General features: G+C 42.9%; 2 protein-coding genes, 1 long non-coding RNA gene and 1 pseudogene across 11 annotated transcripts; 1 reads left to right on the forward strand and 3 right to left on the reverse strand.

Moving 5' to 3' along the window:
• Positions 1–6,679: 6,679 nt before the first annotated feature.
• On the forward strand, positions 6,680–19,372 carry LOC142829078 (uncharacterized). Its single transcript, XR_012903303.2, has 2 exons — positions 6,680–6,822; positions 19,035–19,372. It is a non-coding gene; the product is annotated as an uncharacterized LOC142829078 (long non-coding RNA).
• On the reverse strand, positions 8,448–172,575 carry EML1 (EMAP like 1). Of its 9 annotated transcripts, XM_075926588.2 has the most exons (26): positions 119,575–119,994; positions 118,322–118,373; positions 81,365–81,547; positions 75,004–75,069; positions 71,034–71,166; positions 63,069–63,131; positions 58,068–58,202; positions 56,299–56,327; positions 53,921–53,947; positions 50,918–51,047; positions 41,917–42,066; positions 37,513–37,582; positions 35,293–35,403; positions 34,012–34,107; positions 32,974–33,108; positions 29,880–29,979; positions 27,174–27,328; positions 24,129–24,254; positions 23,689–23,820; positions 19,028–19,095; positions 17,332–17,420; positions 16,753–16,850; positions 16,543–16,630; positions 16,257–16,352; positions 10,397–10,527; positions 8,448–10,082 (listed from the first exon to the last, which is right to left on the reverse strand). In XM_075926588.2, exons 3-26 carry the CDS (start codon positions 81,519–81,521, stop codon positions 9,957–9,959), a joined length of 2,511 nt encoding a protein of 836 aa, XP_075782703.1. In that variant the 5' UTR covers positions 81,522–81,547; positions 118,322–118,373; positions 119,575–119,994; the 3' UTR covers positions 8,448–9,956. The 9 variants fall into 9 exon arrangements, with proteins under 9 accessions (XP_075782703.1, XP_075782700.1, XP_075782699.1 ...); XM_075926585.2 differs by lacking the exons at positions 118,322–118,373; positions 119,575–119,994 and adding an exon at positions 172,348–172,575; XM_075926584.2 differs by lacking the exon at positions 118,322–118,373 and having other exon boundaries at positions 119,575–120,000.
• LOC149524298 (zinc finger MYM-type protein 1-like) lies at positions 96,582–97,534 on the reverse strand (annotated as a pseudogene).
• A 48,936-nt stretch (positions 172,576–221,511) lies between the features above and the next one.
• Positions 221,512–236,544, reverse strand: LOC149524299 (extracellular tyrosine-protein kinase PKDCC-like). Its single transcript, XM_089778256.1, is given in 8 exon segments — positions 221,512–221,615; positions 225,304–225,480; positions 227,277–227,381; positions 227,482–227,564; positions 228,940–229,208; positions 235,124–235,246; positions 236,288–236,355; positions 236,358–236,544. Coding segments are annotated over 8 exon segments (1,116 nt in total).
• Between the last annotated feature and the right edge of the window lie 11,449 nt (positions 236,545–247,993).

Here is a 247,993-nt window from a genome sequence, read left to right on the forward strand (position 1 = left end):
AGCCAGTCCAAGCTTACTGGATACAGAGGAGGTGCTGTGCTTGTTTTTTCACACATAGTTTGGAGTGTACTTCATGTGGCTCCTCTGCTTTTCTAAACAGGAACTGGAAATGCCAGAGGAAACTTGTACTTAAACTGAGCCTCCAGTCACTTTCTTTCCAGCTACTCAGAGAGTGGTCCATCCAGAGTCTCGTAGAGCATACCTTCTGCTCATTTAGGTACTATTGTGAGACCACAATGCTTGAATTTGTGACAGAACAATAATTTCTATGGAAACACATTGTCATCAGCCAGAAGATTTCACTGAAAGCTGTATCTAGAGGAGAGCCTGGGCAAGGAAGGAAAGAGCCCATATTAAAAACAATGACATCTGTTTTGACAAAAAACGGGAACAGTGAACAAACAGCCAAGTAAATTATGCTTGTATCAGTGTATGCTCTTCAGGTTATTGCCAGAATGGAAGTCCATATTGAAAATGTCTGAGTGAGACAGCAATGCAAAGGACAGATAGATTACAGTAATCTAACACAGCTGGGAAACAAAGCCAATATTTTAACTCTGCCTTCTGACAATAACGTCCAACAGCCTGGTGAGGAAGCCTTCAGCCAGCGTGGAACAATGCAGCTTGTGTAGTCCTTGACAGTCAAACCCCACGGAACAGTAGGTTTGTTCTCTCTTGGAATGACTATTTTATTCTAGTTAAACCTGTCAGAGAGAGTTTCACAAGAAGTTCAGCTCTCAGTGAGGTACCTACATTGGTGGCTAGATTTTCAGAATTGTTCACTACCAGGCAGTTCCTAGTAGAAATCTGGATACTTGTAAAGATGCCTAAATGTGAGGGAGCTCTTCTGAAAATCAGGACTTAAGTGCTTCAGGCTAAAAAAACTGGCTACTGAAAACTGGTATCTATAGCTGAGATTTTCAAAGGACTCTAAGGATATGACTACACTGCAATTAGACACCTGTGTCTGGCCTTTGCCGGCTGATTCTTGCAGAGCTTGGGCTAAGGGGCTGTTTAATTGCAGCATGGACATTCTAGCTCAGACTACAGCCCATGCTCTGGGACCCTCCCACCTTGCAATTCAATAGCCCTGCAAGTCCAAATCAGCTAGCCTGGGCCAGTTCTAAGTGTCTAATTGCAGTGTAGATGTGTCCTAAGAGCTAGACACCCAAGTCCCATTGAAATGCAACAGGAATTGGGACTATTGAAAATCTCCCTCTACAACAGTGCAAATAGGATCCCAATATGAGCAGGATGGCCCAATTTACAGTTCTTCAAAACTCTGCTCTGATTAGTAGCCTAACTTGAGGGGCACACGTTATTAATAATACATACAAGTCACTGTACAGAATACACAGTGAAAAGAGAGACCCTGCTAAAAGAAAGGGCCTGCTTATTGGATTTTTCTTTTTTAATATTTTCTTTTTTGTCTTTAGTGCTTGTGAAATGCGCTAAGTTGAAAAATCTATTTGTTCAGAGTAGAGCTGACAGCACACAATGTTCTACCATTTCTCACTCTACTCTTCCTGCTGGCATATGCTTCAATCCTACCTGGAGGAACCATCCCACGAGGGAGTCTTCATGACCTACTCCCTCACTGGCTATTATGTCAAGATTGCCAGCAAGACTTACAATTAGATGGCAGTTTTTGAGTACACATATCTAGCGAGAATTCACTAAATTCATTTCATACAGGGTACCACAGCATGGGACCAGCTCATGCAGCGGTGTGACATGTGTGCCGTCATGTCGCATATGTTAGCACACCAGCCTGATGCCGCTGCTCCTGGCTTCCATCCTCCTGCCCCCTCTGCTATGCCCATTCCCCCTCTGTCTGCCCCCCATGTCATGCCTGTGCTTCCTCCCCAGGTGATGCCCATGCCCTCCTTTCCCCCGCGCCAGCCCCTCCTCACTCCTGCCAACTCCCCTGTGGTCCCTGGACCCACGCAGCCCCAACTCTGACAATGTCCCCACACCCAAGGTGGGGCATCTAGTTGCCCCCTTCCCACTCCAGGTTATGAGACCCCTCCCTGTGCACACCTTTGTTTAGTGTTATATCAATACAGACTTCCTTGTGTTAAAAATCAAACAGGTATTTTTAACGTGAGGTCAGGGAAGGGGCTAAGGGAGGGGTTGTGGTGGGGAATGGATAAGGCAGCAAGCCAAAAGCCCCTACTGGGGAGGGCCTGGGGAGAGTTACTGGGGTCCTTGAGAGACCCTTTCCCTCAGGGCCTCCTGGATGCGCGCCCCGGCCTACTGGGCCTGACAGAAGGCAGCTGTCCGTGGCTGCTGGAAGACTCATCCCTCCCGGCTAGTGTCTGCTTCCCACACCAGGGGGTTACGTCTACACTGGCCCCTTTTCCGGAAGGGGCATGTTAATTTCAGCTATCGTAATAGGGAAATCCGCGGGGGATTTAAATATCCCCCGCGGCATTTAAATAAAAATGTCCGCCGCTTTTTTCCGGCTTTTAGAAAAGCCGGAAAAGAGCGTCTACACTGGCCCCGATCCTCCGGAAAAAGCGCCCTTTTCCGGAGGATCTTATTCCAAAGTAGGAATAAGATCCTCCGGAAAAGGGTGCTTTTTCCGGAGGATCGGGGCCAGTGTAGACGCTCTTTTCCGGCTTTTCTAAAAGCCGGAAAAAAGCGGCGGACATTTTTATTTAAATGCCGCGGGGGATATTTAAATCCCCCGCGGATTTCCCTATTACGATAGCTGAAATTAACATGCCCCTTCCGGAAAAGGGGCCAGTGTGGACGTAGCCCAGGAGAAAAGCCTCCCCCTTCCTCTCCACAACATTGTGGAGGCCATAACATGGTGCGACTACCTCGGGGATGCTGTACTCCCCCACGTCGAAGTGGGTCAGCAGGCACCTGAAATGTGTCTTCATGCGGCCAAAGATGCACTCCACCTGAATCTGGGCCCAGTTCAGGCGGCCATTAAATTGGTCCCTGCTGGAGTCCAGGTGGCCAGTATAGGGTTTCATTAGCCATGGCATAAGGGGTAGGCTGTGTCCCCCACGATGCACAGTGGTATCTGCACGTCCTCAACTGAAAATTCACAGTGATAATTTTGAGATCCCCTGAGGGGTCATGACCATCAGTTTAAGAACCCCTATGATATGTTTACACTTAGACAACCTTCCTACGTGGGAATAAACATGAAGAACTAGAACTACTAATGAATAAACACAACTATGAGACAGTTGGCATCACAGAGACATGATGGGATAATACGTATGACTAAAATATTGGTACAGAAGGGTACAGTTTGCTCAGGAAGAACAGGCAGAGGAAAAGGGAGGAGGTGTAGCATTGTACATCAGAGAAATATATATGTGTAGAGAGATGCAAATCAGAGACAGACTTGTTGAAAGTCTTTGGGTAAGGAGAAAAGGGACAAAAGAAACCCAAAGCTGATGTCATGGTAGGGGGTCTACTGTAGACTATCTAACCAGGAAGAAAAGGTGGCTGAGGCTACTTTTTAAACAACTAACCAAAAAATCATCCAAATCACAACACTTTTAGTGGTGACACGAGACATCAACTACTCAGTCACCTGTTGGAAAAATAATACAGTAGGGCACAGTTTAGCCAACAAATTCCTGAAATGCACCAGAGACCTTTTCCCCCACCCAGAAGTTGGAGAAATCTATAAGAGGAGAGGCTGTTCTAGATTTAATTTTGACAAATAGGGAAGAACTATTTGAGAATTTGAAAGTGGAAGGTAGCTTGGGTGAAAATGATCATAAAATGACAGAGTTCATGATTCTAGGGAATGGTAGGAAGGAAAAACAGCTGTCTAAAGATAAATGGATTTCAAGAAGACAGACTTTAGCAAACTCAGGGAGTTGGTAGGTAAGATCCCATGGGAAGTAAGTCTAAGGAGAAAGAGAGTTTGAGAGAGGTGGCGGTTTTTCAAACAGACTTTATTATGGACACCAGTACACATTATCTTGCTGCTTGTGAAAGATAGGCATTATGACAAGAAACCATCCTGGTTAATCAGGAGATCTTCAATTATATGAAATTCAAAAGAGAGTCCTACAAAAAGTGGAAGCTAGGTCAAATTACAAAGGATTAATATAAAAAATAACACAAGCATGTAAGGACAAAAGTTGGAAAGGCAAAGCCACAAAATGAGATGAAACTAGCTAGAGATATAAAGGATAACAAGAAACTTGCTTCTCATGTTTTTGTAGAAAGAGGAAGACCAAGGACAGACAGGGTAGACCCATTACCCAATGTGGGGGGAAAGACAAAAACAGAAAAGGTGGAAATGGTAGATGTGTTAAATGGCTTTTTATGCCGGTTTTCACCAAAAAAATTAGTAGCAATCCGACGTCTGACATAGTGAATGACAGTAAAAATTAAGTAGGATCTGAGGCTAAAATACATCCTAGAATATTCAAATTGCTGACCGAGGAGATATCTGAGCCATTAGAGATGATCTTTGAAAAATCATAGAAGACAGATAAATTCCAGAGGACTGGAAGACAGCAAATATAGTGCTACTATGTAACCAGAGAAACGAGGACAACACAGGGAATTACAGACCAGTCTTCTTAACTTCAGTACCGCCAAGCATTATGGAGCAAATAATCAAGCAATTGATTTGTAAACATGTAGAAGATAAAAAGGTGATAAGTAACAATCAGCATGGATTTGTCAAGAACAAATCACGTCAAACCAATCTAATAGCTTTAACAAGGTAACAAGCCTGTGGATGTGGTATAGCTTGACTGCAGTAAGACTCCTGATATTGTCTTTCATGAACATCTCAGAAACAAATTAGGGAAATACATCTTAGATGGAGTTGGTATATGATAAGCTCATAACTGGGTGGAAAACTGTTCCCAGAGAATAACCAATTAGTAATTATTTAGATAACAGCATAGAATAAAGTTTGTGGACAATACTAAGATGGGAGAGATTGCAACTGCTTTGGAGGATAGGATTATAATTCTAAATGATCTGGAGCAACGGTCTGAAGTAAATAGCATGAACTTAAATAAGGACAGATTCTTCAGTTAACAAGGAACACTCAATTGCACACATACAAAATGGGAAATGACTGCCTAGGAAGGAGTACTGCAGCAAGGAATCTGGGGGTCTTTATGAATCACAAAATAAATGAGTCAATAAGTTAATATTGTTGCAAAAAAACCACCCCAACCATCATTCTGAGATGTATCAGTGGGAGTGTTGTGAGCAAGACACAAAAAGTAATTCTTCCACTCTACTCAATAACAATAAGGGCTCCCGGCTCTGCACCCTGCTTCCAGGGTTCTTTGAGCCAAGAGCTCTCTCAGAGAGTCCTGGACCAGAGAGGTTCAACCCCTACTACTGAGAGCTTTGTGTAAGCTCAAAAGTTTGTCTTTCCTACCAACAGAAGTTAGTCCAAAAAGATATCACTCACCTAGTCTCTCTAGTATCTTTGGACCTACATGGTTATAACAACACTGAAAACAACATGTTGCCTTTAATCAATCTTGCTGGTGTGAATTAAAACAATATTGTCCTTTTATTATTTCCCTTTCAAACATCTACCTACTTGTCTCTCTGTCCTTAAACGATAAGTTTCCTGGGGGAAGGACAGTTCTTGAATATCTGCAAAGCATCTAGCACAAGACAGGTGCTACCATAAACAAATACATAAATAGAGTTGAGGCAATGGTTTAAGTAAAAGTAGCTTATTAAACTGAACTATTATTTTCATAAATAATCAGGCCAGAAGGGATGACTGTGATCGTCTCATCTGACCTCCTACATAACACAGGCCATATATTCACATACAAATCTGTTGATCTTCTAAGGGCTGAAAACTTAGTTACGTTAAAGTTGAAAGAAAAATTCCCATCAACTTCAATGAAGCAAGATTTCAACCCAGAGAATTCAGGTAACTGCAATGCACAGTGCCATCCCAAAGAGGGTGCGGGGCCTGGGGCAACGCTCCTCCTAGTGCCCCAGGCACGGGGCAACCCCCTTGCTGCAGGCCCCACTTTTGCCCCCACTCCGGCTCCACCCCTTCCCCAAGTCCCGCCCCACTCCTCCCTCTTTTCCCCTTCCAGGAGCAAAGCAGCCCAGAGAATTATGGGGGCCTGGCTCTGTGGCAGCAATGGCCACCTCCCCAACCACCGCATAGGTGGCGGAAGCCAGAGCAGTCCAGCAGCCTGCCCTCTCCACCCTGCTATCCTCTCCCAGCCCGCTGCACCCTGCTTTTCTGCAGCTTCGGGGAAGAGTGCCCTGGGGCTGGGGTGCTCTGCTTCCCCCAACCGTGGAGAAGCCAAGTGGAGAGGGCTTGAAGGGTGATATGGCAAGGTCGAGTAGAGCAGGGTGCCAGGCTGCTCAGCTCCCAATGCCCATGTGGTGAGTGCGGGATACAACTCCTGCTGTTGCCTTGCACTAGGCCTTTATAATCTCCTGGGTCCCTATTGTCCATAGGACATTTGGATGGTTACCAGGTGTGACGGAGCGGCAGGGACCGCGGAAGCTAGCCCTGCGCCCCACACTCGAACACCAGACCGCGTAGCCACCGGGAAGCCCGGGCGGCTCTGCCGAGCCTGTTCGGCGGCGGCCGCCTGCGCAGGCCCTGCTGTTTCCCTGGCAGGCTGCCCCGGGGAAGGAGGGGCCGATGGCCCAGCACGCAGGCGCCAGCGTCCCCAGCAAGGGGAGCCGGCTTCAAAAGATGGCTCCCGACTGGGAGCGGAGGAGGAGGAGGAAGACGTGGGGGAGCTGGGGCGAGCCAGCAGAGGCCCGCCGGGACCATGCCAGACCTGACAGGGTACCGGAGTTAGCAACGGAGGACCGCCACCGTAGGAGGAGGTGAGCCCCTCCGCCAGACGGGGTAGGATAGACAAGGACCAGCCGAGACGGAGGAAGCAGCCCAGGATGGGGTCAGGGAAACCCCGGGGACCGGTGAGTTGCGGCCATAGCTCCCCCAGTTGGGCAGCGTGTCCATGACGCCTACCCTTAGGGTTCTGGGCTGGGACCTGGAGAGGGGGAGGGCTCAGGTCCCCCTCCATCTCGGAAGGCCCCCTTAAGGGCCGGTTTGGCTAGTGCGACCGAAGGCTAAGGGCCCCACCACCACCCCACTGGAGAAGCCCCTGCGCGTGACTAGACGTGACGGTACGTGACACTGGGTAGTCCCCAAAAGCTCAGGCCTGGGGCAGCTACCTCAATTCATCCTACAGATGGGACATCTCTGGCAATGCAGTTATCCCAAGCCTGATCTTTCATGTCTTGTACTCCTTGCCATCAACCATCTCAAAGGAAACTACTTTTGAGTCAGTTCTTTTCTCCCATTGCAGCAGCATGTGACTTCCTAGCAGCAGTATAAACGACAGATGTGAAAGGATAACCAGTTAACCAGTAAGCATCATCCTTAATTGGCGATGCTCACAATTCTGGTTAACTAGTGGGGGCTGGAGCAGCTCCCCCCCCGCTGCAGATAAGAAGCTACTTCAGCCTCACAGGGCTCACCGCGGACAGGGGATGCTGTCGTTCGGAGCAGCCTTTGTCTGTGGTAGGCCCAGGTGTCCCGCAGGCCTCTCACCCATACATTTAAATGGTTAACCAATTAAATGGGATTTTATATCCTTAGTATAAACTAGTCAAATCCTCCAAGTAAGACGAGATGTTTCTCATCATGACAGACACTTTCTAGGAACAGATAGAAAGGGGAGGGAGAAAGTATGAAAAATACAAAAACAAACAGAAGAGGAAAACACAGCCAAGTAGAATATTCATTTAAAAATGAGCTATGCTTTAAAGTTTTGGCTTTTTTTCTTTTGTTTTTATAATCAGAAGCAAATAGGGAGAAAAGGACATATTCATGAAAGCAGTGGACAACTTATCTTTGTCATTTCTTTATTAATAGAGTTTTGGAAAACAATAATGTAAAAACAGGAATAATTTTGAACTTTAATATGTTGTCATCTGACAACTTTCAGACACATGGAGTTTATTTTAACCAAACCTAGCAACTAACCAGTTTGGAAATTTTGTGGGCCCAGAAAATAAGCTGAATATACCTCTTCATCAATTTGGAGGAAAACAGTGATGACACTTAGCGTACAGAATTTAAGCATGTATATGGATCAACTGCAAGATTGCATAGAAAGACCATCTCTCTCTCTCCCCCCCCTCCCGGGATAATTTTCCTCTAAAGATCAATTCTTTAAATTCATTCTTACTCTTCCACAATATAAGGAAAGTACAGAAATAAACAGCAGAACATTGAAATGATTTGCTGTATTAAGGAGTTAGAAGCAATAAATAAACTAGTTGGTTGAAATCCTGGTCCTCGTGACTTTCATCCTATATGAACAAACTATTAACTCAATCTCCAAAAGCATCCTGGTATAGCTATGCAAATAATTGCATAACCTAAAACTCAGATTTCATTTACCTCTGGTTTGGAATTTAAAATTTTATCCCATTAAGTGAAAGCAGATCACAGTATAGTTTTAATGTAAAAATGAATGTGTTAAACTGAACAGGATGGATACATCAAAACAAAGCACTTTAATACATGATTTATTATTGTCCTGCACTTTCAGTATAGCAGGATGGAGATATAATAAAAAAGATTTCAAAATTCATTGATTCCATTTCATTTAACCACTCTAAACAAACAACCAGTGCTTTAGAGTTCAGAGAATTAAAATGTTTACTGTCCATTACAAGCAAAACTTTAATATTAGCTTTTCAGTCTGCTTATAACTCTGCTCTTTTAAATTCTTTAGATACATTCCTCAAGGTAAACAATAAATTTCAATCTGTTTCACAATCAAAATTGGTAAGGCCTTCTTAACCATTTTATGCCACCTCCACTATTACTTCATTGGAAAACACAATCTTATGTCATACTATAAATATCCATCCATGCACAAAACACAGGGGCCAGAAGTTACACATTTATATTTCATGTAGGCTTCCAATACTTCCTTTTCCCTCTGCAGGTTTATGGTACATTTAAAAAGATATCTTTAGACTTGGTCTACTTGGTCTTAAAATACAAATATACAATATCCATAAGCATAAAAAAGTAAAGCCTAAACTGCCTTACAATTTATAATGAACTGCTAAAATCTTATACATGTACAACATAGCATCATGCCGATTAATATACATAGCAGTTAAATATACTAACCAATAGTGGGGATGTGGTCAAGTTTTGCTTTTGTTTGTAATAAGCTGTTCATATACAAATAAAAAAAACATTTTTTAATTTAAGCTTATATGGAATACAACTAGATAAAAATCTGTAAACCCTTTTGAGATATTCAAGTTAAACTGGAGTATAACCTGCTGATTTGTAAGAGAATACAGTTTCTCACTGGTGGAATTTAAAGATTTGTTATTCCCTGGAAAATGCAAATGACTGAATTCTAACATTCACATTTTTCATATCTAACATATTAATTATTGTGTGTCTTCTAGCTTGATTTATTCCTTTAGTAGGAATTCATCACCATCCATCAGAAACAATTCAGTACACCTCAGTGTTGTCATAGATTTTTCTAAAGTGGTAGACATACAAGAGAAAGTGAAGACATAGAGACAATTAAGCATGTATATACAGTATTCCGAAAGGCATTTTTGTGACCAGAAGAGTTTGTAGAAAACAGTTAAGACAGTCACCAGTTCTGCTGATATTACTGTATTGCAAACTTTCAAGACACATTTTTATATTAAACCTGTACTGCTGCATATATTGTACAACGAAAGAAAAAAATATAGCTCATTCTTTAGGAGTGATACTTAATGAATCACTAATCTGAGTAAGATAACCAGCATAGGGCTTAATTTTCCTGAGGTCTGTAAGAAATTTTTAAACAGAATCACAGTGACCAGGCTAATCTGCAAATGTACTGTTTAAGTTTTAAATATACAGTTTGTACAGAACTTCTGTGTATGGTCATCCATGACTGCAGGTGTTCACACCAATAATTCCTCTAAATAACTCGCCACTGCATAATACTAGTATCTTTTCCACCTGTGGAGATGAGATGGGTGTCTTCACACAGAAAATCTACATTTGTTACATGACTACTATGTCCACCATACACATGACTTGGAGCCTGGAAAATATCAATACACGACGTTATTACTATAGATAAATAATATATATAACTGTAACAAATATTTAATTATATATAACATTAAAAATACAATGAAAAAAACCTGTCCCTTTATTTCTATCAATGAAGTGAGACTATTTAAAGTGCAGACTTCTATATTAAAGGGCCAATCCACATTTACACATGTAAATCCACACCTATGCATAGAAAAAGTCCCATTGATTTGATTTCGAATTCTTTGATGCTCAACAGAAGAACAAAATTTTCCCATTTTTGTGAAGGCCTGCAAGATTGTACTCTATAAAATATCTTACCCTAAATTGTGAACATGGATAAGAGAAGAGATGTACTTTGCCAAAATCATCTCCTGTCGATAGCAGTTTTCTCTCATGTGATCTACAGACAGCATTGATGTCTGTTCCATCTGAACCTTCTGGCCAGACACCTGAAATATGTAGTGACCAATTTAATATTACTGCTATACATACAGAACTGAAATGTAAGCTAAATTTTCTGTCATAATATTATTGAAAAGGCCATCCCTGTTTAAAAACAACCAACCTTCAAACCCCTCAACATTTATAGTGATTCAGGCCCTGACTCAGAAGACCCAAATACTTAACTTTGAACATGTGCACCCATCCCAAAATTTGAATGGGAATGAAGGACATGCAAAAGTCCCTTGCTAAACAGGGAGAATGCAAACAGGGTTTTGTTGAATTGGGGACTCAGATATGAGCCCTCAGATATTATATAATAATATATGTTGTGATGGGGATCAGCTACAAGAAAGTAGCAGAAAGCAGGTATATTAGCCCCTGGTTAAACAAGTCCCTGTTTCCCTGGTAACTAAACAAGGTCTAGCCAGATTAATAAAGATACCTGGAGTCAACCAAGAATCTGCATTAATCAGTAGAGACAAGTTAATTGAAACACCTGGAGGCAATCAAAAATCTTGCTAGAACAAGCTGAGACAGGATGATTGGGGTACCTAGAGCCAATCAAGGACCAGCTGAAACTGGTTTCAGCAGCAGTGCCAGGAGCTATGGGAGGAGGACTCACTACTGGAGAGAAGGAACAATAGAAACACTGTCAGGTAGGAGGAGGGAACCGTACGGAGGCAAGGGGCAGGGACAGGGACAGACCTTCCAGGGGAACAGATTCTTCAGGCTCTGGAGATCCAAGAGAGGAAAACACTTGCTAGAGGGTCAGAAGTTAGTTAAGGAATCTAGTTTGTTGCCCTGACATCTGAAGAAGCCACCAGAGACTTAAGAGATTTTTCCTCTTTTCCCCCTGCTAGCTGAATGTGAGAGGGGGTGGGAGAGAAGGTACAGGAGGGGCATGGGACTATGAGGTCAGTACAGGAGGGAGGATGTAGGAAGGGACCAGGGGTGCAGGATCTGGGAGGAAGGGAGGGAAGGTGAGGGTGCACTTACTGGTGTAGCACCTGATTGGCAGGGGGAAGAGGTGGTTCTGAGCTGCCCTGCACTTGCAGGCACCTCCCCCAGTCATTCCCATTGGCCATAATTCCCAGCCAATGGATGTGGCAGGGGAAAAGCCTGCAGGTGAGTGCAGGCACATAGCTTTTCTACACTACTAGGAATACGAGTAGCTCCAGCCTGGGATGAGGAGAGTGGGAACAGGAGCATGCAGAGCTGCCTCTCGTCTCCTCTGCCAGGCAGAGCTGTCTTGGAAGGCAGCACACAGAGATTTTAGAGGCTGCATCCCCCCACATTTAGCCTAGGGATACACCCCTTCAAGCCCCTTTCATAATTTGGCCCTGCTTCCCCTCTGCCCCACAGCAGGGAGCTGGCACTAGAGCTTCAACGCCATGGTGGGGGGTTCTTAAATTCATTGTGGGGCTGGAACATAAGTGCTGGCTTGCCCTGCACCAGAGGGAAGTCCCATATTTCACTGCAGGCCAGATCAAGGGAAGCTGGGGGCTGCAGGTTCCCCATCTCCGGTTTAAAGCATTCGTGTTATCAATATAACAACAAAGGAAAGTACTGATCCCCCAAATTCCACAGACTTCAATAAGAATATCCCTTTGTAGGATCAAGATGTAAAAAATATAGATAGATATGTAAAGGTCCCTAGTATGTACAAAAGCTTTTCCCCAAAATCATGTATGTTACACAATTTAGGAGTTCCTTTATGCATATCCATAAGTGTTGTAGGAAAATACATAAGGTCACCAGCAAACCACTGGCAGAGTAGTGTTTCCAAGTATAGTTTTCATATCATGCCGTCTGTTCAAACCAATTTGTTAGTGTAGCATTAATTACCCCAGTGGTTCCCAACCACTGGTTCGCAGACCGGTGCCAGGCTGTGAACTCTGGCTGCCAGGCTGCAGCACACTGCCAAGCCGTGCCCATGCCAGCTACTCCAGGACCAGGGCTGGGGTACACCCTGACCCCCTGAAGAGCCATTGCACAGCAGCCGGCTTCAGTTTTGGCAGCTGCTGCAGCTAAGGCCAGATGTTCATAGTGGCTCTGTGGGCCAGGGTACATATTTTGGCAGACTGGTAACGTTTAATTTATAATGAATATGCAAATAAAATGTTACTGGTCCACCAATGGGTTTGCCAGTCCAAGGTATGAAAAAGTTGGGAACCACTTTTTACACCCTTCAAACCTTTTGAGTACCAAAGTGTGTATTCAGCTACAGCTTTTCCTTTTTCTTCAGTAAAGTGTGCCAGATTAAGTACTCCTTTAAGGCTTTGGGAAGGAATGGGTTTCCAATGGAAATGCACCTCCCTCCATGTTGACATATTCCTCACCTCTTCCCTCAGGTGATTTATAAGCATATTTGCAGCCACTCACAAAGTGAGTGGGATTTTTACCTTCCCGTCTCAAAGTAAGAGTGTTAGCTTTGACAGGAACTGCCAGCCTGATGTGTGGCACCAGTGTGTTTTGGATCCGTGGGGTTTCAATCAAACCCCCAGGTTCTCCTTCCAAGTGGCTGATGGGGAGTGGGGGGAGGGAGGGCCTTGGAATTATAGATACTGATCTTGCACCCATCTTCACATCCCTCCTGCCAGAAATGGAGAGAGACTCTTTCTCGCTCCTCCAGGCCACCTATTCAGCTATAAGCACACAGCTCCCAGTCCTGACAGATCTTTCTCTGGTAAGTCTTGTATTCTCTTCTCTTTTTCCATTAGGTAGACTTTCAGCCATCAGGCCTGTGGGTCTCATAACCCCTGCAATGGAGTCTTGGATTCCAGTCCTGCCTAAAAGCTTTCCTTCAAGACACAATGCCTCTGTGCAACCCAAGACTGGACCTTCCCCCTGCTGCTCCTGTGCCTCTTTCCAGACATTCCACAGCTGAGACAGACTCCCTGATGCTAGGCAATAACTCAGGGTCAGGGCTGGCTTCCTCAGTCTCTCCATCTTGTTGCAAATGACCTAGCCTTGCTAGAGAAAAAATAGACAATTTCTTATTTTCTCTACAACCACTGTAGCCTTTCCCTCTGGGATTTTAGCACAAGATTCCTTCTTGCTGTCAACAGTTCCTGGGATGAACTCAGCCACCCTAGAAAAGGTATTTCCCCAAATAAATGGTAAAAAATTCTGACACAGCAGCAACAGTTAACTCAGCTTATTTTTTGCCCTCTCTGCACCTATACTTTGGCCAACGGTGAAATGATCTTACGGCCACTAACCAAATCTGATGCAGCCAAGTCCCAAGGAGGATAGCTTGTACATTAAGCAAGTCCCTCTAGACTACAAAGTCTCAGAGAAGTAGCCGGGTTAGACTGTAACTGAAGAAACTTAAAAAACAATAAATGGTCCTGCAGCACCTTAGAGACTAACAAAAAATGTAGATGGTATCATGAGCTTTTATGGGCACAACCCACAACGTGCGGCAGGACCTCTAGACTACAGAAATTTCTGCCCCAATATCCTTCCATGCAGGTTGTCTTGGCCATTCATCCTGACAAACTTCATGTGTTCATAGCCTGGCTTTCAATTAGCCAGCTTTACAAACCCTGTGTGATAAGTAGCCACTGTTTGGAAGCAACATTTCCAGTTGTTGCTTGCTCCTGGTCTCATCTGTTAACCTTCATGGTTACACACAGCCCCCCACCCATGCTGCTGCCTCTCTATAAAGGCAACAGCATGGGGTGGGGCAGGCAGAAGCCCGTACAAGTGGGCAGCACTGTGGGCAGGGACGGGAAGGCAGGCAGCTCCCTGCGAGCACTGGCTCCTGCCTCCCCACCCCACCATGTTGCTGATACAGAGGCAGCAGCCTGGAGGGGAATGGGGAGAGGCAGGCAGCTCCGTTGGAGCCAGTACTCATGGGGATCCAGCTTAAAAGCTGGCTCCTGGGGAGCCGTCCTGCTCCATGCATAAATGTGTACCTGCTGAAATTTTCAGCAGTTGCACATTTATATAAATACACACATTTTAACATCCCTAGCCTTTACTGCTGCAATCTCTTCCCTTTTTTGAGTGCATCTCCAACACGTCTCTGTGTTCCATTCAAAATCTGGCTGCTAGGATAATCTTTCTTGTCTCTTGTTCTGACCACATCACTTTTTTGATTCTTTGCACTGTTTCATCATAACACATTCAGTATCTTGTCCTCACCTTTTAAGACCTTTCACAACTCTACCCCTCCTGTTTGTACACACTTATCTCTTATTGTACTATTCTACCACTTCAGATCCTATGATAACAGGCCTCGTTTATTAAATTCTCCCACAACCATCTCGATGAATTCTTCCTTGCTGCTCCTTACACACAAAATGCTCTCCCTGAATTAATCTGAAAGTCAAGTACCCTTTTCTCCTTCAAATCTCTCCTCAAAAGAAACTGTGCTTTGAGGCCTACAAGAAAGCTGTCAACCACCCATGACAGTTGATCACAGGGGATTGTTATTTATGTTTAAAGAATTACAACCCCAAATCAATAAAACAAAAACATCTGGAACATCTTATTTTTACTGAATTTGTCCTCCTTTTCCTTTTCCTTTTCGTTCATTTCACCCATTTCTTAAGAATATCTCAATTTACAGTGAAAGCTCTTTGGACAGGGTTGCCAATAGTCTAATTGCACAAAACTGAACACCCTCTCTACCCCACCTCTGTCCGCTGCTTGCTCTTCCACATCTTCATTCATTTTCACTGGGATGGGACAAGGAGAGGGATACAAGAGGGATTGGGGTGCAGGCTCTGGATGAGGTCAGACATGAGGGGATCAGCATGTGGGAGAGGGCTCCAGGCCAGGTCAGGGGGCTGGACTGTGGAAACTGGAAGCATGGGCTTTGGGATGGGGATGAGGGTTTTGGGATGAGGAAAGGGGTTCAGAGCTAGAGTAAGGAGTGGGGTGTGGGTAGGGGGAGTATGGCATATGGGCTGTGGGAGGGAACATAGGCTGGGGCAGAGGGTTGGGGTGTGGAGTCCTGGTGGCACATACTATGGCTCCAAGAAAAGGGCCACCAGGTTCCTGTGGCAGCCTCTAGGTACATGGGCAGCTAGAGATATGCCATGTGCTGCCCTTGCAACTGCCAGTACCACCTCCTGAAGCTTCCATTGGTTACAGCTCCTGGCCAATGGGTGCTGTGGAACTGGCAATCAGGGTGGGGGCAGTGCACTGAGTCTCTCAGTCCTTGGCTGTCCCAGCGTCTAGAGGGCACAGGGGTCTGTCAGCCACTTCCAGGAGCAACACGGAGTCAAGTTAAATAGGGACCCTGCCTTAGTCCCTGGTCCTTGCTGCACTGCCGACCAGACTTCTAATGGCACAGTCAGTGGTACCAACCAGAGCTGCCAGAGTCCCTTTTTGAATGGGCAAGAACTGTCTTTAGGATGGGGACTGTCACTGTTTCTACAGAACTGCATACAATGGGACTGTACTATACACTGTTTATACAGCACCTAACTCAATGGAACTTGATCTTGACTGGGATCTTTGGTTCTGTAGGGGTATAAATACATACAAAAAAATTCTCTAAATTTTAATACATGTTTTATATAACACTTATTTGTCACATCACTCAGATAGTGGATGAAATCAGAGGACAGATAGTGATGAAAAATGTGCAATAGAAGTTTTATATTTGCACTTTGAAATCTGAATAGCCATGTTTCAAATGAAGATTACAGTATGAATGTGAGCTAACTGGAAAAGCAAATAATGTAAGTTTGCGAGAGGGGAAATTAAAAAAAAAACTTACCAAAAACATGGAATCCTAAAATACAGGTGTAAGTAACCCATTCTATATCTCTAGTAGTCTCAACACTCACTACTTGTTTACAAGCAGAGGGGATCCCTACAGAAAGAGAAACAAATGACATTTTCAGTTCTGAAACTGGATAGGAACTGATTTAAGCTAAAAAGTAGAAGACTAATTAAAATATATGTTCCAGCCTAGTGATTATATGATTTTATATAAATTAAAAATTCATTCGCTATCCTAGAATCAACTCTACACAAAGCACAGAAAACCATTTGCTACTCACAGTATAAAATTTCATAGTCCCCTGAATTGGACACAAGGTACTGTGAATTAACAGACCAATCCAAGTGAGTAATGAAGCTGGAATGACCCTATGAAGAGAAGTGGATTGTATTAATCCCACTAACATAGTATAGCGCAGTATATTAACATACACTATAAAGTATAAATGTTTATTTCTTATTAGTGAATAAGTATTAAAAAGATCACTTACTGAGCATTTGCCAATTCTACTATATTTTCTCCCATTTTCATTAACACCATATATATAGATACAGTTGTCATGGGAACCTATTGCCAAGAAGTTTCCATCTATAAGAAGAGTGAATTATAATTATATTTGCAATAAAGAAATAAATGAATATAGGAAGCACTAATGTGGCATGGACAATAGGCACTATTCTTAAAACTTTTATTAATAAAGTAAAAAAATCTGTTTTCTTCTCCTTGTTTGATGGAGTATGTTTCATTACAAATAAAATATCAGCTTTATATTGGTAACATCTAAGTTAAACCTTAAAGAAATTTAGAAAAAAAGCCAACCTGAACATGACACTACATGCACATCTAAGTAAAAGAGCTGATTTCCGCTAAACATCAAGATCTGAAGGGGCAAACAGAATTAGTTCTTCAAGTTTTGGGGTAAAATCCTGACTCCATTGACTTAATGCAGGCAGGATTTCAACTAATATCTATATCCAATTTAAATGTGATATTTGGGGAATTAAAAAAATAAACCCTATATTGCATACAATTAGGTTTTTTTAAAACCAGTAAGTAGAGTGTGTCAAACCTGGTGAATAACGCATTACAGACAGCTGTTCATTTCCATCTGTGTGTACAGTGACCAGATCTTTTGTTTCTGTGTCAAATACAAACCACCTGTTATAAACACAGAAAAAGGCCAGTAAGTTGCTCAGCAAGGAATGCAAATATACAGTGGTTTTAATCAACTGTTTATTATGTCAAAATAACAGTCTTCCATATGTTTTGAAGAAAAAGGAAAAGAATGGGAAGGAGACATTATCTGTGTTATTTATAGCCAACTGAAAATAGTATTTTCAACAGCAGATGAACAGAGTATCAATTAAATATTGAGTGTGATATCCACATTCAGGTTTTATCATTGTAAAAACTGACACTAGTTATATGCAAGTATGATTGATGTAGACTTTTGGGTATCTTGTGTATATTGGACCACATTCTTTAAGGCCCTTTTACAGAGTTTACTAACATTTAATTTAATTACGTGCAATTTTCACTAAGAAAATCTAAATTTTAATGAGGATTTCAGTTTAAGTATTAAAAATAAATCCTGCACCCAAAACATCTCGCTTTTATTTAGCTATTGAGAAACAGAGAACAAAATAAATGTTGCTTCAATACTTACTAAAACCATGTGTCATCAAAATATTTTAGAATGACGTGTGAATATTTAAAGTATTAAGAAAAAATCCTGCCCTCCTCCTGAAGGAAAGGAGGGTTTTATATCAATTTAGAATTTGGGTTCAAATCAAGGCTCTGTCACTGATTCCTTATGCAATTTCAGGCCACTGTTCCATATGTACAATGGAGGTAGTACTTTGCTCCATCATCAGTCTTATCTATTTAAGTTTTAACCTCTTCAGACAGAAACTGTCTCTTACTACGTACTTGTACCACAGTGCTTAGCACAATGGGCCCTTGACTAAAATTTGGTTGGGAGTGTGTGTGTGTGGCTCTGGACATTATTATGGTACAAATAGTAAAAGAGCAAATTTTCAAGCACACCCCTTTTGTCTTCTCCTGTGCTGTCCCTCTCACTTGAGAAGAGGAGCTTCTGGTATACATCAATAGAGCTACTTCATTATCATCCTTCAAAATCCTCCTTGAAACACTCATTAGCTGTTATGCCTACAAAAACAACCATCCCTTAGAATGGTTAGGCTGCTGATGCACTACCACTACTGCCTTTCCTACTGACAAGGGCACTATTTCAGGAGGTAGAGGGCAGCAGCCATGTGCTCCAGGATGCAGTGTGCTTTTCATCCCGTTCCCCGGACTATCAGGGAGTGAGGGGAAAGTACCTGCATTCTGTGCATGCCTCTCATACCTGGCTGATGAGCTCCCTTCACCAAAAATGGCACCCTTGCTTGCTGACCAGCACGGCCTCATTGTTTCCTATAACGTTCCCATCCATCTACCTGATTGTATACATCTGTATATCATGTCTTATACTTAGATCGTAAGCTTATTGGGGATAGTCCTTCTTGTATTTCTCTATTTGTACATTGTTGAACACAGTAGGGGCCTGATCCATGACTAAAGCTGTTAGGCAGGATAGCATTACAAATAATAATAAACATCACCAACAATACATTCAGCTCTTGTATAGGGGTCAGAGGGCAGAATTTGGCACTGTCATTGAAGAAATAAGAATATTAACTTTGATTTGGTGAGATGGACAGATAACCTCTGTTGACTGACACCCCTGCTTTTCTTCTTCTTACCTTCCAGTTAGCGTTCCTATTGCAACAACTGACCCTGAAGGATGGAAACCAGAAGATTGCGCTGGATCCTAGAACATTTCAAAGGAAATATACATTTATAGCCAGAGACAGTAGTAAAAAAAACATAATTCAAATTACTTTCTCAGTAACAGACTAACCCTCTCATTCTTTTAGCATAAACTCTTTTTCTTCAAACATAAAACTTGTAAGCTTTGAAATCCACTAAAATTACTTAATAATTGGCTTCTTTTATTCAATGCCACACTGTTTTCCTTTGTGTACAGCCTAACCTAAAATTTGTTTGGCAAATTCTTTCAAACATAAAAAAAGAAAAAAAAGAAAAAGCTGTTTATGGACAAATCCCAAAAGGGGAAAGAGGTAAAATTAACTTAATAAATTATTCACAAAGCTCAAATTTAGTTATATAAATGAATAATCAGTATATGTCTGTTATTTGCTACTACAACCTGAAGGTTGAGCAAGCAACTTGTTCTGCTGCTGCATATCACATAGCATGGAGTGCTATCGTGGAAAGATTTGAGTATACCTCTGACAACACAGATCATTCCAATACCCTGCCAGTTACAAATCAGTTTGTTAAATATTCAGCTTGAGTTTCTCACACTGATATCTGATGATATAACATTTTAATGTACATAAATGTTTAAGCAATGTTGTTACTGATGTATTGGGAGAACCATAATGTTTCACTTGCCATTGTAACATCTGAAAAATATGAAAAGTAAGCATTGGCTGACTGGCTTTATGTCACAATCTACAAAGAATGAGCTGCAAATTTCTGTAGATTAGAGAAGAAAACTCAAGCTTACGTAGTTACATTGGCAGGATTTTTCATGATATGTCAAAATTAACATGCATATGAAAGAGCTAAACAGGGAATAGTACCTCAAAAACCGACATATTCATTTTTTAAATATTCTGGTAATTGCTAATAATGTAGTGAGTTGGGCAGACCTGCTAACAAGTTTATCAATTTGTAATTACCTTGCCTATAGTAATTGATTCTAAGGGAGATTCTCTTTACTTTCAAGAGGTAGAGAGAGATTAATGTTTTTGCAATTTATTCACAAATCATAAGGATATGAGTAGCTAACATCTATTCTCCCTATATTTATGTGGTCAAATCACTGTAGTAACCCAAGTGTGCTCAATTTTCCAAAGTTCCTATGACTCAAACAAATAAGCAAATTCTGTGGTTTTACATTCTTCCTTACATAAGAAATTAGTTTAAATAAAGATTTTAATCCAAACAACCTGATGGTGAATCATAACAAGTGTATTAAGACATTGTTATACAGTTTTTTGTAGCACAAATAAGCTATAGTATCAAATGAAAGATTTATCTACATTAGGTAAGAAGCCAGTGACTTATAAAATAAGGTCTCTAAGATGCTTCAAAGTGGATGTGAGAAGATTATTGTCAAGGTGATTGATAGTTGAAATCCTATTTCAATCAAAACATATTTGCATGACTGCCTTATCTTTATAAAAAGCTGGCTCAATGGATTCATTTTTATGAGTTCTTGATTTCAATAGACTGAATTGCTGTTATAGTAAAAATTTACTTCTCTCTCAAGAATCAAAATGACTTGTGTGGATTTTCTTCTTCAGTAATAAGAAAAATATGTATTTACTTAGTGTTTTATATTTTCAAATCCTTAATTGTACTTTTGAGATGAGAGGAAAAAATAAACTAAGCCCTATCAGGGACTGATTCTTACTTGCCTCTTTTAAGGACAAAGTTAGAAGTTTAAGGATCAAGTTTGATAACCAGTGGAATTTACTATACTTCAGAGAGCTCAGAGGAAGAACTTGACCATGCTAACAGCAAAGGCGCCATTTTAGAAGGGTGAGAAGGGGCAGCAGCTGTGCACTCCAGGACGCTGCTTGCTTTTCCTCCCATTCCCTGGACTATAAGGGCTCGTCTACATTGGCCCCTTTTCCGGAAGGGGCATGGTAATTTTTGAAATCGCAATAGGGAAATGCGCGGGGGATTTAAATATCCCCCGCGGCATTTAAATAAAAATGTCCGCCGCTTTTTTCCGGCTTTTAGAAAAGCTGGAAAAGAGCGTCTACACTGGCCCCGATCCTCTGGAACTGGTAATGAACCGCAGCTGCAGCCATTGAGCAATAAGTACTACCCTATTACTGGCAGGGGCGGCCCATGAGCCTAGGCAGACTAGGCGGTTGCCTAGAGTGCCGCTGGCCCGGGCATCTGATGATGACGTCACGGGGCCTCCCATTATTACGTCACGGCCATTGATGGCCGTGAAGGCAGGGGTGCCGATCACAGCCTCCGCCTGGGGCGCCAGTGCTACAGCTGGCCTCGGGCCGCTCCTGATTACTGGTATATAAGCCCTACGAACCACACCGTTTTAAAATCTCTTCAGTTTATAACAAAATATTTGTAAGGATGCCTAAGTGCAAATCATATACAGTAAACTTCCAATAATCCGGCACCTTTAGGACCCAGGGAGTACCGGATTATCAGATATGCCGTACTATCAGAAGGGGGGGCTATGAGGGGCCTGGGGTGGCATCAACCCCACCCCAGATCCCTCATAGCCCCCCCTTCCAATAGTCCGGCTCTGCCCCAGGTGTCTCTGATCAGCGGCTGACTCCAGGAAGCCCGAGGCAGAGCTGGTCAGTTTCAGCAGCAGCGTCTGAATCGGGACATCTGGGGCAGAGCAGCTGGGGCGCTGCCGGGTTGGTCCCCGCAGCGCCGAGGTGCGGTGCGGTGGGGACCAACCCAGCAGCACCCCAGCTGCTCTATCCCAGGTTTACCCAAGTCAGCTGCTGCTGAAACTGATCAGGGGCTGATTCCAGGAAGTCGGGGCAGAGCCGTTCTGCCTCGGGCTTCCTGGAGTCAGCCACTTGTCAATTTCAGCAACCGCTGAATCAGGGACAGCTGGGGTGCTGCCGGGTTGGTCCCACAGCTCCGAGGGGCAGCGCTACAGGACCTACCCGGCAGCACTCCAGCTGCTCTGCCCCGGTTTCCCCGATTCAGCCACTGGTCAGTTTTAGCAGCAGCTGAATCTTGGAAGCTGGGGGCAGAGCAGCTCCAATGGTCCGGCTGCCCGGAGCACTTCCGGGTTCCTGATGGTGCCGGACCATCAGGAGTGCCAGACCATCAGATGCCAGATCATCGGAGTTTTACTGTACATCCAATTTTAAATTATCTGACATATGCAAAAGAAAATGACAACAGAGCAGTGGGGAGAAAATTTTTCATCAACAAAAAGTTTGGTTGGGAATGGAGTAAAAAAGAAGTGGAGATTGAGAAATTAAATCCTCAGAAAAGCGCGCGTCGAGGAAAGAAAGCCAAGTGGCCAAAACTAGAAGAAAACCTGGTGAAGTGGGTTCTTGCACAGAGAGATAGCCAACGTGCAGTGTCAATGGTAGCCATAAAGCTCAAGGCTCGACTTATTGCTGTGGAGATGAAAATTGATGATCTTAAAGGGGGCTCAGGTAAATGGGTTTACAAATTTATGAAAAGAAACAACCTTTCAGTCTGATCACAGTCATCTGTTGGGAAACAGCTTCCTGACAAATGGTACACACAACAACACTGCCGCTCTTATTAAATTAAATTGTTATTAAATAGAAGATGCTGATTTTATCATGTTGGTCTTGTCTTTTAATTTGAGTAAAAATCAGCTTGTATAAGACACTGACATGTATATCCTGTGTGTGTGTGTGTGTGTGTGTGTGTGTAAAAGCATATATAACCTGGGATTTATATTCACTAATTCATGGTACTTAGTGCACTTAACATTACATTAAAGCACACCAGCAGGATATACACAGACTAATTATGTGCAAAGAGAAGGATATTGGCGTTCGAGAGGAGTTGTTATAGAAAGATCCTGAGAATAGGATGGATGCAGAAAGTCACCAACAAGGAATTATATAGGAAGATATAGCCAAAAGAGAACCTACTGCAGACGGTTATACAACAAAAGTTACAGCTATTTGGGCATATCTGCAGAATGAACAATGAGTGAAAAGTTAAGACCCTAGTATTCAGCATAATAGATAGTCCGAATAGGAGAGCCAGTCCCCACAGATAATGGGTAGATGATGTAGTCGATTGGTACAGAGCTAGTCTACAGAAACTAAGCCACTCTACACTGGACAGGGAAAGATGGAAGGAAATAGTGAGGGAGGCATCGGACACCAACGGGCTTTGAGCCCATGGTTGTTTGATGATGATTGATGATGATAAGGAGCTTTGGAAATCACATCCTCATAGCGTGCATTGCTGCTCCATGTAGATAAGCAATTCCTAGGCTGTGTACATCTGCCACTTCTCAAAAATAATAAAATGCCAAGTCTTTCAGTTTCAGTTTTGTGATTTTCTTCTGACTAAAATAAGTGCTAAAGCACAGCATACTTTTTGTATTATACAGCACTCAAATTAGCTTTGAGTTAGTGAAAGGGTCAGTGGTTATAATGTTTGGCTTAACACTGCTACAGGTTTTAGCACTGTATAAACATTTTCAGAAAGTTAAATTATATACCATGTCACTGATTCTCTCCCCCACAACATAATCTAACAAAACATTCTTTTAAAAAAAAATTAACTTATTTGAAAATCTTTATTCCATGAATGAGAAGAGTGTGGGCTAAACAGTATATACCTCTATTATTTTGTTCCAGATAGGACGGTGACTGGTAGCATCCCAGAGAGTAATGTGTTTATCATGTCCACAAGTGAAAAACTGAGGTTTAGAGGGATGGATGGCTAGTCCCCATAGCTCATCAGTGTGACCCTATACAAATATAAACAAAGTTTCTTCAGATGATGGACAGTAACATGCAAGTTAAATACCTTTAATTAAGTTTAATTGTTTCTGAATGAACATGATTAAAAATAGCTTATTGTATAAATTAAGCCATCAGAAATTCTGCTAAGTTTGGATAGGTACTTATTTTATCAGATTTTTTTATTTCTGAAATCACTACTCTGGTAAATTAATTTAATAGGTCTGTATTTTCCTAACATTAGACAAGTGGTATTAGTGCATTTACATATTTTAAAACTGTATGCTTTTTGTTAGTTTGCAAGGAAACAGCTTACCTGGGTAATTGGAAAAAAGTCTCCTGATAGAGTACCTTGTAGAACGAAGTTTCTAGTAGTGCCTATCAATACAACATCACCTTTCCCTTCTGCTACTGTTCTTATTGGACCAAACTGCTCTGGTATCTGTAATCATAACAGATAAATGGACTGGTAAGCCGGATGGCACAAAATTGTTTCTCAAACATTAATTTGTTTTTTTAAAGTATTTATTTCAAGAAATACAAATGGAGTTTTAAGCAGTCACACAACACTGAGCATTGTCAAATAAAGGCTATACAATTTAATATAAAATAATATAGGACACCAGGAAGCAGATCCTAAACTGGTGCAAAATGTTATAGTTCTACTGACTTCCACAGAGCTATGACAATATTTATCATACTACACAAAAAGGTATCTGTGCTAATCTACTATATATCTGAGAGAGAGTTTGTCTGCTTGTCTGTTCAAGAACTCCTCCTAAATGGTAAGAGCTAGGACCATCAAACTCGGTGTACAGCTTCTTCTCATAACTTAAAGCAAGGTAAAGGCTTGGTTGTGCCAGGAAAATGGGATGGAACCCTCTCCCTCTGTGTCTGCTGCAGTGGCCATAGAAAGGTGCTTCTCACCTGGCTTCAAGCTGCTGTGGAGAGAGAAGAATGGGGTAGTCCTCTCTCCCCAGGACAGTCTGCATACTGAACTCCTCATCCCCATCCCCATTCCAGGGCAATGATTTAAATTCAGCATGTACATTTTTATTTTATTTTATCAAACACAAAAATTACTTGAGTTAAGGTCCTGAGCAATGCTGTGTAAATCTTCCAGTACAGTCGTTCTCAAAGTGCAAACTGTCTTGCCCCCCTCCCCGACCTCCTGCCCCACATCTTTGGAGCTTCCCACAAAGGGAGGAGGAAGTGGCTCTCTGCACTGCTGCTCTTCCTTCCCCCAGCTGGGGAAATGGCAGTGCAGGAAACTGTTTGCCTGGAGGCTTTCCCTGCTGCTCCCATTCGTCAGAATTATGGCCAATGGGAGCAGATGTGAGCGATGTCTGGGAGCAGCAGGGTGCATGGAGCCAGGTAAGCTCTCTCATCCCCCTCGTGCCCAGATCCCACACCTCTATCCTGCTCCTGAAGCCCCCTCCCACTGAGGCCCTGTGCCTCCAGGTCCTGCATCCAACCTCGCACCCAAATCTTCCACCCTCAGCCTGCTCTTGCACCCAACCTCCTGGCCAGAGCCCCACCCTGCTCCTGGACCCAACCTCCTGGCCAGAGCCCCATCCTGCTCCTACACTCTATCTCCCACCCAGACCTCACATCCTCACCCCCTCCCTGCACTCTACCTCCTGCCTAGACCCTGCCTTCCCACCTGTACTCCACTTCCTATTCAGACCTTGCACCTCAGCCCCTATCCCGTTCCCTGGCAGCCCCCTCCCACACACTGAACCTCATTTTTTGCCCCACCCCAGAAAGCTTAGAGGGGCCCACAAAATCTACTAGCTTTGGGGCCCCAGAAGAGTTAAGCTGGCCTGTGGGAAATCCTGAACTTAGTTTCTCCCCTTCTCCTCCTCCATGGAGCTGAAGGATAAGGGGAGTGAAGTGTCTCAACTGGGGGCCACATATGTGAGAGTGAGAGTTGGAAGGGGTTGTTGGTATTTTTGCTTCTCACTTTTGTGAGGATTTTTCTGTGAATCAGTGAAAAAAAGGTTCGCTCCTTCCATAAAGACAATGTTGAAACCTTTTTATATATATATATTAATATTTTACTTTATTTAAAATGAAGTTTGATTAACTAACATGATAAAGTTAAAGTGCTTAATCTATTTAATGATTTTGATTAATAGTATTTCCTTTCTTACTGGTTATATATGCCCCAGTATGTTATAGCTACATATTTGCATGTTTATACTAATATGAATAATTAAGTATTTAAGGTATTTAGAGATAAACAAATGCATTTTGGCATCATGGGTGGTTGGTTGATGTTCCACAGAAAGGTATTCATTGAGCGGGGTGGGCTATGGCTAAAAAGTTTGAGAACCACTGTTTTAGTGGAACATAAAATCTGCACAACTAAAACCAAGTAAGTCAGCAAATGAAAATGTTATGTTCCCTTATAGCAGTTAATTCAGTCACATTTTACAAACTGAAACATTAATTTTGGACCAACTATTTTTGTAAAAAATCCAATTCTTTTTAAAATAAATTAAAAATTACTGAGCTTTTCTTGGAGGTACTGACAAATTTTGCATACACCTATACTATGCAGTAAATGTACACTGCTTTAATCTGCTGCTTCCTGGAAGACCACAGTGCAATCCAGAGTGTACAGCTCAACAGTGCGGGAAACCTGAATAGAATAGGTGATTTAATAATAAGCCATTATAAAAATATTATTTGGGAAGTAAGAATAAGTAAGCAGGAAGTCTGACCTTTTTCAGTGGTCAAAGTTATGGAAAGCTTGCCCCTAGTTGCTAATGCATGTGCAATGTCTCTAAAGTACGTAGTACAGTTCATCCACCAGAATATATAGCTTTCCTCTGATCATTCTCTTTACACAGTGTCTAAATTGTCACATATCTTTGCTTTTCAGATGTAAGAAATGTACTTACTGTGAATATTCCCACAAAGTTTGAATGCACAAATTCCTACAAAATGGCTCTAGAAATTTAGTAAAAAATGTTTTAAATTCACCACTGGACTAAGACCAAGCATAGAAAGTGATAAAAACCATTGTCATCACCATTATTGTTTTAGAAAATAAAAGTGTGGAATTAGCTTAGTATTTATTATTGCCAAGCACTGTAAATATTAAATTTAAAAATGCCTATTGCTGTTAGAAATTTGACAAAGAAGGACAGAAATAATATAAGCAACATTTCATTAGAAGCTTTCTTACAACTAATTGAGGTCTTAAATTAAAAAATTTCAAAATAAACCATATATAAATGCCACAGAATGAGGAGTCCTAAACAAGAATACTGATTTAGGGAGCACAGTTCATAAGAAAGTTCTTTCTCTTTTCCATTTAAAGTAGTAAGTAAAATGTAAAGATCACTAGTATCACCTCAGTCTTGTGAAGTTTCTGGTAATTCCCATTCCAAGATATTATTTTTCTGTCTTTTCCACCTCCTGATACCAGTGTACCATCTCGCAGCATACAAAGTGCAAAAATACCACCCTCGTGGGCTCCTTGAAGAGCATAGCTTATTCTATTCGTACCTAGACAGATGGAGAAAAGATGTTATTAGTGAACTATTTATTTCATTTTTACTTTATTTTTCACTTCACCTTCAAGTCTGGAGTTATAGTCAATGGTTACATGTGTCATAGCTCAAAGGGTAAATCTCTAAGTGTCATACATCCAACTGTACTGACTTACAGAAGAGGTGGGAAACCTTTTTTGGGTCGGAGATGCTAACCCACAGAGATATGACTCGGGAGCCATACAACAGTGAGAAAAAAAACCCACCAAAATTGTTGTGGTATGATGTTCTTTTTAATTTTTTTATTTACAATTTTAATGTGATGGCTGAATTTGTACTTTGCAAGGGAGGGGCTGGAGGGGATCTTCCCTGCCCTCCCACTGCTGCAAGCAATTCCCCCTCCCTCAGGTCCCACATGCCTCCTTAACTGTTAAGGAGGCATTGCTGACTGTGTATGGCTCCAGTCTGTCAGACAATGTTCCCTGCTGCAGTGAGCCTATGCAGGGAAGAGGTTCGGGGGCTTCCCTTCCCTCATACTCTGTGAACAAATTCCCCCCCTCCCTCCCTTTCCTCTGTTTCCGCACGCCTCCTTACCAGCAAAAGGAGTTTTGCTGGCAGCCAGAAAGCAGCTGCAGCCTTTTTTTTGCTTCTGCTTCCCAAAATGCCGCAAGGTTCCACCACGTGAAGCTTCTCCCTCCTGCCAGATCTCCTGCGCATGCCTCTCCCATGTGCAGGAGAGGAACCAGAAGTATTGGGCTGTGCTGCAGGGGAGGCTGGGGGAAGTTTTTTAAGCTACACCTGGAATCCCCCTGAGGTGTTTCACAGCCACTGCACGACACCTGTCCCCTCCCCCTGGGGAACCGAATGAAATTGTTTGGCAGGCCGGAGGTTTCCCACCCGTGACGTACAGGTTTTACTTGAAATTGAACATCACAAGGATTGTGCACAACCAGGAGATAATATTAACAATTCAATTAATTAAAATTTGCAATTTCCAATCAAGCACGGGTAACATTTTTAAAAGCAGTCCTTACTTCTTAAAAAAGTGAGGGCCAATGTAAGTTGAGAATGATATTGTTTGTTTGATTTTTAAGCATGTTTATTTTAACTGCCAATAAACTGAGTTTGTTTGGACTCTGTCAAGAGGTGACTTTGTGGTTTTATGGAACTCCACAAGTGGCTACAGAAGCTGGAGAATGTGACTCCTCCTGGATTGTGTAGATGCTGGAGTGCCTCAGAGCAGTCAACAAGGCTCAAGTTTTTGTAGTGGTCATGGTGGAAGGCAGCATTCTGGGGCATCTTTATAAATACAGTGATATTGATCGCTGGGATATGTGTCCCTAGAGTAAGACCTGCATAAATATCTGAAAGACCTTAGAGATAAAGGTCTATGTTGGTCAAAGTCCAAGAAGGAGAAAACATCTCTCCTCAATGAATGGAGGCTCCTATGTCAGTCCTATGTCCTGACACTGAAAAAGAATCCAACAATGCCAGATGAGGTAGGCAAGGTGAACAGACTGTTGAAAGATGAGTTGAAATTGACAGTGCTGATGTGTTCCGTGCTGAAGCTGCAGAAGCTGTAGTGGCAGGTTGTGCAGGAAGAGCTGATAGGATTGAGGGATGAGTAGACCAAGCAGAAGTAGCAGAGGTGAATATAGCACAGTGTGCAGACGCAGGAACTGGTACCAGATCTGAGTGTCAAGGATGAAGATCTCTCTAACAGAGATGGCACTAATTCCAATGGCCCTGCTGGCGTCAACAATGCCATTTCAGATGGCATTGGTGAATCAGGGTGCTTGTGCCCACACCTTGGCACTACAGGACTTGAGTGCCTTGTTAGATTGGGAGTGTGGCCTATCACCCTCAAAAGTTTTGAAAGCTTTGATGAAGCCACAAGATAGGAAGAAGATCTAAGCTTTGGAGCTGTGGCAGCCAGAGGGTTGCTCCTTGTGGAGAACCTCTTTTTCTTGTGGTCAGAGTCAATCTTTCAGGAGTGATACATGACATTGTAGAGGAGATGAACCTTCAGACAGAAATCCTCGTTTCTTCATTCTCATGGAGAACAGGGAACTGATTAGGCGAGACATGTGGAGGACAAATTCCCCAACAAATTAGGTAGCTTTTATGTTTATCAGTGACAGGAATAACAGTCCTGCATGTGGCACACTGTTCAAATCTGGTGGATTTCTGCATGGAAAAAATCCTTAAAATCACTGTCAGCTAATTCCCTACTAAACTGTAACTATACTATACACAAAATGTGAAATTCTCTTTTTATGCTGGCTAACTCAGGTCAAGTGTGATGGAGAGCTCCAACTCTTGGTATATGAAGGAAATGAGAAGGAGGTGGTGGTCACGCCCCGTTTGTGCCCTTTGCTCTAAGCCAAGGGTGGCAGAGTTGCAGTGCTGACTAGTGGTACTGCTGTCAAAATTATCCGACTCATATGCATTAGGCATACATACACCTAGAGTGGAATAAATACATGCAGAATCACTCTAAGGAAAATAAACAGTTGTCTTATTTCAGTGCAGTATAAAATGCACAGCTATAATCTGTCTAGTCTTACCTTTTCCCCAGACTAAGATGTTTCCACTTGAATCTCCTGTTATTGTATCACCATTTTCAGAAAAAGTCACACACAGGACAAACTTTGGCTTCTCTTGTTTCTGTATGGCAGAGAATTAGTACATTTACAGCAATAAACAGTCCATTCCCCTTAGCTACAGTGGGATAGAGAGACACTGCAGTCCCCAAGGTAAAGTGTGTGTGTGTGTGTGTGGGGGGGGCAGCTCTGTACCCCAGAAGGGGCGAGACCTCAGGTACAAGGAATAGGGCTGAGAGCAGCCACCCCCAGTTCCACCTGGATAGCGGTCCCTTTCCCAGCTCTCAGAGCTCCGCAAGCCCCTGGCACTGCACTCTACCAGCAATTCAAAGGGGCCCAGGGCTCTGGCTGCTACCGCTGCCAAAATAGCAGTGGCAACTGGGAGTTCCAGGCCTATTAGAATCGCTGGGCCCTGAGGCAAATGCCTCTTTTGTCCCCCCACCGCTTGGCCCGGCTGCTTAGTTGTATATATTTAATTCAATTTAAACTTATAGTACTAATACTGTAATATTGTCTTTTTTTTCTCCATCTGAAAAAGAAAAAGCAGGAGCTTCAATAGGCTTGCAGAAGTTCTGCAAACACTGTCAGAAAAGCTTGAGATTTCTTTGAAGAAAAATGTGGAAGTTTTGTGAGGTTTAGGCGTTCCAGGCATATTTGCTCTCGAGGTAACAAATGCATCTGTACTATTTCCTCAGCTTAACTCAGGCTATCCTTAAAAATCCATTTAAGAATAAAAACAAAATTCATATTTAATAGTTCTATCTTTAAAATGCTTATAACTTTACAATTACTTGAGTAATTTTCTTCAACTTGGTTTGGTTAAGGAGATAGATTTTAAAAAGTAGAAGCCAACTGGACCACATATAGCCCACATGCTTTATATTGCACATTTTAAATTAGCCAAAAGAAAGAGAGAGAAGCAGGGAGAAGACATGGATTTTTTTTTCTCAATATGCTATGGTCTGTGCACAGAAACTCAGCTAGAAGACAGAGAATAGGGAATGGCAGTTATTAAGCATGACCAATAGCTGTTTGCGTAGCTGTATAATTTTTTTACACTGAGGAAAAGTAGTTTTTCTCCAAGGGCAATTCTGCACCAAAAAATTAAAAATTGTAAAACAGTGCACACTATATTTGAATATTGTGCATATTTTATTTGTCAAAATAACACAATATAATATACACAATATAATAATGCCAGCTTGAATTATTTTGGTAATTTATTTCAAAATATCTGTCAGCGAGTATGTCTGTAACAATACAAACCAAAAGTAAAGATTCTGTTTTTTTCCCAAATAGATTCCTTGCCAAGCATATTAATATAGAACTTTGAGTAAATCATTTAAACTATCACATTGAACTATATTGCCTCCACATGTAAGAAGTAGTGGAAAGGTTTGGGGAAGTCAGAGACAATGGGAGAGCTGAAGGAAAGGGAAGGAGCTTAGGAAAGAATCTGGAGAGTGCTGGGTGTGGATAGGAAAAGGTTTTTTTGGGGTGGGGGAATTGTTAGAGTTGGGATAGCTTCTTCATGCAAACTCTGGCTGACTCCTAGCCTCTCTCATTCAGTCAGGCACATCTGCCCCTGTCCCCACACCCTCATCACCATGGGTCTCTGAAGCCCCCCTCCCAAAGCCTCAGGTTCAGTGCTGTCACCTGAGCCCTGCCCCAGTCTGTTCCTCCCACTGATCATTCTGATCCCTAGTCTGTGATCCCCCAGCAGCCCCGTGTGCCCCACTGTGTCCTAACCTCGCTCCATGGGCAGGGTGCTGTGATGGACTTCCACTCCTTAGAGGGATTCTGTAGCAGTGGGTATACAATTTCCTCTCCACCTGCCCCCCCAAAAATACATTCCATCACTGAAATGCTGCAGTTCCGCATTTTGTTTACCAGAGGACGCTGCAGTGCCAGAACAGCAGGCTGTGTTCATGCATTTGCTATTCTTGACACCACGGCAGCCTCTGGTGTGCAAAAGCAGAAATGCAGCACTTCATGGGAAGAATGTATTTTATGCAGGAAAACACAAAATTTGCAGGACAGAACAATTTTGTAGATGTGCAGAATTCCCCCAGGAGTAAGTTTTGCAGGTCCCATGCATACAGCTTAGTCAAGCAGAGCTGTGGGGGGGTTTAGTGAAGAGGGAAAGTTAAATAGATATAGAAGTTAAAGACAGCCCTATGACTGATTAGCTGTGGACCCAACAGGATGAAAAGAAATGTTTACTGTGAGGACTGGCTAACAATTTTGATCTAGGCTACAGGTTTCTGTTTCACCAGCAGCTGAGTAAACCAATCAGCTATCAGTTCAAGAACTGGAATGCTACAAGCTTTAAGGATCCCTTGATATTTGTTTGCTGACAAGGCTTTGAAGCATTCAGTAAAGAACAGAGGTGCTGCCATTCTTCTCAAGCTCTGGAGAATCCAGGTGACACACACTACATATTATATCTACTATACAGAGGATGAAAAGTTGTCTCTGAAAGAATATCAGAGGAGAAATGTGTACTAGAGTACAGAAGTGTAAATATCATGTTAAAACCTTTCATTGAAATATATTTAACAGCAACAAAGTGAAGAAGTCTGTATAAAGATTTATCACTTAATGTAGGGCTGTCAAATGATTAAAAAAATAATTGTAATTATTCATGAGATTAAAAAATAGCACAATTAATCACCATTTATGGCACTGTGAATAGAATACCAATTTCAATTTATTATAAATACTTTAGATGTTCTTCTGCATTTTCAAATATATTGATTTCAGTTACAACACAGAATACAAAGTGTATAGTGTCCACTTTATTTCTCATTACAAATATTTGCACTGTATAAAAGAGAAACAAGAGAAAGATTTTTTTCAATGTGCCTCATATGAGTACTGTAGTGAAATCTCTATCATGAAATGTAGAATTTTTTTAAGTAATTGCACTAAAAAACAAAACAAAATTTTAGAGCCTACAAGTCCACTTAGTCTTACTTCTTGTTCAGACATAAATAAACTTTATTGCTGTATGCATATTGCATTGTTGTGTTTTAAAAAAAAGCATATACTACTTTACCTCAAATAATCCTTGCTTTTTAATAAGGGAGTTCCCTTCTAATGTCCAAAAGTAAAGGTGTGATTTTCCACAAGTAACTATTATATTTGTATCTGTAGGATGAAAATCTGCTGCAAATACTGCCTCATTAGAACACTTGAAAAGAAAGAAACAATGTATTATAATTTAAAATACACAAAAAACATAACTACACATACATATTTTGCTTTCTAGTTAAACAAACTAATTGACTCATAAGTCAATTGGCTTCCGCGTTGTGCCGCAGCCCAAAGCCTCCCCCCACCCCCGGAATTGGCTATGATATACAATTATGTACTCTAGTTGGATTTAAAATTGTTTGCTGACATTTTTCCATTAAGTGACAGCAGACTGATATATAAGAACTTTGGATGAAATGGCTTGAAGGAAATAGCTAAAGTGAAAACTTTTCTAATTTTGTTAGTATTGCAGGTTAAAACAGGTCTTCAAAACTGTGCCAGATATTCTTAAAAGGCAGCCTTCAAATTAAAATTTGTTTAAAGCATTTTTCTATATGCCCTCTTATATATCCCTACAGTTGCTTTTTAAAAATCTCCTAATAACTCTAACTTGATTATGACAGGAAAAAATTAAAAAACAACAAATAGTCTAGTAGTGCCTTACAGACTAACAAAACATATAGATGGTATCATGAGCTTTCGTGGGCATAACCCACTTCTTCAGATGACCAACTTCCAACACTCCGGTCATCTGAAGAAGTGGGTTGTGCCCATGAAAGCTCATAATACCATCTACATGTTTTGTTAGTCTTCAAGGTGCTACTAGACTATTAGTTATTTTTGGTTTTATGACAGCAAAACAAAAGACAAGACACCTTTCCTCTCCTCCTTCCAAAAAGGTCCCTCTCCCCATTATTTTCAACCTTGAGAAGAAATATTTCAGATAGGTATATTTATATTATCAATCAGAATTAAAAGGTACAGAAAGACATTTAACAAGAAATATTCAGATCTATATACAAGAAAGCATTTTATTGCACAAAATATCTTATTGCAACACCTTGACATCTGCAAGCCTCTCTTCCTTCTGCCAGTCCCATACAGAAAGCACATGGTCATTTGAATCATCCACCGAGCAAAGGTTACTTCCTCCATTCTGAAGCAAAAATTTTAAAAAATCATTTGCAGAAATGAATAAGTACAAGCCTAAAAGCCAGTAATAAGGCTACATTTTAGTCACAGGTATTACTATATACCCGACTAAAAGTTGGGGGGTGAGGGCAGCATGGGAGGGTGACTCTGGGGGCTCTATAAATGCTGAAGGGATACCTTGGGGGGGGGGGGGGAGTGTGCATTAGGTGCAGTGGGTGCATCCTGGGGAGGCACCTTAGGTACTTGGGAAGGGGCACTGCTCGGGGTGGGGCAGCATGGATCATGGGGGGCAGGAGGTTGGCAGGGCTGGGGCAGTTTCCTACTTGGAAGTGGCAACCTCCAAGCTCCAGTTCCACCTGTTGCCTCCACTCCACCCCAAACCCTGGTTCTGCAGCACCCACTGGCTGGAAGTCCCGACTAATGGGTGCTGAGCGTAGGGCCGGCCCACAACATTTTGGCACCTGAGGCGGGGAGCTCAAATGATGCCCCCATGCCTCCTTTTCTCCTGACTGCCTGTTATGTCTCTTGTGCCCTCCTTCCTCCAGCACAGCACTCCACCATCTCTGTGCATCTAGAGCAGAGAGAATACACATGCACCAGCAGCCGCCTCAGTTCGCCTCATGGTAAGGCCAGCCCTGGCTGAGTGGGCAGTGCCTGTGGGAATAGGCAACATGTGCAGCTAGTAACTGAGGGAGGGGAATTCCTGTCATCCTTCCAGGGAGCCCTCTAGGTAAGCACCGTTCTGCATCACAACCCCCAGCCTTGAGCCCACCTTCCCCATAATCTCCTGCTGCTGTGGAGTTGGAGGGGCCTAAGTCTACCCCAGCAGTGGCCAATGTATCTGGTTCGGGGGCTGTCTAAGCTGCTTAGGTGGCCCTCAAGTCAGGTGTACTGGCTGCTGCAGAAGTCATGTATATTAAGGAAATTCACAGAATCCATGAATACCATGACCTTCGTGACAAACTCAGAGCATTAGTCATTAATCACTGCTGCCTAACTGAACGTGAACATTTTATTCTGCTTCCAAATAAAATCTTTATGTCCAAATCCTACAGACTTACCCACACAAAAGTCACTGAAGTAAATTGTGAAGGTTTGCCTCAATTTTTTCAGAATGTGGTGCATATGGACCTTTAAATAATTTAATTACACATTGGGCACAAAACACTTGATGCATGCATTTACTTACAGACTTAGAAAAAGCAATGCAGGTAACAGCACGATCAAAAAAGCCCATCCCAATGATATGCAGAGTGTTCAAAGTAACAGAATCCCAAACACGTACATGGGGTGGTAATTGCTGTAAAAAAGTAAAACAGAAATAACTGAAAAATATGTTGAGAAAGAGTATCAACATTTTTTAAAATCTGAAAACTCACATTAGAAACACTTTATATAATTATTGTGAACACCAGAACAGTTCTCCTGCTGTATGATGACAGATGGGCTAGCAAATGACCCAGTAATACCAAGACATATGCCTAGTCACTCGAATTAATCCGGAAGGGTGAAAACCATCCTTAAATCCCAGGTGCCTTGTACTAAGTGGAAAGTGTTAAGCTCCTTGCAAGATCAGATTTACAATTAGCTCATTTCATGTCCTACTCCAAGTTCACAAGAGTTTTAGATGCAGAAAGCATTATTCTGTTTGCAGCTGCTATCAAATATCTAATGTACAACAAACAAAAATAAGAAAATCAGATATGTATGTACCTAACTGGCTAATTACTCTCAACAACAGCGGATAGTTGGCCATTTAAAAGGTCTTCATTATTAGTTTCACTTTTTATAATATAGGTTAGTACTATCTTTGGTTAGCCTAAAAGCAATTCATTGTATGAAAAATTAAAATTATTTGCATGTCAAGTACACATGTTTAAAGTTCTCTATTAAAAACCACTTACAGTAATATAGAACAAATTCCTAAATATGATGGAGGCTGAAATGCTTTTTTAATCCACTAGAGGGCAGTCCCTGTAAGTATGTGTTGATCACAAATGTTACCTCAAAAGAAGCTAGGAAGAATTGCACAGAATTTATTCTACAAATAAACTGCTGTATCAGGCCTAATTATTACTCTTGATCTTTTATTGATCATAAGTAATAAAGTAATAAAAATATCTCAAAGAAAACTCAGCTTCCTTCTAAAACAGTGTTGCTTATTTTTAAAAATAAGACAAAGAGCTATCAAACTTTTTGGTCTCATGGTACCATCTTTCCTCTGGAGCAACCACCAAACCTCCTCATGGTCTCTGTAGTTGTCCAACCAGTTCTGAAGCTAATTAGCAACACTCAACAGGTCAGATAGTCACATTGTTCAAGCCAACTAGCCACACCCAACCAGACAAATAGCCACATGTGGCAAGTGGCTGGTGTGTTGGATACACTTGCGAATAGATTGGGATCTATCGATAGATCTTGGACCTTCTGGCAGATGATCCTGACTGGTTTGGCCAGGAAGCTATCAAGTGCTGCCCTCCCCCACTGCCATGCTGCTCCTGCCCTCTGCCTTGGAGCTGCCCCCCAGTAGCCTCTTGCTTACTGTGCAGGATGGAGGAGGGAGAGAAGGGGAGCACGGATGTCAGGGTGTCCCCCTTCCACCATTCCTGTACTCCACCTCCACAGAGTGGGGAGGGAGCAAGACAGGGCTTTGGGTGAAGGGAGCGTGCTGTCCGCTTTCAGAAGCGGCAGAGGGTGGGAGTGAGCCTGCCTTAACCCAGCTGTGCCACTACCGGGGAGCTGCCTGAGATAAATGGTGCCCAACTGGAGCCTGCATTTGGAACGTCTGCCCCTCCTGCAGCCCACCTGTCTCCCCCAGCCCATAGCCCACCCTGCACCCAAACTCCTTCCCAGAACCTGTACCCTGGATCCTCCTGCACCCCAATCCTCTGCTCCCTGCTCAGCCCAGAGCCCTTCCACACCCCTTGGATTAAGACCAGAGCCTGGACCCCTTGCACTCCGACCCATTGGCCAGACCCAGACTGGTGAAAGTGAGGGCAGATGGTGAGAGTGCGAGGATGGAGTGAGCTGGGAGGGAGCTTGGAGAATGGGTGTGGAAGGAGACAGGGCAAGGACGTCTGGGTTTGAGGTAGAACCTGGATTGCACTTAAATTCAAAAAGGGATCTTGTGCGTAAAAAGGTTGGAGAGCACTGCTGTAAAGAATGGGGCTGGAGAGTTAGAAACAGACCGCATCAGGAAATAAAACTACCATTGTTACAATGGCACAACTCAATTAATTTCTGTCAAATTAAGAGTATAATGGTTTGCATTTTTAATTTTTAAAATTCAAGGGTGATTTAACGAATGCACAAAAATAGTATACCACTAGTTAAAATACAATACTATGTCTAGAATAAACACACACTTGTGAAAGATGAGTATGTTACTTTAAACAAAAGGCTTGCTCACTTTTCCATCCTTAGAGGTACCTGCAACTTGACCCGTTGCTATCGTGATTCGGTCAGGATGGACAGCCAGGCTGGAAAAGAAAAAGTTGTCAAACTTCATATCTAAGGCATTGATGAGACATTGTAACATTCAAATGCCAAATTCCATTCCAACTAAAACAAGAGTCTATAGAGTTAGTCTTATTACTTCAGTTAAAGCAATGCATAATGGGAATGTAACATCTAAAAAATATATTCACAAAACAGAGACAAAGCCACTTTTGTGACCATTTACTCCCCAAATTCTTCTGTTACCACAACGCAGACACTAGATCCAGTTAGTGATTTGTTTGTGCCCTTCCCGTTATCTTAACATATAGAACAGTAGTACAGTACTAATCGGTTCTTTTTATCTAGTTTAAGCTTTGGTTATCCTTCCTCTTGGTCTGGAAAAAAGACAATTATTATCCACTTCAGAAGTCTACTAGGATACAAATTTTAAATCTGTAAATTTAAGTCTCAGAAACACAATTCCAGAACTAAGAAATCACACCATTTGACCTCTAGAATCAGCTGTCCAGATAAATAAAAGGAACCCAGCAATTACAGTAAAAGCTCTTTTATCTTTTACAGGGGGGTTGCCAGTAAATTAAAAATGCCTGTTAGCTAAGAGGAAGGGGTTTGAAACATGTGGAAGAGGGTGTGAGCCATAGTTATAGCAGGGGTATTGAGTCTAGCAGGGGGTTTGGAGAATGGGGGAAGTGTGAGCCCAGGTTTCGCAGGGGTCTTGGGTCTGGCTTTGGGGGGTGGGAGGAGCTGGGGGTGCCAGATGGAGGCCGCTCAACTCTGATGGCCCCCACAAGTCCCTTCTGCTCCTGGCAGAGGTGTGTCCAGGCAACTGAGCTGCAACAGGCATATTGCCTCCCTCTGCAGGTGCTGCCCCTTGCATATCCCAAGCTACGTCTATACTGGAGCCTTCTTCCACAAAAGCTTATGAAAATGAAGTGTGGAGTAGAATATCGCCGCACTTCATTTACATAATTAATTAGCAACCATTTTTGCGCAAGAGGCTTTTGCGCAAAAAGGAGCTGTGTATTTTTGCGCAAGAGCCGTTCTTCCCGGCACCGATCACACTATAAAATTGACTTTTTGTGCATGTCAGAAATGTCTGTTTATTGATCTTGCTGGTTGATGAAGTGCTGGATAAAGGGGCTTTTACTGTACCACTGTACCCAAGAGAAGAGAAAATAATCAGTGTAATGTTTAAGATGAAAGCAAACTATACTGCAAATATGTTAATGCTTCTTTCACTGCAGCTGCTTCTCACTTAGTCATGAAGGCTGAGTGTCAAATGAACTCTGTAGGGAATTAGGATTTCACTCTACTTTCAATACTGAATATTATCCATTCTCTAAAATCCTGAATGTTTTGAAAATTTCAAAGGAACAGGAGAGCTTGGAGAAGACAGATGAGACAAAACAGTTAAGTTAAAATCTCACTGTAAACAAGTAGGCTCTGTGATTAATTCATTTTATGGAGCATGCTGTTGGCACTATATAGTTAAGGCTGCAACCAGATTCCATTATCAGTACTATTTTTCACCTCTGATACAGGCAAGCAGATGTTTCATAAGGCTTAACCAAGAAAAATGTAGATAAAGGAAGCAAGAAGCACTTTTCCACTGTATAAATGCTAAGAGCTTTACAAATAAACAAAAATCATGAACAAATTATTTAACAACAAAGACATAAAGAAGAATACAGGTAAATAGACTGTAGAACTTGAACATAAGCACCAAACTCAGCACTGTCCCTAAAGTGGTGCGGCACCTGGGACAATACCCCCCTCCACCTGAGGCCCCAGCCCCACTCCACCCCCCACCCTACACCACTCCTTCACCCAAACTCTGCCCCTGCTCTGCCCCACCCTGCCTCTTCCCACCCCTCCTAACCTCATTACACCTCTTCACCCAAGAGACACAACCAGAGGGATTATGAGGGTTCTGATGTCTGCAGCAAGGGGGTCACCTTCCCCTCTACACTCGTGATGGTGAGAAGCAGAGCAACCTGGCCCCAACCCACTGTGCTGCTCCAAGCTGGCTCCCTGGTGGAATAGTCTGAGGCTGTGGCCAGGGCACTCCATTTCCAGCTGCCTTTTCGAGGGAAGTGGAGTGACCCAACTAGGAAATGGTGGAGTGGAGCAGGCTGAATCTAGGTCGCTCCAATTCCCATAGGTGCCTCTGCCGCTGGTGAGTGCAGAGGGAAGGCCCAAACCATCCAATGGATGAGACAAACATCTAGGTATTCCACTTTCTCTTAGACTTTGTTTACACTGGCAATCGAGTGACAAAGCTTTTGTCATTCAGATTGTCCAAGACAGAACATCAGAAATGGCTGCCCGTCGCAGGGAGCCATAGCCTGTAATACCTCTGAGGCTGGTATAGGGGGCTCTGTCTGTGAGGTGGAGTGTTTTCCATATAAGGGCATGTAAAGTAATAATCTTCCCCTGCTCGCTCCACCCATTGCAGTAACAGATCAGCCAGTGGGCTGACTGGTGCTCAGGCCTGCTACTCCACCCACTGCAGCAAAAACCAACCTATGGGGTGATAAGTTCACAGGCAATAAAACAGGCAGGCAGCCCCTCTCTCACTGGGGATTCGCATTGAGTGAACGCCTGGCCTGATCACCCAGACGCCTTGCACCCCCCGCTCTTGAGTCTTACTGAGCGTACTCCGAGTTGGTCAACCCGAGTGGAGACAGTTTATGAGCGTGTGACCGGTACTTGTGTTCCTGCTGTCTCCAGAACTGGTATAACACCCCCCCCCCCCACCATCATCCCTATCCTAATTGATTTTTTAGTTGTCCTTATTGCTTGCCAAGTGACAGTGGCTAAAAAGTTACTAAGTAAGTTTATAAATAGTTGTGGTTTAGATTTTTTACTGTTTCCTTGTATAAAGTTGTGTAAATAATCAGCCCTATGGATAATACCAGTGTTAATTCAACTGTTCCTAACCCCTGGGCAGTTATTGGAAATTATTGTGATTTAGAAAAGCCTCAGGGAATTGTTTTGTGTTGTCTGGCAATCTGTTTAATTTTTGTTCTGATGATTGTCTGGCGCCATCAAAATAAAATCAGTTTGTGCTTTTTGAAACCCCCAGTTGTGGTCTCATCCTTTCCGGCATCCCTTCGAACCTCGTGTATTACGGGGACTGACACAGATATGCTTAACCCTCACCCCAAATGACAAAAAGTTTTGCTGCTGCAAGTGCTGGTGTAAACAGTGCTTTGTCAGCAATTTTTTGTCGCAAAATGTTTACATTGCTTGACTTTTAGTGACAAGGCCATGTCGACCCTGTCAAGGCATACCTTACAGCCTTTTAGCCACATGGTTATGTCTACATTACCAAATTTTGTGTACAAAATTTATGTCTATACCCAAAAGTCAACAAAACAGAAATTGCCAGAGGGAGTTCACACTTGCTTCCTCTGTTAAAAAATCATGTCCACTGGGAGCACCATCATTGTCAGTGTGAATAGTGCAGTGTAGGTATGTATCCTACAGTAGATTTGTGGGAAGACAAAGCTGATCCTGTGCATCCTGGGATTCTCTCAGACTTCTCCAACTGCATTCTCAGCTGTTGATGCTCCTTCCATGAGTAGCTCTGTGAACTCTCCAAGATGAAGAATGTTAAAGCAGCACAATAGTTTGCCCCCCTCCACAAGCAACAGCAGTCTGCTTCCATTGTGTTTCTAGTGTTGGGCAGAATAGGAACACTTTGATGATCTGCTTTTTGCTGCCCAAACGAAGCAGCACACTCAGCTGACAGATACTTCCAGGAGCTTTGAAAGAGGAGGGGTGCATGGCTGTAGGACAGCAGAAAAATCAGGGCAGGCATTATGGATTCTGAGAACAAAACAGTCTACACTGGTTCTTTATTAACAATAAAGAGAGGGGGGAAATTAATTATCTCGTAGGGATGGAAGTTTTATGTTTCCGAAACTGGGCATTTTTTTCCAACAAAAATTGAACTGCAGTATGTACACTCCCACTGTTTTGTTGTAAAAGGTGGATTTTGGTGACAAAACTTGGTAGTGTAAACAAAACCTTACTATGTAAAGAGAGACAAGTTATGGGAACCAAACATAGGGAACTGAAAATGCACTTTATAACCACTCTGTGCAAGCATTTCCAGTTCTAGAATACAAAGTACATAAATATTATCCTGATAGATAGACTAGAAATATATCTTCTGGAAGGAAATGCAGTTATCAGATGAGCCAGGAGGAAAGTCAGTCTCTTATGTAACAAACACACACTACATGAAGATAAAGAGAGGAAAGGATATTAATTAATTTTTAAAAGGTAATGGTAGCATTTTCCAGAACCCTATTCTATAAAAAAAAATAAGAATGTTTTGGAAACTTACCACTTCACATCATCATTATGACCAGTGTAATGTCTCTGAAGTTGTTCTTCAACATTATATAACACAACTACTGATGCAATGAAATACACAGTTTCACCCGTTGGAAGTAGGTATAGGTTACTGCGACAGTCACGTCCCCGATACCCATAGCTAGCAAGCTTGTTAAGATGAAATAACACTACTTATGGATTAAGAGACTGACACATATGGAAAATAACATAGGATACCCCTTCTGTACAGTGACACTATATCAGATCCCTCAAAACGTGCATGGCAGACAACATACTTTCATTGCAATACCTGCTGTTTTTACATTTGTACAAACTACAGGTTTGACATTTGTACAAACCACAGGTTAAAACATTACCAGCTTTGTTTCAAATACGCTTATTATTTAAATTGATTGGTTATACAGATAAAAAAATCATTTGGGCTGGAAGAGAACTCTAGTACGTCACCCAGTACATCTCTATGCATTATAGTAGGACTGATAATCTTATCCTTTGTTCAGAGTGATTGATTCATTATCCTCTCATTTACAGTTTCAGATCCATCTGGATGGTAAAAGGTTGCATCATACATTTCAATTAACTGATATATTTAAAAGATTCTGATGTCATTCACACCACACTAAGTCTAGTGAAATAACTCGAGTTAATACAGGTCTAAATGAGCTCACAATTTGGCCAAATTAAATTGTCTTATTTAAATATGGGAGAGTGTGGTCTCAGCTAGATCCTGGCTAAATGGGAAGACATTCCCACTTGGTCTAGTATGGAAAAAAAGGGTTGTATTATGGAAAAGTCTGACAACCACTGGCATACAATATTAACAAAACAAAATGCTTTATTTTTCTCCTGGTCTTTTAGTCTATACTATTAGATTGCAAGCTTTTTTCACGCAAAGATTATGCTAATAAAGTGCACTATACATCTAGGATATGTCGAGACTACATGCCTCTGCCGACAGAGGCATGTAAAACAGGCTACTCGACATAGTCAATGAAGCCGGGATTTAAATATCTCCAGCTTCATTAAAATAAAAATGGCTGCCGCGTTGTGCCGACTCAGCTGATCGTTGACACAGCACGCGAGTCAAGATGCAGATCGGTCGACAGGGGAAGCCTTTGTCGACCGCTCCTGTAAACCCCATTTCACGAGGCATAAGGGAACGGTTGACAAAGGCTTCATCTGTCGACTGATCCGCATCTTGACTCGCACTCTGTGCCGATGATCAGCTGAGCCGGCACAGCACGGTGGCCATTTTTATTTTAATGAATCCGGGGATATTTAAATCCTGGCTTCATTGACTATGTCAATTTTACATGCCTCTGTCAGCAGAGACACGTAGTCTAGACATACTCCTAATGTGGTGTAGAAGTGATTTTAATAATAAAAATAATACAGAAATGAACACATATTTTGTCCTCCATTCATTATTGTCAAGGATGGTTTGACCCTGCAGTTCAATCATGTGTTCATTTGATGCAGGAAGTAAAGCCAACATTTTCAAACTGGGGTGTCTAAGATTAGGCACTTTAATAAAAGTTTCCTGATTTTTCAAAGGGGCTGAACTCTTGCATCTACCACTGACTTCAACAGGACTAGTGGTTGCTCAGCAATTCTGAAAATACAGCCACTTGCATTTGGGCACCTAAATATATCCAAGAACCTAATTTTAGACTACCAGGTTTGAAAGTTTCAATCAACCTTCTGTTAAGTTTTTTGAGATAATCTTACTGAACATTAATAAAGAATGCATGAATGAAAATAGCAAGTGTCTCTCTTCAGGATAATTTATTGGTAATTAAGAGGTAAATTAAAAGCTTCCTGGTTTTAAGAATACAGTATCCTTGGATTACAGGACACCACTTTATCAGCTTGATCGTCCTATTTGTCTGAATAAAAGTCTGATCCTGTTCCCATTGAAGTCAATCTCAAATAAGTCAAGAATAAGCTGTTCTCAATCATTGTCTGGGGTTCTTTTACTCTCCAGTTCCATCCTAAACCTCTCCAGTCTGGCTTCTGCCCCAGGCTTTCCTATGAATCAGCACAAATGACCTTTTCCTAATCTAAGGCCAGAACCAGTACTCCATCCTCCTCCTATTTGACCTGTCTCTGACACAGTAGACCATAATCTTTATGAAAGCTTCTCTTCCCAATGCCTTTTGTGGCATTCTTTCCTGGTTTTCTTCCTCTTCTTTAATCCCTTCTTCAGCATGTCCTCAGAGCAGCCACCTCATTCTCTCTCCAGGTTTGTATAGAGCTCCACCAGACTCTGTTTCTGGTTTGCTTCTGTTCTCCCTCTCTGGATAACCTGCAATCCACAAACACAAATTCAACTCCCATCTCTTTGATGACAACTAACATATCTATTTTTTTTCCTTCAGTCCAAACAAAAATGTAGGCTTCTCTCTCTTATACCTCTCATAGCTGTCTAGCTGTCAGCTAAAATTCAACCTGGCTAAAACAGAGCTCTTCCCCAAACCTTCCAACCTTCATGACCATTCTGCCTGTCATTCAAATCCATAAACTGGGTGTCATCTTTGACTCTGTTCTCTCTCTATGTATTTGTATCCAGTCTATGTCTAACGCTTGCCAAATCTTTCTGTGTAAGGATATGTTTTTGCTTGTCAATAGATCAGGATTGCTGCAATGAAAGCAGCAGTGCCAATCTACCGGGTCTGGTGAAGACATGCTAAATTGATGGGAGAACAATCTTCCACTGATGTGTACTCCCACTCCCCGAGAAGTGTAAATGAAGGCAACAGGAAATGCTCTCCCATCAACACAGAGCAGTGTAACCCCCACAAAAAGTGGATCTAACAATGTTGAGTTTAGTTACATTATTCACATAATTTAGGTTGAATAAGTTAAATCAATTTACCATGGTAGTACAGATCATCCCTTACATATAGCTCTTTTTTACCATCCCCAAAGCTATTATTCTCATCCAGATTGTCATCATCTCATATCTAGATTACTCCCACATCCTTCTTGCTGGCCTTGATCATATCTAGTCAAAATGCTGATGCGAGGATCTCCTAGCTCATTGCATGACCATATCATCCCTTTCTTCACATCTCTCCATGTCTCCCACTTCTTTATTGTATCAAACTTATGTAAGCAGGGTCTGAATGAGCTCTCGTCAACATCTAGTGATAAACTTGGGGGAGACCTCAAGAGCAGACTGGCACACTTATCCTGCCTAGAGTTTCAGCAGTCAGACCTAAGTTGACAAAGTAATCAATTGTGCTGTTTTGGGTTGAAATTCAATGTATTATTAAATGCAAGAAAATGAAATATTGCTTATTGTATGAGTAAAGGGCAGAAGGGCTTTATTTAACCTTCACTAGTGGGGGTGTCACTCATGTTAACCTCAGTCATGAAGGATGCATCTACACAGCAAGGCTTAACTCGAAATAAGCTATGCAAATTGAGTTACGTCAATTCCATAGCTTATTTTGAAATTGGAAGCATCTATACAGCACTTATTTTGAAATAGAGCATCTTCCTCTGACTTCTCTTACTCTTCAGACAATGAAGGTTACAGGGGTCAGAGTAAGAAGTCTTCCAGATTGACAGTATTCCGAAATAACTGCCTGTTGTATAGACGCGAACTAAGTTATTTCAAAATAATGCTAGTTATTTTGAAATAACGTTGCTGTGTAGATGTACCCTAAGTGTAGGGTTGTGATGCCAAATCCAAGAGTCAAATGGGTTAGGGACGGATGTTCCTACCTGGTAATGTATACCTGTTTAAAGAGACCCAGAAGCCATTTAACCCTCCCTCCTCAAGTGTTTGAAAGTCCCGATTTGAAAGTCCTGCTTCTTTCTCAGTGATTTCTAGAGCTGAGCTCACTGATAAGCTGATCTAAGAGAGTGGAACCTTAGCCCAGCTACAGAGACAGTGTTGAGGTGAAAAGACAATCCAGTAGGGGCAGCAGCAGAGAGATTCCCCACTATTCATTAAAATACCTACAAGGCTGAAATCACTGAGAAAGGGGCTAACTGGTGGAATTTCAGAAGACAGCATCACAGGTACAAGTAGCAGTAATGATGGTGAGCAGCAGCAGTAGTGGCATCAGTGACATGCACAGAGTGACAGAGACAAACAGCAGCAAAGTCTTCAAAGACACTGATGGGCAGAGGTGGAGGCACCACACGACCACCCTCTCTGCTCTAGTTTGGGTGAACCCACCCAAAAACATCCCCTGGACTCTGGGTAGGTTTCTGATCTTCGATCAGCGGTGTGGAGTGCAGCAGAGGAAAAAGAGGACTGGCATGTTAAAAAGACATCGATCCCTTGGACTCTCATGCTGCCAGATGGGAAACTAAGAAAACAGACCCTGCCCAATAGAGCATGGGGCAGGTGTGTTAAGTCATTGTTGCAGTGTTCCCAAATTAACAGTGCTTTTTTCTTTTAATAATTTTGTTTGTTGTACGTAGATTCAGAACATGCAAGTGGGGAAATACTGCCTCTGAGAGACATTCAGAGGTGGTGTTTTAATTTTTCAAGATTACTGGATGGTGGTTCAAACTGACTCCATTTTGTATTGTTAAGAGAATCCCTAGGTATTGAAACCAGGCCTTGTTGATGCCTCCACCACCTGGAAGAAGCATTCTGCATATGCTAGTTGTCATTTTATCTTGGAGATCTATCACCACCCTACCTAGTGAGATGTTGATTCCCACGTCCAATCAGAATGCCTCTCCTGACAGGGACATGGGTGGTGAGATCCAGAGTCAGGTTGGGTTATTTACAAGAAGGTCAGAGTCCGAGGCAGGACAAAGCAAGAGTGAAGCATAAGGAGACAGGCAGAGTCAGAAGTCTGGGCTTTTAAGTGTAGGGTCTGAAGCAAAGACAGGCAGGGAGACTGTGCTGTTGCTCAAACATTTCTCTGTCATAGCTTCCTGTGTTAGGTACTGGTACCACCCAGACAGTGGGCTGTGAGGAGCTACCTCTTAGGTCCTGTTGTGCAGCACCTCCTGCTGAGCCTAGCCTCACAGAATCCTCCTACGGGAGCCCAGTCTAAGCCTACTGTGGTGATGGAGAGAGGCATCAGTAGAGAAGAACCCCTATAGTCCCAGCCTTGAAAGTTCTTACAGCATCAGTCTCCATTATCCACTTGTTAAATTTAAACAAGCATCTTTGTACTTCCTTGTGTGCTACTCCTCTTGCTTGGAAGGAGCAATCCATCAACATCTGCAAAGCTATCTTGCTATCTTCCTTAAAACTTTTCTTTTGCCAAGCTGCATACAAAAATCTTGACAATGGTGAGGCCTCTGACATGCTGAGACCACAGTCTTGATCAATATTATCAGACTGTTTCCTTGCTCTGCCCATCTGCTGTCTGTATCCATCCACTGTTTTCATCTTATACTTAGCTGATCCATTATGCAGCATGGTGGATCTTGATACAAGATAACCCCCGTGTGAACACTAAAAGGCACTTGAGTCAACAGACATACACAAAAAAACACATGACAATGGACAGAATATTTCAGCCCCCTTCTTATTGCCCTTCAGAATTTCTAAGGATGCAATTAGTCTTCTTCTACTACTTCCATTAACAAAATCCTCTTTCACTACATCCATTAAGACAACTCAGACTAGTCTTCACCTTATGAAAACACAGTAACAATGAAGTAGATGTCACAAAGCAAAACATTCAGATTGGATGGCAGTCTAGCAGATATCTGTAAGCAGGGTGGATACAGTCAGGAAGGCACCTCACATGGCTCTTCCACATTATCTGGGAGCAAGAGTAGGTGCCACAGGATTTTAATGATGTCAACATTGTCCATCTCTCTAAACATTAGGGTGATGTGGCAAATAGATAATCACCATGACATTTCCCTGTTCTCTGTTGCAGGAAAATTTTTTTGCATGGATCATACTGAAGACATCTATTTTGTGGAAATAATCTTTTCCAAGTCTTAATACGGGTTCTGGTCTGGAAGGCGCACTGCAGACATGATCTTTACAGCTGTCAGCTTCAGGAAGAGTGCCAAGAGCAAAACTGTAGTCTTTATATGGCATTCACAAATTTAGCTACAGCTCTGGACTCTAAATCATGAGGGATTCTGGACATTTTTATCTCTGGAAGGCCTACAAAAATTATTTTTGCCATTCAATTGTTCTGTGATGTGATGATGGCCAGAATGGTAGAGAACTTTGTTTCTGGATCTCTTCCCAGTCATCAGACATACCAAACAATGTTGCCTGTTGGCTGTCTCTTTTCCATCCTTTTTTGACTACACTAATGGATGCCTTTCATGACATTGACAGAAGAATATTTATTCAGTTTTGCATTCTGGGGACATTGTACTATCTGCAGTGCTTTTTGTGCTCACATAGAAGTGGCCAATTTATTCATTAGGGAGATTTCATTTGCTGGTGACTGTGCCCTGGTTGCTCACTATATTGATCACATTCAATTTATATGAGATCACTATGCTAAGTGCAGTCAATTATGTTGGTTTCAAAATCAGATGAAAGAAATTTGAAGTACCGTGCCAACCTGTACCCAGGGATGAATGCTCTCACACCACCTATGAAACAGCTAAATGTCTACTGGAGAGTTGTGCGCACAATGCTTCTATATGGTTGTGAGATTTGGACAACACATGATTGCCACATTAGGAAACTTGATGAGTTCTGTACGTGCTGTCTTCAATCTGTTTGCAAAATGAAATGGTAGGACAAAATTCTCATTATTGAAAACCTTAGCTATTGCTGAATGTCTGGCATTCAAAGCATGCTTATATATGCTCAGCTGCATTGGTCAGAACATCTCATTTGTATGGCCAAACTGACAATACCAAAGCCCATACTTTATGGTCATTTAAAGCAATGCACTTGTTTTCCTGTAGGCCACTACAAACAATACACAGACACACTGAAGTCAAACTTGAAAGCATATCAAGTTGATCCCAGAAACTGAGCAAGATGGCTGAAGATTTGTTATATTGCCACTAACTGCTTTGAAGCAAGGCTCATTAAGACCGTATGTGAAAAACATGAACACCACAAAGCAAAGATACAACTACCTGCAATGGTCATGGAAAATCTTACCTGCCCCACATGTAACCATGTTTGTATTTTTCTCATTAGTCTGACCTCACCTATAATGTTTGCTTAATCCTTGTACTTCAACACTGAAGTGAGACTCCATTATCATCATGCTTAGGTTGTAATCTCTTTCGGAGATGGACCATTGTCTTGTTCTGTTTGTACTGATCCTGGTCTATGACTAGGGATTCTCAGTGTGATAGTAATAAAATAATAAAAAATAGTAACATCTTAGTTCCTGTATTCTGCAAAAATTTACACGAGTTTAACTCCTAAGCCTGCAAACAGTCACACTGATTACGTCCAAAGAAAGAAATGCCTGAAACAAAAATTGTGCATGGTATTTTTTTAAAATATTTTTTCTCCTCTATTTTCTAATCTTCATCTACCCAGCACTGGTTTAAGTTTGTTAACCTTTGACATAATACCATGGGTAGAAAACTTAAGCTTTCTAATAGGGTATATTATGAATATAACATAAAAACAAGGGCCTAATTCCATTAGCATCTACTTATCTCTGTAACTTTAAACATGGGAATGTTTAAACGGAAGTCATGGCCTATCCCTTATAATTGAGATATCGATTTTTAAACAATACTAGATGACATACCTGGCACTGCCTAGGTCTGGGTCCGGCCCAGGTTGCTGGGGGCCGGGCTTCCCAACTGCCGCCTTCTCCCTGGGATCGATACAACATGGGAGGCCGCACAGCATGGTCAGCAGCTGCTCTCCAAGGGCAGTCTGGTGTGGCAGTGATTGTGCTGCCGGCCAATGGCTGCTCCCTAGGGCTGGGGCGCTTGCTGCCCCCCTGTGGTCATTCGTCAGTATAACTGTCCCCTGTGCTTGCTGCTACTGTGTGGTTATTCATGCATAGAATGGTTTCTGCTATCACACCCCTCTCTTTCTGTTTGATGTGAAAAAAATCACATTCCCCACTCATCCCATTTTCCTGACACAACCAAAGCTTGGCCTTGCTTTATGTTGTGATAAGAAGCAGACACAAACTAAATTTGGTGGCCCTACCTCTTTCCATTTAGGAGGAGTTCTTGAACAAATGGACTCACAGAAGGACGGTCAGACACTCGCACACACATGTGCACACAGAGACACATTTTATAAAATATATAGTAGATTGAAATGCTGTTGGTAGAGTGGAAGCTGTGGTCTAGAGCAATGCAGCCTTTGTTGCCGATTTGTCAAAATTTTCTAGCAAGTACCTTCATGCATTCTCCCATGCTTGCCCTTATGCTAAAAAGGAGCACTCAATAAAAATGTGTAAAGTAATCATATTACCCTCCATGAAATGCCTGCTCAAGTCTCGCCTCTACTGTGACACTTACAACAAAACTTGATAATAGGGGACTGGCATCTAAATGCAGATAGCTGAGTATAATTTAAGGCTCCATTTAAAAAAAAATTGATCTTTATTTCTCATTACAGTGAAGAGAATTTGTCATGTATAAAAATAGTCTATAAGATCCCTTGTGTTCCTTATGTACTGCAATTATATCACTTCTTAAAAACGACATGTTCCTTTTAAAAAATATAGTGTAATAGCAAAGTACTGATATGTATCAGAAAAAGAAGCAAACTTGTTTTATGCACATTTAATTAGTAATCATAGTTCACTAAACTCTTGCAATATGCCTAATTTTAATTTGTGATAGTTAACACATTTTAAACATAACCTTCAGGCAAGATTTACATGAAACCTTCCTCGAGCTGCTTGACTATTTTGCATAAAATCTGGAGCATCAGCTTCAAGAAATTATCACCTATTTAAAAAGTGAATGTGGTGTAATATTTCATTAAAGTAATTAATTCAACATAAAGACCTAAAATGTGCTCAATAATTTAAAAACTAAATTTTAAGGTAATTACTAACAAATTAGTAGTTCCCTGTAATGCTTTAGCATAGAAAGGATACACCCATTCCAATTTAAGCCTCTTTGCTGGTAGTTCCACTTTTGCTTCCAAATTGTAAGATTCCACTTGATCTTTGGGCATGTACATGGTAACAGGACGTCCACGCAGAAACATTTTTACATATCCTTCTTCTACAAAAAGGGTCAGAAATGTTTAACGTTACAAATAAACACATTAGCAAAGATTTCTCCTCCAACAGCTCTCACCTATCATTTTAGTGAATATTTTTGCATAAAATGACATTTCAAACTTATAGAACTCATAGCTTTTTATTTTTGTTTTAAGTCACAAACGAACATTAGATAAGGGTTATCAAACACAAGGCATGAAGTCCCCTTTTGCTCTAAATATTTTGACATTATTAGCAAACTATTTAACCAGACAATGCAATGAAAAACTATAGAGAGGAAAGGATTAAGACCAAACCATTACTTTAAGAAAAAATGAATGCCATATGTACATACTGCTTTTTTATGCCACAAACTGAGGGAAAACACCAAAGTAAAAATTACAATTAACACAGGAATGCCACTTAAAATTCTTTTATTTATTTTGATGGATATTTACATTTCTGGGGATCAGCATCTAAAAATACTTAAACAGCCTCATTCTTTGCATCTCAGTGTAAAGATATACTTTACACTTGATACATAGTAAGAAAAGTACATTATGTATAAAGAACACAAACACTTAGTAAAAGAATCATGCTGATGTACATGCAAAAACAGTTAAGTGCTTGAAGCATAGCTAAACATTGAAACAGGAATGACAAACTGACAACACATTATAGAAAGAAAAATGATATACAGGAAAGAAGCTACAAAACTGAACTTTGCTGATGGAAAGTAAACATTTATAGGAGAAAACACTAGAAATACTATAGTTGGGAGTCTTATAATAAATATTTCTGAGAATAGAAGCATGAATTAATAACAGATCTGAAAGTACTGACTTGGGGATTTCATGGGGCTTTTAAAACTAGGAGATCTAGGAAATGGCATGAAGGTCTGACTAGGACTTTTAGAAATTGGCAGGGCCAAACAGGGTGTCTTGTGAACTTCTGATGAAGTTTTTCCACATTCAAAACTTGCTGGCTCCTTCTGCTCCATCGGCAGATCAAAGAATTCCGCCTTGCTCTCATGTGAATCAAGCAGTTTTGGAGTCAGTGACATCTGTAGAGTTACTGGACAGAATAATGATGTGCAAAAAGGAAATGGAAGGGCAGAAGTAACAAAATTATGTAAATAAAATGTATACAATTTAGGTCTGTTAAAATTTTGCTAAGGATTTTCAAGCATTGTTAACATACATGCCAGAATTATTTTAATTTTAAGAACTAAACGCTGTGTTTTAATGGGAGTATATATATGCATTATTGACCCTAGCCTCATTTATATCAAGAATTCATTCAATAAAAATGTCATGTTTAAACTATATTTTGTTATTGTATGGCAGAAAAGTATATGCTCTAGAAATCTAGTTGTTTCTCTATAGTACTGCTCTCACACAGTATCATGTATAATTATGGTCCTATATAAAAAAAAAAATAGGTTTTTTTAATGAGACTTCTAATGAAAGAATGGAAAAGAATGTTAAAAGTGGACGCAACTAAATGTTAATAGATGTGTGGTGTTCAAGATGACTGATAAACACTGGAGACATATTTAGATATTTACAAATAAATTACATTTCTAGTTCTCTGCCAAGAAACAAAATATATTTTTGTATTGCACAAGACAGATAACTATATCCCTGTTCATATTGGCATGCGATACTCCTGTGATGAGGCTGAAAATATGGTACCAGCATTCAAGATATTGAGGCATTATGAGACAGTACATTTGGAAAATTAACAGATTGTAGTTAAGTCATCTCTAATCATGATTATTAAAAGATATGGAAGGGAGGCATTTATTAGGAGAATTGTTTTTATCACTTGGACCATAGTGAACTTTCAAACTATTAAAGCATGAAAACTACATATGCAATACCACACAATCCTTTCCCCCTACTTGCTATAACAAAGGTCATCAAATATCAGAACACTATAAAAAGACAAAGAGACACGAGAAGACTAGAAACAAGAACCAAAGACCAACTTTTTAAAATGCCTGTATTTCTGCATCCACAACTTTTGTGAGCCCAAGCAAATGCAGGTACATTTTCTTCTTTTAGATAATAATATGTCTTAATGCTAATTGAACCTGCAGCTGAACCCACTATTGGTTACAGATGTAAAACTGCATGAAAAATAGATAGTGGTGGGGTTGAGGCCCCTTCCAAAATAGAGTCTTGGGAATAAAACTGTCATTCCTTCATAAGGGTTTAAACTTAATTAATGTAAAGCTAAAGGATGCAGGTTAGTGAAAAATTAGTTGAGTAATTTCTGAAAACCAAGACAATATCTCTCATTATACCAGAGATACAAGATACAGACCAGTATCAAATATACATATTTATGTTCAATTCAATTATGTTTCAGAAATCAATACTGTTCATGTATTAATTATAATTCTGTATAACTATGCTGTGCAGAAAGCATTTAAGATTAGGTATACACCTAATTATGTTTACTGATAATTCAGGTAAGTCTACAATCTACTAAGGAAGATACAGCAGGGGGAAAAACAATGCTTCTATAAGCATATATTAGATTTGCAGCAAAACAGCAAACAGGGAAGGTTCTATATCATAGGGCATGTCAGTAGAAGTGCAAAACAGCATTTCAAACACAGTGAGACATCCAGGTGCTGCCATATAGCTCTCTCAACACTGAATTTCAAAAAAGTCAATCAAAATCTAAATAACCCACTATTACGATTAAAGTGTATCAAATGGTTATAATTCTTGCAGTATTACATGAATATCTGAACCTTACTCAAAATAAATTGAAAAATTGTAACTTTGCAATAAAAATGTGTATTGGCTGTATAAAAATACAGCTTCTGTCATCCTGGTAACAGTTTTGCTTAGAGAGCTATGAGGTTTTGGAAGTGGCGCCTACCTTTGCAGTGTGTCACACGGCGCTTCCCTTGTGATTACAGAGACAGAGACAGAAGTGCTAGATAAAGATGTGTTTCAGTACAGTTAGGTTCACCTACCCCCCTCCTTTATTGGCTGTCCACCTGTATCCTGTGAGAGGCTAACCTGTTGCTTGACAAAACATTTGACCCACGGTTCATTCAGTGGATTGCGTGTATCTCCATTCAATACTCTGTTTTTCTAGCCAACAGTAATACATTTAGAGCTATTGTATCATTAAAATATTGATGTATGTAACTGCATGCTAAAAATAATTCAGTATTTAGAAATAATATGTATACTTTGTCTAGGGAAATACCCTCTAAGGGTGTGTCTAGACTACATGCCTCCTTCGACGGAGGCATGTAGATTAGCCAGATCGGAAGAGGGAAATTAAGCCGCGATTAAAATAATTGCGGCTTCATTTAAATTTAAATGGCTGCCCCGATCTGCCGATCAGCTGTTTGTCGGCAGATCAGGGCAGTCTGGACGTGATGCGCCGACAAAGAAGCCTTTCTTCATCGGCACAGGTAAACCTGGTTTCACGAGGCTTACCTGTGCCGATGAAGAAAGGCTTCTTTGTCGGCGCGTTGCGTCCAGACTGCCCCGATCTGCCGACAAACAGCTGATCGGCAGATCGGGGTAGCCATTTAAATTTAAATGAAGCCGCGATTATTTTAATCGCGGCTTCATTTCCCTCTTCCGATCTGGCTAATCTACATGCCTCCGTCGAAGGAGGCATGTAGTCTAGACACACCCTAACTGATTTCAGTAGGAATTTTGTCTGAATGAGAAGGCTAATACTTATGTAGGTTGAATTACTCATTTAAGTTATGAATCTTAATAGACATTTTTGAAACAAAGATTATCAAATCCAAACGTGAGAGTAAATAAAATAAAAAAGTTACTATGAGACACAACTGTAAATGTAACATTATAGACATTATTTTCTTTTCTAAAACATAAGGCTACGTCTATAGTGCAACACTATTTTGGGATACCACATCTCTACATATCTTTACAGAAAGCTATCCCACATCTTTACAGAAAGCCCATTATTTCGGGCTTGCTATTCCAACATCCCTGAAAACGTCATTCCATGAGAAGTAAGGGATGTTTAAGAATAGTGGGTTATTTTGAAATTTGTCACTGTGTAGACAGAGCCAAATTACAAAATAAACTATATTGAAATAAGATTGAAATAAGATGCACAATTTGAGTAGCTCAAATTTAGTATCTTATTTCGAGCTATGGTGCAGTGTAGATGCACCCAAAGTGTCCCCATGAGGTACTGGGCTATGATCCAGAGAAGCAATAAGCACATAAGTAGTCCCAGTGAAGTCAACAGGTCTATAGAAGTAAGGCATAAGCTTATGTGCTTTGCTGGGCTGTACCTTGATTATCAGCGCAAAAACCAGAAATCCTCCATCTTTAACTTAAATTATTATTATAGTCTTCTTTGTCAAAAGAATATTGCTGTACTAAAGAAAACAAACCTGCAATAGTACCATGAATCTTGTCACCCTGAGTTCAAAGACTTGTATCCACCTGACAGCAATTTAAGAAAAACTAAGATATGTTCCTTACTGGAAGGTTAGTAGTTAAATTCCTGGACTGTCGTGCTTCTTTTGAAAGAAGGCGTTCTTGAATGTAAATAGGGCTTCTTCAAAAGAGAGCATCCAGACTCACTGGGTGCTTTCTTTCGAAAAGCGGCTTGCTCTTTCGAAAGTTCCGCGTGCAGTCTAGACGCTCTCTTTCGAAAGTATCTTTCGAAAGAGCCTCTTTCGAAAGAGGCTTGCAGTCTAGACATAGCCTAAAAGTGCTATAATATGGGTGGAAATTGGGTAAATATTACATTTTATTAATATCAGCAGAACTGACTTAAATGGGGCCTGGATGTTGTATAGTCTTGCCTTAATCTTTGTATTCATGCCAGTCAGTGTGAAAGAAGCTATTTTAATATATTTATATATATATTTGCATGTATATGCAACCACACTTTAAGTTGCAGCCCTCGACATGTGCTGTGAGTAACATTCTGGCCCCGGAGCTTCCAAAGTTGAATAGTCCTGCCCTGATACATTTGTTAGTCTTTAAAGTGCCACCGGACTCCTTTATGTTTCTATTGGGTAAGAAGGTAGTCTCCATTTTCATGGCTTATTATTCTTGGTCTACTTGCCAAAAAGGATTTCAGTCATAATACAGATGCAATGTCCACTAGGATCTAGATTGAATGACCGATTCATTTAAAGCTACAAGTGGCCTGTAAGTGAAAGGTTCCCTGATAAATCACCATACAATAAAAACTGTATCAGCATGCAAGTTCTCTTTGGGAATGAAGAAAAATAAAACAGAACCTACCTGCACTGAACATTGGTTCCTTGGGTTTGCTGTGAAAAAAATCAAGCAATTTTCTTTTATAGTTTGCCATGAACACAATACTTTTCATATGCCATAGTAACACTTCATATAATTTTATAAAATCAATTCATTAAAAATCACATACAACATGTGGACACGGTAAAAATAACATTTTTCCTTGTGATACCCTGCTCACAGATACCAAAACATTTTGTATATTTCCCATGCAATCATTTTCACTTCCCTAGGGTCCAAGCCTCACTTCCACTAAGTGTCAATTTTTTTTCTTTTGAAAATCTAATCCAACTGTGACAGACATTAAGAATCTTTAACACATACAGCAGCCCATCATAATTTTGTCCATCAGCCATAAATGATGATTATTTCAAAAACAGTGTACAACTACACATACAAATATTATATTTTAAAGAGTTTCTGTAAATCAGTGTGACAGCGGGCCTGGGTCAATGTCCATAAATCATAGTTTATTGACAAAAGAAAAAACATAATTGGGGGAGTATATAAGAAGTCTGTTCATAAGTGTGTACAGTAACTAAAGTAGTCTGTGAAAGGTAGTACAGGTTGAACACCCCTGGTGTGGCACCCTTGGGACTTGACTGGTCTTAAACCAGGGAATTTGCTTAGCCAGGGGAGATCGGTGCTGGCCACCTTGCTGCCTCCTCCATAAATGTATCAAGCTCAATCTTAAAATAGGCTAGGATTTTTGCCCCCTCCTGCTCTTGGAAGACTATTCCAGAATTTAACTTCTCTGATGGTTTTCCATTCCTCTGATCATTCTAGTAGCCCTTCTCTGCACCTGTTACAGGCTGAATTCATCTTTTTAGACAGGGAGACAAGAAATGTACAGTATTCCAGATGAGACCTCACCAGTTCTTTGTATGGGCTAGATTAGTAGATCTTCACTGTGCTGTCTCATAATTTTTGGTAACCAATTTGTATAGAGAAGGCAACAAGAAGTTAAGGAAAGTAGAGAAAGGAAGGAGTGCAAAGTGACAGTATTTACTGAAACTGCTTCCACAGAAAGCTAATTTGTTGAACATGTTCAACAGAGCAACAGAATCATCAGCTCTAAGTTGAATCTCACAATCTAGAAGATAACAATGGATCTGAGTGGTAAATCTGTTCACTATTAGCTAAGGCAACATCAGTGTCACCACCCAGAGGCAAATTAGTTGGATTCTTGTTAGCTTGAGATCTTTCTTCCTTATGTTAATTTTTGGATCTAGTAATTTACGCTGTCTCTTGGCTCGTAACTGAATCTTTTTCCGATCTCCACTTTCTTAGATGTAATCAGATCAGAGGAATCCAGAAACTCTCTCTCTCTCATGAACTGGCTCACAATGCTTCTATAATAAGTATGAACAGTCACTTTAAAAATCTGCTTATGTATCAGAAAGATCAGATATGATGCCTGAGCCAAGTGATTGTATTTTCCAAAGAGGAAATCATGTGAAGTAGCATAAAGAAATCTAAGCTTTTTTTGGCATTACTGTATTCAACTCAAATTTCTCACACAGATCCTGGTTTGGAATACAATAAGGAAAACAAAATGTGTAATCTCATTTTGAAAAAAAATTTAGATAACAGAATACTTTACAATTGTCCTCTGTTCAAAACAGTATAGACATCTCATTTATGATTCCTGTATCATTAGAAAATCCAACCATTCAGTAGCTGCTTTTAAAACTAATAACTTCATATTAGGGCAGTCAGGGCAGGAAGAAGGGAAACATTAAAAACACCCTTACTTTTCACTGTTCTTTTTACCACTAGAAGAACTGCTAGTGGATCCAGTGCGATTGCGACTGCCTTTGGAATCTCCGTAGCTTTCTCTTCTACCTCCTGGGGACACACGTTCAGCTGAGCTGGTTCTTTTGACAGTACTAGCAAAAAAGGGAGTAAGTTATTATAGAAAAGGATTTTGGCAAGCTATACCTCAGAAAGTTTAACCACTTTTATTTCTAAGAGCATTAACATACCTGTTTACCAAATTACTTTCTATTCTAGAAAGTAATTTAGGATGCTCAGAACTGACCTGCAGCAATTAGAATATTTTGCTGGGTATCTACTGCAATAAATCAACATGGCTACCTTTTTGCTTATTTTCCCATCTACAAGATGTGCTATGCCAGCACTGATGCCAGTTGGAATATCTATTGCTCAAGAATATGCAATACACAGACTTCTGAAGCAGAATATTAGTGAGACCGCCACATTTCCAATTTTTGTTTCGCAATCCAAACTATTTACATGTAGAGAATGGACTGGTAGATCTAATAAGAAAGCATAACATGACATTCCCAGCTAGATTACAAATAATTCTCAAACTAGGTCACATTGTGAACATTAATAAGATGACCATGTCTCTTCACATCCACTCAGTATCAAATATTCTACTGTGCTTTCAACACAGTTTTAATATACCTAAAGGAAATGAGTAAGCTGAGGCCTCTCAAATATTTCTAAAATTTTAATCATTATCTTATTGACAGATGATACTCCAACTTCAACATTTATGAAAAAAAAGCACAGATCCTAAAAAGGTGTTGTTCTCCCCTTTTCTCTAAGAGGGGGTTCTCAGAGAGCTAATCTCCTCTTCAAACCTTCCTTTCTGCAAACATCTGTACCAGGAGGGGTTTGCATCACATTTTAGTGTTCCCTCAGCATACTGCTCTCTTTAGCAAGATGGAAGGTTGTTTTAGTAACTAGCTGAATAGATAATCACCAAGATTTTACATTTAAACAGGGAAAAATATAATTGTGGTCACTTCACCAACTTGCCAGATTTCAACCACTATTCATTAGCTTCTAAGATGCCACCTAACCAACCATTACTGATGGTATGTCTACACTTGCACCCTAGTTCAAACTAGGGATGCAAATATAGGCATTCGAAATAGTCAATAAAGCAGGGATTTAAATATAAAAAAATTAGGAGTAACGTTAGTTCAAATCAAGGGGTTTGGTTCGAACTAACGCGTCCCAGCACGCACTTTCACTTTTGAAACTGCTGTTGATCGGAGTAACGCGCCAGCGAAATCATGCTAATGAAGTGTGGAATATTTAAATCCCGCTTCATTGACTATTTCGCATGCCTATACTGTATTTGCATCCCTAGTTCGAACTAGGGTGCAAGTGTAGACATACCCTGAGAAAATGTATGCATTTATGTTAAGTTCTACATGGTCAGATACATCAGACGCTTGCTGGAACGCTTTATGCCACCTAACATATTCTCTGTTTTGGAGCACCTGACAGTGGTGCAAATTGTTTTGGGTACATTTTGGTACAAAAATCAACCATAATGCAAATTATTAAGTTGAAGTAAGAATATTCGTTTGGGTGATGAAATAACAGAAAATGTGTGGGTTGCTAAGCTGCAAAGGTAAATGAGAAAAATAAATTGCCAACAAGCAAGTGATGGTAGTGAGGGATAAATCTTGCCTTCACAACAGAACCTAGTACATCATATGCTGGCCCTAGATGAAAGGGATAATGAAGGAACACTCAAAGAAAGCTCCTCCAACCAATTCTATAAAATATTGGCAGCCAGAAAATAAAGTAAACATTTTAATTCATAATATAGTCTATTTTAATATCTCTCCATTCCTTTACTTGGATGAGTTGCCCCATGAATTCCATTGCATAAAATTAAGCCTATGAATAAGTTTTTGTAGGATCAGGGCCCATATTTATTACGTTCACTAGCTATAGCATAAAAAAGTAATGTTACTTAATGGTACTAAGTTACGCCTTTAAAGGTGCAACTTATTGCATTAATGTTAGATAATTTGTAAGTTACAGAGCACATTTTAAATGTCAAAAACTTAGAAACAAATATTAAATAGCTATAGAGTTGTGGACAAAAGTAAAAATGAAAAGTTTAAAACACAAAATCATGTTTTCTTTCTGGAGAAAAACGTTTCATTTAAATAGTATATTAACACAGCAGGATAAACAATTTTCTTAAATAAAAATATTTTATACAATTAAATTGTCATTAATGTTTGAATATAATTTAAATATATGAATAATTTTAATTTTAATTTCATTTGTACTCAGCCTGAAAACAAAAAATTACCAGGACAATAGAAATGACATTATGAATGCTTTCTTTTAACTAAAGCATTGTCTTCAGTTAAAAAAAAATGCATGGAAACTTGAGAAGTTTGAACCTTATTCTTAGAAAAGTTCCCCGTAAAACTGATGACTAAATATGATATTGCTATTGACAACTGTTATTTCATTAATAATGACATATGTTAGACATTGATATTAATGCATGCATTCTAATACATCTCTTGTGCATTCTTGATTATGATTATGTGCTAAAATCTAACCTCAGTTATATTTATGAATAGAAAATAAGAGAAAACCACAAGAAAAATAAGAGAAAATGCTCTTTTAATGGACATTTCCTTTAGCATATCATGTATTTTTCTTTCAAGACGACATTTCCACTAGGGATGTAAACATTAGGTTAACTTAACATTTAGCTGGTTAGCAGACTATGTAGGATCTCTGACCCTGGGGCAACTGCTGCCATCAGTAGCAGGAGGTTCCTGGCCCTGGAGCCAAAGGGCTTCAGTAGGCTCCTCAGCAAGCCATACGCAGGGGGCTGCTCCTGGGCATTGGTTAACTGGTACCTGGTAAACATCACTCAGTAAAAGTGATGGTTACCAGGTAACTGTTTAACCTGTTGTCTGCTCACATCCCTAATTTCTACTGTCCAATCTCGCTGATTCCTCTCACCACTTGAAATTGCTATTTTAAACCAAGCCCCTACTACCCTACCTCCACCCCCACCCCACAGGACTTTTGATGCCAAGAAACATGGCACAGTAGCCGGCAGACTCCACATTGCAGCCGTGACAGCCCGGGAGGCGGGTGGGGGGAAGGTGGTACAGAGCTTGGGACAGCAGCGTGGAGGCTCCCGGCTGGGTTTATGTGGCAGCTCGGGGACTCCCAGCTTGACTTACGTGCCAGCAGCGGGCTCCTGGGGACCTGGAGTGCAGTGCCCGACTGCCTGGAATCTGGTTACCCTCACAGAGAATCATCCCCCTCCCCAGCAGCTGCACTTACTGCGGCTACCAGAGCACCCCCAAGCTGCACAGGAGAGCCATCACACCTGTCGGCTCCTTCCCTTCACTCCCAGTGGGCGGACGGGTAGCCCTGGGCTCTGCAGGCAGGGCTGAGGCAGTGAGCAGCGCAGATGGGACCACATGGGGGAGAGATCAGGACGGTGGCCCCCCACACTGCTGCTTTCCCCACTTCAGCAAGCTGTAGTGACCCAGAGCACCACATGCACACCTCACTACCTGTACCTCATGTGGGGTGAGCAGGCACCCCTGTGCCTCCCCAGCTGCCAGGATTAGAGCTGGGCCTGGGCTCGCGGGGGAGGGAGTCAAAGGACCCTGGCTCATGGTGGAGGGGGAGAAAGGGACCCCGGCTCGCAGGGGGAGAGGGGCACAGGACCCTGGCTCACGGGGGAGAGGGTCAAAGGGAAAACGAGTCCGGGCTGGTGGAAGGAGAGGGAAAAGGGGTCCAGACTGGCGAGGGTTGGGGAGAAGAGAGAAGGGGCCCATGCTGGCAGTAGGAGAGGGAAGGGAGAAGGAGCCCGGGCTGGCAGGAGGAGGGGGAAAGGGAGAAGGAGCACAGGCTAGGGGAGGCAGGGAGGGAGAAGGTACCTAGACTGGCATGGCCACAGACCAGCCCTCCCTGGTGGCCAAGAGGGGGAGCTGGGGTTGTCACAAGAGGGGGTTTGGTGAGCACTTTGAGCAGGGGACACAGCCCTCCTAGTAAGTTTTAATTTAATATGTAAAATTTTACTTATCAATTGTAGTACATATTCATGCTTCTTAAAATAAGAGATAAGTGGTCAAAGGGAAAAGTCAATGAAATAAAGGATGGTCCTTTAAAAAATAAAGGATGTGTGATCATCCTACCTATGAAACGGCTATTATTTTATAGGACCCAAGAGAATGCTAAGCATTTCATAGAAGAAATCAGTCCCTGCCACAGTGAATTTACAATTTAGATTTTAGACTTGACACAATGAGCAATAGTGACAGGCAATAGAGAAGTGAAGAGGCAAGAAAAGATGAGGGATATAGTAACACCATCACACTGTTAACACAGTTTAGGCATGCACATATTTTGGTAGGTGTAATAGATTATTTTTATATAATTTAAAATTAAGATACTGCAGTGAACACTATTGACCTACTTATTCTGGACACAGCAGACATACGTACACTTCAAATGGAATTTAAAGAAGAAGCATAAGTATCACATAAAGGATACTGACTTACAGGGCTGTGTAAGAATGAAAGTCTAGAATTTGGCCATCAGGATTAGTCTTAAGAAAAGGTAGATTTTAATGGTACAACACCAGGATAAAAAAGTTTTATTATAAGTACAATACTTAGGAATCAAGGTGCAATAAGGCAGTATGTTAGAAGGAATTTGCATAATGAAAAATCTTCACTATAATGGAGATAGTGTTAGCACGAAAAGTAGAGGTATCATTATTGAATTAATTACTGTCTAAAAGTCCTAGTGTACTTAAACATATCAGTTATGAATATACATTGCAAAATTTGTTTCTGAAAATACTAAAGGTTGCAATAATTACTCTAATTACATATGATATAACCATCACTAAAATAATCCCCTCGAGAGGACAGAGCTATGACAGAAGGGAAAAACTACTGAACTATGACACTACAATACTACTAAGAATCCCTCACCTTAGAGTAGTTTTTTTCAGTTTGCATGCATTGAGAAGACTCACAGACCTGTTTAATCCATGACTGAGAGGTGCATAAACAAAGCAGAATAACAGTGAATACAAGTATGCAAGCAAGACACATTTAAAACAAACTTACAATTAAAGACACACATAATTGCACATTCAAGATATGAAATTACATGCAAGGGTGAAATATCATGGATTTTATTGACTCCTCAGTCAGATATGTGGTCAGCTCAAACTATTTCCAAGTTTCAGAGGGGTAGCCGAGTTAGTCTGTAACAGGAAAAACTTAAAAAAACAACAAATAGTCTGGTAGCAATTTAAAGACTAACAAAACATGTAGCTGGACTTCCAACACTCCGGTCATCTGAAGAAGTGGGCTGTGCCCACGAAAGCTCATGATACCGGCTACATGTTTTGTTAGTCCTTAAAGTGCTACCAGTCTATTTGTGGTTTTTTATGTATGTACAGTCCAAAAATATATCTTTACATGACATGAATGTGTAGCAATACTCTATATGCTGACCATCTCTGTAATTTCAACAGCCTACATTCTCTTGAAAACACACACACACACACACACACACACACACACACACACACATACACACACACACACCCTCCCTCAGAGTGGTGCAGTAATGGTAAAAATATTTAAGATAGTTGCATTGGTCAGAGATGAAGTCACAAGGGAGATAAACAACATTATCTTGCATAAAATAATTTTACAGATATTTGAGAGGGTTTAAAACACTGGAATACTTTTAGTATCCTTATACTAGGAAAACAAGATATTGCATATTTACCATAAGTAACTTTACAGTACTGTACTCAGAAGAAGAAAATACCTAAAAGTTCCCTGAAATAGCTTTTCTATTAAAAAGGTCACTACTTTAAAATTTGGAACTTTCCAGGACTAGAACAAGTACAACTCTACCCTGGCTGGAAAGTATTTCCTAAAAAGCATAAAAGTGCCTATTTCTAGACATACATGGTCCCAAAACACTGGTGCTTAAGTCCTGTCCAGAGCTGACAGCAGCCCGATGTGAATCAAAGACCAATCTAAATGGGCAGGATGGGGGCAGAATTAGGAAACTTTTATAACAGGCTATTTAAAGAGTGGCAGATATTTGAAGTTGCTCAGAGGTTGGCAATATTATAGGAAGTCTGGGGGGAAATGCATAAATAAGTGTGGTGGCCAAAAGATATCTGACAAATTAATTCATCATATATATATGAATGGATATGTTAAGCATATTATGACTGCACGTTAGACACTTAGACATTTATAAACAAAAATGAAGTGTTTTGCTAACTAAAAGAGAAATCAGTGCTGCTAAAGTTAGCTTGGCTAATCAGGGTGGCTCTAGGAGAAAATATTGTAGTGACCTTACTGAAATCTCCAAAGTTTATTTTGGTGTAATTCCATTGACAGTGATGAAGTTACCTTGTTGTACAAATGTCAGAGCAGAGAATCAGGCTTGCTGTATCTATATTTAAATTCCCGCGCAGATCCAAAATTTATATCTGCATCCGCAAAAATGAGCCACAGATATCCTCACCGACATCTGCAGATGTGGCTACTCGCAGATATAAAGTGGATATCCATAAATTTGCAGGGCTCTAGATACAAAATTTGTGTCTGCATCTACATGCACATCCAAAAAAATGAGCTGTGGATATCTGCAGAGATAAAGTGCATATCTGTAGATTTGCAAAGCTCTATCTAAATTTACACTAGAATTTCTCTCCCTTTCCCTCCCTCCCCTTTTTCGCCTAAATAAAACAGAAATCTCCTAATATTTAAGTTGAAGCTGAGCTGTTGGACCCACAATTTGAATGTTTAAATCAGAAAATCTGACAAACCCAATTAAGTTACTTTTAAATGGTATACAATTTAGTAAAAATGCTAACTAAAGTTACAGACAGTCCCCGGGTTACGTACAAGATAGGGACTGTAGGTTTGTTCTTAAGTTGAATCTGTATGTAAGTCGGAACTGGCATCCAGATTCAGCCGCTGCTGAAACTGATCAGTTTCAACAGCGGCTGAATCTGGACACCAGTTCTGACTTACATACAGATTCAACTTAAGAACCCCAGGCGTCCCCAGGTCAGCTGCTGCTGAAACTGATCAGCAGCTGATTCCAGGAAGCCCGGGGCAGAGCAACTCTGCCTGGGGCTTCCTGTAGTCAGCCGCTGGTCAGTTTCAGCAGCGGCTAACTTGGGGACGCCTGGGGCAGAGCAGCTCGGGTGCTGCTGGGTTGGTCCAGTAGCGCGGCCGCTCCTCGGCGCTACTGGACCAACCCAGCAGCACCCCAGCTGCTCTGCCCCAGGCGTCCTGATTCAGCCACTGCTGAAACTCAGCAGCAGCGGCTGAATCAGGACTCCTGGGGCAGAGCAGCTGGGGTGCTGCCGGGTTGGTCCAGTAGCGCCAAGGAGCGGTACTGCGGGACCAACCGGCAGCGCCCCACCTGCTCTACCACAGGCCCCGGGCTTTGCTCCACGTCTCCCTGGTCTGCTGGGGGGGGGCACTAGCTGCGTTTCCCCCCCCCCCCCAGCAGACCAGGGAGATGCGGAGCAAAGCGGCGGAGGACCCGGGCCGGACCAGGGAGACGCCGAGCAAAGCGGCGGAGGACCCGGGGCCGCTTCCAGATCAGCTGGAAGCGCCGCGGGTCCGGCCGGGTCCTCCGCGGCTTTGCTCGGCGTCTCCCTGGTCTACAGACCAGGGAGACGGGGAGCAAAGCCGCGGAGGACCCGGCCGGACCCGCGGCGCTTCCAGCTGATCTGGAAGCGGCCGCGGGTCTGGCCCCGGGTCCTCCGCTGCTTTGCTCCTCGTCTCCCTGGTCTGCTGGCTCCCCCAGCAGACCAGGGAGACGGGGAGCAGCTTTTCTCGCCCCGGAGGAGGCGGGCGGCAGGACCAGGCGTCCCGCCGCTCCAGTCCTCCGGGGCGAGAAAATCCACGTTCGAAACTGCAGATCCGACATAAGTCGGATCCTCGTAACTCGGGGACTGCCTGTATTACAATATTTAAGGAGAATATATTTTCACACTTTTGACTAACATGCTCCCTTACCTGCATTTATATTTGAATAAATTACAGGAACCGCTTATATGGTTTTAATTGTATTATACCTGTGAGTGTGATACATTATTATCTTCTAATGATGGAAATGCAATGAAATAGATTGCATAATATTACCACCCAAAGTTTACTCTAGACACAATTTTTGTGTTTATATTCCATTTATTTAAAAACTTTTTTCTTGATAGTTAAGAGTATTAAAACAGAAGAATTGAAACTACATATTGATTTTGTATCTATGCCAGTTTAAAATCATTGTTGCTCCAGTATAGAATGTAGGACATTAATTTCAAGAGACTGACCAATTTCTCAGAGAGCCTGGGTTGCTAGCTTGGAAGCAACAGGAATTTATCATATTAAAGGATTTTATACTCTATACAAAACCATGCTTTTTATAGTGTTCTTTTTTGTATGAGTTTCTTTATTTTGATCACTAGTCATCATAGTTTTACCTTACTGTAATATCTTACAATCTCCTGAAGCAGAGAATGAGTGACTATTTCTTTTTAAAAGGTAAGGTACAGGCTATATACTGCACAAGAATCCCTACTGAGCAAGATATGGCTTGTATACTTTTCTTCTACATTTTCTGTTTTTACTTTTGTCTAATAGAAACCAAACTATTCCAAATCAGCTCTAAAATTTAGATTTTAATTGGGAACACTAAGCATTAACATTCTGTGGTTGACTGCTTCCAAGCACAACATTTATATTAATTATTGATCCTCAAAATACTTTGCATAGGGTGAGAATAAAAATCAATTGTTCATAACATAAAATTCTCCTTGTATTCTAAATTAGAATTTCAAATAATATTCCATGCACATACATGCTGTTCAGAATAATACAGGCAGTATTCCAAACACTGATATTCAAAAACATCCAAACATTTTCCTTTATGGTACTGTAAGTAATTTATACCTATATAGCAATTTCAATGAAATCCTCAGATATAAGGTGCTAGAGCACAAATATTAGAGCTGGATATTGAAAAGTGCTAAGTATTCTCAACTCTGAGATCAGTGTCCTTATTAATGAATTAAATCTTATAACAGCCATGTCTGAATGGCAGGTGTCACACTGAATTTACCAACAGGGAACCAAGGCACCAAGTCATTTATATAAGACATTTAGGGAGTCTTTAGTAGAGCTTGAATAAAAATCTGTGAGTTTCAGTTCAATGACAAAGACACAAGTCTCCTATTCCCCTCCTCCATCATACATTCCTGATAGTATAAGAAGTCACTTCCAATCCAAAAATTAATTACCACATTAGAAACATGGGTAAATTCTAAACCACATCTCTTTACTATGGTAAAGAGAATAAGGAGGGCAAGTTTGGGTCCAAATGAGTTAACCACCAAAATGTAAATACAATTTAAAAGAAACTGATGTCAAAAGACATGTTAACTCAGTTTCAGTTGTCCTAAATTGCGAGCAGGACTATAAATTAGGGATTCTTGAGATCTAATATTTGCTCTAATGCAGTCTTGAGCAAGACAACTCCAATAATGTCATTTCTAGTCAATTTAAAAAAAAATTAAAAGTAGTTTCAGGTATGAACTCCGCCTCCAAATCCTTGCCAATTCTGTGATTTTTACAATAATATACTTTTTGTTGTTTAAAAAATATCTCTCTTCCCGCAGGGTACGTCTAGACTACAGGCTTTTGTCAACAAAGACTTTGTCGACAGATACTGTCGACAAAGCTTCTGTCGACAAAGAGCGTCTAGACTGCATCCAGTTCCATCAACAAAGCAAGCTGCTTTGTCAACATGAGAGTGTAGATGCAAAGGACAGAGTAGATGCAATAACGCCTCCTGTCAACAGAACTCTGTCTACAAAAGGCATTATTCCTTGCAGAATGAGGTTTACCGATGTCGACAAAACTGCCGAGTTCTGTTGACGTTATGTCGACAGAACTCGGCGGTAGTGTAGACGTAGGTATAGTTTTGTTGACAAAATTCCACTTTTGTCAACAAAACCCTGTAGTCTAGACACACCCTAAGAAAGCATGAAAGATCTGTACCAACAAAGGAAAATGACTAACTATCCAGGGTAAACAGCAATAAAGAACATACACAAAGTACAGTCAGACACACAACAAACTGAAGAATACATTTTTCAGCCATAGTAATCCTAAGAATCAGTTATAAATATCAATAATAAGTTTAAAAAAATTCAGACAAAAGTACAATTTGTGTCCCTTCAATGTTTCTGACAATGTCAGCATCTTTAAAATGGGTATTATAATAATTCCCTCTCTCACGTGGTTTCTTTAAAATTACATATACTATATAAAATGAAACAACCATTAAGCTTCTTAATGCAAATAAGTTATGTAAAATATAGTTCCTTTTTGCTGACACATTTTCAATTCTATCACACACATGCTCTTAAAATTTGAATATGGAATGGTTCACTATTAATGCTAGGGACGTGAAGGACTAGTTGACTATCCAATAAGCAAATACTTATCAGATAGTCGACAGGTTAGTTGACTAGCCACTCCCCCCGACCTTGCTGCCTCTATCAGAAAAAGGAAACTAGGGGGCGTGTGCAGACGGGGTGCTTCAAAGAGGCAATGTGCTAAGAGCCTGGAGCCAGACCCCGGGCTCCACATGGCACTGGGGCTTTGAAAAGCCGTGTGCAGCCCGGGGCCAGCTAGGGTGTCCCCAGGCTGCACGTGGAGTTTCGAAGCAGCACCACGTGGAGCCCAGGATCCGTTGGGGACTCCCCTGCAGTGCTGCATGGAGCCCAGGGCCAGTGGGAGAGTCCCCAGCTGACCCTTGGCTCCATGCAGTGCTTTTCCCTTTGAAGTGTAGCAACAGCCCTAAGTGTAGCAACACTTCAAAGGCAGAGGCACCCTATGGACTAATTGAATAGTCGATGCAAAATGCATCGACTATTTGATTAGTCAATTAGTCAATATTTAACATTCTTAATAAATGCACAACATTTTATATATAAATGAACTCATTTTTCTGACTATTAATATGCATAACATGCTTATTTAGAATAAAACTACTCCAGATATTGAATATCTGAAGCATATGTAGCTGCCAACTGGCAAATTTGAACCTGAGACCTCTGGAGCTTAGTATAGGAGCCTCTATCCTTTGAGCTAAAAGTGAGTTGGCTCTCAGCTCATGCTGTAGAGGTCTCTTGGTCAGATCTGTTGCTGTAGTCTAAGTGCCACTGCACAGGATAGTCAACCACACCAGGTGTGAGTTACACATAATTTATCATAAAAACTAAGAATCCTACAAGTTAGTTTAGGAGTAAATATCAGAAGCTTTCAGCAGTGGATAATAATCTAAAAAGTAAATCCAGTCTTCCTATCACAGTAATCCAATGACAAAGTAGCTCATGGCCAAGTGTACTTTTTTAAAACCCCTATTCCTCTTGAAGTTTAGTTGTGATATAAATTTCTGAAAATGGGTTAATTTTAATACTCATAGTAACTGCAAAATAAATGCATCTATGTGACACTCTTTTTTATTAGTGCTACAGAAAGAAATTATGATGAATAAAATTAAAAACCCTAAAATGCAATATATATTAATTGGTGTTATTTTACTTCTGAAACACTAAAATAGTTTTGCTTTTTTAAAATATTTTAAACATTCTGATTACATTTAAAAGGGTAAAATGCATCTTTCCTTCCCATCAGCAGGACTAGTTCAAAAAATCCTGCTGATCTTGCAACTGTAGCAAGCCCCCAGGTCATAGAGGCCCTATCTGAGCAAGGAAAAAAACAACAGTGTGATATTTCTTGATTCTATTTCTGGGTGGTGTAAAGTAGAAGCTGCTTTGTGCTGAGAGTTTTGTAGTTACAATAACTTGAGCATTCTGCATACTCAGCAACACTCCCCTTTTACTTAGTCAACTGCAGATTTCCATTATAGCACCCTATAGGTTTCCACCTCATGCATAATCAAAAACCTGTGCCCTCTGTATCCCTAGCTCCTTCTACAAACACAAGTCATTTCTGGACACATTGCTATTCTCATCTCAACAACCTGCTCTCCAGCAACTGGTATCACCACCAACCAATGCTGACTTGGCATTCAAGATAGGAGAATGCAGAAGGAGAAGTCATTCATACACAAAATCTTATGTTTTGCACAATAGGGAATAACAGACCAGCTCTGCAGTGCATCTCAGGTTTTCTTGAACAGAACCTGTAGCCTCCACCCTCTTAAATTTCCCAGAGCTTGGATATGCAATGGAATACACAAATATGCAGCATACCAGTTTTAAACTAAACCCAAGACATTTAAGTTATTTTTAAAGGGATTTAAATACATGTTAATAGTAATTAGCCAGAGCAGGGCTGTTTTCACTGGAATAAGAATTTTCTAGGCATGATTTAAAATAAGTGAATTTCCTTGTACAACACAGCAAATTAGATTTCTATATAAAATAATTTTACTAAGAAAAAGTGACAAATAGCATTATATGACTTTATTGCAGGACTGAAAGTTTTCCCCAGATTTTGTTTCTTCTACTGTGTATAACAAAGAGCTGTGGCACTACTTTTCAGAATGTGTTCTATAATCCAAAACAGAAATTTCCTACTCTTAATCTACCAGACCCCAGAATCAAGAAAAAACATAAATAATAAGATTAATCATTGTGTATTTCTGTGGTATTTATTGCAACAACAGTATGTTTGATTAACCTCTTATAAATGGAGAGGTGTTATAAGTATCTATAAAATTGTAAAACACTTAATTATCTAGATCATTGCTTTGAAAAGTGTTATCTAAAGAGAAAAAACCTGCACATATATGCTCTTATAAAAAGCATAACAATGGGACTTACTACTTTCTTAATTAGTTTAATAACCTTACACATATTTCAGGTTTCTCCATACCTTTTAGTTGATGGTGGCACAGTTTCCTTCCTAGATCCTGATGGGGAAGGGAGAGAGCCACTTGGTTTCTTTGGTAAGACGGTTCCATTATTAATAGTAGTCCTTAATGGCAATGTTTGCACCAACGGTCTAGCTGTAAGACAAGCAGATGGTAAAATCACAGCTTGCACTGAAAAGGCCAACATTTTATTTCTGCAGATAACAAAAAAGGTTACATATGTTACATATATTTCACAGACACTTTTGAAGTAAAGTAGGGATTAAAAATTAACCAGCAACAAATTAACTAAACTTTAGCTATAGCTGTATTTATTATAAGGAAATCATTTTAGAATCGGCTTCCTATAAGAATGTAAACTGAATATTTAACTAGTAACAAGTTACAGCTTGAATAATTTATTGCATTCAGAAATCTTTCAATATAATACGCCTGTAGTCACATTTCTGAAATTTCATTTGCTATATCTCTGCTGCAAGGGGTAAATAATTGTTATTGTTAAACATATTCATAATGACATGAGTGAAATAACCTTTGTACTGCTTCAGGGTCTAATTCTGCAACTCTTAATATTGGCAGCTACTGCAGTTCAGTGGGACTGCTTAGTGAGCAAGTGCAGTATTAACCACAACCCTAAATCAGCCTACTCTCCAAAAAAATAAATCCACTTCCCTTGTAGATAGAGCATGTTCAATGTAGCACCAGAAAGGAAGGTGAATATCCAGATTCTAAACAACTGTTATAGTTAAAAGATTATTTATTATTCTGTTCTTAAATAATGAAGTTATTCAATGACGGCTATGCAACAAGCTCTCTCAAGGTCTATATACTGTAATAAAAACTTGCTTTTAAGTATGTGGTTTCATGTCTGACAACCCAGCAAATAGGGGAGATATATATGTTATATATTTATAAAGTGAGAAAATGCCACTGGAGTCAATAGAAGCATAGATTTTACTGAGATTCTCTACTCTCAAGTCATCTTGGCCAATAAAATCCACCCCACAATGTAGAAAAACAAATTCTACACACATTATATGTGGAATTAATTTTGGAGCTATATTTTATCAAAAATATTCAACTCAGCCATATGTTAATTAATCAATGGTTAAGGTGTGAACAATAAAAATAGAATAAATAGTAATTACAGTTAGAGAAAGTGTTTTGAAACAGCATATTTTAATGCCACAGCTAAATTTTAAACTGCTTAATTTATGTAAATAATTAGCACATATAAACTTAGTAACTTTCTTTATGTGTTTATATCCACTGCTTTCATCATGGCTAGTTCACTACCTACAGAAAAAAAAAGCAAGGAACTGAAATGTTCATAGAGCTGTCTGAACTTGGATGGAACTTCTCATAACTTTTGCTACAAGTTGTTTCAAGTTTTTCCCTTGCTTGGGGGTCTTCCTAACTGTGAGGGCAGTAGGAGCTACTGGCTGGGCTAGGTAACCTATAACCGTCTTTCTAAAGGTGACAAAATCTTTGAGTTTAGAGGAAGACATTAGCCAAAAGAGGGCATTTCCAGGAGATGTGAGATTCAAGAGGCATTCTTTTCCCTCTAAAATTAGTATCAAACCAATACTTCAGTGTGATTCTAAAACGTGTATTAGTTTTGGAAGCACCATCTTTCAGGGAAGCTATAAAATCCAGGTTTTACCACACATTATAATTAAGAGATTACTATTATTATTACTACGAGACCAGAAATGTAACTTACATCTCCTTGTAAAATTCCAGTTTTGAAAATTATATTCTGTTTATTTAAATTCTCCTGCCATTTTAAATCTTGCTTTAAAATGTTTGTAACTGTTTTAAACAGTTGCTATGCTTGGATCCCATCAAACAGTTTCTGTAAATATTTGATATATCCTGTTTGCAAACTATCTATCCAAGAAGATGCTATATGAAATGTAAACTAACCATCTTTAAGATGATGGAAAAAGCTACTCAGGTAGCAAGTCTCAGCTGCTGGGCACTTACACAATTGGCACCACTCTCCTGCATCCAAAAGTACACATGTGCAGGAAGCCCAGACGACTTCATGAGCGTTGGTCCCATGGGGACAGATGCTCTTGCAGGAAAATAAAATGTGTGTAATCTGGGAGATTTCACTCCTTTCCCTTACCAGAATAGCTAAATTCTGAAACAGAGACATATCAGGACCCAGCAAAGGAATCAATCATTGTTGGAAAAGCCTAGAAGGTTGTGGAAGTAGTCATAGTCCAGCTACCACTGGGCACCTCCTTTCTCTGAAGATACTGAATCAATTTTTTGTAGTTACAACTCCACTAAAGTCAGGAGAGAACTACTATCATTCAAATCAATGGAATTATGCAACACAAAATTGTGTCTACTATCTCAAACTGAGGGGCTAAGCATTCCTGATGATTACTGTATATTTTATATTATTACTATTGGAAAGTAGCAGTAGTAGGAAAAGGAGTGACTACATCCACAAACAGGCACCACAGAGATGGGATACAATTCTGCAAACTTCATTTTCCTCTAACAGTATGTCACATATTCCTTTTATTTTTCAGTCTTTCTGGAATAGTATAGTACTGAGATGCTAGACTCCTGAATTCTGAACTTTGTGGCTGATTGTCGCTTCTGGTAATAATGTTGCCATCTTCCAATTGACTACTTTAATTTGTTTCTTAATGTTTTTCATCCCTAACCAAACAACTCATTAGTTAACTAGTAATAAATCATATGTATGCAGGCTCCTTGAATGCTGATTTAGGCATATTTGTTCCATTTGTGTTTGCCAGACTATGTATGGGTCTGTCATTTTTAGTCCTGCCATTCCTTTAGACTTTTTAGAGCATATTCCTGCACTGTGATGAGAACTCTGGAGCAATACAGCAAAGCACTCACACATGTGATGAGACCAGATAAGCAGGATTCTTCACAAGCTTAATATTAAGCACATGCATACATGCTTTCCTGAATCTGTGTGTAAGTGCTTCACTGCAATGGGATGGGGTACTTAGAGCTTTTCAGGACTGAGCCCAGTAATGATGTTAACAGTTACTATTGATACTCAGCATCCCCTTGTGGCAAAACCAGGCCACAAAGCTAGCATGCCTCAGTGATTAATTGCGCAATTAATTGCATGCACTGCCCCTTTGAGAAACACTGTGGCGGCATTTCAAATGGGCAGTGCTGCAGAAGCCCGGGATCAGCTGGAGTCCTCAACTGACTCCAGGCTCAGTGCAGCTGCCCCTTGGAAAAGCCTCCCTGGTGTTTCCAAAGGGCAGCACCATGGGACCCTGGGATCAGCTGGAGTCCCTAGTTGACCCCGGGCTATGTGTAGCACTGCCTCTTTGAAGCGCAGGTTCGGTGCTTCAAAGGGGTAGTGCTGCACGGAGCCCAGGGTCAGCTGAGCACTCCAGCTGATCCCAGGCTCCTAATGCGCTACCCCTTTGAAGTGCCGGAGCAGTGCTTCAAAGGGGCAGTGCAGCATTAACGCCTGCAATTAGCGTGTTAAAAAATTAACGTGTTAATCCTTCCCTGTGTTAATCGCAGGTATTAATGCACATCAGTTAACAGCCCTAATTGAAGAGTGTTGTAATGAGAAGGTAATTGTGTACCTACCTTCCTACCTGAAAGAATCAGAATTACCTCAACAGTATGTCATAAATGCTGCCCTGTTATTAACTATAGGAGTTTACCCTGCAATCAAGTGACAAGCACAAAGATCCACTACAAAGTGAGAGTGAAAAAGGTGTGCAGTACAGCAGTAACCTGGAATTGTTAATACTTTTTTAAATTCTATAATTAATCAGTTATATATTCGGTGGGTTTTTATTTACTACACTTATTCTAAACAGCTATCACTGTCAAATAACTGTCAAATAACTTCAAACGTGTCAGTACTTTTAGCTTGCTAGTAACTCATTCATATTATAGTTTTTTAAGTTGTTACATATTTATTTTGCAAGTTCTGTTGCTTCAGGGTCTTACCTGTGGTAGCAGCACTGACATGTTTATCAGGCTCAGCAGCAGCTGCTTTTTTAGTCATACTCAGATCTATGGATTAATAGGGCTATTAAAGTTACAAACAAACCAATAATTGAAAAAAGGAAAGAATAACAAATATACATAAAAGAAAGGCAGGGAGTTGTAAATATTCTATATAATTGGCTAATGAATTGTTTAAAAGCCATTAGTAAATGCATTCCTAACTAAAGTAGGTAAGCAACTGAAGTTTCATTATATGTATTTTTAAACTACATGACTGAGACCTCACACAAATGATCATACAACACTTGCACTAGCAATAACTGATTTTATTTTCAGTTTCGTTTCCTAACACTCTCTAAAATTGGAATTCATTAGGCTTTAAACCAAGGAAAGTTAACTATTATGCCATGGAAAAATGTAAGCAGTCTGCAGTGGTTCTCATATCTGCAATCCACTGCAATCCCCAGTGCCAGGTCTTCAAAGTTCAGCTAGGAGTTTACCTTTCTCTCATGTGGTCCCATGAGTGTAAAGAAGCACTCAAAGAAGAACTACTATTTTAAAACCCTTTAATTTAGTTTCACAGTGAGCTGCTAGCTTTCCCTTCTAAAACACACAAAGGCCCTAATTCACCAAAGCATGTGTTCAATTGTTTTGCTGCATCAGGGTTCAAGAAGTAACTGATGGAACAAGGTCACACATAAGATCTGTGTCAGGTCCAGAAGGAAAATCCAGATCTCTGATTCTCAGCTCTGTAACTTAATTACAAGACCCTTAAATACATATTTTTCTTCAAATAGAAATTTTAAAAGTTAATTTTAAGTGAACGTATCTCACACACATCATGAAAATACTTTCATAATTCAGGTATCAAAGAGTTTGTGAACCTAATTCACAGTTCTAGTTTGTGAATCTATGGTTTATACATCTAGTTTGCCATAATTACTTCTATCAAGATTATAAAACAAAGGAGAAAAAAACAAACAAAAAATCATGCACTACTGAATAACTTTCAAATGACAACAAACTCACCACATTTTTATAGTAAGCAAATCTGACTGCACCAGACTGCTACTTACACCATGTAATTCTGGTTACAGCAAGCCTTATAGACTTTAGACTTTAAGGTCAGAAGGGACCATTATGATCATCTAGTCTGACCCCCTGCACAGTGCAGGCCACAACATCTCACCCACCCCTCCTAGAATAATCCTCTCACCTATATCTCAGATATTGAAGCCTTCAAATACTTTGAAGACCCCAAGATGCAGAGAATCCTCTAGCTGTGATCTGTACCCCATGCTACAGAGGAAGGTGAAAAACCTCCAGGGCCTCTGCCAATCTACCCTGGAGGAAAATTCCTTCCCGACCCCAAATATGGCGATCAGCTAAACCCTGAGCATGTGGGCAAGACTCATCAGCCAGACACCCAGAAAGTTCTCTATAGTAACTCCTATCATCCCTCCATTGACCTATTTCCCACTGATAATGAATGGTCAATTAGTTACCAAGATCATGTTATCTCATCCCCATCCCCTTCATAAACCCATCTAGTTTAATCTTGAAACCAGATAGATCTTTTGCCCCCACTACTTCCCTTGGAAGGCCGTTCCAGAACTTCACTCCTCTAATGGTTAGAAACCTTCATCTAATCTCAAGTCTAAACTTCCTACTAGCCAGCAGCTTATATCCATTTGTTCTTGTGTCCACATTGGTATTAAACTTAAATAATTCCTCTCCCTCCCTGGTATTTATCCCTCTAATATATTTAAAAAGTGCAATCATGTCCCCTCTCAGCCTTCTTTTGGTTAAAGTAAACAAGCCAAGCTCCTTAAGTCTCCTTTCATAAGACAGGTTTTCCATTCCTCGGATCATCCTAGTGGCCCTTCTTTGTACCTGTTCCAGTTTGAATTCATCCTTCTTAAACACGGGAGACCAGAACTGCACACAGTATTCCAAATGGGGTCTCACCAATGCCTTGTATAATGGCACTAACACCTCCTTATCCCTACTGGAAATACCTCGCCTAATACATCCCAAGATCGTATTAGCCTTTTTCACGGCCATGTCACAATGGCGGCTCATAGTCATTCTATAATCAACCAGGATTCCCGAGGTCCTTCTCCTCCTCCGTTACTTCCAACTGATGTGTCCCCAGCTTATAACTAAAATTCTTGTTATTAATCCCTAAATGCATAACCTTACACTTCTCACTATTAAATTTCATCCTATTGCTATCACTCCAATTTACAAGATCATCCAGATCTTTCTGTATGATATCCCGATCCTTTTCTGAATTGGCAATAGCTCCCAACTTTGTGTCATCTGCAAATTTTATTAGGATACTTCCACTTTTGGTGCCAAGATCAGCAATAAAAAGATTAAATAAAATTGGCCCCAAAACTGGTCCCTGAGGAACTCCGCTAGTAACCTTCCTCCAACCTGACAGTTCACCTTTCAGTATGACCCGCTGTAGTCTCCCCTTTAACCAGTTGCTTATCCACCTCTCAACTTTCATATTAATCCCTATCTTTTCCAATTTAACCAATAATTCCCTATGTGGTACTGTATCAAATGCCTTACTAAAGTCGAGGTAGATTAGATCCACTGCATTTCCTTTATCTAAAAAATCTGTTATTTTCTCAAAAAAGGAGATCAGGTTGGTTTGGCACGATCTACCTTTTGTAAAACCATGTTGTAATTTGTCCCAATTGCCATTAGCCTCAATGTCTCTAACTACTTTCGCCTTCAAAATTTTTTCCAGGATCTTACATACTACAGATGTCAAACTAACAGGCCTATAGTTACCCGGGTCGCTTTTTTTCCCTTTCTTAAAAATTGGAACTATATTAGCAATTCTCCAGTCAAATGGTACAACCCCTGAGTTTAGAGATTTATTAAAAATTGTTACTAATGGACTTGCAAGTTCATGTGCCAGTTCCTTTAATATTCTTGGATGAAGACCATCTGGGCCCCCCGATTTACTCCCATTAAGCTGTTCAAGTTTGGCTTTCACCTCAGATATGATAATATCTACCTCCTTATCCTCAGTCCCATTTGTTAACTTACCATTATCCCTAAGATCTTCATTAGCCTCATTAAAAACTGAAGCAAAGTATTTGTTCAAATACTGGGCCATTCCTAGATTATCCTTAACCTCCACTCCATCCTTAGTAATTAGTGGTCCTACTTCTTCTTTTTTTGTTTTTTTCCTATTTATATGGCTATAAAATCTTTTACTATTGGTTTTAATTCTCTTTGCAAGGTCCAACTCTACCTGACTTTTAGCCTTTCTCACTTTATCCCTACATGCTCTAACCTCAATAAGGTAGCTTTCTTTACTGATCCCTCCCATTTTCCACTCCTTATATGCTTTCTGCTTTTTCTTAATCACCTCTCTGAGATGCTTGCTCATCCAGCGTGGTCTAACACACCTGCCTATAAATGTTTTCCCTTTTCTAGGAATACAGGCTTCTGACAGCTTCTGCAACTTTAACTTAAAATAATTCCAGGCCTCCTCCACTTTAAGATCCATAATTTCTTTAGTCCAATCAACTTCCCTAACGAATTTCCTTAATTTACTAAAGTTAGCCCTTTTGAAATCAAAAACCCTAGTCTCAGATTTATTTTTGTTTATCCTTCCATTTAATTTAAACTGAATTAGCTCATGATCACTCGAGCCAAGGTTGTCTCCTACAACCATTTCATCTATGAGGTCCTCGCTACTCACCAAAACCAAAACCAAATCTAAAATAGCATCCCCCCTTGTTGGTTCAGCAACTACTTGATGAAGGAATTCATCAGCTATCACATCTAGGAAAATCTGAGCCCTATTACTATTACTAGCACTTGTTCTCCAGTCTATATCTGGAAAGTTGAAATCTCCCATGATTACACAGTTTCAATGAGTATTTACTTCATTAAAAACATTAAAGAGGTCTCTATCCATATCCAAATTGGATCCTGGTGGTCTATAACACACCCCAAGCACTATCCCAGGGGAGGATCTGATAGTTTTCTTCCCCAATGTGATTTTTACCCAAGCGGACTCTGTCTTCTCCATTCCATCACTTTTTATTTCTTTACAATCTACCTCATCTTTGATATACAATGCGACTCCACCACCTTTACCCTTATTTCTGTCTTTCCTAAACAGCACATACCCTTCAATACCTGTACTCCAGTCATACCTAGTATTCCACCATGTTTCTGTTATTCCTTTAATATCTGGTTTCACTTCCTGGACCAATAGCTCTAGTTCCTCCTTTTTGTTACCTAGGCTCCTCGCATTGGTGCACAAACATCTTAATTTTTGCTTTTTGGCCTCATTCACATTCTTTACCCAATTTGGCACAGATGTTATACCTCCAATATGACCTATTAGACTAGTATCCACCCCACCCTTCCTCATGTTCATTCTCCTACCCCCAGCTATATCTTTTCTTACTTCGTTTCCTCCCTCTCAGTGTTAAAATCTGGCGTAGAGATTACCTTGGCATCTCCCAACCATTTCCCCCAAATTCCTAGTTTAAAGCTCTCTTAATAAGTTGAGCCAGCCTCCATCCTAGAAGTCTATTTCCCTCCCTACTTAGGTGAAGTCCATCTCTAGAGAACAGTCCTCTGTCCATAAATGCCTCCCAGTGACCATACATTCCAAAGCCCTCCTTATAGCACCACTGCCTAAGCCATCTATTGATCATCATAATCCTGTCACATCTTTGTTGCCCTTCTCTAGGAACAGGCAGAATTCCACTAAAGATCACCTGAGCCTCAATTTCCTTGAGCATCCTCCCCAGCCTAGCATAGTCTCCCTTAATTCGTTCCAGCGAGAATCTAGCCGTATCATTTGTTCCTACATGAAGGATGATCAATGGATTCCTTCCTGCTCCTTTAATAATTCTCTTCAACCTCAGTTCCACATCTCGTATCTTAGCACCTGGCAGACAGCACACCCTTCTATTCTCTGGATCAGCTCTGGTTACAGGCCTATCTATTCTTCTCAATAAGGAGTCCCGAATCACATAGACCTGCCTTTTCCTAGTGACAGTGAAATTCTCTGGTCTATCTCTAGCTTCCTCTGGCTGCAAGTCCTTACCATTCCTATTTTCCCTTGTAATCCTAATGCTCATTATTGGTGTTGTCTCCATTAAGTCTTCCCCTTTATCTATGGGACTAGCCATTCTTCTCTTCTTCCTTACCCTTCCATCTTCATTATCTACCTGCTGTATCCCTTCTTCCTTTTCCAACTCCACATACCTGTTCTTGAGCTCTATTTTTCCTTCACTGACCCATCTTTTCCTCTGCCTGGTCCTCTGAGTCACATGCTTCCACTGTCCATTTTCTTCGCCCAGCAGTCCCCCCTCTGAGACCCTTGATCCTGCTTCCATCTGCATATCTAAGCTTTCCCCTTTAGCCACGTCATGCCTTTGCCCCATCATCTGCTCAAACCCCCTTCTAAACTCGACCAGAGTTTCCACCTGCATCTCCAGTCCTCGGATCTTTTCTTCCATCAGCTCTATCAGGCGGCACTTCATGCAAACAAAACTCCTTTCAGGTACCCCCTCCAGAATCATGTACATACCACAGCTACCACATCCAATCATCTTCCTTGTGTTCTCTACTACTTGGGCCATGGCCACTAATGCCTCTATGTTTTATCTACTTTCTCACCAAAATCCTATTAGTCCGGTGAACACAAAAACAAACCAAAACACCCCCTCCACAGCAAAAACAAACTCCAAACAAGTCCTACAATCCAAATTCCCTTTACAAACTCCCACTCAAACTCCCCTGTTTACAGCTCTGTTTGCTTGGCTCCTGTGCCGCTGTAGCTATCTGTGCCACTGCCTGACTAGAAGGCTACCTTTATAGGACCCCTAATCAGTGAAGCCTTAGCTATCTATGTAATGCTGGATGCTCAACTTAAGTTTTGTACTGTATTACTTTTGTATAAAGTGACATTCTCCACAACATAAATCAAGCTAGGTTAGTACAAGATACTCAAAGACAGCTTAGCCACCTTTATTGGCTGATTAGTCTCATCTGTATTACCAAAACAAAATAGGGGTTTCAGTCTACAGACGATGACCCACTCCTTGGAGTTTCTGATCTAATTTTGAATAAAAGGCAGCAAATAGGAATTGTGGGAAAATACAAATGAGAATTAAAATGGTAAGAAAATGCAAATGATTTGATAGGTTGTGTGAGCTTCTGACAGATTGCTATATTTTTGATTTTTATGTATTCTATATAGTTAGCTATGAATTTTGGTTCTAAATTTAATTTTTTTGTTCATGAATAATAAACTTTAATATATAAATGACTAATTTTAAATACATTTGTTTCATATATTTGAAATGCAAACCTTTGGTAGGTCCTTTCTTGTTCTGCATGGCCTGCTGTTCCTCTGTAATATTCAAACGTCTAACCACATCAGCCAGAGCAGACTTGAGCAGCTGGATGTCATCTTCCTGCATCTGGACACGCTGCTCCAGAGAAGCAATGCGGTCTGTTACCTCCATACTGCTTGCAGCAGAGGCACTGTCATCTAAACAAAATGGAATGAAAACAATGTAATCTCAATGTGATATCAAGAATTACAGAATATATCTGTGATATCTGGAAACAATTTTATTTCTTCAGAATAAAAAGGAATGTTTTGAGTAGGTGTGAGAAACAAAGGCTTCCGAGAAAAATTCAGCCCCCTAAACATTTTACATTCAAAACTCATTCTTGTGAAAACATCCATTCTTTTAAACAACTACAACTCATGTGCTGTATTCTGTATCCATGTAATCAATTTATCCCCATATCTCATAACCTCCTGCTTTCATAAAGACCATGCTAATATTAGCAGTACCCAAAAAATCAAAAGTCCAAGGAGCTGTTTTGCATATACATGTATCTAATAAAAATACCATCTTTCAATTAATTGAAATGTCTCAAATATTGCTGATGCACATTTTTGGTTTTCTGAGATCATTGTAAAAGGCTGCAATATTGGCACAATACTGCAGGCATTTATGCACATAAGTAACGATATACAGAAGTAGTCTCATTGATTTAAAATTTTAAAAAATACATATAAGTGCTTTAAGGACTGGCCCTTAGTCTCTAAATTTGCAATTGATCTTCACATTTCTTTACAATTATATAGAAAACTGTCCCAGACTTGCCTTTGCCAAGCTCTGGCTGCTTAATCTGTCCCCATCTAAAAAAGCTTGGAAAAAGGTCCTAACCAACAGTTTGCCCTCTGCTAAGAGGGCCTCAAACTCCAGCCTGGCATCCTCTTGCAACATCTCTGAAAACTACATTGTCCCAAAGGTAGAAGTCATACCTAGCCAGCAATGCTTGCTGATTACAGATATGAAATTGTAGGCCAGTTGTGCAGTAAATCTAAGGTCTAGTCTCTTTACATACTTGTCCTTGAGGTAAAAGAAGACCATCCCATACGTGCTCTTTCACTTCTGCTCATACAACCAAGAAACTTGGTGATGAATGGGTATAAATATGCTCATAGCTTTGAAAAGGCGTGTGCTATTTTCTCTTGGTTCTCTTGAAGAGAAGATAACATTTGCAACAAGGATCTTCCAGACTCCAGGAAGTTCTCCTTGATACGGACAGACACTTTAGCTGGCCCTGTTGAAAACAGAGAGGCTGTGTCTAGACTGCATCCCTTTTCCATAAAAGGGATGCAAATTAGACACATCGCAATTGCAAATGAAGCGGGGATTTAAATAAGGAATAAGGGATCTTTCAGAAAAGGCTTTATTTTCCGAAAGATCCCCGTCTAGACTTGCGCTTTTTTCCGGCAAAGCCCCGAGCCGGAAAAAAGCGGCAGCCATGTTTATGCAAATGAAGCGGGGGGGATTTAAATCCCGGCTTCATTTGCAATTGCGATGTGTCTAATTTGCATCCCTTTTACGGAAAAGGGATGCAGTCTAGACACAGCCAGAGTGTTTCTGAGACTAACCAAACTCTCCTGAACCACCTCAAAAAGAGTATTATGATAGTTTCCTGCTTGTATGAAAATGTCTTAGTAAGCCCTGTAGTTATCTTGGACCAGTGAAGGCTCTTGTGGTGCTACAGTCTCATCAGGCAATTACAAGGCCAAATACAAAGGAGGCTGAGACTGATTATCCTGCAGTAGAGTGGGTAGATGTTGCAAAGTTTGAGAGTTTTGCTCAGTGACTGCATCCTCCTGGACCTCCTCACGACACTCGGTAGCGGATTTTAAAAATACAGGAACTGGGGAGGATTTGGAAGCAGAATTAATTAGAGCCATGAGGACATGGCATATGACTCCAGCTACGACTGATTTAATGTTCTCTTTCTCTGGAGCGTCTATGTAGCTCTGGTGGACATCGCCAACAAAATTATTTTAATGAAGGAAAAGGAGAGTGCCATTGTCTGTTTGAGGAGCCAAAGGGATACGAGACTGCCTCAGGCTCTGCGGAGGATACTGAGTCAGCTAACCATGGTGATGTCACACCAGGCAATACCAAGATTAAAGTGTGGTTGGTGCTCTGTACATACCGATTTGAGGGATATCAGGGTAGTTTTACCCCTTCTAGATGGCACTGGTCGAGAAACATCAGACAGTATGTTGCTTTATCCACCCACAGTAACAAAACCACTAGCCTCAGACAAGTTTGTAGCCAAGTCCTCAGGATACAATGGCACAAAGTGAGCTGTCTCCGGTAAGCTTCAGAGTCCACATCTAAAGTGAGAGTACGTCATGTGCTGCCACATATGCCTCCAGTATTGTTGGTACCAAGGTCCTTTCATGTTTCACAGAAAGAGTTGGAATCATGAGGTGCGTCAATCTAAGTGGCCTTGGAACTTGCATTACAGTTAACAACCCCAGATGTGGTTGGTATCAGTGAGCATCTTTTGCCAGCAGACACCTTCCCCTGTTTCCCAGTGTATAGCAACAAGGATCTCAATCATTTAGCACACCCAAGTCCAAGGAATCCTACCTCTTAGCCTTCTTCCTCAGCACTGGGGAAGGAGATCAGTGCCAGTTTTCCAACACCATGTCAGAGGAGCACTCCGCACTGAAGCAGTTGGTGTTCTCCCAAGCAGGAAGGCTCATATGGGTAGCCTCACTACGGATGTGGTTCAGTCTCACCTCTTTCCCCTTTCACAGCTTACAGTCCCTGAAAATTTGGCAGCATCCCTAATATGATGTTTGTTTAGAAATTTTAGGTAGATGGAATGAGGGTCACTCACTGTCATAGACCTTCTGAAGCCAGCACAAGGCTTAAACTCCAGACTAGTGTTCCTCTTTATCCAGAGTCAGCACTCCACTACAAAAGGGAACCAAACATCAATCATAGAATCACTGAATCCTAGAACTGGAAGGGACCTCAAGAGGTCATCAAGTCCAGTCCCTTGCCCGTATGGCAGGACCAAGCACTGTCTAGATCATACCTGACAAGAATCTATCTAACTTGCTTTTAAATATCTTCAGTGATGGTGTGATGTAGTGTTGGTACCTTGCTGGTTGCTATGCTGGGCAGTGGGCTGTGGTTGACCTCCACTGGTGGCTATTTGTAGCACGGCCCAGCAGGACAGGGGATGACTCATTATGCAAGGGGCTCCCAACCTGTCCGACCAGTAGGCTCCCAGGGAGAGAGACAAAGGAAAGAGGGCGAGGCCAGCCCCTGGCTGGGGGGCAGGGCTGGAAGGGACGTTTTAGTTTCTGCCTGGAATCATGGAGGAGGCAGCCTAAGCAAGGGGCCTGGGATTTAAGGGCCCAGTCTCCCCCATCTCAAGGGGGGCTGAGGCATCCTAGGCCTGGCCCTGTAACCGGATTGCATCTATGCTATGCTGTATCCTGGAAAAGCAATAAACTCCCTCTAATCTACCGGCTGGTGGAGTCTGTTCATGCCATTACGGGGGTGCAGGAGGTGGGGGGAACCCCGACGCACCGCCACAGATGGGGATTCCGCAACCCCCTAAGTTTCACCACTCTGACAGTTAGGAAGTTTTTCCCTAATGTCCAACCTAAACCTCCCTTGCTGCAATTTAAACCCATTGCTTCTTGTCCTATCCTCAGAGGCCAAGGAGAACAATATATCTACCTCTTCCTTGTAGCACTCTTTTAAATACTTGAAAACCGCTATCATGTCCCCTCTCAGTCTTCTATTTTCTAAACTAAACAAGCCCAAGTCTTTCAGCCTTCCCTCATAAGTCATGTTTTCTAAAACTTTAATAATTTTTGTTGCCCCTCTCTGGACCTTCTCCAATTTCTCCACATCTTTCTTGAAATGTGAAGCCCAGAACTGGACACAACTCTCCAATTGATGCCTAATCAGTGCAGAGTAGTCTCATGTCTTGTTCACCACACTCCTATTAATGCATCCCAGAATCATGTTTGCTTTTTCTTTTTTCCCAACAGTGACACACTGTTTACTCATGTTTAACTTATGGTCCACTCTTACCACTAATCCCTTTCAACTCCTTCCTAGACAATCACTTCTCATTCTGTATGTGTGAAACTGATAGTTCATCCCTAAGTGGAGTATTTTACATTTGTCCTTATTAAACTTAATTCTGTTTACCTCAGACCATTTCTCTAGTTTGTCCAGATCATTTTGAATTTTGCCCTTATCCTCCAAAGCACTTGGAACCCCTCCCAGCTTCGTATCATCTGCAAAGTTAATAATCATACTCTCTATGCCAACATCTAAATCACTGATGAAGATATTAAACAGAACCAGTCCCAAAACAGACTCCTGCAGAATCCCACTTGTTATGCCCTTCCAGCATGATTGTGGACCATTAATAACTAAGGATATTAAATATCAACTTACTGACTAATCGAATAGTGGATGCATTTTGCATTGACTATTCAATTAGTCGATAGGGCGCCTCTGCCTTTGAAGTGTAGCAACAGACCAAGGGCTGTTGTTACACTTCAAAGACGAAAGCATCACATCACAATCACATCACATCAAGCTCCTCGCAGCATTTCAAAGTGGCAGTGCTGCACGAAACCCAGGGTCAGCAGTGGAGTCCCCAGCTGATCCTGGGCTCCATGTGGTGATGCCACTTTGAAACACCACATGCATCCTGGGACACCCCAGCTGGCCTCGGGCTGCACACAGCGTTTCAAAGTAGCAGCATTACATGGAGCCCGGGGTCTGACCCTGGGCTCCAAGTGGCACTGACACTTTGAAGTACCCCCACCTATTCCCCCCTTTGCTGCCTTTTTCTGATAAAGGCAGTGGGGGGCCAGGGAGTAACTAGTCGACTAGTCCTTCACATCCCTATAAATAATTATTCTCTGGGAATGGTTATCCAGCCAGTTATGCACCCACCTTATAGTTGCCCCATCTAGGTTGCATTTCCCTAATTTATTGATAAAATCATGCAAGACTTTCAAATCCCTTACTAAAGTCTAGGTATACAAAGTCCACCGCATCTCCCTAATCCACAAGACTCGTTATCCTCTCAAAGAAAGCTATCAGATTAGTTTGACATGATTTGTTCTTTACAAACAGTTACCTACACCTCATTATCTTCCAGATGTTTGCAGATGAATTCCTTAATTATTTGCTCCATTACCTTCCCTGGCACAGAAGTCAAACTGACTGGTCTATAGTTTCCTAGGTTGTTCTTATTTCCCTTTTTAGAGATGGGCACTATATTTGCCCTTTTCCAGTCTTCTGGAAGCTCTCTGGACTTACATGACTTTTCAAAGATGATAGCTAAAGGCTCAGATACCTCCTCTATCAGCTCCTTGAATATTCTAGGATGCATTTCATCAGGCTCTGGTGACATGCAGACATCTAACTTTCCGAAGTGATTTTTAACGCGGTCTTTTTAAACTTCTAAACCTACTCCATTTCCACTAGAATTCACTATGTTAGGTATCCTGTCACCATCCATCTTCTTGACAAAAACTGAAATAAGGAAGTCATTAAGCACCTCTACCACTTCCAAGTTTCCTGTTATTGTTCTTCCCTCTTCACTGACCAATGGGCCTACCCTGTCTTTGGTCTTCTTGATCCTAATATACTCGCAGAACATCTTTTTGTTACCCTTTATGCCTCTAGCTAGATTTAGCTTGCTTTGTGCCTTTACTTTTCTAATCTTGTCCTTACACACCTGAGTTTGCTTATATTCATTCTTTGTAATTTGACCTAGTTTCCACTTTTTATATGACTCCTTTTTGATTTTTAGATCATATAAGAGCTCCTGCTTGATCCAAGGTAGTCTTCTGCCATACTTTCTATCTATACCCGAAGATTTCTCCCAATCAAAGATGGTACCCTCAGAAATCTTGGAGTGTTAGGCCCAGTTATGGAAAAGGGGTGGTAAATCTGGAACACTTTGGTGCCAAAAGGGGTATTTAGGCCTAGGAATTTGAGAGATCGGGGCTGCTGGACCAGCATTGCTGATAACACTGGACTGGAGTGTTATCTTGCCAGGTCAGAGAAACTGTATACTTATATTTACTTCTTTTTTTAACTGCTTCTTTATTTTCTTAAGTTTGCTTTTAGGAATCCTACTAACACTTGCTCCCAGATATTCTAGGGGAAGAGAAGCCACCCTTCTCCATCCAACCTTGGGGTCCTTGTGTAAGTATTAGTATTATTACTCTTTGTACACTTAGATAAGTTCTAATTTGATTGTGTTAATGACATCTTGAGAAAGAATTCAAGTGATTTGTGCTCTTGCCGCTGTTTTTGTTGTGATAAGAATTTTGGTGGTTCCTTTAGCAATAAAGCTGTTTTCTATTTCATTCCCTGAGTTAAGGTGTGGTTGTTGTCCATCACCTGTCGACCCTCCAGAGAGGGAACCTTGTGGTTCCGCTAAACTGTGACCTGGGATAAAGGACGACCCTAGATCTTTTTCTGATCAGACTGGCGAGCCTTACCCATCCAAATTTTATTAAACTCCTTCCCAGGCTACAAAATCAAATCAAGAACAGCTTCCTTCGTAGTAGCTTTCTCAACTTTCTAAAATTAAAAATTGTCTCCAATAGAGTCCAAGAATTTATTTGGATAATCTGTTCCCTGCTGTATTAGTTTCCTAACATAAGTCTGGTTAGTTGAAGTCCCCCATCACCACCAAATCCTGTGCTTTGGATGATTTTCTTAGTTGTTTAAAAAAAGCCTCATCCACTTCTGCCTGTGTAGGTGGTCTGTAATAGATACCTACTTATTTTTTACCCCTTTTAACCTAACCCAGAGACTCTCAACAAGTCTGTTTTCTATGTCCATCTCCACCTCAGTCCAAATGTATTATAATTTTGAATATGTAAGACAACATCTCCTCCCTTTTTCCCTGACTATCCTTCCTGAGCAAACTGTACCCTTCTATAACAATATTCTAATCGTGTGTATTATTCCACCAAGTCTCTGTGATACCAACTATAACATAGTTATGTTATTTATTATTAGTTATTAATTAATAATTATTTTAATACCAATAAAACAATAAGACTAAATGTACAAGAATATAAAGAACTAACTAATGAGAATCAGCTATTCACTGAAAGATAAGATAAATTCCCTGTAAGCAAAGAAACTCACAGGAGCAAGCTGACAGGTTCCCACTACCAGTCATAGGTAGTAAGTAGTAACTGGACTAGGGCAACACCATCCAGTGGTTCCTAATCTGTGATCCATGGACCCTGGTGGTCTGTGATGGTACTGAGGTGGTCTGTGGAAAGTTTAAAAGTAAGGATAGGGCCCACCAAGATGGGCTCAATCTTTTCTTTTCTCTTCCGGGGGCTGGAGGAGGGGGTCCTTGAAATTTTAATAGATTGAAAAGGGGTACATATGCTTGAAAAGGCTGGGAACCACTGCTTTATACCATTATGCAGCAATGCAAGGCAGCAGAGGACACATGCACAGCCTCAATGGGCACCACCTAGGGAAAAGTCTCTAACTCTGTTCAATTGAGTACATATACTCCTGAAGTAGAATGCGTAATGAGTGTGTGGGCACACACAAACCGAAGTGAAATGCAATCAAAGTACTTCATATTTCCCATTAAAAAATGTTTATTTTTCTGATTTACATAAGGAAAAAAAGAAAAAAAATACAAAAAGTAGTATTTGGGTATATTCAGATACAGTATAAAAGATAAAGCAAAACAGCTAGCAATTTTAAAACAGAATTACAACAAAAATATTTGTTTTTTACAATTATATGAAAAGATTGCTATTAATACAGTATTAGGGACAGTTGCCTCCCAGAAGTACCCTTGCAGTGCCCTAGTAATAATTTCTCCCTCAGAAATTCTTAAGCAAACTCCAAACAGCCTTTTCATGTCCATTCACTTCCCCTTCTTATTGGCTGTAATGGGGGTTCCCTCTGGCCAAGTCCATGTACCTTCACTCCCTTAGTCCAAAGCCTTCTTTGGCAATTCAACCTTCCAGATAAGTCACACCCTGTGTAAATGAATTAACAAACCCTTTCTGCGGTACACATATAACAGGGGCCCATCTCAGTGCCTTCTACTAATGTCCCTCTTAGTCTCTTCCCCACTGTTCCAGAGTCAGTGGTGCCTCCAGGGTTTCGCCTTCTGGAGACAATGTCCTCGCCCTTACCTCAGAGCTTTATCAGAGGCCACATTTCCACTTGTGGGAAGATCATTACTTTGGCAGTTGATCTTCCGGTGATCGATTTAGCAGGTCTAGTAAAGACCCGCTGAATCAAATGTTGAGGGCACCCTATCAGCGCTAGAACTCCTGGTGCTCCTGATAAGTAAGGGAAGTTGATGGGAGCATTTCTCCAGTTGACCTCCCACTATGAGGATAACGCCAAAGTTCAGCTTATGGTACAACGACTCCAGCTATGTTTTTTACTTAGCTGAAATTGCATTCCTTAAGACAACCTTCCCCCCTTAGTGACGAGGAGTCCTGTGGCACCTTATAGACTAACTGAAGTGTAGGAGCATAAGCTTTCGTGGGCAAAGACCCACTTCGTCAGATGCAAGTGTGTCTTTGCCCATGAAAGCTTATGCTCCTACACTTCAGTTAGTCTATAAGGTGCCACAGGACTCCTCGTCGCTTTTGCAGATTCAGACTAACACGGCTACCCCTCTGATACTTCCCCCCTTAGTGTGGCTCTGGCCTCAGAGTCCCATAATTTCCATTAGTCTCACTAAGCTCACCACATGTAGCTGTCTGCAGTGCTGCCAGCTAGTCACCTGGTCTCCACAGCTTGAGGGCTCAAGAAGAACTGTCGCTGTTCAGGTCTCCAGATCTTTTTATAGTCCTTCCTGATTGGCCGTTTCCTCTGCAGCCACTCTAGCGTGCTTGGAGGACTTTTCTATGACTTCTCTGGGGTGGGGTGTGGCAGGGCCACAAGACTTCAGCAGGGAGCTTCAGGGCCTTGGTCCACCCCATCACAGAAGCCTAAACTTATTCACAAAATAAAACTCTAAAATAAAACTAAAAGTCCCAAAACACAATATGTTTGTTTTTACCCTCTCATTGAATCACCGGTCAGGTTTTTATTGCCTATAGTCTCACTAGGGAAACCTTACATCACTTTCTAGTGCAGCCTATTCACACCCATCAAGCTCCAATTTAGCCTCCGCTCGGGTCTTCCTGTTTGAGTCCTTTCCTACTTTGGCAGGTTATGTTTGGCTGAAGATTCAGGTTTCTGGCTCTTGCTTCAAAACACCCTGCTATAAGGATGTTCCCTACAAAAGGCTCTCTTACTGCCTGTAGTTTCCTGAGCTTCCCCATTTTGCTGCAGCCACATTCTGCCTGTTTCTGGCAATTACCTGATTCAATTCACCTGGGCCTAGCATCTCTTAAAGGAAAAGCCAACCTGTTACAAAATCCTTGGAGTGTCACTTCAAGAAAATCATAATGATGACAGCAGTACAGGCTTATTTATTTATTTGAATATTCCACACAAAGTGTAACTTTTATTTAAAAACCCTAATTAAACTTATTCTGAAAAGTCATTAATTTGGGAAACTTCTGTAAAGCCCTTGGCAAACCAGAATGAGCCAAGAACCGAGTTCTGTTTCAACAGATTTCACAGCTTGTGAATTTGGTGTTGAATTTACACAAACAAAACCAAAATATTGTGCATACACAAGCAAACAAAAATCACAATATTTATATATATGTCAAGTGATATACCCAAAATATCATTGTTTTTGTTAGTGAATTTCATACAGCAAATAAAATTAGTATATTTTATTTGCTCAAATAATTTTTGTTTTCAAACTCTGTTCACAGAGTTCTGCTTTTGGTGACAAATTCCATGTGACAGTATTTTTAAAACAGCTGGTGTATAAACAACTCAAAAATTGAAATAGCAATATTGATTGACCATACACAGTAGTGGGCCTCTGAGCCCTCCTGCAATAGTTTGCAATCAGTTTATGTAAGTTTTGCTTTTTAGAATAAGATACATTGACAATATAACTGTTTAAAACATTTTATGCAATTGTATATTTAAAAGTACTGAACAAAGCTATATCTTAGACCTCTTCGTTTGACTAAAACAGAACTCAAATTTCTGAAACATATGGAAGTTGTTTCTCCATAACATAAACTAAATGGTTTTTTCCCCAAATCTTGGCATAATCACTATTATGTAGAGTAACAGATATTTCTACTGAAGCTATTACAAGCTAATTACTCCACAAAATACGATTGTATTCAGCATACTTGTAGCTGTCTTGATCCCAGGACATCACAGAGACAATGTGGTCCAACACTTTTTTTGGAACAATTTCTGTTGGTGAGAGATACAAGCTAAACAATTTGTTCCACCTTGCATTTTGCTGGGATGCCAGGAGTGCCTCTCCCAGATCTGAAGAAGAGCACTATGTGACTTGAAAACTAGTCTTTCTCATCACAGAAGTTGGTCCAATAAAAAATAAGATAAACAGAGATCTTGGCAACAAGGTGCGCTGTTTTTAGTTACTGGTACCAGCAGTGTGACCTGTATGGCTATGAGCTGCAATGCAACCACTCAGTAGCAAAGTAAGGGCATTATATACCCTTTTATTATTTCCCTGCTTCCCATCTGTTGCAGCCACTCCTCTTTCCATCACCCTCCCTCCCACTTGCTATAACAAAAAGATGTATAATTCTTGTCTCTTGTATGGCGGCTAACCCTCCTGCTTCTTGTGTATTTAGCTTCCTAACTCTCCTTGTTGCAGTGTTTTCTCTGAACGCGGGCCACCTGCAACTGAGTCCTTCTTGCTGACATCCCTCTAATTCTCTATTAAGTATGAATACAAAAAAAAGGGGGAGTCACCAAGTGCTAGTATAAGATTAAGATAAGAGGTGAGATGCATTATAGCCCAGTTAGGATAAATCTGCCTTGTCCATGAAAGTATACACAGTACAAACGTAAATGAGCTGTACCAAATTCCCAGACCATTTTAGTCAAATTTACAGTCATGGGATTTTTTAAATAGCGATTATAATTATTTCAGCTATTTAAATCTGAAATTCCAGTGCTGGAATTGTAGAGGTTCTGACCTAAAAAGGAGTTGTGGTATAGTTGTAAGGTTATTATAGAGTGGAGCTGTGGTACCGTTACCCTTACTTCTACATTGTTGCTGACAGAGATGCAGGCTTCAGTGCTGGACAGCTGGAGAGTGGAAGTGGGTGACTAGCTATTGTTAGCCTTACATTTGCACTGCTGTACACTGGGCCCTTGGTCAGTAGCCACCACTCTTCGGCCAAGGTGGCATGGTATGGTAAGGTCACCATTACTTCTGTACTGTGCTGGCAGGGTACTACTTTCAGAGCTGGGCACTTGGCCAACAGCCGCCACTCTCCAGCTGCTCAACTGAAGGGAGAGAGGAAGTAGCAATGGCACTAATGTAACCTCCTCCCCTAAAATATCTTTGTGATCCCCCTGCAACTCCCTGTTGCATCAGGACCCCCATTTTGAAAAATGCTGGTCTCCCCTGTAAAATCTGTACAGTGTAGGGCAAAAGCACACAAAAGATCAGATTTCACAGTCCATGAGACATGTTTTTTATGGCTGTGAATTTGGTAGGGCTCTAGCAATAAAAGACAGCTTAATTCTTGATGTACATATGTGTTCTGAAGAAGTTAAAAATACTATACAAAGCATAACTTGCTGAATGCCTTAAAAAGAGAGAGTGACAAAAAACCATGAAATTTAGCTATTTTGATCATGATCTGTGCTGTACCACCTACTTGTGAAGGCTAAAGTAATATCTACTCAACAAAGTTTAAGCCCTACCGGTAGTCTAGTTTTTTAAAATCCCCTCTTGTATTATGACCGCTGACATATCAACAGAGCAATTTAAGAAAATCTAAGTCCACAATAAAAACAGCCTCTTAGTCAAAAAAGTTAAAATGGAGTTAAGTTTGACAATATATATCAGTACTGTAAAGCAAAATATGGCAATTTTGTATTTAGCCCCGAAACAAGCATTATAAACTCAGGAAATACTGAGATAAGCTTAAACATAAAAGGAAGCCAAATATTATAATACAAGGAAATGCACAGTTAATACCCCCACACAAGTTTTACTCTGTAGTTCTGCCATGCAATAAACATATCATTATGATTAATTATGATAATTATTACTAATGCATGTTTGTGTCTATGATTCCAGATTTTGAAAACATGCCAGATGTTTTCATTATTTTCCCCCATGTGATGTCACTACAAAGAGATAATGACCTTTTGTAAGAAGGCCATCTTAGCTGAAAGCAGCCTGTGGCCTCATTCCCAAATAAAAACAATAGGAAATGTCAACCATTCTGGAAGAGGGTTCTTCTTGAGATTCTTTTTGAAGGAGATAACTCTTTAACCTCTGCTGAATAAGAAACTTCCAGTTTTGTAAGATGTGTAAAAATAGCCACTTCTTAGAAAATTTCTTTTAAAATACAATGCACTGCTCTGAATCTACTCAACATGCATTTTTTTCTGAGCTGAGATCATGAGCATGCCCACAAAAATTTGACAATCCAGAAATCTGAATCCAAACTAGTTGATTTACTTGAAAATTACTCAAAAATGTAATCTGTACTTAAAAGGGTAAATACAGGCAGTCCCCGGGTTCCGTACAAGATAGGGACTGTAGGTTTGTTCTTAAGTTGAATCTGTATGTAAGTCGGAACTGGCATCCAGATTCAGCCGCTGCTGAAACTGACCAGCGGCTGACTACAGGAAGCCTGAGGCAGAATTGCTCTGCCCCGGGCTTCCTGGAATCAGCCGCTGATCAGTTTCAACAGGCTGAATCTGGATGCCAGTTCTTACATACAGATTCAACTTAAGAACTCCAGGCATCCCCAAGTCAGCTGCTGCTGAAACTGATCAGCGGCTGATTCCAGGAAGCCCGAAGCAGAGCAACTCTGTCTCGGGCTTCCTGTAGTCAGCGCTGGTCAGTTTCAGCAGCAGCTGACTTGGGGACGCCTGGGGCAGAGAAGCTTGGGTGCTGCTGGGTTGCTCCAGTAGTGCCGCTCCTCGGCGCTACTGGACCAACCCAGCAGCACCCAAGCTGCTCTGCCCCAGGTGTCCTGATTCAGCCGCTGCTGAAACTGACCAGCAGCGGCTGAATCAGGATGCCTGGGGCAGAGCAGCTGGAGTGCTGCCGGCTTGGTCCAGTAGCACCCAGAGCAGCGCTACGGGACCAACCAGCAGCGCCCCAGCTGCTGTACCACAGGTGTCCGGAGCAAAGCCGCGGAGCATGGGGGCAGCGGGACAGCCCAGACGCGCCGCGGCTGTCCTGCTGCCCGCGTGCTCCGCGGCTTTGCTCCCCGTCTCCCTGGTCTGCTGGTCTCCAGCAGACCAGGGAGACGGGCAGCAAACCCCATTCGTAACTGTGGATCTGACGTAAGTCGGATCCACGTAACTCGGGGACTGCCTGTATTGTCATTTTGGTGAGGCTATCCTGTATTTTTCAAAAAACAAAGGCGGCTCTATCCCTGATTTAACTGAAAAAAACCCCCGAACAATTCAACTCATCCTAAACTATGCAATCCTGAGCTTTCATAATAACTGGATGGACAAGTTCTGTAGCGTCTATGTCATAGAGTAGCCCTTGATACAGACAAGAATACACAACTGTTTGATTAATTGATAGCTGATCTTCTGAGAAATGTTTTCTAATTCAGGTGTTCATTAATCAAGGAGGAATCTTTTTCAGGGCTCAAGGCAGTGGTCTTCTCATTTAATTTGTGTTATAGATTGGAAGAACAACTCTTAGCATTTACTTCTTGGATGAGTTTCTGTAGGATTAAAAACCTCTGCACACAAGGAAATGTTCCTCATGCTCCTCCCTTTATTTTTCTATTAACTAATTCATGAGCTCATAGATTGGAAGTATTCCTTATAGCAGATTACTCGTCTATATTTAGTCAGATGATAAATCTGTTTCCAAAGTAACAATCAGTTTGAAGCATCTTATTATTGAAGTGTCTGAAACAGAGCCAAGTAAAGGATATTGAATTTACTAGTAAGTCCTGTTTAAGTGGCTCAGCCTACAAATAACAGGATAAATTCTGGGATTCAAGAATTTATCTTTTGTCATAGGAAAGGGTTAGAAGAAACCATGCTTACAACGTTATTCAGCTGGGAATGTTACAATTACTGGGAATTTGCTAAGATCCATTTTCAAATTTTATCAATAACTCATAGGGTGTGTCTAGACTACATGGCTCCATCAACGGAGCCATGTAAAGTAGTTTACTTGACATAGTCAATGAAGCAGGGATTTAAATAACCCCTGCTTCATTAAAATAAAAATGGCTGGCACGCTGTGCTGACAATCAGCTGATCTGGCAGAGCGCGGCCGTCTAGACATGGCGCGGTCAACAAGGGTCGCTCCTCTGTTTACAGGATGGTCGACAAAGGCTTCTCATTGCAGGAGGAGTAACGGTAGTCCAAATTAGGGGCTTTAGTTCGAACTACCTAGCCTGTGTAACATGGCGGAGCCCGGGAACATGCAAATAAAGCCCAGGATATTTTAATCCCGGGCTTCATTTGCAAGTTCGAATGACTACATTAGCCACCCTAGTTCGAACTAGGGTGGCTAGTATAGACATACTCTTTAAGAAGTCATTCAATGTTCTCCCTCTCAACATCTAATGTAGCATTGTGAACTTCAATTACAATATTCGTTTAATGGATCACTTTTAGCAGCTTCACCCACATAGATGTCATTAAAATGCATTCACATTTGGATGTATATTTCTGAATTGACCTAAGCTCTGTGCAAACCTGTGCTGTGAGAGTAAGGGATTCAAGCTCACGTAAGCCTTTCTCACAGAGTCCAAATGCTGTGCAACTGGCTTAAAGCCATCAACTTGTGCTGACCATCTCATTGTTGACATGCTGTGAAGGGAAACAGGGAGATGCTGCTTCAGAATTTCCCACTTTCAAGGACCACTACTGAAGAGATTGTACAATTGCTTGTAGAATAGTAACAGAAATGTAGCCGTGTTAGTCTGGTGTAGCTGAAGCAAAATGCAGGACTATGTAGCACTTTAAAGACTAACAAGATGGTTTATTAGATGATGAGCTTTCGTGGGCCAGATCTGAGGAAGTGGGTCTGGCCCACGAAAGCTCATCATCTAATAAACCATCTTGTTAGTCTTTAAAGTGCTACATAGTCCTGCATTTTGCTTCAGCTACAATTGCTTGATTTTTCAAAACTATATGGTTGCTTCCTGGCATGATTCAGTGCAATCAACGCTGACAAGATTTAGTGTGTGGTTACCACAACTGGAGAAAATACTGTTTGGATTTTGCTCAAGAAGGACTACTTGTACTCAGTTATACTTCCCAGCCATATTTGATCCACTGTCATAGGGTCGGCCAATGCAAAATTGAAAATTTAATTTGAAACTTCCAAAATTTCTAATATATGAGCAATGATTTCTTTTCCAGTTTTTTTCGTGAAATTATGGAACAAAATGAATCGTTCTTCAAACGAAACCTTGAATTTTCTGCAATTTTAACATATCGAACAACCAAGGTCATCTGTTCTTTATGAGAACAATCTGAAGTTGCATTAATAATAATTGAAAAGTACTTTGCGTGTCATATCTCTTCAAGAATTTTTCTACAAATGTCCCACACAGTTCAATAAACTTGTTTTGTATTCTGGTAGACAGATAATGGACTTTTATGCATTTTCTGCTCTCTTGTGATTTACGAACACACTTAACATAGCCTGATAAACATGGGTCATACTTGCTAAGAAGCTCAAGTATACCAAGAAAGTTTCCATTTGTAGGATCACCAATATATTGACTAGAACCAAACAAAGCCAATCCCCGTTCAGAAGGAAAAAGAATGACATTCAACATGTACCCAAGGAGTTTTTTCCAGTTGTTAGTTTCTGTGTGTATTCCACTCAGGAGTAAGTTTTCAATTGAACGGTCAGCCAGTGCTACTCTACTAGCTGATTTCCATGTAACATAGTTCTCTTTATGTGATAATGAAGTTTCACGTGCAGGTATTCGGTCTTTCAACTTCCTCCAGCCTCTACTGATGCTCCAACTGAATGGATCAGACAGTACTGATGCATTTGAAGTATTACTGTTAAAAAGGAAACAGGGTTCACATTACAGAGCCTATCTTTTCATGCTCTATTAGAGCCAGTCTCTTGTGTAGATCTCTCCGTTTGGAAGAGTTTTTGTCAGTAGATGAATGGGAAACGCATGATTATCAGCATCTTTAGGTATATTACTTGGAATCTGAAAAAAACAAACTTTGAGAAACAACTGCATTTGACCAACATTGTTCTTAACAAGAAGTCCAATATCAGGTTCTGATGCCACTGTGGTTACACTGTCTCCTGTGCTAGATGTAAGTTCTTGCTCTTGCTATGCAGCATCTCCAAGGGCCTCATTTTCTGCCTGCAGAGTCTCTAAATCAAGCATTGCTTCTGCATCTGTCATTACTATTGGCATTTCTGTGTCTTGATTAATGACCTCCTCATTTTGAGGCAGTGGCATTGAAATGTCATTTGTGGGTACAAAGTTTTCATCTTCAGAACTGGAAGTGTGACTGTCAGTATGGTCACTGTCTAATGGATGAGGCATCTTTTCTATGAGAAATGATGTTATTGGCTTTAAACTCTTAACTGCTGCTACACTCTGTTGATTTTGCCGTCTCTTACTTGCACCACTTTCAAATCTTCACCTTATTTTTATAAAGGGGTTCTTTGATCACAGTAACACACAATACATTAATTCGCTAAAGGCTATTGGTTAAACAAAATTTTAATTTTATACTTCACAATGACTATTATATTACGGTTTGGGGGTGTTATTTAATATGGCCCTTGTAGTCTTATTTCAAAGTCTTGAAATTTTGTCTGCTAACATGTTCCTGTTATTAAATTCCTCTAATAACTGGTGCATTATTGTGAATATGAACACAGGGCAATTGCCAGATTAGATATAAAGTTTATTAAAAAACTAGAATTAAAAGTTTATCACAAAAAAGCCTATACAGGTGAATCTAAAACTGGATGAAGAGGTAGCTTACAGCTGAGCCTGATATGGTTACTGCATATGGAGACACGTAAGAAAAATACGTATATATGAAAATCTCCTATGCAGAGATAAACATCTAATTTAAAGGTTAAACTCATCCTCAGACCAAGCAAAATCACTTTACCCTAACAGAATTAATTTCAAAATCTCTAAACTATGCAAACTGTAAACAGTGTTTCATAACATAGATTCACTAATCACAGAAGCTACTCCAGTCTTGCAGATGAAAACTTGGATGTGACCAAAAAATTGCAAAGTCCCGAGATCCCACAATGATTTAAATAAATATTTTGAAGGCATATATAGCTACTTTTGTTGTCTCTGTTATAACTGTAATGTGCATAATAAATGGAAATGACTTGGTAGAAAAATAACAAAATTTAAGGCCTGGGCCAAATGGCCCTTCAGGGCGCCCCTCCTCCCAATAGGGTCTGGTGTTAACACACCTTTCTTCAGTGTTACAAGTGTGAAAGTAGAAAGAATTATATTGTAAGAGAAAGATGAATTATACTGTAATAATTGAATAAGTTGAAGGAATACTGTTTGTCTCTGAACAGGAAAGAGAAGATTATGTTTGTAGGTATGCAGATCAGAATGAAGCCAGGTATGCCTGGGATAACAGGAAAAGGAACATTAGGTGTTAGGCAGAAAGTAATTGAAGTAACCAGTGAGATATGGACAGGAGATTGCTGTGTGCCTGATGTGGAAATGAAGATACTTGACTAGCTCATACTGATCATGTGAAGTTTTGCCACCTTTTAATCTTGTTAATTTGGCTCTCTTTTGGCTGTATAAATCAAGGGGGTTTGAACCGTGTATGATACTCACATTTTCTGGGTGTATTAGCAGAGCGGCTTTGCTAATAAACAGAGCGGTCTGACAAATCTGTGAGTCCTGTGTCTGACTTTGACACAAGTGACATGACAAATCTGCCACCATTTTGCTCTGTTATGAGCTGTTGTTCTCAGAAGCTAAAGTCAACATGACATGCTTTCGAGACTTCAGTGTATCTTTATATTATTTGTACTGACCACCATAAAAATGGATGCCTTACTTTAACTGACCATAAAATATGGTACTAGGTATTCTGGAGCCGGACATATGAATTTGATATCTGGACCAACACAGCTCTGAGCATGTTCTGAATGCCACACATCCAACAACGACTAAGACGTTTGATGTAACAGGACTTTACAATTAGAGCCCGGAAAATCTGTGGACATCTGCTTTATATCCATGGATATCCATATTTGTGGCTCATTGTTGTAGATACAGATGCAGATACAAATTTTGTTTCCATGAAGGGCTGTATTGATAATATAAGAAATGTGGCTGTGTCTACACTGGGCCACTTATTCCGGAAAATCAGCCGCTTTTCTGGAATAAGCTGCGAGCTGTCTACACTGGCCCTTGAATTTCCGGAAAAGCAACGATGCTCTCCTGTACAAAATCAGCCACTATTCCGGAAAAACTATTCTGCTCCCGCTCAGGCATAAGTCCTTATTCCGGAATACTGTTCCGGAAAAGGGCCAGTGTAGACAGCCTAGTAGTCTTTTCCGGAAAAAAGCCCCGATCGCGAAAATGGCGATCGGGGCTCTTTTCTGGAAAAGCGCGTCTTCCGGAAAAAGGGCTTTTCCGGAAAAGCAGCCTGCCAATGTAGACGCTCCTTTTCCGGAAAAACTAAAAACGGAATAGTATTCCATTTTAAGCAGTTCTGGAAATTCATGCCAGTGTAGACACAGCCTGTGGTCATAAAAGTGAGTATTTTACCAGAAAAAGCAGATTTGACATCAACATGCAAACATTATCTAATACTTTATAATGCAAATACTTGTAATGAGTGACTGACAATTAATTCTAAATTCTCATAAAGCCAAAATAAATAAAATTGGTAAACTGCTGAGTAAGGTAAAAACCATATTCGAACCTTGACTTTCATATTAGAGGTCACAAAAATATCATCAACCTCTCTTAATGTGTTTCAACTGCACAAGTGCCCTTTTGAACTAGAATCTCAAAACAAAAGTCCTCTTTAGAGCTGGCTGGCTAAGATCACCAGTATTATTTATTGGCTTTTGGCCAAGAATTCAGCAAAAATGAGGAAGTAGGCACTAATGTTTAAAGCCACATCTGTATGAATAGTGGTCGACTCTTTTGGTCTAGCACATTTATATATTACACACAAAAAGTAAGTAAAAATAGTATTAAATCTGCAAAGTCAAGCATTCAAAAGTTTGGAAATGCTAAAATCAAGGTTGCCTGTACAACTTTAATTCAGGTATCTGAATGGGTCAGGCCAGTTAACCAGTTACTTTCTAAGCAGGCTTATAAGCTACCTGCTTACCAGGTAACTTGTTTACCAGTTAACTTCTTACATCCCTAGTTATTACAACTTTTTTACAACTGAACACATCCTCATATTCAATCTGTGATCCACGAGAACTCCAGATCATAAGTACCATAAAATCTCGAGTATAATGCACACCTATGTATAATGTGCACCTGCCTTTTAAACTTCAGAATTCTTGAATAAACTAAACTCCTATCTACAATGTGCACCCCCATTATACTCGAGATTTTAGGGTATGTATAGGAAGGAGGGACTCGCATCTGCCGTGGGGCCCCTGCCCAGCTAAGCTCACGCCTGCTGCGGGATCCCCCAGCCCAGCTGAGCTCGCGCCTGCCACGGGAGCCCCCGGGCGCAGCCTGAAGGAGCATTGGGCAGGCAGCGAGTGAGGGCGCTGCAGCCTAGCGGCACAGATGGCTCCTCGCCTTTTCCTGGAGCCTCGCTGGGGCCCCCAAACCGCATTGCAGTGGGAAAGTTTCTGTGCGGAAGGGGGGGGGGGAGTTTAAAACTTAAAAAAAATCTCTCTCGTGTATAATGCGCACTCCGGCTTTGACGCTAAAAAAACGGGGGGAAAAGTGTGCATTATACTCGAGATTTTACGGTCTATGCTTTACTGCATCATCCAGGTCATTAATGAAAATACTGAATGGTACTGGACCCAAGACTGACTGCTGCAGCACCCTACTAGATACACACTTCCAGTTTGTCAGTGAATGATGGATTACTATTCTTTGAGTACAGATTTTCAACCAGTTGTGCACTCATATTACAGTAATTTCATCTACTCCACATTTCTCCCAGCTTGCTTATGAGAAAGTCATAACGAACTGTGTCAAATGCCTTACTAAAATCTAGATACCATACCACATCTACTGTGTCACACCATCCATGAGGCCATTTAGCCTGTCAAAGAAGGAAATTGGGTTAGTTTGGCATGATTTGTTCTTGACAAATCCATGCTGGCTAATCCTAATAACTTTATTATCCATTGTGTGCTTATAAATTGTTTAAAAATGTATTCCAGTATCTTTCTTCTTAATGAGCAGCTATTCCATATTTTGTTTTCTCCTCACTGTTGAGTGTGTGGCCTCATGCATTATTTACTACTCACTATTCAAATGCTGGTCTAAAGACAGAATAGTTAGTTTCCTTATGGTGCTCATCAATACAGAATATGAGTGTGTCCCAAGTATTAATTTATTTTCACAACATCTTTATGAATTGAGGGCTGATATCGTCCCCATTTTAGAAAGTGGGAACTCAGGAACAGAGATTAAATTTAGAAGTACCCACTACATTTTGGATGTCTAGGCTGACATGCCAAAGACCTGATTTTTCAAAGTACTTGACATTATTTAGCTACAGCATTTACATATTCAAATCACAGCACTCATTGACTTCTGTTGCAGCTATGAATATTCAACAGTTCTGCAAATCAGATCCAGGGTCTCGAGTAAGGAAACCCCTCCCCCCCAAAAATGAGGAACACACAATTAGCGACTACTTCTGAAAAGTCTGGTTTAAATGATCTGCCCAGCATCACATAATAACTGTGTGACACAGAGTGGAATAAAATCCAACTTTCCAGAGCAGACTTCAAGCATCTTAACACTGAAACATCGTTTCTCTTCCTTCAATTCCCTAATTTATTCACTACAAACCATTCAACTTTTGCAACAAATGAGGTGGAGGAAGGGGAGGTCCCTGAGAACATAGGAGACAAGCTCCCACTCTCTGCTCTCAGTTGTAGCATGAAGTCCCAATCTGCACTATAGCAGAAAAATAGCAGGGAAAACCTGCCTTTGCTTGTCTAGCCCCCAGTAGAAGCATGCACATTCAATCACTCTGTGGAGATGGCATACACAGTGTATGGACACATCTAGGACCAGGAAGAGATACTTGAGAATACTCACTAAGGGCAGAATCTTCAGAGATTTTAGCTTCTAAATTTGAAGACATTTCTACTGAACATGTGCAAACTATGATTTTTCAAAGACTTATAACTTGGCCAAATTTGGCTGGATTTTTCATGGGGATTGCAAAGGCACATTCACAAACACAAACTTCACCATTTATCTGTAACACAGTAGTCCTTCGCTCCATGCACTGCATATGAATTTAGTTATAGTAGCATGAGAAATAATGGCAACAGAAACTTTTGTATACTACAAAATGAGAATTTCAGAGATATGCCTTTCCTGTTTGTGGTGGTGGAGTGGTCTAACTACTAACATCTATCAAGAATATATCTTTTACTGTTCATCAAAGAACTAGAAATTTTAATGGTAAAAAGCTATATTAATACAGAGTTACAGTTGTTTGGTGTAAGTAGTCCCCTTTTAGAATGTGGAGTTGAACAAAATGTCTCAGGTAGAAGATTCCATCTAACACAAGTAAAAGGCAAAAAGGAAGGAAAGAAAAAAAAAGGAAAATTTTCTCTGTCAGTTTGTTCTGAAGTAAATCATGGGGGAGGAGTTCCTTAAAGCTGATTTAGTATTTGAAGTAATCCCAGGGGAAACGGATTGATGGGTGCTGTGCAGATGAGACAATTGAAGGTGATCCAATCAGTCCTGAATCTCATTGCTTAATGACATTTTGTAAGAGTTTAAGGAGATACACTAGTTCATCTATTTGCATGATCAGTACTATGTGTTGTGAGTGTGCATATATGCATGTGTTATATTACTGGTAACACTGCCTAGTGTTAAGGCTGACTGACACTATAAGACCTCCCCCCCCAAAAAAAAACCCCAAATAGTCTTGCAGCACCTTAAAGCAGGGCTACTCAACAGCAGGGGGTGGGAGAGGGAGGGTTAGCCAGCTCCCCAGGAACTGGCTCCTGCCCGCTCCCCACTCCCTCTGCGCTGCTGCCTCTGTATCAGAGACAGCAGTGGGGGAGGGAAGCCTTGTGTGAAACCATGGAAGTTAACCATTTAAACATGCCTAGCAGATGCAGATACAAATTTTGTATCAATGCAGGGTTTTAGAGATCGTTTCTGCCCAAATAGTCACAACATCCAATTAGAACATGACCTCTTAAGCCCAGTACTGGTTGGACACTGAAGAGCTGGCAAAACATGATGCCTACGCAGGCTACCTATCTCCACCCAAGTCAGCCTATAGTCAGTAATCCCCATGTCATGGTGTACTCCACACTCACCTGAAAACTCCTGTAACATGGAAACCCAGGAATTGCTCTAAATACACTAGCTGGCAACTTGGCATGCACACATTTCTTTTCCCTCAGCAGTCAAGGTACTTGCACTTTCAGTTTTAAACCTCCATGCTGTATGAAAGTCAGGAAGTAGCCACTTAACCTCCCCCCAACATCTTCCCCAGGAGCTAGTAAAAACATGTTCTCTCAAACAATCCAAACCTTCCCTATAGCTCATCCTCATCTTCCACCCCCTACACAATCACAACACCCCCACACAAAGCGATCACTCTCAAGCTCCTCCCCATGTGATATAACAACACATTTGGTTAGATAGTCTGCTGATTATTCTGCTGGGTCCATAATAAGCTTCCTCATAAAATAAAAGTATTATAATACAACAGCAACAACTTATAGCAAGTAATTTGAATTATTAAATCTTTATTGCATGGATATACAAATGTTCGGACTGAAAACACTGGTAGTGGGGCATTCAGCAAGGTAATGTGTCAGTACAGTCCCTCAAACTATGTAATCATAAAGGGGTTGCACAAAAACAATCTCACAGTTTTTTTCTTTATTGGTGCATGGACAAAGTAATCCTGCCAAACTGCACATCTGTGTAAATGAAAAAGTGCATATGTTCTTAAATACCATTTGCAATCTGGGTTCCTCAAAGACTTACTGGGTGGGTGTCACGCACTACCTTGGGTAAATCTTAACAGAATGAGACCATTTTGACCCTCATCACAACAATAGTTTCATCTCTAGCTCTGTGCAAAAGAAACCTCACCTAGAAACTTTTTGGAAAACAGCTATTTTTTCAGGCCTTATATTAACCTGTATTTCGATTGAGGCCATATTTGAGTCACAAATTCTATACTGCACTCCAGTAAAGCATAGCAAATATCAAGAAAAAATAAGCCTGTTAATTTTATAGCATTTAGTAGCATCATTCCTTAAACAGGAATGCTACATGAAGGATAAAGGGACTGTTAAGGGAAATGTCTCATCTACACAACCATCTGCACCACAGAGCCCCTCCTGTACCACCAGCCCTATTTACCCAGCCCTGCCTCCCGCCCAGTAACTTCACTCCCCTTGCCACAGCCCCAAACCCTATTTCCTGGAATTCCCGCATTCCACCAAATCTTATGCTCTACACCTCCCAAGAAGCAGTCCTCAAAATCCTTTGATTACATTGCCCCAAAATAAATGTAGTTTGTAAATAAACTCGTAAACTATAGCAACCTCCAGCCACTCAGTTCAAAATCCTTTTCTCATAGGTGGGGACTTCTAATTAATTTATCCATAACTGTATTATTTGAAGGATAAGCTTACAGCTATCACTCACACAGCTCATAACCTGGAGGAACAGGGAGGCTCAGAGTGACAAATGGGGTGGCTAGATGTACACCATGGGTGCGGGGACCTCATCGAAGTTGGGGTTGGGTAGGTCTGAGGACCACAGCAGGGTGGGCAGGAGCAGGGTCGGGTAAGAGGGCATAGGCATCATGTGGTGTGGGGGCATGGGCATTGCTTGGGGAAGGATCAGAGGCATTGCAAGGGGGCAGAGGGAGGGGGAATGGGCATAGCAGAAGAGGGCAGGATGGTATTAGGCAGGAGAAGCGACAGCAGGTGGGTGTGCCATCATTTCTCTCATCACAGCACACATGCTATTGTGGAGGCAGGAAAAGGGAATAAGGGAATTTGTGTGCAGCCATCTCGGTCTTGTTAACAAGAGAGCAAGAGTCAGGCTAAGTCTGTGGCCTGACAACGCGAGATCTGTAATTAGACGCTGCCTTTGCCTCTCGCCTCTATATGGAGATAAGGATAGAATGCTGACTCTGGCAAGGACATTGAGATAAGGAGCATATGGGTGGAACTAAATAACTGTTAGCCATTGGTGTTTGTAATGGGAAGGAGACTAATTGTTATTGTTATTATATTTAATAGACAGTATATAAACTGCTTCATAATTGCTTGTATTCGAAGATCTGCCTCGGGGGGGGGGCTCCCCCGCTCTCTCCCACCCCCCCACTCCCCCCGAACCAGTTTTTCCCTTGCTGCAGCTCGTAATAAAACTGCCTCTGGCTACTTGTTGCTTACAAACTCAGAGTGAGGACAATGTTTTCTTCCACACTATCACACTGCTGCATGAACTGGTCCCAGGCATGGTTGCGCCACTCAGCATCCGCGTGTATCTTCTGTGCCAGGGTCTGCTGCATGTCGCACAGGACGCTGACATGCTGGCGCATGAGGCCTTCCTGGACTCTGCAAGCTTTCAGGTCCCTTGGGCTGTGGCAGCTGGCACAGGTGGCATGGCTCGTCCCTCAGTCCCGACTGGTCTGGCTGTAGAGAACACAAAGAGGGAGAGACAGTCAATCACCCATGCAGACACTGTCTCTGAGGCCGTGCCCTTCTCCATGAGCAGCAACCAACAGTCCTCGGGCCAGAGGAGGGGGATGACCCAGGAGTAAGGCCATGTCTCACAGGGGCCCCAAGGTGTCGAGAGGATCATGCTGCCTGCTCCTCCTCCTCCCCCCGCTGGCCCACAGCATAGCAGGCAAGGGAAATGTCCGACCACAATGGGATCCCATGGGCGTCAGAGGAGCCGGCAGCAGCCTGACCCTCCCTGGTGTCCACGCACACACCTGCAGCTCGCAACACTGCCTTTGCGAGCGGGTGATGCCATGCTGTGTGTGGCTCTCCTCGGGGAATCGGGTTGTGCCTGTGCCCTTGTGGCTAGCCTGCTTGCAGCCTTGGCAGGTGCTGGGAGGGCCCCTCCCCCATCGGGGCTGGATATGTGTGTGGCCTCCCCTGAGCCTGGCAGCAGGATCCCATCCATGCTCAGGGGCTGCCTGCTGAGTCCGCATGGTGCACACTAACACTGCACATGGTTCCACATGCACAGACTGCAGCACGATGTCCAGCCCGAGCAGCCCCAGCGACTCTCAAACCCTGCCCCTTCTGTGCCTGGCTCCCCCACCATGTGTATGTGACAAACAGAGCACTCACCTGAAGATCCCTCCCCGGTGTCAGACAAGGCCTGGAAGATATCCTGGCTGACAGGCACCGGCTCCAGGGACAAGGTGATGATGTCGGTCTCCTCCCCTTCCTCCATCCTGACCTCAAGGTGGGCAACGATGGGGGTCTCGAGGCCGGAATCCACCAAGACGGGTGGAGAAATGGATTCCCCCCCCCCCCTCCAGGATCTGGTGGAGCTCCTGGTAATAGGGGCAGAGTGGAGCCGCAACTGAGCTGCCCTGCCCCCATCTGGCTGCCAGCATGGAGCTTGGTTGCTGAGTGCACGCTCTTTACCCCCAGCTGGTGAGATTCAGTTGCTGGCCCTGCGGGCAGCCTGCTGCCAGAATGGCTCTGCTCCCAGCCTGCAACCTCTGTGGCTGAGGCTTTCTGGTCCAGCAACATCTGTGGTCCAGTTGCCAGATGAGAGAGTCCTGGACCTGTGAAGTTCAACCCATATTTTTTTTGACTGCCTGTAGTGCTACCCACAGTGATAAATCAAAATCCGATTCTGAATCAGAATCTGACAAAATATTGTTGTCCATAGTAAGGTATGCTACAATACGTGGTATCTTCTGCACAGTGCTCATGATAAGGGCCAGAAATCTGAGATCCATGTTTTCTCAACTTAATTGGTTGAGTTGGTGTGAAATCTGGAAACCCTGTGTGGGAAGAAAATAGATGGCTGATGGGACATTTTTCTTGTTCCCATCATGCCTAGTGCTACGTTGTGCATTCCCAAAATGAATGTCTAAAGGGTGACGCAAGGCACTGTGATGCATGCCCACAATGCTTTGCTCTTTCTGTTGACGAGGGAGTTGCAGATGTCGCCATGAGCTGTCGACAGTGAGTACCAGAAAATCCAGTTTGATGGGTTTCCAATTTTGTTGCCAAAACTTGTAACTGTAGACACAGACTCAGTGTCTAATTCACTAAACCATATTGCCCCTCTCTGGACTGTGGCATTCCACTACTAAAATTAGAGTTGGCTAATGTTTCAAGACTTCACAAATTCTGCACTGGTTCTATTTCTCTGTTGACTATAATCCACTTAAAATGAAACCACCAGAGGCCCCAGGTTCTTTAGGATTCTAAGACCTTTAGTGTCTGCTGAAACTGGCATGTAGTCAATGTCAAATGTGTTTGTGTGAAGTCTTTGAAATCCCTGCGCAGCTCAAATCGTTTTGTAGAAAAAGTAACAAAAGTGAGCATTTTATTGCCCTTCTCCACCACGCATCTTGAGAGCAGCTTCAGACAGGCTGCAGCTACTTCAAAAACTTCATAGTGAACATGCCTATAGACTCAAGTTAAAGAGGAAGCTGCCAAGTTCAGCAGACAACACCAGAAGCTCCTGAGGGTAAGCATTTATTTTAAAAGTTAAAATTCATCCAAAACTAAAAATATATTAAGGGGGAAAAGTACATTCATTCCACTCTCTATATGCATACCCTCACCACCTTCTGAGCCATAATTGCCTGGATTGGCAGTATAGTAACCGCAGAGATTGTCTCTGGATTTATCTGTCAAATACAACAAAGCCTACAAAGTCTTGTGGGATTCAATGTATCCACTTTAGCTGGCTTTATTCACTTCACTCATTTAGATTCTATGGGGGCTAGACTAGACTGGTGCTTTCTCTTGCTTAGGATACTTATTTGCTGACCCAGATATATCACTCTCCTCACTCACTATGTGACAGACAGATGCCAGATGCATAAATCTCTAATTTATATACATATGTATAAAATTTTAACAAAATTTTAGACATTCCTTCACATATGAAGTGAAGTAAAAGCATATCTAAGGGGACAGGCTTCAGGCGGAAGTGGAAGGACCAAGACACTTCTGTGTTTCCCCACCCACAAAACCTGATTTGCTCCCCTCCGCCCCCCCCCCCCCCCCAGAGAGAACCACCAGCTATTCTGAACAGCTGGTGATTCCCTCTACATACCCATGCCCCTGGCGGTGGGAGGAGACTTCGTGTGATCCCCCCTACTGCCCTCAGGTCAATCAGGGTCTGGGATGGGGGAGCACACGAAGTCTCTCACTCCCTTCCCCTGCCCTGTAAGGAGTGTGCGGTGCTTAAAAGCGTTGCACCCCTTGCAGGTGGGAGGAGAGTTTGTGCGCTTTCCCCACCCTCAGGCCAATCAGGCCTTGGGGAGCACACAACACTACTAAGCACCGTGCACTCCTTGCAGGGTGAGAGCAGATGGGAGAAGACTTTGTGTGCTTCCCTGTGATGGGCCTGCCGGGGCCCACACTGCACCGGGCAGGACCCCTACTGCTCACCCAGCATGGGGGCGGGGCTGTGCCACGCAGGAAAGATGCGGCCGGCGTGCCAGGCCTATCAAGGCCGGCACAGAGCCTGGCAGAGCACCAGCGAGCTGGAAAGGGAGTGGGGCCAAGCTACGCCAGGAAAGGGCACCTGTCGACCGCTGGTGCTGCACCTCCGGAGGCTGACGACGGTGCCTAGGGGCGGAGCTTTGGCCCTTAGGCACAGCGTCCCAGAGCGTGGGGACGCAGAGGCGGCAGGGCAACGCTCCGCGATGACCCTTGGCGGGCCAGCTGAAAAGGCCTGGGGTAGGAAACGATGGGGCGGTTCGCACAGGAGGAGTTGCTGGGCAGTCTGGGGGGAACACCTTACCCCACCCAGGTGGAACAGCCAGCAGAGTCCCCGGAGGGACTGGAGCAGTGAGGCAGGAACCAGAGGAGATGACGGAGTGGTAAGCTCTGCAGGTCCATCTGGAAGAGCTGTCATATAGGAGGGGGATAGGAAGCAGCCCGGAGCAGAGCGCTTTTGGTGCCCGTGGGCTGACACACTTCGGGGAGGAACCTCATCAGCCAGGTAAGGGTTGCACTCCCTGATCCCTTAGGGCCCCGGGCTGGGACCCAGTGAAGAGGGCGGGCCCGGGTCCCCCTAATCCCCCAACCTATGCCCCGTGATAGTCTCACTCAGCGTACTAGTACATACGGAGTGGCAGCCTACTCTGCGGTTGGCCACTGGGTTAGCCTGGACCCTGGGGAAGGGGCCATGCTTTAGGGGCTCAAGGACCCCGTAAGACCCCAAAATACGTAGGATGGTGGGCTCGCTGGGCCCCACCTCCATGGGCATGGGGTGAAAGCTCGCACCCATCAATCAGCCACACTGTGGGGTTTGAAGGCTGTGGACTCGCAGGTCCCCACCCTCCTGACGGAGAGTGAGAGCTCACGCCCGTAAACCCGCCACATTCCCCTGCCCCCAGGCCCTGATTGGCAGGCCGGATCCAGCTCGCAGAAGCCCTTTTGCCCGCCCCTGTCCTAGCCCTACTGAAGTCAATGGCAAAACTACAATTGACTTTAATAGGACCAGAAATTAATCATCTGTATCTAGTCCCCAGATAAACCATATTGAATGTAATTGTTTTTAGTATGTTACCTTTGGATCAGAAGAGAGATTTTTGTTACACAAAACTTTTTTTTAAATTGATTCATCTGTAATTGTATATAAGTATGAACAAAATTTATGAACATGGGTGCCTTCATTTAGGTTTCTAAATCCATATTTAGGCACCTAAGTAAAAGTGACTTGTTTTGTCATTTGAGTTTAGAACCCACTGCTGTTAATTGTGACCTATAATAATGACCTATAATTTTGGTCTATCTTTGGAAAAATATAATGCAGATATATGGCAGTAAGTGATAATTAGGAATGGACAGATTGTTTCTAATAAAGACTAGTCTGAACTTCAATGAGCTAGCTAGCCAACCCATCTTCTAGCAGATCCTAACCCCAGCTACCTCCAACTGGTCATCATGTACTTTCTGCTGTTCAATTAATTCTGGACAACCAACAGGGAAATGCCATGTAACTTACTTTTTACTGTGTCACCAATTCAGGATTGGAAGGAAGAGTCAGCGGACCCACTTTTCACCCTTGCAATACAGAAAAAGTGGGGAAGTGCCATCCAAAAATGCTTGCAGAAAAGATTCAAAGCAGCATCTGAATTTTGGAGTTTAACAGTGAGGATTTCTCATTAGCTAAAAATAGACCTATATAATTTAAACCACTTTTTTGGGAGGGAGTGTATAATACATCTATATTTACTATTACATGTAGCAAAAAATAACTGAGATACTATCAGCATTTCTCAAGTTTTAGAACTGTAGATTTGCTTGCTGTTTTTAGAAACAATATGCTTCCAATAATGCTCTTCACAGAGGCAGACGTATCTCTCATAGTCTCAGATAATTTCCAGTTTTTACTTCTTACTACTCATAGTTCTGTTATCTGTAAAAATTACAGCGAGAGATTTTGATTTTTTCCTGTGTGGTTAGGCAAAATTAGGCTGGTTGAAATTTTTCATATTTCAGTAAAATATAAGAATTTTATAAAGATTTTCTTGATTTTTTTTTGCTTTTTATATTTTAATGATCGTAGAACATCCTTACTCCATTTGCATGTTAAATGTGCCCATTTTCACCCATGAAAGATTTAGTTCCAATTTTAGAAACCTAAACTTCTGAGAACTTGACTCTAGAAAATCTTGCAGAAAATTTTAACATTATTAAATGTAAGATTGTATGGGCAATACGCAACAGTACAGTCTCTCAGGTTGTAAAGATATAATAAAAAATATTTATTTCCCTCTTGCCCATAAAAGATGTACATATTTTTACAAGTGACTGTAGTAGTTACACTGTTAATAAATGCAAATTATACATTAACACAAGATGTTTCGTATTTAAAACTCCATAAGGCAATTACTAGAGATTTCTGATACAAATTTTAGTACAAGCAGATTATATTTATTCAATCATAGGTCATTTCAAGGGAAGACAAGAAAATGATGGACCATGCCAGATTTCACTCATTGAAAGTAATGGAGTGTGGGCAATCTCACTTAATTACTTTCCAAATAACTAATTCGGTAAAATCATGCTAACATATAATTATCTGCACCCCATCTCCCTAAAAATCCCCAGGGAGCTACTTCCACATTTTAATCATGTAATGGATGAGCACTTTAAATTTAGTTTCATGGAGGATGAACAGGCTGAGCCAAAGTTTGCCCCTTCTATGAACTTGCAGTGCTTCTACTGAGATAATTAATGTGTCCACTGCAAATAACTCAAAATAGATTATTACAGACAACTTCCTCATTTATTCCCCCAACTTTCTCATATATCCATAAAGATGAAAAATAAAAACTTTCTATCATGGCCTACCAAAGTTCCCAGTAACAGAAAAACAACTGCAAAATCAACTTGACACATTTCACAGTACACTTCCCGGGGGGGGGGGGGGGGGGGGGGGGGGGGGGGGGGGGGGGGGGGGGGGGGGGGGGGGGGGGGGGGGGGGGGGGGGGGGGGGGGGAAAGGAATCGTGATGAAACTTACTAAGACTTAATAATATAGAATTGTTTGACATATGGTTTAATAATTTACTGCTAAAGACATTTTAAATCCATTTTATATTATCTGCATGTAATTTAGACTGCAATATAAAAATGAATTTTGGTATACTGAATTACAGTTCAATACAGAGAGGCAGGTTTATCAAACCAATCAGTGCCCTTTTATACCTATATACTGCGTTTGAACTTTATTGGGTCTAGGAACATCTGTCATGAAAGTATGCCTTATTGTAAATTATGTTCTATTTCATAGTACACAACTGTATCCCATAAACATTTTTCATGTTAACAAATGTATAAATTTATGGGTGTGTAATTTGGGGGGGGGGAGATTGTATTATTTATAATAGTCCATATATGCTATTTTTACAACTTTCTTCAGTTCTTCTATGAATCAATCACAAAGTAGTCTGTGACCTAAAAAATAAACTGTTAAATGCAGGAAAAAAAAAGGCGGGGAAGGAACATATCTGCTCCTGAAATTAAACCTAGATAATGTTTTATCAGGCCACATTTCAATGTTACTTCAGAAGAAAAAATTGATAATGTTTGTAAATAAAATTAATCCTGTTCAGTGTACATATGAGGCCCTCTGCATTACTTTTACCCTATGAAGTCCTCAGCACAGTAGATATCTTGTGCACAAGCACATTGTGTGGCTATCCACGCTGTACTGAACTTCACTAAGTGAGCATAAATGTTCATTAAAAATTTTCTAATATTTCACACAGTCTCAAAATTTTGTGGCACCAAAAGATAGCATAAATACCAAAAAATACCATTTCTGTTGCTTTCATTCAATGGCCCTATTTGAAAAGAAAATATGATGAAAGGAAAAGACCAAAAAAGTTGGTCTGAAGTTTTATCCATTAATACATTTTAGCATCAGGTATTAAGTATGTAAAATACCATTTTAAAACAATATGTTTAACTCATTCAAGGAGGCGCAAGTGGAGGGAGGGGGTTATTCCCACCAGCCAAAGTCAGGCTGGATCGGTTCCACCGCCACAGGCAGGTGCCCAACCATGCTGCAAGCTAGGACATGGGAGCAGCCTCTGCATGTGGCTAGCCTCATGTGGGATGGGCACTGCTCAAGCCCTCACCAATAACCTTAACCAGTAAGCCTCATCCATTAAGGGTGAAGCTTACCAGTTAACTGGTTAATCAATTAAATGTTCACAACTCTAGTCTGGAGCAGGGCCAATAATAAAGCACAGGGCCACATGTAGGGGAACTGACTGCACACGCCTCACACCAGCCCTGGTGCCAGTTCTGCATTGGTGAATAGTGAAGAGAGTATTGTGATGTATACAGAACTGAATTAAGACCGGATTCATTTCACATCATTTCTGGAAAGTAAGAGAGATACAACTTTCTATCACTAAGAATCACTGCTATATTTAGACCAGAGAACACCCTGGTGAATACACCAGGGGGTTCTCAACCTGTCTCTTTTTCAGGTCCCCCCAGAAATGCTATAGAAACCCCACAGCACACCTGCCACACAACTTGTTTTCCACATATAAAAGCCACAGCTGGTTAAGGCAATAGCAAATAGGTCCTGGGTTCTCGTGCCACAGGAAGCACTGTGAAGCTAAATTGCTCAAGCTTCTGCTTCAACCCCAGATAATGAGACTCGGGGCTCTAGGCTTCAGCCACACTATGGGGCTTGGGCTTTCTGGCCCTGGGGCTCAGCGAGTCCCCCTGAAACCTGCTCACAGTGCTCCAAGGGGGGCTAGATTCCTGGTTGAGAACCACTTCAATAGACTCCATATTCCATTGCTAATTCCTTCACCCATCCAATGCTGTTGTAGTTTAGTTTAAAGGGAGGGAGACATTAGCAGGGTAATGTTCCCTGGATCTGAACATGGCTGTCGCCAAATCAATCTACTAGAAGGCTCATCTTCAGCTACAGGCATTTAATGAGAAGGTGAATTGCAGGAAGTATATTTTATGTATGTTGCTTGGTTGTGGGTACTATTAAAGAGATACTGGAAGTCTATTTTATAATATCGCAATTACTGTATTAACTCTTCTGATACTCAGGTTTTATGAATACATTATTTCCCATTGGTTTAAACAGGGATGGGACAGAAAAAAATGTAATGTATCAGCAGGTATTTTCCACCACATTTTTTGAGGTAAAGTTTATTAATTTTAATATTAATAGATTCCACATTTCAAAGTGTATTTTCATGCAAAAAGGCTGTAATTGAAGAATAAATATATGATAGTTTTACTTTCCCCCTCTAGCTGTCTGTATTTGAGATATACTCTTGATGTTTAAAGTGCTGTATTAAGATTTAAGGATAGAAGCTCATACCTTGTGCAAACCCTAAGTAAATGGGCTTATTGCAAAACATAGGAACACTGGGCAGCTGAATTCCATCACCTGTATCCTGACCACTCATTAAGCAGGTCCATTGTTATTACTGCAGTACCAGGGATCTGCAGTAGATCACAGTGTTTACTACAACACCTGCACATGGAAGAGTCATCAGTGGATCCATGCAGTTTGCAAACCTCTGCCCAAATCCTGATTACTTCCCTAACTTACGTACAGCTACCCCTGCTCACTCTTGCATCTGAAAATTCTGTTAGTGGCAAGAAAGGTGATGTGTAATTCTTGTGTGTAACTGTGGATCCATATTCTGGACTATTCTTCCTATCAAAACAATGTATAAAACTGTAACAGGGCTGAAATGAAAGCTTAAGAACAAATTTACTTAACAATCATTATCCCAATTTTACTACTTCCACTTCCTCTTCTATTTTGAGAAATGGTATTTGGTCTGAACATTTTTCTCACTAACTCAACAACGCTGCTTTTGAACGTAGAGAACAAATTAATAAATCAGTAATTAATTGCATATTATAGGTAAACTGAATGGCTTCCTTCCTAAGAATAATAGCAAAGTTATTCTAATCCATAACCAAGCCTGAGAAACATTATCCAAGATCTCATTTCTAACATTCCAAGTCAACTATGGGTGTCTGTTTGTTATAAAAGCTGCTCTGCTTAACTAGAAGATGCCTTAATGTAATTTATTACCAACATAAGCAAGACAGACATCAATAGGAGGAACAATAGTGTGTTACTTAAAGAAAAGCCATACATACATATGCACAGTTTAACTTTAAAACAATTAAATATTTTACACATCTACAGAGATGTCTTCTGAAGATCTCAAGGTAATTTGCAAACTTATTTATTACACACGACTATAGTAAGAATGCACTATTTACTTCCAGTTCATAAGTAAGGAAATTGAGGCATAAAAGAAATTAAGCAACCTTTCAAAGGCCACAACGTGAGTTAGTGGCAAAGCAGAAGTAGATGTGACTCCTAATATTTCCATTCTTAGTGATTCTCACGCTGTGGTCTATCCCTTGTATTCAATAAAACAAAAAGGCTGGAGTACTTGCTTTAACCGTGTAAAGAATTTACTGTAGGTTTTTGGATACCAAACAAAACAACTCAAAATAAAGATGAAAAAGATCATTTTTTCTCCAGCTTCTTCTCCTCTCCCTCTTTTCTCTAATTGCTCTCATCATTGCCCTATCCTCCCCATCAAATACACTTTAACACTGCCTAGTGCATGAATCTGGTTTTTCTTTTGTTTCTACACACCTCAATTCTAAACTGCTAGCATATCCCATTATTTCTTCTTTTAAAATACTAAAATGAATAATTTCCTCTCAGTACTAAAACCCTTGAAACACACATTGATTATCTTGGCAAGTTCCATCTATCAGCCTTCCTCAAATATTGCTTTTCCCTAGGCCACACTAGAGATGTAAAATCCTGTTTAACTGGTTAACCAATTAAAGGAGGAACAGGTTGGGGGGTTGCTCCAACCCAGCTGGAGTGGCCTCCTCACCCACCGCTGGACTGCAATGTCCAGGCTGGAGCAGCCACTGCGGCAGACCCCTCACAGGGCTGGAACAGCCTCCTGTCCACAGTGAGCAGGAAGCTGCTCCAGCCTCCATCCGTTAAGCTTAACTGAAGAAGTGGGTTGTGCCCATGAAAGCTCATGATACCATCTACATGTTTTTTTAGTCTTTAATGGTCTACTGGTCTATTTGTTGTTTTTAAAGTTTTCCCTAAAACTTGTAGATGGTATCATGAATTCATGGGCACAACTCACTTCTTCAGGTGACTGGACTAACTTGGCTACTCCTCTGAAGCTTATCTACATGTTTTGTTAGTCTTTAAGGAGCTGCAAGACTATTTGTTGTTGTTTAAGTTTTTCCTTAATCGGTTAAACATTCACATCTCTAGGCTACACTATACAAAATGAGGATTTTGAAATTGTGTTCCCCTCTTAACATAAATGCATACATTCTCTCAGGGTATGTCTACACTTGCACCCTAGTTCGAACTAGGGATGCAAATGTTGGCGACCAAAATTACTAATGAAGCGGGGATTTAAATATCCCGCACTTCATTAGCATGATCTCGCCCGCGCACTATTCCGATCGCCAGCTGATTTGAACCATGAATTGCGCTCTGGGCTGTGTTAGTTTGAATAAAACCCCTTGGTTCGAACTAACATTACTACTCATTTGAGACTCCAACCACATTTTTTCCCTCTTCAAATCTCTGCTACTTCCAGTCTAGGTTTCCCCAATCTTCTAACTGTTCCCTGTTATTCTCTTCCCTACTCTCAGTTTCTTACACACCAATACATTATGCATGCAAGAGCTTCCCGCACACCCACAAAGCAATCTTCCTCTCCTCTTTCAAACAGAGCACCTCCATTGGCATCTTCTGCCTTTGTTGTTTTCTCATGAGCCGAATGGGTCATTCTGAATTATCTGATCTCCTCAGGGCAGAGAATGTTGGTCCAATTCTCTAGGTCTTTCATCATGTAAGTTTGTCTCACTGAAGAGGTCTATATAAGCTTGAAAACTTGTCTCTCACTAACAGAAGTTAGTGCAATAATGGCACATAAAACAGAGTTACTTATTATACACTTTGTGATATTAGCTATTGTATAATTTAAAGAATACCTAGAAGTCTTATATTATAGAAAAAAATCATTTATCCATCTTCAAACAATGAACATGGAGGGGATGAAATGAGATTTTAGAATTTGTCTAGCATGTATTGTAACATATTTACAGCACTGACAATGATATATCCAGAATCACAAGTCAATATGGGAAACTTATATTGAATGCATAACATTCTCTTTAACCTATTAAAGGGACAGCTATTTCAGCTCACAAATGTATATCACAAATGATGGAAATGGAAAGTAACCAAAATATTTTGCTCAGCAAAACAACTCGCTATTATAGAGGCTAAGCTATAATTTATTTCCTCCCGGAAAACAGAATTAATTAGTATCTAAAGTTAAGCATAATGTAAAAGTCTAATAGACAAACTAATATTACTAACACAAAAAGGGCTAGTTTAATGTTTTGAAGGAAGCAGAAAATAAAGTGTATATATATATATATATAGATGTATTGCTATGTGCTATATATTACGTGGCTCATGAATCATATTCTTAACATTCTGAAAAGTTTAAAAAACAACAAATAGACTAGCAGCATCTTAAAGACTAACAAAACATGTAGATGGTATCATGAGCTATCGTGAGCACAACCCAGTTTGGGTTGTACCAATGAAAGCTCATGATACCATCTATGTGTTTTGTTAGTCTTTAAGTTGCTGCTAGATTATTTGTTGTTTTTTAAGTTTTTCCAGTTACAGACTAACTCCGCTATCCCTCTGAAGATTCTGAAAAGTGTTATCATAGTCACATGTTCCACAAATATTAGGATTCCCTGCTAGCCTAAGTCTTCTCCCTAGAAAAAGCAGGCAGAATTTGTCATCACCATCATCACTATTTGTTCAACAGAAGTTATAGATCTGGTTTTAGTAGTTGCCCTCCTAAAACAACTTAACTTACCCTTCTCATGAATACCTCAACAGTTAGAATTAGGTAAGTTATCACAAGGAGTCTAGGAAAGAAGGAATAAAATATATGTGCTTACACAGTATTTGGTAAAGCTTTAGAGATAAAATACTGCATTTACACTTAAAATATTATTTCCAAAGAAAAAACAATTCTTAAACTGGGTTGTAAGGTTTGCAATGACAAACATCTTTACATTTTGATGCATGCTATTATTCGTATTTTTAAAAATTATTTATTACCTTAAAGTGACCTTAAATATTTTCCTTGAGCAGCAGAAAACACCAGTTAGACAAAATAAGCATATCTCAAACATCATTCAAGGCCAATTATATCAATGTTTCTTTATGGTATTAGTTATTCCTCTTTTCCTTCTTTTTATGCTCTTTTATTGCAAGCCATCCAAGCACAACTGAGATTTGAATAAATCCCTCCTAAGGAATGTCAGAAACTACAGAACATATTCACTGATTAGTTTAGTTTCAAACTGGCACTTTATCCTAAAAATAGCCTCCCTTGGGATCATATTAGTAAACAAATTTAATAAATCTCCACCAATACACCAAGCATCGAGCCCTCCGAGAGAAAAATCTTTAACTAAAGCACATTGCTTACAACTTTCAACTCTCTCCCCCACTCCTCCTTCACACAAGACATGATGATGTGAAACAAACACGTGTCAGTTGGACACGGTTTTAAGGTGGTGGCTGCTTGTGGATCATGCACATTCCAATGCAGAGCTGGGTCTTCCATACACACAGTGGTGGGGTGGGGAGGTCCCCGTTTAGGCTCTGGCGGGGGGGGGAGGAAGATCGTGGTTACAGACCCACGTCCACGAACGAGTCAGATGCCAAAGAAGTTCTGCGCAGGGGCCGCCTATCCTGCACACACAGCAGCAGCAGCAACCATGGTCTGTCCGCTTTGCGCTGCGGCAAGGAGGGCGACGGGGCAAAGTTTTCCCCTCCCTCTTCTCCCAAGTGCAAAGCGAGAGATCCACAGTTGGAGCAGCGGCGAAGATCGCAAGAGCCGGGCAAGGCCCTCTCCGGAGAGCCCGCCGCCAGGCTGCGCCAGGGGGGTTCCCGAGCCCGGTCCTCGCTCCGCACTCAGCCGCTTGCAGCCAGCCAGGGCGCAGCAGCGCTTCCAAGGCAGCTCCCGCACCCCGAGCTGCCGGCCGTCCCCAGGCCCCCTCAACGCGGGCGCAGCCCGGGCAGCCAGCCCCGGCTCCGCGGGGCCCAGCCCCCCCTTACCGTTGCAGAACTGGAGCAGCGAGGAGGTGTCGTAGAGGCTGCTGTAGCTGGAGAATCCGTCCTCCATCCCGACTCTGCTCCCCCGGCCTCTGCCTGTCCGGCGCTGGCGGCGGCTCCCGGCGCTCACCCACACACAGAGGAGCTGGGGCCTGCCTGCCGCCTGCCTCTGTCAGTTGCCATGGCAACGCAGTCACTCCGCGGTGCTAGGGCTGCTGCCGCTTCCCTCTGCCTGTGGCGGGGGGGGGGGGGGGGAGGGGGACGGCTTCTCCCGCTGACGGGAGGGGGCAGAGTGGGGCTGCTTCTCCCCTCCCCGTGACTGGGGGACTACTTCTCTCCGCCTTGTGACTGGGGAGGCTGTTGCCCTTCTTGTGACTTGGGGCCGCCTCCCCCGCCCCGTGACTGGCGGGGTGCTTCTGCCCCTGTGTGACTGGCGGGGTCTCCCCGTCTGACTGGGGGGGGGGGGCTGCTTCTCTCCCTGTGACTTGGGGGGAGTTCTCCCCTCTCTGGGGCTGGGGGGGGGTGTCTCCCCTCCCTGTGAGTGGGTGGGAGCTGCTGCTCCTTTGCCTTGAACTTGTCGCACTGAAAGCCAGAGGGTTGATGAGCCGCGACTCCTCTTCGGGGTGAGGGAGAGAGGCTGCTTCCCGCACCAACGGGGGCGCCGGGGGAGGCAGTGGGGCTATTCTCCCTGCAGGGCTGGGGGCAGTGGGGCTGCGTCTCCCCCGAGGGAAGGCAGGGAGGGAGCGGGACGTGTCTGTGTCCCACCCCGGCAAGGCGGGGGTAGCCCAGCCTCTCCTAGCCGGGGTCCCTGGAGAAGCCCAAGCCTCGACGAGAAGGGTGATTCCCAGCTCTGTGGTCTCAGCCGCTCCCGCAAGCAGCGGGTACGAAGCCTTTCAAAATACCGGCACAGGAGCCGGGCCCGGAGCAAGAGCTGCCCCGGCTCAGTCAGGCGTGAAAGCGCTGGCGGGCTGCCGCGGGGAGGGAAGGAGCCGGGGGCGGGCAAGAAAAAGAAAGTGAAAGAGGCGGCGGGGTGGGCAAAAAAGGGGCGTAGGAGGGATGACTCTGTGTGATGTTAGGCAGAGCAGCCATTTCTGGCCACTCGCTCTAGCCAGAACCTCCCACGCTCCTGGCGCTCGGGCTGCTCTGCAGGGAGGCTGAGCCAAGCTCTTTTCTGCCACCAGATGGGGAAAGCGGCACCCACCGCGCCCGGCTCTCACAAGGACAGGGGAGAGATTTGCTAGTGTAAATAAATGACTGAAGCACTAGCGCCATCCAAAAGGCAGAGTCCGGACGTTTTACCATTCATTGGTGTTGGGAGGCATCCACACAGTCACACAACGGGGGAGAGGGGTGACGAGGGTGGAATGAGACTGTACAAAGACTCTACGTTAAAAATATCTCTGGCCTAGAGAGTCAGCTCTGCCTCTAGCTCTTTAAAGGCAGGCTGCATCTCCATTGCAAACTTCTGAAGGGTTAAGTTTAGCTCCATTCACTACAAAGAAGAAGAAAAATTGGTTTTCCTCTTTTTCCACTTTTCTGATTTAATTTAGGTTGTACACTGATTGGGGCAGAGGTCTCAGAGCTAGAGAAATTACTCAGAGGAGTAGCCCTATTAATCTGTAATTTTTAAAATCAATTACAGTACTACTCAAACAAGCAAGTTAAAAGTATATTGTTAAAAAAAAACCCTGTTCTTAAGTAAAGGAGCAAGGTACACTAAGAATTAATTTCTTAATCTAGGGGGGGAAAAATGACACAAGAAGATACCAGTAAAGCAGTTGAGCAGATTTAGTGGGACAAAATCTTGTTCCTTTCTTGAGTGACTTTTTTCAATACTAAGGCTCACAGATCAGAACACACTTGAATGCTGTTCAAAAGTTCTGCTATCGCTGTTCAGGTTTTTAAATTTAAAAGCCTTGATTTTCAGATTTAAATAAACTATTTCTAGTCTTTCGGATGAACTATGCACATTATCAGTTTAAATGCAAATGAAATGTATTATATATAGACCATATCAGCATCTATCTTTATATTTATGCTTATCACTATTTTATTTAGACCCCTTCTTAGCCTCAATCCAGCAACTGCTTGCATGATATTTTAAATGTGCAGTAATTATTTCTTGCATGTGCAAAACCAGCACAGCTCTCTTGGGCCTTCTTTTTAAGGCATATATGATCCATCTAACAATTCCAAAAGCACTAGGTTGTTCTTCAGATATCATGGTTTTTTGGTACCTGCTACACTATTTTGCCATAGGTTTAATACAAACTGAGACTTTACTTCCTTTTAAAACACCCTTTTCATATTTCTAGTTTATTCTCTTTTTGAAAAAAAAATATGTTTTAGTATGTTAGTTTCCTATTACCTTCAGACAGATTTAATATAATTACTGTGCTCTCAGCAAGATGTCATTGCAAGTGGAACCTATTCCTCATTAAGATGTCAAACAACTTCAATATACATTTATGAAAACCTCATTATGATGTGTGATTTTGATGCCAAAACAATTTATTCATAGGTCTGTAGAGATCCCAATACAGTGGGAGTTAAATTAAGAATTGCATTCAAAAGCATTACCTTTGTAGTAAATTATCTACAGTCAGCAAGGTAAACCACAATTAAAATCCCAGGGTTACAGAAGTTTTGATAGGGTGAAGTCAATATCTTTCACAACATCTGGACAAAACAGAGCGGCACAGCTCCAGTGCAAGGATGAGCAATTAAAAACTGAGACAAGAGCAGCACTATTAAAGGAAGATTAAATATCTAAAACCTTAAAGCCTGACTAATTCTTAAATATCCTATAAAGGTAATACCTAAATGAAACCTATCAGCTAGCCATACTGTGTAAATCAGCTGAATGGCATTAAATAAAATAGTTTCAGTTAAAATCCTTAGATGCTGTTATTCCATTATATTCTGAGGCCAAAGTTTAGAAATTAAAAATATCATAATTTGATTGTAAAGATTTTCAGATTTGTTACAATCTTATTAAATTACACTATAGAACCATAAAATGAAAAAATAAATTATATCCTCACAATGTGCACAATGGAACAATAGATCTGAAAGATTCACTAATGTGTCTAAGAGCTGTGATGGTACAGCTAGCCAATGAAAACAAATCTTTTTATAATCCATTATTCAGTAAATTGTATATTTAATGGATTTGTACAAACAAAAATCTGAAACTGTCTACATGGGAATGGAGCATTCTGAACAATTAATTGTGGACTGATTTATTTGTGTTTGTGCATATTTATTATTGAAAATTTTAAATTTCTGGGTAACCTCATTTTTGGAAACCCCATTTTGTAACTATTTAATTCTTTAAGTATTTGCATTCCATTACTCAGTACAGGAAATAATTAATTGATTACTAAGAATGTTAAGAGCTTTTGGAAATCCTTAACAGAATTTTTTAGTATTATAACTTCAAAGAATAGGGTGAGTACATCATTTATTTTGATTTTAAGTCAAAATAATTTTTTCTCACTACCCCTTTACAATGCAATAATCAAAGACTTTTGATATTTAGTGTACCATATTGCTGGGTTTTTTACCTTTTTCTTTGTTATTTGTTAACCCTTTTGCAATAGCAGAGAATATCAAAAGTCTTACATGTCACATTAACACCACCTTTTAGAAATTTCATATAAAAAATTCTGTAACTCATAGCTGTGGAATTCCTACAGAACTACTTGGGCTTTATAATGTGAGATTGTGGTTAACATATAATTTCTGATCAACGGTAGGGAGTCCCAATTACACACTGAACATGAAGTAAGGTTACTGAAAGTTATATTATCATTGCACAAAATCTAAATAACTGACAGTGACTATAAAACCATTATCATATTATTTACTTTTAGCAGTAATGTTGAGAGAGAAGTCCATAAACACAAGCACATTCTTCATGATTAATAGAATCAGTAGTAAGTTATGGAGTATTTAACTGAGGCTGATTGATTAATATCTAGTCCAGTTTGGTAGTGACAGAAAGTTTTACCATCTAATGGACATTTGGAGTTGATCTTAGTTCAGTTCTCAGAGCCAACTTCTAATATCCTTTCTCACACTGAGTAGAACTGTAGTCTCTGAGACATCCTGTTGTCTTTATGAGTCTATTTTCAGAATAAATTGCTACTTATTTTAAGTAAAGGTGTCAGAATCTGGCCCCTTGTGAACAAGAGTCTTCATCATAATACACATTAGCACAACTAGAAATAGTTAGACCCCATTTGGGGTAGGTATAGCTGAAACCAACATTCTGTTTGTCACAAACACAAAACTGCTTCCTTAGCCATAGTGGTGTTTCCATCAAGACAGCGTAATGCACTCTTGCAAGGCATCACAGAGAAGTTTGAGTTGGGACTGGTTATGATGCACCTATTCTGTGCACCGCAAGTGGACTGTACCTTCCAAGACAGGTAAGTGAGTATGCTTAGCAAGCACTAAATTCACTAGTTAAAGGACAAAATTGCAAAATATGATCTCCCTTCCCAGAAAAGAATTTCTAAATGTAGACCATTTACCCATATTTGTGAGTAGGGTTCTGCAACTAGACCCTATCAAAGGCTCAAATAAAGATTTTCTTTTCATGTATACTGTAGGAAAGGAAGAAATAGCCAACCACATAGTCACCTTTGTGCAAACACTTCAACTACTAGAATAATGGTTCACTCTAAATAGCAGGATTCTACTGTTTCAGGACCAGCAGGGGTCTTCATAAATGTCACTACAAAGCTTGCTTCATACATGTGGGCACAGAGGGGATTCAAGGGAAGAAACATGATTATACAAGCACTGTCTGGATACATTAAAAATACAATATAACAAATGTGCAATGAAACCCTCAAAGGTTTGTATGTTCTATAATCCAAATATAAGTATGTTGCATTATTTCCATGTACAACATGTTGTTTGAGTGACATACAGTGGTAATGAAGTGTAGTTTCCTGTATAATCAGTAAATACTATAGAAAAATCAAACCATTCAAAAAAATAGCACTTTGTAAATAGGTTGAATTGCAAATGTATATAGCGTGCTTTGAAGATGAAAAGAATATTACTTTGCATTTTGATAACATCTTCCATTAAAAAAATCTTAGCGTTCTCTACAAGGAATTTAGACTTACAACACCATTTTCAACAAAGTATTATCTATTCTTATTTTAACAGATTTGGAAAATGAGATAGAAAAATCCTAAGATTTACCCAATATTATACAAGCTGGCCAGTAGGAGAATCAAAAATAGACTAACTCTCAGTCATGTACTTTAACCTCTGAATGTCCTACCTATGAATGCTACAGACAGTGCCTGCCCAATTTATCATTAAATGTTTTCAAGTGCAATAGCCAGATTCATAATATTCTTAATACCATAAATACCCTGAAACAAATTAGATACAATACACTTCCATACATGTGATAAAGTGAATATATAGCATATACAGCAGTAGATTTACAGATTTGACATCTTGCTACTAGCCTGAGGAGATGCAATATGCACTGCAGCTAAGTAGGAAAACAGCCCATTTTTTTCTAATGAGAACAGCAACAGATGCCTTTGAGACATTATGATACTCATGCAAAAATTCTCGTCTCAGAATCATAACTCTGGGCCAGATCCTATCAACACCATGGCTGAGGAGGCAAACAATTCAACAAGGATTACCTCTAGAAGTTTTCCCTACAGCAGTCCTTCAAAAACACAGTTTTTAATGATACCAGGGCCTGAAATCTCCCAATCGATGATTATTTAGGCTTTACAGCAAGGGAATCCCTGATGCACAGAGGCAGGAACCATATTGCATACCATGGAACTGCCATTTCTTCCCCATGGCAGCAGTCCTCCATTGGCAAGGTTTTCCATGGTGGCATATTAGTGTAGATCAAGGAGACTTAGAAGTAGTTAATACAAATCTAAGCTATAGTAATTCCCTTCCATATGGAGCTCAGCAAGCAATGGTGCTGAAGAGGTAGTCACTCCCTTAACACCCTCCCAAATTTTCCAGAGCCCCTTGCATAAAGAGTCTTTGTGGGGAGTCTTGCACAGATAGCAAAAGAGGGACAGTGCTGAGAAGCTAGCTTTCACAGAAATACCTTCTCCACAGAAAAGGGAAGCTCTACCTAGAGAAGGTTCATTTTATCTCTGAGTTATAGCTATAAATATGTTGATAATATGCAAAATCTATTTATTACAGATACACTGACTCATTAATATTTTATCACACTCAAGATACCAGCTACATGTTTTGTTAGTCTTTAAGGTGCTGCTAGACTATTCGTTGTTTTGTTAAAGTTCTTCCTGTTGCAGACTAACTCGGCTACCCCCTGAAGCTTTTACATAGTTACTTATATTATATTCATTTATAGTTTACTAGAAGACTTACCTGGCATTGCCCGGGGTCCTTCAGGACAGGGGGCTGGCGGTGGGGTGTGTGTGTAGGAGTCAAGGCAGGACCTTGGGGACGTAGGGAGAGGAGGCTCAGGGCAGGAAGCTGAAGTCATGAGGAGTGCAGAAGTCAGGGTGAGGGGTTGAGGAGGGGCTCAGAGCATGGGCCTCGGGATGTTGGGGAGGCAAGAATGATGGTTGGGGGTGAGAAGAGGCTCAGGGTGGAGGGTTGGAGTGCAGGAATCAGGGCAGGAAATTAGAAAGGAAGGAGCCGAGGGAAGGTGGAGGGGCTCAGGGAAGGTTTTAAGGTGGAGGGTGGTCACCGGCTTCTGCGCAGGGTGGCGCACGCTGCCTGCCAGCTTGTCCCAGGGTAAGAAGGAGACTGTGTACTCTGCTCTCTGGCTTCTCCTGGGGTTGGCCAGGCGTGAAGGAGGAGCCATGCACCCCACCAACTGGCTTGTTCCTATGGCGAGGTGGGCTGCATAACCTGCCAACCAGCTTGTCCTTGGGAAGCCCCACTGGCTCTCACCAGTCCTGGTCCAGGGGACAGAGCAGGGGGCCTGCACAGGCTGGGCCCTGATGGTGCTTGAAGTAAAGGGCCATGCAGGCCAGGAAGGGGATGAGCATGCTGGGCAGTCCAGCAATGCTGGGGTTGGGGATGGCTGTGGCTCCTCTGGGGGTGGTGGGGCTCTCTCGCCTCTTGTCTGGTGGGGTCTTCTTCCCACCATTTGGTGGGCCTCTCTCTCTCCCTCCCCCTCCTGGTGGAGCTTATTCTCCTCCTCCCTGTATGATGAAACTTTTCCTTCCACTCCACCTGGCAGGTCCTTTTCTCCCTCCCCCATCCAGCAGGGGCCTTTTCTTCCCTCTCCCCATTCAGTGGGGGTCTTCTTCCCCCACAAGGCCCCAGCTCTGGTGCTATGGCCAAGAGCCAGGGGAAAGTGTTTGGTGCAGCTGCCCCCAATGGTTACTCTGCAGTATAACTCTCCCCCATGCTAACTGCCCACAGTGGCCACTCTGCAGTACAGTGTCCCTCTGAACAGTACCGTCCCTTTCCATGTTATGGAAAACAATCCATTCCAGGCACATCCCATTTTCCTGGCACAATCAAACTCTGACCTTGCTTTAAGTTAGGAGAAGAGGAAGCTGCACACCAAGATTGGTGGTTCTAGCTCTTACTGTTTAGCAGGAGTTCTTGAACAAATGGGTTCACAGATAGACAGACAGACAGATGCACATTTCTAAAATATATAGACAGATGCTTTTTGGATTGTATCACTTTAGAATGAGATAATACAGTGTAATAGTAACAAGATACTAAAGTAGGGACCTGATTCTGTGGGTCGTTCTTCCTCCTGCCTATAGTTCCATAAAATACAATGCAACCTCTGCTGAGATTAAGTACAGCTAAAGGTTGTAGGATCTGGCCCATGACAACAGATTTTTGTAAGGAATTATTGGCAATAGTACATGCCAGTGTTAATATAGCACTCTCTTGATTAGTGAATAAGATTCCGATAATATATTGTACAAAACAAATGCAAGTAGCCTGTTATTATGAGCAGTCCATAACTGTATAATTTATATTTATTTTACAATCAAATAAATGTATAGGGCCAATAAATGCATCTGCTCAGTTACACTAGTGAAAACCCACTTCACTCAATGGTTTTCTTTGGTATAATTTAGAAAAGAATTTGGCAAGTAACCTTTAAAATGCTTAAATCTCTAGGGCAGGTCATATCTGCATATGATTTTTGTATCCATATCTCAGAACATATATACACACTGTAGAGTAAACAAACCTAAAATAACAGTAGACATTTAAATAAAGACACCATAATGTGGCCAATGATGATGTACAAAACGAACTCTCAATTTAATATATACTGCACTACTATTGAACATTTTTCTGTTCAGCTTAGCATGGAGGTTTTGATTGTAATGTATTAATTTTCACAAATGTACAGACAGATGAAGCAGAAGACAACAATGAAGAAAAAGGGTATCTGATCTGCTTTTCAAGATAGTGCACTCTCTCTCCATTCTCTGTCATTAACCGCCCCCCTCAAACAATGTCAGGATTTGTGAACAGAGAAAAGACTTGACCACTGTTTGCTACATTACTCAGTCTGCAGATGGATAATTTTATTTAAGCACTACACCAGCTGATATCTACAATCCTCCATCTTCCTGTATTACTCTTTAATAATTTTCTCATCAAGATACAATGCAATTAAGGTAAATAGGGTCATCTCAAGGGAACTGCTGCACATTTGGTTAAATTAGCAGTCAGACACATAAATAATACACACGCACAAGCACACGCAGTAAGTTAAATACCATGTTAGCTTATTATCAACTGTATATAAGAAATATCCAGTATCTTTTATTTCACTTTCTCTACTTGTGTTAAAAGTTTAAATAATAGATGCTTATTACTGAAAATTAGGAGACTGTGTATGGCATTTTTTAAGTTGCTATGGAACTATAGAAAATGGAATACGTATTGTTGAAAGTCAGTTAAAAATGTAACTGTGTAACCACTGAAAATCTTAGTGGGTACACGTGCTACTGGCTCTGCAGCATAAAGCTTAAATAAGCTTTATACTACAAAGTCTGCAGCAAAGCTGCCTGGGCAGCAGGGCCAAAGAGGAGACTTCCCTGCTGCAGAGAAGACACCTTTCTGGGAGCCAGGCCAGCAGGGGGCTGCCGGCTCCATTCCCGGGGAGGTGGTTTAGCTGCCAAGGAGAGCCACCTCCTTGGACGTGGAGCCAGCAAGAGCTTCGGGCCTGGCTCCAAGGAGGAGGCTTCACAGTCACAGCGAAGTCACCTCCTTCGGAGTGGGGCAAGAGTGCCATTTCCGGAGGGTAGGAGGGGCAGCAGCCATGTGCTCCAAGATGCAGCTTGTTTTTCATCCCATCCCCTGGACTCTAAAGGAGTGAGGGGAAAATGCTTACAATCTGTTCATGCCTTTCACATCTGGCTGGTGAGCTCCCTTCACCAGCCAGGTGTGAGAGGCATGCACAGAATGCAAGTGCTTTCCCCTCACTTCCTGATAGCTTGCTTTTCATGCGTTTCCCCAGACTGCGTCCCAGGGTGCACAGCTGCTGCCCCTCTTACCCTCCCAAAATGGCGTCCTTGGAGTGGGACCAGGAAGGGCCAGCAGCTTCACCATGGACTCTGTAGCCAGCTCCCTGGGAGCAAGGCCAGCAGTCCCTGCCAGCCCTGCTCCCAAGAAGCCTCACATGTAACCTGAGGTAGGGGGAGCCGGGTCAGGCAGCCACGGACAGAGATTGTGCTCAGCCAGAGCAGCCCCTACCTGCGGTGGGCCCTGCAGGGCTAGAGCAGTCCATTGCCCAGGGCGAGCGGGAAGCTGCTCCAGTCCCTACAGTTAACAAGAACCAGTAAGCATTACCTATTTAGGGTGATGCATACTGGTTAACCGATATACCTTTCACATCCCTAATCGTGGCTAATGTCTTATGAGAAGAATAATTAGAAGAATTAGTAGACCATATTTGATACATGTATACATTCTGTGCTTGCCTTTTAATTAAAGATTAATAGAAAAACCTTAATTATGCAACTAAAAAGTATAGGAAAAAAATAATTTACTTGAAGTCTGTATTACAGTCATTGAAAACTTGCCAGTTTTGCCTATGCTAAACTAGCTCAGTATTTTTCCTGCTGGTAACCAACACCACTCAGTATTTTTCTGTCAGATGTTATATAATTATTTATATGTACAAACAGAAAAACATATGGGTCATATTATTATCACATGTATTATTCCTACCCTGAGAACTAGAAATTCTATGAAGTTGCACTTATGGAATCCACTCTAGTTTGTCTCATAGGGTATGTCTACACTACCCTCCTAGTTCAAACTAGGAGGGTAATGTAGGCATACCGCACTTGCAAATGAAGCCCGGGATTTGAATTTCCCGGGCTTCATTTGCATAAGCGGGGAGCCACCATTTTTAAAACCCCGCTGGTTCGAGTGGAACGAGGTGTACCGGTAGTTCGGAATAGGAAGCCTAGTTCGAACTACCTAGTTCGAGCCCCGTGTAGCTGCGCTGCACGGGGTTCGAACCAGCGGGGTTTTTAAAATGGCGGCTCCCCGCTTATGCAAATGAAGCCCGGGAAATTCAAATCCCGGGCTTCATTTGCAAGTGCGGTATGCCTACATTACCCCGCTAGTTCGAACTAGCGGGGTAGTGTAGACATACCCACAGGGAGAAAAGTTGAATCCCCTGGAACAGGCAGAGTGTTCATCCCACTGAACACACAGATTCCCTTGATATCTAGCACAGCCAAAGTCCACCTGCAACTTCTTGCACTGTCTCTGCTACCACCACTCCTATTCTGCCCAAAGCCACTTGGGGATGGGAGAAAGCAGATACATTCCCTGCTCACATCCCACCTGGTGGTTGAAGAAAATGCAAGAGGGAGCAAGGCTTTCTGATTTCAATACTGTCTCAATTTTAACAAGTATTATGGATTTTATTTTTGTGAGTAAATATCATTTTGTTTTAAATTAAGCTGTTTTATTTACTTTGAGCATAAAAGTTATCACAGAGTTCCACTACTTGGCCATGAAGAGCACACATACGAGAGCCTGCATCCTAATTCCCATGAGTTCTGTATAATACATGCGATTTAGTTTGCTTGTTTTTGTAATTTGTGTCAGAAGTGCCTAGGACTTAGAGAGCTGCATCTCTTGTTTTGTTTTCTATGTAAATCTAAATAGAAATAAATAAGCAAACAAATTGATGGATCTATGCAGGGCTCCACTGACTTCAGCAAGGCTCAGTGATTTAGATTGGCATAGGTGCTGATTTCTGCTGTTGACAGGCGATGTTTGACTCCTGCCCCGCTCTACCTCAGGCCCTGCCCCCCACTTCACCCCTGCCCAGCTCTACCTCAGGCCTTCCCCCCGCTTCACCCCTTCCTTCAACCCCCTGCCCTGCCTCTTGCCGCACCTGCTTTACTGTTACCCCATGCCAACTCCATCCCTGCCCCCAAATCTCCGCTCTGCCTTTTCCTGCGCTTGCTTCACCCTCACCCTAAGACTTCCTTTAGGACTCCTCTCCTGCCCTCTCCCCCCAAGCATGCCATATGATCCCACTCACTGCTCCCCCTGCCTTCCACAAAACAGTTGTGTCATGGCAGTGGGAAGTACTGGGAGAGAGAGGGAGGAATAGATCAGCAGGGCTTCTGGCAGGCAAGAGGCGTGGGATGAGGGAGCTTGGCTGCCAGTTGATGCTGAGCACTTACTAATTTTTCCCACAGGTGCTTCAGCCCCAGAGCACCCATGAGGTCAGTGCCCATGTAGAATGGCAAAATATAATGTCTTTGGGAAAGAATGCAATAATCCTGCTCTTAACACTCCTCTGCCAATTCGTACATAGTATGGTATTGCTAATCCATCTCAGAGAAGACCACTCAGCATTAATTTCTTCAGGAGGGCATCAAGAAAGTCATGGACACAGGAAAAACATCAGAGGCAGTAATGACACTCCCTGAATGAAGCACTGAGAAACTGCCCAGGCTCTGATGCCTTCTTGCCACTCACTAAAACAAAACAAGGAGGAACAGAAAACAGTTTTACATTTGTCTCTGCTAACAAGTATTTCATTGTTTAGAATTTTAATTCTTAAACACAAATAAATTCATCACTTGACATTTTGCTACCAAACTACAAGAAAATAAACAGTAAGACAACACCCTGCCTTTGGATAATGGAATAGAGGGAACTTGCAAAGGATATTGCCACTTGTGCAGCCATAATTCAAGAAAAGACGGAATTAAAAAAAAGGTTAATCCTTTTTGATGTGTGAGAACCAACCTCTCCATTTCCCAATAAATAAATCAATAAATACAGCTGACTGAATTTCAAAAGACAAGTATTGTGAAATGTGTGTCATAAATTAAGCAAGCAGATGCAGACATGAACCCAAAGAAATAAGAACATACGCTCCTGCAGTGTCCACTGGTTGATGAAAGGCTGAAGATTGCCAAGGAACACTACATAGGTACTCTACATTCCATGTTAAGTTTTTGCTTTAATATTCAGCTAGATCATTATCATATCAATACTTACAGACTTTTTGAATTAACATTTTTACTCTTATTATTCTTTCTTCTTCTCAAAACAATCAGATAGCTTTCTTTGATAGAACAACAAGTCTTTTGGATAAGGGAGAAGCAGTAGATGTGGTATACCTTGACTTTAGTAAAGCATTTGATATGGTCTTGCATGACTTTCTTATCAATAAACTAGAGAAATATAGCCTGCTGTAGAATGGGGTTTTTATTAGGTGGGTCCATAACTGGCTGGATAACCATTCCCAGAGAGTAGTTATTACCAGTTCACAATCATGCTAGAAGAGCATAACAAGTGGGGTTGCGTAGGGGTCTGTTTGGGGACTGGTTCTGTTCAGTATCTTCATAAATGATTTAGAGGATGGCATACGCTTGCCATTAAGTTTGCAGATGATACCAATTTGGGAAGGGTTGCAAGTACTTTGGAGGATAGGGCCATAATTCAAAATGATCTGGACAAACTAGAGAAATGGACTGAGGTAAATAGGATGAAGTATAATAAAGGACAAATGCAAAGTACTCCACTTAGGAAGGAGCCATCAGTTTCACACATAGGGTACATCTATACTGCACAGCTATTTTAGGATACTAGAACTGAAAGGGACCTCAAGAGATCATCAAGTCCAGTCCCCATATCAAATGCTTTATTAAAATCTAGGTATACCACATCCACTACTTGCTCCTTATCCACAAGGCTTGATATCCTATCAAATAAATCTATCCGATTGGTTTGACATAATTTGTTCTTTACAAATCCATGCTGACTGTGACCTATCACCTTATTTTCTTCCAATGTTTACAGATGAATTCCTTAATTATTTGCTCCTTTATCTTCACTGGCACAGAAGTTAAACTGACTGGTGCATAGTTTCCTAGGTTGTTCTTATTTCCCTTTGTAGAGATGGGCACTATATTTACCCTGTTCCAGTTTTCTGGAATCTCTCCTGACTTACATGACTTTTCAAAGATGATAGCTAAAGGCTCAGATACTTTCTCTATCAGCTCCTTGAGTATTCTAGGATGCATTTTATCAGGCCCTGGTGACTTGCAGACATCTAACTGTTCTACGTAATTTTAAATTGATTTTTTTTATTTTAACTTCTAAATCTACTCCATTTCCACTAGCATTCACTGTTAGGTATCCCATCACCATCAATCTTATTGACAAAAACTGAAACAAAGTCATCATTAAGCACCTCTGCCATTTCCAAGTTTCCTGTTATTGTTTTTCCCTCTTTGCTGAACAATGGGACTACCCTGTCTTCCTCTTGATTCTAATATATTTGCATAATGTCTTCCTTTTACTCTTTTTGTCTGTAGCTAGATTGAGCTTGTTTTGTGCCTTCACCTTTCTAGTTTTTCCCCCTGTATACTTGTGTTGTTTGCTTATATTCCATCCTTTGTAATTTGACCTAGTTTCCACTTTTTATGACTCCTTTTTGATCTTTAGATCATGTAAGATCTCCTGGTTCAGCCAAGGTGGTCTCTTACCATACTTTCTATCTTTCCTACACAGTGGAATAGTTTGCTTTTGGGCCCTTAAAAATGCATCTCTCTTCAGTTTCCAAGTGCTCTTTCGGAAAAAGGCTTCTTCCTCGTAGAAAGAGATTTACCAATGTTGGAAAAAACCCTCTGTTTTTTAGATTTTTTTTGAAATAATATGATTGCAGTGTGGACATAAGTGAAGTTTTTTCAGAAAAATGGCTGTTTTTCTGAAAAAACTCTGTAGTGTAGACATTGGGTAGAGCTTAGTGAAGGGGTGAGCAATAATTTTTGACCAAGGGCCACTTCAAAAATTTCTAGAAGGGGCAGGTCCAGGACACTTCCATGCTTCTTCACCCACAGACCTTGATTGGTCTGGGGATGGGGAAGCACACAAAGTCTTTGCCCCTCCCAGAGAGAACCACCAGCAGTTCTGAACAGCTGGCAGTTCCTTCTAGGTACCTGTGCCCCTGGCAGTGTGAGGAGACTTTGAGTGCTTCCCCCCTGCTGCCCCCAGGTGAATCAGGAACTGGGGAGGTGGAGCACATGAAGTCTCTCCCTCCCTGCCCCCACCCTGCAAGGAAGCACTGCACTTAGAGTGAACGGCCACCTGAGCCCCTTGCAGGGTGGGAGGAGACTTCACAAACTCCCCCCATCCCCAAAGCCTTGATTGGCCTGGGGGCAGGTGGAGAGCACAAAGCCTCCTCCCACCCTGCCCACATCCTGCAAGGAGCATGCGGTGCTTATAAGCAACACACCCCTTGCAGGGGGGGGAGAAGACTTCATGTGTTCCTGCCCCACCTACAGGCCAATCAAGGCTTGGAGGCAGGGGAGTATGCAAAGTCTCCCTCCCACTTTGCCTGGAATGTGTGGTGCTTAGAAGCACCATGCACTCCTAGCAGGGTGGGAGGAGACATCTCTAATTTTAAGGAATACAACTGAATTAAACATAAACCCAAACAGACACTGTATTCATTAAAATGACATTTTAAAACTTTCTAACCTGTGCTAGCTGTTTCTCTGTTAATTGTCAGTCATGGAGTCACTGCTTAGATCTGCTCAATGAGATATTTGGGACTATTTGGTGGCTTTTGAGCTCTGACAGGTGGCAATAATTTTTTTTCCTGTGTGGAGAAACAGCTGCAGTTCTGATGGATGAAATAATGGGCTATGTGGTTCATGTTGATTGTTTCATGTAATACAGATATAAGCTGAGGTCCACTTGGATGGGCAATTTGGGTTCAGTAAAACTCTGTAGTTACTCAGCGTGCCTTCTTCACAAGCAGTCACTATGGCAATGGGAAAATATTGTGAGCTTCAGAATTATGGGAAAATGACTCAGAGTATAGAAAAAGAACATTCAAAAACTTAACTCCCAGTGGGCACATAATACTCTTTTAAAAATAAATATGCACAAGTAGTGGATAATATTAGGCATTACACAGACTGTTACTGCTCTGCACAAAAGGTGTGAATTGGTAGAGAAAGTGACATAACCGCAAGGAGAGATGCTTACTCTCTTGTGCTGTCAGAGAGAAACAGAAGCCAGCAGTGAAGCCACACTTTGCTCCTCCTCAAGCTTGAATATTGCCCCCCTTCCACCCCATTTCAAGCTAACTGTTTGACTGAGGCTGCATATATCAGGAGGGAGCATGTTTGGGCAAACAGAATGTGCCCCAAACTGGCAAGATGCTAATTTTGTTTGTTAAGTCTCAGAGGCTTGTGGGAGGGAGTAGTATATGTTAACTCTCACTCCTCCCTGACTCCTTTCCATGGAACTGAATATGGCCCAGGGATGGTGACCAAAGAAAGCACAGTCCTTTCAGGAGCCACACAACCAGACAGATCCACTGCACAGCAACAAAGAAACAGGAACGGACATACTGGATCACATCAGTTAGCCGTATACCTGAGAGGCATTAGGTGCTTCAGAGGAAGATGCGAGAAACCCCCAAACAGACAATTATGGAATAACCTGACCACAGATGAGTTTTCTCTGCAATTCTGTTGATAGATAATTGGCTTATTCCAGGAAGCTTGAAAAATTATAGGATTTTTTTTTTAAAAATAAAGAATATCTATTGTAACTATTGTGGTTCTTTTGGTCCACATAAATATCTAATCTTTTTCTGAATCATGCTAAGCTTCTGGCATCACAGCAATATCTTCTACTTGAGATTTCTACAAGTAATGTATTTCTTATGTGAAAGAATATTTTTCTTTTATGAATTTTGAATGTTCTGCCTTCCGCTCATAATCAATATCCTCTTGTTATTGTATCCTGAGAATACTTGTGCCCAGTCTATGCTGTACAATAACATTCATTATTCTGAATAACTCAGATAGATATGTCTCCCTTTTAATCAAAATTGTTCAAATCTTTCCATAACTCTCCTCATAGATAAATCTTCCTATATGCAAAGAGGCTGGAGCGTCCTTTCCTGTGGATATTTTAGATACGTGGAAATTGGAACCTGCCCCCTATCCTTCCTCACTGGCTTGCAAGCCCTTCCTCCTTCTTCATTAGAAATTCAGTGAGCTGAACCTTAGAGAGTGTCCTAGGCTCTCTGATCCCACTCCTGGGGGTTATGCTGCAAGGGGGTACAACAAAGCCTCAAGGCATAAACATTATTATGCTGTATGCTTTTACTCTAAACACACTAGCCAACAGTACAGTTGCTCAGCAACATGAAACTGTGTAGCCCTGCTGGCTTCATTAAACTTTAAAAATGTTCTCCCTGGCCAACTCAAATAAATAATTGACCATGATTTTGGTCTAAGATGTTCATTGGAATTTCAATCATTAAAAATCTTGTATCTATTTATTCAATATGTGGAATGATGAAGAAACAATTAGTATGGGCTATTAAAAACAATACTTTGTCTGAGAAAGTATCTATATTTACATTGAAGTTTATATTTTTTTCAAAGAAGCAGTATCGAACAACCGAATAAATGTCAAAAAGCCTATAATTATTTATTTACACAACACTCTGCACCTTCTTTTCTGTATTGATAATTACAGGTTATGGTACAACTTTACTTGAGAATGGCATGTATATATATGTGAGGAATAAGGCATCACATTATTAAACCTGAATGGATTGTAGAAATCAAATGTACTTTTCATCAGTTTTGCTGTTGAAATCTTGATTTACTTGTTGAATTCCTGTGTCAATATGGATAATCGCTAAATTCACTTCAAACAGTGTCAACACATCTGCCCCCTCTATTATCCCTGCAGAGTCATCATTTTAATTGATTGACGGCACCACAAGAACCTTTTCCTTTAAATATAAAAGCCTCTTTGTAAGTGCAGTTATCACTTTATTTCAAGAAAGACGCATTCAATGCAGGTGTGTATCAGTGAACAGCAGAGAAAAGGAGAGGGCTCTAGAGAGTCTAGAGAGCTTCAACTCTGAAGAGTGTTATAATCAAGAGGAAAGAAATAGGGATAATTCCTATGATCATAATGGAGGAAAAACTCACTATCTTTCACAGAGGGATGGCTGTAGGAATCAGGCCTGATGGAGCAGAAACTAAAAGGGCCAAATTCTGCTTCTGGCTGTGCACAGTATCAGAGAACTGTAGGATTGGTAGGGACCTTGTAATGTCATTAAGTCCAGTCTCCCTCTTACCGCCCTCACCAGCTGAGGCAGAAGCAAATATACCTTGATCATCCCTTAGAGATATTTATCTAACCAGAGGACTTTAACAAGATTTTTTTTCAAGACTAGAGGTGAATCTCTGGCTCCCTTAAAGTCAGTAATAAAACTCCCATTGATTTCACCTGGTAGGAATGCCGCATATGCATTCAGGGATAAAAACTGTGGCCCACGAGTGTCACTATGAAGCAAGGAGCAAGTGTAAACTAAAATGAATAATCAAAAATAAAACTTTGCATTTCTAAAGCTCCTTTCATTTGTGCAGATCAAAGCATTTTAACGCTATTAATAATACATTAAGACTCACTTCATCTCAATGAACTAAGCATAATTCATACAATCATAAGGGACCTCAAGAGGTCCCCTGCTTTCATTAAAATAGGTTTGTGAGCCTCTGTGAGGTCCTGACACACAGTTTGAGAATCACTGAACTTAGAGTTGCCAGGCATCTGTTTTTTAACCAGAGTGCCTGGTTGAAAAGGAACACTGGTTATGCTGCTCAGCACTGCTCACCAGGACATTAAAAGTCCAGGATGATTTCTTATCTGGATCCGTGTTGCTCCCGAGAAGCTGCTGGTGTCTCCCTCTAGCTCCTAACCATGACCAATGAGAGCTGAGAGGGCAGCACCTGCAGGCAAGGGCAGTGCTCAGAGCAGTGATGGGCAGCCTAGGTTAGTGAGTGGGTCGCATGAGTGGCCCTTTTTCATCTCAGAGGGCTGCAAGACTGTTGTAACCAAGATGGTCTCCTAGGATCATGTCGTTTTGCTAATTGTACTTGCATACCTAGAATTTGCAGGGGGTGCTGACTGAACCAAAGCAGCACTTTGGATGCAGATGGAGCACATGGCTCTCTTAGTCAGTGTTGCGTGCAATCAGCATGCACCTGACCAGCGTACTCTTACTCTAAGGCTACGTCTACACTGGCACCTTTTTCCGGAAATGCTTAAAACGGAACAGTTTTCCGTTATAAGTATTTCCGGAAAAAGCACGTCTAGATTGGCAGGATGCTTTTCTGGAAAAGCACTTTTTCCGGAAAAGCGTCCGTGGCCAATGTAGACGCATTTTTCTGGAAAAAAGCCCCGATCGTCATTTTCGCGATCGGGGCTTTTTTGCGGAAAAGACTACTGTGCTGTCTACACTGGCCCTTTTCCGGAACAGTTTTTCCGGAAAAGGACTTTTGCCCGAACGGGAGCAGCATAGTTTTTCCGGAAAAACACTGACAATTTTACAGTAGATCGTCATTGCTTTTCCGGAAAAGCAAGCAGCCAGTGTAGACAGCTTCCAAGGAGCCACCTGAGGTTAGTGCAGCCCAGAGCCGGTACCTCAAATCCCTCCCACACTCCAAACCTCTGCCCCAGCCCAGAAATAAGTAAGTGGGGGTGGGGAAGAATGAGTAAAAAAGTAAGGGGAGCAAAAGAGGGAGGACATTGCCTTGGAGAATGAGCAGGGAAAAGATGTTGATTTTCTGCAAATAAAAGTTGGCATCCCTACCTGGGCTAGATGATTTGGTAGCCCCTTCCAGCCTTCGACTCTGCGACTAAGTCCAGTCCATACAGATAACCCTGAGTAACATCTTCCCCCCCCCCCCCCCCCACAGGGGTCAGGATTTAGCCCTAAGACTTATAGGCTGATCCTAATATTAGTTAGTGTCACTACAACTTATATTTATTTGTATCGTGAACTTTCGTGGACAAAACCCACTTCCTCAGATGAACTAGACAAACTCAAGCTCATCTGAGGAAGTGGGTTTTGCCCCTGAAAGCTCATGATACACACACACACACACACACACACACACACACACACACACACACACACACACACACACACACACACACACACACACACACTGTATTTGTTAGGGCCATAGGACTACTCACTGTTTTTAAAGTTACAGACTAATACAGCTACCCCTCTCAGATTTATATTTGTTTGTTTATTTTGCAGCAGGATATGTGCTGAGGATGAGGGGTCAGCACAGATTTTGATCTTTAGTTAATTTGTCAACTTTTGTTTATTTTAAGTTGGGAATTTAAATTCATTCTCCTCCAAATAATACATTTTAGTTCCATTATTGTGGCCACAGGAATTTTTAAAAAACAAAAGAAAATAAGAAATCATTAATGTACTATTAAAGAAAATTAGCTGTGCAGAGTGTACACACATTAAATCTCTCATGTTTAGTCTGACAGAATAAAAGTAACCACCTTAGAAATACCTACACATCTTGGCAATTTGTTTCTACTCTAAATACACTATCCATATGCAGTGAATTACAATCTCCAGGTCCTCCTCCGAAGAGTCATTAACAACACTTACATTTGTATATATGAGATTCTCTGAGATTCACAAAAATAATATTTCTATATTCATTTGGAACAATATAAAATAATTTCCCACCTGTAAGGTGCCCAGTGGTATATGAACATTTTTAAGTGTGTGTGTGGGGGTGTCAGCCAACACCTGCCAACCTCCCGATGTCCCCCAACTGACTCCAGGAGCAAAGCCCTGGCATGCGGGGCCAGCAACCGGGACCTGGGACCTGGGCCTGGAAGCAGAGCCCCTAGTGCATGGAGTCAAAGCAGAGCCCCAGGTGCACAGGGTAGAAGCTGGGCCCCCGGGTAAAGAGCCAGCACCAGAGCCCCCTGAATGCGGGCAGCAATTGGGACCCTAGGCATGAAGCTAGCATCAGAGCCCGTAATGCATGGGGAGCCAGCTGGGACCCTGGGTGCTAGGCTGAGAGCCCGGGGGTGCCGTGACACCCCTCACACGCTGAATTTCCATGCCTACAAGTGCCTGCATATCTGAATGAACCATTTCTCTTCAGAAATTATTATTTTAAAGGGGAATTAAAGTAGCCTAGACAAAAATGCAAAAAAAGGTAATGACCAGACAGAAGAGAAATTGGGGGCAGGTCAAGTGAATTCATATGAAGCAGAGACAAACTGACACAAACAAAAACAAACCAGTATTACCATGACTGATGGACTTCATGGAAAACTAACATCTGTGACTCTGGCAAACTCTAACATGAGGACACTGAATTCAAGAGAATGAACTTGGTTCCAGAAGTAATGCATTACCTAATAGGCCTGTTCTAAATGTTCCAGTATGATTCTGAAAGCAAAAGTTGGCAATAAAGAGATAATTAAAAAAATACTGCATAGAGGACCTCATTCAAAGAATAAAAACATCTACTGTACTGGGTATTTCCAGGTTAATAGGAAAATATTCTTACAGGACCAAGGACTTTCTAGTGAATAGGAATTGTGCTTGAATAAAAGTTGTAGCAGGGGCTTTAAAATTAGTCAGATAAGCTAAAAGCTTCTCCCTTTGTGTTTAGTTCCTGAGTATTTTATAGCCTTGTATCTCCTTTGATATATCTCAAGAGTTCAGATCAAGTAACATGCTCAAGATGATGGTCTGTAAGGTCCTGGCCATGACAAGAGATGTTGTATTGACACTTACATTGGTCCACTAAAGCCAGTGGGGTGCCATGCTGGCATGTAAGTCTAAAAGGTACCTCTGCAGGAGCAAGGCCTCTGTATTTGGGGCACATAGCAAAGCATTTTCAATAGGGTGTGCTCCAATCTGGGATTCATTTCCCTCCTTGGCCTGACTTGGTTATATCTGATGATCTCCAGGGTGCACTGCAAGGTCCATCTGTTGATCGAGATACCAAGATAGGCACATATAAAAGCCTGCATAGACTACAGTAGGTAGTAGATAGATAAAATAGAATTCTAATAGTCTGAGTTCAGTAAAGTTGGTCTACCTTTCTGTGGGAGCAGAGTGCTTTAGTGTGACCATTTGCTGCTAAAAGTTGCATAACCACCAGTCAGAGTCAAACCTGTGACTTTCGGCGCTTACTATAGGAGCCTATACAGCTTGAGCTATAAAGCCAGGTTACTCTTAGCTTAGGCTGTAGAGCTCCTTTGTTCTTATCTTTCACTGTAAGTGGTCTGGGTGCCACTGCACAGGACAGTGAACCACACCCACCAGGCGTGTGGGTTATAGCTGCACCTCTATAAATGGGACTTTCTGGTTTGGCAACATCCATGGTGCATAAGGGCAACAGATATTCCAGGATCAGAGAGTCTCAGTGAGCTTCAGGGGCGGGGAGGGAGGCAGAACCCAGCTCGCTGCAGGGAGGAGGGACAGGAGTTCTGCATGATGCAGAAGGGGAAGAGGGAGTGGGATCCTGGCATAAAGCAGTGGGGGGGGGAGGCCTGGCATGATGCAGCCTGGGGGCTGGGAGACGAAGCCCAGCACACAGCTCAGCTAGACTGCCAGAGGTGGAGGGAGGAGCTGGGAAGTCCAGTGGGGCAGCGGCGTCAGGGGAGGGGAGGGGGAGAAATGACCTCCCCGATCCAGAAAAATCCCTCATCCCAGACCAGTCAGGTCTTGAGGGTGCTGAACCAAAGAGGTCCAACTTGTACTAACTATTCACACATCTAGAATTTTACATTACAGTATATATTGAAAAAAACGAATGTACAGAATGTCATAGAATAATTTCTACATGATGTTATCTCAGATATTGGAACACTTTGTTTTTCTTTTAAAAACAGATTTTTCTTTCTGGTCAGATTGGACCAAATCCTTCTGCCCTGTCCTGGGCAATGAAGCTCAAGAAAGAACTGTCTAGGTAGGCCCATACTGTGTAAAGAGATTCCCCTCCCTCATAAATAAATGTAAATTATATTTGAACTATTTTTATACAAAATAAAAATAAGAACATACCCACTTTAGCACAGATCTCTTTCATTGGCAGGTGCACCCAACAAAGCATATGCTGAAGAAATGCCCCCAAACCATTACAAGATTGGGAGGAACTTTCTTAGCAAATTGTAAAACACTCAGTTCTGCTATTTTCTGGCTATCTTTTTCTGTAAATTAATTGGAGGAGGTATTTATTTAAGTCCATTTTTGGTCAATTGATGCTACATTAGATATTGTACAATGCAAAATAAAGTTTTGATGCAGCTAGCAGATTGCGTTTCAGCCAATCCAGTTGATCAAGTACTGGTTTTGTATTGCAAACAAGATCGCTAAGCTTGATCTTTAGTGATATGGGAAAATGGGTGGCAGTCAAGACACCCATCCTTTGTAGTATACCATTATGCCTGAAGCACAAAGCTCCAGGCACAAGGCTACCAATTAATGTAAAGCAATTCAGGCTTACAGCTCTGGTGTAATCAAAGGTTTTTCTGTCCAGGTAGCTTATCTCATCCTTTGCAATTAGTGTTTGTTGTAGAAACAACATAGCAACCAATTTTCTAGGTGAGAAGGTACAGTGTCCGAAAAATTTATCTATGTGCTGAATGTAATTATATTGGAACTCATATCATTTTGGGAGAAAGAAACATTCAATGCTTTAATATTGGCAACTAACTATTTCAAGAAACAGCACATTACAAAAAGACAGATTCAAATGCAGACCCTTATTAAATGCTGTTTCCCCCACCCCCATTTCCTACATGGTCGGTATTTCACATTTCTCTGTTGTTGTCCTACTTCTTAAAACACTTCAGTGTGTCATAAATAATTCATGAGACAAGGTAGCTATGCACATGCATAATAATCATTGCTTTACGTGTCCATCTGCAGGAATACAGCAAGATGTTTAAGACTAACATTAAAAACTGTAGGAGTAGAAATTACTGCCAGATGATGTGGCATTTACCTGGGCATTGACTTAATTGTCTGCCAAGGATCTACTTACAATTGTTGCTGCTCATATTGTTAAGAGTTAGCTATGGTCATTTGTTTTAAGATCAGAGTTAATGACAACCATCTGGAATTCATGCATTATATGGAAAAATCTTTTTATATTCTACTTTTGGACACACACTGTTATTCAAAGACTTTCCAGCATCTTTGTTCCATAGAATACTAGAACTGGAAGGGACTTTGCGAGGTCATAAAGTCCAGTCTCCTGCCCTCACCGCAGGACTAAGCACCATCTAGATCATCCTTGATAGATGTCTATCCAGTCTGTTCTTAAATATCTCCAGTAATGGAGATTCCACAACCTTCCTAGGCAATTTATTCCAGTGTTTAACCACCCTGACAGTTAGGAAGCTTTTCCTAACGTCCAACCTAAACCTTCCTTGCTGCAATTTAAACTCATTGCTTCCTGTCCTGTCATCAAAGGCCAAGAAGAACAATTTTTCTCCCTCCATCTTGTAACACCCTTTTAGACACTTGAAAACTGTTATCAGGTCTTCTTTTTTCTAAACTAAACAAGCCCAATTCTTTCAGTCTTCCCTCATAGCTTGTTTTCTAGGCCATTAATTGTTGTTGTTGCTCTTCTCTGGACCTTCTCCAATTTTTCCACATCTTTCTTGAAAAGTGGTGCCCAGAACTGGACACAATATTCCAAATTAGGCCTAACCAGTACAGAGTAGAGTGGAAGAATGACTTCTCAGGTCTTGCTCACAACACTTCCTTTAATGCATTCCAGAATCATGTTTGCTTTTTTTGCAACAATGTCACATTAATAACTCATATTTAGCTTGTGGTCCACTATGACCCCTAGATCCCTTTCTGCAGCAGTCCTTCCTACACCGTCACTTCCCATTCTGTAAACATGAAACTGATTGTTCCTTCCTAAGTGGAGTACTTTACATTTGTCCATATTAAACTTCATCCTTTTTACCTTAGACCATTTCTCCAATTTGTCCAGATCATTGTGAATTTTGACCCTATCCTCCAAAGTACTTGCAACCCTGCACACCTTGGTAACATCTGCAACTTAATAATCATATTCTCTATGCCATTATCCAAATCATTGATGAAGACATTGAACAGAACTGATCCCAAGAGACCCCTGCAGAACCCCAGTTGTTATGCTCTTCCATCATGACTGTGAATCACTAATAACTACTCTCTGAGTACGGTTATTCAGCCAGTTATGCACCCATCTTATAGTAGCCCCATCTAAATTGTATTTGCCTAGTTTATTGATAAGAAAATCATGCAAGACCATATCAAATGCTTTATTAAAATCTAAGTATACCACACTGCTTCTCCCTTATACACAAGACTTGTTATCCTATCAAAGAAAGCTATCTGATTGGTTTGACATGATTTGTCCTTTATAAATCCCTGCTGGCTGTTACCTATCACCTTATTCCAGTATCAAAATAGAATAATGCAGACCACTTAATTCATTTACTTATGTTTACATTTTAGTATTATGCATGATTTTTGGACTCAAAAGTCAAAATGGTACGAACAGGCTGAAGTACTGGAATTATGCTCACTTACTCACTCCAGAGCTACGAGGAGGAAGAACTCAATGCAAATGTGTAAGATCTTAACGTCATAAGTAACAGCTTTCTCATTTCTATAGTTCTATTTGTTCAACTAAAATAAGTACAGATTAAAACAGGGATTTTTTTCCCAATCCAATAGAGTAATAAAATAACATGTACACACGTACCTGAATTTTGTATTTTTTCCCCACATGTGAAATAGAACAAATTATTTACATGCAAATGAAACAGCTTTGGGGGGGGGGGAAATCCTGGTTTAATTGAATTCAATGACTAAGCCCCCTTTGACTTCAATGAAGCTAATATTTCACCCTTGGAGATTATACAGATTTAGTTAGGCATGAAGTTCTACCTGACCAGTTTTAGATGAACAGATGAGTGTAACATATCATAATGTATGCACAAAGCACCTTTCATTCATTACAAACTGATTCACAAATACAGAGGAATCATGTCATCCACATTAGAAATGCACCCTTGGGGTGAAGTGTATGTAACTAACTGATTTCAACAGAGATGAATTTAATGAAGTTTCAACAGGCCATGAATTTGGCCCAATGCGTGGAAATAAGGAAACCTCTTATTCTCTTTGTCTAGGTATTACAGGAGGCCTTGATCCTGCAAACTCTTAGGCAATAGTAGTTCTCAGTCATGCAAATAGCCCTCACAGGGTAAAACTTTGCTGGATTCAGATTGGCCTGTTTCTGGGCTATGAGAATCCAGGACTATTAAAGTTCCAAACCAGTGAGTTCTAATCTGTGCCTGAGAAAAAAAAACAAATTTTGTACATGGTAACTCTTTCCAACCCCTTTACTGTGACTTTAAAAGTGTGTGTATATAAATGTGCCCGAGAGAAAACAAGGAGCCAGAAAAATTCAGTTTCTAGCAGCAAGTTTCTCTTGCAATCTCTTGGAAGATAATATTAATCAGTGGCTTTTGAGAGATTAAATATGTAGGGCTCAATGGTCCCCTAGTTCATGTGCTGGTGAACAGATGTAAAGGATACACAATGTCATTTCTCCTGGTACAACCCCAGTGGCACCAGACCAGGCCCTCAGAGGCTCAGTGTGGTGGCCCCATCTCAAAGAGGATTAAGCATTCAGGAGAACCATTGTCAGTCAGACAATGGAATAAATGAGATCAAGTCCAGCTAAGATCATTGCCTCATTCCATACAGTGTAGCTGTCAGGGAGCAGAAGGATATATTAAGGTGAGTCAGTTCAAGCTCTAAAGTACATCCCAGGAAGTCAGTGACCCCCTAGAACATAAGCAATCTGTTAATCTGTTTAATGAAGATGAAAAGAGACAGGCACAGCTCTAGGTTGACACCGGAGGAGGAGGGAGCTCAGCATGTACTAGACATTGAACTGTGCAGGGAGCCAGCAAATGCTGAGTGAGCAGCCACCAATGTCACCATGTTCATATGTGGTGAACTTAATACAGTTCTTCCCATCAGACAGAAAGAGAGAGAGAGAGAGATTGTGTTTTCTCCTTCCCCACATTCCAGCTATCAATCTGACTCATAGGGTATTTTGCCTTAGTCATTTGACTGTGGTATGTCTCTGCCATTTAGGCACTTGCCCATTTCTACAGTGCCTACTTTTGCAACTACTTGCCTTTCCCACAGTCTAATGCCTTTCCCACGCTGACTGCTGTGTAGCTCTCCATATATCTCTGACAGGTAATGGCTGCAAACACATGACTGTCCTCTGTTTATTGACTTATTTTCCCACTTGGCTAGCAGTGAGAGCCATTTTTACAACCTTCTTCCCCTTTCTCTGCCCTGATTTGTTTGCCCCCCACTCCCACACCAAATAATATACAGATAACACTCCCCATTTTCTGCAAATATTTTGGCATGCTCTCTTAGTTAGTAAACATTTCCACATGTGAGGCAATGAGAAAGCCAATAGATTTTGTAAGACCTGTGGGTCATCATTGCAATTAAAATGTCAGCAAGGAAACATGCCACAGAGTGATTCATTCTATAAACACACAATCGTTCTTCACAAGAATACATCTCAACAGAGATTTATCTTTTATTCCATAACAAACCATTTCATTTACCACAAACAAGTAGTGTATCTTCACCCTCCTAAAGAGTGGTTTTAAAACTGATGCTTGGGTTTACACAGACAGGTCTACGTGTTATTTGTACTGCAGGTGTTTTTCAAGGCATTCATTCTAAGTAATTTCAAACTCACTCATACCTTAACAGGGAACCATGCTACATTTCACTTGCTCCACCCTCTCAACACCCTCTCTTTTTTGCTCAGTATCTCTCTCTGTGGTTCTCCCAGAGAAGTACCTCTAGAACTTATGGCCCAGTTTCATGTTACTAGCAAATCAAACGCTTATTAAGCTGACATATTCAACTCACCATTGAAAAGCACAATCATTGTTTGCAACATGTAATTAGTGCATTTTCTTCCCACGCATTTTATAGGATTTATATAAAGGGCTGGGTTGCTTGTTCCTTGCACAACCAAGTTAAAAATCTCTGTGACATCCAATTAATGTCAATAGTTCCTTTTGCACGCACAGAGAATGCAGGCTTGGAATGAAAGAGACATGTGGGAGGTATGCTATACCAGCAACCCTCCAATTACTTAATTATAAGCATGGGTCATTTGTAGAGATGTGTGGAATGTCTGCAATGCAATAAAACTAGGCAAAAGCCATCTGGTTTGGCATTTTGTTTCAAACTCAAAAACCACACCAAGTTTGCCAAAAAGCTAGCAAAACTTACGAGGCAAACTGGGCCAATTCATGGCTTGAAGTCAGAAGTATGTGAAATTGACTTTTGTATGGGTTCAGTGCCAAAGCAGTAAAAGCTGGGTAGTTTCTAGTGAGACTGACATTGAAATTTTGGAGCTGTCAGAATTCAGCTTTGGGTTTCATCATGCAGGTGCCAAAAATAAAATGTTTCACATTTATCACTGAAAAAGTCAAGTGCTGCATTTACACCTACTTCATGGTCTGAGGAGCACGTGTTGGTGCTTTTCAGAGCTCCTATACCCAAAATTCCTCATCCCCAACCAGAGTCTGCACCCCCAGCCCAGAGCTCTTAACCATACCCCAACCCCTTATTCTAGCCCTGATCCCACTCCCACACACTGAACCCCTCAATTCCAGCCTCAAGTCCCCTCCTATGCCCCAAATCTCTCATCCCCAGCCCCACCAAGAAGCCTGCACCCCTGCCAAAGCCCTCCCCCCCCCCCCGGCAACATCTTGGCCCAACACCCAGTGGAAATGAGTGAGCAAGCAGGGGCTGGAATCTTGGAGAAAGGATGAGGCAGAGGCAGGACCTCAGAAGAGGGGCAGTGCAGGGGTATGGCAAGGATGTCCAGTTTTGTGCGAGTAGAAAGCTAGCAACTCTACTAGCCCTGTTGTGTCTGATTAGAGACAGAACTTTGCCATGAATTTTCATGGACAGACTGTGGATCTGTGCTTCGCTTACCCCTGGCTTGTGACTGATTTTTTCGTTGCTCTTCACAAAGGAAGGACCCTATGTTGCCCAAAAGCTGTGAATGGTTTTCTTGTCTGACACAGAGGCAATCCACAGTCCTGGGCTTTCACTAATGCAAAATGCTTCTTCTCACTGATTTTTGTGACACAGCAAAAATGGCTGCTTTTCCCCAAACCTTCACATTGTGTTAGCCCTGTGAATGGATGGCTGCACCTCCCCATGAACTGATGAGCTCCACTTATCCCTGTCCCGCTATAACTACACCAGAAATGGACCTTGTGAGACTGACTCCTCTGAGATTAAAGACAAAAGTCTTCTAGGAGAAGATCCTGTCAATTCTGAGTGGGGTGCCATGGTTTCAGGGATCTGTAGGGTTGTGTCTCCCCCCATTACCTTTTCGAACATCGATGGAATATCTGATATGGCCCTCTATTGGGCAATTACACTCTTCCCATGCTGGGGAGGAGCTCTGATAGCCTAATGGGGCTTTTCCATCTTCAACTATGTGATCCTATCCTAAAGGTTCCCCACATATTTGGGCCTTGAGCATGGACAAAGTTGACATCACTCCTCTGAAGCATCAGTTGTCTACAGCTCACTCTAAACAAAACTAAATTCCTCACCTTCCGCTGCAGATTGTACCTTTATCACTTGGAGTGGACTGTGGCTTCTTGGATTGACCCAACTACCTGCATTTTATGATACTGTCAGATACTGTGTAATGCTGTGATAAAGTTATTAGTGCTCTCATTTATAGAGCTCTGCAAAACCACAGATATATCCGTTTTACAACCAAGGGCAGGGATGCAGGTATTCATGGCTCAGTTTTGCAGATACAGATGTGGATATAAATTTTGTGTCTGCGCAGGTCTCTACTCATTTACTCTCACCATCCACAGGCTAGACTCAGTATCTGCATCATTCAGGTAATGCTATTTGTCAGTTGCATGCTAATTGCCTCACAAGTGCACTTGTCATGGGACTGAATCAGGTCTGTTAGATGATGAGCCCTTCATTTCCCACTGAATTAAATGAGAGCACTCAGCACCTCACAGGTTTAGGCCCAGAGACAATAGCGTGTGTAAGACTAGCTGTCTCAGCAACTATTAGACTGCTGGTAAAGTAGATCTAGTATTTCTGGGATACCTACTGGGGTGGGTAGAAATGCAGCACACTACACATTCTCCCTCCTTAAATCTGCTGCTGTTTCTAGAGTGCATTGTCAAAATGTGACTCCCAAAGTACCATGTGCAGGAAAGGACAATAGAGCTATTTAATCTACATAGATTAGTCTCAGCATGGATACCAGTCTTTCTGGGCATCCAGGACCAGATCTGTGGATGGGAATTTCTTTAGTTAGCTGATGAATAAAATAAAAAAGATTTACAGACTGACTAAAAAGGAAAATCAAATCAAATATTATGATTGACTGATTTCTTTTATTCTCAATGCCCAAAACTTCAGTTGTTCACAATGCTGAGATAGTAACCAAATCAATCCCTTCTTATTAAATAGAATTAAGCTGTTAATGGCATTACAGCTTGGTTTAAGATTTACAACCCTTTACTTACTGCCACCTGTCTAGCTTTTCTAATTATACTAAAGAAAGAGGAAAGCTGTCTTCTGTCTTCAGTTCAATCTCACATGCTCACCGTGAAATGAGAATACTTAAGAGAAATGAGTTTATGGCCTCAGAGCTCAACATAATGACAAAAAAAAAAGATAAAAAAAGCCATTAAACCTTTTCCCTCTATCTCTCCTACCCACACTATATACAATATTTCAAACACACCCATATAGTAATGTAATCTGACTTATAATATCCAGGCTGCAAGGAAACGTCGTTAAAAGTAACTCTAACTAGCTCTCACCTCATTAAGTGGCTTCATTTTAATAAAACCAAAGATTTTTAGTTACTTGACAGATTTAGGCAAAAGCTGAAGCATAGTGATAAAGTACAGACTAATTGTCCTGTCAGTGGTGATGCAGAATAAAATACTGTTAAGAAGTAGTGACCTGCACAGAATTCTGGAGCTCCAATGTGATCCATCTGAACTGGTTCTTCAGGAATGGATTTCATATTTGTAAGAGGTGCTTCAGCAGCTTCTGGTGGAATGTGTCCGGTATTCAAAGAGCTCTGCATGAGGGAGACCACTGAGTCCCTTGTCTTCTTTTTATTTATGTGAAGGTTACAATGAGAGCAAACTAAACATATAGACACTAAGTTAATTAAGCTGCCTTTAAGCCACAGCATTAAGGTGATGTCATAAGAACTAGCTTAGGCTAGCAAGGTTACTGGAAAGGGAGAGTACAATTCCAGTAATAAACCAATGTGTAGTTTGAAGGACTTTTGTTGGATGTCCTGCATGTATTTACCAAACCTGACATAACCCGGGGGGAGGGTTTTCCTCTATCAACTCAAACAAAGAAATAACCAAATTGGTGTTACATTGCCAAATACAGCTCCCATACTTGCTTCAGTTATTATAGCCACCCATTCAAAGATATATTTAGGGACAAAAAATACATGAAGTCTGCTTAACTCCAAGTTTTATGCCAATAAAACTCCATTGATTTCATAGTTGCACTGGCATAAAACAGGAGCAATGCTCTGATGGAGCAGGCACATTGTACTCAGTAATCTACTGCTAAGACCTCTAGTGCTTTCATTTGTGTGTATGTGTCAGTCTGGAAATATTGGCCTCGATTTTGGAATTCATTCCACATGGGTCAGAGATTGTATCCCACTGATTTCAATGGTTTTTATTCTGGCACCAGGGTCAGTCCATACAGAAAAAAAATGGAAAGAGCAGGACCATTGTAAAATAGTTTGTTAGTGAAAATGCCACTTGGCAGTCACCGGGGAACACTAGGCCAAATTAATCTGTGGAGGTTGCTCTATTAATGTCAATGGAGTTAGGGCAGAAATTATTTTGGAATTATTTTGCTTTGAAGAAAACACTGATGATATAATGCTTAATTGTGGTCAGTGTGTTGAGAACTCATAAAATACTGCAGTACAAACATGAAAGATTTTCTAGTACCTGACAGGAAAGCAAGAGGACTCTGAATGAATGAATGGAAACAAACGACAGTATAACCATCTTGGGTAAGTGAATGAAAAAGCACACATACGTGCTATGCCTTACAGTTCAGTTCTCTTGTAGTTTATGTTTTATTACTATGTCATCTTTAATTATATAACAGTGATGCCACAAAATGTGATAGGATGATATAAGTTATTCACATTGTGTGATTTTAAGTATGCAGAATACATTGTACAGGTTGAACCTCTCTAGGTCAGTACCCTAAGGACCTAACTGGTGCCGAACCAGAGAATTTGCCAAAGCACAGAAGGTAAATATTATCTAGCAGCCATTGCCAACACTTCCACTGCTCACGGGGAGCTTAGAAGATATTTGGGGGTAAATTAGAGCTAAATAACAGCATAGAACACTGAGAGCCAGGACTGGTGTCTTCAAACAAACTTTATGGAAATGCAGAAAACTTAGCCATGCCCATAATAAGTGGACATCCAGCTAACTAAAATCATGCCAGATCACAGACGTTGCCGGACCAGAGTGCGCCAAACTAGACAGGTTCAACATTCCTAATCTGTTCCATAAAAATCAATAGTAGAAGCAATTGTTTTGAATTTTTCTATTCCCTTTCCATGAAAAGACATGATTTAAGAGAGAATCTAGCAGAAGAAATAAAGCAGGCTCCCTATGTTAATACCATTTCACTGTGCAGTATTGTATTCCCACTAGTAAACACTGAACATCTGATCTGTAGCCATAAACCTGTGAGTATTTTCCACCATCAGTACTAAGTATAAGCCAATGACTTCATCATTAATGGAATCAGCTGGAGTGAGCACTGCTTTGTGTAACTTAAGGCTCTGACTATGTAAACAGGGTAAAAAGATGACTGTGTGGGGTTTTCAGTCCTCCGTGAGGTGAAGTGAGTCAGAACATGATACATGGATATAAAGCTTTAAGAAAAGAGTCTTTGTTTCTCTGTCTTCAGTTTCCAAGCCTCAGAGAGAACTTGTCTCTGCAATCTGCACACTAGCATTGGCATCAATGGGACTGTTTGTGTGACTAACACATGTGAGCAATAGTTGTACAACTGAGCTCTAGAGCAGGATCTTTTATCTTGCTGCGCATAAAATGATCACACAGAGATCACAGTATATCATATGGAAAAGCTGAGGCAGCCAGCAGAGATATAGATGGGAATCAATTTGTCACTGCAATCTTTACAGTAAAAACTATTTATCCGTATCTGCAGTCATCATATGTATGACTTAAGGGACACATTTCCGTTCACTTCATGGGACTCTTATCTCACCTCTTCCTCCTCTCCGTCCCATTCTCCTGCTGTAATCACAGTGGAAACAACATCCCAAGGGCTTTATGCTGAGCTGCTGGATTGAAACAAGTATGTCAGTGTATAGCATGTATTTGCTCTGCTGAAGAATGGGTACATAGTGTGCCTGGTAGGCCATCCCTGTGAGATCCCACTCACTGGCACACTGGATCCCCTGTCCTGCACACTGGATCCCACATTTCTGGACCCACCTCAGAGTATAGAGGGGTCTACAAATTCCACTAACCCTGGAACCCCAGAAGAGTTAATCTGGCCTGAGGCCTTGAACCTCAGTCCTACATGGGGCTGGAGTTCCGGGGAGTGAGGTGTCTCAGTTGGGGCCACATCAGTGAGACTTGGGAGGGCTTGGAGGGGTTGGTTTTTTTGCATCTCACTTGTGAGATCCCTGTCTGATTTTTCTGTGGGTCAGTGACCCCTGACCCAAAACAGGTTCCCTGCCCCTCCCATAAATAAAGACAATGCTGCAACATTTGTGTTGGACATATTTTATTTAAAAATGAAGCTTGGCCAACAAGCCCCCATCTGGCCGCAGCATCATAACACCCCTGTATCACCACACACACCCCAGCCATGAGCCTATCATACACCAGAACCCCCTGTCCTGAACATCTCACATCTTTTGCCACACCACTACTGCACAATCCACACACTGTAAATCTGTGTCCTGAGCCCATCATACTCCCAACTCCCCTGCCTGAGCCCCTCATACACCGCAACCTGAACTCCTGCATCCTCACATGCACAAGACTGTGGTTTGCTCAGCACCCCAACGCTCCACCTGACCCCAACACTGTCCAGCCTGGAACCCCCTCCCTGAGCCAGTAGCCCCTTCACCTCTTCCTCCTGCACCCAAATTCTCTCCCAGAGCTTACACCTAAGCTTTTCAAGTTTAGTCACATTAAAAACGAAACAAAGAAATTGATTGGAGGTCAAAAACGATTTGCATTGTGCACTTTTATCTTTCAAACCTAGGATTTCCCAACTTGTGAAGAAACTGCAGCAGCATCCTTCACATTCAATTCATTTTGTTTCTGCTATTTCTTATGTTAAATTACATTTTTATTAAATGTTTGGGTGAAGAAAAACTGTTTGTGATTATTTTTAATTTTAAATGATGTTTATACCAAGTTTTTGTGTTTAATTTTAAATTACAAATTGAATTTTTTGTTAAAAGGGGGGCTGGATGATGGTAAAGAAGAGGCAGGGAGGCAGGAGGGTTTCTCAAAAATAAAAAAGGGGGCTTGACAAAATGTGTGTGACAAAATATCTCTGGGGTCACACATAGAACCCCAATGGGCCACCAATCACAAAGAACATATTCTAATTTAGACTTTTTGTTCCATCTCAGGATTTTTCAGTGGCTGAAGGTTATACATAAGCTGTGCTTCACTTGTATGCATAAGCACTTCCTGTTCAAAGTGATCAGACATAAAAATAATAGAAAAAATTGCAAAGTGCTATCAAGGGGGAACAATTTCACTTTATTTTAGATGTGTGATGCCCTGCCATGAATCAAATAAGGCTCAAAGGCCATTAATTTCAAACACTTGGATATAATCACAAAAATAAACATCTGCTGATTCCTACTATTGCGCCTAACCATGATTCCAAAGGCCCACGTAAAAGGGTTTTGTTAATAGGAACAATGCAGAGATCAGGGGATGAAATCTCTGTTAAATATTAGGAGAGATTGGGAAGGTGTAGCAAATGCAACTTGAAATTTCTTCATATGTAGGTTTTGGGGCCAGCGGAACTGTGGGAAGCATAGAGTAGCTGACCACACCCATTCTCCACTCCCATTCCCTCCAGACTCTCCTTCTACCTCGATGCTCAGAGCCACCATGGTGGGTTGTGGGGATGTGGACTACCTCTACTTCAGAGCTTAATTTAATAGTCCCACTGAACAAAAAAGTAAGGCTTTTCTACTGCATTTTAAGCCTGCATATCCACATGTGTGTCTCCATTCTTTTTTTTCCACTATTTTTCTGCATGTAATACAGTATTACCATTTGCTGAATATATTAGGGCACTCTATATTTACTGCCCTTTACAGCAGCAAGACATACATACGGCTTCCAAAAGGACTTTCACAAATAAATCACTCTCTCTTATTTCCTCACGACTGTCTACCTAGCATTACATAAAAGCCCTTTCACAACCAGCTATGGTACCAGGATAATAGAGATATGTTCACGTGGGAAACGTTTATTTATTTATTTTTTTTAAACAGCAGATCTCTCATTGCCCTGATTTTGCAAACAACAAACAGCTGTCCTGTATGATTTCTCAATACACAGGCAGCTAATTTCACAACAGAAAGAAAGACTGCATGTGAAATTCAGTGTTCCCTCCCCCAAACATATCCACCAGAGGTGATGACCAAAGCTTAAATCACAGCTCTGTAAATTACTGTGCAGTGGGAGAAAATGAAATTGGAGCCATCTGTGACATTCTTGTCACGCAAGCAGTTATATGAACTTATTGCATTAACTTATAGCTGCACATGTAGATAGACTGTAACTGACATGGATTCTGTTTGATCTTTTTCATTAGCTTTCATCAGGGCTGGCTTTAGGAAGAAGTGCGGGGCCCAATTCAAACCAAATTTTGGCTGAGAAAAAAACAACAACAACAACAACCCAGCACACAAACATACAATTCACAGTCCCTTTAAATACCCAGCTACAGGGCAGAGTGCCTCCTACCAGCCAATCCCACGAGCCACCTCCCCCTCCCTCAGCGCACAAAAGCCACTGCACTCCTCCTCCGGGGCTGACACCTTCTCCCATAGCGTGCCTGGCACACCTCCAGGTTTAGGGCACAGGGCTCTCTGGCTTTAGAGCGCGGGGCCCTTTTAGGCGCGGGGCCCGATTCCGGGGAATTGGGTGAATCGGCCTAAGGCCAGCCCTGGCTTTCATAGTATTAGCATCTTTCTGAAATCATTGTTTATTTATATATTTATAATTGGTGAGAGTTCTGTAGATTTATTACCATTGGTTAGAATAGAGTGAGGGGTAATAATGATAATTTGATTACCTTGTGCCAATATTTATGTATAATCATTGAAACTCAAGCGATGGAGAAATCAGATCCATTCCTATACATTCAAGGTCATTTGCTAAATAAAGTACAAATACAGGTGGGCCAATACCTAAACCCTGTTACGCTAATGCATTCCATTGGGTGAGGCCCTTTCACTGAGAAACTCCACCGATTGGAATGGCATTGTCCAGCTCCTAGCTGACAGCAGAATTCAGTCCATTATCTTTAAGAAATATGAAGAAAGCATGGAAAATCACCTTGACTACAGCATGCATTCTTATGCAGGATGATGCAGAAATCAGAGATATCTTCACGCAGGGAACTGAGCTCTCTGGATGGATCTCAGACTAAAGAGTACATGGGTAACAGGATTTTAAACATCAGTAGCAACGCATTGTGTCTATTAATGTAGTCTCCAGAGGGACTGCATCTGCAATACTGTGATTAATGACTCTTTCCATTGCTTATAATAGGATCTCATGTTTGACATCTTTTATCTTTTGATGCAGATACTCTCTGGAAAGTAGTGTTGAATATGACTCTTCAACAATTGCTGCTGCTGAGTTATTTTTTCAAAGTATTTAAGGTTTGATAAGATAATCTGTGAATAGTAATGAAAGTCCTTTGTGATGGAGATGTTTTACTTTGAAGTATTTAGTTTTTTCATTTCAGAAGAGTCACTTATCCAGATTGGTTTTGTTACTGTTTGTTTTACAATAATGTGCCCTCTCTTTTTATGTATTCAGTACTAGCTTTTACCATTTATGTTTAGGATTTTCCCCTGTAGATACAATCTGTTTTCCAAAAAAGCCATCTTTCCTCTGAATATTAAAGAAGGTAACAATCCTATTAGTGTAATCTTAAATGAAGCAAGGTGACAGAAACTGACATGTTTGTCTTTCCATTTGTGAAAGTTTCCAAAAATATTTTCTGATTCACGGTACATCTGTTATCCATACTGTACATGCTCAGACTGCATATCTCACACTAATGAGGCAACATCCGCTAACTTTTGATTTATTTATGTTTCCTCTCAGGAGCTAAACATACACAGTTCCAAGCTTTGAGAGAAAAAGCTGCTAGCTTCTAGCAGTCAGCAAGCACAAAAAAATCCACGAGCTTGACTCTCGTGCACTAAGTAAGCAAAAGGAAATAACAGATACATTTTCCCATTTTCTACGGGGTACTGATCAAATATTTCCTCTCCTTTTCAAATCTTTTGTGAACCACTAACACTAGATCACATCTAAGGTAGAAAGGAATATATCCCTCGCAAGATATTTGATTAAGTATTATAGCTGATTCACTTAAAAAAACCCACATATTTGCTCTCTTATGTAAATTTTTTTTGTTTTGTTTTTGCATCAAATGTTTCTTCTTCTTCACATTGCCTGACTCTAGCTTGGTGCGGCTGCTAACACTCCTATCAACCAAGGCACAATCTCTAGACTATGACTGGGATTAAATTAATCTAGCAGTATCACTTGAGCCTGTGCGACACATTAGGTTGACCTAACCCCTGCCGTCCACACAGCTTGGTCTACAGAAGAATTTTTCCATTGACCTAGATACCACCTTTCAAGGAGATGGATTTACTACACTGATTGAAAAAATCCCTTGTGTCTCTGTAGTAAGTGTCTACACTACAGGAACTTAGCTCCAGCACTGTAGGGCTTTGTCTACACTGCAGTGTTTTTGCGCAATAAGCTTTTTGCAGAAGAGATCTTCCGCAAAACTTCTTGCGCAAAAGCGCATCCACACGATGTGCTTATATGCAAGAGAGCATCCATACTGCATGGACACTCTTGTGCAAGAAAGTTCACAGAATGGCCATCAGATCACCTGTACTTTTTTAAGATAGGCTCTTTTTGCACAAGAAACCCCTGTTGAGCGTCCACACATACATTTTGCACAAGAACTCTTGTGCAAAAAGGAGTTATTCCTCATAGAAAGAGGTATACCTACACCGCAAACCCTCTGTTCTGACATTTTACTGTACATTTTCTTGCACAAAAATGCGCTTGAGGTGTGGATGCTCTGGGGTTTTTGCACTAAAATGGCTGTTTTTCCACAAAAACCCTGTAGTGTAGGCATAGCCTAGCTGTGCTGCGGTTCCTGTTGTAGCGTAGACACACTATGTCTGAAATCCATTCCAGGAAAGGTGATGGAAGTAGGTAACGATGCTGTTTTTCAGATGAAATAGTCCATGCCCTGGAGTCTGTCACGGTGAAAGACTCAACAGCCCAACATTTGCTTCATGAATGGATTGCACAAGACTGGGTCTCACACAAAATCATAAAAGACAATGGGAGATATTTTGTGGATTTTAAAAACAATAACATTTTAAAAAAAAGCAAGTTGTGTGGTGAGCAGCTAGAGCATTTTTCTATACAATGCACCCAATCTAATGTTCACTGACATCAAGACAGACTCAGGTTGACTTCCATGTGCTTTAAGTCAGGCTCAATGTGAATATTTTCAGGCAGGTCAATATGCACCATAGACAAGCCCATGGTCAGCTCTGACTGACTTCCTCAAGCAACATGAGGCTACAGCTATCCATAGTGGTAATAATGGCACCCTAGCACTGCCACTGATGACATTACTGAGTTAAGCGTTTTTTTCTGTGCTGAGGTGTTCTTGGAAATTTTCTCCACTTTATGAGGCTTAAACATAGCTTCTTTTCATGTGTTATTTTTATTTTACAGTCATGTTTACTCTGACCAATAACACCAAAACACGTACCATTTCTGGATATTTTTCATCATAGCTGTTTAACAGTGATGAGGAATTGCATCATAAAAATGGCCATACTGTGTTGGTCCAATGGTCCATCTAGCTCAATATCCCATCTCTGCCAGTGACTAGTATGAGATACATCAGATCACTCAAAATTCATCATTCCTTCTATCTCTTGTCATTAAGTCTAGGTTTCTAAGGTTTAGGGATTCCTGGAGCATGAGACTGCATCCCTGACCATCTTGGAGAAAAGCCATCAATGAACCTATCCACCATGAACTTATCTGAGTCTTTCTTGAACCCAGTTGTACTTTTGGACTTCACAATTTTCGATGGCAATGAATTTAAAAGGTTGACTGTGCATTCTGTGAAGAAGTAATTCCTCGTTTTGTTTCAAATCTGCCTATCATTTTTATTTTGTGATCCCTAGTAGTTGTGTTATGTGAAGGAATAAATAACACTTCCCTATTCACTTTCTCCATACCATTCATGATTTTATAGACATCTCTAATGTACCTCATTAGTCTTCTCTTTTCTAAACTGAGCAGACCCAGTATTTTTAATGTGTCCTGATATGGAAACTGTTCCATACCTCTAGTAAAATTTCCTTGTATTAGAACTGGAAAAAGTACAGAGAAGAACATCTGTTTTTGAGATGCAGCAATCAAAACTGCATTCAGTATACAGTGTGTGGGAGTCTTTTTTTTTTTTTTAATATAATGGAGATTGCTTATCTCCTAGAACTGGAAGGGACCTTGAAAAGTCATTGAATCCAGTCCCCTGCCTTCACTGCAGGACCAAGTACCATTCCTGACAAATTTTTGCCCCAAATGGCCTCTACAAGGATTGAACTCACAACCCTGGGTTTAGCAGGCCAATGCTCAAACCACTGAGCTATCCCACACCCCTCATGGTTTATATAATGGCATTGTGATATTTTCAGTTTTAACAACTATAGCTTTTTTAATGACTCCATTAAATAACATTTAACAACATTCCATTCACTTTTTTTTGCCTGCTGCTGGTTGGGCACTTTCAGTAAACTATCCATGGTGATTCCAAGATCTTTTTTTAAGCCGTCACAGCTAATTTAGATTGCTGCATGTTGTATGTACAGTTGGGATTATATTTTCCAATGTACATTACTTTGTACTTTTCAACATTGAATTTTTTTCAATTCAGTTGTATCATTTTATCACCCAATGACCCCGTTTAGTGAAATCATGTTGTAAAGCTCCAGAGTTAGATTTGCATAACTATATTAAGTTATTTTCTATCATCTAAAAATTCTGTCACATCACTTTCACCCTTTTTTCCAGAAAATTTTGGCTATGTCTAAGTATGTAAGAACAGCTTCCTGGAAGACCCCACTGTTAACCTTTGTTCATACTTTGTTACTTAAGAGCCTGTGGTGAGGTACCTTGTCACTGACTTTCTGAAAGTCCAAGTACACTATATTCACTGTTCAGTACCAGCTCGAGCCACCATGGGAGCTAACCCTGCTGCAGCTTTGAACTTTAAATGTAGTAGATGGGCTGCAGCTCCTATATTTTAACTACAGTGCTGCAGCAGATAAGGGAGGGGCGCTCTCTACGACTAATCTAGTAGACAATGAAAATTCCATCGACTATTTAATTAGCTAATTAACCTCTACTTAACATGCCTAGTCTCTACAGAGAGTGCATGGCAAACTGGGGCATAAATCTCCAGTGCGCTAGTGAACAGGGCTCTATCTTGGCCATGTAGACCCGGTTATCATGCCATAAGCGTTCTGCTCTACCATTGAAACAGAAGTTCACCAAAACACACTATTAGAGCAAAATAGCAGAGTCCACCTGGCCAGTTAGCATGCAGCATGCAACTGCCATGAGATTCACACCTCAGCTATGTCACTTAAGCCTTGAAATGCTGAGCAAAGCCTAAACACCTTTAAAAATCTGCGCTCCCTCCTTATTTAGGTAAAACTTGATTTGCTTTTACTTTGTTTTGTCCAGATAAGGAGTCAATAATATACGCAACCAAAGTAAGGCCTTTAGGAATTATTTCTACAGCTGGTGTGCATGGAACTTGATAAACAAATGAAAATATACCCCTCCTCCACATGGTTTATAATCTAATTTATACATGGCGTGCCACAGCAAAGGGAGGCAAACAAAAGAGCAGGGGAGGAAATGGAGAGGGAAGAGGATTTATAATGACTAAAGCTGTCGGCTATAAAATGATTCTGAATCATTTTTATATTGGAGATAAGTGACTTAGTGCCATTAATGCCATTGGCACTGCTGCAAGCAATGACACCAGTGAGGGATTTAACTCAAGAGCCTCTTGACTCATCAGCTGCTCCTGATGGTTAATTTTACATTTCTTTTTGTCCTGCTTCCTTTTCATCACTTACCTAGCAGAAAGGCTGATATGTGAAAGGAACTGATCTGTACTGGATTTATGGTAGGAAAGAAATTTAGAAAAGCAGGATAAATGGAACAGAATAAATGTCTTAGAACTGTGCTGATCCACTAATATTTGCTAATTGTAATCAGTCTAATAATACACAGAAGCTTGTAATAGGCTTACACGGGGGATTTTAAAGTGTCTGTCAGGTTAAAAATTGTGTTAGAAAATAAATTTCCTTAATAACTCCACATTAAAACTGAAAGACTTTTGAACATTAATTAATTTTCCATGACGTATGTTGGTGGTTGGCTTTTTGTGCTTTGCTCAGTTTAAACCAATGGTTCTCACCCAGAAGGACGTGTACCTGTAGTGGTACTCACAGGTCTTCCAAGAGGTTCTCAGGGGTGGGCGAGATTCTGTGGCCTGCACTGTGCAGGGGGTCAGACTAGATGATCATAATGGTCCCTTCTGACGTTAAAGTCTATGAGCTTAGCTAGAGGAGTATTTCTCAAGCTGGGGGTTGCATTCCCCATGGGGAGGCACTCGACAGGGTGTGACAGTGCAGGTCTGGCATGAAGAGGTGGCAAGCAGGGCAAGTACCTGGGATTCCATGCCACAGGGGGTCCTGTTATGCTAAATTATATGTTTCAGCCCTGGGGCTCGGGCTTCAGGCACAGCTCACAAGTGAAAAATCAGGCCCGAGTATGTACCATATTTATAATAAATGTATTTCATAATTACTTGGTAAAAGTGAGGAAGCAAGCCATGTCTTCAGCTGTGACACTTTTGTATTTTTATTTTTTATTTTCTCAACGTGTTGTTTTTAAGTCAGATGGAACTTTGGGGGACCAAAGACAACCCAGACTCCTGAAAAGGTACAGTAGTCTGGAAAGGCTGAGAACCCCTGGTTTAAACAATGAAAACTGACAAGTCAACTTCATTGGTTTGGAGTAATTTTCCATTTCTAATGCATGACCTAAATGGTGTAAGACAGGTTGGACCTCCATGGCCCGGCAAACTCTCTGGTTTGGGACTGCTCAGGTCACAAGAGTTCCATCAGCTATCATTGCCATCAGGCCTGCTCCTGGGCTCCTCTCCTGGCTGCAAGTCCAACTTCTGCTGGCCCGAGCTGCACTCCCTGTCCTGGCCGAGCGAGGACTCCCAGCCACCCGTCCCGCCGCTGCCAGCCTGAGCTGCACTCCCTTTCCCGTCATGGCTGCGGCTCCTGGGCACCAATCCCATTGCCGCCAGGGCTGTGCTCTCAGCCTAGCCAGGACACCCGGCCACTGGCCCTGATGCCACCAGCCTGGCTGCAGTCCTGACTCGCTGACTCCTGTTCCCAGCTGCCAGGGCTTTCTGGTCCAGCACTATCTGTAGTCCAGGACCAGATGAGACCACCCAGGAACATGTACTGGTGGGGGGGAGGGGGCAAGAACTGGTGGCATTTGTCCCCCACCCACCATGAATACAGACTGGGGGGGCTGGGAACCATGGCCTAGCTCCAGCCTCCAATCTCCCCCATGACTAGAGTCTGGGGCAGTGAGAGAGAGGCAGCCCAGTACTGGCTAACCCCCCCTCCCCTCCGCAAGCAGAGGCCAAGGGTGCTGGGAAGCCCAGGCCTAGCCATGCTCACCTGCGAGTACAGGCTGGAGGGGCTTGATATACTGGCTGGCAGACGGCCACTTTCCACCAGGAACCTTCAGCTGGGGAGAGCAGGCAGCCCCCCTTTCCAGGAACTGCTGACTAGGGGACTGGGCAAAGCAGCCCCAGTCACCAGGAGCAAGCTGCCATCCTCACCTCCCCATCCACATTAGGAGGAGCCACCAAGGCAGTACAACCCCAGCCCCCAGGAGGAACCAGAGCTAGAGTAGTGTCACCCTCACTGACCCAGTAATAGCCCTCCACCTCCTGTCTCTGTGGCCTGACCCCCTCTTCCCTGATTCCTCCACACACCCCTGCCCTGAGCCCGCACCCCTACCCTCAGTTGTTTCCCCTTCCCCACCTCTCACCCCTGTCTTGAGTCCCCTGCCCTGTACCTTTCATTCCCTGTCCCAAGTCCTGCACCTCCCAGCTGCTTGCCCTGAGTCCCCGCCTCCCAGCCCTGAGTCCTGCACCTCCAACCCATTGGTCCCCCTGTCCACATACACCTCCCAGCCTCCTGCCCTGATTGCTACCCTAAGTCTCCACAAGGACTCAGGCAATGCTGAGTAAATCCTCTAGTTAAATAATATACTTCAAATGCATATAATTTAAGACTGTAATTCCTTTTGGGCTCCTAGTAACATGAATAAGACACTCACATTTCACTTTTGTGGTTTTAGGTTGTCACCAGATCCCTTGATAATTGTATATAACAAAAATATAATTCTAGGAAAACATAATTCTTCCATAGAGCTGGGAAAGTTGTGGAAGACAAGAATTTTCTCCAGATCTTCACTCAAAGTTAAAACTACTTTGTGTGTTTGTTTTTCATGATTAGACATGCAACTTTATTATCACAGATACTCGTGACAAGCTAATTTTAAGCCTGACTGTTCAAACATTCACCTACAGCAAACTGTGACATGCGCAACTAGTAATATTCAAAAATCATAATTGTTGATGTATTGCGTATTCTCAAAGTCCCCTTATATAGCCAAAACTTTGTCCCTCCTAAAAGATTGCACTCAAAAGAGGTGATTAGCTAGCTAGTCAACATAGCCCAACTAATGTTGGACATAAAATTAATATTGCTGCAATTAATCAGGTATGCAAAGTAAAGGTAGAAAAAAAGACCCATCCTGCCAGCAGTTAGCAGGACCTGGAGGACCAGGACCTGCAGTGATTACATGAAGTGTGGAATCACATTCCTTTTTAAGTAGGAGATATTAATAAAAGAAAGCAACTAAAAACTATATACACAGTCTTGCACATAACTTGAGTTCCCATTTTTTCCTCTCATGTTTACCACAGTCCATACTCTATCTGGAAACCTGTGTAACACAGAGAGACATCTAATGGTTCAATAGTATTCTGAAAATAAACACATAATTACAGACATTAAAATGGCGCCTATATTGGTATACCTCAGTCTTTAGAATCCCAGATACACACTTGTCAAATTCACTGGTACTGCTCTGCAGGTAAAAACACTTAGGAATCAAAATTAAAAGGATGTTGAATTCCTCCATGGGATTTATGATGGAACTCTCTACAAAGGGCATCATAAGTAAGTATTGGAAAGGAAACCTGTTTTTCCTCTCTCTCTAGTTCAGCTAGCTATGCAATTGATGGCATTTGAGATTGCAGTTGATTAAATGCCCATAGCAGACATGTGGTGACTAAAAAATGTAGGTCCAGACAGATATTTATAGAAATTTAAACTGAGATTCTGTTATTGCAGAGTGATCATCTAAGAAGCGTGAAAATATCATGTAGGATGTAACTATTAATTCCACTAAGAACAATAGAAAGAAGCATTTAAAAATAATGGAACACAAATTAAAATTCTAACAGCTCTCTTTTGAAATCAAATAAACCAGTAAGTCCAGATACCCATTAAAATTTTTCTTTCTATTAAAAAATTCTCACTGGAGAAACAATTCTCCGTTTTTTCAACTCAACTCTCAAAAATATTTGTGGGCCGAGAAAGCCATTTCCTGCCCAGCTTTAGACATGACAGAGCCCTGGCTGAATAGACTGCAGTCTCAAATGACATCTATTGCATAGCTAACTGGTCTAGAGAGAGAGAGAAGAACAGGTTTCCTTTCTGATACTTACTTGTGATGCCCTTTGTAGAGAGTTCTATCATAAATCCCATGAGAGAATTCAATTCTGTGTGCAGACAGGAATCTGGAGGTATCCTCCACAGAGATCTAATTTGTTTAATACATCAAATAAAAAAATCCTCACCAGCCCTGGGCTTTGTTTGCTTTGCCCAGTCTAACCTTTTATTCACTCTCTCTCACACACACCTCTTCTCCTTTTGACTAAAAATATGTAAAATCTCACTGAGTCTTCTTGGCAAAGCTTTGCCCCCAAACCCTACTAGGGAAAAATGTGATATTGGAGTGACCCATATGAAAGGCAGGTAGTAGTTGTGATGCTGGCAGATGAAGTTCTAACTCATGTGAAAGCCCCTAAGCCTCAGTTGAACACTGACTGACAAATGCACAGCTGGAAAAAAGCCTGTCTCACCTGTGGTGAAACGGATATTACACCTAGGCTACGTCTAGACTGGCATGATTTTCCGCAAGTGCTTTTAACGGAAAAGTTTTCCGTTAAAAGCATTTGCGGAAAAGAGCATCTAGATTGCTTAAGCACTTTTTGTGGAAAAGCATCCGTGCTAATCTAGACACACTTTTCTGCCAAAAAGCCCCAATCGCCATTTTCACGATCGGGGCTTTTTTGCACAAAACAAATCTCAGTTGTCTACATTGGCCCTTTTGCGCAAAAGCTTTGCGCAAAAGGACTTTTGCCCGAACGGTAGCAGCATAATATTTCTGCAAGAAGCACTGATTTCAGATAGTAGGAAATCAGTGTTCTTGTGGAAATTCAAGCGGCCAGTGTAGACAGCTGGCAAGCCTAATCCGAACTAGCTAGTCCGTGCCGCGTGTAGCCGCGCGGCACGGGGTCCGACCTAGCCGGCATTTAAAAATGGCGCCGGCCAGCTTTATGCAAATGAAGCCCGGGAAATTCAAATCCCGGGCTTCATTTGCAACTCCGTATGACTACATTACCCCCCCCCCAGTTCGAACTAGGGGGGTAGTGTAGACATACCTTAAGGGTATGTCTACACTTGTCCCCTAGTTTGAACTAGGGAGGCAAATGAAGCATACCGAAGTTGCTAATGAAGCATGAGGAGTAACAGTTAATTCGAGGGAAGGGTTTTGGATCAGACTACCACGTCTACACGCGGCCAGTTAATTCAGACTACCAGCTTTTTAAAACGGCGACCAGCCACGAATATGCTAATCAAGCGTGGGATATTTAAATCCTATGCTTCATTAGCAACTTCGGTATGCTTCATTTGCCCCCTACTTCGAACTAGGGGGCAAGTGTAAACATACCCTAAGATGCAATTGACCTGAGGCAATTGACCAGTTGTTTGGGTGTCAGACTAATCTGAATGACGTTGTAATTTTTCATGTAAGGGAGTATCTATCACAAAGGCAGGCTTACTGGGACAAGATAGATTGGAGCACCTCCCAGCAATGTCTGTGACACCCTGGTCAGTCTGCTGAAGTGCCTGGGGCATTTATACTTGACTCTTGGTAAGTAAAATCTAACGATGGAATTCACAACCAGACTGGGGTTTGTGCCCTGCTTCTTAACAGTCTGCTCTGAGACTGCAGCGGCTCAGGACTGGAGTGTGAATACCAGATAGCTTGATAGTAATATTGCCAACATCCAGCATTTAAAAAAAAAAAAAAAAAAAAAAAAAAAACACATGAATTATTTTACATAATTGAGTGAACTGAAAAAATCATCTGAGGTCCATCTAAACATTTAATTCAACCCAAAATCCAATATTACATTTTGCTTCTAGGGGCTTGTCACTCTTATTTTTAAACCAAAGTTCTAAATGAAAAAACCTTTCAAACTGAAAAAAAAAAATCAAAAGAGTTCCTGTTGAAAATGTTGAAACAAAGCGTGTTTATTTTTTTGCAGAGTTTTTTTTTCCAAAACAATGTTGTGAAATCAATATGAATTAAATTTGATTTCACCAAGTATTTTAGTTGACCGCATCTTTATTCAAATAAAGTTTCAGCTGAAAAATGGTGAAATGGTCATTTCCCTCTTGCTGGTTGGAGCCCTTTCAGTCCATTCAGCACATATTTTAGAGCTATTCCCAGATGAGCTAAAAAATGTTGGGATTTTCTTAAAGGAAAGCTGAGTGTCTCATGACACTAGCTACTGAGCTTAAAAAAAAAAATCTCACAAAATATCACAAAACTTGGCAACACTGAAATGGGTCAAACATTTGAGGAGCCATTCTCCAGAGAAAATCATTGTCATCTCATGGATTCGGATCTCTTGCACAAATGGTTATGCCTGAATTGCCCTTTTGGGACTGATTGTAAATGCAGGAGACATGAGCAATGCCTGGCCTAAATCCTTTCCAAATGAAATCCATATCCCTGCAGCATAAACATATTACAGTGTTATGTTTAAGTCTGATATATCTGGGAAGCTGCTAAATATTCTAGTCACATTGACAATTCCTATTCGGTTGGGAGATACCAAAGTCTGTTGAAGATGACAGATCAGACTTGCAGGAATACATTATCTTATTCATATCAGTAGAAGCACTTCAGTTTTAAAATATAAACTGCTTGTTCATTTCATCCCCAGATTGCTGATAACAAAATACATGTCCTTAGCTTGCAGTAGTAATAATAACTTGGATTATAGTGGTTTGCTTTTACACAGAATATTGATTGCAAGGTTCCTCTTGCATTACAGTCTCAGGCTTTTGCAGGGTCTACATCTTCAAGCATCTGAGCATGAGCTCTCTATATCCTCACCTAACCCCGGCCTCTGCAAACTTGCTGAGACACCTCAATACCCAAGGCAGTGCTGCATAAACTCCAGGCTATTTTGAGTGGAGCTGGGAAGCTCACATTCAGGCCTAAGAAGACCAACAAGCTTGAGAGGGCTGGCTAATTCTGATAAATCAGTAGCAGTGATCTGTATTGGGCAGTCGGGTCAACACAAGAAATATGACTCACAGCCTCTTTCTTACCTTAGGAAATTGAGGGTACCAGTTATACTGTGCATAGCCTTTGCTGGCATAACATGAGCATGTGGACAATTGTTAGGGTTTGTTCCTGCAAATGTTTCAATTTAATAAGATTACTCATGAATAAAATCACTCAAGTGCCTAAGCATTTGTAGGATTGGGCCCTTATTCTACAAAAAGGCTGTGTGCCCCATAAAGAGCAAATAATGAAATACTTCCACTGGGCCAACTTAAAAACCATTTCAAAGCATGGTTCTAATTTCAGAAGGAACTACATCGTAATGGAGCCATTTCTCCAGACAGATCTGTGCCTTGTGTGTCTCATGAGCCATCACTGTGCTTTTAGTGACAAAAGTATATTTGTATAATTTCTGATTCCTGTTAGTCATGTTATCTCTGCTCAACTAAGGGAGAGTGAACTGGATTGTATTTCTTTTTATTGGTTATCCACAGCACTGCAAACCAACATCTCAATGCAGGCCCAAACGTACCCCTGTTGTATAACTTGACTAGATGGTGTGCCTAGCAAGACACTTCTATCACCTGTCAGTTCTTGGGAGACCCCTTTCTTGAGAAGCATCCCATTTTAGCCAGGTGCCCACAACATCTAAGACATGTTGAAATGTACAATTCTCATCTGATGTGGGGGGTGATATATAATGAAGGTGTTCACGAATACACTTCATAGGGATTTTCCCCTTCCTCTGTAGAAACAGATATAAGAGCTTGGGAGGAATTAATGCGTGACAACCATGCTAGACTTACTGGGCCCCCTGATACCTGCAGCAGAGCTAGAGAAATCAATTCTCTTTCTTCCATATTTAAGCAACATTTTACTAAATAAAAGATAAAGGATACATAAAAGAGATTCCCTGTGGTGACCACTCTTGGAAATAAAAATAAATAAATCTATATCTCAGCACAGCTGAATTAGTCAGAACTATAGCAAAAGAATGGCACTTCACAAATATTCTGCACAATTATTCCCTCATGATACAGTTTCAGAGGGGAAAATAAGAACAGACATTTTAAGGGCCTTTGCTGGACTTCAGAGGTTATCTGAAGTTCGAGAGGTTGTGGTAAGAACCAAGACCATTATGACTTACTCGTTCCTAATCAAAATGCTAAGAGCATGAAAGGCTGTTCAGTTGTATAGAGACTGAACTGTGTCTTCTTACAAGAAAAAAATAATACACACCCAGGGAAGCACTTAAATAATTGATGTGTTTTGCTTTTATCTGCATGTAGCAATGACAGTAAATCTATGTACCTAACACTAATGGATAGCATCAGTATGTCAATAATTGCTAATAAGGAGGAAACTGAAGGCAGTGTACTTGTCCTGAAGTGACTTATCCTTCTTTCCTCTATCTACCAGTGTCACAATAAACTCAGAAAATTAATGGTATAAATTTAAAAATTCTGTTCACTAATGGATCATTTTTTATCTTGGCACTTTAAAATGCACAAGCACATATTAGGTAGAATTCAGTCGAGTGTGACAGTGACTTATTTAAAACATTTCTGCAAATCTAACATATTTTGTGTGTCAAATACTATATTGAAAAGATAAAATGAAACTTCTTTCTACATTCTGTTATCACCTGCACATTTAACTTTCTATTCTGAACCAATGAAAGACTGCAGTCCTAGGGGACCATGACCTAAAGTACGAGTCCTTGTGTTACAGAAATAAAACCCCACTGTTTTCACCTGAAATTTCATTCAGAAATATGAATTTTATTATTAAATAAAGTTTGTTAAAAAGTTACATTGGCCAGTTCATATCCTGCTACTTAAAATCAAAGAACATATTCAACCATTTTCTCTGTAATGTTTATCTGATCCAAACAATTATGCAGCTGTTCCTACTACATTCTTGTGTAGGCTGAAAGTAGTGTAGAAATTTTGGCATTCATTTACTGTAACTATAAACTTAAATTTGTAGGATTGTTTGAGGCATACACATTCCAAAAAGTCCCTACAATTATTTTATACCAGTAGATTTACAGAGTGTGGTACAAGTCCATAATTTGGGAATTCCATCAAGTGTATTTTGTGTTTCTTCATCCTTATAGCTCTTATTCACTATAGTTTAACAAATAAGAGCTCTAGTCAATTTGATTTCCAAGAACATTTTCTTCTAGTTTTCAAGCATTGATTTACCTGTGCCAAAACAAAGCACTACTGTACTCCAATTTTCTTCATTTTATTTCTCTTCTGTAAGATTTATTGAGAAGCAATCCTATTGTATGTTCATCATATTTTTCTAGCTCATTTTGGTTCAGTCTCTTTCAACATTTGCTCAGTTATGTCAATTTTGGGGACTGTACTTGATTCAGTGATTCTGTTTCCTTTCAGTTTGGTTTTATGAGAAGCAAATCCCATTCCAGGCACACCAAAGCCTTACCTTGCTTTAAGTTATGATAAGAGGAAGCTTTATATCAAATTTGGTGTTCTTAGCTCTTACCATAGTAGGAGAAGTTCTTGATCAGACAAACTCTCTAAAATATATAATAAATAAGATTAATGTTGTAGTGTGGCTAGACAATACAGACCTATTTATAGTACAGAGTAAATACACAGACACTCACATGCACTCTGCTATAAATAGGTTAAAAGAGTGTAGCCACGTTACAATGTTAATCTTAAATATACTACTGTAACAACCTTATTGCAAGTCCACGGTCTAGCCCCAGTTAACATAAGTCTTAAAAATACAAGATGCTGGCATTAATTACATGATATAATTCTCAATGGACTTAGTAGAGTGGTATTTGAACCATTGTGTGGTAATCATATTACAACAGAGACTTTTCTGTTAATGTTTAAACCTTTATTTACAGAGATTTTATTGATAACATTTTTGACTTCCAAATAGTGGTGGAAAAGATATTACCATCAAAGGAATTATTTGATCATTCCCAAATTTGTTAATATGAGACAAACTGTCAGTAACTGAAATATTAAAAATTACAACATACAGTGCAGTAGTGATGATTATGTGCTCTGTGTGTGTGCGCGTGCATGTGTGTGTGTGTGTGTGTACAGCAAACCACATGTGGTGTCCACAGGTTTGGCTACCACTCAACTATCTCTACCTCACACCAAGGAGAGTGAAAAGAGCATAGTGTCAGCCATGATGTCTGATGCGGGAAGTAGTGAGTAGACTGGAGAAAGAGATGAGAATATGACAATGATGGTAAGGAAAACAAACCTTGTGCATGGAACAACCTACACATGTGGGAAAGTTTCAGAGTTGCCTCCAGTCATTCCCTCTCTGATATTTGTTCTTTCCTTCATCCAATAAACCCCATCCTCTCACTCTTTAGAAACAACAAACCAAAACCCACAACACTACACACCTATCAACAACTTGCTGCAGAGGAAACATCCTGGGCCCTTACAATTGCAAAAGTAATTCAGATAAGCAGCAACTTTCACTCTCAGCATGCTAAATATCAATTTCATCCTTAATATCAGATGCCTTCTAACTACTGCCAGTGTCTCCCTGAAATATCCCCGTTCAACTCTGAGGCTATGTCTAGACTGCAGGCTTCTTGTGAAAGAAGCTTTTATCAGAAAAGATCTTCCCCAAAAACTTCTTGTGCAAGAGCACATCCACATCGCAAAAGTGCATTGAAAAAGCAGTGCACTTTTGTGAAAGAGAGTGTCCAGACTCTCGAAAGCAAGCACTGATTGCTTTGCACAGAATGGCCACCAGGGCACCTGTGCTTTTTCTTCTTTCCACACAAAAACCCCATCTTCCCCATCCACACGCACCTTTTTTGTGAAAGAGCTCTTTTGCAATAAAGTGTTCTTGTTGAATGAGGAATACCTATGCCGGAAAAAGTCCTCTGATCTTTTGATTTTTTCCAAAAAAACTCTGTAGTGTAGACATAGCCTGAGTGCTTACCAAGCACACACACCTCAAACTGTTAAAGTCAAGGCCAACTTTGCTGAAGAAGGGAAGCTTTTCTGGTACAGGATCAATCCATTGATAAGATAAGCAAGAAATGTTCGTCTTCCTTGTCTCCTGCTCTGCCTGCATACAATGCTAATGACTTGCTGCTCACAGCTTACTCTATCCATGGAACTTGTCTATGGTATAGCTGACTCTGAACTAAATTATTCATATTTTACCCTTTAAAAAAAAAAAAGAAAGAAATATTCCCCTCTCCCTGGAGTGGAAAGAGAGAAAAAAGAAAATTAGTGGACTCACTTTCCACCTCTCTGTCTCTACTTTTAAATCAAGAACCTGGTCTCTGACTCTCTGCCATCACAAGCCAGTCAAACTAAATTAATCTACTATAAATACGAGAAGACAAATGCTTGCCATGGCAAAATACAAAAAGTGTTTTTAAATGGAATGCCTTTATTTAACAAAAGCCTTGGCACAGAATTGCTCCAGTGTCCTCACAAGAGTTTCCTTTCATGTAGATGATCTAGTGAATGTTTACACTATGTACAGAAGGGCAGAAAACAAAATAGCTAAGAAATGTCTTCCTAACACATTCCTCAACATCTTGTGCTACAAAGTTTGACATAACCAGCCATGTGTGACTCCTTTTCAGCTGTAGGCAGAATACACAAGGCACTGATTTTGAAAATAAAGTGCACAGGGTATGTATTTTCTCGCAGTAAAGGACCCATCTTTATTACATTCATCTGCCTTTTCTGCAGCCCCTTGCCATTTGAAAAGGTTAATCGATGTGTTAACATAGTGGGTGGACAGGGCAGTTGTTTCAGGAACTGTTCCCAGACATTTTCACTTAGAAGCTCCAGAGAACAAATTGCAATATTGTCATTTCAACAGAATCGGACTGCTTCCGATTAGCTAAAGTCAGCTTCTCATTTATTTTCCATACCTTTATTAAGAAAATGTAACTTCATAGCCTAGCCACCCAGGATCAGCAGCCGGAGAATGGTTTGTAACTAAGAGCATGAAGAACTCTGCTGATGCGTGGGTTTTTCCCCCTGTAATGGCTCAGACTCCCTTGGAAACCAAGCGGGTTTGTGTGTGACTTTGCAATCTGAGAATGTGAACCAGTCGGCAGGACACTGCGGTAAATATAAATCTGGCACTTACCCACAACCAGTCCCTCGCAGTCTGACATCATGTGAAAAGTTCTCTTCAACGGTGCGTAGGAAAACCACAGGAAACTACAAACCCAGTTTCTTCTGTTAGTGTAGGCAGAGGAAAAAATATCTAACCATGTACAGCTGCCCTTCTCCTATAATGTACATCTACCCACACAGGGAGTTGTAGCAACAATCCTGTCTTTGCCTTCTCATTATGGGATGTAAAGATAAGAATGTGCTTTTGTGCCAAAAGAGCATGCTATTGGTGGATAAATTTGTTGTCATCCCTCCCCTTCACAGAGTTTCCTCTTTAATGTCAGAGAGGCAAATTACACTGCTTGGAAAGCCATAGAATATTTATGAAACTGCTTTTAAGAGCTAAGCTGAAAATCTGTATCGAACAAACTGTCTAATTGCTAAGTGGGGAAGTTTGTGGTGGAGCTGCAGTGCTAGGGCGGTGGTTTCCAGACTTTTTTCCATGTGTGGATTCCTAAAAAGTTTCAAATGAAGGCGTGGATGCCTTTGGAAATCACGGGCATGTTTGCAGATCCCCAGGGTCAAAGGGCCACAGGCTGAAAACCGCTGTCCTAGGGCGTTCCTAGTTCTCTGCTGAGTTCGTAGCATTCTTGAGACACATTGTGTAGCTTTTGCCTGGGTATATATCTAGCCCTAGGACCTGAACAAGGAGGAAAAACTCTTCAAATAAAAACAGTCCACAGGAGTCCTGCCTCTTTTGACATTCTAAACTCTACAGAGCAGATATGGTCCCTGCTCCATTTCTTTTGCACCCCTGCAGAGCTCCTGGTCTGGCACAGATGTCTGGAAGATGAGGCAGAAAGCCACCTCTACTCTCCCCAGGGGCATACTGAGCATACCCTACCCACCCATGAAGATCTCCTCCTCTTTGGTCAACGGCCTAATGTCAATGATGCAGGAGCCCTTGCTTTCCTTGAGTAAAATGTGCAATGGCAGACCCAGATTGCCCTGTACCATGCACCTCAGGAAATGCAGAGGACGGGACTCTCTCTGACTTTGTCTAGGATCATCCCCACTCTCCAGAGGGGGCACTAGGGAAGAAATCCCTGCACCGTGTTATTTCATTGGAATAGGTGAAAAAGCCACTTGCCCAGGAATGGAGAGAAACTGGGCCTTTACGTAGGTTCGGGTGGCCCCTCGTTATTCCTGCTCACTGGCATGAGGCTTAATTGGAGATGCTCTCCCAGGGAGCACCCCAGGCTGTGGCAACCTGTAGGTCTTCCGACGAAACGACAAGTGGTTTTGCAGTGAGGAGACACTCACATGGCAGCTGTGCAGAGACGTTAATAAAGCTTCATCTGACATTCTGTTTCCAGGGATACTCTGCTGGGGCCTCACACTCAATTTACTTTCGGGCCAGTGCCAGAACTCCTAGTGAGCCACTGGGCAGGGCACTCTTCTCTGGCAGCTGCTCCTGGGGGTTGAGGTCTTCGTGCATATTCCCCCTTCCACACACACACACACACCCCCGATGAGTCTCAGCCCCGGCGGTGAGTCCACATGCCCTTCTGCCTCTGCTCCCGGGTGATTTAAAATGCCTCAGGGGGCCCTGACATCACCACAATGAGGCTAGAGTGGATTCTGGCTGTGAGCTCCACATCGCTGCCTAGTTCCTGTGGCTTCAGGGAGGTGTGTGCAGAGCCAGCCCATCCATAGAGCAGCTCAGGTTGGCCGCCCTGGGCCCTATGCTTTGGGGAGCAGCCACCCCAACTGTCCCATGGATAGGATAGTCCCCCATATTCAGGTTAGCCAGTGGGGCCCTGGCTGGGCTGGGGCCAGCAGAAGGGATTGGGGGTGCAATCACTACAGCAGCGGAGAGATGCAGCAGCTGGCTCCACTCTGCCACAGTCTCCCAGCCCTGCCCAGATGCTCTGCTTCACCATGGCAGGGGGTGGGGCAGTGGAGCACCCCAGACCACTATGGAGAGGGACAGGCTGTTGTGTTGCTCTGCTTCCTTGTGGCTCCTACCCTGAACCCTGCTGCTGCCCTGTGCCAGCCCGTCTCCTTCCCCCTCCCCAGTAATCCCAGAGGCTGCATCCCTTAGGGAAGGGAGTTTGAGGAAAGGGATTCAAAGGGTGGAGGGGGTAAGAGGGCAGATCAGGGGCAGGAGGAGGCAGGGCAGGGGCTGGGCTCAAAAGAAGGGTATGTTTACCCCTTCTCCCCCTGCCCCGGGGACATAGGGGCTCACATGCTGGCAGCTGCACAGGCTGGACTGTGGAACTGCTCGAGCTGTAGACAGCCTGCAGTCCATGAGTTTGAGACCCCTGCTTCTGGGCCCTGTCCATTCGGGTATGTCTAAAGTATAGTGTTATTTCAAAATATCTTATTTCAAAATTGGTAATTTGAAATAAGTTATTTCGAAATAACACATCTACACATAAAATGCATTTCGAAATAGCTTTTTGCTATTTTGAAATAGCACATCCACACTGAATGGACACTAAATCGCATTTAAGGCCAGCCGGAATCAGGTCCGGCAAGACATCAGGTCAGGAATTGCTTTGTTTGGCTGCTGCCTGAGGCTGAGGTCTGTGCTTAAAGGGACTCTCCCTGGACAACCGGTTCTCAGCTTTCCCTGCTTGCTTGCCTACCTCGATGTGGGGCAAGCAAAGCATTTTGTCTCTGTATGCTCTGGTTGCCCTCACTCAGGACACCACAGCACTCTGCAACATGGAGCCAGAGCTGCCTCTGGGCACTCTGGTGCTTTTTGTGGACCTGTTGCTGCTAGCCTGGCTGCACTTTCTGCAGGCTGCCATTTGGGAGGTCCATCGGGGGGCTGTCAGTATCCAGGAGGCCTTGCAAGAGAGCTTCCACCCTGAGGAGCACTAAGAGCCTCCCTGGTCTGCTCCACTGTGGGCTTGTGCCTCATTCCTCCCTCACGTCCTTCCACTTACCCCTCCCTAACCCCCCTTCCTGATGTCAAATAAAATACATGTATTTTCATGAACACAAACTCTCTTTATTTAACAAAACTGGGCGGGGGGGGGGAGAGAAATGGAACTCTGGTGAGACTGGGGAAAGGAGGCGGGAGAGGGGAGAAGAGAGGATGGGAGAAGGGAGGGGGAAACCTGGGAGGAGGGAGCTGGAAGAGGGAAGCAAGGGGAAGAAGGGGGAGGGGAAGCTCAGGGTTTGGGATCTCGCTGGACCAACTTGATTGTCATGCAAACCCGCTCCTGGGTTTGCATGTGGCCTTTGGTGGCCAGGCTGGCAGCTATCCTGCCATAGATGGCTGTGTCCCTCCATCTAGTGTGGAGATCATGGCCGTTGGGGGAAATCCCCCCCAAACCTGAATAAGATCCATTATCTCCACCCTGGACCAGCAAGACACCCATCTTCTCTGGGCTCTGGCAGGCTCCTGGGAGCTGGTAGACTGCTCCTGGGGAGCAGTGGAGGGCTGGCTGCCAGTGGCTTGCTGGCTTATGTTTTGGGGCCACTGGGTCAGGGGCAGTGACTGCTGGCTCTGGGCTGGCAGGCTTGGAGCTGGCACAGGCACTGTGGCCAGAGTCTACCCCTTTAAGGGCTCTGGGGTGGGGGGAGAGGAGAAGAGTGTCCTTGGTTGAGGCTGGAGTGGCCATCAGAACACCCTGGAAAGGCTGGAGGCCCCCTATTTCGATATAAGTGTCTACACAGCACTTAATTCGAAATAGCTATTTCGAATTTGGCGTTATTAGTAAAGGTGATCAGATTGAATCATTCTGCAGATTTTAGGAATAGCCTAGTTAGTGAATAGTTTTCCTGATAAATAAGTGCTCCCTTATTTCAAATTAATTTCGAAATAGCGGTTTGGCTGTGTATACGCTAGTAAAGTTATTTTGAAATACCTTTGCTGTGTAAACATACCCCTCCTCTCCTCCACACAAACCCCTGACTCCAAGTGCTCTTTCAGATGTGGAGGGAGGATGATTCAACTTAAATGGCTGAGCCCCACTTATGCACAGAAGGGGAAGACTCATACAGAGAATGAACCTTCTAGGCACAGATCTGGGAGGGACAGTCTGAATCCACCTTTGGAGCTTTGCTTGTTCTCCAACTGTTAAGCACCAGACCAAAGCTCCATCTTGCACACTTGGAAGAGGGTACAGCTGCCCTCCCAACTTCTTGTGCAACCCCAGTGCACATTTCACTGCCTAAGTGTATTAGCCACACTTACATACAGCTGAGTGCCCCCCCCCCCGACACACTGACATTGCCCAGGGCCCCTGGAAGGCTGTGGCCCGCCCTGGTTCATCCAGAGCTGGCTGTCCTCAGATGCCTTTGAAAGGCCCAAGGTTAATGCAGATAGAAAACAAAGCACCAAAAATCCACCCAGAATATTTGTTAAAATAAAGTGTTAGAAAGCATGTCTTAGATTACCTAGAACATGTTATATGGGCTTATAGCATCTATAATTTAATGCTATTTTTAAAACCCAAAACATTCTTCCATACTCCACCAGAAGGGACATTCACAGAACGTTTTTAAGACTTCACAGACTCTTGTATAGGAGTGAGCTTCTGGCCATGGTCTTAGTCCAAAGTCATGGCTATTAAGGACATACAGGGTAAAATAAATTTAAGCACTTAGGTGACTTACAATCCTAAATTTCATTGACTTGCAATGAAAAAGGGCCAAATTTATGAAGGTATTTGTAAATTTAGCAAACAGACACTTTTGTAAGTTCTGTCAGGTGCCTAAGCCAGTGAGTTACACATTTCCCTCCAATTGCCTTCAGATAGGAATGAGGTGCCTAATTAGTTTAGGCACTTTTGAAAATCCCAAATAGGTGCTTGTCCACATCTATAGGCACATAAATACCTTTGAAAATCTGGCCCTTGGTGCCTAAATCACATAGGTACTTATGAAAGTTTTATCCATAGCCCTATGGAACCAATTCTGCTATTTGTATCGTGGAAAGGCTTTTTGGAAAAAGAAGGTCTGCACAGTTTCCGAAAGATGGTCATTGGTCAGGGCCCAGGGAGCCAACAGCCTGTGTGGGTCCTGTAGCAAGTGGGGGGTAGGCTGGCTTCTCACTCCCCAAAAGGGCGGAGTCAGGACCAGGCAGCCTTTCCACACCATCCAGAGCACAGTGTGCCTCCTACCAGCCCCCAGAACTGCACAGAGCGCACAGTCCTCCAACAGCGATTTAAAGGGCCTGGGGCTCTGGCCGCCATCCCGGCTGCAGTAGCAGCAGCCACCAGGAGCCCTGGGCCCCTTTTATTGATGGGTCCCAGGGCCACGACCCCTTTTGTCTTCCCTCCCCCATTTGGCAAGCCTGGTTGGGGCTTTGGATTCATCTTCTTCTCTGGAAGTTTGTTCCAAAGCCAGCCAGACTCCCTTGATTGAGCGTGCTCTGCTCCGAGACCTTATCTACTTCAATTTGGGCTTTGTAAGCTTCTTTGTCCCTGAAGAGGGCAACTATCACAATGGTTCACAGCTCAAAATTCTCTCTCGTGTACCTGGGGCTTGATCCATGAATTGCTTTGACATTCTGAGGTGTGAGAAAATGGGGTGATCTCTCAGTGTGAAGAGAATGATCCTGCAAGCAGGGGTGGCTAAAAGAGGTGGTTTGATTGTAGGGGGAACAGAAATTTCCTCTTTGTGGGTAGGAGAGGGAGACTGTTGCCCTGTGAGAAGGGATAAAAGAAAGGGGCTCTCTCAGGTTGGAGGGAGACCTTCTTCACTAGGGAACAGAATCTATGGAGCTTTGAAAGAAGAGGTTGGACAAACACCTGCCTGGGATGGTCTGGGTTTGCTTGATCCTACCTCAACACTCAATGACTTCTGAGTTCTAGGATTCTGTGAAACATATACATGTGTAACTGAGTGGTCCCGTAGGCATAGGGGTTTGCAGGATCCGGCCCTTAGGCCTGATCTACATGTGGAATTGGCTCCTTGTCCAGCCACAGATAGAGCTGTGCTGGTCTAAACCCCTCATGCAGCACAGGAAGCTGTGACTGAAGTGCAGTAAGCCCGCCAGGGTAGGCATGCTCTAAAATTACCAGAAGAAGGGCCCGGCTAATCTTGTTACTTATCCGGTGGTGCAGATGAATTGTTCTCATTCACTCTCCATTTATCTTTCCTGGCAGAGGGAAATCACTGAGAGTAAGAATGAGTTCTTTAGCTAATCAAGTCAGATCTGATTATTACATTTGCAGTTTTCCATGAGACTAAAGCAAGCATCTTACAGTCCAATTCTACAGGCAGTTATCTCTCACATTGGTGTGATTTCCACGCCATTTAAATAGAAATTGACTGAAATACATTTCCCTCTTCTAATTTATGCAAATATAGTTGGAATATTTTCACTGTGTGAAGAGATTCCAGGCTATTAAGGGCTGGAGGAGCTAAAAGACCAAACAGGAAATAGGGGGTTGGGCAGAGGGATGGAAAAAGTGTTGGCTGAAATTAGCATATTTACATCAGTATATAAGAACAGACACTTGGAACATTTAAATACAAAAAATCAGCCCTGAATGTTAAAAGTATCCCCAGGGAATCCAGGTAATTTTCATGTATAAATGAGGCTTGCGTGAAGTAGACAGCCAATGCTCTCAACAGCAGGGGACAGCTCTTTTTTAAAGTTATGGGTTCACGAATACATTTTTTCCTCTAAACAAACATACTAGTTGTGGCCAGTGGGAAGACAAGAGGTCGGAGTCTCCTGTTACCGGAAGTAAAAATCAGAAGCACTGCTGCTGGAGTCACTTGAGTTATACTGTTGGCAAATACACATAAATCAGAAGAAAATCAGGCCTCAGGCATCTCCAGTTACCGAATACCCCTGCAAAATACAGGAATTACCAGAGTCTCCAAGGGACAAACACACTCTCTCTGGTCCCACAGTCCACGCATGCCCTACCTCCTACCTTGGAGGCTGCACAGCAGTGTGGTGCAGGACTGCCTAAGGCGACCCTGTGTGTGTGTTCCACTGGGGTCATTTACAAGGATCCCATTCTGGCCCCTTTCCACAACCAGAAAGATGTGAAGTGGTTAGAGTGGGGGGCTCACTAGTTCCTAGTACTTATGGCAAAGACATGAATCAGTCTTAAGTGTCATCTATATCATGAGGGAATGCTGCACCCAAAAATAAAAATTCTGTGCACAATCTTTTAAAATTCTGCAAATTTTATTTAACAATAAACATGGAGGCTCCAACATGGCAGTGGGGAGCAGAGGCCACTGGCTGCATGGGGGTGGCGATCACCCTGTAGCCCTCCCACCTTCCCAGCTCATGGGCTTAGTAGTGAGGCTGCACCTGAGTCTGACACTGCACAGGGGCCAGCTCTGTCCCTCCACACCAAGTGCACCAAGATAGTGAGTGGAATGGAATCTCGCAAGCATGCCCAGCACTGGCACCCCATCCAGGTGCAAGGGAAGCCAGCTCAGCCTGGCAGGATCCAAGTGAATTGGGGAGGGGGGAGAATCCAGATGTGTAGTGAAAAGGTTCCATGTTGGGACAATCTGGGGACAGGAGCCACATTGGAGGGTCCCAGATGCAGGGAGAATGGAACTCTGCAGGAGGGTCCAGGTGAAGGTGGGGTTGCAGAGGGGGTCTGGAAGTGGAAGGGTCAGCGAGGGGTTCCACGTGTGTAAGGGTGGGCTTGTCAGGAGTGGAGGATCTTATTGTGTGTGGGGAGTCTAAGAGCAGGAATGGGGGGAAGGGCTCAGCACAGGTCTGGGGATGAGGCTCTGTGGGTGTGGGTTTGGATGGATAGGGAGCAGCTCCCTATAAAAGGCTCTTCTCCCCACAGCTAAGGAACAGAGTTATGGCGCAGTGCTTCCTGAAGCTCTGAGAGGCTTCTAGGAGTGGGTCTGACCCAGCCTGGTCCTAACCATTCCCTGAAAGAGAAGAGGAAGGCCTGTCCTTCCCTGCCCCTAACCCAGCCAGGAGCCCAGCATAGGGTAGGAGCCACTGACTAGGAGATCCCAAGCCCCAACCCTGCTACCATAACAATGATTTACCTCTCTGCTGGCTTCTCCAGGTGCCTGAAACAACATGCCCATGCTACTGGGAAGGGGAACAGGTCTACTCATGCAGCTTACCTGTCCCTCCCCATAGAAGTGTTTCTGTGGATAATCAAATAAATCTGTGTAGGACATGAATACTGTGCACAAGGGCATTGGCTGAGAAACCCCCCCAAGAGTATTGCAAGGTAACTTGTAACAATGACAATACACCAGAGAAGCATGGAGGTTTATTTGTCAAATTATTTTCAGTTGTGGAAGGGATAGATGAGTGAAAAAGGAGGAAAATATAAACCGAATGTATTGCAGACAATAATACAGGTAGTGAGATAGTAACTACCACAAATATATACACTAGAATTTACATAGTTCTGTATTTAACAAGATCCTGATATTAGATGCATATATTTTGCTCTATAGTTTGTGATTTCTGAAGCCAGATTCTTACTGGTCACAACTGAATATGAGCTTGGTATGCCAGAGGGGAAAAGTCTCCATCAACTCCTCTGATGTCACCCTAGAGAGAAGATTATCTGTGTCAGGTGACAACAATCCAGCAATACAGAATAGAACTTTGCACATTCAAAGAGAAAAATGAGAGGAGAAATTCCAGTCACCTCTAAGAAATGTATATCTCACAAATCTATTGCTGGCTCAGAAAGAAAATGTTTTATGCAAAGGTGTTTCTATACAGTAAATAAAAGAAGAAGACCAAAGACTTGGAAGAGGATTTGTCTTTGAGAAAGAAAGAGTGGATAGTCTAGGAGTCTCAGTGGCCTTTCAGTCCCATTCTATTTATAACAAATGGGTCTCTCTGGGGAGAAGTTACAAAGGACCATTGAAATTAAGGAGAGAAAATATTAATACTAACTAATGTTTGAAAGGTGGGATTGGTTAGTAGCAGCAGCAATGGCTGCTAACATATTGGAACTCAACTGAGCATACAAACTCACATCTCGCTGTGAGCATTTGGATGAAAGTGGTTTGCACAACTATCTGCAGAAGGTGCACAGAAAAAGGACAAACTGGGCTTATGCTCAGAAAAGAAATGAGCAAATGTTCACCAACACTCCTGCCATATTCACTCAGTGCAAAAAGATGGAGATCAATGTACAGTGGATCTCAAGCATAACTCCAATTAGTGTTAATGGTGGTATCCTATGTAAACTGTTCAATGGGTGGTCTCAAGGGAAACTAAAGGAGCAAAAGAACAATTATACACTTTAGGCCTGACCCTACTATCCCTGGTTTCAAGGGTAGCTGTGCCATTTACTTCCATGGGATTAGGATTAAATCTTTATATTCCATTGCAGCTGAATTTACTTTGCACAAACCTTGTGTAGGAGGGTCAAGGGGGGGGGGGGGAGAGACAGTGTATAAATATGATGGTATCGAGTGGTGGGCTTGAGGAACAAGTGAGTCTAGCAAACCGAGAAGGCTTGGCAGCTGCAAAACAAAACAAAACACCACACAATTCAGGCAGACAGATGCTCTCTGCAACACGGCTGGTTTTAAGAGATTCAACAATGAATGGGCCCAGCAAGGTTTTCAGGGTTTCTTACCCAAATTCCTATAAATCAGACTTTCCGGGCAGGGAGGCGGAGATGAATAGAATCAGTTACACCCCCGGACAGCTTGGATCTCCAAGGTTAACTGACAAAAGACAGCAGAGCTGGAATGTCCCAGGAGGAATTAAAAAAGGGCAATGTTTTCCTTTCAGGAGGCAAAAGCCACAGTTTAGTCATGGACTGTAAGTGCTTTGGAGACTAATTGATGCTGTCTGTGACCCAGGATTTCAATTCAGTAATAAAGGAAGGTGAGGTGCCAGATACCATGAATTATGGAACCATACTGGGAATACTAAATCATGTTTTAAGGGAAGGAAAACCACACTCCTCTATTTAAAATCTGAGGATCAATGCTAATTAGAACGCTAGAGAGAGCAGGCGAAACAGAGATGAACCTCTTGCCTGCTCCTGAGAGAATGAGACTTATTAAAAGTGGACCCAAATAGGACATTAAAAATAGAACATTATCAGGCCTGAATAGCCTCATGTTTTAATGACTAAGGCTTTGCCATCTTTCCTCGCTAATGTTCCCACCTATGCACACTTAAATCAAGAAAAAAAATTGGCACCCAGTAGACTACAAAACACATTGGCCACCATTAAAAAAAAAAATCACTTGCCAACCATAACTAAAACAAAACCTCTTCAACATCCTTGTTTCACTCCATATTGTAAACAGAAGCAAGCCATGTGACAGTGCCCCGCAAATGCTGACTCGTGGTTTTAGAAGGGTAGCAAGAGGCATGCTTGATCACCAGACAGAGACATCTCTCTCTCTATAGCAGTGGTTCTCAAAATTATTTGATCGCATTCTTTGTGGCTGTTGTAGTTTACTCCTCCTCACCCCCTCACACATGTACATTTACCAATATAGGCAGTGGTGAGGCTTCACTTAAAATTAGTTTTGGCTTCCTTCTTTTTCATTTGAGTTGTCTTTTTCTGTTGCACGAACGAGCCAATAATCCATGGTAATGGTGCAAAAGCAAAACTGTGATTTTCACTTAATTGTGCATTCCGTGTCATAGCAAATGGATTAACATATAGGTGCTAGCTTTTTTAAATGCCAGGGGGTGGGGCTTAATCCCCAGCTCTGTGCCAGGCCCTACCGCTCCTCTAAAGCTTTACCTTCACCCCACCTCAACCTGCCCAGTTCTGCCCCTTCCCCCAAGTGCAACCTATCCTCACTCCTCCCCTCTCCCTCTTGAGTGCAGGATGTGAAACAGTGGGTTGCAGCAGGCAGGCAGGTGGGGAGGGGAGAAAGGTGCTGATCCACTGGGCCTGTCAGCAGGCAGGCAGAGGGTGCTGGAGGGGGAGCTGATGTGTACTCAGCACCCACCAGTTTTTCCCCAGCCCGGGAGCACCCACACAGTCAATGCCTATAAATGTACAGATGAGAACAACTTTGCATAATACTATGCAAGTTTAACATGCACAGCGCCATCTAGAGTCAAATGCACAGCACCATTGAGGACCTGATTTGGAGGAATCAGCTTTGATAATTATTTGTTGCTTTAGGTAAAATGTGCACAACAAGTTTTTCTTCCTAAAAATTCTGATGCCATCCCTCCCCCAGGATACATTCCGCCCCTCCTGCGGGGCTGCTTCCCAGTTTGAAGAGTTCTGATCTATAGCAATCCCAGTTTGAATCTCATCATTTGGGCTGATTTTGTACAGTAGAGTGTCGTTGCTTTTCCGGAAATTCAAGGGCCAGTCTAGACAGCTCGCAGCTTATTCTGGAAAAGCGGCTGATTTTCTGGAATAAGTGGCCCAGTGTAGACACAGCCCAACTGTTTTAGCACTATTGCTCCAGCCCTGCTTGACCACCTATTGCTGTTCTTAATTATCCTCCATTCCCTGGCGGCACAAAAACTTCCAGGGCAAGGTTTTTGCCAGGTCCTGCACCCATCGCCTATGTCTTTATTAGCTGACTGCAATTACAGGAACTAATGGAAGCAGGAGAGTAAAATCTCGGCTGTAAAATCCTGGATTACAGACATTCAGCAGGGGGTGTGCACATGGAATTACTAACGCATTGTGCAGAGTGCTTCGGCAGAGCTGGCTTAGATGTGCTGAAATGACACTGTAGGGCCAGCAAAGCAGCAGTTAATGTGAATTAAGAATGGATCCTAGCATTTTTTTAATCACAGTATCAGTTCATAGGTTTTTTTTTTAAATCAGAATATTATACTGACAAAAAATTACAAGAACTTATTACTGGTGATGTTAACTTGCCAGGAATAGACAGGAAAAGTGCAAAGGGTACAGAGCTGAAAGTTAAAACCGCAGCTCAGGGAATTTTTTATTTTAAGGAGCAGCAGAAACTGAGAAGAATCTGTCACACAGCAGACCCCATGTACATGGAAATTCGTGTATAGTCAGGTGGGAAGATATGGGCAATGCAGCAATTGTGTTTCCAATTTGAATGAACCTCTGCTTAGTGAAGATTTTTGTAATGGTGAGTTTTTGGTTTGGCATCTTTGTACAAAAAGCTGCTATATATTTCTGCAAGGGTTAAGACTCCTTTTTTCTCCCCCCTGTTTCTCTAGGGCAGGGGTGGGCAAATACTGGCCTGTAGATAAAATGGATCTGGTCCACCAGGGTTAGCTCATGGTGGGCCCGCACCACTATATTTACCAGCATGGACACAGGTACCGGTGATAGCAACTCCCCGTTGGACACCGATCGCCATCCCAGCCAATAGGAGTCGCAGGAAATGATGTCCCTGTATGTGACACTTCCCCCTGTGCAGGTAAATATAGTGGCGGTGGCCTCCCAGGGGCTAACATGGATGAACCGACACAGTGCTATTGCCCAGCCCTGCTCTAGGACCTCATTCAGCCACTCTTACCCTGACCCACACTGAGCTCTGCAAGGGGTCCTGTTGCACAGGAGCAGAGATCCGACCCTCCCTTCTAAAAGGCTCATTAAATTAAGTTCTATCCTCAGAAGGGTATATACAGCCCCAGCTGAAGCCACTGAGATTTGCATGTGCACGTGAAGGTTCCATGTCCCCTTGCTCTCTAGGAGCCAGTAAAATGTTCAGAGTTTACAGAGCGGGAAGGAACCTCAAGTCCAGTCCCCTGCTTTCATGGCAGGACTAAGCACCATCTTGTTGTTTATTTACCAATAAACTCATGGAGCTACTGAACTGCTAAATCTCTCACTGGTGTCCTTTCCAAACAAAGGGCCCGGGCCTCTGGGGAACATACTGCAGAGTTATTTCATGTCTTGGTTCTGTCACTGACAGAGCGCAAAGCAGAGCAAGGGCTTGCCATTTTGGTATGATAGGGCTCCTGTAGCTGGAGTTATCTCCTCCCATTACTCTGGGCTCATACACTGCGGATGCACATTTCCACAGTGATGATAGGTTTATTCCCGGCCCAGCCCTCCAGACTCTAGTATGTGCAGAATGCTGCTGCCTGCTGGCTTACCCATACCAAGCATAGCACCGCCACCCTCAGACACTTCCACTTATGGGTCCCCCTCCATTGCAGGAACCAGGCCAAAACTGTTCTGTTTTTGCAAGCCCTGTTCGCTTGAATTTTCTCTCACTCTCTCCTTTTCTCCTGGGCCCTCCACTCTTCTCGCCCCAGGCTACTCACTATTGCACACTCCACACCATGTTGAACAGTTGGTAGAAAAGCCACCTTCTCTGCAAATCCTGGTACCTTTGTAGTATCCTTATACCACACTGACTCTCCCCATTGTTTCAAACCTCAGCTGAGAACATCTCCCCTGGTTCCCTTTTGTGCTCCCTCGCCCCCTACTGTTTACTGGTTAGCTCTGTCTGAGAAAAGCAGGATGGTCTTGTGTGTACGCCACTGGACTGGGAAGGCAATTGAGGTTCAGTTTGTGGCAGTGTGACCTTATGGGAGACATCCAAGCACTCTGCACCTCAGCTTCTTATGGGCACAATGGACATAAGACTTCCCTTCTGTTGTATCTATTTAGTGTGTAGTATCTCTGGGACACGTGCTGTCTCTTACTCTTTGTTATCACAGCACATACTATGAAGAAGCCCACTTCATGGCTAGAGTCTCTATGTGCTACTGTAATATATTTTATGTCTCTAAAATGTTTTGTGATGGAGCTTGTATGAAACACACTCAGCTAAATAAAAGTGTATTTGTTCCTGATTATGAAGCCTTCCATCTCATATACATAACTACCTGCCATCAGTCTCATCTCACTAACAAACAGACTGCATCTAGCACCGTTTGTTCAGGTATGGATGGTTGAAATGATGCCATCATTGACATAATTGATATGGCTATGGAAAGAACATCAGTTTCAGATATTGGCTTCTGGCCAATACTCCAAGGTGAAATCAGCCATATATTATGTAGAAAATGCTATATATAGTATTTTGAGTGCAGATGGTAACAAATTCCACTTATGCAGTAGATAACCGCACCTGCCCTGTCCTAAGCCAGTTTAGAACACACCACAGTCTGCAGGGAAGATTGAAACCTTTCTGGCTCAGTGGCAGGATCTGACAGGTTGTGAACAACTTTGACGAAGAAATACAGTGTTCAACACGACATTCGAAAGAAGAAATAGTGGTGCAGATGGTAATGTAGAAGTTAGTAAGCTTAACAATGATGAAGTGAAACACCCCCTCCCCCTAAAATTGATTAGATTAAAACCTGAACTGGTGCTGTCGCTCTAAAAATATGCTTGAACAATACAGGAAAAAGTAACCCTTTTCTATTACTACAATTCTGAGGGGCAGGAGAAATGTGTGACGTGGGAGTAGGGGGAGGGCTTTCATTTGTCCATTGTCCTCAGGTTAGACTGTTCACTTCTGTCTTTATCTACACAGCTCTCCATCATTGTTTCCCCTGGCAAAACTACTCCTCCATTTCTCTCAGTTCCTTAGCAGACAGAGAAATACATAGGGTTAATCCAGGTTTTCCTATCTATTGATGAATACGTTGCTTAGCCAGTACTTGACTAAGTATATAATTTTCCAAAGATGTACCATGATGCACCCGAACACACACAAACAGCATTAGGTAAACAAAAGACTCTGCTCTGTAATCCTGTCTGCTCTATGAAATAACTAACGCTAATTCAACTGAACAGGATCTAAATTGGGCCAAAATCATCCCTGGGATAACTATTGATCCAAATGTAATCATATAATTCGACTGGACTGAATTATATTAGGAATGAACTTGGCCCACTTTGTTTATACAGTGTTGAATGATATAGCCAGGGAATTTAAACTTGAGCTGCACACATGTTCTGGCGGAGACACTGATACCATCCTGCATTTAGCTTGTTGTTCTTTGATCTGAATCTGTCATCATCCTTTATAAGCATTTCTGATGCTTATTTACTTCCCACTCTTTATAAAGGTTACCTGGGCCTTCTGAAAATATGAGGAGTAATACAGAAATCCTACCTACATGCAAAGGTGGACTGTATGGACACTCTAATTAGTCCAAACACAAAAACATATCTATATCAGTTATTACAGATCTGTCAAACATAAGGTATTTTTAGTCAGTATGAATCACTCCTGAATACACTTCAAAGTGGATCAGTACAGATTGAACCAGTCCAGCACCTGACCAGTGCTGAACCAGAGAATTTGCTGGACGACAGAAAATCAATATTGTCTAGCAGCATTTCCAACACTTCCACTGCTTACTGGGCTCTTAGAAGACATTTAGAGGTAAATTAGAGCTAAATAACAGCACGGAACACTGAAAATCAGGACTTGTGGCTGTAAACAAACTTTATGGGACTGCAGGAAAACTTGACCACACCCATTGTAAGTGGACATCTGGCTAATTAAATTAATTTGGACCATGGATGCTGCCGGACCAGAGCGCTAGACTAGAGAGGTTCAACCTATACATTAAGATTCAAAGAATATAACTTTTGAAAGAAATAATGGTGCGTAAATTCCTGCAGAGATTTTCTAGTGTTGGAATTTACAAGGTTAAATAACAAATTTCATATGGCTGTTGAGAAGGAATGTTAAGTTCACTCTCAGACTTTTTAGGAATCCAGCAAAGAGCTTTCTAAAGTGTAGCAGATTTGGTGGGTCAGCCTGGTTTCCCTATCACAGCAGAGGCCATAGAGTTACTCAGCAGCCCTCAGTCATCTGATGGATGCCATCTTGGCACAAAGGTTTGCCAGGCCTTGAGCAGATTGTGCTTAGACATTTGCTCATTTTCTCCCAATAAAGTCAGTGGCAAAAGAAAGGTCTCATTGACTCCAGTGAGAGCTTTGCCATTCAGAGCGGGAGCAGGCCTATAGTGAGTAGCATATAATATTTGCAGCAAAGGAATGCATCCATTAATAAACCTAGCAGCTCTTTAATACCCCATATCACTATCTGCTGCTATATATTTTCTGAGTGGCTAGTTTTCTTGGTGACCACTAGCAACTCTGTACTTTCTCTAGTATAGTATTCCATATAGATACTGGAAGAAGCCAAAACCTGACTTTTTCCATTTATGTTTCTGGATTGTATGTAGTTGGATTTTGACTGCCATAATTTGCAAGCAGAGATTTCATTCCTTAATATCCATTGCTACACCTCTGGCATGGTATGAATGCTTGCACTATTATCTTCAGCACTTTGCAGAAGTAATATGCATACTAAATACCCAGTCCTGCAAACCTTATTCTTACAAATAATCCTTAAACAAGTAGCATCACTGAATCACGGACTACTTGCATGAATAAAGGTTGCAGGATTGCTGGTTCCTATGATGATAAACAACCAACTACAACATTGTTTACCAAATATGAAGAACTAACTGGAAAGAATGACCTGATCCCCAGACATGTTTAAAAAATATATTTCTAGCATGCCCTATGACATATGCAGTGATGCAAATCAGTGCACGATAAACATTTCTATTGAGCTAGCTATAAAGGAAATGGATATAGCTAATAAGGATAGGGGTATCCAAGGCAGTATCAAAATCAGGATTTCAGGCCAGATTACAATCCATTAGTGTAGACGTTAGGGGCTTGTCTAGACAACATCCCTCTTTCAAAAGAGGGATGTAAATGAGCCCGATCGAAAATGCAAATGAAGCATGGATTTAAATATCCTGTGCTTCATTTGCATCAGATTGCTATTTCAAAAAAGGGTATTTTGAAAGTAAAACTGCAGTCTAGATGCGGTTCTTTTGAAAAAAAAAAAAACCCTTTTTCAAAAGATCCCATATTCCTCATTTTTTAAGGAATACGGGATCTTTTGAAAAAGGGTTTTGTTTTGTTTTTTTGCAAGACCTGCGTCTAGTCTGTGCTTTCACTTTTGAAATACCCTTTTTCTAAGCAGCAATCTGATGCAAATATGCAAATGAAGCACGGGATATTTAAATCCATGTTTCATTTACACTTTCGATAGGGCTCATTTACATCCCTCTTTTGAAAGAGGGATGTAGTCTAGAGGAGCCCTAGTAGTTGAAGGCTGGGGGAGAGAGAGAGTACCGAGTACACTCTCAGTGAGCCATCAAGTGCTGGGAAGCTGATGTGAATGGAACAGGCCAAATCCTGAATGGAACTTAGGCACAGCTCTGCTTGGCATTGCAGCAGCACCCCCTCAGCAGCGTGGTACCTAGTGGAATCCTCAGCCTGCCCTGAGTTAGGTACCTAGACTCCCTAATCCAGGGGTGGCCAATTGTTTTTGATGGGAGAGGCACTCCAAAAATTTGGTAAGTGGTCAGGGGCTGCACTTTTCTACAGTATTAAATGGAGAGGGTGCGGGGTCTGGGACTGAGTTTGGGTACAGGAGGAAGCTCTGGGTAGGGGATTGGGGTTCAGGAGGAGATGGGGGTTCTAGGTGAGAGTTTGGGCTCAGAAGGGGGGTTCAGACCTGGGGCCAGGCCTGGCCTTTGGGCAAGGTGAGTGAAGCGGTTGCCTTGGGTCCCGTGCATTTGGGGCCCCACCCACCCAGCCGCTCACTATCTGCCCCAGCTGGGAGCCATGCAGCTGTGCGGCTCAGCCAAACACAGCGTGCTGCCTTGGGCCCCTCAAATTCTTTAGCCAGGCCTGCCTGGGGTAGTGAGGTTGAGGTGCAGAAGGAGATGCTAGGTGCAGACTCTGGCTGGGAGGCACTTACTGTAGATAGCTCATAGCCGGCAGCCCAGTGGGCAGGCTCCTTGTCTCCCTGTCCCACACACACCACTCAAAGCAGCCAGCTGCTGGGATAAGCGTGTGCCTCTCAGCATGGCACGCCCCTTGGGGACAGAGGGGCAGCAGGACTCCGCATGCTGCATGCCACCACAAGCACTGCCCTTGCAGCTCCCTTTGGCCAATGGGAAACAGAAGAAAATGCTAGGGGTGGAGGCATGGCGCCAAGGCGTGCGCGCCAGGCAGAGGTGCACACACAGCCCCAGCAGCCATCCACCTGGAGTGGCCAGAGGGTTCCATTGGGCCACAATGTGCCACATCTGGCCCATGGGTTGTATTTTGCCCTCCCCTGTCCTATACAATGTATGGGGGGAATTAGAGGCCTAAGGGAGGGATCCTCACAAGCTGCCCAGCTGAAAAATGAGCCACCTAAACTCACCAGGAGTAAATGACAAGGAGAGAGAGGCTGTCACGTCATTGGATTTTAAGGATCATTGCTGCACCCATGGGAGGGGGTGTTTGCCCCAAAAGTCTGTATAAAGGGGGCCATGTGAGAGGTCAAATGAAAGCTTGTGTTCCACTGATTTTATGTATGTTACTCATGTACTTGTGATATCTGTATGTAGAGTTATAAATAAGTACTCTGTGTTAATATTCAGTCAGTGACTATGATAATTAGCAAGGCTCTCAGAGAGGCGAAAACACACTTGAGGAATGTGTCTGGAACCTGCAAACCAGCCAGCATCATGATTGCTGATTTGGGACACTTGGATAGGTCACTGGGCCATGTGACCTGCTCCAGCTTGGAAGAGACCAGGCATGGATATAAAATGCTATGAGGCACACTGCATCTGGTCTCCAATTCTGCTCCTGATCCCAGATGCAGCCTTGCGAGGGACAGAGAGCCGGGAAGAATTGTGGAGCCATCCTGACATAAGATGTACACCAGAGACTTTTAATATAGCAATTTATAACATCTCTGCTAAGAGCCTGTATCGAGAACTTGGTGATTCAGGGCATGTAATGTATTCTTCTTAACCTTACTCTCATGCTTTTCTTTCTTTTATTAATAAACCTTTAGATTTTAGATTCTAAAGGATTGGCTCAGTATGATCTTGTGGGTAAGATCCAAAGTGTAAATTGACTGGAAACTGGCTGGTCTTTTGGGACTGGGAGAACCTGTTTGGGGTAGGTGAGACTGGGTTCTCCCCTCACCTGTGTGTTAGGCCCAGGGCTGATTGTGGCACAGGAAGAGCTGGAGAGTCTGAGGGGTTTTGCTCGGTGTGACTGGTTTGGGGCCTATTTGGGGACAGTCTCTAGTCGGGGGCTGTAAGGAGCCCTGAGTTTGAGCAATTCGCCCTGAGCGGATGCTCTCAGCGGTGCCCAGACCAGCCCCATCTTTCACAGAGGTGAGGAGAGGAGAAGAGAAGGGCTCAAGCACCTGAGTGGCCCCCTTGGCCCCACCCACTCAGGATCCTCTGCTCTGTGGCACTGGAACAAGAGAGGCCAAGGCCCCCACACTTTTAAAATTGGGAGGACTGTTCCTTCCACATTTTCCACTAGTCATAAGGGTAGCTGAGGTCAGAGAGATGGGGGGGGGGGACAGAGTTCTCAGGGGGAAGTGAGGGTACAAAGGAAGGGGTGGTGCAGAGGCAGGGCCTCAGTTCAGGTGCTAGTGGCACCCTGACATTTAGAGAACTTCCACCACTCCTGCCTCAGCTGCAAACGTTCTTCTGGAAATAGGCACCTGAGCCAGGTCCGTGGTTTGAGCCCTAGCAGCTGACACCATGCCTCTCTCTTTCTCTCTCCTGTACATGCTTGATACCTCTACCACACCTGTTCTCTGTGCCACTGGCTGCCTTTTGTATGGGCGCTGTGCCAACCCCACACTTAGCAGTAGCTTGCATCTGCCTCTCCTGCTGTGGGATCCAATTAGTATCAGGTCTTGCGGGGGCGGGGGGGCACAGAGCATGCCTACAGGATTGGGCTCACAAGGAAGATGGTTACCATCTTCAGACTCCAGCTTTGTTAGCTCTGGGCCTTCACCTTTAGGTAAGGCATGAAGCTACTTATCAGCTGGGAGACTTAAGTCAGGGCTTAGGTGGCTTTGCAGTGGAAACATAAGCACCATACCAGTGGAATGGAAGTTTTGGAAAAGTCAGTAGCATCTAAATGGTGGACTCAGGCACCTAAACACCTGAGGATCTCTAGGCCACAGGAGCCAAAGTCCCACTAACGTTCAAATAGACTTAGCATCCCAAGCTACTTTAGCCTTGCAATGCTGAGTGGAGTCCTGTCTTCATAACTTTTAAAACCTGGGCCTTAGAAGTCAGTGTGTTAGTTAATCTTTATAAACTGCTTGTTCATTCTGAGACTGCAAGGTCCTGCTGCCGCACTCCTCTTTCAAAGGCTCTTTTGGAACAAATGTTTAACTGGAAATGGACACACAATGCAACACAAAGCATGGCACACTCCAGAAATGGAAGCAAAGCCACTTGGGTCACTTTTCTGATCGACATAATCCTTGACATCTGATGCTTTCTGAAAGGATGTGGCCCCCTCTACACCTCTCCTATGAATGCCACACACACAGTCAGCTGCTCCTCTCTTACCGTTTGCCTCGGTGGGCTGTACCAATGCAAAAGTTAAAGACACATGGCTGCTCCCGCATGCACAAGCTCTGTATCACCAAAATTAAACAGAAGAATATGAATGCCAGGGTTATTAAAGATAATGAGCTGCTGATTAGCACTAGAGACACAACAGAAAACATTTAATTTAAATTGCCTTTCTTGTCAAGTTAATTAAAATAAAACACAAAGCTTCCTCAGCTTTATTACAATGACTGCATGGTTCAAAGCAATTCAACTAAAGAGGATTGCAATTAATATTTGCATTGACTTCCACCTTACATTAACATAATAAGATAGACTAATAACACCTTTCAAAGGATTCCCAGTGATACAGCTGCAGTTTAGAAGGCCTATTATGAAAGCATTGCCAGTACATTTGGGTGAGGTGTAATGTACCTCATGTGTTCTTCTAGAGAAGCAGCCTGTACTGAATGAGGAAAATACAGATACGCCCAGAGCTTTGAATGTGAATGAATGAACAACTATCCGAGGAGCCTTAGCTCCATACTGCAACACCCGTCAGTTGTGTAATGAAACTTCTGGTGCCTTGTTCAGGATGCTTCTGTGAAAGGACAATTCAGCTGGAGGAGTTAGGGGAAAGATTTTGATGCAGTTTCAGTGGCTCCTACAGTTTGGAAGTGTCTTAGTCCAACAGCACCCAGTAAAATCAATGAGGCTACAGCAGAGCAAGTATGTGAATCTTAAGGGAAATTATTATTTTTAAACATTATGTATACACCTTATTGTTTCTCACTGCATGCAAATATCATACATATCACTGCCCTCTACTGGAACATATTGGGTATGTTAACGGATTCATTTCTCGTATAGGGAAACTACAGAAACTGAGCCTTTAGATTAGTGGTGTGGCCTTATATTTTTCGAGCCTATGGTCCTGAGTTGGGGCTATCCCTAGAGTGTAATAAATCTAAGTATGTGGTATTACATTGATTTTATAAAGCTAGCACAAGAGGATAAATCAGACACTCTTGATAGACCAATTGCATCAACTTACTGAAAAGCTATTTTAATAATACCTGCAAGTACCCCCATTTTTAACCCACACCCTCTCTCTTTCCTATACATTAATCCTAATAATTACAATATTGAGGTTGAATGAAAGATACATTTGCATTTCATACACTAGCACAATCCCCAACTCTATGCCCCAACCCAGTGAAAGTGAGTGAGGGTCGAGGAGCACGAGTGATATGGGGTGGGGTGGAATTTGCGGGGTGGGGTGGAATTTGCAGGGTGGGGCTTTGGGGAAGGGGCAGGATAGATCCTGAGTTGTCTGTAAATTCAAAAAGTGATCTCAGGCGTGAAAAGGTTGAAGGCCACAGAGATGTACAGAGTTCACAGTTTAGTTCAATGGCTTTCAGCACCCCACTAGATGAATTGTTGCTAGGGTTGCCAGATGGTTTCAACAGAAATACAGGACACACTTGACATTACATCACAATCTACATTACATCTTATTTAGAAAATACCGGACATTTATATTTTCTCAATTTGTTTCCTGAACAGAAAGCTCAAATACTGGACTGTCCAGTTCAAAACCAGACACCTGGCAACTCTAATTGTTACAACGCCCCAACACTAGGTATCAATTCCTGGAACTGGCACAGATTTTCTCTGTAAGTGACATTGGGCAAGTTGCTTAGCATCCTCATTTCCCCACACACGACATGGTGCTAACAATCCTGCCTTGGTCTGATTAGACAATTTAATGTTATAACTCTTCAAGGCAGAGACTGCCTCTTACTCTGTAAAGCACCTATTGCAACGAGCCTGGGCCTTGACTGGGGCCTGTAGGCACTACTACAATAATGACTAACATTCATTCCTGTCCTCCCTTTCTTAGGCCTCTTTGCCTGTTCCCAGAACATGCCTGTGAAGCAATGGTGGTACCCAAGTTAGTCCATCCAACCTAACTTGAACCAAGCTAGGCTGGGCAACAAAACAGCACATTCTGTGGGTTTCAGAGGAGGCTAACAAGTCAAGCATGTATCCGGGGTCCATGCCAGGCTTGTACTACCTGTGCTGAAGCTGCAGCCACACTGCCTTCCCGGTTACCAACGCTTGGTGGTGTCAAGCTGGCTTGTGCAGGCCAGCCCTAGCACAGATGTTGCTGTGTGGAAGCACTGGACCAGAAACAACCAAATTTAACTTTTATCTAAGAACAAGTATTCCCTGAATATAATACCTTATGCTTTATATATGGACTCCTCAACATTTCAGAAACTTGCTTGAATTACATGCAAGCTGGATTCCTTTCTCTTCCCTCCCCTGCCAAACACTTAATTGATGGCAGAAAAGTGAACAATTCCTCCACTGCTTGCTTAGTTACATAACAAAGGCAAAAGTACAGTAGCACGATCAAAATGCTTGTTCTACTTCTGACTACATAATGAAAATGTCTGACTTGGCTAATTAATCTCCAGTGTGGGAAAGAGGACCTGTCATTAATTATTTAAGAAGCTCATTAGGTTTGCACCATATTCATTACTACATTCACAGAGTTTTTCCTCTGTGTGTCTGCTAGTACCTTACAATACCAGCTGACTTGTCATTTTTGAATCACTCAAATATAATGGTAGGGAATAAGCAGCACCATCCTGTCCATAGGACAGTTCAGGGCAGCTGTTCCAGAACCCGTGGTAGCCACTTCAAACATCCTGTAAAAGGGAAGGACCCCTATGTTAGCTGTGGGGCCCAGCATGGCCTGGGGGAGTATTATGGGGGGGGGGGGAAGTGGGGTCAGGGTGACAACAGGGGTCAGCCCTTCTGCACTCACCACAGTGGCAGGAGCTGGAGTATGGAGTTCCATACCACCTATCTCCCGGCCTGCTGTGCTTTACTACACTGGCAGGAAGTGGAGCACCCCAGCCCCAAGGAAGGGACAGAGTGGGGCAGGATGGGGGCAGAGCAGAGTCAGATCAGAGGTAGGACCTGTGGCCAGAGGGGTTCCCCTGGGTCTCACACCTCTGTAGAGAGGGCCCTGGTAATAATAATGAAGTAGGAACAGTAGTTCCAAATTGTCTTACCATCAGGGAGTTGTGTTGGACTATAACCGGTTTTTTCTATTGGTGTTGATCTGTAACTCAGAAGAGCAAGGAATAGATCTTCCTGCTGTAGGTTTTTCTTGGCTCACTGTACAGCTCTTTTAACCTCTTCATTCCCTTGTGAGTAATGTGACTGCTAGTAATAGGATCAGAATCGTATTTCACTTGGCATGATATAAATTCTACTGCAGTCCAACACTAATCATTTTGGAATATCAAAAGGCTACGCTGCTTCTTTTTGTGCAAAAACCCCCTCTTGCGCAAAAACAGAGCCTCATTAATTATGTAAATGAGGTGCAGCGATAGTCCATGCTTCACTTCATTTGCATATTTTTTGCACAAAATGGGGGCAGTGTAGACATAGCTCATGTGTGTTTGTTCTACTATCTCTCTCTGACAAATATCAGATGCACTGGTAAGCCCAAAAGGTAATCACCAAAAGCAAAATCTCCCTAAGGCCGAGAGAAATATAGACAGTTTAGCATTTTCTTTGGCTAAAGGAATTGGACAGCACCTGCTCAAAGCATCCAGCCTGGAGAATATTTTAGCTCCTTTTTCTTTGTAGAGAAGTCATCCACTGTTGTGAGAAAAAAGACGTATCCTCCCAACTGCCTCACTACATCTGAATATCCACATAGATTCCTGTCTTTCAATTTTTCTTTATAACTGGGGCATACCAGGCTGTTGGTTCAGAGATTTTTCTTATTACACCAATCTGCTCTATTTAACTCAGCTCCCTCTTTATGAAGTAATGGGATAGAATCTTGCAAAACACTGTACAATTCAACATTGTCTCAAGGTTATTTATATTGGAACTCCTTTCAAAAGTCCAGTATCTTCAAAAAGTCCATCCAATTCTTCACACCTTTCTCACTTGGCCATGATGGCTGCCACACTGGCTGTGAAGAATGCTGGTCTGTGGTCCCTTGATCACATACATACAAAAACAAAAGGAATGCATTCAGAGCATAAAGCTATTTCTGTGGTGTACTGGCCCATGCGCAGGTTAGAATACCTCCAGGGCTAATCAGATCTGTGTTAGGCGATGATCAGCTCTGGGAGCAGTTAAAGGTTATTGTAAGCCTCTCAGATGATTGTGACATCACCACCTGAGCCGAGCCAATTTTAAATGCAAGAGTCTTGCCATTAATATTCAGTTTCACTCTCCAGGTAATCTCTATTATTCCAAGTCATAGATCTCAGAAACAATGCTTCTTGACTGTGTAAGTTGACTCACTGACTACCTTAGAGCAGCAAACAGCTGCAAAAAATGTCCATATTTTATGTATGTATTTCATCATGTGCCTCTGGCTGGACATGTGTTACCTCTAGCCCACATCTTGTGCATGAAGGCTGGAATTTGCCTCTCTTAGCCTAGGATAGATCTCTCTGTTTCTCTGGGATTTTATAGTATTGGTAATTACTTTTATCGCTCACATTGCATATGTTAACAGCTTCTAAAACAGTTTCTTGTTTTTCAAGTTTGACAATATGTTCTTGGTTCTGTTGTTTCATCAGCTCAGACTGCTTTGTTTTCTGTATAGCTGTGGCTAGAATTCTCTCTCTTCAGTGGTAGCTGCTGTGAAAGGTTTTTATTTACTCAATAACAAACCTGTTTCTGATATTTTCATTCCCTAAATCCCAGTTTCCAGCCAATCTATGCAGAGCTCTTACACAATGTACAACAATTTCCCCTGGTTCTTGAATTCTCCAATGAAAATATGCTCCTTTGTATATCACATTTCTATAGTGTATATGCCTCAACCATAGCCAGCACTTTTTCAAAGTCATCTTTGTGAGTGTCTGCAGCAAAATAAAAGGATTTAAAGGTGTGCTCTGCTTGCTTCCCTATATCATAAATTATCTATATTTCCCCAGTTTCTTTGTGGAATTTGTTTGGAGTTCAGAATCCTACAAAATATTGCTTCCAGTCTGTTCAAGCTGAATTACTCTGGGCCATGTTGATGAGATCCTACAACTTTGTTGCTGTTTTCTTTCTGTTTCTGTTCTTAGAGTGATCCTGGCACCATTTCATGTAGCTATGTTCTAGGTTTGGACTGGTCAAAGAACTTGCTCACAGCTCATGCGCTTAAGCATCATAAAAATCCATCCTTGCATGGCTGTAGTTTTAAATAAAGGGTTTTTTTACATAGCGCTTTCTAGTGGCTAACCAGGATAATACAGGGTAGCATTCCATAACCAGAGCCCTGAAGGAAGGGTCAGAAAGTAAACTGGTCTTAAGCTGACTATTTGTCCCCACCTGGTGACTGATTTGTAAGCTGGCAATATTTTTTTCCAAAAATTATGTAACTTGATTGACTAATGTTTGGGAGTTGGAATACTTTCTTCACGTATTTGCTTTATTCCCAAAGCAGGAACTCACTTTTTCAAAAGAACAAAATATTAAAAACCTTTTATTCTGAACCATATCACCCAGTACCTCTGAGACAAAGAACTTACAAAGTTAGCAGGAGTAGAACTCACATTTGGGGCCACCTGATCTGTGCTCCCTCATCACAGAAAACTCAAGACTTCAGCTGCATTGTAACCGGAGCCCCCTAACTCCTTAAACAAAGGAATGTGCCTATACCGATAGCCCTCTAGTACAAACTAGAGTCCTGTTATCCTCTGGCCCAGTATGTTAGATATTTCATCTGTAATACTTCAGACTACAGCATTTGGCTTAAACCTCCTGTTTTCACAGTTTTTAAAATGCAGCCTCTGTATCACTGTCCCAAGTGTTATTGATTGTTTTGAGTTTGTACAGCACCTAGCACAAAAAGAGTGTCCTGGACCACAACTAGGATATAAAACACTATGCTAATACCCATAACAACAGTAAGACCCTACAGACTTTCAGTGCCACATTTCATCATATTTATCTCCATCTCCTTCTCTAAAAATCAGAAAAAACTCAGACCTCTGCTTTGTCTTAGCAAACCAATGCCCATGTTGGGGTATAGTATAGTTCAAGGCACTTGAATCTCAAAGTCAGGCTAACTCTCAGTGCAGACAGCCATCCAGATATCAGTAGAGTTACTCTGTCCAGGAGGTGGCAACCTACAAAGCTGGGAGTGAAGATGAAAAAAAACCATTCACCTTGAATCAGTGAGAAAGACTGAACAACAGGTAGAAAAACACAGCAGGAGCACCACAGAAAAGCAGACGGATGCTCCATTAGCTCATTAAGTGGCGAGATGTAAACCTGCTGGGAAATTATCGTCCACTTCATGTCCTGACAGAAGAAAGAAATTAACTAAAAGAGCCAAGGCAGGCTTAGCACTCAGGCTACTTAATTATGCTTTTTGAAGTGGCCTTTGAAGCCAGACAGAAGAATGGATGAAACTCTCTCTCAATCTCCTTATTAGTCACTCTCTCCTCTCAAGGTAATAATAATGACATTGTCCTACACTGGCATGAATGTTCCCAGGGAATCCCAGTGCTCCTTTCCGGTCTACAGAACAGGGCCTCAGCAGTGCAAGCTGAGAATGATAAAGCTCGTGCTTGCCTCTGTTGTCTCAGTGATCGGGGAAGGAAAGAGTCTCATTCTCCCACTGCAGCGTAGACACACCAAACTAGACTGATTCAACAAGTCATAGATTTTAGATTTGAAGAGGCCACACAATGTGAAATGACAGCACAAATGATGCAAGCAGGAGAAAAATACAACCCCAAAAGGCTGTGAGAGTTTGACAGACACTTTCATGCCACTGATGTTCTACATGGGTTTGGCAGAGCAAAACTGCATTGAAACTGCACTGAGACTGCAGCTCTCTCAGAGGAGGAGGGCATAGCAGCTGCATGATCACTGGAGGCATCCATTATGCAGTCCTTGCCATGCGACTTTCTCTGGCAGCACTTGTGACATAGACAGAAATAATGAAGTTCATTAATCATTTAGAGAATTGCCATTACAGTCACTTCATCAGTATTGGACCTTTACTTGAAAGTGCTTGTGTTTCAGCTTGTCCAAAACACTGTCTTTTCATGCTGCACAAGGTCAGACTGTATTTAGTTAGGATGGGAAAGGTCGTATCAGCTTAGAGGTTTGAGATTATGGATCCCGCAGCTCCGGTGCTGTTGCCTCCCCATGAGAGATCCATGGCTCACTCTTCAAATTATTTCACTTCTCTTTTAAAGTCCACATTAGCCAGGCAGCTGTCTTCTCTTTCTTTGTGGTTTCCTGGCTTCTGAGAGGGACACTAGTATCTTGCAGTTATGGCAGTGGGAGCTGGTCATGATATATAAAAAAAATACACTGTCTACTGCAAGACTAGGCCCTGTTCTGTAGTTACCATTATGGGGACTTGCTTAGACAGTGTCACAACCACTCTATTGGTGGATGCAGCCGAGACTGAAGTAGGGTCTGTAGGAGCTAAAAGCATGAATTGCCACAGAGTGAGCTAAAGGAGAAAGGTTTTGTTGCCATTGTTGTATCTGCTGCATTTATCCTATGTCTCAAGAGTGGTTGTTGCACAGTCTACACAAGTTTCCATAATGGTGACTACAGAAAAGGGCCTACGCTATAGGCTGGAACGAAAGTTTTTTTTCTACTCAGTGAGTTTTAGGGTGACCTGATGTTCCATTTTAAAGGGACAGTCCTATGTTTATTGCCCTCCTGCAGCTGTCCCAACTTTCTTACAAATGGGAAAGTTGTCCCATATTATCTGTCTCTTCCCTTCACCCGTCCCATCAGTACTGGCGGGTCTTCCTCCTGGCCAGATCCCTATTTGTCAGTTGCCTTCCGACCAGTGGTGCAGAGCTCCAGTGGCTGTTGATGGGGGTCGGTGTGCAAGGCTGGTAGTGGCGCAACAATGCAGTGCACTGGACCGGCAGGAAGAGCATCTGGCCCTATTGACTGTCATTGAATTCACTTGAATACAAGTAATTTTACCATGTGTTCCATATTCAGCAGCATAGGGAAATATGGTCATCCTAGTGAGCTGTCTCCTCCTCTGGGTGTTTTCAGCATTGAACTCCTGAGGGCTAGCCTTTGATAAACCAACCAATCATGAATTTTTCCCCTGCAACTGTTTGTCAAATCCACTAAGTGGCAATAGAAGGAATACTGTCCTCTCCCAGTAAAAGACTGGGAATCTCAGATTTGAGGACAATTACTTAGGAGGTGGAGTGATGAGCTAACGGAGACAGGAGATATGCCAGCTGAAAAGTCATAAAATGACACCATACATTACAGGTTCAAATGCTCTACAACAGGTGGCATTAAAAGGAGAAAGAAGACTGGAGAGCTTACCAGTGTTCTGCTTTATTTGCAACACACAACTATTCTTGATCAGAATATCTTCATAAATAGGTCACTAGGCCCAGGGCAGTACTGCGATAATAGTGCCATGTGAGCATAAAGGTAGGATTCCCACTGTAATATATGTTACATACAGTCAGGCCTAGATAATCTGAGCATTACTCCAAATTAGGGCAAATGTGTATAATTTAAAATAGCATCTGATATATAGAATAAGTCTATTAAGGAGTTAAATGTTTCAGATGCTAAGAGTAGTCCCATGGGCACCTTAGAGTCTAACAAAAATACGTAGAATCATGAGCTTTTGTGAGTAAAACCCACTTCATAAAATGAGTTGGGTCTTCCCCATGAAAACTCATGATCCTATATATTTGTTAGTCTGTAATTTTAAAAACGAGTAATTCTGTGGCACCTTAGACACTAACATGGCTACCCCTGAGACTTTTCTGATGTCCAGAGGTGCAATTATTTCCAGCACACAGTACGCAGACCTGATAGTATTAATGATGGGTGCCACTGGCAGGGACAGAGGAGGTGAACAGCATTGGGTTAAAACAAAAAAGCAGTCATGTAGCACTTTAAAGACTAACAAAATAGTTTATTAGGTGATGAGCTTTTGTGGGGCAGACCCACTTCTTCTTATCGTGCTCAAAATTCTTCTGTCTAGGCAATTTTAATAAATTTCTTATCTGTACAGTCTCTTGCCAGATGCTAAATACAGCACTGATGATTTGTCATGAGGAAAGTTCTTTCTTTCTAAACATTTATATGCTTCTCAGCACTGCCTGCAAGTAAACTAGCCAGAGTTACTGTACCATCAGGTATGAGGCAGTCTTGCTGAGCTGTGGGTATTTTGGAAGTGTTGCCTGGTGGTTAACAAGGCAGAAGACTAGGAAACAGCCAGCCAATCAGAGATGAGAGATTCATGGGCGAGACTGGGGCAGTCCAAGCCTCTTCCCCCCCATTAGGAGTTGAGACCCACATGGAGGGAGAAGCCTGTGTTTTCAAATGGGTTGGGGCTGCAACAGGCAGGGAGCTCAGCCTGTCTTGGGGGTTGTGACGGGGAAGAAGCTCCCCGCACTGACATAGGCACCCCTGCCGAGGCGCCGGGTGGCACGGCCAGGCCGAGCCCCGGGAAAAGCGCTCGGCGGGAACCGAGCCCTGGGGACAAGGAGGCAGACGGGCAGGTGTGCGGGACGGCGGGCGCGCCGTACGCGGCGGGCAGTAGGACCCGGGAGGGGACGGACGGGGGAGGCGGGGTGGAGCGGCATGTCCCGGGTGTGCCGGGTCAAAAGGGGGAGGGGACGGAAGGGAAGGAGGCTGCCAGCATTACCTCTGCTCCCGCAGGCAACCCGGGACACGCAGCCGGAGGACCGGAGGAAGAGCGCCGGACTCCCGCAGCCCAGGCCCAGCGCGAGACCTCCCAACCCGGGGCCCCTAGGAGGGGGGCAGGCGGCGGACGGCTCCAACTCCCTCACCCGAGGAGGACAGAGGGCTGAGCCCGCCGGAGGGCCAAACCCAGTTGCCGGCTTGTGAGTGGGGCCGAGGGTGGGGAGCCTCTCCCCGCCCCCTGGCTGAGGGTAAGCCAGAGCGCAGTGGCAGCCGCCCCAGGGGCAGAGACCAAAGGGACAGAGACATAAGGACAGAGACTCGGGGGAAGAGACTGAAGGGGAGAGGTGCGGGCGAGTGGAGAAACGGGGGACCCCGGAGCTTAGTCCGCTCGACCTCACCACAGGGGTTCTGCAGCCTGCTGGTCAGGAGACACTTAGATAAACTCCTTCTAGTCAGCGCCTGCCTCTGGCACCCCAACTCCCTGCCCCAGGTCACCATCTAAACTCTCTGCAACAGGTGACAACTCCCTCCCAGACCCTGCACCCCAATCCCCTGACTCAGGTCACAACCCCCTCCTCCACCCAAATACCCTTTCAGACACCACACTGTCTCCTGCACCTCATTCCCTTACCTCCCATGCACCCTTCTACACCCAACTTCCAACCTAGACACACAGCCTCTCCACAGAAAAGTATGGCCCTTGACCATTTATCAAAATCTTCAAGTGGTCCCCCACCAAAAAGTATTGCGCACCCTTGACTTAGAAAGAATGAGTCTGCTCTACAACCTTAGCCAAGAGCTTTTAGTTCTAGAGGTAGAGGCTCATTCACTAAGCTCCAGAGGTCCCAGGTTCGAGTCTGCCTGTCAACACTACTCTCGCCACCTGAAGTTTTGAAGACACTCCTTCCTACCCAGAATCTGTTCTGCTCCTGTGCATCAAGGAAAGAAGAGAGAGATAAATCCCCACATTCATATTCTGTATTGGGAAGCCACATCTCTCATGCATCACCACAAAGCATCACCACCTACCAGCACACTATGGGCTCTATGTGCCTCATGCATAGCTCTTCTCTTCCACCTGGGACAAGTGGAGAGAGGTCCTGAATAGTCATGTGAACTGGAAAATCCTGTAGCTCCCCAACAGAAGCATGCAGGGAACTCATCATCCTATGGGTTCCTATGGAGGCTGCCTGCTATCACAATGATCATATGGCCAGGCTGCCACCAGTTCCTGATATCCCTCCCTGCAGTCAGTGGAAAACCTTCCCCTGATTTCAGTGGGATTTAGATCAGCCCCATTGTTCACTGTTTAATAGCATAAACGATTCACCTTAATCCAGGGGTTCTCAACCTTTGTGATACCGCGACCCCCCTCTAAGTTGCTGCAACCCCCTGGGTGGTCGGGACCCACAGTTTGAGAAATGTGGCCTTAATCAGAGCCCATCTTCACTGGTGTGATATTCCAGAAAATGTCAGAAGTTCAGCTCTTTCCCACTCTCATAGGTTAGTGGTTCAGCTCACCCGGAGCCTGGCTTCTCAGGAATGCCCTATCCAATCAATAAGCATTTATTCTAATTGAAAACACCATTGATTTGAGGCTGACTGGAGACACGAAATGTTCTATCAATAACCTGCGTCAGAGAAGGCCTCTGGGTATTTTGACAGTAGCCAGCAGAGTAATTGTCAGCAGAAATGCTACACAGAGGCCAAAGCAGCCAGAGCTCTGTCAGTCTTTGAATGCCCTACTTAGAGTTCTCACCAGGGAGCAAACTGTCTTGCTTTTGTGATCAATTAATTTTCTTTGACTGCTAAATCCCAGAGTCCTTCCCTGCAGTATCTTGCCGAAAGCACAGCATAATAAGAATCTCTCACTGACTGACGTGCAAATCTTGATTCATTTATTTTTGGCACCGCAAGCAAGACAGCAGACACAGCTCCTGAGGTTTTCCCCTGAAGGAAAAAGTTCCATTGATTGCTAAATGGAAAGTAGCGCAGTGAAGTCATTTAATTGAACAACTCTTTTGATGTACTGTGGCTCAGGCTTTAAATAACCACGTGACTCCTATAACATGTCCGACGTCTTATGCATTTTATTGCAGGATGAGTTATGGCTCAGCTGGCTCATAACTTGTTATGGTACATAACTTAATCCTTCAACCAAGCCCAGAAACATCAAGGTTTGTGGAAAACACTGCCGGAGGGTGGGAGAGAGTGTCCAATCCAGCAATTAGCCCACAAGATCCAAGAAAACAAAAACAAAACTAGGAATTCAGATTTTATTCCCAGATTGGACACGATTTGCTGGGTGACCATGGGGAACTAGTAGCCTCTTTGTCTTTCAGTTTTCCCACTTATGAAATAGGGCAATTAGGACTGGTAGAGACAGTGATCTGTATGCATGGCTGAAGTCCTTCATAAATATTTCTGCCAGTTCAGTTCTTGTAGGTTTTTCAATCAGCCCTCAGCATTTGATTCACTATGGCATTTTGCAAACCACAAAAATCCCCCTGAAGTTCTCTGATTCTGGTGTGCAGTTCTTTTTCTGGCTACAGATTTTGTGCATTTGAAATGGAACACACAATAACACCTCTAGTGATTCTGGCTTACAGAGAGAGGGCATGGAGGGATACACAAGAAGCTGTTCATGCATGCACAGCAGGCCGGACCAGGGCAGAAGTGGCACTGGATATGTGTAGTTCAACTTCCACCCTTGGCACTTGAATTAGTGATGAATCATGCATACTCCAGTGAAGGGAACAACTAGCTTTAAATCAGACTTTTGAGTAGCCAGAACAAAGTAAGCAAATGGTAGCAATTAAGCAGGCCTGTCCTTCACCATGATCTCGAGAACATACCCAAAGAAGTGCAAATATTTATCACTTGCCTACAAGGACTACAGGAGATATAATACCCAGAAACATGCCACGCCCAAGATTCATGTACCTGATGCATCTGTGAAAGGAAGTCACACTCTCAACTCCTTCAACCCGCACAGAAATCTGGCGATGGATTTAAACTCAAAGGCTACGTCTACATTGGCCCCTTCTCTGGAAGAGGCATGTTAATTTCCAACTTCAGAATAGGGAAATCCGCCAGGGATTTAAATATCCCCCGCGGGATTTAAATAAACATGGCCGCCGCTTTTTTTCCGGCTTGGGGAAAAGCCGGAAAAAAGTGTCTAGACTAGCGCGATCCTCCGGAATAAAGCCTACTTTAAAGTAGGAATAAGAGATCCTCCGGAAAAGGACTTTATTCCGGAGGATCGCGCCAGTCTAGACACTTTTTTCCGGCTTTTCCCCAAGCCGGAAAAAAAGCGGCGGCCATGTTTACTTAAATCCCGCGGGGGATATTTAAATCCCCGGCAGATTTTCCTATTCTGAAGTTGGAAATTAACATGCCTCTTCCGGAGAAGGGGCCAATGTAGACGTAGCCAAATAGTTTTGAATTTTGATAAGTCTCTAAAATTTCAAGCCCACAAAGCCAGGGGATCTTCTGTCCCTAAAGAATGCCTCTTACAGCTCCCATTCACTCTTTGTGGGGACGTACTTTGCACTTCCCTTTGGTTGTGAACTATTTTCTCCTCTGGTGCCATCAAAATGAGGGGGCTGGTCTTTGAGAAGCAAAAATGTAGCCCCTCTTTCACAACGCGCCATAACAGATAGCACTGCACAAAGGTTACTACTGCCCTCATTCTTGCTGGCCCCTCATCTATACTACTGTTGGCCTACGCTCTTTGAGAGGCTGGAGAGAAGAGACAGATCTCAAAAACACCAATTTTCTGCCCACTCAGTTGCCTAACACGCCTGTGGGGGCCAGACAAGAAGGCTGGTCGACATACCAAGGCAGTCAGTTGCAAGCTCTAGCAAGCTTGTGACTGCCTGAGGTCTCCCAGACATGTGAGCTGAGCCTGGCTACACGCAATTTTGAAAAAAAAAAAAAAAAAAGCAGGAGTTGGGAGTGGGTTTCTAGCAACAGCTTTTGATTACTCTTGGGGAGAAGCTGAAAAAGGAGGCCAGCCCGCACTGGTCCCATGATGAGCCACACAGATAGTGAGGAGAGAAGAATGAGCCAGTTCCAACACTCTTGGAGATCTGGGTTGCTCTAGGGGGGTGCTATGCTGGAAGAGTTGCACCTGTTTATATTGATCTAGTTAAGCAGTGCAAACTCCTAGACTACGTCTAGACTGGCATGATTTTCCGCAAATGCTTTTAACGGAAAAGTTTTCCGTTAAAAGCATTTGCGGAAAGGAGCGTCTAGATTGGCACGGATGCTTTTCCGCAAAAGCACTTTTTGCAGAAAAGCATCCATGCCTATCTAGACGCAGTTTTGCGCAAGAAAGCCCCGATCGCCATTTTCACGATCGGGGCTTTTTTGCACAAAACAATACCGCGTTGTCGACACTGGCCCTCTTGCACAAAAGCATTTGCGCAAGAGGGCTTTTGCCCAAACAGGAGCAGCATAGAATTTCCGCAAGAAGCACTGATTTCAGACAGTAGGAAGTCAGCGTTCTTGCGGAAATTCAAGCGGCCAGTGTAGACAGCTGGCAAGTTTTTCCGTAAAAGCACTTGCTTTTGCGGAAAAACTTGCCAGTCTAGACACAGCCCTAATGTAGATCTACTCATACCCATTTCAAACTTCTTTAACCCCTCAGTTGGTCTTTGTTGGGCATGTTGCTGAAGATTAAAACAAGGGGGTAACTTGGTTTACCATGTGGCTACACTGGGTTAACAAGATCAAATTTTAAAAAAAATAATTTAGTTAAACTGGTGCAACTTTCCTGGACAAGGTCTGAGCAAATGAGCTGGAATGGCTCTGCTAACCTACCTGATCATGTGGTGGACTCAAAACAACAGCAATATTTTTTCCTCACAAAGTCTCTTGGGAAAACATTAAACAGAGGGTTATGTGACCACCACAAGGACCTACAGGGTTACCACTGCAAAATGGATCTTCAAAGATCCATGGCTTTTATGCTTTGCCTTATGCTTTATGCAATTTGTTTGCAATATGTTTTTATGCTTTGCAAAACAGCCTCTTTGCAATACAGAATATTCAGAAGGCCTGCTCTTTTAATTTCAACAGTGTGGAATGCTCCCAAATCCAAATATTCTAAATAATTTTACAGGTTTTACTCCATTTCAATGCATGGATCACTTACTGACCAGATGCTTTAAATCAGCATCACTCAGTAGTCAATAATTAGGCAGGTAATACCACAAAAGAGACAGTTCAGAGCTGAAGTTCTGCTGAGAAACACTCTCTTTTCTTTTTAGCTTTCCCAGATAATTGTACTCTAGCCACCTTGCATCACGCCATCACATAGTAGAACAGTCCTATCTACTGAGGACTACATCTACTGAGATGTAGGTCCAAATTCATCCCTGCTGCTAGGCTAATTAAACAAATAGAGGTACACCAACAATGAACTTGCCCTGATCAAATTTACTGCACCACAGACAGAACCACATCATAATTCAGGTTAATCTCTCAAAAGGAAATTAAATCCATCATCAGCAACTTTGAACATATCATCCCTTTAAGAAAATCCAGACATCCTCCCTTAAATATAGTATCAGCTTTCAAAAGGAGTGTTATGATAACAAAATTGTCTCAGGATTACCTGACAGGAGGCCAGCACTGTTCACTCCGCTGCACTGGAGCCCTTGACACAGAAAGAGTGTGCTATGGTGATGGATGGAATGAAACCTCTGATCTGTGAGATGGAGACCTGAGGTTGTGTCTTTGAGGGCATTTCCTGCATTAATTTACTACTGGGGTGCAGACTGCATGAAATGTAAGAACTCTGGATTATTGGACAGGGATCTCTTTTGAAATGCAAGCCAGGAAAGTTTCCTTTGATCAATATTAAGTTTCCATTTCTTTCCCTTCCATTATGTGTCCCCAGCTTTTCTCCCATCCACACACAAAACGTACTCACGTGACTTCAGAGGTGCTTTTCTGGGATTGTAGATTAGAGATCGGATGCAGCTTATACTCAGTCTGGCAAACCACCCACTTTGCAATAAGAATGCAGGACAAATGGCTCATCTGCTGATAGTCCTCCAATTCCTTCCTACAATTCCCCTTCTGTGTTCATATAGACAGACAAGCTCTTCCACAAGTCAGTAAGAAAGTAGGGAGCTCACTACAACACTAGAATCATGGGATATGGCCCCAGAAGGCCTAACAACACATCAGTGAGGCTACAATAATTCAGGAAGGTGTTTGCCATGTGATTGCTCACACTTGGGTTAGGCTAACTGGGGTGCTGACCACCTGGATTAACTTTGCAAGCCACTAAGACTCTCCTCTGAGTCCATAGCCTAACAGAAACTACAAACAGATTCACTAGGCTAAATTGGCCCTTATGCTGCATCTTGTATAGTTGTGCCAAGATTTGTTAGTATTTTACACACACTTTTCTTGAGAGTGAATGGTTTCATAAGGTTTAGGACTGTAGTGAATCAGACTCACTGAATAGGATACAGTTGACCAAAAATGCAGACAAATTTCCAGAGACTATTCCAAGTTGCAGGATTCAAAATGCATGAAAAAGCAAAGTAGCTGATCACACTGTATGTGTTCCTAGCTGCACAGCTGGAATGGCAGTAGAAATGTGTGAGAGAACACGGTATATGTTTGTACTAGAGAGCCCTATGTTAAATTGTTAAGTGGGGGTTCACTTCCTGCCCATGAATAATGATCATTGAACTTGGTTAGTTATGTGTGAAAGCAGAATATCCCTGAATTCAATTTACTTATAGATAAAAAAAACCACACCAAAAAACTTAAAAATGGAATAGTCCAGCAGCACCTCAGAGAGTAACAAAAAATGTAGATGGTATCATGAGCTATCGTTGGCACAACCCTGGACCTCTTAACTCCATTCATCTGAAGAAGTAGGTTGTGTCCACAAAAGCTCATGATGCCACTTACATTTTTTGTTACTCTCTAAGGTGCTGCAAGACTATTTGCTGTTTTTTAAAGTTTTGTATAGACCAACAGTACTTTTTTTCCCCTTCCTTTTCATCCATATGTCTGGGCTTTGTAAATTCAGTGTTACTAACAACAAGTCCCAAAACTCAATCTGGATGCCCCTGAACTTTGCAGCTCGGCATCAGCGTGAGATACTTGCAAACCCCTCCACGATATTTCATCTACTCCTGGCTCAGGCCTACTCCTATAATGACTTTTCATTATTTATCTTGAATGCAACTGGAGGGAGTAAGGGATCCCTTCTTGTCAGCCGACGGTCAGGGCAGTGAGTGGCGTGTGTGTGTGTGTTATACACCCGAGACTTCAACTGCTGAGACCAGGGTCCCTTCGCAGCGGGCAACCTGGAGGAGGTTGACGGGCGCCCCAACAAGTTTACAGGGAGAGCTTATTACATCTCAGATTTTTACTGCTAGGATACATGATCCCTTTGCAGTGGGCAGCCTGGGGAGGCTGAGAGATGCCCCAACGGATCTGTCCCCTGGAAGCGACACTATCCAACGCCCAAGCTCTCCCTATATCTGTCCCTTATGACCGGCTGAAGTTCTTTTAAATTGTGCTTGGTTCTGTTACAGCAACTGAAGGAGTCAGGTTAAAACTTAAACAGTTACAGGTTTATTGTTACAGGGTAAACTTAACAGTTAAATGCTACTACTGTGTTGCAGATAACACAGCCACTACAAAGGACAGGACAGAAATTACACTAATAAGTCACTTACAGGTACCATGAAACCCTTTTGGTTCTCTGAGCTCTTATTAAATGCATGCAAAGTAGACACCTAGCAGGTATATATTCTCACCCCTGCATTCCAGACTTGGCGTGGCCAGCGTCTTTCTCTCAATCCCTCCGGAAGAAGTAGGATGAGGTTGGGTGTCCCACAGACCTTGGGAGACAATTAATACATGCCAGCAGGTGTAGATGATTGGAGCTCAAATGGGATGGGCTTTATACCCCTTGGGTCACATAGGCTTCTTCCTGGTCTCAAGTGGCCAATTAGGAAAAATGGCTTTGAATGCCAAGTTTCCCACCAAGGGTGCAGAGCATAATTCACACCTGGGAAAATGCAGACAATGGGCACCTCTGGTATGTGATGGGCGAAGATTCCTCTCCTGGGACAGTGCAGGCGTGTCAATTACTGGTACTAGCCATCAGGGCGACGGGAGGCCTCGGGTCGTCAGCTAGCCCATTTACTGTCTGGTTTCTGTTTATGGTAGAGTCAGGGACAGGCAGCACACCTGCGTTCCCTGGGCATCAAAGGCTGACTGCCTTCCTCTTGCTCTCTGGGGGAGGAGGGGAATGAGATGGGATTCATGTCTGGCTACACTTCTCCAGATTAGCAGGCAACTCACTGGTTTGGATGGGAACAGAGTGTCCCCTCTCAAGAGAGCTCTCTTCCCCCCCCGGAAGAGAGGGGAGAACTGAACCTTAGGGCACGTCTAGACTACATGGCTCCATCGACAGAGCCATGTAGATTAGGGTTGTAAGCAAAGGGAAATGAAGCAGCGATTTAAATAACTGCCGCTTCATTTAAATTAAAATGGCTGCCGCACTGTGCCAATCAGATGTTTGACCGCACAGCGCTGTAGTCTGGACGCTCCATGGTCGACATCAAAGGCATTTGTTGACCTCCCCGATAAACCTCATCCCACGAGGCATACCAGGGAGGCCTTTGATGTCGACTGTGGAGCATCCAGACTACAGCGCTGTGCCGCCAAACAGCTGATCGGCATAGCGCGGCAGACATTTTAATTTAAATGAAGCAGCAATTATTTAAATCGCCGCTTAATTTCCCTTTGCCTAGTAAACAAATCCACATGGCTCCGACAACAGAGCCATGAAGTCTAGACACACCTTTAGTCTCCCGCATCCCAGAGGTAGGGTTGCCAGGTGTCTGGTTTTCACCCGGACAGTCCATTATTTCTGGCCTCTGTCCAGTTATGTCCCCACCGCATCTTGCGAGGGTCGGGGGAGCGAGAAGCGTGGTGATATTTAAAGGCGCAGCAACCATTTTTCTTTTTTTTGGCTCTCCCCCCCTTTTTTTTTTTGGCTCAACCAATTTTTTTTCCTGCCGTGTTCAGGATTTTTTGTGAAAGTATCTGGCAACCCTACCTAGAGGAGTATTGTACTCAGTGGGCTAAAAGTTATAAGGTGAGCAGCCTAACTTTTCTTAGGCCCACATCAACTGAAGAAGGAAGATTCTTCTCCTTATGCTTTAAATGCAAACGAGTAAGAGCAGATATTTAAAACCGAGAAGAATCACAAAATATTAATCCTGCCCTTCATTCCATGTAATACATTCTTTCCTCTGCTAGCAAATACATTAATGAGAGCAGGTTCATACAACACAGACATCTGGCTGGGAGTAGATGGTACAGCATGTTTATGTATTATTAATATTTTCAAAAGCAGCCTTCAGTGGCATCATTAAATACACTAGAGCAGTGGGACATGTGAAATATCCTCGACAGCAAAATTAATTAATGTAGGTACCTAAACTCTTTTGAGTTCATCTTTTTGGAATAATTTCACATTTGGACTAAATACGTTTGTTTTGCCAAATAGTGAAACAAAGTAGGAGATGAAACGGGTTTTGATTATAAGCTAGCAGCCAAGCACTTCTTCATTCTTAGAAGATATAATCTGGTCAGGAAATCGTGAGGCTATCTTAATGGGAAAAAATGCAAATCCCAGCTTTATACTAGAAGAGCTCTTTAAGGATTTTTGGCTTCTTCTAGAACAACAATGATGCTATTGTCTCTCATTTTAAATATTAGACCTTGGCATTGAACACAAAATTATAGCGGGAACCTTCTAAAGCATTTTTATTGCATTTCCTTAACTGGTTTATCCTCTCTCAAACATTGTGTGATCTAATAAGGTTACTTAAATGGTAAGCCCTTCATAGCAGGGACTATTTTGGGGTGTCCACACTACCAAGCCCATTATTTCAAAATAACAGGCAGGTTATTTTGAAATCTGTACTCCTGCTTTCTTTGGGGAATAACATTTATTTAAAAATTGTTATTTCAGAAGTTATTTCAAATGTAGTTATTTTGAAATAATTTCCTAGGCTATGTCTATACTATGAGTTTTCTCTGCAAAAAATATGTTAATGAGGGACTCATTTGCATGAGTCGTGATCTCATTTGCATATTTTCTGTCAATCCATTTTTGTGCAGGTGTTTTTCCGCAAGAAAGCGAGTAGCGTAGATGTTTTCTTTTTGCGCACAACCCCCTTTTTCTGCAAGATGGGTATCTTGCAGAAGAAGGGGGTTTTGTGCAAAAAGAAAACGTCCACCCTGCTTGTTTTTGCACAAAAACCCCAGTGCAAAAATGGATCGGCAGAAAATATGCAAATGAGATCACGACTCATACAAATGAGTCCCTGATTAGCATATTTTTTGCTGAGAAAACTCATAGTGTAGACGTAGCCCTAGTGTAGACATGCCCTTTCTGCTATATTTCTGGAGCCAGCAGAGTAGGATGTAGACAAATAGGGGAGCTGATGATTTACTTTATTGTTCTGGATGAGAAATTGAGATCAACCTGCTCATAAGGCTTTGGGCTGTGGTGTAAGGGATAGTTAGAGCCCACTGCACATTTAAAGAGAAAGGACATCACAGTTTATTTGCTCTTTCTAAAGCACCTAGTACCGTGGGGCTTGTGGCTCGACATGCCACTGCAATGCAAACAATAAATAATCATAGTTTTCTTTACTATTTGCATCACATTGATGATATGCTGTAGGTAGGGTGTTTTCACCACCAGGCAATCCAAGGAGAGTTACATTACTCCTAAACAGGGATACCTTCATTGATTAATGCATCATCCATTCTTGACTGGACATAGTGTTTCTCTGAGTCTATACCTCAGAAATCTAGGTCTGCTGATTCCCAGCCCTGTGCCCTGTTTTCTAGCCCATGTTTCCTATGGTGCCCCAATAATAAATTAATAATAAATAATAATAATTAATAAAAATAATGTAACAGACACATTCTCCCCTGGGTTTATTTTAGGAACAAGACCTTGTCCCCCTGTGTATATGGTCAAAAAAGAAGACAGATGCTGCCAGACTATTTGACCTTGCTCACAAAAACAGGACTACGAATGTAAGATGGGGTATATGGCAGCCACTGAAAAAGGAAACTCTGACCAGAGCTTTAACCATAAGACTGTCATTCCTTTCCGCACACTGCAGGAAAATTCTATTCCATGGACAATTCCAGTGCTACCAAAAAGAGGATTCCCAGAAATCTCACAAGAGAGAGCCTGCTTTAATCATATTCTAGCTCTGGTTTGGATGGTGTACTTATTCAGATGCTTTTCATGGACTCAAATTCTTTTCTGCTTGTGTTGTTGCTCTTTGTGAGGAATGCACTCTGGCTTTGCCTACTGTATTAAATTGCACAGCATTGTATTTGGCTCCCGGCAAAATGTTAGTTTGCTTTGGCAAATATCTTCCTGTAACATCTCTTGATGAAAATAATTAATTTAAAATCATGTGGAACACGTGGTTGGGGAAATAAACAACTTACGATCAGCAGAACTTGTATCCTCCAACTTGTATGGGCAGATTCACCCATAAGGCCAAACTGCCATGTGGTTATAAAATAAAATTCTTGCAAGAACTGATCTAACTTTCTTCAATTGCCCTTGCATCTTTAATCACTCTCATACTTTAAAAGCAGCAGAGCTGGCAGCTGATAATTAGACTGAGCCTGAAGCAGGATGGCCAGATCACATCTCCTTTCATCTACATATTTATGCATTTAAAGGAAAATAACTATGTTCTTCTGAATCCATAAATTAGGTTCTCCAGGCTGGTTTTTAAATTTTCCCTCTGATCTTAAATAAGTAGTTTGGTCGTTTTTCTTTTCCTTCTTCATTTTCCTGTATTATAAGTAAACATGGGAGAAGTGCAAAGAAGACCCACACAGTTAAGAATCCCCAGTAGCATGTGATAATATGTCATGCAAGGTAAAACCTAACGCACTAATTTTGAGATAAACCTTTGATTTGATTCCTGGGACAGAAAGACTACGGCTACACTGTAGCCTTCTTCCAGAAAAGCTTATGCAAATGAAGCGCAGCATGGCATATCACCACACTTCATTTGCATAATTAATTAGCAGCTGCTTTTGCGCAAGAGGCTTTTGCGCAAAAAGGAGCAGTGTAGACAGCTCCTTCTTGCGCAAAACCCCCCTCTTGCGCAAGAGCCGTTCTTCCTGAAAAAATGAGGAAGAATGACTCTTGCACAAGAGGGGGTTTTTCTGCAAAAAGGAGCTAGCTACACAGCTCCTTTTTGCACAAAAGCCTCTTGCGCAAAAGCAGCTACTAATTAATTATGCAAATGAAGCGTGGTGCTATTCCACACCGCACTTCATTTGCATAAGCTTTTCTGGAAGAAGGCTACAGTGTAGCTGTAGCCAAAGTATTAAACATTCCAAGACTCCTCATATAAACTGCCGGGAACTCCTCATATAAACTACCCTAAAAAAATTACCCGAGCAATAACAATTCTCACATGTGAAACGTTATCAGACACAAACCAATGTACCTTGCCCAGTACTGTACTGATTAGAAAGTCGAGTCTGCACTGGAGATTCTGGGCCAATATATGACCTGATGTTCACCTACATAAATGACAAAATAAAGGAATTTGCATCAATGAGAGTCTCTTTCCAAAACCATGGGCTGTTGGAGATCTTTCAGAGTTCACACTGCCAGAGAAAATAATGGATGGTACAATGTCCTTCTGTGTTAGGCCTTTAACCCCTCTGTCATAGGCAGCCTCAATCCAGCTAAACTCTCCCCCCACCCCATGTGTTTAGAGTTAATTATGCATTCTAGGTACAGAATGGCAGTGACTGGCTGCCATTGTCCTTCCTTATCTCTTGGTTGATAGTGAAGTGTAAGGAATGATGCTGTGTGAATTGCTCGGAGAAGGCAGGGCTCACTTCACAGCAGTATGGCAAGGATGCTTTCTCCATGTCTTCCTAGGCTTTGCATGAGATCCCGCAGGACACTTTACAATTCTGTTTCAGTCTCATTCTAACCATTGTGCCCTGTCTGAACACAAACTTTTCTACTAGTACTGAAGGACAAAATAAATCACTATTAAAATGCAGGATACAGTGAGGACAAGAGGTTGTTGCTTGTGACCTCCAGAAAACAATCAAACAACTGATTGGCTGCATCTAGACTGGCAAGTTTTTCCGCAAAAGCACTGATGTTCTACTGTCCGAAATCAGTGCTTCTTGCGCAAATGCTTTGACGTTCCCGTTCGGGCAAAAGCTCTTTTCCAGAAATGTTTTTGCACAAGAGGGCCAGTGTAGACAGCTAAAAACTGTTTGGCGCAAAAAAGCCCCAATGACGAAAATGGCGATCGGGGCTTTCTTGCTCAAAACCGCATCTAGATTGGCATGGACGCTTCTCCGCAAAAAGTGTTTTTGCGGAAAAGCATCTGTGCCAATCTAGACGCTCTTTTCCACAAATGCTTTTAACGGAAAAACTTTTCCGTTAAAAGCATTTGCAGAAAATCATGCCAGACTAGACATAGCCACTGTGTCTAAGTTCTGCAGAAGCAAAATACAGGACTATGTAGCACTTTAAAGACTAACAAGATGGTTTATTAGATGATGAGCTTTCGTGGGCCAGACCCACTTCCTCAGATCAAGTAGTGGAAGAAAATAGTCACAACCATATAAACCAAAGGATACAATTAAAAAAAATGAACACATATGAAAAGGACAAATCACATTTCAGAACAGGAGGGGGATACGGTGGGGGGGAGGAAGGAAGGTAAGTGTCTGTGAATTAATTATATTAGAGATGGGGAGAGTTAGATGTCTGTGACTCAAGAGCCTAAGCACCAACCTCAGGGCAAACTACTGAGAACCAAAGCACAAACCCCAACTTGGCTGGGAGTTCTATGCTTAGATTTCACCAGCCAATTATCAAGTGTAAACTCTTCCAACACTGTAACAGCCCTAGGCTAACATGGAGTCAATGGCAGTCCCCTTGGATACTCCAATCTATCTTGTCAGGTAGGCAAGCCTACGTTTGTGATAGATCTGTAGTGTCCAACATACTAGCCACATGTGGCTATCTGGCTGGTTGAGTGTGGCTAGTTCGTTATAGCAGTAGCCACTACACTGGGTACTGCTTCAGAATTGGTTGGACACTACGGTGATAGATGTGTCTTACACCAGAAATCACAGCAATATTCAGATTAGTTCTAGTCACCAAGGACTAGTCAGTTATTCTAGGTCAACAGTATCTTAGATCTTACATCAATGACAATGCTTTTAGTTAATCCCTATAATAAACTATATACGCATTTATTAATAGGAAAAATGAGTTATTTACAAGGCTAGAGCATGTAAACAAACAAACTAGTTATAGTCTTGTATTGCAAAGAATAAGAGAAGCTTCTAGAATAAATATACGTCCCTTAGAGCTAAACCAGGCTAAGCTGCTTGGGATCCCTTGCTTATGCCTGGAAACCTTGCACCCAGAATCCTAGCAAAAATGAGATCTAGTTTCTCCTTGTTAGGAGGTTTTACTCCCTTCACCTATTCTGCTTTGAGTTGCAAAGTCGGCTGATGGGAGGAAGTCACATGCAAGACTCATCTTTACTGGAATGAGGAAGAGGGGAGAATAACAACAAAGTTTTCTGCCCTCCTTAATGTTCTATTCTAGTCTGTCCAGTGTCAATGGGGTTTCCTTGTTAGGCAGGTCATAATGCCTTTTGTTGTAGACCAGATTTCTCACTACTTAATACCAGGTAGGAGATTTTAAACACAGTGAGGGTATGTCTACACTACCACCCTAGTTCGAACTAGGGTGGTAATGTAGGCAACCGGAGTTGCAAATGAAGCCCGGGATTTGAATTTCCCGGGCTTCATTTGCATAAAGCCGGGCGCCGCCATTTTAAAATGTCCGCTAGTGCGGCTACACGCAGCACGGACTAGGTAGTTCGGACTAGGCTTCCTACCGTTACTCCTCGTCTTCCTAGTCCAAACTACCTAGTCCGTGCTGCATGTAGCCGCGCGGCACGGAGTCTGCACTAGCGGACATGTAAAAATGGCGGTGCCCGGCTTTATGCGTGTTCCGCGGCTTTGCTCCCCGTCCCCTTGGTCTGCAGACCAGGGAGACGGGGAGCAAAGCAGAGCAAAGCCGCAGAGCACGCGGCCAGCGGACAGCCCAGACGCGTCTGGGCTGTCCACGTGCTCAGCCGCTTTGCTTCCTCTCCCTGGTCTGCCAGAGACCAGAGAGACGGGCCCCGTTCGTAACTGCGGATCCGACATAAGTCGGATCCGCGTAACTCGGGGACTGCCTGTATATCCAGGGTTTACAGTTTGGTTTAATGGCTCTCAGCACACCCAATATACAAATTGTTCCAGCGTCCGTGTCATTTTGCTTTTTCATCTGTCGCAGGTCAGTTGTAGACCATTGCAACCTGTGAGGCAGAGCCAGGAAAGAGGGTGTTGAAGTATCCGTCTCTTGATAGTTCAGGACAAATGACCATTTTAAGTCCTACTAAACCAGTGTTTCTCAAAGTGGGCTGCGGGTCCACTCGGAGGGCACGTCTACACTGCAGGGTAAAAGTCTAATTAAGCTATGCAACTGGAGCTACGTCACTTGCGTAACTGAAGTCTGAATAGCTTAATTAGGCTTTAGGTGCTATCTACATAGGAAGTCGAAGGAAGACTTATTCCTCATGAAATGAGGGTTACAGAAGTTGGAGTAAGAAGTCCTCCAGCGCGATGACATTTCAAACTAAAGGCTGGTAGTGTAGATGTGCTTTGTTATTATGGAATAACATCAGTTATTTCAAAATAAAGCTGCTGTGTAGACATACCCCAAGAAAGCTGCTAACAGGCCGCTCTGGTTTGTTTACTCACTGGCTCCACAGCCCCCAATTCAGCATTGTACTCATGCAGAGGACTGCTTGCATGCTTAAGAGTTAGACACTTTAGAAGTTGGGGGGGGGGGGGTGTATCTGAATATTTATCCATTAATTGGAAATGTGTAGTCTAAGTTTTTCACATATGGCTTCTTGCATGCAAAGTGCAGATCAGATCACTGGGATCCTTTGACCAGGGGTTGGGATCCTAAGGCCCAGGGACTCAATCTGGCTTCTGGCTTTCTTGGAACTGGCCCCCGATGCTTGGGGAGCTCTCCTCCTCCCCCCCCGCAGCATTGGGGAGTTGGTGCTGGTACTTCAGCCCCCCATGGGGCAAGAATGCCAGTGATAGCTCCCTGCTGTGTGAGAGGAGCCCTGAGCCTCAAGGCCAGACTCAGGCAAGCCAGAGCTGACCCATAGGCTCTGCCTGGCAGGGGAGAGAAAGCAGCTCTGCATGCAGCTGTTCCACCTCCCTCTCTGCTGGCACAGCAAAACGCTGCCTCCAGGCTTTTCTCCCCACCACTCTAATTGGCCGTGATCATGGCCAATAGGAGCAGCAGGGGACAGTGCCTAGGAGCAGCAGGGGACACAGAGCCATGTGCATCCCCGGGAAGTTGTGCCAGATAAGTGTGCCCCCCGTCACTCAGACCTCGCACTCCCACCTCAGTCCTGCACCTTCCCTGACATCCAGTCCTCCCCTGCACCCTCCCTCCCACCCAGAACCCGCACCCCAAGCCTGCTTCCCGGCAGTCCCCGCCTACACACTAAACTTTTTTTTTGCTTCTCAGTTTTGTGCATCCCCTGCAACTGATTTTTTTGTGTCAGCGGCCCCCAACTCAAAAAAGGTTCCTCATCCCTGCTCTAAACCCTTCATAAACAATTTTTTAAAAAGTGTTTATTGTTTGTTAGCCCCGTGTGTGTGCACAGACCTTTGCAAGGCACAGGACACGAGCTTCACCTCCCTAGGAGCGTCTTTAGTTGCTGTAGCTCCAACTCTGGGATTTGCAAATTTACAATAAACAATGCTCTCCCCATACCATCTGCACAAGGATGAGGCCTGGCTCCTGCATGGGAAACAGATAATACAATGAAGATATTCTGAGTGTTTCAAATATATTTTTTTTTAGCCTTGACTTTTCATCAGGAATATGTAGGAAGATCTTTTTATTACACACCAGGATCACTTCATTCATGCAGTTTTCAGAGTCTTTCTCTCCTCTCTTTCTATGTCCAGGAGACTACACACCAGACCTTGGATGTTGCCGTAAGGGTGTTCTGATTTATCTCTCCCACAGTTGAAAGAGATGGATACAATCTCTAATGTACAGCAACACAGGGCAGATGCCCTGCAGCCCTTATGCGGTAAAGTAAAACAATAGAGGACTCCTGCCAGGGCAGTTCCTTCCTCTTCTACAGGAGCAGTGTATAGGAAAAAAAGTCTTTGTCCATTTAAAAAGCATTGCCTTCACAAAGCCCACAGCAGGAGGGTCATCATGTGAAAACAAAAGCCTGGTTGTTGCACTATATAGACATTTGTTAATTGTGTCATTTTTAGAGCATAATGCAGCTGGGATGACTTGCATGAGAAAGGAGTATTTGAATGGCCCTGCTGTGCATTAATGGAGCACTAATGAGCTAACAGGTGAACTGCTACATTAGGAAACACAGAACCATAGCATGGGAAACAGAGCACAGCCTGAGGCAAATGCTCAGGAATCCTCATTCTAGGGTATCCACACCCATTGAGTATGTCTACACTGCAATGAAATACCCATGGCTGGCCTATGTCAGCTGATTCGGGCTTGCGGAGTTATACAATTGCACTGCAGACTTTTGGGCTTGGGTTGGAGAAAACCTGAATACCCAGTCCTGTAGCCTGGATCAGCTGACATCGGCTAGCCCTGGCTATTTCACTACAGTGTAGCTTTGCCCCTTGCGGCCTACCGCTGAACACTGCAGGATAAAGAGTATGGGGGTAAAGCTAATATGTACACTCCTCATTGGATGGCATGAAATCTCTGGTCATGTCCAAAAGATACTCCCCTTTTTTACAGCAGTGCAAAGGGCCTACTTCATGGCACACACAGAGTGCGTGCTCCCTCTCTATGCATGGTACTCGGGGCTCTCAGATGATGGAAATTCTTCTGCAGATGGGGAATCAAGGTCCATTGTGATTTGGTTTTCCTGAACTGGACCACAAAATGGTCTGGAAAAAAGAACAGGCTGTGCAGTACTCCTAGTCATTCACATCCAGGCACAATGTTAGGTATATCTCCATTTACTGCAGTTTAAAATGCATAGAAATCCTGAAGCCTTTTCATTGGAACTGAACCCCGGAAGCCCATGCCATATATTATCTCATCAAAGGAACAAAGCCCTTCCCCTACACCCCATTGTCAAGAGAAAAATAGCCGTTCTTTACCATACATAACAGAACGTCAGACAAATATTTTGAACATTTTGCTCAGCAGAATTTCTTTCATGGAAAGTAACACCAGACAACCTCCAAGGTTGATACAAAGAAACTGGTGTTTGACAATGCATATGTCAAACTTCAACTCTATGTCCAAACATACCAAACTTTGGCTCTGGATTTGAACCACACAGCTGCTCCCTTGCTCTGTAATGGGCCAAACCAAAAACCTAGATAGGAACTGCATATCTACCCTCTTACCTCCCTCACCCCGCAAAGGGCTGAACCCAAACCCTGCATTCTGAACTACATGCCTACCACTTTGCCCTCCAGAATGGACTGAGCTCAAACCCCACATTCTGAACTGCATACCTAGACCCCTCTGGGCAGATCCAAAACCATGGCTCTGGATCCAATCACTGCAAGCTGGTCACCATCACTAATGTATGGATTCTTTACATGTATGAGGTTACTAAATTCCTTTTGGCAGTCCCAACAGTGGGGAGCTGTGTGTTCTCCAGAGAGGCATTCATAGATTTTGAAAGACAGAGGAACCAACGAGGACTACTACAGCTAAGACCCTTATGGCCATTTCTATTCCTTGGCTGACAAGCTGGTTCCAAAAGCAGCAAGTCAAGGTGATGCAAATTGCAACAACATTTGAATTAAAACTGCAAATGTTTACAAGGAAGAGCAGAGTCTGGGAGCAGGTTAAGAACTTGATGAGGTTGTGTAGAGGAGAGGATTTGGCTCGGGACAATCTCGCTTTGATCAAGCAGACAGCACTATTTTGCATCATCCATGCGGGCACAGAGACCACATCCTAAAGCAAAATAAAATGTGTCATTTCTTTTGGTAGATGATGCTCTCCTCAATGACTCCCCCTGAACTGCACTATGTGAGCACTCACTGTTCTTAAAGCCTTTCCCTCGAGGTAGCAGATCGTTTAATGTAGACTGCAGAATTGACATCTGGTATTAAGTCAGGCAGGCTACTTCGAAAGGAGGCAAGTTGGCGTCCTGGGAAGAAAATAAAAACACAAGATTAACAGAGGAGACGAGTCATCTTGGTTCTTTATATTCCAAGAAAGATTTAGATATAAAGCATTCTGCACAGTTTCTTTTTACACCAACTATGTGCATAGGAGGCATCCTTCCTACATTCCCTGTGCATGCAGGATCCTCACCAATTCACTGTGGGAGTGCACAAGAAAAGCAGAATTGGGCCCTGTAAGCTTTAAGTTTCAGTATTACAGTTACATTAAGAAGTTACCAGCAAACACCTGCAGCTCCAGTGAATGTGAATGCAGGATCTGAGCCCTCAGCATGTCAGAAAATCAGGGTCCAAGTAATAGAACTGTCCCTTTCAGCCACTCAGAAACAAAGACTTGTCACAAAACATGAGGAAGGTTTAGGGGAATAAAAACAGACTACAGACATGGCAGTGATATATAGCAGTTTGTTGCAGAAACAATGCAGTGACATGGGCAGGATGTTCTGTTCCATTCTGTACAGGATTTTATACTGTGCATAGGCACAGATTCCATGGATGCATCGGGTCTGAAGCACCCAGGGACAAAAATTAATGGGTGCTAAGAAGTCACTAGCTCCTTCACTTCCTGTCAGCACCTCCCATTCACTGACAGCCCTCCCCATCAACATCTCCCCCTCCTAGCATCTTCCATGTGCTGCAAACAGCAATGTTGTGGCATGCAGGAGACTCTGGAAGGGAGTGGGAGGAACAGGGACAGAGTGTGCTCAGGAGAGTAGGTGAAGAAGGGGTGGGATGGGAGTGGGGATTTGGGGAAAGAGGTGCAGCAGGGGCAGGGCCTGAGGTGGAGCAGTGTCAGGTAGAGAAGGGACAAAGGCAGGGGCAGGAAGAGGCAGGGTGGATACTTGGGAAAAAGAGCAAAGCCTGGGGCGGAGGGGAAGAGGCAAGAAGTCAGTGTTCCTTGTAAGCTGGGTGCTTGTGCAGCTGCTCAGGAGAGATTCAAATGCTGCCCAGCTGATTAGCAGAGCGCCCATAGAGAGGTTTGTTTCTACTGGTGGTGCCCATGTGACGGACCGGGCCGTGTCTGGGCACAGCTGAGGGCGTCCACTCAGGGCGAATTGCTCAACTTCGGGGCTCCTTACAGTCCCCAGACTGGTGACCTCTCCAAACAGGCCACAAACCAGTCCCACAGAGCGCTCCAGCAGCCTGCCTGAAGCCTCCCGAGCAAAACCCCTCCGACACAACAGCAATATCCGTGCCTCAGCTGGCCCCGGGCCTCATACACAGGTGGGGGGGTCCTAGCACCCAATCCCACCTACCCCGAACAAGTTCTGTCCGGTTCCAAGAAACCAGCCACAGATCCCTGGTCAATTTACCCTTTGGACCTTACCCACAAATCACGCTGGGCCAATCCTTTAGCATCTAACAACTAAAGGTTTATTATCACAAGAAAGAAAAGCATGAGAGTAAGGTTGCTAAAGAATCATACATTACATGCATCGAAACTCCCAGTCCTCGATGCAGGCTCTAGCAGAGATGTTACAGCTGCTGGTTTAAAAGTTCTTGTTGCACATCCTAGCATCAGGATGGGTTCACAGGTCTTCCGGGCTCTTCGATCCCTGCATTGCTGCCTCTGGGATGAAGTGCTGAGCTGAGAACCAAAATGGCATCGACCACATGGCCTCTTTATACCTCCTTCCTGGCCTCTTCTGGTAGGCAGCAGGTCACCTGGTCCTCAGCCTCTCTCTGCTGGCCGCTCTTGGGTGTCCTCCCTCATGCTTTAGGTGTGTCCTTGGCCCATTGAGTGCCATTGTCTCACAGGGCCTCGCTAATTAGCATGTCCACAGGCCCGGGCTCTGCCCAGTGCTCAACCACATGCAGAGAAGTATTCAGGATCCACACAGACTACAGATTCCTAACTACACACACAGACATTATACAACCACATAAATAGCTTACATAGGATTATCGGATAATAAGCTTCTATTCAGCACCCCACATGGCCCCTTTTTATACCATTTCTGGGGCCAACACCCCACCTATGGGTGCAGCAGTGATCTGGCTGCTCCCCTCAAGATCCAGTAACGTGACAGCCCATTTGCACATGCCTCGTTACACATACAAATTTATTCCGCACACGGATGGAAAAAATCCACATAGGGACGGAATATTGCAGGACAGGGGCAGAGCGGGCTATTGAGCATTCCCTGAGCCCAGAGGAAGCTGGCGGTGGTGCCTATGCTACTGTGCTCATCTCTGTAGTAGCTGAGCTCCTTCTAATAGCACATGAAGCATGTGACTAACATGGGTCACGTAATAAAACCCAGACAATATGCATACACAAACCAGTGCTACTGTGAAACTGGCTCTGTGCACAGAGAGGCCAGACATACTGTTTTGTCAGCACATGAATATGCTCTTATACAAAAAAATTATCCACATACAATTTTCAAACAAATGTACAAAGAATGATTGGAATACTTTTTAAAAAAAAAAAAGAATGCCAAAGAGCGGCATGTATCATGTCAGCAGACAATATACATTATCATGAGCACCACTATAACAATGCCTTCACTTGCCTTATTCAGCATTCGCATTACAAGTAATAGTTTAGACTGTTGCTGAGGTGTCAATTAAATGAGGGAATTTACAGTGTAACTCTAAATCCACACAATCTGGTTTCAGTGACAGGTAGTAACAAGAGCTAATGACAGTTTGTTAAACTTACTGGCCTGGGGCTTTAATCTGATGTAAAAAAAGGAGCAAAACCAATTGCAAACTATGATTTTGGAGTAAAACAACAGTAGCCACCTACTTTTATATATCTTCTTTTATCTCAAAGGACCCAACAGCTTTTTATAAACAGTACATACCACAGCAATTGCTCACTACTGAAATGCAGCTATCTCTGGGGTGGATTATGGCAACTATTTAAAGTGCATACCAACACTATATATAACTTTAAGAGAGAAAATGAAGAAAATTATCACATCCCGTTAAAAGAATTCACAGAGAGAATATAATTAACCAAGCATGGGCACAGATACCAAAACCGCCATTACTCTGGCAAGAGATATGGTATTTTAATTACCACAAAAGGTCTCTACAGTAAGGCAATATTAATGTCTAATATTAAGCTGCTGTTTAGTGCTTTTCCTCAGTAAATCTAAAAGAAACGTGGTAGAATTATCCACCGTGGGGAAACTGAGGCACAGAGAGGCCAGGAACTTGCTCAACAGCTTAGTGGCAGAACAGGAAATAGACCCCAAGTTCCAGTCCAATGCTCTAGTCACTGAGCCAAACTGCCTCTCCTAGATAATACTCTGAGATGGTACGTCCAAGATAAGAGCATCACTAGCCGTCTGCCAAGGCACTGGCTCAGTACTGACACAGAATAAAGCCATCTACTGAATCACCCATACCGCTTCCTAGGCACTCTGGATTTTTCATGGAAGGGCAGCCTCTCCTCTCCATTCTGACCCTATACTGTACAGCTTGTAAAAGCTAACCAGATCTGAACCCAGCATGGAATGGCTTCTATTAAATCAACCCAAAGAGCAGCTTTACACAATGGGACAGGATGCAAGATGTAAAGGAAGCCTTCTTGACTCCCTTGCTGAGGGCCCTTATCACAAGCCCCTTCAACTTACAATGAGATCTGGCCATCTGTACTGAAAGATCTTTATTGGGGACTTTGTTTCATTGAAAACATCTCACCTGTCCATGTTCTCTCTTGCATGACAATGAAACTTTGGCACTGTGGTTGAGAGTTGCACATTGCTGCAGCGTCCTCTGTATTATGAATGGAGAGTACGCATCCCAGATGGCTGTAGGAGAGCCAGCATTTATAGTCCTGCACTTCCATGGTTCGGAAACCCTTTAGGGTGATGTACTCTGGGAAGCAGAACTTTTATACAGAGACATAGCCTTTAGGAAACTTTAAAAATAATCTCACGGGTAGATCCCCCTACAGTATGTTACAGTTACAGCATAATGTTAATACTTTGCACTTGAGTGACATCCCTCAAAGACGTGAAAGTAGCTTGCTCAGAGTGGGTTAGCGGAGGAGTCAAGCTCAGAACATTGTGATTTCTAGCCCTCTCCCCCAACCATTAGATTTGTCTAATGCTTCCCAGACAGATATGACAGAGCAGGCAATGTTTATGGCTACTCACTGCTCACATTTCTGTCCCTTTGTGGAGATGTAAAATAGGGAAGACATGCAAATCTTAGCACTCTGCTAATGAACTGTGATGGAAAGACATTGTTAGAAATACAATGGATGCTAGAAATGCAGGTCCATCTGTGCAAGAGTGTGCCTATATTTTTGCACATGCTCTGCTTGCAAGCACACAATTTCCAGAGGGAGTTGTAAATTTGGTACTCCATGAACATTGTAATTCATGCCCATTCCAAGCCTGCATGGGAACACCTAGGAAAACTTGGACCATGATACCTTTTGTGCTGAAAACAGCAAAGAATGAATCCTTTCATAAGGAAGAAGAATGATTAGCCACTTTTAGGGTTGCCAGATGGTTTCAACAAAAATACTGGACACACTTGACATTACATCACAATCTACATTACATCTTATTTAGAAAATACCAGGCATTTATATTTTCTCAATTTGTTTCCCGAACAGAAAGCTCAAATACTGGACTGTCCGGTTCAAAACCGGACACCTGGCAACTCTACTCTTCTCCACCATGTAAAAGTGGTCCTTTCTTTTGTGCAGAGGAATGGCTTACCAATGACTCAAAGTAGCAGATGGGTTGCACAATGAAACAGGAGAAAAATAAAGTATTGCAGGGATATGTGGGTAAAGGGAGTGAAGATCATCTGAGGATCTTTCTTACCAACTGGTCCATAGAAGAAAAAGACCACTTAAGATATTAACAGGACATTTACTCAATTGAATCACAAACTGGAGCACATGATAAACTGTGAATAAATGTGTAAAGAAACCAACCAATGGGAGCTGCCTGTTTCAATAACAGGCAGCCATGAAGCACAAGGGCTCCAGAGCACATGGCTGCAGCCTGTGCGGGGGTGGGGCAGGCAGCAGTGTTTTCTCTAAACTGCAAGGCAGCACAGTTTCACAGGTGATTAATCAGCCCCGCCCAGTTAGAGGTTCATGGCTCCTTGTAAAGCTGTGCTACCATATAGTTTAGAGGGAACACTGGCAGGAAGGGAGGCTGATTCAGGAACGGGCTGTTGGCTGGTAAGGCTTCTGGCAAGACCCTGACTCTGGCACTCCAGCCCCTCCCTTCCCCAATTCTATGCCCCCCACTCCTGCCCCCTACTCCACATTCCCAAATCCTCTGCCCCTCTCCTACACCCATATGCCCTGCCAGATCTGGCACCCCAATCCCTTGCCCCAGATCACAGTCCCCTCCTTCCCTAGCTCACAACCCAAATCCCTGCACCCCAACTTGTACCCCAATTCCCTACTCTAGATCACAGTCCAACCCCCTGCACCTCAGTCCAGTGCCCTGGGTCACAACAGCCTCCTTCGCCCAAACTCCCTTCCTTACCCCAGGCTCCCTTCTGCACTCAACCTCCATCCCAGACCTTGCACCTTCATTAAGATCATGAAAGAGTGAAGCCCTCGACCACTTTCCAAATTCTTGGAATGGTCCCCCATCAAAAATTATTTCCCACCTCGATCTAAAGACTCTGATATCCTGTACCTTTTAAAAGATGGTGTCTTTTCTGTAGATACAGCCCCAACTTGTACAAATGTAAGACTTTTTCAAAAGCTCCTAGAGTTTCATTTATTCCATATCGTAAATCGCCTACATTAACAAGGAAAAGATGACAGAAGTGACTAAGCCAATGAAATATCATTTAGAATGTCTTCTTATAAAAAAGTGGGTTCTAAATATTAGCTTGTACCTGTTGCGTTCAGGATATCACCCAAAAAGGGCCGCAAAGCAGTAGGTGCAGTGTGTGGCAAAAGATACGTGAAAAAATACCTGCAAGAAAAATCCCACAGGCATGTCAGAAGTGAGAGATCTCAAAGGGCATGTCTAAACTACGTTCCTCTTTTGAAAGAGGAACATAAATTAGGTAAATCGAAAGTGCAAATGAAGCGTGGATTTAAATATCCTGTGCTTCATTTGCATATTCACGTCTGAGCGCTTTTTCGAAAAAGCGCTCGGACGTGAATATGCAAATGAAGCACAGGATATTTAAATCCACGCTTCATTTGCACTTTCGATTGGCCTAATTTACATTCCTCTTTCGAAAGAGGAATGTAGTCTAGACATAGCCAAAATGTTAACAATTAGTCCTCTCCACTTTCCATCTCAGGAGGCCTATTCTGTTCTAATCAGGTTCTTATATAATGTCAACTGCCAACTGCATAATCCAGTCTAACTTAAAGAACTCAAGCAATTTCACTAAATTCCCCTGAGAGGATCCTGTGAATATTGCCTTGCTTACCTTCAAGCAGTGACTTTCCAACCTACAAAGAAAGGACATATATGCTCTATTACCTATAGCAAACAGAAAGCCTTGTGCTAACAAGGCTTGGCAGTCCATTTATTAACAGAAAGACACAGTAGCTCATTATTAATTCCTTGAACCATCCATTTCCTCCACAAAGCTGCTGCTCTAAAGGGATGGGTCATTATTGCAAGGCTGTAATTTTCTTTTAGGATGAAATTAGGATCCCTCAATAATTATGTCTCCCTCTTAAGCACCTGAACATTAATAATGGACTACCAAGACTTTTACCTCCAGGTCAGCAGTTCATATCTAGCGCAGATCAATGGTGAGAGGAAGCTGCTGCCTTTTGATGACTGATTAGTGGCCTACGTGAATTGAGTTGACATTCTCAGTTCAATTCCCAAAAGATGTCCATCTATATTGTTCCTTCATTCCTTTGTTGCCAATTGTGAATGAGAGGCCATGCGTTAAAGGGACATAGAGACTAAAACTATTTTGCTCTCATGCAGAGGCAACTCCACCTGCAGTACCACAAAGCTGAGGCACATTGGTGGGAAAACTTTGCACTGACTCTTTTGTGGATAGTTAGAGGATTGCCATCTCCAAGGCTGTCATTGTGGCACCTCTGGGAAGCAATGAATTCACCGAGGAAAGCTTTTGGGGCAGGTTCACCGGTTGTCAGAGGGAAGCAATGCCGGAAGGGTATCTGCATTGTTACCACACAATGATTAAGCCGTTTTCAATTCTTAGCTAACAATGAAATTAATATTTGCTACAAATAAATTTTTAATTGATCTGTGTATGCTTCACAGAATAAGTACAGGATACTGCTCACTACATGGTATTGTTCAATTTATACTCAAATCTGCCAAATGGTTCTATATAATTGCACATTATGCACATTATGCGTTAAAAAGATTTTTCTTTTCATTTAGGTCTTCACATTTCCCAGCTGTAGTACAGTTGAGAATGAAGCTTTTTGCAGGGAAGTCTAATGTGCAGTCATTATCTTCCCTGCATAACCTTTCCTCAATGCTGGCATCGTCCATGTCTGTCACTTTTAAGTTTCCATCCACCATAACAAACTGCCTTGGCTGGAAATCCAAGAGGGCTATTGAACCGAGAGGGGAGTGTGCCAGGTAAAACAGCAGTTTCACTAGACTCAGGCAAATCTGAGAAAGAGAAGACAAAAAACACACAGGGAATACAGTCCAAACAAAGTTAATAAACTGAGTGAAGAAGGGGAAAGGCAATCAGTGAAATTAAAGACATGGGATGCACAGTATGTAAATTATGTGTATATTAGAAGTTATATTGTCAATATTGCCACAAGAAGTTACTGACACAAGCAGTTAAGCAACGTTTGTTAAATATGCATGTGTACACACACACACACACACACACACACACACACACACACACACACACACACACACACACACACGAAACCTTTCCAGTTACGCCACTAGAGTAAAAAGCTACAAGGGATACAATATACACTTTCATTCTTCAGGCTATATGTAGATTGCCACCTGGGATCAGGAAGGTGTTTTCCACCATAGAATAACATCACATAATTGGCTTCCGATCCTGCAACTGCTCCATGCACATGGACCCTTGCACGCACATAGAATCCCATGTACTTCATAAGAATGCCCATACTGGGTCAGGCCAAAGGCCCATATAGCCCAGTATCTTGTCTTCTGACAGTGGCCAATGCCAGATGCAACAGGGAGTGAATAGAACAGGGAATCATCAAGTGATATCTTCTCTTGTTATTCATTTCCAGCTGACAAACAAAGGCTAGGGACATCATTCCTACCCACCCTGGCTAACAGCCACTGATGGACCTAACCTCCATTAATTTATCTAGTTCTTTTTGAACCCTGTTAAAATCCTGGTCTTCACAACATCTTTTGGCTAGGAGTTCCATAGGTTGACTACGCGCTCCATGAAAAAAAACTTCCTTTTGTTTATTTTAAACCTGCTACCTATTATTTTCATTTGGTGACTCCTAGTTCTTATGTTTATGGAAACAAGTAAATAACTTTTCCTTATTCACTTTCTCCATACCTGTCATAATTTTATAGACCTATCAATCATATCCCTCCATAGTCTCCTTTTTTTTAGCTGAAAAATCCCAAGTTTTTTAATTTCTCTTCATATGGCACCCATTCCAAACCCCTAATCATTTTTGTTATCCTTTTCTGAACCTTTTCCAATGCCAACATATCTTTTTTGAGATGAGGCAACCATATCTGTACGTAGTATTCAACTTCAGTGGCTGTCTGCAGGAGTCCAGGGGCTTTATTCAGAACAGCTTACAGGACCAGTGCCTAGTATGATCCATCCTAGGATAAAAGCAGGCAGTATAGACCATTACCAGAGTCAGGATATAGGCATAGATGTTTTATTCTAGAACAGCACTCCCTATGTACAACTATTGTACTAAATGCCTCATTCATTAAAGCGTATGTCTGTGCAATTAAAACCCGTGGCTGACCCATGACAGCTGACTTTGGCTGTTTAATTGTTGTATAGTCCTTCAGGCTTGGGATGGGGCACTGGCTCTAGGACCCTGTGAGATGGGAGGGTCATAGAGCTTGTCTACACCACAGTCAGGCCCAATGATGTAATTCCGGGCCTCATGGCCAGGCCTGCCGATGGGGAAAGGAGCGAGGGCAAAGAGGGCAATTGCCCCAGCTCCCAGCAATTTTGAAGGGCCCAAGGTTCTGGCTGCCATAGTAGCTACTATGCCATCAGTGATGCCCAGAGCCTTAGGTCCTTTAAATTGCCACTGGAACTGCATGGCCACTCCAGGCAGTTCTATGGGCTGTGTGGGGATGGAGTGGTGCACTCACTGTCCCCGTCCCATCCATTCTGAGTGTATGGAGCTGCCGCCGCCCCCACCTTGCCCAGGGGCCCAGAGTGATTGTCTGTTCCCCCAACCAAGGCAGAACAGTCAATAAGTCCGCCATGCATACACAAGCCACATGCACATGGGCAGGGCTGCATCTGCATTGGCTGGTGCCCAGAGACCTGCCAGCTGTAAGACTGGTGCCCAGCAACATGCTGGCTACGCTGCTGGGTTCACTGTAATTGCATGGCCAGAACTCCCATATGGACACCCGTAGTACTGCCAATTGTCAGATCATACAAACCCACTCCCTGCCCCACCTTCTCCAAGGCTGTCCCCTGCTCACTCCATCCCTCCTCCCTCTTCCCACCCTCACTCATTTCACCAGGCTGAAGCAAGGGAGTGTTGGGAGGGGGGGAAGTGGTGCAAACAGGGCTCTCCATACCCACACACAGCTGTATAGGGCACCCAAAAATTTGAGGCACCACTGGCTTTTAACATCCGTCCACTCACCCACTTCCTCCTATCCCTGTTCTGTGGCTCTGCTTCCTTCGGAGGGGGTCTAGTTAGCTTACATATGAAATAGCCTGACAGAGCTATTATTGGAACACTGAACCAGTGAAAGAGCCATTCAAGTGACAATGAAGCCATTTAACAGGCATTTGCCAACCCCAGGTAGATACTGTCAGTTTCTGAATCTACTGTAAAAACAACATGCAGCCCTGTAACACCTTCTTAGAGACTAACAAATATATTGGATCATGAGCTTTCGTTGATGAAACCCACTTCATCAGATGAGTTGGAGTGGAAATGACAGAATCCAGGGTATACATAACAGCAAAAGCAGTTACCTATCAATCGTAGGACCAGTGTTAATGCAACTAATTAAGTCCGGCTGGATGTGACCCATTCACAGCCTTTGATACAGGATGTGACCCATACATATGCCTTTGAAGAGAAGAGCATAAACCAATTAATATCTTTATTCAAGCCCAAGTTAATAGTGTTGAACTTGTAAATGAACTACAGTTGAGCTGTCTCCCTCTGTAATTGGGTGATAAAATGCCTTTGTAGAAGAATGGCTACTTTTAAATCCATTATTGAATGTCCAGGCAGGTTAAAATGCTCCCCTACAGGTTTATGTGTGTTACCATTCCTGAGGTCTGATTTGTGACCATTTATCCTTTGTCACAGAGACTGTACTGTTTGGCAAATATACATTTACTGTGTTAGTCTACAGAACCTTTAAAACATTTCATTAGTGTGTTGTTAAAGATTGTAAAATCACACCTCTAAAAAGTAATCACCACCTCAGGCTGTCATTGGGAACAGGGGCACCAGTTTATTAGTACTGCATAGGGCCCCATACATCCTAAGGATGTCCTTTGGTGCAGATTCGAGGAGGGAGGTTAGGTGCAAGAGAAGGTGTGGGCTCTGGGTACTAATTTGGTGCAGGAGATGGTGAGCTGTGCAGGATCTGGGAGGGAGTTTGTGTGTGGAAGGGGATACAAGCTCTGGGATAGAGCAGGGATTTGGCGCTTACCTTGGGCAGCTCTGAAAGGGACTGGCACACCTTTCTGGCAACAGCTCCTAGTTGGGGGAGGGGTGGGACAGTCAGGAGGTCTCTATATGTTGCTGGATGTAGGCGTCACACCTGCATCTCCCAGTGGCTGCAGTTCCCAGCCAATGGGAGTTGCAGAGTTGGCACTCAGGATGTGGGCAGCACACGGTCCCCAGGGACCCTAGCGATATGCCAGCCACTTCCAGGAGAGGCGCAGAGAAAGGGCAGGCCAGAAGCCTGTTTTAGCCCTGCTGTGTTGCCAGTGGTGAGAGCCAGAAGCCCCTATGCTGTTTTAAATCACCCAAGCCCCTGGGTAATTGCCCCCTTTGCCTTCCCACCGTGTCAGCTGGCCTGATCACAGTTAAACACATGCCAGTGTGTGTACCTATGTGCAGTGTAGACATGCTCTAAGAGGTTTAGTGAGATCTTACTGCCATAATTTGTAACCTCTTCACCATTTAAGACTGTGCCATGCATTTTTACATGTCCTTGGTCACTTCTATTATTGGAGTCATCTGTACGACACATAGCTTGTTTGGGAATGGAAAACATAGAGAACATCCACCCAGGAAACCAGCAGAAAATAGTTGTTTAGCAAAGGTGGGACTTTTCATATAGAGCTTTTTGCCTTGTAAATGATGGGGCTATTTAGACATGCTGGTATATTGAACAGAACAGCCATTCAGGAAACACAGCCTTTCCTTCTGCTGGAGCCAGTCAGTGCCTTGAAGCCCTATACTGAGTTTTGGATGTCTTGGTCTGTTTGTGGCTCTGACTGTGGTAGCCATGGTCAGCCTTGTGGGTCACATGCTTCGGGGGGGAGAGTATAGTTTGAGGGTTAACTAAAGAATTTCTCACTGATTGCATTGTAGTTCTGCCTTTAACTTCAACACCATCCCACCTCCAGTAAAGCAAAGAAGAAGGACTCAGTACAGTGAGGACCTGACTGAGACCACTACTATAATACAAATAATAAAAATGTCTTCCACGTTAGATGCAATTTATGCCACTGGTGAGCTAAACAGCTTCTGTGTTTACTATAGGAGACCCTTGTAATTCACAGAATTTCTATTTGTGGTTCTGCATATTCACAGGTCTCCTGTCCCAGCCTGGGGGTGGTGGGAGTAAGGAGCTGCCAGGAACTCACCATAGTTCAGACCTCCATGGTGAGTTCCCCCCAGCTGCCAGGAGCTGAGGTGAACTCACCCTGGCTCCTGGCAGCTGCAATGATTCCCCCATGACTGCCAGGAGCCACATTGAGTTCCCCACAGCTCCCAGCCACCGCGATGAGTTCAGGAGCTGCAGGGAGCTCACTGTGGGGGCTGGGAACTGGGGCTCCCAGTATTTATGAATTTCACCATTGGTTGTGGACGCTGGAACCCGAATGGTGAGAGTTTCCTGTACTTCGGAGGCACAGCAGCCATTCGGAACCCTTATGTGACCTCTCACCTACAGACTGAGGCGGCAATTTATTATTATTTGTATGACAGTAGCAGCAAGAGGCCCCAAGCAAGAACAGAGCCCTGCTGAACACATTGTGAGAGACAGTTGCTGTCCTGCAGAGCTTATGATCTAGATCAGTGGTCCCCAATGTGGTGCCCGCGGGCGCCATGGCACCCACTGGGCCATTTCTGTGCACCCGCCAAGTGATCGGGGCCGTCCCCGTCCCCATGGGCGCTGTTGGCTCCTGGGCACGCGGCGTACGGGCATCCCTGCCCCTGGGCACATGGCACAGGAGTGGCGCCAGCCCCAGGCGCGCAGTGCACGGGCGCTGCTGACTCCTGGATGCACGGCACAGGAGTGCCGTCGGCCCCGGGCATACACCGCATGGGCTGTTCCGGACCCGGGTGTGTGGCATATGGGTGGCCCCACCCCTGGGTGCATGGCAGACCCACGCCTGGGCGTGACCCACCCCATGGCGTGCGGCACAGGATCGGTGCTGTCCCTGGGAGCACGGCGCATGGGTGGCGCCAGCACCGGTACACGGTGTATGGGTGGTCCCACCCCCAGGCACGTGCACGGCCCAGCCCCCGGGCACGTGCGCGGCCCCACGCCTGGGTGCCCGATGCTTGAATGGCCCCGCCCTCAGGCGCCCGGCAGCCCCGAAAGGTTGGGGACCACTGATCTAGATAACAACAGATAAAGGGGTAAGAGAAAAGACAAGAAGCACAGAGAGAGGTAACTTGCCCAAGATCATGCAGCATGTCTGTCAGTAGAAGAGCCTGGATAGAACCAATGTTCCTTGCCTCATCCATCCACTGGAACATAATGCTGCTGGCTATACAAATCAATGCCTGGCTATACAAATTAATAGACCACTCTGCAAAGGCAACACAGACAGAACCAGACTCCTCATCTGACACACAGTATTAAACATATGTTCCTAAGTAGGGTTCTTTAGACTCTGTAAATTTAGGTCAATTCTAACACTGCTTTTGAGGGGAGATAAAAGAACAGCTGGCAATAGTGGAGTTCCTGCTCTCTAAATGGGGATATTATTTACCATAATTTAAAAGGATGAAAACAAAATTATTTAAAGAGTTGCAGGAATAAACGGAAAGTCAGCATGATCATATTGTGTGTCCCAGCACTCATCATGGGCTTTTTGCATTTCCTCAGTTTGAGACCTAAAAGTTACTGATAACATTGCCTCTGTTTTGTTTTCTTACTTTAAATCTCTCCTCCCAGGGGGTCTGCAGAAGCTGAATCATCTCCAGAGGGGATCCTAGCTCCAACATAGCTACGACCCTTATTTCAGGATCTAAGCTATTATCATAGCATTGACCATGCAACTGTAGAGAGAAAAGGAGGGATTGTCATATTGATGCATATACAAGTACAAATGTAGGAGGGAGTTGAATAAATATTGACTGATCAGCTTGGCTTCTGTGGAAAATGGATTCTCAAGTACAGTAGTAGAAGGCTTTCATTCTCTGTACTCTATTTAAAGCAGGCAGACACTGTGTAAATACAGCAATACCGTCGATAATGCAATTACTCTGTGTTTGGAAGTCACATACACAGTGCTGATACCATCCCACTGATGCCTAGTGCGATTTGATATCCCTACCTAACAGCCATGCTTATACTGGGCGAGAAAGCAGCGCGAACTGACTTGTGTGATCCCCCCTCCTCCTGCTAATGGCATCATTAGCAGTCATCAAACCCAGAAAGAGACCCTGATGTGTTTACAGGATGTGGTAGTGATAGAAATGTAGCTGTGTTAGTCTGGGGTAGCTGAAGCAAAATGCAGGACAATGTAGCACTTTAAAGACTAACAAGATGGTTTATTAGATGATGAGCTTTCGTGGGCCAGACCCTTATTTGATCTGAGGAAGTGGGTCTGGCCCACGAAAGCTCATCATCTAATAAACCATCTTGTTAGTCTTTAAAGTGCTACATTGTCCTGCATTTTGCTACAGGATGTGGGTTTGAATAACTCCGTCTACAAAGCACGTGGCTCGGGGCGGACCCTGGCCAGAGGGGCTGGACTAAAGTGTACCCCCAAGCGCATTCCCATCAGCCTGGTTTCTGTAGGAGACTGCGATCTCCTTCCTTCGCCCAGCCCCGGACGCAGCTAGCCCCCTAAAGGGAGAATCCGTGAGGACTCCACCGACGCAGGGCGCAGCTGTCTTGGCAATGCCTGTGCCAAGGAGATCGGGCCCTCGGCCTGCTCCCGTCCGCACAAACGCCTCCACTCACGGGGGCTGCCGCCGCAAGCGCCCGGGGAGCCCGCAGGTGGCGGGGCCGAGGAGCCGCGGGGCGCTGGAAAAGGCGCTGCGAGGGGGCCACGCAGCGGGGCCCACCAGCGCAGTGTCCGCCCCACGAGCTGCCTCGAGGACGCCGGGGTGGTCGAGGCGCCGCAGCAGGGTCGCCTCCTTGAGCAGCTCGTAGCTGGCCCGCCGGCGGGGTGCCCGTGGCGCGGGGCGCAGCTCCTCCAGTAGGGCCGGGGGAGGCGGGCTGGGGGCAGCGCCTGGGCCCGTTCGCCCCCCAGCAGCTGCCAGCGCCCGGGAAACTCTGCAGGGCCCAGGCCAGGGCGAGCAGCGCCGCTCCCCCGGCCGGCCGAGGCTGGCCCCCTCTCTGCCCGCATGCGAGACCGGCCGAGCGCCGCGGCTCCTCCGCCTCTGCCTGCCCGTGCGAGGGGTGAGCCCAGGGGGCGTGTCAGCCAGTCCCAGGAGCTCGGGTCCGAGCCGCTGCCAGCCCCGGTCACTAGGGGCAGCCGATCGCTCCCTCCTCTCAGTGGCTCCCCTTAGTTTGCCTGAGGCAGGCGCGCCCGGCTCTGGGGCAGCCTCTCCTCTAGCCCAGCCTGTTTCGGGATAAGGGGCGGCCCCCCTCTCCCGCTGTGGAGCCGCCCCGGAGTTTTAACTTTCACCGCAGCTGGATTTGGTCCCTCCTTTAGCCTCTTGGGCGGCTCTGACCAGAGCTAAGAGGCAGGAAGGTCCCTTTGCTTAGCTTGCTAGAAGAGTGACTTCCCTGTCAAACTTCTGACTGACCAAATGCAAGTCACTGGGTGCAAATCCTCAAAGGTATTCAGGCACCTGAGTCTGATTGAAATCAAGGGGAATTAGGTGCCTACAGACCTTTGAAAAGCTGAGCTTTAGTTTCTTAGTGAAAGGAGGGCAATAGCACTTCCCTCCCTTACAGGGTGTCACCAGGGGTACGTCTACACTACAGCACTAATTTGAACTAACTTAATTTGAATTAGTTAATTCAAACTAAGCTAATTCGAAATAGGGCATCTAGACCTAAAAACTAATTTGAATTAGCATTTTGCTAATTCGAACTAGCATGTCCACATTGAGTGGACCCTGAACCGAGGTTAAGGATGGCCGGAACCAGTGGGCAGGGCATCAGATTAGGACTTAGAGCGTGGAGCTGCTGTCTCAGGCTAGCCGAGGGCTGTGCTTAAAGGGACCCGACCCACACCCCAGACAGACAGTTCTCAGGGGTTCCCCGCCTGCAAAGCAGTCCTGGCTTGGAGTGCCCTGAGTGCCCACACTCGGCACATCACAGCACTCGGCCATCAACCCGGCTGCACTTGACGGAGGCTGCCATCTCGGAGGGGGGGGTCAATCAGGGGGCTGTAGGAAAGCTTCCACCCTGAGGAGCCCGCAGAGCCACCCCAGTCCTCCCCATCGGGGGCTCGTACCCCATTCCTCCCTCACCTCCTTCCATTTACCCCTCCCTAGCCCCCCTTCCTGGTGCTCAAAAATAGAAACTCTCTTTATTGAACAAAACTGGGGGAGACTGGGAAAAGGAGGTGGGAGAGGGGAAGAGAGAGGGTGGGAGAGGGGAAGGCAACTAAAATGATCAGGGGTTTTGAACAGGTCCCATATGAAGAGAGGCTAAAGAGACTGGGACTTTTCAGTTTAGAAAAGAGGAGACTGAGGGGGGATAGGATAGAGGTCTATAAAAGCATGAGTGGTGTGGAGAGGGAGCATCAAGAAAAGTTCTTCATTAGTTCCCATAATAGAAGGACTAGAGAACACCAAATAAAATGAATGGGTAGCAGGCTTCAAACTAATAACAGAAAGTTCTTCTTCACAAAGCAAATAGTCAACCTGTGGAACTCCTTGCTGCAGGAGGCTGTGAAGGCTAGAACTAGAACAGAGTTTAAAGAGAAGTTAGATAAATTCATGGAGGTTGGGTCCATGGAGAGGTATTAGCCAGGGGGTAGAAATGGTGTCCCTGGCTTCTGTTTGTGGAAGGCTGGAGAGGGATGGCACGAGACAAATGGCTTGGTCATTGTCTTTGGTCCATCCCCTCCAGGATCCCTAGTGTTGGCCGCTGTCGGCAGACAGGCTACTGGGCTAGATGGACCTTTGGTCTGACCCAGTCCAGCCATTCTAAGCTCAGGGCTCAGGGTCGGGGGTCTCACTGGACCACCCTGATTTTCATGCACACCTGCTTCTGGGTGGCCAGGCTGGCAGCTATCTTGCCCTAGACGGCCACTTCCCTGTGCCTAGTGCGGAGGTTGTGGGTGGCAGCAGGTGGCTGGTTCGTGCCGTGCTAGGTGCAGGGTCTGCTGGCTGGGTGCTGGCAGGCTTGCACCTGGCATGGTCACCGTAGCCAGACAGTGCTCCTTTAAGGGCTCCGGGGTCGGGAGGGGGGCAGAAGAGTTTCCCTGGTGGTGCCCAGAGTGGCCACCTGGGCAAGCTGGGGAGGGCTAGCCTCCCACTAGTTCAAATTAAGTGGCTACACAGCCCTTAATTTGAACTACTTAATTCGAACTAGGCGTTAGTCCTCGTAGAACGGGGTTTACCTAGTTCGAATTAAGCGCTCCGGTTTGCCTGTGTAGCGCCTATCAAAGTCTGTTAGTTCGAATTAACTTTGTAGTGTAGATATACCCCAGGACACAAACATAAAAAAGAGCCAGGGGTGCTCAAATACCATAATGGTTTATCTACGGTTCTGAGCTAAAGCTATCCCATTGCAGTTAAAGGAATTACCCTAGCAGTAAATTGGGCTTTAACCACACTGCTTTCAATAATTATTACAGACCATATCAAGAAAATATAAACAGAAGGGAAATATAGTGGATCTGGCTGGCCTCAGCACCCTACTGTTTCAGTGGATATAAATGACAAGAGAAGTCAGAAAGCTGTAGCTCTGTGGATCCAGGGATTTTAGGGAGACAAGGTGGGTAAGAATTTATTGTACCAACTTCTTCTTACTAACCGAAGTGGGTCCAATAAAATATTACTTCAACATCTTGCCTCCCTAGAGAAGTCAGTGGCAGTCAAGAGACTTAACTCAAGGCACCCCAAAGTTGCCCAAGCCACTACTAGTTTGCTGCAATCGTGCCAGATGAACTCATCACAGGAAGGCAAGAGAAAGTGACCTCTCACAGAGGAAGAAATAATGCTGCCATCCCTTGAATCCTTTGGGAAAGAATAGCAGAGCTCCTCTATGAAAGTTTCATGAGGAGGATAAAAGAACGTCCCTATCACATAAATGAAGTGCTTCACATGCTCCCCTCCCCTTGTGAGCCCAGCATGCTAATGAAAAGCAGATGCCAGAGCTGCAGAGGTGTCATTTCAGATTTTTTGGAAGGGTGGAATCAACTTTAACCATCATTACAGTACTACTTAGACATCTGAAAACTGAGTTTTCTTCTGCTAATAACTTAGGGTATGTCTACATTTGCTCCCCAGTTCGAGCTAGGGATGCAAATGTAGGCGACCGAAATCGCTAATGAAGCGGAGATTTAAATATCCCACACATCATTAGCACGATATCGCCAGCACGTTACTCCACTCAACAGCTGATTCAAACCAGGAAGTGCGCTCCAGGAAGCGTTAGTTCAAACCAAACCCCTTGGTTCGAACTAACATTACTCCTCATTTTTTGAAAAAATGTTGAAAAATGAGTACCGTTAGTTCGAACCAAGGGATTTGGTTCGAACTAATGCATCCCAGGGTGCACAGCCTGGTTCGAATCAGCTGTTGAGCGGAGTAACACACCGGCGAGATCATGCTAATGAAGCACGGGATATTTAAATTCCCGCTTCATTAGTGATTTCAGTTGCCTACATTTGCATCCGTAGCTCAAACTAGGGAGCAAGTGTAGACGTACCCTTAGAAATTAGCTGACAGGAGCACTGTATCTAGTTCCTATAAACAAGAAAATATATAGACATACCAATTAAAGCTATATTTTAAATTTATATGTAAATTTAGAACTATCAGGAAAAGTGATTATCAGAAGATAATACAACTAAATATTCATAATCCCAAACTGGGAGACATCATTTAAATCATAAAAATGGCCATACTGGGTCAGTCAGACCCATGGTCTGTCTAGCTTAGTACCTTGACTTCTGACATTATCCAGTGCCATGTGCTTAAAAAAGAATGAAAAGAACACACAATAGTCAAGTGATCTATCTCCCGTGGGCCACTCCCAGCTTCTGTCAAACAGAGACTAGAGACACAGCGAGTATGATGTTGCATCCGTGCCCATCTTGGCTAAAAACCACTGATGGACCTATTCTCTATGAACTTATCTACAGGTTGCACCTCCCAAAACCAACATTCTCTGGTCCAGTAACATCAGACCACAGATGTTCCTGGACCAGAGAACTCAAGAAGGGCTGGCAGCCCACAGCAACAGGGGGACAGAGCCCATGCAGCCTGCAGCAGTAAAGCCAGAGCTGGAACCCGCAGCAGCTCAACCGGGGCTGGAGCCAGAGCCCATGGCAGTTCAGCCAAGGCCAGAGTCCATTGCCCAGCAGCCTGGCCACGGACAGAGACCTGTAGTCTAGCAGGCAGCCTGGCCGAGGCTGGGGGCCAGCAGCAGTGAGGCTGGTAGCCCAGCTGGTGCTGGCAGTAGTGGGGGCCAGAGGCAGGGGGCTGGCTTGGGTGGAATCGGAGCCGGCAGCATTGATCAGTGGGCTGGGGGGGCAGTGTTAGGGGACCTCCTCTGGTCAGGCAAATTGAATCATTTGGGATTGGACAGATCCCAAGGGTGCTGGACCATGAAATCTAGTCTTCCCTGTTACCTTAAAAATATTCTCACTGGAGACCACCCAGGGTTACACTAATATGGGTTTATTTCCACTAGGTAAAAGTAAAGAGGAGAAAGCAGCCACCAAAAGTTTAAACTAAAGAAGATAGAACTCTATCTCTCTCTCTCTCTCTCACACACACACACACACACACACACACACACACACACACAAGCAAGCACACACCCCTCCATTCATTCACTCACTCATTCACACCCATTCATTCCTGCTCTCATGCAATCACACACTTACACAGACATATAGGTTAAAGAAGGAGCCAAGGCATGTGGATCCTGGAGGGTCTGTCTGCTCATCATGGCCGGGAAAGCTGGTCAGGAGGGACACTGGAGAGGAGCTTCTCGGGAGCAGGGGAAGGAAAAAGAGAAAGTCTCACATGTGCTCCTGCTCCTTATATTGTGTCTGAATGGCCCCTGTGACTCATTCACCTTGTCAACAGGGAGCATGCCCAGACTTCCCTTTATTCAGCAAGGAGCATGCCCAGACTGTGATGACTCATTGCCATGTGGTCCATAGTTCCAAGCCTTCTTCAAACACACTCACACTCACACTCCATTCACTCAGGGGAGAATGCAGCTTAGGGAAAGTTACAAGCAAGGTGGCTGCATGTTACAAAGATTACAAAGTTGCAGTTTACAGTAAGTTTGAGAGTTACACAGATTGCAAAGATTGACAAGGATCATAATAAGTTTCAGTTTAAAACCTTAGACCTTACCGTTTTGGTGTAGCTTTAGAAAATCCATGTATATACATTTAGTGAGCTCAGGCGGAGGCTTTTTTATGCAACATTCCCCAATGAAATTAATTCTTGTGTGTGCTTTTACTCTATACTATATAGATATCATGGAGGAGACTAGTGCTTCTCAATTGGGTGTCCTGACCGAAAATGAAGTTGCAGTGGGTTGCGAAGTTAGTTTAGGATAGTCACTGTATAGCTATCCTTCTGTGCTACCTTCAGATCTAGGTGGCTGAAGTGTGGTGGCAGCTGTCTGAAGGCCCAACTCCTACATCACCTCCACATTTGTGCATAAGAAAATTCATTCCACTTGGGGTAGAAAAAAGTTAGGAGGAACACTGATCTTCTCCTCTCCATAAGGCTGCAGCTCTTAAGTTGGGTATGCCACAGTCAGGAGGACTTCTAGGTTCTGGCCCTAGGTCTCCCACTGACTTGGTGGGTAACCAAGGTTAATCACTCTGCCTGGCTGTGCCTTAAATAACTAGCTTCTGAGTCTTTCCAAACAGATTGTATTGACCCAAATCAGAGCCAAATGTCTTGTCCCTTTTCCACCCCTCTAGAGGCTAAATTGTTGCAGGCCACAGGCAGGAAAGACAAGACAGAGATGCCACCAGTGCCTTGAGGCCTACATGACATATGGCAAGGAATAGATTAGGTGGTATGCACCCTTGTTCCATGCTCAGAGGAAGGCACTGTGGGATCTGTTGGGCTTGCTGATGAGGTTTTTCTCTCTGGGCTGGTCTCAGTGGTGCAAGTGACTGGTACAGTCTGATATGCCAGCCCAGCAAGTGTTTTGTTGCTGCTCCAGTGTACTGGGAAGAGTCCCTGATGATCATCTCCAGCCCCTCCACTGGCTGCTGCATCTCTGGGTACAGGGCTGGGAGCACTAGGGCAGCCGGAGGAGCTGCTGGCATTCTGCTCCTTTCCCCACCCTGAGGGGCAACAAGGAAAGGCGCAGAACATTGGCAGCTCCCAGCTGTCATAGCCCTCCCAGTCCTGCCCCGAGCCTCTCCATGGAGCTCTCGCTCTCTCTGTGCACAGGGCACAAGGGGGCAGGGCTGGCAATTCTGCTTTTTTCCTGGCTGCTCCTTCCTGGCTCCCTCAGCCTCCCCTCCCCCCAGCAGCTTGTGGAGGGGCAGGATGCGGGGCTGGGAGTTCTGCTCCTTGGTCTTCTGGGGGGGTGTCAGCAGGGAAAGGAGCAGAATTGCTAGCAGGGCCAGCCTTAGGCCAATTCCCCCGAGTCGGGCCCCGTGCTTAAAGGGGCCCCATGCCCTGAAGCCAGAAGTGTGCCGGGCACGCTGCGGGAGGGGGCATCAACCCCGGAGGAGTAGCGCGGCGGCTGCCTGCGCCGCAGGAGGTGTGAGTTGAGCACAGGGTTTCCCTGCACCGCAGGAGGTGGGCATGTGGAGGGTGTTAGCTATCTCCAGGGTTTGGCTCAGTTCTGGGGGGAGCTTCAGTGTGAACAAACCAGAGGAGCTGAATGGGCAAAATGATCCACTGAAATGCAGCCATTCCCCTGGATAGGACCAATTCTAAGAGAGCTCTACCATTGTGAAGGTAATACTAGATATCCAAATGCGGGTTGCCAGATAGTTTCAACAAAAATACTGGACACACTTGACATTACATCACAATCTACATTATATCTTATTTAGAAAATACCGGACATTTATATTTTCTCAATTTGTTTCCTGAACAGAAAGCTCAAATACTGGACTGTCCGGTTCAAAACTGGACACCCAGCTACCTTAAATGGGGGTGGCACCAGCTTTCCACAGCTGACTCCCTGCCAGAGGTGCACAAGCAGCCACAGTCCATCCACAGAGAGAGGAGAGGAGAGGGAAGGAGGAAGGAGGGAGGGAATGAGAGCTGTGGAGCCCATCAGCAAAGGCCAACACATTTCACTGTTCCCTCATCGCACACCGTGGGATTTGCTGTCACGCTGAAATAGAGGAGAATATTTTGCTTTTTTCCCTCATGTGGTTTTGGCTGCGAGGCCTTCAGGGCAGGGATGTCTGGGATAAGCACACAGCACACTCAGGGGACCCTCTGCCTGTGGCAGGAAGCAGAACCCAGCCCCGGCCCACTCCGCTCCCCCAGCTCCCCACTGCATCGCTCGGGGAATGGGCTTGGGCAATAGCAACTGCTTGGGAGGGACACAAGGGGGGCACCCGTCATGTGACTGCTCCCCCACATGATTCCACCCTGCACCATCCAAGGGAGAGCCCTGCCCTGCCCCCACGCCACCTCTTCCCGCAATCCCCAACCCCTGAATGACATGGCCGGGGGAACTAGCAGGAGGCCTGGCAACCACAGCAGGGGTCCTCCCCCAACACACACTGGAGGGAGGAATCACAGCCCTGGCTCCCAGTAGTGAGTGCAGGGGGCAGTTCAGCCCCTTTCCCCAGTCCCCTGCTGTTAGTGATGCAGCTAGGGGAGCCAGGGGAGCAGGGGCCCCCAAAGCACAGAGCCTTGAGTGGTTGGATAAACTGGGCTCTGCCTGCTGGCCCCTACCACCTACCCACACAGCGTTTGGGAGACATGACCCTTCCTGTGCCCCCATGCATTGCCCCTCACCTTTGGGCAAGGGGTGGAACCGCACCCTGTGCTCACTGGCGATGGGAAGTGGAGCAGCATGGCTGGGAGTCGTCAGAGTGGAGCAGGTTGGAGCCAGATCCTTCCGCTGCTGCCGGTAATCACAGGGGCAGGCCTGACCCCTGCTGCCAGCACCAGATCCCACACTAATTCCCTGGGGACTTGGAAAAAGGTGCAGAATGGGAGCAGAGCAGGTGTTGGACGAGACAGGGTGGGGCTGAGCAAGGCTTAGGGCAAAGGGGTAGAGTGGGGGCAAGGCAGAGCAGAGGAATTGTCCTGAGCCATGTACACCCCATGCAGCTCGGCGTGTGTGTGTCCAGGGGCTGGGAGCGGACTGGCCATTGCAGATGCAGTTAGGGTGCCCCAAATTCCATGATACTTTATGCAGCTGTGTATTTTGTATGTTGGTAGAGATGGCTCTTTCCACCCATCTAAGACATGGAGAGAACAGGAAGCTCTACATTGCACTCCCTTTACTTTTAATAGCTGCAGCTCTGTAGCAGGGCAAAAACTATACACAAACCTCATGTCTCAGGGCTTCAGCTGATCACCTGCATGGATCGGGAAGGATTTCTTCTTATTGTGTACAATTGGTGAGATGCATGCTAGAGTTCCCTTCCCTCTTTTTCTAAAGCATTAGGTAAAATTCATAGCTGAAAACAGGACACCAGCCGTGCCAAGTATGTACTCATTGGATTCAGACAGGCATGTATGTGGCACTGCTAAGCTATGCTGTTGCTGCCCTGCTGCAAGTGCAGCAAGGGGAGAGCAGGGGCTGCTTGCCAGATACTTTCCCCAGCAAGTGAAAAGATAGGAAGAGGCCCAGAAAGGCTGGGGTATAAAGAGCCCTCACTCTGCTGTTTGACTTACTGGCCAAAATAGCTGGCTGGGTGCAGAAGTTTCCCCTCAAAAAAGGGGAATGAGTTTGTTCCCCTGTCCCAGACCAAGGAAAAACTGCACCCCAATTGCTGTTCACCACTTCTGTAGCCCATGATAAACAGTCACCCACAGCTGTATGCACCTGGGCTGCTCAGGGCCTCCACTTGCTCTGTGTTCCTTGGAACAGCCTGTGTGCACACTCAGAGCCGGCATGAAAAACCCCACACAGCAGCTTGCTCAAGCCCCCGCTTGATCCAACACAGCTTTTTCCAGAGGAAGGGAAGCCCCCCCACAACCCAAGGAAAACAGAATGGATAGCGGAATTCTGCAGAAAACTGACATCAGTCCACCAGCCTCCTGCCTGGGAAGCATTCCTCTGTGGTGCCGGCACCTAAGAAGCTGTCAGGCCTGAAGAGCTGGCTTTGGTTTGAGAAAAAACAACGAATAGTTTTACAGCACCTTAGAAACTCACAAAGCATGTAGATGGTATCATGAGCTTTCGTGGGCACAGCCCAATTATAGACTAATTCGGCTATCCCGCTGAAGCTTTTGGCTTGAGAGTTGGAAATGAAAGCCTGCCACCTGGTGGAGGCAATAGGTAACAAGCACACATCTGGCACAATCCAGGGACTGTAACTATTTGCACTGTATTGGGAGTCTTTTCTTCCTTTGAGATTTCTTTCATTTTGAGGTTTATGTGAAAAACTGAGCAGCTGTTAACCAGCTCAGGACTAGCAGCCTATGTTCTTGTGGCAAACACATCCAACTTCCCAAGATCTCTAAAAGGATAACCTAAAGGCAATATATCTGTGCCAAAGGTTACAAATACTCATGTTAATTAGTTCTAAGTAATAATACAGGAAATAGGCCCATCAGTTCCTGCATTATGGCCAAATGTAGTGAAATAATATTTACTAAAATTATTCAATATAAATATAAGCCAAAATATCATCATCAATCAAACCAATCAATAAAAATAGGCTATATAATATAAGTAAGCAACAGGATAGCCTTAAGGACTACAAGTACCTCAGAAAACATGTAATCATTAAACTTAATTTTAGTCTTTAATTCAAGACGAAAAGGAAAAACAGTCAAAGTGTTTGAAAAGTATGAAGTAAGGCTTTAATTTTAATTACATCTTTTATTGCCTTTTCAAAGGATCCCTTTCCCTTGTTAGACAGACTCTTAGATCAGTGATTTCAATCTGTCTTCTAGCGGGTCCATGAAAACTTGTTTCCATAAAACAGTGGTTTTCAGCCCAGGATCTGCAGACTGGGTCTAAGATTATCAAAATGGGCTGTATGTCCATTCAAAATCTGTTAGGGGGCATGCAAAAGAAAAAAAAGGTTGAAAACCACAGTCGTAGCTGGTATCCAAGATGGTAATAAAAGTCCTTTTTTGGGAAAAGAGAAGTTAGTTGAAATTGGCTGGAGCTGTTGAAGGTGGGGAAGAAACACACAAAGGTACATATTCGTCAAAGTCTTACCTCCTAGGACTGGTGGCATATGGGATTTAGCACAAGTTGGTGAGGTCAACTGGTTCGCTCTTTGGCCCAGTCTGCTCAAAGACATCTTTCAGGGTTAAAACAGACACAGTCCAGGCCCCACAAGATGATTGAGGTTGCAATTTTATAAAGGTGAAGCTTGTTCCTTCTCTTGTGTTTCAGTTGGCCAGCAGCCTGGTAGGCCCTGCACCTCAAAGTCTCTTTCTGAGGATCTGAAAAGGGGAGCAGTAGGCAGAATAGCCTATTCTCTCATATTTCATCCACAAATTAGGCCTAATTTCCAGCACACCAATTTTGGTTCACTGACTCCCAGCCTTGCAATCTTCTTGTTTATTAGGCATGATCTGAACACAGTTCTTGAAGTACAGGCAGTCCCCGAGTTACGCGGATCTGACTTATGTCGGATCCGCAGTTAGGAATGGGGTTTGCTGCCCATCTCCCTGGTCTGCTGGAGATCAGCAGACCAGGGAGACGGGAAGCAAAGCCTCTGAGGACGCCGGCAGCGGAACAGCCGCGGCGCGTCTGGGCTGTCCGCTGCCCGCATGCTCCGCGGCTTTGCTCCACATCTCCCCAGACCAGGGAGATGGGGAGGAAAGCCGGGGAGCACGCAGGCAGCGGACAGCCCAGACGCGCCATGGCTGTCCTGTTGCCAGCGTCTTCAGAGGCTTTGCTCCCCATCTCCCTGGTCTGCTGGAGACCAACAGACCAGGGAGACAGGGAGCAAAGCAGAGCAAAGCCGCAGAGCATGCGGGCAGCAGACAGCCCAGACGCACCGCGGCTGTCCTGCTGCCGGCGTCCTCCGAGGCTTTGCTCCCCGTCTCCCTGGTCTGCTGAATCAGGACACCTGGGGCAGAGCAGCTTGGGTGCTGCTGGGTTGGTCCAGTAGCACCGAGGAGCGGCGCTACTGGAGCAACCCAGCAGCACCCAAGCTGCTCTGCCCCAGGCATCCCCAAGTCAGCCACTGCTGAAACTGACCAGCGCTGACTACAGGAAGCCTGAGGCAGAGTTGCTCTGCCCCCGGCTTCCTGGAATCAGCCGCTGATCAGTTTCAGTAGCAGCTGACTTAGGGACACCTGGGGTTTTTAAGTTGAATCTGTATGTAAGAACTGGCGTCCAGATTCAGCCTGTTGAAACTGATCAGCGGCTGATTCCAGGAAGCCCGACTTACATACAGATGTAAGTTCCGACTTACATACAGATTCAACTTAAGAACAAACCTACAGTCCCTACCTTGTACATAACCTGGGGACTGCCTGTATATCAGTAGCCCTTTTTGTTCAGACTCATTTAATCTTTTA

The sequence above is a fragment of the Pelodiscus sinensis genome, chromosome 5 (genome assembly GCF_052426305.1).
Source record: "Pelodiscus sinensis isolate ZL-2025 chromosome 5, ASM5242630v1, whole genome shotgun sequence".
Classification (NCBI taxonomy): domain Eukaryota; kingdom Metazoa; phylum Chordata; order Testudines; family Trionychidae; genus Pelodiscus; species Pelodiscus sinensis.

What these genes read in the sequence shown, in the direction of transcription:
- EML1 (XM_075926584.2), bottom strand. Translation starts at nt 119,641, where the DNA reads ATGGAGGACGGATTCTCCAGCTACAGCAGCCTCTACGACACCTCCTCG. An exon ending in CCGTGTGACACACTGCAAAG is followed by an intron (nt 51,048 to 53,920) that starts GTAGGCGCCACT and finishes CCCTTTTTGTAG; the next exon opens with AAGAAGGATATGTAAAAATG. An exon ending in AGGCTTAAATTGGAATGGGT is followed by an intron (nt 42,067 to 50,917) that starts GTATCCTTTCTA and finishes CAAGCTTGCTAG; the next exon opens with CTATGGGTATCGGGGACGTG.